Genomic DNA, 252,500 nt, shown 5'->3' with positions numbered 1-252,500 from the left:
AGACATGTTTTGTGGAAGCTTTTCAGTTTTGCACTCATCAGGACAATTTGCAAGAAAATACCAATGTCAGGGGGCAGCTACATATTTATACTGTATGAGAAGAGAGTGCTGAATGGTTGACAAGTGGACTCTGATTGGTAGAGGCGTTGCCATGGAGAGAATTGTTTCCCCTCGTGGGGAATCTAGAACTAGGGGGCACAGTTTCAGAATAAGGGGTCTCCCATTTATGACAGCGAGGAGGAATTTCTTCTCTCAGAGGGCCAGTAATCTTTAGAATTCTCTTCCCCAGAAAGCAGTGGAGGCTGAGTCATTGAATATATTCGAGGCTGAGTTAAGCAGATTCCGGATCTACAGGGGACTCCAGGGTTATGGGGGGACGGGCAGGAAAATGGAGTTGAGGCCACAATCAGATCAGCCATGATCTTATTGCAGCTGCAAGCAAACAGTTGGAAATAAATAACAAAACAATACAAACACCCTGGGGAAAAGGCCACGTTTGGCAATGCTACCTCAGCTCCCATGAAAATCATCAACTCCTCCAAGTCAATTCCCTTGAGGATATCACAAACAGAAGGGTGCTTAATAGGCAAACGAAGCTGGTTTTATTCACTAAGCTTTCTGCTTTATGCCCAATATGGTCAGACCTTCCTGAATTGTTTGACTTTCCTTACCAACTACTCCAGAGCGTATTCTGGAATTCACTACCTGTGAGGTCTGTGGTGGAAGTGGTGACGGTGATTTCAAGGGGAAATTGAATGGGCACTTTGAGGGAAATAAACTGTGGGGAATGGGACTGACTGGATTGCTCTACAGAGAGCCGGCATAGATTTGACAGGCCAAACGGCCTCCTTCTGTGCTGTAATGACTCTATTTCGCTCACCAGAAACACCACTTGGCCAAGAAATAAACTCCTTCCACGCCTAATGCCTTCACAAAATATATACGCGAAAGCGCATGTGAATTCCTCAAAATGCAATATCAAAGTACGTCATTGGCTGTAAAGGTGTTTGGTGGTCATGAAAAGGGCTTTATAAATGCAAGTCTTTCCTCTTAACACAGCCTAGATTAAGGTCAATCAATTCAGCACAGGCTGACAATGCAGTCGGGAATTGTCTGGGCCTTAGTACCATAAGGTGCAAAGCTTCAGTCAAAACCCGCTCAGGAACCGAGGCTTAAAAATGAAACGTTTTAAGAATTAAAACAGAAATAAAGAACGACAGCAGGCAGGTGCATAACACCGGTTTATGCAGAAGGGCGTGCTCATGTATGTTAACTTAAGACAAAATAATTAAGGAAGTAATAATTCCCATTTAGAGCTGCTGCCATAATCCTATATAACAGAGGAAAAATACTTTTGTTTTACAACCCGGCAACATAATGTCGGGATGCTAATTAGCTTCTCGAGGATTATATGCCAGCACCTGACTTCCTCAATTGACTTACAGACTTGTAGCACACTCCAACACAGCTGCTACTGTGCGTATGAAACATGAGAAAAATGCTTGAAAATACTTGAGTCTTTTGGTAATAACATTGAAATTACATAAATCATGGTGGCATTAAGAAATAGGCTTTTTAGCAGTGGGTAGTAGCAATCAGGAAAATAAACGTATGAAACTCTAGTTTACTTTAAGTGTTATTAGCATATTAAGTCATAGAGTGCAAATGACATACAAGTACACTCTCAGGGGATGATTGACTACAAATTCCCATGTTGTGATTCCTACTTCAAGTCCATCAATCCCAAATCCTTAATTACAATTGCATTCAATTGGCAGCGTGTGTTTTCAATGGCTATGTGGTGCATGCAGGAGACGCAAGACATCAAGAGTAGCGTCAAAAAACACAACGTCTTTAACATAATGAAAGGTCCCAAGGCACTCCATGGAAGCACCATAAAACGAAGTATGACACCGGACCACATAAGGAGATTTCAGGTGGGTTGACCAAAAGCTTGGTCAGAGAGGTAGGTTTTAAGGAGTGTCTTAAAAGGAGGAAAGTGAGGTAGGGAGGTGGAGAGGTGTAGGGAGGGAATTCCAGAGCCTGGGACCCAGGCAGCTGAAGGCACGACCGCCCAAGGTGAAGCGATGGAAATTGGGGAAAGGTGAATGAGAAAAGGGGGAATGAGCAGAAGAGAGTGAGCAACTGGGTTTTCATATAGAAGGTGGAGCAGGGTGAAAGAGAGGTAAAGAGAACAGAAAAAAGGGGGGTGAGAGGAAAAAGGTTGAAGTCTAGCACAAAGAATGAGGAAGAGTGTCAAACTGAAATCAGGATGAAAATAAAGAACGGACGAAAGATTGGCATTTATACAGTGCTGTTCCCAACCTCAGGACGTCTCAAAGTGCTTTACAGCCAATGAAGTACTTTTGAAATGTGGTCACTGCTGTAATGTAGGAAACGCAGCAGCCAAATTGTGCACAGCAAGCTCCCACACAGCAATGCCCTAATGACTAGATGATCATTTGCTGTCTGTGATGCCGATTGAGGGATAAATATTGACCAGGATACTGGGGATAGCTTGCCTGCTCTTCTTCAAAAAAGTGCCATGGAATCTTTTACGTCCATCTGAGAGAGCAGACAAGGCCTCATTTTAACGTCTCACCGAAAAGAAGCACCTCCGACAGTGCAGCACACCCTCAGTACTGCACTGGAGTGTCAGCTTTGATTTTTGTGCTCAAGTCCTGGAGTGGGACTTAAACCCACAACCCTTCTGACTCGGGGCTGAGAGAGCTACCAAAGCTGATATCTAAAGTACATCCCGAAGATAATAGTCTCGTAAAGAAGATGAGAAGTTCCTGAACCCACAAACCATCTCCGTGAAGGAGGCTCCCCACCTTCCTCACCCCAGGGGAGGTGGGGCGGGATGGAGTCATGTCACTGCTGGAGGTAGGTCCGAGGTGGCAATAGAGGAAGGCGAATGGCAAGGTCGGAAAGCTAGAAGGCCCACCTCCGTTCACTGGGACATCGGCCTAGCTGCTGGATCCCTTGATCAGGCGCTGACAGGGTTTGTTTTTCAGGCTTCCCGCATGGCAAGTCTGCCACCCGGCGCTGGTTGGATACCAGTGGTGGCTGGATGAGATCCTTAAGTGGACATTCATTGGCCGTTTAAGGCCCTCAATTGGCAATGGGGTGGGAAGGGTGTCCACATGTCTTCCTGCTCCAGGCTTAACTGAGGTAAAGGCAGAGAAGCAGCGGGGTCCCCGTCTATCACCTTCCCAAACTCGCCTTGGGGGAGGGCATTAAATTCCAGCCTGTGTCTGAGAAAGACTGCAATATGAAGAGATATCAGTCTGTTGTTAAGTTATGCAAACTTTAGCACTCCATTGATGTAAGGGACACAGGGGTTCATTCCCCGCTCCAGTGAATTGGCAATCTCCACCAAGTGATGTCAAGAAACTCTTTCATACCACTGTGGTCAACGTAGACATCCAATTAGCTGAATGCTTTGATGGGATATTTTAGGTTCCCGCAGCTGCCTAAAATAAGATGAGACAAATGGCCTTCTTCATCCATATTTATTTTATATTCTTATACCAATGAGAATCAGTAGGCCCAAGGCCCAGGCTAATGCTCCAGAGATGAGTTCAAGTCCCACCACAGTAATTGCAGGAGGTTAAATTCAATTAATCAATAAATTGAGAATAAGATGCCAATCTCATTCACAATGATCACGAAACTACCAGATTGTCATAAATCGGACATCCAAGTAGTAGAAAGTTGTGAAATGTGGTTCTGGAGCAGGATGGGGCAGGTCAGTTGGAGAGGACACAAGCAATGAAGACAGTCTCAGGATATGGTAGTGGAGGAAAGACCACTAGTGAAATATCATCAAACAGCAACAAGGTTGGATAGGCCATATTCTAAGGCACGAGAAGTTGCTGAAGGAGGAGGTTGAAGGAAGATTAAAGAGATGTAGACCGGAAATGAGAAAGGAAATGACGATGTTGGGCAACTTGAAATTTTTTTTATTCATTCACGGGATCTGGGCTTCACTGGCTGGGCCAGGATTTATTTGCCATCCCTAATTGCCCTTGAGAAGATGGTGGTGAGCTGCCTTCTTGAACCACTGCAGTCCCTGTGGTCTAGGTACACCCACAGTGCTATTACAGAGGGAGTTCCAGGACCCAACAACAATGAAGGAACGGCTGGTATATTTCCAAGTCAGGATGCTGAGTGGCTTGGAGGGGAACTTCTAGGTGGCGCTGTTCCCATCTACCTGCTACCCTTGTCTTTCTAGGTGGTAGAGATCTTGGGTTTAGAAGGTACTGTCCTAGGAGCCCTGGTAAGTTCCTGCAGTGCATCTTGCAGATGGTACACACACTGCTGCCATTGTGCGTCGGTGGTGGAGGGTGTGAATGTTTGTGGATGTGGTGCCAATCAAGTGGGCTGCTTTGTCCTGGATGGTGTCGAGCTTCTTGAGTGTTGTGGGAGCTGCACTCATCCAGGCAAGTGGAGAATATTCCATCACACTCCTGACTTATGCCTTGTAGATGGTGGACAGGCTTTGGGGGAAAAATTTGAAAATGGGAGGATCCTACGAGCAACTAAAGAGCCTGAGGAATGGAGAAATGTGCAGTAGACCTGCCTTAGGCAGATCACTACCACTACTCACTAACATCCTTTAGGGGAGGAACTTGGCAATCCTTACTTGGACCTATGCTTGTTCTATATGTGACTCCAGACCCACACCAGTGTGGTTGACTCTTAACTTCCCAATGAAATGGCCTAGCAAGCTACTCTACTCAGCTGTACAAGTCTCATCACCACTTACTCAAGGGCAATTAGCCTTTGAAAGTAAATGCTGGCCCTGCCAGTGACACTCCTATTCCAAGAATGAATTTAAAAGATGATCCACCTCCCCGCAGGGACAGAAAACTGGAGGGAGGGCCATCTGAAACCCAATCTTGCACACCACATAGCAAATAGTTTAACTGGTGAAACACTTCAGATGTTAACTGCTTATGGGTTATAATTGATGCAGGGAAACAGAGGAACATTTACACTTGTCAGGAAGATATAATAATTTGCATAATGTTATTGGAATTTATTGTAGAGTAATAGTGGGGTCTGTGTCTATGGTCTGTGTATGTGTGTGTGTGTGTGTGGAACTTAACTGAATTAAAGACAGCTAGTCTGAAGGCTTTGATGTAAGAAGAGAAGCTAGGTTTGAAATGCTAAATAGATAAAGATGGGTTAAGTTTTAGAATGTGAGGTGTAAAGGAGACATTTGTATGATTAAATAAACCAGAGTAGTTTGAATTCAAAAGAGGGGGTGAAATGTTACACGAGCCTGAAGAAGTTAAGAAACAGTGTGTTTACTTTGCCCAAAGATTACTGGTAAAATTAGTACTATGATAGATTTTTACTATTAGAGAGGTAAAGTCCAAAAACATTGTGAAACAATGGGAATTTGCATTCGAAGGGAAAAATATGAAGGAGAGAAGACTGCGCAAGAGCAGGAGCCTTAAGATCTAACACAAGTGTGAAAAGCCCCCAACACCTAAGCCTTGAGCTGCTGTCTACAAGGAACCGTAACTGAGAAAAAGTCACTTTGAATTCAACTGTCCAGGGTGTGCTTTGCTTGGGTCTGTTTAAATCTATGTGTTTTACTGTTGCCTTACAAGAGGTGTAACTGGGAGTCAGATTAAGCAAGGGATTTAGAAGTTATTATAGTAGTAATTTGTAAGCCTTTGTATGTGCTTAAAAATCATTTTTTTAAATTTAATAAAGGTTTAACTTAGTTTTGTTAGACACCTATAAGACTCGGTGGTCTTATTACTACTGAATTCAAGGCACACATCTCAAAATAAATACAAATTGTAAAACAGTTGCAGTTGTTTTAAGTTTCCTTCTGGGATTTGAACAGCTCAGCATTTACAATCCACTGTGCCACAACACTCTTTAAAGAAAGGTCAAATCTAGCTCATATTTAGATTTCATAAACCACATAATAAAAGATGAGCATGAATAGGAATTCCTTTCATTTGTAAATGACACTGACTATCAAATGTCCTGTGGTTATTTTCATGGTGAGTCAGTGGGTATGCTGTTTCACAATAGTGTGCAACAAAGGAAAGTGTGACAGGAAACGCATTCTGTAAATAAGGTGGTTAATACATTTTGAGGGAATTTCCTTCATGGTCCTTTCAATCAGCTGCTGGGAAGATCAGCAGATGCCCTATTTATGTTTAGCATCCATAGTTTCCATTGAAGTTATGATAACCGATTGGGAGAACCATAGGGGAAATTCCTAGAAATTGCATGAGAATTAAAATTTATATACAGCCTTTCATGATGGTGAGACATTCCAAAGTACTTTCTAAAGTGCAGTCACTGTTATAATGTAGGTAAACATGGTGCCCAATTGACATAAGAGCAAGATTCCACAAACAGCATTGAAATTAATGATCAGAAGAGTGTAGTGGAGCCCTGTTTAATCGAGGTATTCAAGGGACAAATGGATTATTATCTGAAAAGAAAGACTGTGCAGAATATGGGGAAGAGATGGGGGAATAGCACCTAGTGTATTGCTCATTCGCAGACACGACAGGTCAAACGGGTCTCCTTCTGTCCTGTAACATATCCGTGATTGTGTCATAATCTGTTTTAGTAATGTTGTGCTGTATTTTCTATGTAATTTGTCTGAGAGATAAAGAAAAAGATTTGCATTTATTTAGAGCCTTTCATGGCCGCATCACATCCCCAAGTGTTTTGCAGATAATGAAGTATTTTTGAAGTGTAGGCACTGCTGTAATGTAGGAAATGGGGCAGCCAATTTGCACACAGCGTGCTCCCACAAACAGCCACACGATGTTAACCAGATAACCTATTTTTGTGATGTTGACTGAGGGATAAATATTGGCCTGGGATAACTCCCTTGCTCTTCTTTGGCAAAATGCCCATCGGATCTATTGCTTCCACCTGCGAGGGCAGACGGCGTCTCGGTTTAATGTCTCATCCGTAAGTCAGCACCTCCGACAGTGTCGCACTCCCTCAGTGCTGCACCGGGAGCGTCAGCCTGGATTATGTGGTCAAGTCTGTGGAGTGGAACTTGAACCGGCAATCTTTGGACACAGAGGCCCGCGTGCTACTCCTGAATCAATGCTGACATTACAAGAAGGTACGCTTAAAGTTGACATTGTTAAAGTACTTTGGGATGTCCTGGAGTCATGAAAGGCCCTATTTAATTAATTTTTCCATACGATTGTTGGCCATATCCCCCGTGTCTCTCTCGATCGGCAAACATAGCTTTGGCAGAAGCTGTGTATTCTAATTATATTACAGATAGAAATTATGACCTTATTATTCCGCCTCTTGCGTCAATTCCCAATTTATCTGTTTAATTATCACTTTCTCGCTGGAAAATTACATTTCCACAAGCCCATAGATCCCAAACTGGTCTGGCAAATGGGTTGTTTAAATTTTAAAATTCCTGAATCTTAAAAAAAAAAAGTGGAGTGCATTCCTTTCGCCTTTGGACATTGCAAGTGCTGGAAATCACCTGAAATATATTTCAGGGGGATGAGAAATGTTCTGGAGGCTGTTATTTTCATATACTTGGGGAGGATTTGGACCAGGGGATGTTTGGGGGGGGGGGGGGGCAAACAAGCCAGAATGCAACAAAATGACACCCTAATTATAACAAGATTTTTTAAAGTCCAAAATTTTGCAGCATTTAATTTTCTCAGCCACCCAAACGCCAAAGAGAAAAAAAAAATCAAGTGGGAGAGGGGTGGGAGAAACCGAACGGGCGAATTGAAAAATAAAACAAGTGACGAGGAGAAAGCGACAGGACCCGACCTCCCCCGGCACCGCCCGGAGACGGTGTGAAGGCAGATCCTATCCCAGCCACCGCCGCAGCTCGCGCAGCCACCACCTCCGCCCCTCCCCCCCCCTCCCTCCCTCCCTCCCGGGCAGGTAGCAACAGGCCTCAATCCAATCACGGCGCCGTTCCCGTGCCAGGGTTAACCAATCAGCTTCGGGCTCTCCTTGAGGCCCGTCTCTCTCTCTCTCTCTCTCTCTCTCCATCTCCTTCGCCCCGCCCCCTCCTTGCCGCGCGAGCGCCTCCCTCTTCCCCCCCTCGAAGACGGTTCGAATCCCAACGACCGATGGTGGATACAAGGTTGCGCGGCTCGGGAGTGGGGGAGGGAGAGGGGGAGGGGGCAAGAAGGAGCAGGGACACGTGACCGGGATCAACAGGTGGGTGGGTGGGTGGGTGGGGGAGGGGTGATGGAGGAGCCGGCACACGTGACCTGCCTAAAATGGAGCATTGAGGTTGACAGGTGAGGTTGAGTAAAGAAGTGGGTGTTGGGGATAAGAACATGGGGGGGGGGGGGGTGAACAGAGAAGGTGATGGTGATGAGGCACAACTATACAAACTTAACAGCCCAAAATGGAGGCCATTTGGCCCATCATGTCTGTGCTGGCCCTTTGAGCAAGCCACGTCCTCCAGCTTTGAGATTGTGGCCGTGCATGTTTCTCATCCCCATTGTAAAATTATTCCTGGAATTAGCTTCTGCCGGGCAAGAGGGTAACGTAGCCGTGCAATTTAGTGATTTGAGCATTGCTGAGAAAAAAAGGAGGCGGGCTGTGGAAGCTTTTCGTCTTGCACTCAACTTGACACATCCGCAAGAACGCCAAATTTTTTTGGTATTCTTGTGAATCTGTCCTGACCAGCACTTGGCAAAAAGCTTCGCCGTGTGTCTCCTTTCTTCAAGTTCTGTACTACGAAGCGACAATTTAGCAATTATAAACGAAACCCATTCACTTTTCGTTGGCTAAGATAAGGTGCCAGCCGCATATCCTGGATGGTCCCTCCCTGGCATTGCTCGCAGGTGGTGCGGTCGGTTGGAGAAATGTTTCCCTGTTGTGACGGGAGCTGTGTCTACCCTGCCTTTGTCTGTTTTTAAGGCTGCCGTTCATATTCGCTGTGGGGGAAGTGGACTCTGCAAGCAGCCGAGAGGCCAATTGGAGGTTTTTTGCCGAGGGAGGTTTCCATAGGTTGGCACCTGCTGGTAAATTCCTGGCTCTGATTCTGAGGGGGACGAGAGGTCATGTAGTCAAGGTCAGAGAAACTAACGTGAGATGATTGGTCGTCTTTCTCTTTGACAGTGACGCGCATACAGATGAAATTTCACACGTCTCCAAAGAGAAGACCACTTGGTTGCAATGTATTTTTTTGTGTGGTTCATTGGCTGGAGGAATCTAGAACTTCCTGTGACAACTCTGAGGTTCTAGAATTTACAAACCGAAACAATCGATGGGGCCCGAACCAGCTGGAAAGAGGAGGGAATTACGCTGCAGTTATGCAGAGCCTTAGTTACACCCCATTTGGAGTAACTATGATCATTGTGGGCACCCCACCTCAGGGAGCATATGCTGGCCTTGGAGGAAATGTGGCCCCAGTTCACCCGAATGACACTGCGGCTGAAAGAGTTAAATTATTAGAAAAGGTTAACTGATGAAGCTTATAGACATGAAGGAACGGAAGAAGGCCATTGAACCCATCGCATCCCATGCCGGCTCTCAATCCAAGTCTGCCCCAGGTCTGGTTCCCTCGAGTGCCCATCCAGCCAGCAAGTTCCAGGTCATTCCCACTCGCTGCGTTTAAAAAAAAAGCTTTTCCTCAAACCAGACTCGCCTATATCTCTTGCCCAAAACCTTAAAGTGCAGGGTATGTAATATATCAAAATATTATTAAAATATTAAATATTAATATTAAACTCCATAGACTTGGTTTGTAATCCCTCGAGCATAGAAGATTAAGGGTGATGCCCTTGAGGTGTTTAGGATGATTAAAGGAATTGAGGGGTCGATGCGGAGAAACTATTCCCTTTGGCAAGGGGAATCCAGAATCTGGCGGGGAGGGGGGTATTTTCAAATCGGAGCTGGGCCATTTCGAGGTCAAATTGGGAAGGATTTTCTCACAGAGAGCTTGGCATAAACTTGAAATGATCTTTCCCCAAAAGACTGCAAAATGCTGAGGAAATTGGAGCTTTCAAGGCTGAGATCGATTTTCTTTTGGTACCTCGGTACCAGGGGATATGAGGCAAATGCAGGTAAATGGAGTTAAGGTACAGGTCAAATGGGCCTAATTAAATGTTGGAGTAGAAAAAGTATGCCTGTTCTGTTGAAGGGTCATGAGGACTCGAAACGTGAACTGTGCTCTCCTCCGCAGACGCTGCCGGACCCGCTGAGTTTCTCCAGGTGTTTCTGTTTCTGTTTTTGTTTTGAATGTTGGAGTAGACCTGGGAGGCAAGTGGTTCACTCCTGTTCTCACGCACCCGAAACAATTGGAGTAAACCTGTAATTCTCTTAGGGGCACCCGCTGTGTGTTCATTCTTCATTAGAAAGGAAGTATGACCAGATAATAAAAACAGAAAAATGCTGGAAAATCTCAGCAGGTCTGACAGCATCTGTGGAGAGATAAACAGAGTTAACGTTTCGAGTCCGTATGACCCATCTTCAGAGCCATGACCAGATAATCCGTTTTAGTGACGTCGATTAAAGGATAAACGTTGGTCAGGACAAAGTATATTTTTTAATGGCGTATTTTCCTTTGTGACACTTGCCTACCAATTTTCTCCTCTCCTTAAGGGGTTTGCTCCTTGCTGGGGTATGGACCCACGGATGTTGAGATACTATCTTGGTCTAAAGGCTAATCAGCCTAATCCGCATCCCACCAAGTATCATACGTAAGCACTTTTCCTCAGGGATTACTGAAAACTGATCAAGAACAGGAACCCCAGCCAATTATTCTTTTTGTTGCCCAGGAGTGCTAAAACCAGTTGGAACCAACACCCTCAGTTGAACAATGAGCCATCCAGGGGTCTTCTCTGTTTGCTATAGCTCTTTGATCTTTTTTCTCTCTTTGTCCCTGGGATGTGGGCATCGCTGGCTAGGCCAATATTTGTTGATGATCCCTAGTAGCCCTTGAGAAGGTGGTGGTGAGCTGCCTTCTTCAACGGCTGCAGTCCGTGTGGACTGTTAGGGAGTGCAGTGCTGTTAGGGAGGGAGATCCAGGATTCCAATCCAGGGATAATGAAGAAACGGTGATATATTTACAAGTCAGGATGGTGTGTGACTTGGAGGGGAACTTGCAGGCGGTGGTGTTCCCATGCACCTGCTGTCCTTGTTCTCCTAGGTGGTAGAAGTCATGGGTTTTGAAGATGCTATTGAAGGATCTCTGGTGATTTACTGCATTGCATCTTGTAGATGATACACATTGCTGGCACTGTGCATCAATGGTGGAGGGAGTGAATGTTTAAGGTGGTGCATGATGTCGAGCTTCTTGAGTGTTGTTGGAGCTGCACTCACCCAGGCAAGTGAAGAATTTGTCAGCCGAGGCCAGGGCTTGAATACAAAAATCAAGGCTGATGCTTCACAGTTCACTGAGGGAGTGCTGCACTGTTAGAGATGCCGTCTTTCAGATGAGACATTGAATGGAGGCCCCAACTCTTGCTCTGGTAGATGTAAAAGATCCCATGGCACGATTTCAAAGAGGAACAGGGGAGTTCTCCCTGGTGCCCTGACCAATATTTATCCTTCAATCAGCATCACAAAAACAGATAATCTGGTCATTATTACATTGCTGTTTGTGGGAGCTTGCAGCACGTACATTGGAAGCTGCGTTTCCTACATTACGACAGTAGCTACATTTCAAAATGTACTTTATTGGGTATAAAGAGCTTTGGGATGTCCGGTGATCTGGCAAAGTGCTATATAAATGCAAGTCTTTATGTATAGCTGTATACTTCAGAAAAGGACATTCTTCAATGGCAGTGTCATTTGTCCTTAATGGAGCCATTTTGGGGGTTAGAGACACGTTAGGTTTATTTGGCAGTTTGCCATTTGAAGAGCATTCCTAAACGTGTGCAAGTATCTATAAGGCAGGGGGACCTAGGATTGTATCAGTAATTGCAGGAGGGTCTCCCCAAGAGCGGGTCAGTAGTTGCAGGAGGGTCTCCCCGAGAATGGGTCACTAATTGCAGGACAATCTCCCCGACAGCAGGTCAGTAGCTGCAGGAGGAGCTCCCCAAGAGTGGGTCAGTAATTGCAGGAGGAGCTCCCCGAGAGTGAGTCAGTAATTGCAGGAGGGGCTCCCTGAGAGTGGGTCAGTAGTTGCACGAGAGGCTCCCCGAGAGTGGGTCAGTAGTTGCAGGAAAAACTCCCCGAGAGCAGGTCAGTAGTTGCAGGAGGGGCTCCCTGAGAATGGGTCAGTAGTTGCAGGAGGGGCTCTCAAGGAGCATTTATTAGAGGAATGGGTGCCCCCTACACAGAGAAACTTCAAAGTCCTGGTTTATGGCATAACCTGAACCTTGAGAAGATGATTACTTACTTGTGACTGACGATTGCACATTTTTCTCAGTTTCCTTTTCCTGTGTGAACACCCAGCATAGATTTAAACAAAGAAAGTCATTCATTGATGTTTGTAATGTTTTCAACATTTTTACATCTCATTTTTGCAGTCATTACTTTCAATGTGGCAAAATTATTTTGGGATGTGAAAGATTTAGATTGTTTAAAGGTGATGTAACATCTGATCACACCTTCAGAATATCCTGAAACTTTTCACATGAACTATACCTTTTTTTTTGAAACGTCGTAACTTCTTATGCAAACATAAACAGCAGCAGATATGCACACAGCAGGATCCCAGAGACAGCAAGTGGGACGAATGCAGGTAGACTGGGGAAAATCAGGTTGGTAGTGGATCCCAAGAAAAGGAATTTCTGGAATGTCTACGAGATGGATTTTTGGAGCAGCTTGTGGTGGAGCCCACAAGGGAACAGGCCATTCTAGATTTAGTGATGTGTAATGAGGCAGATTTGATAATGGAGCTTAAGGTGAAGGAACCCTTAGGAGGAAGTGACCATAATATGATAGAATTTACCCTGCAATTTGAGAGGAAAAAGCTGGAATCAGATGTAACGGTATTACAGTTGAATGAGGGAGGAGCTGGCCAGGATTGACTGGGAGATGAGCCTAGCAGGAAAGACAGTGGAACAGCAATGGCAGGAGTTTCTGGGAGTAATTTAGGAGACACAGCAAAAATTCATCCCTAGGAAGAAGAAGCATACTAAAGGGAGGACGAGGCAACCATGGCTGACAAGGGAAGTCAGGGACAGCATAAAAGCTAAAGAGAAAGCATACAATGCGGCGAAGAGCAGTGGGAAACCAGGGGATTGGGAAGCCTACAAAGACCAACAGAGGACAACTAAAAAAGAAATAAGGAGGGAGAAGATTTAATATGAGGGTAAACCAGCCAGTAATATAAAAGAAGATTGCAAGAATTTTTTTAGATATATAAAGGGTAAGAGAGAGGCAAAAGTGGACATTGGGCCGCTGGAAAATGACGCTGGAGAAGTAGTAATGGGGAACAAAGAAATGGCAGAGGAACTGAATAGGTGCTTTGCATCAGTCTTCACGGTGGAAGACATGAGTAACGTCCTCAAAGTTCAAGAGAGTCGGGGGGCAGAAGTGAGTATGGTGGCCATTACCAAGGAGAAGGTGCTAGGAAAACTGATAGGTCTGAAGGTGGATAAATAGGCCTGAAGGTGGATAAATCACCTGGACCAGATGGATTACACCCCAGAATTCTGAAGGAGATAGCTGAAGAGATAGTGGAGGCGTTAGTGGTGATCTTTCAGGAATTACTGGAGGCAGGGAGGGTCCCAGAGGACTGGAAAATCGCTAATGTAACCCCCCTGTTTAAGAAGGGAGTGAGGCAAAAGACGGGAAATTATAGGCCAATTAGCCTGACCTCAGTCATTGGTAAGATTTTAGAATCCATTATTAAGGATGAGATTTCAGAATGCTTGGAAGTACATGGTAAAATAGGGCAAAGTCAACATGGTTTCATCAAGGGGAGGTCATGCCTGACAAATCTGTTAGAATTCTTTGAGGAGGTAACGAGCAGGTTAGACAAAGGAGAGCCAATGGATGTTATCTACTTGGATTTCCAGAAGGTCTTTGACAAGGTGCCGCACAGGAGGCTGCTCAGTAAGATAAGAGCCCATGGTGTTAGAGGCAAGGCAATAGCATGGATAGAAGGTTGGCTGTCTGGCAGGAGGCAGAGAGTGGGGATAAGGGGGTCCTTCTCAGGATGGCAGCTGGTGACTAGTGGAGTTTCGCAAGGGTCAGTGTTGGGACACAACTTTTCACTTTATACATTAATGATCTAGATGAAGGGACTGAAGGCATTCTGGCTAAGTTTGCAGATGATACAAAGATAGGTGGAGGGACAGATAGTATTGAGGAGGCGGGGAGGCTGCAGAAGGATTTAGACAAGTTAGGAGAATGGGAAAAGAAGTGTCAGATGGAATACAACGTGGGGAAGTGTGAGGTCATGCACTTTGGTAGGAAGAATAGAGGCATAGACTATTTTCTAAATGGGGAGAGAATTCAGAAATCTGGAGTGCAAAGGGACTTGGGAGTCCTATTACAGGATTCTCTTAAGGTTAACTTGCAGGTTGAGTCGGTAGTTAGGAAGGCAAATGCAATGTTGGCATTTATTTCGAGAGGACTAGAATATAAAAGCAGGGACATGCTGCTGAGGCTTTATAAGGCTCTGGTCAGGCCACATTTAGAATATTGTGAGCAATTTTGGGCCCCGTATCTCAGGAAGGATGTGCTGGCCCTGGAGAGGGTCCAGAGGAGGTTCACGAGAACGATCCCAGGAATGAAAGGCTTAACATATGAGGAACATTTGAGGACTCTGGGTCTATACTCGATGGAGTTTAGAAGGATGAGGGTGGATCTGATTGAAACTTACAGAATGCTGAAAGGCCTGGATAGAGTGGACGTGGGGAAGATGTTTCCATTAGTAGGAGAGACTAGGAACCGAGGGCACAGCCTCAGAGTAAAGGGAAGACCTTTTAGAACAGAGATGAGGAGAAACTTCTTTAGCCAGAGAGTGGTGAATCTATGGAATTCATTGCCACAGAAGGCTGTGGAGGCCAGGTCATTGAGTGTATTTGAGACCGAGATAGATAGGTTCTTGATTTGTAAGGGGATCAAAGGTTATGGGGAGAAGGCGGGAGAATGGGGTTGAGAAACTTATCAGCCATGATTGAATGGCGGAGCAGACTCGATGGGCCGAATGGCCTAATTTCTGCTCCTATGGGCTTATGGTCTTATGGAATGGTCCATTATTCTGTATTTGAAAGCCGATATTGGCCAGCGCACAAGGGGTGCACCCTAATTCTGTATAGATATCGCCTGAATAGATAGACAGGTCTTTAGTGTTACGTCATGGACAAATGACGGGCTATACAAAATGCAGCACAAAACCCTAGTGCCTGTTTAGATTATGTGCTCAACGTCCGAAGTGGGGCTCGAACCCACAAACTTCTGATTTTGGGCAAGAGTTCTACCAACTAGATCCACCTGCAACTGAGAATGTAATTGCGTGGGTATGCTGCGCTGTGTGCATTTTTTCCCAGTGTCAGTTAAGCCAGCGGTGAAATCCATGCCGGAGTTGAGACACACCACCAGGAGCTGGGGGTGCAGGGGTGTGGCTCACAACTAAACCTGAGCTCTTGATGTACAAAGTGGGGGAAATAAAGCTTGTAAATGTTGGAACTCTGAAATAGAAACAAAAATCCCATAAGCAGCCCCATGACCAGCCAAAAGGGAAGTGATGGTTTAATCGTCGAATCTGCAGCCACAGAAGGAAGAGGCCCTTCAGCCTGTCACCCCTGTGCTGGCCGTATGAAAGAGCTTTCCAATTTGTTCGCCTCCCCTTGCCATTTCCCCCCATAACCGCCACCCTCATGACCCCGCAGGCTGTGAGTCGGGTGGCGAAGGGTTTCGCCTTGAGGCTATGTCTCTACTGCGGCTGCAGTGTCATTGTGAAATGGTTATTCTTTGCTGATTAACCCTGCCTTTGTAGTGTAAATCCAACTTGACTGGAGGAGACTCGCTGTAATGACAACTTTCCCAGATTGATGGAAAGCAAAATATCATAGTGTTGAACAAATGAAGCCAATGTCCTGCATCTTGGCTGCTGAAATTCTTACCTTGGTGACCATTTTGGTGGAAAGTGGCAAGAGCACAAGAAATAGGAGCTGGAGTAGGCCATTCGGCCCCTTCGAGCCTGTTCGGCCATTCAACAAGGTCAAGGCTGACCTTCTAACTCAACACCACCTTCTCGCACTATCCCCCTGAGTGTCTAAAAATCTATCGATCTCCGCCTTGAGTAATCTTGACGAGTAATCGTCCACAACTTTCTGGGGTAGAACATTCTGGATTCCTTGTCGCTAGAGAAGGTGCTGCAGGATTAAGCTCTCAGCTTGGATTAGTTGACAGCGTTCTTGTGTGATGGTCCCAGCCAAATCGTGTTGCACCAATTTTTACTCGCAGCTCTTTTCTGATGCAAAAATTTGCAAAGAGAGAAATTTCAGTAACTTCCTTTTTGAGATAAAGTTGCTTGTTGATTTCCTCCACCACCCCCCCCCCCCCACCCCCAGCCTTTCAGCATCAAATGTAGGGCACAAAACCTGATACAGGATAACGTGTCACATGAGTTCGAACAGTTCAATGTATAGAACGGTTACAACACAGGAGGAGGCCATTCGGCCTGTCAAGCCTGTGCTGGCTATCTGCGGCAGAATCTTCCTCATCCCAAGTGGGCGGGCACACAGGCGGGACTGGGAGGAAAGCGAGGTGGCTCATTACAGGCAGAGGCTACCGGCCAGCAGCGGCCGGTAGCCAATCTGCATAATTAACTGTCCATTTGTGAGCTGCTTAATTGCATCACCCCCCCCCCCCCACCCCCTACCCCCCACTCCCCCCACCCCACCCCACCCCCATCGGAGGATCTCCCAGGTGGGTGGCCCTGACAGCCAGTGCAAGGTCAGGGCCCACAGATGGTCCTGTCCCTCCACTGTTGGTGAAGGCCACAAGATTCCACGCAATTCAGCTAGTCCCACTCCCCCACGCTTCCCCCAGAACCCTGCAAATTTCTTTTAATCTTCGGGTGTTTGGCCAATTCCCCTTTGAAAGCCGCCAATTGCATCCGCCTCTGCCTCCCTCTCGAGCAGTGCATTCTGTTCTCCTAGTCACTCGCTCCGCGCTTCACAATCAGATATTATCAAATTCCTCACGTTCGTGCTACTGATTTGCGTCACCGGTAACTCTGAATTGAGAACTGCACCACGCTGGGGCTGCTTTCATGGCCGTTCTTAGTCGTACCCCAACACCATGCAGCCGGGGGGGGCGTTTTGCCCGTATTGCTAAACGCTGAGCTGTTTGTTTTTCACCAGGTCAGTTTTAACCTGGTCATTATTTCCCGAGCCATATTTTCCTCCAGCGGTTTTATTTTTCTGCGAAGCATTAATTATTGCAGTCAAATTAACAGAGAAATTCACAGTTCACACGTGGTCTCGGTAAACAAATGTCGTGATGACGAAGTGTCAACTTTTTGTCTGCTCGGCTGTTGCCTGGCCTGCTAAACCTTCCCATTCTCTGTTGAGTGAGTGCCCCCTAGAAATGAGATGCATGTAGTGCGATTTGTTTTTTTTTCCACCCTGCTGCTGCAATTCCAAGCCAGAGGCAGCGGAAATGATCGTTTCTGAAAGGACCTGAACCACAGGGACTTAATCTTACGGCAGGGTGCGGGGCCATGAAATGCAGCGAGCCGTCCAAAAGCCACGGGGGGAGAGTTTTCTCACCTTCGGGCGGGCGGGTGGGTGCAGAGCCCATTGACGCCCGCGATCAGATGTGCGCCGCCATTTTACGTGGGCGGGCCACTTAAGGCCCACCCAGGGTGACGCGCACCCGGTAGAGCTCAGCGTTCCCTGTGCGGCCGGCGGGGCGGGGGTGGGGGGGGGGGTGGGGGGGTGGTTTGGTGGCGGGAGGAGGAGGAGGGGGGAGATTCGGGGCATGTGTGCGAAACAGCCTGCCTCGGGGAGATTAATTTCACAATGGAACATTGGAAAAAAGAAAATTACTCGGACCTGTCCCCTCCCATGTGACGTTGCCACATGAGCTGGGACATGTTTATGGATTCTCATAAAACATTTTATTTAATTAATGAGCCCTTCATGAGATCACATGCTGCCCGTGGATGAGGTTTCATGAAAAGTGCGAAGGCCGCCTGGGTTCTTCGCCCGCCCCCCCCCGCCGAGCTTAAGGTTGGACGGACAGCCCAGACAAGTACTTTAATTGGTTCATTAGTGGCTTTAACAGGCCCTTGATAGTTCGGCGGGCGCGCAGCCGACTCCGGTGAGCAGCCCGCCCAACTGAAGATCGGAATGAGGCGTGGTGACATCGGGACACGCCCGACATCATCGCGCGTCGTTGTACGCGTCGGTGTGTGGGCTCCCCCCCCCCCCCACCCAACTCGCCGAACAGAAGATTCTGCCCGTTGACTTCGGCGGGACAGTAAAATCCCACCAAGGTAAAATTCCGTGTTCAAGAAAATTGCTCACCGCAAAAGAAATATTCACTTGCATCTGGTGGTGGAGCTGTCTGATTCCCAAGGTTCAGGCATAGTTCCCCTGTAACCTAGTGAAGATGGTGCAGGGAATCAGATCCAAGATGAGAGAGCTGGCCTTGTGATTTTCTCTCCTTGAGGGACTGCAGGGGGTCTCTGGCTGGTGAGGGATTTGTGCAGAATGGGGCTCAGAAAAAAACAGATGGAAAGGGTATCAATGGACATGGAACTAAGGCAAATATGTAGGGTTGAAGTATAGATCATCAAAGATCCTAACTCCAGGACTTGAGCATAAAAATCTAGGCTGACACTCCAGTGCAGTAAAGTACTGAGAGAGGGCTGCAGATGAGACACTAAATCACGGCCCCATCAGCCCCCTCATGTTTTTTTCTTATTCGTTCATGGGGTGTTCACTTCGCTGGCTGGGCCAGCATTTATTGCCCATCCCTAGTTGAGAAGGTGGTGGTGAGCTGCCTTCTTGAACCGCCGCAGTCCATGTGGTGTAGGTACACCCACAGTGCTGTTAGGGAGGGAGTTTCAGGATTTTGACCCAGCGACAGTGAAGGAACGGCCGATATATTTCCAAGTCAGGATGGTGAGTGACTTGGAGGGGAATTTCCAGTTGGTGGTGTTCCCATCTATCTGCTGTCCTTGTCCTTCTAGGTGGTAGTGGTTGTGGGTTTGGAAGGTGCTGTCAAAGAAGCCTCGGTGAATTCCTGCAGTGCATCTTGTAGATGGTACACACTGCTGCTACTGTACGTTGGTGGTGGAGGGAGTGTATGTTTGTGGATGTGGTGCCAATCAAACGGGCTGCTTTGTCCTGGACATAAACTACCTCATGACACTCTTTTGAAGAAGAGAAGGGACCTTATCCCCAGAGTTCTGGCCAGTATTGATCTTTTAGTCAACATCACAAAAACAGATTAGCTGTTCATTATCACACTGCTGTTTGTAGGAGCTTGCTGTGCGCAAATTGGTTGCCAAGTTCCGACGTTACAGCAGTGACTGCATTTCAAAATTACTTAATTGGTTGTAAAGCATCTTTGGGATATCTTGAGGTTGTGAAGGGTGCTACATAAATGCAAGTCTTTCTTTCTTTAATTGAGGGGCTGAATGTTCTACTATTTCTATTGCAAGAGAGCTGACCAAAAATGAATAAAAATAGTATATCGTGATCTAAAGTTTTAAAAAAATCTAAATGATGTATAGTAGTTTGGAAATAATCCTTCTTTTATGCTTATAGGATCTTTAATGACAGAGAGAGAAAGAATAATGACCTCCTTAATTGAAGTGAAACATGAAGCGGAGGTAAGTGTCCTCTTGCTCCTCCCTACATCCTCGCCATTTTGGAATCAAGCCTCATAGAAAAGCAAAATACTGCAGATGCTGCAAATCCGCAATAGAGACAGAAAATGCTCGAAACACTCAGCAGTCCTGTGGAGAGAGAAGCAGAGTTAACTTTTCAGGTCAATGGCCTATTGACAGAGCTGGAAAAGATTAGCTCTGGAACAGGTTTTAAGCAAGTACAGGAGTCAGAGGAAGGGGAAGAACAAAATGGAAGGTCTGTGATACAGTGGAAGGCAGAAGAGATTAAACGACAAAAGGGATGATGGTAATGGGACAAATATAGAAAGGAAAGATGAGTCTAGAAGTGGCGTAAGTGGGGGAAGAATGCAGAACCACCACCAACAGCCGTCATCCAAAAACAATAAACAGGGCAGAGGTTATGATCTGAAGTTGTTCAACTCAGTGTTGAGTCCAGGAGGCTGTAAGGTCCCGAACTGAGAGATGAGGTGCTGTTCCTCGAGCTTCTGTTGAGCTTCATTGGAACAGTGTAGCAGGCCGAGGACAGAGAGGTCAGAGTGGGAGTGGGACAGAGAATTAAAATGGCAGGTGACCGGAAACTTGGAGCTCATGCTTGCAGCCTGATCTGCGGCCACTGTAGAGGATACCACCTCGTGAGCAGCAAGCTCGGTATATTAAAATCAAAGGAGTACATGAAAATAACTGCTTCACCTGTAAGATGTGCCTCAACGACTCCTCATCTAAGGCCGCAAAGCTCGCACGTGAAATTGGTGCAAGACAGCCTCCCAGGGATGGAGGGTTAGGGTGGGATGTCAGAACTCACTGTGTCAGGTGGCCAGTTATACTGCCGCTTTTGACGTGCTGTGTACCCAAAACCACTTTGCATGGATGCGAAGATGGCAGGGACAGTGTGCATTTTCTTCCAAAGCGTTGTGAGCATGTGGAAATCCTTCCCTTCCTAACCTTCTCTTTCCACCTTCTGTCTGCGGGGTTTTTTAAAACCCGGGCCTGGTATTATTGAACCACTTGTTTCTTGGTTTTACTTCTGCTATAATGAGATTTGCTTTCCTCTGGAAACTCACTGGTCAAAGTCTGCTTATTAAAATTTCTGTGTTATTTTGATACTGTCATTAACTATATTTGTCTGTTGGGGTACCCACTGGAAATTAACCCTCATCTATCCCACTCTTCAGCCTTAGCACTTTATCCTCTCAATAAAAGCACACCAAGTAACAAAAAGAATACAAAGGACAAAATTCCTTTTGTACAATAGGCTCCTACTCTGATTTCCTGAAAAGCAATGTCTGACTTAGCGTTAAGATAAAAGCAAAATACTGCGGGTGCTGGCAATCTGAAACAAAACAGAAAATGCTGGAAAAGCTCAGCAGGTCTAACAGCGTCTGTGGAGAGAAGACTCTTATACGGACTCGAAACGTTAACTCTGTCTTTCTCTCCACAGATGCTGTTATTCCTGCTGAGATTTTCCAGCATTTTCTGTTTTTGTTTCTAGCTTATCATTCAAATCTTTGTGCAAGTTTTTATACATATTGGTATTGTACAAATTTTTATACATATTACATTTTTATACATATTGATATTGCAGAGTGTGGACAAGCCCATTTATTACAACGCTGTATCACAAATCGTGCTAATTACTACAGTTACCATGTTTCGCATGATTTGCTGACCGAATCGTAGAGTCATACAACACAGAAGGAGACCATTCGGCCCATTGTGCCTGTGCTGACTCTATGGGAGAGCTTTCCAATTAATTCACCTCCCCCATTCTTTCCCACAGCCTCACAAATATTTCCTTTTCAAACATTTATCCAATGTCCCGCTTCCACCTACCCTTTCAGGTAGTGAGTTCCTCATAAATTCTCCTCATCTTCCTTCTGGTTTGCTTGCCAAAGTAATGTAATTTTGCATCGAAAGTGGCATGAGGCAAAGACAATGAGGCAGTGGCAAATCATGGCCCGCAACTTCTGTGGCGTGGCAATCGGAGTCGGATTGCTACTTCCCTCCGACTTACTTATCGGAAACGAAGCTGCTTCTTTCTCGCACGACCTACCAATTCAGGGCGGGTGAAATAGATGCAGCGCAGCAGGTTCCCAAGGCCTTCAGTCGAGGACAGCTGAGTCGGGAGTAAGGAAGCCATGCCCCTTTGTTACTGCACTGACTGCCGTAAAGCAGATAAGATTAAAGGTCCAGCCGCTTTCATGAAGCCAGGGAGAAGTTTGGGTAGGATTGGGGACTGGGAGGCAGGATTCGAATGGTCAAGGGCTGGGGTTTAGGTAGCCAATTGTGGGGGGGGGAGGGTGCTTTCGTGGGCTCAGGTCGGGTTGTGGGGTGCGGGAGTGCGGGAGGTCAGTGAGAGGTGTATTCAGTGGTTGCGGGGGGGTCGGGTGGTCATTCGGGGTTGTCTGGTTAGTGGAAGGGAGATCAGGTGGTCAGGGGGTTGGTCAATGGGGAGGTGGTCATTCGAGTGGTGATGGGGGTGAGTGTTGAGGATCTGGTAGTCAGTGGGGGGGAGGGGGGATCAGGTGGTTAGTGGGGGAGGGGTGGTCAGTTGGGGGGGTCAGGTGGTCAGGAGTATGGTCAGTGGGGTGCATTGGTCAGTGGGTGGGGTGGGTGGTCAGGGAGTTGGTCAGTGGGGGGTGTGGGGACGGAAGTCAGTGGATCCCGTTTGGGGGGGGGTCAGTTGAGCGGGGTTGTCCCCTGTGGGAGGGGGTGTTCGGGTAATTGGGGGGCGTTCCTGGGGGGGGCACAGGCAGTTGGGGCATAAGGGAAGTGGGGGGAGGGAGTCCCTTAAGGGGTTGGGGGGATTTGAGTGGGGGTTCAGGAGAGTGGGGTGAGTCCTTTGGGGGGATTGGGGGGGTCCTGTGGGAGATCAGGGGTGAGGGGGCAGTCCCGTGGGAGTTTGGAGCAGGTGGGGGGCAGTCAGGTGGGGTCCCGCTGGGGGTCGGTGGGAGTCAGTACTATAGTTACCCAGAGATTAGAAATGGTTTTAATTCTTCTAACTTATTCTGGTAACTATTACTGTAAGACAGTCAAAACCAGCTGAAGTTTGCAATTCATATTGTACTTTCAGACGGTTCCCATTACAGTTTAAACTTCTCGGGCAATTGCCATGCAATCCTTACCTGGAATCTTCCAGGGGGGAAGTGCGGGGAGCTCCCCAGCACATCTTTGGTGTACGCCCTAGTTACGATGCCCCAGAGCTCAGCAGTTGCAGGCCCACATGTTCCTTTTAAGACTTTCTAGTGGTTATTACCAAAATGGTGCAAAATAGGGCAGTGACTCTTGTACTGGATTTAGAATAACGGGAACTAGATATTGGACAGGATTGGTAAATCATGTATTCACAATCTTTCTCGCTTTGCAATTTTCTTCCTCTTCCCCTCCTGCTCCACTGAAGGCGCTGACTATCATGGGGATACGATTCCAGCAGGTGCTTACAGCTGTCCAGATGCTTTCTCTATTGGTGGTCATATGTGGGCTTCCCAGTTTTGAAAATGGCGGTTAGGGAGGGGTGAGTGGGGCACTGGTGTGGGAGAGGGCGGGAGACATCATGGTCAAGCCCGTTCCTGCCCTTACCCAATTTCTGAACGCACTCATAGCTTCCAGAACGGGTCATATCAGGAGTGAGAGCAGTTGTGCTGAAGCCATCTTATTTACATAGAACATACAGCACAGAAACAGGCCATTCGGTCCAACCAGACTATGCTGACTCAATCCTTCTCCTTCCTCATCCAGCTGCTATCCTAATCTCCCTCATATGCTTATCTAATTTCCCCTTAAGTGCATCCATCCTATACTATTAAGCTCAGCTACTCCCTATGATAACAAGTTCCGCATTCTAACAAACTACATCCTGCACCCGGGATCTTTCTAGTCCTTGTGACTCATCGGCCATTCCAATATGTTTACTCATTAAGTCATTAGCTTTCCCTTAAAGAATTTATGCCAGGAAATTCGCTTGTTTGTGTTCCTCCCCCTTGGAGGTCTTTGTTTTTGCTACTAATTATGGTTCTCCTACACGATTACTATTTTTGTCATTGCCTCCCTCTTGAATTATTTTACATTTTAACCAACTGCAGGATTGGGACTTTGTGCAAAGCACAGAGATTCCCACAAGAAGGGACGTCCTGGCCTTGAATTACAGAGATCTGCTGACCCCAGACAGCCAGAAAATTAAACTTTTGCCTCTACAACATCGTCGAAAGCAAAGGTAAAATATTGGGGCCAGGATTTGGTGAAAGGAAAATGGTATGTGAAAGGTGGAAGCCATTACTAACATGCTGAATTGACCAGCCACGTGACGAGGAAGAGATAGCCCACTAGTTGTGAATTGCCACAGGTTGCGAGATGATAAGCGCCGCTCCACCATCCATTTCACAAAAACTGCAGCTCAAACCCTTAACCACCCCATGAGCTACGGGAAGATGTTGCATTTGCACGTTAATTGTCCATTAAGCTCGCCACAAATAATGAAGTCTAGAAATTAATAGCATAAGTATGCTGTTAACGGCATGATAATTGTTGATGATTGATTCAGCCTCTCTGGTCCAGAAAGTGAACTGTTAAAGGCATGTAGTCTCATTCCTTCAGGTCACCACTTGTTGGAGATATTAAGAATTAATTTTAATTTTTTTAAATGAATTTTAATTTTTCTTTCTGTCTCTTTTCCTCTCTCTCAATCCAGTCTTTCTTTCCCTCTCTTTATTTCGCTTTCTATGCATAAATTTGATATTGAATCCACCCACTCTAATTCATCCTCCTTCTCAGTTTGTCCTCTGCTTATTTCTCAATTCTTAACTCTCATGGTTAGGGAGATAGACCTTTGGTCACTATTGTCCCAGAGGCCCCATTGCCCTTGCCTGGCCATTTTCAGCTTGCATTTCCAGCAACTCAAAAATTTTGAGATGAAGAGGACAGGAAAATGTCTATTTTTTTTATTTGTTCATGGGATGTGGGCATCGCTGGCTAGGCCAGCATTTATTGCCCCTCCCTAATTGACCTTGTTCGGAGAGCATTTTTAAGTGTCAACCACATTACTGTGGGTCTGGAGTCACACGTAGGCAGATTTCCTTCCCTAAAGCACATTAGTGAACCATAATGGGTTTTTATGACAATCGCTTCATGGTCATATTTATTGAATTCAAATTCCACCATCTGCCCTGGTGGGATTCGAACCCGGGTCCCCAGAGCATTGCCCCGGGTCTCTGGATTACCAGCCCAGTGACAATACCTCCCCCGCTTCCTTAATGGCATTTAAGGAAATGCCATTAGATGCCCCAATCTAGCAAGTCCTTGCCCAGTGCACAAACTACAGAATGATGTGGGTTTGTTAGGGTAAGATAAACGCTTTCAAACGGCACTCCACAGACCCTAGAGATTCCGCTGTGGGACCCCCCAAGAGCAAGTTCAGTATCTCAAAACTTTTCAGTTTTGTGGCCTAGAAATGAATGCAGGTCATACTAACAGATGACCATTTATGTGATGTTACCCTGTCTGCTATTTTGGTGGTGGGATTTACTGATTTTAAAATAAGTGAGTTAAAGCTTGTGTCAAGGCAATGGGCCAAAGACAGCCTTTAAACCACATTGATCTTTCCTCGGATCATATTGACAACAGTAATTTCCAGTCTTCTTCCTTCTGCACTTGTTTTTGCGTAATGATAACCTTTCAGAAGCTGATGCAGCTTTTTATTAGGTACCAGCGTGTCAGTATTTGCAGGGGGTCCAGAGGGCATGTCACTACGTACAGAGGTCCCTGGCAATGTTCCCACTAAGCTATATGGATGTGCAGCCATGCAGTAGTCTGAAAGGTACCATGCATGCCTTGTTCTGTGAGAAAGAACAGCATGTGCCTGGCTGCACAGAAAAAATTAAAGGGACCACGTGTCGGAAAAATGGGCATGTCCAACAACTACATTTTAAAGGGAACATTGGTCAGCATCTGCAGGGATCGCCTGCGTGTGTCAGTATATATAGGAGGTTCCTGGGCGGTCCCTGAGTGTGTCAGTATTTGCAGCACGTCCCTAGGTGGAGCTCCCTGCGTGTGTCAGTATTTGTAAGGGATCACTGCGTGTGTCAGTACGTACAGGAGGCCTCTGGGTGTGTCACTAATTTCTGGGGTCAGTTTCTAATTTGGGTGTATCACTATTTTCTAGGTGTGTCAGTATCTGTAGGGGATCCCTGGGTGTGTCAATATTTGTAGGGGATCCCTGGGTGTGTCAGGATTTGTCCGGGATCCCTGAGTGTGTCAGGATTTGTCGGGGGTTCTTCATTCACTCTGGATTTATTACCTCAAATTTAAGGTGGGAGGAATGTGCCTAGTGTTCCCTTTTTGATATTACTGTCACTCCTAGTGTTGATGAATAAAACAAAATTTCCACTAGTTAAGCTACAATGCAAGTTTCAAGCAGTTTAATTGAGACAAAACAAAAACAGAATTACCTGGAAAAACTCAGCAAGTCTGGCAGCATTGGTGGAGAAGAAAAGAGTTGACGTTTCGGGTGTGGCAGGATTCGTGAGGGGTCCATGGGTGTGTCAGGATTGGTCGGGGATCCCTGGGTGTGTCAGGATTGGTCGGGGATCCCTGGGTGTGTCAGGATTTGTCGGGGATCCCTGAGTGTGTCAGGATTTGTGAGGGGTCCATGGGTGTGTCAAGATTTGTCGGTGATCCCTGGGTGTGTCAATATTTGTAGGGGATCCCTTGGTGTGTCAGGATTCGTTGGCGATCCCTGAGTGCATCAGGATTTGTCGGGGGTCCATGGGTGTGTCAATATTTGTACGGGATCCCTGGGTGTGTCAATACTTGTACGGGATCCCTGGGTGTGTCAGGATTTGTCAGGGATCCCTGAGTGCATCAGGATTTGTCGGTGATCTCTGGGTGTGTGAATATTTGTAGGGGATCCCTGGGTGTGTCAGGATTTGTGAGGGGTCCATGGGTGTGTCAGGATTGGTCAGGGATCCCTGGGTGTGTCAGGATTGGTCGGGGATCCCTGGGTGTGTCAGGATTTGTCAGGGATCCCTGAGTGTGTCAGGATTTGTCAGGGATCCCTGAGTGTGTCAGGATTTGTCGGGGATCCCTGAGTGTGTCAGGATTTGTGGGGGATCCCTGAGTATGTCAGGATTTGTGAGGGGTCCATGGGTGTGTCAAGATTTGTCGGGGATCCCTGGGTGTGTCAATATTTGTAGGGGTTCTCTTGGTGTGTCAGGATTCGTTGGCGATCCCTGAGTGCATCAGGATTTGTCAGGGGGTCCATGGGTGTGTCGATATTTGTAGGGGATCCCTGGATGTGTCAATATTTGTAGGGGATCCCTGGATGTGTCAATATTTGTAGGGGATCCCTGGGTGTATCAGGATTTGTCGGGGATCCCTGAGTGTGTCAGGATTTGTCGGGGATCCCTGAGTGCATCAGGATTTGTCGGTGATCCCTGGGTGTGTCAATATTTGTAGGGGATCCCTGGGTGTGTCAATATTTGTAGGGGATCCCTGGGTGTGTCAGGATTTGTCGGGGATCCCTGAGTGTGTCAGGATTTGTCGGGGGTTCTTCATTCACTCTGGGTTTATTACCTCAAATTTAAGGTGGGAGGAATGTGCCCAGTGTTCCCTTTTTGATATTACTGTCACTCCTAGTGTTGATGAATAAAACAAAATTTCCACTAGTTAAGCTACAATGGACAGGGACATTGCAAATTTCAAGCAGTTTAATTGAGACAAAACAAAAACAGAATTACCTGGAAAAACTCAGCAAGTCTGGCAGCATCGGCGGAGAAGAAAAGAGTTGACGTTTCGAGTCCTCATGATCCAATGGGTCATGAGGACTCGAAACGTCAACTATTTTCTTCTCCGCCGATGCTGCCAGACCTGCTGAGTTTTTCCAGGTAATTCTGTTTTTGTTTTGGATTTCCAGCATCCGCAGTTTTTTTGTTTTTATCTCTGAGTTTAATTGAGACACTTCTGCAGGAAGTGAAATTCTGCTGCTCAATGCAACCCTCTGCATTTCCTAACAGGCCAGAGGCAAGCTGGTGGTTTGAAGAATTCTTTGACCTAACCATCCAGTGGATGTTTCCACTTCTAAGGGAGTTCAAAACTAGGGGGCCATAAATGTAAGTAAGCCATGAATAAATCCAATGAAGGATTCAGTAGAAACTCCTTTTTCCCAGACAGTGGTGAGAGTGCTTCTGCATGAACTGGTTGTGGTGCAAGTTTAAGGAGAAGTGAGATAAACACGTGAGGAAGAAAGATATGCAGATAGGGGTGGAAGCAGGCTCATGTAGAGATCCTGTGCCAAAAGGCCTGTTTACATGCTGTAAATCTGTAATATTACAGTGAAGGCGCTAAGTAAATGTGAGTTGTCATATGCTTGCATTGCACTACAGTGGCCACAGTCCCCCAGTAGATGGTGCTGCAAGGTCTCAGGCACTTATGATGGGCAGCAATACACAGCCAGCAGGGTTTGGGATTGGGTCAATTCTGAGGGGCACCCAAAACTGGGGTTAGCGTTTGCCTTCCAGAATTATTCTGATCAAGTTGTAAACGTTCTTCTCAATTCCAACGGCACTTCAGGCAGGGACTAAACAGCTGCTTTTTCTGCTTGCGTGCTCCCAGCACAGAGCCATGTCCGCCATTAATGGCTGCTGGAAATGACTGGGCTTCACAACTTTGTGGTACGTGGGCTGTAATAGGCATAAAGGGGGCAGGGGCCAAGTTTGTCCACCTCCCTTATTCCCCCCTCCCATGTTTCTCCCTTCGTTTCTTTCTCCCTCTCTTCCTCCCTTCTATCACCCCCTTCACCACCCCCCCCCTCCACCCCTGCCATTCTCCTGCCTTCGCACCCCTATCCTGTTTTTTTTCCCTTTGTTGAAACGATCTCCTTGTGAAGCAGACCCCCCCTCTCAGGAACCTGCTCTGTGATCTCTTCCCAGGGAGCAGTATCGCAGCAACGTGAACTCACTGCAGGAGCTGGCTGCTATCCTGCCGGCCCCTCCACAGAGACGGGAGAAAAGGCTGACAAAGGTACGACTGAAAGAAAGCTCTCTTAGCTCAGCAAAACCAAAATTAACACCCCCCCCAACCCCCAACCACCCGCCACACCTCCCCCCACCCACCCACTGCTCCCACGGCCTCCGTACCAACCTCCACACCCTCACTGTGAGTGAGCACTCCGTGCGGTTCACTAATACTTCATAACACACACAGCCCCTCGGTTGAGCCAAGTGTGAAGTTGCCTCACCCTCTTGGTCATTAATCGTGGCAAAAGCAAAGTTCGCAGGTTACAACAAATGATATTTAAGGGCAGAATTTTACGTTTCTCCCCCCCCACCCCTCCCCGGCCAACAGGTTTACAGCGGTCGGGGGTAGTGGGGGGGGTGGGGTTGGAGTTGGGGTGGGGGAGGGGGAGGGGGAAGGGGGTGACCCGTTTAAAAAGAAAGAAACTCCTCGGATGGTCTCCCTACCTGGGGCTCCCTCCTGCCCCGATCTCTCCGCGGTTTTTACAATTGGATGGGCGGCGATTGATGACCACTTAGGGGGCTGTCTCCCACCCAGCCTCGCTTCTCAAGCTGGTGGAAGCATTCGGGGGCAGTGGAGTGGTTGTGGGGGGGGGGGGGGGGGGGGGGGGGGGAGGGGTAAAGCCTGAAAAGTGAACCTGCTCGGACAGGAAGTGGGGAGTGCCTCAACAGCCTCCTTTCAGCATTGGCGAGGGCGATCAGGGCTGGGCAATAAACGCTGGCCTAGCCAGCAATGCCCACGTCCTATGAGCGAATAAAAGCAACAGTAACACCCCCTCCACCTACCTCTGCCCAATGCACCCTGGGCCTCACCTCCATTTCCACACTTTGCTGGGTCCTGGACTCTGGGACTGAAGACTGCGGGCACTGCTTGCAGTCCCAGTCCTGTCCACTGCAGCTCCTGGCGCTGTGTTGGGACCGGAGAGCTGCCAGCCAATCTGATTGGCAAGCAGATCCCTGCAGGCAAGACGTTCACCGGAGCGAGGGGGCAGAGGTCACACCTCCAGCCAATTCATGCTCCTTGGACCATGAGATGGCTGCGGGGCGGCCAGTGTTGGCAGCGATGCGTTCGTCACTGACTCCTTGGATGGCAGGAAGGGAAACCCCGCCAGCCTAAAAATCCTGGGCTAAAAGGTGAATGGAGCACTGGCCTTTATCTTGAGGGGGCCGTAATACCAAGGGGAGGAAGTTTTGCTACTGCTGTACAAAGCTCCTGGTTGGAATGCATCTGGAGTAACTGAGTTCAGTTCTGGACACTGTATCCCTGGAAGAATATTATGGCCTTGGAGAGAACACGGCACAGATTCCAACAAAATGATACTGGGGCCAAAAGGGTTAAACTAGGAAGGCAGGTTGCATTGACTAGTTTTAGAACATTAGAACATAAGAAATAGGAACAGGACTAGACCATTCGGCCCCTCCAGCCTGCTCCGCCGTTCAATAAGATCATGGCTGATCTTCTTGTGTTTCCATTTCCACATTCCCATCTAACCCCCCGATAGCCTTTGATTCCCTCGCCTAACAAGAATCTATCTACCTCTACCTTAAAAATATTCAATGATCCCGCCTCCACCACCTTCTGAGGCAGAGAGTTCCAAAGTCACACATCCCTCTGAGAGAAAAAAATTCTCCTCATCTCTGTCCTAAAAGGGTGACCCCTAATTTTAAAACAGTGCCCCCCTAGTTCTGGACTCACCCACAAGAGGAAACATCCTTCCCTTGTCACCTTGTCGAGGCCCTTCAGGATCTTGTAAACTTCAATCAAATCACCCCTCACTCTTCTAAACTCCAGTGGAAACAAGCCCAGTTTGTACAATCCTTCCTCATAAGACAACCCACTCATTCCAGGTGTCAATCTAGTAAACCTCCTCTGAACAGCCTCCAACACATTTACATCCTTCCTTAAATAAGGGAATCAAAACTGCACACAGTATTCGAGATGTGGTCTCACCAATGCCCTGTATAACTGAAGCATAACATCCTTACTTTTATGTTCAATCCCTCTCGTAATAAAGGATAGTATTTCATTAACCTTCTTTTATATTCCTTTGAGTAGTGATGGTTAAGGGGTGATCTAATTGAGGTGTTTAAGAAAAGAATTTGGTAGTCTAGATAAAGAGAGACTATGGGCTGGATTTCTGAACCAAGCCAGGTAGCTCAAGTTTTTTTTCATTCATTAGTGGGATGTGGGCATGGTTGGCTAGGCCAACATTTGTTGCCCATCCCTAATTGCCCCTTGAGAAGGTGGTGGTGAACTGCCTTCTTGAACTGCTGCAGCCCATGTGGTGTAGGTAGGTGTTGTGACCCACCTTGGTTTAAAAGATCCTGTTAGTCCCTATTTTTGCTCTGGGAAGCCGGGAGTGGAATAGAGTGGGGTCTACTGACTCCAGAAGCAGATCATAGGAAGCCAAGGGAGCAAGCAGGTGCTGAGGCAGGTTGGTTAGAAGGCCTAATTGTTTTGCAAGCTATTAGGCTCTCTCACCCTTGCCCATCACACACTGACAACTCTGATTTAAAAAAAACGCAGGAGCCGGGGTGGAGGTTGGTGGGGGTACTGAATGGCATATTGTGTTAGAGTTTTGTCCAGTAGAAGTCACTGACTAGCCATTGGCATTGCTACGGTAACACCATTATAGCCACACCCACTAAATTTGGTAGAAAATTACATAATATGGTCACACAACACAAGTAAATGTACTTCATGGGTACTGATTTACTTAGCACACATCTACCACCATTTGATAACCAAAGAGTTAAAGCTCTCACAATGATCAAACACTCACATGCTCTATCTTTCATTATTTTATCAAGAAACGCATAAAAAAGGTTAAAGTGCGCATGCATCACACACCGTGTGAAAATGAGTGTTGAGATCACATGCCCAAAGGTGGTGTCTGTTACTCATCCTATAGTCATGAATCAGAAGTGCAACTGGCCACATCTGCATTCCCCATTATCACTTGTGGTTAGCCGACAACATACTGGGCAATATTAGGTTAGCCAGTATCTTTTCATCAATGGGACCACAATTGAAATCTAGCCTGGACTAAAGGGATAAAAGTTTCCTCTGTCTTCTGGCTTTTATAGTCCTTTTTTTTAAATGTATACTTTCACAGGGTTTGGGCGTCGCTGGCTAGGCCAGTATTTATTGCCCATCCCTAATTGCCCCTTGAGAAGGTGGTGGTGAGCCGCTGCCTTGAACCGCTGCAGTCCCTGTGGTGTAGGTACACCCACAGTGCTGTTAGGGAGGGAGTTCCAGGATTTTGACCCGGCGACAGTGAAGGAACAGCGAAATAGTTCCAAGTCAGGATTGTGTTCGGCTTGGAGGGGAACTTGCAGGTGGTGGTGTTCTTGTGCACCTGTTGCCCTTGTCCTTCTAGTTGGCAGAGGTCACAGGTTTGGAAGGTGCTGTCGAAGGAGCCTTGGCGAGTTGCTGCAGTGTAGCTTCTTTTTGCTGCACACTGCTGCTACTGTGCATCGGTGATCAAGGGAGTGAATGTTTAAGCTGTTGGATGGTGTGCCAATGAAGCAGGCTGCTTTGTCCTGGGTGATGTCAAGCTTCTTGAGTGTTGGAGCTGCACTCATCCAGGCAAGTGGAGAATATTCCATCACGCTCCTAACTTGTGCCTTGTAGATGGTGGACAGGCTTTGGCGGGGTCAGGAGGCGAGTTACTCTCTGCAGAATTCCCAGCCTTTGACCCGCTCTTGTAGCTATAGTATTTATACGTGCAACATGCAGCCTGTGTGCAATGTGTCTGGGAAATCTGGTAAGGATGGGTGTACGACAGAGAATCGGTCCCATACTTGATGCTAATTGACAAGCTCACTCGGTGAATAATACAGAAAAAATTCCCAGTGCTTCCCTGAGGCTGAGGCTGAGGCATGTTCAAAAGGCTCTGCATCTAGCTGTGCCATACTCGACATTGAGGGAAAGCAAGAAAAAAAGGACTTGAGACTTGTCAAAATTCCAGTGTGCGACAAAAAAACAACAGGGTGGAAGTGAGATAAAAATCTCACTTTCTCAGCTGATCATAGCAATACAAACAGGAACTTGGCAGTGGTGTGCCTATCTCTAGCTAAGGAACTGATAGACATCCTATTGCAAAGTTCCCATTTCTGTTTCTCAATCTCCACCCAAAACCTGCCTTTCCCCTTTTCAAGTACTGTATATATTCAGCATTTTCTGCCCTTGCTTCAGTTTTCCAGCACATTCAACATTTTGTTTTCTGCCTATTGAGACAGTTTCAAGTGTTGAGAGAACAAGTCACCACCCACACTTACTTTCAACCGTGACTCTCACCTCTGAGCCTGAGAGTCACGGTGTCAAGCCCCACTCTAGAGACTTGAGCATGTAATCTAACATGGCAGTTCTGTGGGGTACTGAGGGAGTGCTACACTATTGGAGATGCTGTCTTTCAGATCAGACTTTAAACCATTGGCCTAACTGCCCGGTCAGGTGGATGTCAAAGATCCCATGAAGAAAAACAATCGAGTTTCCCAGTACACTATCCAAACATTTAATCCCTTGACCAAACATAGTTTGTCTGGTTGTTGATCCAGTGAATGTTTGTGTGACCTTGCTGCATGCAATTTATCTGCTGTGTTTGCCTGTAGCACAACAGGGAGTGTATTTCAGAAGTATGTAATTGGCTGTGAGTCACTTTGGGAAGTCCTTATCACCAGGACAAGCACATTTTAATGCAAGTTCTATTCTCTTTTATAGAAGGAGATTCTGAACCAGGTTTTGCGATACATTGCATTTCTTAACAAGCACATCTGCAACACTAAATCCCTGTTGAAGAATCATTATGTGGCAATAGATGAAAGTGGTGAGTGTGTGACATCTTCCACTGAAGCATCGCCTTTATGTTTTATAGGTTTCCCGTGGATGGTCTGAATCACCTGTGCTGCCTTTGAGCCTTTTGGTCCTTTTCTTGTTCCAGACTTCCTCATGTTTTGGGCTAACCCCTGACTTAACTGTCACAAATGGGACAATAGTGGGAGTCCTGAGGCTTTTTTTTTTGAGTTTGAGAGCTTGCACAGCTATTAGAGATCACCTGTCTTTCATTCATTCCCAGGATACGGAGAAAGCAGGTGGTCATTGCCCATCCCTAGTTGACCTTGAGGAGGCAGCCACAGGCCTTCTTCCTGAATCGCTGCTTGAGGGAGCTGCAGAGTATATATCTTAGTCTCAATGTGAAAAGTTCTAAGTCTGGCTTCAGAGATCTGAGCTGCTGTCCCATCTGTTAAAGCAAATAATACAGTCAGCAATTGATCAAGTTGGATTGAAACCAGGTCCAAGATCAAAGGATACTGCACTGATTCCTACATCACTATTCTCTGCCTAGACTATTTTTTTTAGGGGTTGTTTAAAATTCTTTTGAATGTCATAAGGTAGAGTGAATCTGCTCGATAGGCCAGGCGACCTCTTATTCCTGAATTTTCTTAGGTGTCTAGCAATATTTGTGATAAACCCCTCCGTGGCTTTGCCCCTTTTCCCTCTCTCGTTCTCTCTCTGTCTCTCTCTCTCTGTCTCTCTCTCTAACATCCTCCAGCCATACAACCCCATGAGATCTCTTCACTCCTCCAATTCTAGCCTCTTGCTAGATCTCTATCACCCACCATTGGCTGCCGCAGTTCCAGCTGCCCATTGCCCTAACGCTGGAACTCTCTCTCTAAACCTCTTGATCCTTAAAGAATGCTCCTTAAAAACTACCACAAGACCAGGCTTTTTGGTCCTAATAGCTCCATGTGTAGCTCTGCGTCAAATTTTGTTTGATAATTTTCCTGCGAAATGCCTTGGGATGTTTTGCTATGTTAAAGGAGCTATATAAAGACAAATTGATGAATAATGTACCTTCAACCAATGAAGCAGACAGCCAACCAATTTTTCATTCCTAGAATACTACTTAAATGGAGAGGAATCTTCAAGCCCAGAAGAAGCTGCACAGAGTAACACAGAGATCAGTCCTCCCTCCACACCTCCAACCATAAAGAAAATGAGGCTGAGGAACATCTGTCCCAAACCAAGGAAAAAGAAGTGGGTGGAAAAAACAGGTACGATATTCTGGGCTAGGACTCATCAGTTTTCCTTTTGTCAACTCTGAGCTTATCAAGGTGAAGGATGTCAGCATGGTGCCATGGAGCATTTTCCAATTTAGTCACTCAGTTTCAGCATCAAGCACTCCCAGTTGTTGTAGCACAAGACGTAGAGTAACTCTCCCTGTACACTACCCCATCTGGAACACACAGATCAGGTTTAGCACAGTGAACTAGAGTAAAGCTCTCTCTACACAGTTGCATCAAACACTCCCAGGGCAGGTACAGCACAGGGTTAGATACAGAGTAAAGCTCCCTCTACACTGTCCCCATCAAACACTCCCAGCACAGGTACAGCACGGGGTTAGATACAGAGTAAAGCTCCCTGTGCACAACTCCATTTAGAAGACCCAGGTACACTACCAAGTTAGATACAAAGTAAAGAAAGCTCCCACTATACTGTTACACTAAACACTTCCAGCTCAAGTGCAGTGTAATGTTCCCTCTGCACTGCTCCAGCCTCAGTAGAGTGCTATCAATACACCAACCTCAATTTTCTTACAATGGCCATTCTGAGGTGTATCCAATGTAGTTCTGAGTTAGTTGTTTTGTAGAGCTGAGAATGCCCCAAACTTTTTCACATTGAAAGTTTGCAGCCCAGAGACAAAGGTTACTTTCATCGGAGTTCTTTGGATCAGATTTATTCCCAAAAACAAGAGCCAGGCCCGGATTTTTGCCAAGTCAGGAGGCCTTTAAAAATGGCGGACAGGACCTAATTCCGGGATTCCCGTTTCTGACAATTTTTGCAGATGCGGATAGCCATCCAGCATGCAGAACTTCTACCCTTGCTGGCTCCATTGTAGAGTTGGGCAGTTCAAATTCCCCCACAAATTAGATGGAGTTGGCCCCTTTCTGTAAGTAGACGTAGCTCAAAGGATTCGTGAACCCCAGGGTCCCCAGTCTCAAAGCATCAGTCAAAAAAAGCCATTCAACATTCCCATTGAAATATCTTTATATCAAGAAGCAGACGCCTGTTTTTCCAGGTGGCCTCATTATGAACACTTGGCTGAGCTCCAAGAGTATATAAATGTACTCAGCTAGGCAGGCAATGTTTATACAGCTTGCTGGGGTGTGACAGGTTTGTTTGATTGACATCGTTAATATCCTTTAAAAAGTTATTTTTCTTTGATGTGGTTTGTGTATTTAATTACGCAAGATTAAGAGGTGTTGTTTTTTATTCGTACAAGGAATGTGGGCGTAACTGGCTAGGCCCGCATTTATTGTTCATCCCTAATTACCCTTGTTCAGAGAGCATTTAAGAGTCAACCACGTTGCTGTGGGTCTGGAGTCACATGTAGGTCAGACCAGGTAAGCACAGCAGATTTTCTTCCCTAAAGGGCATCAGTGAACCAGATGGGTTTTTACGACAATCGACATTGGTTTCATGGTTATGGTCAGACCTTTAATTCCAGACTTTTATTGAATTCAAACTTCACCTTCTGCTGTGGTGGGATTCAAACCCTGGTCCCCAGAAAATTACCCTGGATTTCTGGAATACCAGGCAGTGACAATACCACTATGCCACCACCTCCCCACAATGAAGTAGAGATAATTTCCTGACAATGATACTAGGAATGACTGTGATTGATTGACACTTCCCCACAGGGGAGTTAGTGACATAGAGGTGTTGCTACTGGACACGTATTCCAGAGACCCAGCGTGATGCTCTGGGGACCCGGGTTCAAAATTTCAATTCAATCCAAATCTGGAATTAAAAGTCTGATGATGACCATGATTGTTGTAAAAAAAAAACCATCTGGTTCACCAATGCCTCTTAGAGAAGGAAATCTGCTGTCCTTACTTGGTCTGGCCTACATGTGACTCCGGACCCACAGCAACATGTAGTTGACTCTGAATTACCCTCTAAACGAGGGCACTTAGGGATGGGCAATAAATGCTGGCCTAGCCAGTGATGCCCACATCCCATGAATGACTGTAAGGAGAAGATGAGTAGCACTTTTTCAAAGTATCTTGTCAAAGCCTCTTTGTCAGTTTCAGGATCATTTCTAAGACTTGCCAATGGCTGATTGGTTCTGTTCATAGTGGACACTGTGAGGGTGGCTATGGGGGATACATGGGGAGTATGGAAGGGGCGTGGGAGATAAGAGGGGGAAGGGTGGGGGCATCGGAGCTAATGAGGGCATGGAGGGGGCAAGGGAGGCATGGAGGGGGGGGTATGAGGGGACATGGGGGTGGCTGGAGGGTGAGGGCTTGAGAGCCTGATAGCCATGATTACAAATGGGCCAATATCCCAGTAAATGGAGCCAGGCCGTCTAGCCTGCAGGCCTTGCTATCCGCGCTCCTCCGTTGCCACCTCGGGCCTATGTCCAGAGGCAGTGGACCCGACTCCGTCACGTCCCCGCCTGCCCGAAACAGAAGTCGCGGTGGGTTGGGGCCTCCTTAGTGGAGGTGGATTTGCCGAGTCGGGAACCTTCCTGACTCCCACTTCCTGGCTCCTGCACACAAAACCCAGCCCCTGGCGTCTAACAGTAACAAAATTTACCACAGCGTTTTGGTCACCTTGACCGGGGAAGGTGATGAGAGTTCAGGGGAATGAATCTAAAAGATATCCGACCGAGGGTTACTGTTTAAAGTGTTGCCCCAATATGTAAAGATTCTTTGTAAATTCGCAATTCAATGTTTTAAAATGATCAACCACTTCAGAATGATGTTCGCTGTGGACCTTCTGAGTTTTTAAATGATTTATATATTGAAGGCATCGAGCTTTTTGCTTCCATGATACATGCAGAAGCATAGGTTAATATATTCAACCTTTCAGCGCAGCTATCTGTATTTATGTATTGGTGCACACTTGATGATTAGGATGTTTTGTTGGGGACGGCCAAGGGGTTGGGGGTAATTTGCCAGGGCTGTTGAGAGGAGATACTTACTCTTATGCATGTAAACGCCCTTTGACTGAGCCACTGAGAGAAATGCAATGGTTTTCAATTTAATCGGTAAAGGTATAAGTTTGCTCACTTTCCCCTCTTGCTGCAGAACGGAGACAGATGCTGAAATCACACCACTGCCTCTACAGTGAGGCAGCACTTTACGATAATCACTTGGAAACAGAAGGCCAGCGGGAGGTTAAGCTGACGTGGCAAGAGCCACCCCTGGATACTTCTTCCTCCAGTTCCTGCTCACAGGACAACACTGTCAGGCCCCCGGGCCGCGCACTGTTCCTTACTTTGCTGGAGCTGGCAGAATCAGGAGGTCCCACGGGATCCGGTCTCAGAAACACAGGTAACTATTTGATGGATGTTTCAGCCTGACTGGGAGGGTTCCTGGTCAGTATGTGCAGTGACAGAGGTGGGGTGGGGGGGCCCAAAGGTTTCGTTCGAGGTCCAGGTGGGAATCGGCAGTCAGTGGGCTCACAATTTGGCGCCGCCGGCAAGCCGGTTATGTGCGAATTAATTTGATTTTCAGAGGCCTATTAAGGGCCCAGCTCCCAGGCTAACTGGGCCTTTCGGTCAGTCATGCAGGCAGCCCACATAGACCTGGGACACGTCCAGCAGGCCAATGTGGTGGGCTCAGGGCAGAATGTGGGAAGGCCAAATTGTTTTAACGAGGGGACGGTCCCCCCTCCCCTCCCCTCCCCTCCCCTCCCCTCCCCCTGCCCCACCTACACCCATTAACCGTTAGGCTGCAGCTGCCGTCGTTTTTTAAAAGAAAATATTTAAAAATTCTTACCTGGCCTTCTCTGTCTCTGTCCCCATCTTCTGATCGGCAGCCACTACCTCGGCTGGTGGGGCTGCCGATCTGAGAGCGCTGGAGGGCCTTCCTTTGGCCCACCAGCCTCTGGAGTCTGTCCGCTTTCCCTGATCGGAAGGCGAACCCTGCTTCCTGGCCTCTAACTGGCTTTCCATTTCAAGATAGTGACGGGCATGTCAGTGACAGGTCATGCGGGGTCAGGACCCAGAAAAAAGCCCCCATTTCAGGTTTCCGACCACCAAAGGAAAATTCAGTCCCTTGGCAAATGCAGCAGGTAGAATATGTTTACACAGTCACACCTCTCAACAATGCCCCAAAGTGCTGCACATTCAATAAATTCCTTTTAAGAGCAATCAATGTAGTTATACTGTTTATAGGTAAACTTGATGAAGTTTTGCATACAACAAGGATTCGCAAACTGCACTGAGATGATTAAGAGCCTAAGAAAACAAAGGACAGTAAAAGACCAGGGTGTCCATTTCATACCACTGTATCAGCCCATGAGTTGGAGTAGTGGGGGCAGGACCTTATAGCAGGATTCACAAGTCTATTTCACAGCGAACAAAGTCTATTTACAGAATCTATTTAAAAAAGAGCCTGTATGAACTACAGCAAACAAAGCTCATGGCTGAAACTGCAGCAGACTCTCTCAATGAAAGCAGAGTGATTTCTCCCGCAAAAGTCTGTGCATGCAGAATTATATAAATTTAGTGCATAAGGTAAACCCCTGTCACGTACAGCAGTGTGATCTCCATTTATGACTGATTGGGGTGGGGGGGGGTGTTGGTGGTGGGGGGCAATTACTCAATCACCAATATTCCTGCCAGGAATGTTGTCGTCACCATACGCAGCCGAGAAAGACCAACTGGCACGTCAAGCTTGTACCATACCATCACAGTGTGACATCTGCACATCAAGACTCCCATCTGCCCCTTGCCCACTCCTAACTAACTGCGCTGTATCCTAGGGGAAGAAAGAAATATGAGGAATATTCTTCAGAACATCGAGCACCACCACCTACCCCACCCCGCCCAAAAGCAATCCTGGAGTTCAGCATGACTGGGAGACATGCCCCCAGAACTTCTATGTGTTGTTGCCAGCAACACTTAGGAACCGTCCAGCTCTTTGTGTTCGCAATGAATCCACACCAATTGCATGAGCTCACAACTGGCTTCATAGATTGTCATTGAGGGTCATTCCTCAGTGGAAAGAAATCCCATCCTTGTCACTAATTTTGAAGGATTGAATAGGCTGGGGGTGGGGGGAGGATTATTTTTTCTCTAGAAAAGAAAAGGCTGGGAGGTGACCTGATAAAGATCGTTAAAATGATCAAAGGCACTTCACATAAGAATATAAGAATTAGGAGCAAGAGTAGGGCATCTGGCTCCTCAAGCCTGCTCTGCCAATCAATAAGGTCAAGGCTGATCTGATCATGGCCTCAACTCCACTTTCCCTTCAACTCCCTAACGCTCGACTCCTTTGTAAATCAAAAATCTGTCTATCTCGGCCTTGAGTATATTCAATACTGCAACTTCCACTTCTCTTGGGTAGAGAACTCCAAAGATTAACAACCCTCTTGACAGAAGAAAGTACTCCTCGCCTCCATATTAAATGGGAGATCCCTGAAACTGTGCCCCCTAGTTCTAGATTCCCCCACCAGAAGAAGCATCTTCTCAGCATCTAACCAGCCAAACCCTCTCAGGATCTTAAATCTTTCAATAAGATCACCTCTCATTGTTCTAAACTCTATTAGCGTAGACATGGAGATGTTTCCATTTGTGCAACAGTCTACAATTAGGTCCATAAATATACAATTAAAAGAGAAATTGCTGTAAAAAAAATCAGCAGCATCTGTGGAGAGGGAAACAGAGTTAACGTTTTGAATCCTTGTGACTCTTCTTCAGATTTCCAGCATCCGCAGTATTTTGCTTTCATCCCATAAATATAAGATAGCCACTAATAAATCCAACAGGGAAATTGGGAGAAGCCTTCTTACCAAGAAGGTGGTGAAAATGTGGAACATTCTACCAGAGGGAGTAGTTTTGGTGAATAGCATAGTTGTATTTAAGAGAAAGCTAGATAAGCACGTGAAGGAGAAAGGAATAGAAGGATATGTTGATAGGCTTAAAAATAAAAGAAGTCAGAGAGGGGATGTTTCTGGACTCTACATTCTATGTAATCCTATGACACCTAACCTAATTCTGTGCTTCCATAAATTATGCTTATGGTCCTTGCCCTAACCTAACTATGCAGAACAAATCTAATCCTTTACAAAAACAAAAATACCTGGAAAAACTCAGCAGGTCTGGCAACATTTGCGGAGAGGAACACTGTTAATGCTTCAAGTCCATATGACTCTTCAACAGAGCTAAGGAAAAATAGAAAAGAGGTGAAATATAAGGTGGTTAAGGAGGGGGGTGGGACAGGTAGAGCTGGATAGAGGGCCAGTGATAGGTAGAGATAACCAAAAGATGTCATAGACAAAAGGACAAAGAGGTGTTGACGGTGGTGATATTATCTGAGGAATGTGCTAATTAAGGGTAGAAAGCAGGACAAGCAAGGTACAGATACCCCTAGTAGAGGTGGGGTGGGGTGGAAGGGATCGAAATAGGCTAAAAGGTAGAGATAAAATAATAGATGGAAATACATTTAAAAATAATGGAAATAGTTGGGAAAAGAAAAATCTATTTAAATTATTGGAAAAGGGGGGATCGGAAAGGGGGTGGGGTGGGTTCATGATCTAAAGTTGTTGAACTCAATATTCAGTCCGGAAGGCTGTAAAATGCCTAGTCGGAAGATGAGGTGCTGTTCCTCCAGTTTGCGTTGAGCTTCACTGGAACAATGCAGCAGGCCAAGGACGGACATGTGGGCATGAGAGCGGGGTGGTGTGTTGAAATGGCCAGCGACAGGGAGGTCTGGATCATGCTTGCGGACAGACCGCAGGTTTTGTTTTGTTTCGGATTTCCAGCATCTGCAGTTTTTTGCTTTTAAATCTTTTGTTATTTTAAAAGACCTCAATCAAATCTCCTCGCAACCTACTTTTTTGTAGAGCATAGAGTGCCAACCAATGGCCTGAACATTGGAAGAGAGAGAAAGGGGTTGGGGCCAGAGCTGAGAGGGATTGCCTATTAGATGTAACCATCACTATAGAACACTAGTTTATGCCTGTGATTTCCCCACCCACTGAACTGTCAATCTAGCTTCTGCCTTTGGAGGAAGCAGGTTTGGGCGTTTGCCAGCTCCATTGCTGAAGGGAAAGCTGATGCCGGATCCAACTCAGGTCGGATTTGGCTCGGGTCTCAGTGTGAACAGCCACGTGAAACTAAGAGACTCTACAAAGATGTAAAAGTAATGCCATTAGATCTTTAGCATTCAATAGATAGACTGATGCCGCGGTTTAATGTCTCGTTGGAAGGGCAATGCAACTCTGCTCAGTACTCCATTAGAATTTCAGACTAGACAGTAAAACGTTTGTAAAAGCAAATTACTGAGGATACTGGAAATCTGAAAGAAAAACAGAAAACGCTGGAAAAACTCAGCAGGTCTGACAGCATCTGTGGTGGGAGAAACTGAGTTAGCGTTTCAACTCTGTATGACCCATCTTCCGAGCTACAGAGAAGTAGAATTGTGTTTAAATTTATACTGTTTAAGGTAGGTGAAGCTGGATAGAAGGCCAGCGAAAGGTGGGGGCAAAGGAGAGATAGAAAAGGTTTTGTAATTGTTTATGTGCTGGAGTTGGTGCATTGGACCACTGGCCTTGCACATGGTTAGTCTCCAATGATCTTCAACAGCTGTTATGAGGTGCTGGACAGATTCCAAGCACTCGCCCACAAAGAGGAGGAAGAGTGACCAGCACAGAGCCTTTCCAGGTTGATGTCATACACACAGCAATTGTGCCTGGAGCCTGGGAGTAAATCTCCTCACCCACTTATGTAGCAGAGTGCAGTCAACAAAGGGAGAAACTTTCAAAAGAAGAAGCATTGTTTCCAAAAGAAAAATTAAGAACACATTAAATTGATTTCAATACAGCAATGACCCTCCGGGCATCCATGCTTGTCAGTAACAAACATTTCTTGTGAACTTCCTTTCTCCATTCTTTTAATTAAGTGACAGTGACAACCAAGTGTCAGCTGGGCTCAGTCAGTAATATCCGCACCTCTGAGTCAGAAAGCTAGATTGAAGGCCTACTTCCCGAGGACTTGAGCACATAAATTAACTTGTAGTAGCGTATGTGTTGCAATGTTGCTTTGTCAGAGATGTCATGCTTTTTGGACCAGCTGTTAAACCTGGGCTTCAACCACCTGATTCATTAATTCAGGTGGACAGTAATGGCAGTGTTGAAGAGCAAGGAGTTTCCCCCAAGGTCCTGAGCAACAGCCTTCCCTAAAATCAACACCACCGAGAGCACACTAACTGATCATCCATCTCAGTGGTGCCTATGCAAAGTGTAAAGGCAGTCGCTGCAGTTCGTTGGGTGAAATCGTTGGGTATTGAAGAGTAATTTGAGTTCCTGTTACAGGGAAGTACGAGACAAACAATGACCCAAAGGGATCTCCTGAAAGCGATGAAAGAAAGATGAATTGTAGCAACGAGTCCAGCGTGTACGACCCACTGGTCAACTCTCCATATCTAAGGTAACAGATACAATCCATGAAATATGTCTTTTTGTTTTTCAATTGTCTGCTCCACTCTTGGAGGTGCTGATTCACTCGGTACATTTCAGCAGGCAACCCCTAAACCTCCTGTACCCCTAAATGGTCATCCATTGCCCCTGTGCTTGCTGACCTACATTGGTTTTCTGTTTGGCAGTTTTAAAACTTATTTTCATGGCCTCACCCCTCCCTGCTCTGTAATCTCCTGCACCCCTGAAACCCTCCAAGGTCGCTGCGCTCCTCAAATTCTGGCATCTTGCACACCCCCAATTATTACCTCTACGCCATTGGCAGCTGTTCCTTCAGTTGAGTAGGCCTTTGGATGTGGAATACCCTCACTAAACCTTACTTCCTAATCCTCCTTTAAAAGACGCCCCTTAAAATCCACCTCTTTGACCAAGCTCTTGCTCAGCGGCCCCAATAGCTCCCTATGTGGCCCCCGTGTCAAATTTTGTTTGATAACACTTCCACAAAACTCCTTGGGATGTTCTACCATATTGAAAGAGCTTTAATAAATGTGGGTGTTTGTTCTCATAATGATTGTCCACAGGCTGTTCTCCCACAGGAAGATTGGAACATTTCATCCAATTCCAATCCTGTTATCCCCCCGGCACCTGTACAAACCCAGTTGTGGAGCCCCTGATGCTGCCGCTGGTGGATTCAGCTAATTCAGCCTTGACATGGGTTTTCAGTCTGCATCTGTACTGGTCATTGCATTTACTCGCTGAACCTCCAGCGTGGTCAAAATCTGTGGCATGAGGCAGCAAGGCTTCCAGACAGAGGTGTGCGCCCTCTCCAGGGCTTTTAATAACGTAGAGACGCGTGGGTCAAGAAGGCAGATAAAACAAAGGGAAAGTTGTAAAGTCAAAAGCTGTTAGTTAGTGTGCCTTCTTGCGCATTCACAGTATGAAAGATCAGAAGCTGGTTCACTACCTCTCATCCCACGACGAGGATGATGATGTCGACCGAAGTCCCTGGCTTCCACAGGAGTCCCCTCGAGGTGTGACATTTTCTTTCTATACTGTTACTCTATCCTGTTTAAAAAAAGCAGTAGGACACCAATGATGTGAGCAGGCTAGAAAGCATTTCTGTTCTGATAAGTGAACAGGTCAGCGAACTGATCTTGTGTTAGTCTGGCTTAATGAATATTTCAAAGAATTGTTAGTTTGGATAAGTGAATAACTGGAATACCAATGGAATTTGAGTGATGGTTCTGGTGCCATGCTGTATTAATTCAGCACAGAAACTGAGCGGGGTGAAACCTCATTCCCATAATCACCTGTGCTCCCATCCTACAGCACCTACTAACATTGTGTTAGAGAGAGCAGACACCCAGGACCTGTCAAATTTTTGATTGATAAATTAGTGTAATGTGCATTTGTTTGTATATTGCCAGCCAAAGCTGCCCTGCACTCTACCTACTAAAGGTGATCATGAATATTCTGGTGTATTTACTGCTGAAGCAGGTGACATACGAAGTTTAAACCTAACGGAAGCAAAGTGTTGTGCATCGGATGAAATAATGTGTGATATTCATGCACAATGAATGGAATAGAATTAGAACAAGGTGACGCAGAAAGGGACCTGTGAGACACGATAGTGTGGCATCTGTTCCATCTTTGTGAAGCATATTGGGACATTTACCACATTAAGGAGACTCTTCTCTGGCAAATTCTGGACCATGTGGTGAAGCAATTAAAGAAGCTAGGATATAAATCCAGAATGGTGGAAAGTACATCTGATAAATTTGTACTTTTAGGGTCATCCATTGCAATCAACAGACCACACTTGGAGCACTGTGTATGTTTCTGACCATTGTATAAGAAAATGGGTGCTCCCACCTTCCAGAGGGTGCAGAGAAGGTTGATTGCAGCCTGTGTGGAAGGGTTGCAAAAACTCAATCCCTACGGCCTACAGAAAAGATGCTGAAGGGACGATGCTGTAAGCTGGTCTCAGCAGGGGCACTCGTTGGGTGTCACAACGGACCTCTGCACTTTATTGCTAATGAATTAAACAAAAATCAGGTTGCCTTGCCTGGCGGCTATCCAAAACTGGACTCAACTATGTTCCCAGCCACCATAATGGAATATCTTGCCACCACTTACTGGGCTCAGACATACATAAAGACCACTTGGCTGAGGTGTCAGAGGTGACTGCTTTTGGAGGTGTACCCCAGCAAGTGTCAGCAGCATAAGGAGAAAAAAGAAAGGCTTGCATTTATATAGTGCCTTCCACAACCTCAGGACACCTCAAAGTGGTTTACAGCCAATAAAGTACTTTTGACATGCAGTCACTGCTGTAGGAAATGCAGCAGCCAATTTGCACACAGCAAGATCTCACAAACAGCAATGGGATAATGACCAAGTAATATGTTTTTAATGCTGTTGACTAGGGGATAAATATTGACTAAGACACCAGGGACCACTCCCCTACTCTTATTCAAAATAGTGCAGTGGAATCTCTTACCTCCACTTGAGAGGGTAGAAAGGTTTAATCTCTCGCCCATAAGCTGACACACATGGCATTGAAGAACTCCCTCAGTATTGCACTGGGAGTGTCGGCCTAAAATTTGTGCTCAAGTGCCTGGAGTGGGACTTCTATCTCAGGTGCAAGAATGCTGCCCACATGAAGCTAAAGGGGCGGGGGGGGAATATTAAGACAAAAATCGGATAAATTTAATTAGCAAAGATGAATACTGCAAAAGATATATGGAGTAAAATCTTTCTTTGCAATGAAAGTGTGGATGGGTTCAGTGAGGAGGAACATGCACAGCAGGTCAGACAGCCTCTATGAGAAAAGGCAGCTCATGGTATTTCAGGTTGAACACGAAACAGAACAGTGATTTATTTTAAAAGAGTTTGCGCCACTGCTGAAATAGCATAGAAGTTTGTTGCTCATATCCTGTTGCATAATTTCACCCAAATTGGGAATTGTTCGCAGCCTCTAACCTACACAATCCTTTCCTAAGGAGGAGCAGAGATCCATTCTCCCATCAGTGACTCTCTAGCCACATCGGGGCTACAAGCAACACTGGGTTTGAGTCCTTCCCTCTTCTCATCTCCAGGGCGCCACATTCAACTTCTGCAGGACAAGAAGGAAAACCTGGCTCAAGGTAAGGGGGTTGGATTAGTACGGTTTGTCAGGCCCTTCAGAACATTGCCAATAGAGGACACTTTCCCAGTGCCAGCTAACCTCAGCTCATGCCTTGAATCTCAGCTAAAACAACACTGCCATTAAAAGTAAAAATTGGTGTATCTTTTCATTCTTTAAAAACAATTATGAATTAAATTGGCTATGATTTAGAGCAATAATTCAATGAAGTGTGGAAATCCAACTATTTTTTATTTGGTATTCTCGCAAATCTGTCCTGAGGAGTGCAAGACGAAAAGCTTCGACGTGTCTCTTTTCTCAGCAATACCCAAGTTCTGCACTACCAAGCGACTAAATCCTACTCAAAATACAGAAAATGCCGGAAGGACTCAGCAGGCCTAATGGCATCTGTGGAGAGAGAATAAAAAAGTAGAGTTAATGTTTTGAGTCTATATGACTCTTCTTCAGAGCTTTTCTTTCAGATTTCCAGCATCCGCAGTATTTTGCTTTTAACTAAATCCTACTGTCAGATCAGCTGCTCAAAGTTGAAATTTAGTTTCTCTACACCCCAGCTTTGGGCTGTCTAAGGGCGCTTTGACATTTGGTTTGGTTTGGCTGGCAGAGAGTGATGCCCACACCCTGACGTTGCTGACCCCAACTTCTTCACCCCAACGCCAAAACGTCACAACCAGCAGCTTCCATTATGTAAGTTACCAGCGAGTTCTCAGTACATTGGGGTTTTATCATTCTACTTGTTATTTTCACACCATGTAGAACTGAGACCTGAAACTAACACGCTGGTTTGGTTAAAAGCTGTGATCAGTACATGCTCTGGGGGCTGTTCCCATTACACTGTGAGTTTGTCACCATACGTATGATCACCCCAGCCGGCTTAGTTAATAAATGCACCAAGGTGATATACTAAGCCATAGAGACCGTGGAAGTCCCAGGTTCAGTCCACAATCTGTGCCAAGTTATTTGATGGGAGATGGTGGCTGGCAGTTCGGGGATTGCAACAGTTGGCCTCAGCACCTTGGCAGAGAGAGCAGGAACAAAAAAAAATAGCAACGGACCCCTCCTACAAGGTGCATACATCCAGATTTCATGTAAGGACAGGATTTGTGCCTGGCGTTGGTCATATAGCCTGCTGATCTTAGATTTCCCCCATTTTATCACCCGTTTCCAGTTGGTACTGGAGTGGGTAGGGAAAGGATATCAGCTGTGGGGTTCTTCCCCCAACTCTTCACTGGTAGAACGATAACGGATGCTCTTGACATATTATTCTTGAAATTATATTTTTCTCCCGAGAGCTGGGCATCTTCTCAGGGCAACAAGGGCTAGGCAATAAAAGTCAGCTTTGGGGTTACTAGTGTGCACAGCCTTCTAGAAGTGTTGTGCTTCTTATGGCACTGATGCTCCAACTGTGGTGTTAGCTAGGGGATTGCAGGATTTTGACCCAGCTTTGCGAAGGAAACAGAGGGCGATTTAAATTTTGAGCGCCGCCCGGCCAGCCGTACAGCTGACCTCAGCTTAGTTTTCTTTCAAATTTGGTTGAATTTTCCAGCCACGTTGGAAGCATCTGGCCATGCTGCGGGGACTTGAGGCTGATAGCCTTGATACTCCTTCCTCATTCACAGGTTGACTTCCCAGTGAGTCTCAGCTGTAGCTCAGCTGGTAGCATTCTCACCTCTGAGTCAGTAAACTGCAGCTTCAAATCCCAGAGACTCAAGCACGTAGTCCGGGCTGAGCACGTATACCGAGAGTTGTTTCGATTGGTGACGTCTTGTCTTTTTTTTGTCCACCAGTCAATGAATGACACATTTCAGACTAAAATGCAAACCTGTGATTTCCTGTCTCAACCATGTAACTCTCCTCTTTACAGCCTTGTTCGGAGCTGTGTGTCTTAGCCCAGAACTCCCAGCGACCAGACCTGGGGACTTGAAGCTGTCTAACGCAGGTCAAAACCAGCAATATCCTAACGGTTACTGGAATCTCACTTTAAAGGTACTAACTCCATGGGGCTGGCACAAAGCTGTTAGAATGTAGACATTTAAAAAAAAATATATCTCACACTGTCCCTCGCCACTCTAGCCCTTACCTCTTCTGTTCTGAAAACATTTACACCTCAGTCACATGCTCGCCACTTAGTCTGAAGGTCATGGGTTCAATTTGCCACTCCAGAGACTTGAGCACCTAATCTAGGCTGACACTCACTGTATAGAAGTGAAGAAACGCTGCACTACCTGGGGTGCCAAATTTAGGATGAGACCTTAAACGGCCCTCTCAGGTGGATGTAAAAGATCCAGTGGCACTATTTTGAAGAAGAGCAGGGGGAGTTGTACCTGGTGTCCTGGTTAATATTTATCTGTCAATCAACATCGCTAAAAACAGATTACCTAGTCATTATCTCATTGCTGGTAGGGAGATCTTGCTGTGTGCAACTTGATTGTTGTGTTTCCTGGATGGTGATTAGGGAGCAGATATCCTTGTCAGTTTGAAACCTTTGCAGTCCATTGGGACTGAGATGAATTGCATTGTCCCAATCATCACCCTGACTGAAGTCGACTCACTTCACACAGAATAGGGACCAAGCTAGCAACTATCCTTTCAGCTTTTCACTGCCTAAACTCACCAACTCATTAAGGAGCTTGAAAGTTGCAGGTTTGGGCACAAAAGGTACTGAGCCATGCAGGCCAGAAGGGATCGGAATTAACCTCTGGTATGCACAAGTCACCTGAACAGAATATCTAAAATAGTTTCTGCCTCTGGTGTAGCAGGGAAGGAAAATCAGGCAAGGTTCCCACTCCCAGTTACTCCTGCAGGAATGTGGGTACTGGGCAAAGACAAATTGGGACTTGGCTATGATGCTTGGATGACACGGGGAAAGTACACAGTCTGAGGAGTGGTTACCCAGCGAAAATCAGTCTCTCCAGGCAAACAGGGGGGAGGGAGAGACTGCAGGTTGAGTTCTACACCTGCAAGGTATGGGCTGCATTGAGGAGCTGGCGCTGTAGATGATAGATATCTCCTTGCTTTGCTTTACCCAGGACGATCCAGATCAAATTGTGCCAGCAACTCCACCGATGACCTCCGACTCGTTCCAGTCCACCTTCATTTTTGACCACTGCTACCTCCCATACAGTGAGACAAGTAGGACAGACTCCAGTCAAGCCGACAGTACATCTTCAGGGGACAATTCCTGCCAGATTTGTCCAAGCTTAGAGAAGTGGGACAGACATCTTCTGCAGGAGGTGACTTACTCCATCATAATCATCCCTCCTTCATACACACATTTTTGTGCTGTTTATTTTTATGCTCATTAAGGGAATTTAAGCTACAGTACTCACTATGTCTTCCAGGTCAGGCACATCAAGACTTAGATGGAGAGCAAAGCTTCCTCAACACGGCCTTAAGAATGTGCCTGAGCCAACCTCAGACTGTAACAGTATAATTCTCGCCTCTTGAGTCAGAAGGTTGTGGGTTCAAATGACTTGAGCACAGAATGACACCCCAGGGTGGGGTTGAACTGTTATAGGCGCTGTCTTTCAGATGAGATGTTAAACCAAAGCCACATCTGCTCTCTCTGAATCACATAAGTGAGCCTATGGCCACTGTTTCGAAGGGGAGTTCCGCAATCATTATGACTAGAACATATTTATCTGATCATTATCTCATTGCTGTTTGTGGGAGCTTGCTGTGCGTAAATTGAATGTCGTATTTCCACCATTACCACAGTGACTATGCTTCAAAATACTTCAGTATAGGGAGCTTTGGGACCTCTTGAGGTTATGAAAGGCACTTTAGAAGTACAAGTCTTCATTTTTCAATTTCTTTCACCTGTCACTCTAGACTTTTTCTGAATGAGATTATCATCTGATGCCTTTTAGAGGTATCTTTGCACTGTGTTGTAGTAACTGGATTGACACTCATCATGAGAACCTAAGATAAAAGCAAAATACTGCAGATGCTGGAAATCTGAAATAAAAACAGAAAATGCTGGAAAAACTCAGCAGGTCTGGCAGCATCTGTGGAGAGAGAAACAGAGTTAACCTTTTAGAGTCCATTCTTCAGAGAAGTAGAAATGTGATTTCTAGGATTTGAACCTGGATCCCTGAGGTGAAGGGCCAGCATCTAACCCTCCTGTGCTGCCTAATCATTCATACATTTACTCACCATGTTCTTAAGATGAGAGTCTTGCTATCACTTCACGGACCAAGGTTCTAACCCAGCCTCCGCTAATGACAGGAAAGCTTTAACTGCCTGTTGAGATTGTTACGTGATGTCAGTTTTGCACATTCTCAATCCAATCGAATTATCAACCATACACACATACAAGAAGCAGCGGGTTGGATTGTGACTCGTACAGGTTAATGCTCCTCTGAGGCACAATCCCAGTTCTGTGAACGTCCCATGCCCAGGAGAGCCATGAAACACATAGCATAGCACAATTCAAAGCAAAGTGAACCACACGTGCCTCCCTGACAAGTTAAATATTATTGAGCATCAAGGTACTCATAAAATCATTAGGACTTTCAGCAGAGAGCAAGTTCACTAAGCCGACTGTGGGTGTGCCAGTGATAGAGCTATGTCAGCGATATCTCCCTCTTTCTCTTTCTCTATCCCCTTCAATACTTCTGTCTTAAATGTCAAGATTGACTCAGCTTCAGTAGCCACATGCAGTAACGTTTTCATAGTCTAGTAGCCCTTTGCACGAAATAAAACTTCATTCTAACCCCCCTTTTTGCTTCTAGTACTAGAATTATAGAATTTTTACAGTACAGCATGGAGCCACTCAGCCCACTGCACTTAACCCATGCTCTCCGGTTACTGCTAAACCACATCTAGCATCTAGCCACTGGCAAGACTATTGCCTGGCTCTGTGACTATGCACACGCTAAATAAGAGCAAATGCTTTACCAAGTAGTGCTCTTTAGACTCTCCTCCACTGAATACAAAGGAACATAAGACTTAGGAGCAGGAGTAGGACACAGCCCCTCGAGCCTGCTCTGCCATTCAGTAAGATCATGGCTGATCTGATTGTGGCCTCAACTCCACCATGCTGTCTGTCCCCCATAACCCTTGACTCCATTGTCAATCAAAAATCTGTCTAACTCAGCCTTGAATTAATCCAATGACCCAGTCTCCACTGCTCTCTGGGAAGAGAATTCCACAGATTAATGACCCTCAGAGAGGAAAAAACTCTTCCTCATCTCCATCTTAAACAGTAGACCTCTTATTCTTAAACTGTGTCTGGTTCTAGTCTCTCCCACAGTGAAAACATCCTCCCGGTATCTACCCTAACAAATCCCCTTGAGATCTTATAAGTTTCAATACAATCACCTCTCATTCCTCCAAACTCCAATGAGTATAGGACCAACCTGTTCAACCTTTCTTCATAAGATAAGCCTCTTCGTCCCAGGGAATACAGACCTAGGTTGTTAAGTCTCTCATCAAATATTAGAAAGGTGCTCTTGATATTGAATTCGAGACAGAATGGAAAATACTGCTTGTGACAATTCTAGCTTTAGAATGGTGGAATTTTTCAGCACAGAAGGAAGTTATTGAAAGAGCTATCCACATAGTCTGTTTTCCCTACAGCCCTGATTTGTCTTTTTGAATTTTCATGTATTTTTAAGCACTTACATTTAATTTCTCCTTAATATTCTCAAAGGAGAACGATCTCAGCTTCTCTAGTCTCCCTCATAACCAAAGTCCCTTATCCCTGGTAATATTCTAGCAAAACTCCTCTCCCCAAGGCCTTCACATACTTCCTAAAGTATGGTGCTCAGAATTACACGCACTGTTACAGCTGAGGTCAAACCTGTGATTTGTAAAGGTCTGTCATTCCACCCTGTGACTATATAAAGATTTAGCATAATGTAGCATCTCACCTTTGGAAAGCAGAGTTGTGCACTGCAGTGTAGCTGGTTATCTGACTCACTGACTGTCACCTCCAGGACAGTGATGAAAGCGAACACTGGCTGTCCTCAAGCGATGACATTGAAGATAATGACATCACCTGGACTCCGTACTGCAGGGGAAAATTTTTGCAGCAAACGGCTTTGAGTAAACAGAAGCGCACCAGGATCATCAGCCAAGGCAACCACAGGAAGATACGAAGGAAGAGGTGCTGCACGCTCCAACTCAAGAAAAAATGTGTCAATGGCTTTATCATGTTCTGTCGCATTAACAGAAGGCTGTACATCAGGTATGGATTAATCCATGAGAGAGGGGAGAGTGTATGATATAGTCCATCAGAGAGGGGAGAGTGTGTGATACAGTCCATCAGAGAGAGGAGAGTGTGTGATACAGACCATCAGAGAGGAGAGAGAGTGTGTGATACAGTCCACCAGAGAGAGGAGAGAGTGTGTGATACAGTCCATCAGAGAGAGGAGAGAGTGGTAATACAGTCCACCAGAGAGAGGAGACAGTGTGTGATACAGTCCACCAGAGAGAGGAGAGAATGTGTGATACAGTCCACCAGAGAGAGGAGAGAGTGTGTGATTCAGTCCACCAGAGAGAGGAGACAGTGTGTGATACAATCCACCAGAGAGAGGAGAGAATGTGTGATACAATCCACCAGAGAGAGGAGAGAATTTGTGATACAGTCCACCAGAGAGAGGGGAGAGTGTGTGATACAGTCCGTCAGAGAGAGGAGAGAGTGTGTGATACAGTCCATCAGAGAGAGGGGAGAGTGTGTGATACAGTCCGTCAGAGAGAGGAGAGAGTGTGTGATACAGTCCGCCAGACAGAGGGGAGAGTGTGTGATACAGTCCGTCAGAGAGAGGAGAGAGTGTGTGATACAGTCCGTCAGAGAGAGGAGAGAGTGTGTGATACAGTCCGTCAGAGAGAGGAGAGAGTGTGTGATACAGTCCGTCAGAGAGAGGAGAGAGTGTGTGATACAGTCCACCAGAGAGAGGAGAGAGTGTGTGATACAGTCCACCAGAGAGAGGAGAGAGTGTGTGATACAGTCCGTCAGAGAGAGGAGAGAGTGTGTGATACAGTCCACCAGGGAGAGGAGAGAGTGTGTGATACAGTCCTTCAGAGAGAGGGGAGAGTGTGTGATACAGTCCGTCAGAGAGAGGGGAGAGTGTGTGATACAGTCCGTCAGAGAGAGGAGAGAGTGTGTGATACAGTCCATCAGAGAGAGGAGAGAGTGTGTGATACAGTCCGTCAGAGAGAGGGGAGAGTGTGTGATACAGTCCGTCAGGTGGGATGATGAAATTTCATTTCATGTTCTTTCTGCAAGTTTGCAGTACCACCGTCCTCCACTCCAGCTTCAATGTTCCCAGTCCTGCACTTTGCAAACGTATTCCATATACTCCTTTGCTTTTCTACCTCCTCATTGCCCCCCCTCCACCTCCAAATCTCAAGGTCTGTCCCTTTGACCATGCATTTGCTCACCTCCCTCAACTTCACTTCCTTCACTGTCCGGCTGTCACCTCTGTGAAATACTATGAGACATTATATTACTTTTAATGGCTCTATAAAAAAAGTTCAAGTAGTTGCAGATTTTAGAGAAAGGGGAGGTGCATGGCCCATGTTCCTGAGCCCTTGGATTTTTTTTCTTCATTCTTTCACAGGATGTGGGTGTCACTGGCAAGGCCAACATTTGTTGCCCATCCCTAATTGCCCTTGAATTGAGTGGCTTGCTAGGCCATTTCAGAGGGGCAGCTAAGAGTCGACCACATTGCTGTGGGTCTGGAGTCACATGGAGGCCAGACAGGGTAAGGACACCAGATTTCCTTCCCTAAAGGGGACATTAGTGAACCCAGATGGGTTTTTACAACAATTGATGATAGTTTCATGGTCACCATAATCCAGATTTAGTTATTGACCTTAAATTCTACCAGCTGCCGTGGTGGGATTTGAACCCATGTGTCCAGAGCTTTAGCCAGGGCCTCTGGATTACTAGTCCAGTGACATCACCGCAGTGCCACCATCTCCCTCAAGGCGGAGGGAGTTTTGAATAAAACAACATTGTGTGGGTGCTGAATGAATATGTACCGAGGTGCGAAACATTCCATCGTTCATATTTAACACAGAGCGACTGACCAAAGTCCCTCGTCTCTCCACAGTGACCATCCCGGAACTGCTTCCACAGTCGCTACCAAAGCTTTGGCTCACGTGTGGCGCAGCATGTCAAAGAATGAACGGCGGCCGTACTGGTAAGATGGTGCATTGTGATGACCCACGGTGGCAGCTATCCAGTCAGTGAGGGAAAGCACGCCACACTGTATTAACAAACCCCAGTTGTATTACTGAAAAGAGAGCCAAGTTGCTGAAGCTTTTCGTCTCGCACGCATCAGGACAAACGCGAGAATGCCAAATTTCAAGCAATCACAACAATTTATACGGCAGGAGAAAAGGGTGCTGATTGGTTGGCAAGTAAACTCTGATTGGCTGAAGCGTTGCCGTGGAGAAAGCAACGGGGGAGCTATCGGCTCCCCAAGCTCCCGGGTAATTCACATTAGACTCAAGGCTTGAACACATTTCTTGGGGACAGCCCAGGCTCAAGGATTCGAAAACCAAACAGTGGGGGAGTATTTAAATTGAAAGTACACCATCCCCCCACAACCTTACTGGGCAGAATTTTACATTACCCCAGCAGCAGGTTTGTAGGTGGGGGATTTGGGTGGGGGGGGGGGGGGGGGGGGAGGAGGGGGTTGGGGGGTTGGTGGTGTGTGGCAGTCAAACTCTGCGGATGGCCTTTCCACTGGGCTCTTGCCCACCCCGACCTCTCCTCAATGTTACGGTGAGATCAGCAAGGCATAGGACGGCACCACCCCTCCCACCACCCCCCCCTCCTCCTCCTCCTCCTCCCCCTGCCCCACCCTTTCCCCAATTGAGGCCCCTTAAGTGGCCAATTAACGACCACCGTTAAGGACCGTTTCCCGGCAATCCTCAATTTTCAGGCTGGCAGGAGAAGTTCAGGAGCAAGGGGGGATGCTCAAAAGGTGACCCTGCTCAGGTCATGGGTGGGAAGGCAAGGGGTGGGGTGAAGGGTGGTGGTGGGTGCTGATGCCTCCAGAAATAGCTTTCTTTCAACATTGGGCGACAAAAGTTCAGGCCCTCTTCCTGCCCCCCCACTCCCCCAGCCTCTCCACCAATGCCCCAACCCTCCCTGGGCCACACCTCCTCTCCCCACCCTGAGACCCCTAAAGTTTACCTGGTCCTGGACTCCCGGGACTTAGACTCTGCCCCATTGCAGCTTCTGGCGCTGCTGGCCAATCTGATTGGCTGGCAGCTCTCTGAGGTGGGACTTCCTCCCAAGTGAGGGGCAGAAGTCCCACCTCCAGCCAAATGACCCTCGATGGAGCGTTAAATGGCTGCCGGGCAGCCAGTATCAGCAGTAAAGTGTGCACCGCCGACCCTTCAAACGGCAGAAGGGGAAACCCCACCATCCTAAAACTCCTGGCCCCTTTATCTTTTAAGCTGTCATCTTTACTTGTTATACCTATAGTCTCATTTACATATGGTAACCTCACTAATCACAGAAGGTGGGCGTGAGTTGATGGTTTAATTGGGCAAAATGAAACTTTTACTTCTTCAATTTTCAGTCTTTTTTTTTTCTTGCACTTACGAACATATGAACATACAAGTTAGGAGAAGGAGTAGGTCATTCGGCCCCTCGAGCCTGCCCCGCCATTTGCTAAGATCACGGCTTATCTGACTGTGGCCTCAACTCCACTTTCCCGTCCACCCCTCTATAACCTTTGACTCCCTTGTCAACTGAAAATCTGTCGAACTCAGTCTGAAAAATATTCAACGACCCAGCCTCCACTGCCCTTTGGGGAAGAGAATTGCACAGGCCAGTGTCATCCTGAGAGAAAAAAATTCTCCTTATCTCCATCTCAAAGGGGGGACCCCTTATTTTTAAACTGTGTCACCTAGGTTTAGTGTCCCCCCATAAGGGGAACTATCTCAGCTTTGAATCTGTTAAATATTTTTCGCGGACGGTTCCATTTCCCTATCTGCACTCCGATAGCTCGCCAAAGTGGCCATTCTCTGTGTGGGTTCCCCCATGCCCCCTACCCCCCCCCACCCCCAACTCCACCGTTCCTTTCTTTCGCTCCCTTTCTCTCTCAGGTTTAGGATAGGCTAGATGTTGGGGAAAATCTCTGCTCAGTCCCGAAGAGCGAGGAGCATCCCGTAAAGCAGCAGCGTAAGTTATCCCATGTATCTCACCAGACACCTGATCCTCTGAGTAAGATGGGCAGTTCAGTGCCCAGTTGTGGGTTCTTTAGTACACAGGATTGACATTCCTGAAGTGCATGTTAAAGATCTCATGGCTCAGTATCCTGACCAACAGTCCCCCTTCAACCAATACCACCAAAAGAACCTATCACTGGCCCTCTATCCAGCTCTACCTGCCCCATCCCCCTCTACCAGCTTATATTTCACCTCATTTCTCTATTTCCTTACTTCTGATGAAGAGTCATACGGACTCGAAACGTTAACCGTGTTCCTCTCCGCAGATGCTGTCAGACCTGCTGAGTTTTTCCAGCTATCTTTGTTGCTGTTCCACCAAAAGAACAGGTCAACTGATCATTCGCCCCATTCCTGCCTGTGGGATGTTACTGGTGTAGAATGGTTGCCACCTTGTCCTGTGTGACAAGGGACATTGTTCGTCAAAGTAATTCATTGCGCGCTTTGAAATGTATCTGAGTGACGTGATAAGACAATACACAAACGTTCCCAATTCACCACCCCACCATAGCACGTTGGTTATCTGCATTACCACCTAAAAAAAAACATTTTATTACTGATCCCGACTATTGGAATTAATTTCACATCCCCTGTCTCAGTTAGGTCCTTAATTGCATAATTAACTGTTTCTTTTATAAAACAGAGAGGGTACAGAGGAGATCTACCAGGATGTTGACTGGACTGGGGTATTTTAACTATGAAGAAAGAACGGATAGGCCAGGGTTGTTTTCTTGGGAACAGAGGAGACTGCAGAGAGATTTAATTGCGATGCATAAAATTATGAGGGGCCTAGGTAGAGAGGATAGAAAGGACCTATTTCCATTAGCAGAGATATCAATAACCAGGGAACATAGAGGTGATGTTGCACCGATAATAAGGGATGGTTTCAGTACATTAGTAAGGGAGGATCCCAGATCAGAAGGACACAATGTGGAATCTGTTTGGGTGGAGCTCAGAAACAACAAGGGACAGCAAACATTGGTACAGTTGTTTATAGGCCACCAGACAGTAGTGGTAGTGTGGAGCATGGTATTAATCAGGAGATTAGAGAAGCATGTATATGGAAATCATGGGTGACTTCAATCTGCACATAGCCTGGGCACATCTAATGCTGATGAAGATGAGTTTCTGGAGTGTGTTGGGGATAGTTTTCTAGATCTGTATGTTGAGGAACTGACTAGAGAATAGGCTACTTTAGATCTAGTATTATGTAACAAGAAAAGGATAACAAATAATCTTCTTGTAAAAGAACATTTAGGGATGAGTGACTATAAAATGATAGAATTTTACATTCTGTCTGAAAGTGAGGTAGTTCAATCTGAAGCCAGGGTGTTAAATTTGAACAAAGGAAATTATGAAGGTATGAGGGGCAAATTGGTTCAGGTGGATTGGGAAAATACATCAAAAGGTCTGACGGTACATAGGCAATGGATAAAGAATTATCCATTAAAGATAATTAATGAAATAATTAATTAAAGAATTAATGGGTAGTTTACAGCAATTATACATTCCTTCAAGGCACAAAAACTCAAAAATGTCAGTCAACCATGGCTGACAAAGGAAGTTAAGGATTGTATAAGATTAAAAGATAAGGCTTATAAAGTTGCCAGTAGTAGTAGTAAACCTGAGGATTGGGGGGATTTTAGGATATAGCAAAGGAGGACCAAGAACTGATAAAAAAAAGAGAATAGTATATGAATGAAAACTAGCAATAAACATAAAATTGGACTGTAAAAACTTCAGTAGGTACATAAAAAGGAAGCTTTTGGCTAAGACAAATGTTTTTCCATTACAGACAGAGTCAGGAGAATTATACTGGGAAATACAGAAATGACAGAAAAGCTAAATGATTACTTTGTGTTTGTCTTCACTGAGGGGGATACAAGAAAGCTCCCAGAATTAGAGATCCAAGGGACCAGGGAGAATGAGGAATTGAAGGAAATTAGTATTAGTAAGAAGATTGGATTGAAGAAAATAATGGGACTGAAGGTTGATAAGTCCTCGGGACCTGATATTCTCCATCCCAGAGTGTTGAAAGAGGTAGCTACGGAGACAGTGGATGCATTGGTGATCACCTTCCAAAATTTTATACATTCTGGAATGGTTCCTGAGGATTGAAGGTAGCAAATGTCACTCCACTATCTAAGACGGGAGAGATAGCGAAAACAGGGAACTATAGACCTGTTAGCCTTACATAAGTAGTAGGGAAAATGCTAGAATCTATTATAAAGGATGCAATAAATGGAAACTTGGATAGTAATGATTTGATTGGGCATAGTCGACATGGATTTACGAATGGGAAATCATATTTGACAAACCTGTTGACATTTTTTGAGGATGTTACTAACAGAATTGATCAAGGGTAGTCAGTGGACATAGTATACTTGTATTTTCAGAAGGCTTTTGATAAAGTCCTCCACAGGAGGTTGGTTGGCAAAATTAAAGCACACGGGATAGGAGGTAATATACTGGCATGGATTAAGGAGTCACTAACAGGCAGAAAACATAGTAGGAATAAATGGGTCATTCTCACATTGGCAGACTGTGCCTAGTGGGGTACCTCAAGGTCAGCCCTTGGACCCCAGCTGTTCACAATATATATCAATGATTTGGATGTGGGGACCAAATGTAATGTAATATTTCCAAGTTCACAGTTGACACAAAGTTAGGTGGGAATGTGTGTTCTGAGGAAGATGCAAACCGGCTTCAAGAGGATTTGGACAGACTTAGTGAGCGGACAAAAACATGGCAGGTGGAGTATAATGTTGAAAAATGTGAGGTTATCCACTTTGATAAGAGGAATGGATGTGCAGAGTATTTCTTAAATGGTAAGAGATTAGAAAGTGTAGATGTACATAGGGACCTGGATGTCCTCATCAGTAAGTCACTGAACGCTAACATGCAGGTGCAACAAGCAATTTAGAAGGCTAATGGTATGTTAGCCTTTATCGCAAGAGGAGTAGTGAAGTCTTGTTTCAATTGTATAGACCACACCTGGAATACTGTGCGCAGTTTTGGTCCCCTAACCTTAGGAAGGATATTATTACAATAGAGGGAGTGCAGCGAATGTTCACCAGACCTGTTCCCGGGATGGTAGGGCTGTCATATGAAGAGAGGTTAGGGAAACTGGGCCTGTATTCTCTAGAGTTTCAAAGAATGAGAGGTGATCTCATTGAAACCTACAAAATACTTAAAGGGATAGACAGGGTAGATGCAGGTCAGATGTTTCCTCTGGCTGGGGAGTCTAGAACCAGGGAACACAATTTCAAAATAACGGGGAAGCCACTTAGGGCTGAGATGAGAAATTTTTTCGCTCAGAGGGTTGTGAATCTTTGGAATTCTCTACCTCAGAGGCTGTGGAATCTCAGTCATTGAGTGTGTTTAAAGTGGAGATTGACAAATTTCTAAGTACATTGACATAAAGGGATATGGGGTAGTGTGGGAAAAAGGCATTGAAGTGGAAGATCAGCCATGTTTGTATTGAATGGCGGAACTGGCTCGATGGGCTGAATGGCATGCTGCTGCTCCTACATTCCTTTGTTCCCATTTATCTTCCTATCCTATTCAGCTCTGAAGAAGAGTCATTCTGACTTGAAACGTTAACTCTTTTTTTTCTCCACAGATGCTGTTAGACCTCCTGAGTTTTTCCAGCATTTTCTGTTTTTGTTCCTATTTAAAGTAATTGGTAGATGGTTTAAATGGGAGTTGAGGAGCAGGCTTTTCACTGGAGGATGGTGGTGATCTGGAACTGATTGCCTGAAAGGGTGATAGAGGCAGAGACCCTAAATGCATTGAAAATACTTAGGTATGCACTTGCAGATCTGTAACCTACAGGATTATTAACTAAGTGCTAGAAGGTAAGATTAGGCTTGATAACTCTCTTTTTGAGTTCACATAGACATAAGGATCCAAATAGCTTCCTTATCTGCTGTAAATTTCTATGATTATTTTTATGATTCCAGCTCTTTAGAGGAGATGTATTAAGCAAAGATATCGGGCAGATTTGTCCGGTCTCATTGGTAAGTGTCATGCTGGGCGTGAGCGGACAAGACTGTGAGAAGGCCAGAAATCAGTTTCATACTCTCATGAAACCAGTTTGCGATCGTTTGCTCTGCAGCTCAATGGCAGGCTGTGTTGGGAACCTAATTTCAATACTTTAGCATCTCATTATAAACCCTGCTCACCGGAATCGTCCGGGCACATCGGCATGATTGCACGCTGACATGTTTCACAACTGTACATAAGCGACGTGCACCTGGCGCGCTGCACTTCGCTCGGGACTTCGAGGTTTGTTTGCCTACCTGCTTAGGCAGCGCTTACAGTCATCAACGCCAGGCTTTGCAGACAGCACCACATCGCTTTTAGGGGGGGCTCATGGGCAGGTCTCTACCTACCAGACCAGCCATAAGGCAGGGGTAGCTTTTCACCGGATGCAGGGCTAGGGTTTATAGAAACATAGAAACTAGAAGCAGGAGTAGGCCATTCGGCCCTTTGAGCCTGCTCCATCATTCATTATGATCATGTCTGATCATCCAACTCAATAGCCTGCTCCCGCTTTCTCCCCATACCCTTTGATCCCTTTCGCCCCAAGAACTATATCTAACTCCTTGAAAGCATACAACAAGTCTCAACTACTTTCTGTGGTAGCGAATTCCACAGGCTCACCACTCCCTGGGTGAAGAAATTTCTCCTCATCTCAGTCCTAAATGGTCTACTCTATATCCTCAGACTGTGACCCCTGTTTCTGGACTCCCCCACCATCGGGAACATCCTTCCTGCATCTGCCCTGCCTAGTCCTGTTAGATTTTTATAGACTTCTTTGAGATCCCCCCTCATTCTTCTGAACTCCAGCGAATATAATCCTAATCGACTCAAAATCTCCTCATATGTCAGTCCCACCATCCCAGGAATCAGTCTGGTAAACCTTCGCTGCACTCCTTCTATAGCGAGTACATCCTTCCTCAGATAAGGAGACCAAAACTGCACACAATATTCCAGGTGTGGTCTCACCAAGGCCCTGTACAATTGCAGCAAGACATCTCTGTTCCTGTACTCGAATCCTCTGGCTATGAAGGCCAACATACCATTTGCCTTCTTTACCGCCTGCTGCACCTGCATGCTTACCTTCAGCGACTGGTGTACAAGGACACCCATGTCTCATTGCATGTTCCCCTCTCTCAATTTATAGCCATTCTGATAATAGTCTGCCTTCCTGTTTTTCTACCAAAATGGATAACTTCACATTTATCCACATTATACTGCATCTGCCATGCACTTGCCCACTCACTCAGCTTGTTCAAATCACACTGAAGCATCTCTGCATCCTCCTCACAGCTCACCCTCCCACCCAGCTTTGTGTCATCTGCAAAGTTGGAGATATTACATTTAATTCCCTCATCTAAATCATTAATATATATTGTGAATAACTGGGGTCCCAGCACCGATCCCTGCGGTACCCCACTAGTCACTGCCTGCCATTCGGAAAAAGACCCGTTTATTCCTACTCTTTGTTTCCTGTCTGCCAGTCAGTTTTCTATCCATCTCAATACACTACCCCCAATCCCATGTGATTTAATTTTACACGCCAGTCTCTTATGTGGGACTTTGTCGAAAGCCTTCTGAAAGTCCAAATAAACCACATCCACTGGCTCCCCCTCATCAACTCTACTAGTTACATACTCGAAAAATTCCAGTAGATTTGTCAAGCATGACTTCCCTTTCATAAATCCATGCTGACTCTGTCCGATTCTGCCACTGTTTTCCACGTGCTCAGCTATTAAATCTTTTATAATGGACTGTAGAATTTTCTCCACTACCGACGTCAAGCTTACTGGTCTATAATTCCCTGTTTTCTCTCTGCCTCCCTTTTTAAATAGTGGGGTTACATTAGCTACCCTCCAATCTGTAGAAACTGTTCCAGAGTCTATAGAATCTCAGAAGATGACCACCAATGCATCCACTATTTCTAGGGCCACTTCCTTAAGTATTCTGGGATGTAGATTATCAGGGCCGGGGATTTATCGGCCTTCAATCCCATCAATTTCTGTAACGCCATTTCCCTACTAATACTGATTTCTTTAAGTTCCTCCCTCTCACTAAACCCTGTGTTCCTCAACATTTCTGGTATGTTATTAGTGTCCTCCTTTGTGAAGACAGAACCAAAGTATATATTTATTTGGTCAACCATTTCTTTGTTCCCCATTATAAATTCCCCTGTTTCTGACTGTAAGGGACCTACATTTGCCTTCACCAATCTTTTTTTCTTCACATACCTATAGAAACTTTTACACTCAGTTTTTATGTTCCTTGCAAGCTTGCTCTCGTACTCTATTTTCCCTTTCTTAATCAATCCCCTGGCTTGCTTGGGGAAGGGTGAGAAGTGGCCTCGGGCAATGGAAGAGGCTGAAGGGTGAGGGCTGTACTGGGGAAGGGGGGCATACCAGGATGTGTGTGGGGGGCACATGTTGATCTGTGCAAGTGGCCTCAAGATGGTGAGGGCAGAGCAGATGAGGCCAGGTGGAGATGTGAGGGTGTGTGTGTGAGAGAGTGAGTGGTGATGTCCCTTGAGCTGGCAGCTGGCAGTAAGTGAGATGCCAGTGAGTGTGTGATGGGCTTGTGAGTGTGTGAGTTTGGAGTGATGAGATGGTTGCCTTACCCTAGTGGCACAGATGAGATCGTTCATCCTCTTTCTGCACTGGATGGCCGACCTCTTGTGTGCAGCATTGGCACCGACCACCACTGCCATCGCCTCCCAAGCCGGAGTGGTGAGACTGACAAGCCTCCTGTGGCCAGAGCTTAGTGGGGGGGGGGGGGGAGGAGGTAGGGGACATCAAGGCGAACTTCCACGGCATCCAGAAGATGTCCCAGGGATCCGACACTGAATCGGGGGTTGTGGGGTTGGCGGTGGGGGGGGGGGGGGGGGGGGGCTGCACTCTTCTTGGTTTTCGGGACCATGTCTTCACCGGAGCAGTCCTGGGCTGCTGGCATTGAGAACTGGGTGCACGGCTGCAGCTTAAATATGGCACCCAGCCTGAGGAAGTGGCGAGGTAACGGCTTGGCAGGCAAACCAGAGGCCGGCCACCAGCAAGAAGGCGTGTTTCCTGTGGCTGCATAATTAATGAGGCGGGAAGGGGGCGATACAGCGTCCTTATCCCCGCCCACTACCGCACTTTGTGAAAACCTGGGATGATTCTGCCCAACATTTAAACTCTCTTGATAAGATCTGCAATTTTGAAGCGGTCCCTGAAGCAACACTTGCAGCCAGCAGAATTATGCCTGTCTGCCAACATGACTGCCAAGCTGTAGTGTGGAAAATGGGTGGAAATTGGGACTGCAAAAAAATGCAGTTTGCACTAGATTCAGTTGATCAGCTTATTGTGGTGAGCTGGGAGATGAGTGTTCTGTTAGTGCTTTTCCAGCTGCCTGCAGTCAAGGGCTGACCTGATTAAATAGGAGGGTCGAGAACGGTGATCTTTAGCAAATACTAAATGTGCCTCTCTCTTTCGTCCATAGCATCAAGGCCCGTGAGTTCAGCAAGATGAATAACCGCATTGTGAGGCTGGATAGCTCGTCGAGTGAAGAGAGAGAGGAGGTGAAGATGCCCGAACCTCTCCATCTCCTGTAAGGTGCCTTCTCATTCTGAGACACACGTGTACACACTCAGAAACGCATTCACAGTGCCACTCCGGAATGTAGAGGACTGCCTGACCTAAGTTAAGTTGCACGAGAACATCATTAATCGTAGAAGAGTCGCTTGAGGTGGACAACCCTGATGTACTCAAAATTTCAGCAAACTCAGTAATGTCTTGGATCTCCGAGGCAAGTGTAAAATCTGCAAAATCATTGTGTCTCTTTTAATATATATGGAGAATTGTGAAACAGAAATTTTCGTCTGCAGTTAATATTGAACAACGGCACTCATCTAAATATTTGAAGAAATAGAACATGTTGACAGTGGTGCTAAAGTTTAGGTGAATGGTGGTGTTCCCAATGGAGTGCGTAGCTGTAACATTGCGCAGTTTGGGTGTATTTGAATGTGATGCAGTTATCATTCATATCCAACATTTCTTTTTAAGTCTGTATGAAAGCATGGCAGCACTGTCGACCGAGCTTGGCTCGTATTTATGTTCATGCTGAGCCACTGTTGTGACCCTGGGGGTATAGTTTTTTCAAAGCTCTCACACCTTTATCGCACAGCCCTCTGTACTCTGCAGCAGCTCATCCTCCAGTTGCATGAAAAATCCAGCTGAATGGTCGCGATTCCTTATATCACAAGCAATGATGCCACCTCCTTGAAAATCCTTTCGGTCTTTCGCCCCTCGGATTTAACCCCACTCTGACGTGAGTTGTGGGCAGTCTCCCGCTCCTTCCCCACCTCCATTTCCTTGTGGGCATGAGCAACGGTACAGCCACCTCTAGTTTGGCACCCAAATTGCGACCTGACCGAGATGCCAGAGGGGGAGCTGGTGTGGGAAATGGACAGTGTCTCACTGGTGCTGTAGATGGTGCTCAACAGGGGCTGGGGCTGGGGCTGGGGTGTGTAGTTGGAGCAGAGAAGTGGCCTGCTCCTGCTCCTACTTCATATGTTTACTTGGCATCTATGTCTGATTTGATATTGTGTAATGGGACAGGGTAAGAGGAGTCTTACTCACCACCTAATCATGCTTGACTTGACTGAGAAATGTTTGATTCTGGCTCTGAGTGCCCTAAGACTGAAAAAAAAAGTGTTCCATTCACCATCCTAAACAGCACAAAATTTGCGACCAAAAAAAGTTTATTTCTACTTCAAGCCAATATCATAATTGAGAGCTAATTCTTATAGAAGGACATCACTGAAGCATTCAACAGCCAGTACAGTTTGCATTTCATATTAAAATGCAAATATAACTCATCACTTTAACTTGACCAAGAAAGAGTACACAAAGAGGATAATTTATATCTCACTCAGTGCCAACCACAACTCGAGGCACTTTCATTTTACAGAGATGCAGTTGACAGCAAGTGCATGAATCTCTTCTTGTCAGCCGCACTGCTCAATATAACATATTCCACCCAGCCTGTCCGGGCAGCGCTGCAGACTATTTTGCAGCTGCACCAATCTCGCAAAGTGACCTGGCAGCTCACTGCGCCAGCGTGCTCGCGCCATGACAGGAGCGTGCTTTTAACACTGGGCTGGCACACTGTGGCATTCCTGAGGCCGTCGTGATGTTCCTGGCTCACCCTTTGAGCCATTTTCCCGTCTCAGCCCGCTGGGAGACCAGGATGAGGGAACAGGAAGGTAGCGGGCACCCCTTCTGAAGCTGGAACACAAAGAAAATGCAATGAAACAGCTTCTCTCTTGACTCACTCACCCCTGAATTGTCAACTTAAGTCAGACAGTTTCCATTATGTACTGATTAAATTAGCATAAAATCTAATTATCTGATTGTTTCAAAGGAACACATATCAATATAATTTATAAAAGAAAGACTTGTACTTTTATATAGATTCATCACCATTGCCCTCAAGCACTATTTAATTACTTAGAAGTGCATTCTCTTGTTATGTAGGCAAACATGGAACCATTTTTTGCACACACTGTGATTCTCACGACCAATGAAATGATTGGCCAGATATTCTCTCTTATTGGCTGAGCGTAGGGAGAATCATCAGCTAGAACATACAGAACTGCCCACTCTTTTTTTTGAAATAGTGCTGTAGGACAATGTCTCCAACAATGCAGCCCCTCCCTCCCTCACTACTGCACGGGTGCGTATCCCTCGATTATGTGCGCGTGTTCTGGGGTAGGATTTCTGACCCAGAGGCACGAGTGCTAACCACTGAGCCTGGTTGTCATGGTGACTTCCAACTGTGGCAATATCCTTTTACAGATAATTATAACTGAAGTTTATGCCACATGTTTTTTGTACGGCTTTGGAAAAGCGACACCTCGAATCACTAATCCAAATCTAGCATTGGTCCTCCCTGTAGGACAATTGCAGAGTGGTGATGATAGGTGCAGTGAGGACAATCACATTGTGTATTAACCATGCCTGTTGGTTGAAGGATGGTGCATGGAGGAGAACAGTAATCATAAAGGCAGGGAGTTGGCTGCCTTAGGTGAGAGCGTGTGCTACTGGCCTGGTGTCACTGGCACCTGTTACATCTGCACTGCAGCGGGAGACCATTTCTGTTGTTCCACTGCTAACTTCCGTGTTAAGGTAACTAAAGTTTCCTAATTGATTTGCAATTTGGAGGGATGAGAAAATAAAGTCGCACATTGACATTGTTTGACAAAGCCGTTATTAATCTGTTATTATGGTTCCTATTTATTGTTGTGGCTGTTTTAAATTTCTGTATTAAATTATTGAGTCCTGCTTGAGCAGTCTGCGTTTGCATTTATCAGTTTCCTTAAGTTTGGGCCTTAGAACAGGGTTAGGGGTACTGTTGCTAGGTTAGAGAAGGTGATTCACTGGGTGCAAGAATGCAGGAGCTAGGGCAGGAGACTCCTCCATGCTCCGGGACTTTGTGCGCAAGCTCTCTGCTAGGCTGACAGGTACATTGAGCATTTCCCAGTCAATGCCCAGGAACCTTCTTTGGTAATCTAGGCCCGCAAAGTCATCACTTGAGCCCTCTGAAGCAGGACTAAGGTGTGACTGTACCTTCCCACGAGCTGGCACTGGGGCATGCCCACCAACCAACCCTTGAACCATGGACAACACAGTTTTATTTGCCCTCATATGTCTCACCCACTCTTTTGCCCTGGTGAATTTTGAGGGTCTGTAGATTTAATCCTTTAGTCCCTCATTGGATCGTAAATGAGAACACCAGGATCTGTTGGGTGTTAGCAAAGATAGAGAAACAACTTGCATTCACGTAGAGCCTTTCACATCTTCTAAGTTAAAAGCAAAGAACTGCGGATGCTGGAAATCCAAAACAAAAAAATAAAAATACCTGGAAAAACTCAGCAGGTCTGACAGCATCTGCGGAGAGGAACACAGTTAACATTTCGAGTCCGTATGACTCTTCAACAGAACTAAGGAAAAATAGAAGAGAGGTGAAATAGAAGCTAGTTTAAGGCTGGGTGGGACAAGTAGAGCTGGATAGAGGGCCAGTGATAGGTGGAGATTGCCAAAAGATGTCATAGACAAAAGGACAAAGGGGTGTTGACGGTGGTGATATTAACTAAGAAATGTACTAATGGTGACATTAAGGGTAGAAAGCAGGATGAGCAAGGTACAGATAGCCCTAGTGGGGGTGGGGTGGGATGAAGGGATCGAAATAGGCTAAAAGGTAGAGATAAAACAATGGATGGAAATACATTTAAAAATAACGGAAATAGTTGGGAAAAGAAAAATCTATATAAATTATTGGAAAAAAGGGGGATCGGAAAGGGGGTGGGGATGAAGGAGAGATTTCATGGTCTAAAATTGTTGAACTCAATATTCAGTCTGGAAGGCTGTAAAGTGCCTAGTTGGAAGATGAGGGGCTGTTCCTCCAGTTTGCCTTGAGCTTTTAAGTTGTTTTCTTTTTAAGATTAATTTATTTCCAGGAGGTAACCTTCGCTGAGAAGGACCGGCATTTATTGCTCATCCCGAGTGGTCCTTAGTTGAGTGGCTTGCTAGACCACTTCAGCAGGAAGTTAAGAGTCAACCACATTATTGTGGGACCACAGTCACGCGTAAGCCAGACCGGCTAAGAACGGCAGGTTCTCTTTGCTGAAGGACATTGGTGAACCTGTTGATTTTTACAGTCATTTTTACTGACAGCAGCTTTTTATTTTCATATTTATTGCTCTTTAAACTGAATTCAAATTCTTAAGCTGCAATAGTGGGAGTTCAGCTTATGTTGACTGGAATTTTAGTCCAAACTTCTAGATTACTAGCCCAGTAACATAACCACTGAGCAGTATAGTACCCGCATGCACTGCACTGAGGCCTAGTGCTCACTGGAACAGCACCAGGCTGTAAGATTTTGCCCTATGTGCTTGTGGGACACAGTGACCTTGTGGCACACTTACTGTGTGTTTGTGCGTGTGCGTGTCATGTGTGTGTGTGTGTGTGTGTGTGTGTGTGCAAATGATGACGTCTAGGCCTGGTCTCATACTGTCAAATGCATGTTATTGCCACAAGAGCATCTTGCTTCCAGGTCCCAAGAAGGTGGGAGGCAGTCAAGAAGACCGGGAAGAATAAAACATGCCTTTCTGGTCGCTGGTCAAAGATTAGTAGTTTTGGGGCTGGGGGTGGTGGGGGGGGGGGTGCTTAGATATGGTCATGGGTTGTGCAAAGCAATATGGGAAACAGTGCCTGAAGCAGTCCTTAGCACAAAATTCATGGAAAAATGAAGTTAAAAATAAGTGACTTGGACCTCCCCCAAAAAACCACAAACAGCAGAGGAACAAACACACTCCAGCAGATAAATTCCGTGTGGTTGGTATTTTAATCTCCAAAGTTTGAAAACGCTACCCCCAGAATGAAAAGTGTGCGGTTTCCTTGTGTGACAGGAGGAGATTATATTCAGAGGTTTTGGGTTGAGATGAGGAGAAATAACTGATGGCAGCATCTCGTCGTCGCCTGAACTGCGGAACTAGATTGCTGTCTAGAATTCAGTACCCCCCCCCCCCCCCCCCCCCCCCCCCCCCCGTTATTATTTTAATTATTTCTGCTCCAGTTTCCCGTGCTGCCTACACTTCCGGCACTCGTGCCCGCATTGTCATTCTCTGCGGAGCAGCTTTAATCGTGAGGGCTGGCAGGACGCAGCCACATCCAATTCTGTCCTCCTTCGTTTCCCTGTGGAGATCATCTGCAACAGCAACCCAGACCTGGGAACTCAGGGTCGCCAACCCTCCAGGCTTGGCCTGGAGTCTCCAGGAATTGAAGATTAAATCCTGCTGCGAGCAAAACCCCGGGAGAAGAATCACAAAGTGGGGTGGGGTGGGGTGGAGCATTAAAATTTGTGTTTTTTTTTAAAAAATATTATTTGCACACCTCTGTTTTTCAGTGATGAAAACATGGGGCGTGGGAACAAAAGGCTGTTTAGTCTGAGTTCACAATCAGCCAGCTTGCTTTACAATTGACCGTGGGAGGGTGGGGCACTGTGAGGACGGACGTGTCGGGCGGCCAATGGCAGGAGGAGGTAGCGCGGGGTTCGCAAGGCGATTGGAAGCAGGAGGTTACGTGATGAAACCTCCAGAATTTCCAATCAAAGTCGGCAACCTGACTGGGATCCCTGGCTGCTCCCCGAGACCGAGGGTATTCGAGAACTGCAACCTCTGGGATCAGATAACCCCCTCACAAACCGGGGATCCTCCTGGTTGATCCTTTTGCCTTGGTACCACATAGCACGGTGTTGCTATCAACCAGCCCGTTGAGGCAACCGACCCTTCGCTTTGAAAGCTGTCTTGAGTAGACAGAAACTCTGGAGGAGTAGCGCGGAGCTCCTGGCCTGCACTGAGTGAATGAGCAAGGGTGCCCTTTAAATATGGCGCCAGGACCTTTGACCCCCCCGACCCCCCCCCATGAGGTAACGGCAGGTCGGGCGACTTCCTGCCCGTCCCCACCACGAGATTCACTGAGCTGCATCGCAGGCGCATAATTAACGAGCTGAAAGGCGGAAGAGCGGGCGTGTTCGCCCGCCCCTCCACCCAACGGGAATCATGCCAACACTCCTACCTGCCAACGGACCTCGTCTCCAGATGGGGAAAATTCCACCCAACGGTTCAAGAGGAAGAGGAGGTGGAGGAAGAGGTGGAGAGGCAGTAGCCACTGGTGCCCATACCTCTCAGAAAGCAGCTTATCAAAGAACGCTGCACCTAAATCAACACCCACCCCCCGTTCCCCAAAAACCAAAAAACCCACCATGTACACCACTTCCCTCACCAACTTCAGTTCCATTATGGGTCTTGCCCTCGTATCACCACAAACATCAACACCAAATCCAGAACAAGATACAACTTTATAAATCAATTACATTTCTATCTAATAAATAACAGGAACAATTGAGAATCAGCTTTGTTCCATCCTACGCCCCCTGTTTCCATTCTCCGTCCTGGTGACCCTACGGTTGTTACATCCTGCGGGGTGAAAGGCTGCTGAGCTCGCGCTGAGGGCACCACACACAGCTGTGGTGGGCGCCTTTGGCCATCTCTGGATATAGCACTCCCGGCTGCAAGATTGCAGCATCCTGCTCTGGGCCTGGGCAGCCTGGACCAGCCATCGGTGTGGCACCAGTAAGGGCGCTGGCAGAGCGAGCTGCGGAGCAGCATCCGGGCGGTTGCCCTCGGAGAGCACGAACGGAGTGCAGGAACGCTGGCGCTTCCCCGGAGGACCCTGTCGACATTGGCCACTAGGCTGTAGCTACCTGAGATCGCAAGGCCACAGCCCGACCCGTCACAGAAGCTGCCAGGGTTCCCAGCGGAGGCTCCATCATGGTGGGGGTGGTGGGGGGGTGGGGTGTGGGCGATGGAGTTGAGCACTGGGTTCTTGTTGGATGGAATGGTTTTCACTCTCTGCACGAAGCCTTGACACATCTTGGAGCTGGACTTCTCCATGTTTCGCCACACTGTGCACAAGCTCTCTGGCAGCCTGCCCAGTATACCGAGCATTTTCTGCTGGATTCCATGGACCTCCTTCAGTAGTCGGCATCTGAATGCTCTGCAGCGAGGCTACTATGTGCCTTTGTCCTCTGGTGAGCTGGCACCAGTGATGTCCTATCCTCTTGCCCCAGCCCCAGATTAGAAGCACATTGCATTTGTGAAAAGTATTTGTTGAAAGCAAGTGCATTTGTTTTTATTTAATTAATTAAGTGATTAGCCCCCAACCACCCCATTCTGCCTGGAAGTCTATTCCAAATGTAATTGTATGAAGAAGGATTCATTCTTTCACTTCCCCCTAACTCTTTTAGTTGAACACCTCAAAAAAAATTTGTATTTACATAGCACCTTACACATCCTCAGGACATCTCAAATGAAGTATTTTTGAAGTGCAGTGACTGTTAGAAACTGTAAGAAACATGGCAGCCAATTTGCACACAGCAATATTCCCACAAGCAGCGACGTGATAAAGACAGCCTCTTTTTGAGGTGTTCAATTGAGGGATGAATATTGGCCAAGACACTGGCAGAACTCCCCTGCACATCTTGGAAATAGGGTCTTTTCCATCTACCTGAGAGAGCCTCAGTTTAACATTTCATTTGGAAAGGTAGCACCTCTGGCAGTGCAGCCCTCCCTCAGTCCTGCACGTGGGGTGTCAGGTTGCCAACTGTGATTAAATGTATTTCTGGAGGTTTCATCACATGACTCACCATCACCGGCCATTAGTCGGCCAACACGTCCATCCTTGGTGACGTACGGCCTTCCTACACCAATTGGAAAGCAAAAAGACCCATTACCCAATTGGATAATGCTTGACTGTCAGCCAAACAACCTTTCCCCCCTCCCCCCCCAACCCATTTTCAATATTTCTATATCTGGCAAAGAGAAATGTTCAAAGAAAATGACTAAAAAAGAAACAATCTTTTTGAACGTCCCGGTGATTTTTCTCCAGGGCTGCACACAGCTGTGTCCTGGAGATTGACCTTCAATTCCTGGTGACTCCGGGCCAATCCCGGAGGGTTGGCAACTGTATGAAACGTCGGCCTACATTTTGTTCTCGAGTCTCTGGAGTGGAACTTGAACCCACAACCTCTTAAGACTGAGACAAGGAGAATTTTTTTTTTCTCAGGAGGGCCGTTAGTCTGCAGAGCTCTTATCCCCAGAGAGCAGTGGAGTCTGGGTCATTGAATATATATATATATATATATTCAAGGCTGAATTGGGTAGATTTTTGATGGGCAAGGGAGTCAAGGGTTATGGTGAACAGGCAGGAAAGTGGAGTTGAGACCACAACCGGATCAGCCGTGATCTTATTGCATGGCGGAGCAGGCTCGAAGGGCTGAATGGCCTACTCCAGCTCCTAAGTCCCATGTTCCTTTTGACCCAGAGGCGTGAGTGCTACCCACTAAGCCACGGCTGACGCCAACCCCTGCCGTTTAAGAGTCATTCGGACCCGAAACGTTAACCGTGTTCCTCTCTGCAGATGCTGTCAGACCTGCTGGGTTTTTCCGGGTACTTTCCTTTATTGTCCTAGATTTCCAGCATCCGCAGTGTTTTGTTGCTTTTATCTACAATTTAACCCTTGGCTTCAGTTCAATTGCCCTTTTAAGGCGAAAGTTGGTTGTTGCCCTTTTAAATGGCATGGTGTTGGCGGAAGTTCTTGGCTGTGCATTGTGGGGCTAGGCGGGTGTGTGAATACTGGGATCAGGGAGTGCGATTGAATGTAATGTAACCTACAGCGGGTTACAGTGTGGCCAGGAGCAGGGAGGGAGTAACATGTTACAATAGGAATCGTGTTCATTGCTAAAAGAGGCTTATGTGCATTGCAGTGAAGGTGGAGATCCGGAGAGCAGAACAGAAATATACCCTTGGCAGGTTAATAACTCGCCTTGTACATTGAAAGAAACACAGGAAACGAGAGAGAGAGAGAGAGAGAGGGAGAGACAGACAGACAGAAAAATCAGTGTGCAACCAGATATACGCAAGACCAGGAATTGCTTTGCAGAACCTCCACTAGCTACCGAAGGAGTACCTTTTCCAAAACCAAAGATGAGGTAGGATTTCAGCTTTTGTCGATTTCTGCATGTTATGTATGTATTTCCACGAGTTAATAACACGGGGGGGGATGGAAATTTCTTTTCCGTCTCTCCCTGGGATTAATTTCCTGGGTTTGGAAAAAAAAGTGCATTTTTAACAAGGGGCACTAGCCCATTTCTGATTTCCGAGTGTCGCTTTTTAAAAAAAAATAAAGTGTGTAAACTTTCTAAATTAATTTTGGACACCAACTTCTCCCCAAAAGCAAAAATGGCCCGACTTAATTACCAAGGTATAATTTAATTAAGTTTTTTTTAACCCCCCCGGGGAAGAATTCTGACTTAAGCGTTAGAGACTGAAAGTTATATTTGATTCTGTCTCCCTGTTGAGTATGATTATTGTATTTTATGGGATAGGAAGTGTTTTTTTTTTGCTGAGATATAATTCCTCTTGTCTCCCTTTTGGGTGGGATTATTTTTTATGGAATATGAAGTGATTTTTTTTGAGCGCTATGCTGAGGTATAAATTCCTAATTCTATGATCATGCAGGTTTAGAAGTTAATTTTTTTTTGTCAGGTAAAGGAACTCTGAATTTCAAGTGCACTTTATTTTTAAAACGTTGGGGTTTACTCAATAGCAGTAAAATATTGCTATATGCTTCCTGTAACCCTGATTATTAATGTCTTTTCTTTTGCTTGCTAATCTAACAAAACAAAATGCTTTAATGGGGTCTGACCCAGAGTCTAACGGAAGATGGTTTTGAAGATCATGACTAATTATAACGGCTCCTTTTTGGTTTCTTGAGGTGCATCGCAGTAACCACAGCCAAGAATAAATTATTTAGCTGCAAACGGCCAGCCCCCAGCACCTTCTGCTTCACCCTTACTCTGAAACTAAGGTTCCATCTTACCGTGACATCCCCTCCCCTAACCCATTGCTTTCCAAGACGCCGTAGAATTAACAAACCCTTTTTCCGCATTGATTAAAAAAAAAGCATTTCATCGTGTACACAAAAAAAATATTCGCGCTCAACGAGCAAACAGAACTTTCAGAACTTGCGCTGGAGTTAAAAATTCTTCCCCAGCGACTAAAAAACTTTAATCAAATTATGTTTTGGTTATTAACTTTTGGGCAATTTTTGTTTCTGAGGGGTGGGGTGGAGGGGGGGGGGATTAAAAGGGTTTGTGTGCTCCTTGTGGTAGCGCCTTAAGCTTTTGAAACTAACTTTGTTACTGCCTGGTCATGACTTCCTGATTTAGTACCTCCGACTCTCTACAGCTTTATCGCTGCCTTGGTTTTTCGACTTGGTTTCTTGGTAACAGCAGAGATGTACACACGTACCCCTTTGTGTGTGCTTCCGCGTTTAAAAGTGGCCCTTTTTCATCTAGTCCGATTGTGCACTTCCAGTTGCTGCATAGAGAAACCTGACACATATAATAGAGGAGCAGATAGTAGGTGTGTGGTGTTTTTTTAAAAAAAAATTCGTGGATTCAACACATGCTTTTAATGTAATCAGGAACTTTTATGTAGAGTTTTTTTTTAAAAGAATCCTCTAACTTTTTGAGTGAAATTTTGCTGTTCTTGGGATGAGTTGGGCAAGGGCCAATTAGGTTCCAAGGCAAGTTAGGGACGGGACAGGACAGGACAGGACAAGCCAGAGGAAAAAGAAGTGTAAGAGTTCGCCCGAGAGGGCAGACCCACCTCCATTTAGTGTCTTAGCAGAAAGACGGCGCAGCACTCCCTCAGTGCTGCAGGGAGTGCCGACCTCAATCTGTTGTTTTTGTCCCTGGAGCGAAACTTTAATCCACGACCTTCGGAATCAGACAGGCGAGTGCCACCACTGAGTCACAGCTGTAAACCCTCTGCTGCTCCTCCAGTTCTCCATCAAGCACTCCCGATTGAATACAGAACAGTTTAGATACAAAGGAAAGCTCTGTCCGCACTGCTCCTTCATACATAGGTCAGGTCAGATGTAATACAGTTTAGATGAATAGTACTTTTTCTGCACTTTTCCTGTAACACACTCCTAGGTCAAGTACAGTATAGTTTGACATAGTTTTCTTTATTGATTTGTGGGAGTTGGCTAACCCATGACTAGGTGGGCATTAACTGCTCCTCCTTCCTTGTGTTTGGGAGCTTGAGTGATAGTCATGCGTAGGCCAGACCAGGTTAGGATGACATGTTCAAAAGCAGAAAATGCTGGAAAAACTCAAATGTCTAACAGCACCTGCGTAGAGAAAAAACAGCGTTAACGTTATGAGCCCATATGACTCTTCAGAGCCCCTTCTGAAGAAGGGCCATACGGACTCGAAATGTTGACTCTTTCTCTCTCCAGATGCTGTCAGACCTGCTGAGTTTTTCCAACATGATCTGTTTTTGCTTCAGATTTCCAGCATCCGCAGTATTTTGCTTTTATCACAGGATGGCAGGTTCCCTTCCCTGAAGGACGTTAGTGAGCCAGTTGGGTTTTTATCTTGGTGTGGCCGTTTTCGAAAGGTCATTTCGCTGATGCCAGCCACAAACTGCCAGATTTAGTGAATTCAATTTTCCAACCACTCGTGGTGTGTTTTTAACTCTCTCCCTGGGTTGCTCCAGTGCCATGAAATTAGCTCTATGTAAAGCACGACAGTGCCTTACCACCCCCAACAACAGCTTACGTCTATATAACACCTTTAAGGTGGTGAAATGTCCCATGGTGCCTCACAGGAGCGTTTTCAGACACGCGTTGTCGCTGAGGCCCGTAAGATGTTTGAACAACTTGGTCAATGGGGTAGCTTTTAGTAAGTATTTTTAAAAGAGGAGAAAGAAGTGGAGAGGCAGGGAGTTTTGTTGCACTCAGTCAAGCAAGGAGGGGTGAAGGATACAACACTGAAGCCAAGTCTTTACACGCTTACAAGCTTTTATTTACAGAGGCACATATTACAAGCGTTCGCCTCCAAACCCAACAACAGTTTGCCTCCTGAGTGAACCCTCAGTTAACCTCAACCACCTGAATGCAGCTAAACACCCAATTAACATCCAGTTAACAAGGTTTAGGAAGAAAATGCTGGAGCTTGGGGCTGAGGTAGCCAAAGGCACTGTCAGTAGTGGTTAAAAGATGAAGCGTGCTCCACTGCACCATCAAGTGGTTATGGTGCTGAAGGAGGTCAGTTAGCCTGCCCTGCTTGTGCTGGCTGTCTTAAAGCTACTCCGCTAGACCCACTTAGCTTTTCCCTGCGGCCCTGCAGGTTTGTCCTTCTCCAATAATTGTCCAATTCTCATCTGAAAGCCACATAAGGAGAGCATCCCCAACTTCTTCGCCCATCTATCCACGCAATTAATGCCTCATCCCTTGTACACCTTTTCTGCGCCCTCTGTGATGCCTTTGCATCCTTCCTAATGTGTAGGGGCCCAGACACGACACTCCAGAATGACATCTGGCGATCGGTCAGTGCCATAGCCAAATTCAGTGGCAGTTTGGCACTGTGAAGAATACCGAAGGAGGGGGAAATTCTCTTGTCTGAATTTGAATAAGCAGATACATTGCTGGAGGCAGCAACTTAACAGCTGACTTGTGCAGTGGATTGTACAAATATCAGCCAGGACTGTTTCTTATTTCCTAAGCTCTGTTATATTTATGGAGAAGTACCTCAATGTTGAAAGATATCTGCCTGAAATTTAAAGCAACTTGGGTTAATTTATTATGTTATGAAGAAAATTTATTGCGCCTTTCACAATGGCAGGACTTCCCAAGGAACTTCACAGCCAATTAAGTCCTTTTTAAAATGTAGTGGATTTTGGAATGTAAAACAGAGGTGGGGGGGTGGGGGGGGGTGGTTCTCAAACAGGGCTCCAGAGACCCTTGAGGCTCCTTAAGAACCTTTATCAGGGTGCCCCCAACATGAGGTGAAGCGAGAGGCAGGAGTAGCTACCACGTGGTGCAGTAAAGATTGGGCTGACTGTGAGCAGAACAAAAGTGAATACGTTTTTCTTAAAAGCATGAATAAAATGCTGTTTTTTTTTTTCCCCTTATTCTCTCATGGGATGTGGGTGTCGCTGGCAAGGCCAGCACTTGTTGCCCAACCCTAATTGCCCTTGAGCTGAGTGGTTTGCTAGCCCATTCCAGGGGGCAGTTCAGAGTCGACCACATTGCTGTGGGTCTGGAGTCACGTGTAGGGAGGTAAGGACGGTAGATTTCCCTCCCCAAAAGGAGCACTAGTGAACCAGACGGGTTTTTACGACAATCCTTGATAGTTTCATGGTCACCATGACTGAGACTAGCTTTCAATTCCAGGTTTTGTTAATTGAATTTAAATTCTACCAGCTGTTGTGGGATTTGAACCCCTGGCCCCAGAGCATTAGTCTGGGCCTCTGGATTCCTACTGCCCCACTGTCTCTTTCATATTACAAATATTATATAGTATTACAATTTAGGTGCGGAGAGGTGCTTCTCAGTGATTACCAAGCCATTTGAAAAGGGATCCTTCAACTAAAAACACTTGAGAACAGTAGGTGTAGGAAACCGGACAGCCACTTTGCACACTGCAAGCTCCTTCACATAGTAATGTGGTAAATGACTGGTTAATCTTTTATAGTAATGTTAGTTGAGGGTTAAATATTGGCCAGGAAGTTAGCAAAACTCCATAAATGTCCTTTGGTTAAAGAAGTTCCTCTTCTCTTTAATATTTCCCTTATGTGCCCTGAAAATGTTGACTCATGTTGGGTTTTGGCCTATTCTTTGTGTGTGAGCTTAGACAGTGTAGTGTCTGATGGCTATTCAGTCATAGAATAAGATCATAAGAAATTGGAGCAATGATAGACCATTCGACCCTGCCCCACCATTCAGTAAGGTCATGGCTGATCTGATTGTGGCTTCAACTCCATTTTTCTGTCTGTCCCCCATAATCCTCAACTCCCTGTTGATCAAAAACCTGTCTCCCTCAGCCTTGAATATACTCAGTGACCCAGCCCCCACTGCTCTCTGGGGAAGAGAATTCCAAATGCTAATGACCCTCTAAGAGAAAAAGTTTCTCCTCATCTCCGTCTTAAATGGGAGACCCCTTACTTTGAAACTGTGCCCCCTGGTTCTAGATTCCCCCACGAGGGGAAACATCCTTTCAGCATCCACCCTGTCAAGCCCTCTCAGAATCTTTTGTTTCAATAAGATCACTTTTGATTCTTAACTCCAATCAATATAGTCTCAACCTTTCCTTGTAAGACAAACCCCTTCATCCCAGGAATCAACCTAACGAACCTTCTCTAAACTGCTCCCGATGCAAGTATATCCCTCCTTACAGTAAGGAGACCAAAACTGTGCAAAGTACTCTAGGAGTGGTCTCGCCAATGCCCTGTTCAGCTGTAGCGAGACTTCCCTACTTTGATGCTCCTTCACATTTGCAATAGGCGCCAAATGCCTCGTATCTTTATCGACTCTTGGTCACACTCGGCGTTCACGAGTAGGCATCATCCAAGCAGGGCCTGTACTCGTGCGAGGGAACGCGTGCGAGATAGATAGGTTCTTGATTGGTAAGGGGATCAAAGGTTACGGGGAGAAGGCGGGAGAATGGGGTTGAGAAACTTATCAGCCATGATTGAATGGCGGAGCAGACTCGATGGGCCGATTGGCCTAATTTCTGCTCCTATGTCTTATGGTCTATTTCCCCTTTAGCACACACAAGCGCAGGAGCCTGGTTCATACCTACCCACCCCCCTCCTTGGGCTGTGGCTAGTGAAACCGGTACAGACCTGGGCTTGAACCTGGGAGGACTCGCCAGGTATCCCAAAATTAAAAAAAAAAATTAAGTAACTGATCTGCAAAGAGGTCGACAGCCTCTATTGCAACAAGTGAAGATAAAAGTGCAACATAATGACTGCGGAATGTAGCAACTTGACCAATATGTTGTTAATGTTTTGTGGTCTTTTGAGTGTAATTTAAGAAATATTATTGGCAAGGTCATTAGGCCCAAACAAGTTTCTCCCTTGCCTTCTCCCGTTCATCCAATCCCTTCTTGCTCTGGAAACTCATCTAAGTTGTTCCTTGAACCGATTAAAACATCTGTTTCAGTGTCCTCCCTGCTGCCTTGTTCATGGTTTAATTACCCTTAGGGTGGGAACGTTCCTTCTGGGTCATGGGTCATAGGAACTAGGAGCAAGATTAGGCCATTCGGCCCCTCTAGCCTGCTCTGCTATTTGACTAGATCAAAGGAAATAGGAGCAAGATCAGGCCATTCGGCCCCTCTAGCCTGCTCTGCTATTCGACTAGATCATCTACCTCAACGTCACTTCCCTCCACTATCCCCGTGTCCATTGGTGTCGTTAGTGTCTAGGAATCTGGCGATCTCTCTTTTGAACATGCTCAATGATTGAATCTCCACAGTCCTCTGGGGTAGAGAATTCCAACGACTCACCACCCTCTGAGTGAAGAAATCCCTCCTCATCTCAGCCTTAAATGGCCTACCTTTTTGGTCTGAGACTTTGTCTGCTTGTCCTAGATCACCCCCCCCAGCCAGGGGGAGCTTCCTTCCTGCATCGGCCCTGTCGAGCCCTGTAAGAATTCTGTATGTTTCCATGAGATCACCTCTCGCTCTTCTAAACTACTAAATCTTCCTGGTGTTTGAACTTGTCACTTTATCACCTTCTGGTTTGCCCTGTGTGTGTGTAAATTCTCTTTATTCTTTCATACAATGTGGGTGTCATCGGCTGGGCCAGCATTTGTTGCCCATCCCTAATTGCCCCTTGAGAAGGTGGTGGTGAGCTGCCTTCTTGAACCGCTGCAGTCCCGTATGGTGTAGGTACACCCGCAGTCCTGGGAGTTCCAGGTTTTTGACTCAGCGACAGCAAAGGAGCGGCGGTATATCTCCAGGTCAGGATGTCGCTGTGCACCCCTGTGTTTTTAAAATTGTTTATCCATTTCTTGCTCTTTGGGCCCCAGGGCAGGCACCTGACTCCACTCTTGTGCAGCGCTTGGCCACTGATGTGGGAGGAGGAGCTGGAACAGCTTCCTGTTGCCTTTGGAGGCTTTTTTTTTTAAACCTTTGAATTGTCTTCCCCGAAGGAGCCCCGGCTGCCCTTTACAATGGCTGGTTGGTGCGGGGTGTGGGCAGTGGTTGTAGAGACTGTAAGAACCCTTCTCTGGTCACTGAAGCAATATTCAGAGCTGACTCTGCCTGGGGTGTGATTTGAACCCAATCGGCAGCAGCGACTTGTTTATATAGTCCCTTTAATGTAACAAAACACCCCGTGACACTTCGCCAGAGTGCTTTACAGCAAAGGACACTGAGTCACAATAGACAAGAGCAGGGCAGTTGACCAAAAGCTGGGTCAAAGAGGCAAGTTCTAAGGAAGAGCAAGAAGCAGTGACTCAGAGTTCTCGAAGAAGAGTCATACTGGACTCGCAACGTTAACTCTCTTCCTCTCTCCAAAAGATGCTGCCCAGACCTGCTGAGTTTTCCCAGCATTTTGTTTTTCCGTTAGAGAGCTAAGGAGGTTCAGGGAGGTGATTCTACAGCTTTCGGGCCCGGGCAACTGGAAACACGCTCGACAGTGGTGGATCGGGGATGCTCCAGGGACCAGAATTGGAGGAGCGCAGAGATCTGAGGGTTGTCGGGGCTGGAGGAGGTTACAGAGATAGTTTGCGGGGGGGAGGTGTTTGAGGCCATGAGAGTTTTGAAAACAATGAGAATTTAAAAATCGCAGTGTTGCTTGACCGGGAGCCGATTATAGGTCGGCGCGTACCAGGTTGGTAGCTGAGCAGCACTTGGTGCGAATTAGGACACAGCAGAGTTTTGGCTGACCTCAAGTTTACCAAGGGTAGAATGCAGGAGGCCAGCCAAGGGTGAGTTGGTATAGTCGAGTCTGGAGGCAACAAAGGTGAGGGTTTGAGCAGCTGAATACGAATAGTGCGAATACGACCACTGAACCAGTGGTCACTATGTCCAGATGTGTGGACCCCACTGGGTGTGAAACCCAGTATTTAGAGACCGTATTCTGGGTCAGTCTGGAGTGGGGTTCGAACCCTTCACCTTCTGGCTCAGAGATGGGAATGCTACCAGTGAGCTTAAGGCTCAGTCCTGTGGTGTAGGTCGCTATTTATGTGTGTTTGGATTATTCAACAGGATGTTCCCCAGACTACTCTGTGACTTACTTGTGGCTTTCTCCCTTGAATGGGACTAGCTGGGGTTGTGGGCGTCATGTTCTTTCAGCAACACTCCCACCCACCCCTCCCCTACCCCCACCCTAGGAGTTGTATTCAGTTCGCATCAGGCCCTATTAAGTGGCCATAAAAAGCCTCCCGGTGTGTGAAAGCTGAAAGGGGCTTTGACCAAATGGGTTTGGAATGTTCTTGGTCTATGTTTACTCTACCCAGAGGGTGGTAACAATGTAGAATGCTTGGCCACAGGAAGTGGTTGCGGCAAGTAGCATAGGTGCATTGAAGGGGAGTCTAGATGGACACAGGAGGCCGAAAGGAATGGACAGTTACATTGACAAGGAGCTGGAGGAGGCTCATGTGGAACATGATCGCTAGCACAGACCAGCTGGGCTGAATGGCCTGATTCTGTGCTGTATCTTGTGGAGGAACTTGGAACTAGGGGCTGCTCATTTAAGACAGAGATGAGGAGGAAATTTTTCCCTTTGGGCCATTGGTATTCGGGACCCTTCCTCAAAAGGCGGTGGAAGCAGGGTCATTGAATATTTTTAAGGCAGAGCTAGAAAGTTTCTTGATTAACAAGGGATGAAAGGTTATCGGGGGGTGGGGTGGGGGGTAGGCGGGAGGTTACAATCAGATCAGCCACGATATTGAATGGTGGGGCAAGCTTGAAGGGCTGAATGGCCTACTCCTCCTTTCTTATTAGACTCCGGGTTTTTTTGCTCTGTGTTTTTGCTTCCTAGCTGACTGGCGGAAGTTTTCTTTTCATACGTAGACGTGGCATGCATTTACCTGCCTTGAGAGTGTGTGCAAGGCATTTTCTGCTAAAATCAGTTGCATGTGGCTGTAATGGTGTTGGCGTGGCCACATCTGTGGTCAATCAATGATTTCTGTTGGAGAACAACTGCTCCCTAACACAGTTGGAGCAGCTTTTCTCAGGTGAGGGGTTAAGCCGCATTTTGAAGCAGAGAGAGCGGGAGTTCAGGTTTATGTCGGACACAGTTATGCCTAACCTATGAGTGTCACACCCCTTCTGCCTCAAAATGCTATATAAGTTATAAAGTTTTATTTGAACCTAGCAATAACTGCTTTGGAGTAGAAAATCGCCCAGCATTGACTAAGGTTATGGGTTAGTCAGGTCTCTGCATTTGGGTAAGGCTTGATTTGGAAGGCTCTGTTTCGGATAATTGCTCTACGTTGTGTTAGAACGTGATATACAAGAAAGCCCACCAGTGCGCACGCACACTCAGGAAGTCCCCTTTCAGTCACCCTAACCCAGGAAACTATTCGGATAAAGACCTTCTGTGCACGTGATCCTTTTCAAGGGCCCCTCAGAAGCAGCCCAATGTGCGTTGCATGGAATTACTTCTGACTTTGTCACAGTTATGTAGGTGAAGGCGGTGGCCATTTGAGCACAGTAAGATCCCACAAATAGCCATGATATGAATGACTGATTGATTGGTTCTAGATTTTCACAGAATACAGAAGAGGTCCTTCGGCCCATTGAGTCTGCACCAACACGTGAGAAACACCTGATCTACCTACCTAATCCCATTTACCAGCACTTGGCCCATAGCCTTGAATGTTATGACGGTGCCAAGTGCTCAGCCAGGTACATTTTAAAGGATGTGAGGCAACCGGCCTCCACCACCCTCCCAGGCAGCGCATTCCAGACCGTTACCACCCTCTGGGCAAAAAACTTTTTCCTCACATCCCCCCTAAACCTCCTGCCCCTCACCTTGAACTTATGCCCCCTCGTGACTGACCCTTCAACTGAGGGGAACAGCTGCTCCCTATCCACCCTGTCCATGCCCCTCATAATCTTGTACACCTCAGCCTTCTCTGCTCCAGTGAAAACAACCTAAGTCTATCCAACCTCTCTTCATTTGGCTGGTGTCTGAGGGACAAATGTTGGCTATTGAGCCATGGGAGTATACCTGAACAGGCAGGCGGGAGCCTCGTGATTAGGATGCGTGTGATAAAGATTAAATGTTGTCTTTTCACAGTGGGGTGGGGGGAGGCGAGGTGGTGGTGATGCTCTTCTACTCAGGAATTCTCTGTATCAGTCATCCTTGAAGCCAAGTCAGTGAAGTTTTTTAGGCATTTCTTGAGCACAAGAAATATTGAAAGGTATGAGAGCGAGCGGAAAAGTGGGATTCAACTAGGCTCATGTGGAGCAAAACACTGGCACAGATTGGATGGACAGAATGGCTCCTTTCTACATCCTTGCAAATGGTGGCTTTATTATTGAACCATGCAATTGTTTTCTGCTTTTTTTAATGCAAACTACAGATGTGGAATCTAGGGCAGGATGCAGAACACAGATCATGATTTTTTTTTCACGTAAAGCGGTTGTATGCCTTTGGTGTTGATTGCCTGATAACTAACCTCACACCCAAGGTCATGAGCTGTGGAATCTCATTATGCTTTTATACGGGTAGGTTTTAAGGGGGGGAAAGAAATTAAAACCAACTCATGACCTAATTCAACTATCACGCGATCTAAACTCCTGCTATGTGTGGGTGCTCTTCTCTCTTTACACACATTAGAACCAAGAATGTAAGTTTTTCGCTTCCCGGGTATATTTTGTTGCCATCATTAAACTCGGCCTCTTCCCCCTTCCCCACCTCCCATCCATCCATCCATCCATCGTTGAAAGAAGAAGCTAGCTCTTAAAATGGCCAACCCAACAGATCAGATCAGGGCAGAGGGCAGAGTGGGCACGTGGATAGGAGAGGGTGAAGAGACACAATTTCCTGATACATAGAAAGACTTTCATTGACGTAGCATCTTTGGCAACCTTGGGGCGTCCCATAGCGCTTGACGGCAAATGGAGTACTTCCGAAATGTAGTCACTGTAATGTAGCAAATGAGGCAGCCTAGTTTCGCACAGCAAGCTCCCACAAACAGCTACGTAATAATGGACCTGCTGGCCTTGTTGATTGAGGGGTAAATATTGGCCAGGAGAACTCTCCTGCTCCCTCTTGAAATCGTGCCCATGGGATCTTTCCATCCACATGAGGGGGCAGACGGGGAGCTTGGTCTCATCTGAAAGGTGGCGCCCCTGACAGCGTGGCACCATACGAAAGTGTCGGCTGAGGCTTTTGAGTTGAAATCTCTGTGGAGTGGGACTTGAACCTGCAACCTTCTGACTCGGTGAGCTGCACCCGGAATCGGGACGAACAAAATAGTTGGAGCCAAATCCTGCTCGACTGCCTTGAGCATTTGGGGAGGGGTTTTCCCGGCCCCCTCACTTTCCTCTCTCTCTTTCTCTCTCTCTCTCTCTCTGCCCGTCCCTCAGGAGAAACATTGGCAGCGATCGGAGAGGATGGGGGCAAGCGCTGGATTGTCCGCAGTGTGGGATGAGCGTTGGCAAGGCCTGATCCCTCTTTGCTGGAATTTTGGACATTCCTGGGACTAAGCGCTTGAGTCTTGGTCTGGGGGAAGTTGAGGATCAATTTTAAAAGGAAGGAACCTCCAACTTTGGTAGGGGGAGGTGGTGTCTTGGAAACTGAAGCGATGTGGAGAAGGGACACTAGCCTCAAGTTAACAAGCTTGTACATGTGCGGCTGTTATTACCCAAGAGCAAGCACAAAACTGTGGAGCGTTGCTAAACTCTGAATAAGCAACCCTTTTTTTTAAAGCTCCTTTTAAGTCATGATATGTTCTTTCTTTACACTAAAGTGGCGAATTGTTGATCACTTTCAATCTCTGTCCTTATAGGAGGGGACACCAATGGCCAGAAAAGTTCCATCAATTCAAATTTTGAATGTGGCCCTTTATCCTGCTTGGGTAATGCAGGTTTGCACTGAAGAGGAACTGCATTTGTCTGAATTGCAGCACGTCCTGGGGTTTGTCAAGAGAGATCTTGTGGTTGCTTATTCTAAAAGCACGTCCCCTTTGTTAAAAAAGGAACTTGCATACATACATACAAACATACATATGACTTAGGGTCAGGAGGAGGCCACTCGGCCCATCGAGCCTGCTCCACCATTCAATAACATCATAGCTGACCTGATTGTAACCCCAACCCCACATTCCTGCCTGCCCTTGAAAACTTTTTACACCCCCCCCCCCCCCCCCCACCGTTAATCAAGAATCTATCCAACTCTACTATAAAAGTATTCAAAGACTCTGCTTCCACCACCTTTCGAGGAAGAGAGTTCCAAAGACTCACTACCGTCAAAGAAAAAATTCCTCCTCCTTCTCTGTCTTAAATGAGCGACCCCTTTATTTTTAAACAGTGACCCCTAGTTTTAGATTTTCCCACAAGAGGAAACATCCTCTTCACATCCACCATGTCAAGACCCCTCAGGATCTTAAAGGTTTTAATTAAGTTGCCTCTTCCTCTTTTTGAAATTCCAGTGAATACAAGCCTAAAGTGTCCAACCTTTCCTCATGTGACAACCCACCCATTCCTGGTATTAGTCTCATCAAACCTTCTCTGAACTGCTTCTAACGTATTTACGTTTTCCTTTAAGTAAGGAGACCACTACTGTACACAGTACTCTAGATGTGGTCTGACCAACGCCCTGTACAACTGAAGTATAATCTCCCTATTATTGTAATCGATTCCCCTCACAATAAACAACATTCCATTAGCTTTCCTCATTACCTGCTGTACCTGCAGACTAACTTGCAATTACAAAGCACCTTTCGCAACCTCAAGATAGCCAAAGCCCTTTATAGCCAATGAAGTACTTTTGAAGTATTGTCACTGTTGTAATGCAATAAGTACTGCAGCCAATTTGCACACAGCAAGTTTTTTTTTTAAATTCCTTTGCAGGATGTGGGCATCGCTGGCTGGGTCAGCATTTATTGCCCGTCCCTAATTACCCTTGAGAAGGTGGTGGTGAGCTGCCTTCTTGAACTGCTGCAGTCCATGTTGTGTTGGTATACCCATAGTGCAGTTAAGGAGGGAGTTCCAGGATTTTGACCCTGCTACAGTGAAGGAACAGTCGATATATTTCCAAGTCAGGATGGTGAGTGGCTTGGAGGGGAACTTACAGGGGGTGGTGTTCCCATGTGTCTGCTGCCCTTATCACCCCACAAACAGCAATGCAATGATGATCAGATAATGTGTCTATGTTGATTGAGGGATAACTATAAAGACCAGGACACTGGGGGTTAACTCTTCTGCTCTTCAAAATAGGATCTTTGATGTCCACCTGAGAGGGCAGTTTAATGTGTAATCTAAAAGGTGACATCCCTGGCAGTGCTGCACTCCCTCAGTACTGCACTGCAGGGGTGTCAGGCTAGATTTTGTTCCCAAGTCCCTTTTGAACCCAAAAGCTTCTGACTGGGAGGGGAGAGTGCTACCCACCGAACTACAGCTGACACCAAACGCGTGAGGGAGGAGAAACAGATTGTCATGTCTGTTGGCTGCTCTGCTGTCCCTTAGTCCCCGAGTGTCACTGGGAGCCGGTTTTGGATTGTGGAGAGACCTGCACTGGTTGCTTTTGGCAACTTAGAGCGATGTTCCTTGCTGATACTGGAGTCAGCTTATTGCATTCAAGCATGGGTTCAGCCAACCCACTGTGGTTAGGGGTGAGATGGGGGGTTGGTGATGTGTTCCTGGGCTAAGGAAGCTGGGGGTAATCAGCCAGCACCCCCCCTCCCCCATCCCTCCCCAGCCCAAATGACTGTCCTAAGACCCTCGAGTTGGAAAACCTACGTACACGCAGGCGCCAGTCATGTTTCGCTGTGCTCGACTTTCCCCATGCCTCCACCGCTCCCCAACCTCCAACGAAGGAGCGAAAGCAGGCTGAGCGGTGTCACACGGGGGAGAATGGCCACTGGGCCAAGACTTGTGGTAGATAGTACGCTGCGCACAGCAGAGGAAGGGCAATAAATGGAGCAGTAACGCCTGTTGAAAAGCCACACTTTCACAGGGTGTTGAGAGGAGTGGCAGTGACAATGCGGATTTCGGCTCCAGCCATCGTCAGTGCCGGTCGCCCAGCGAGAGTTGGCACTTTCAGGAGAGGAGGGGATAAAACTTGTCGAGACCCTTGTGCTACTGAGCACTCCTGTGAGTGAAGTGAACTTTTGGAATTGGCAGGTTGACTCTCTTCCATATCCTCGGCAGGATTCTGTAAAAACAAAAAAAATGGGCATCGGGCATTGAGGTTGCCAACCCTGATTGGATACCCCCCTGGAGGCTTCATCACTTGACCTTTCACCTCTGGCCCAAACATACATATACACACACACACACACACACACACACACACACACACACACACACACACACACACACACACACACACACACACTTCCCATCTTCAATACTTTTTTAACCAGCTACTCAAAAGGTAATTTTTAAAAAAAAAGAAAGCACACATTTCTTTGAATAACCCCTATTATTTTTTCTCCTCCTGTTTTGTTTTATGGGGTTGGTTGGGTCGGTCAGAGTTCCTCTGAAATGGAATGCTTCTTCCGCCCGACCTCCGGTGTGTAACTGGCTGGAGCAAACAGCATGTGCTGAAGGCTGTGTTGTGAGCATGATTCAGGAGCCCAAGGCCTGAATAGGCATGCTTGGGGAGGAAATTACCATATACAGTCATCTGCAGCCTAGCATTTCCAAGTGAGACGTAGCCCCGCGCGCGCACACAAATGTTAGTCATTGTGCTGAGGTTAGTCAGTTCCTCTCGATGGTGTGTAGTTGGCTTGTGAGCTGATGCTCTTATCAGATGGGCCAGCTCAGCTATCGGTCCACTGCAGAGGAGTCTGCATGCTTCGGTTATCGAATATACCCACGGAGCGACTCAGTTGCTCACTTGGGAAGCGTGTCCTCTGCCGTCATGTAGGAAAGGCGGCAGGCAGGCGTTTTGAGCACAGCAAGATCCCACATACTTGGCTGTGCTCAATGACCGGATTTCTGTTCTCATGATTTTGGTTAAGGATTATATTTTAGCTGGGGGCACTGGGGAGAGCTCCCCTGCCCTTCTACGCAGTGGTGCCACAGCATCTTTTGGGGCCCCACAATCCACACTATCACCCCCCCCCCCCTTCCACCCCAAACCACCAAAAAGAGGGCAGACAGGGGCCTCGGGGTTGAATGTCCTCTCTGAAAGATAGCACCTCCGGCAATGCTGCACTCCCTCACCCTTGCGCTGAGTGTGCCGGCCTGAATTTTGCACTCCAGCCTCCGGAGTGGGGACTCGAACGCACAGCTCTCTGACTTGGGAGGCTGGGGTGCTACCCACTGAGCCGCAGCTGAATGTGGAAGACCACCCCGTGCCCACCCTCCAAAGCGGCAGCAGCTGGCAAGGAAGACACTGCTTGGGCCTCTGGCTAACCACTGGTTTCCAGCACTCAAGATAAAAACAGCTGATGTGTCACTGCTGTTTAGTTGATGATTTGATCGGATATTGTTTATGTTCTGGGCTGCAAAGAATGTGTATGGAATGCGCCGAGCCTCATTTCTCAGCTTGATAGGAATGTTGGATTTTAATGGCCAAATATGCTCTCCCGGAATTGCAATCTGTACAACAAAAAAGGATTTACGTCACGAATGCCTCAACACCTCACCTACACATCAGTTCGCTTTTCCGGTGCAGCAAGATCCCATGGCTTCAGTGCATTTCTGTTTTAATCATTCATGGGATGTGAGTGTCCCTGCATTTGTTGGCCCTGTCCCTAATTGCCCATGAACTGAGCGGCCATTTCAGGGGGAAGTTAGGAGTAAAACCACATTGCTGTGTGGGTCTGGAGTCACATGTAGGCCAGACCGGGTAAGGGCGGCAGATTTCCCTCCCTAAAAGGGGCATTAGTGAACCAGATGATAGACTAGAAGGGCGATAGTTTTATGGTCCCCATTACTGAGATTAACCCCGGTTTATGGACCACCTGCCGTGAGTGGGATTTGAACCCATGTCCCCCAGAGCATTAGCCTGGGCCTCTGGATTGCTAATCTAGTGACATTACCACTACACCACCACCACCCGCCTCCCCCTCTAAATGTTACTGTTCTTTTGGGGGATTGATAGTTGGGAGAAGAATGCTGGCCAAGAGGGGGATGTTGATCACGTGAGAAGAAAACTTTTTCACACAGCGAGTGGTTCGAGTCTGGAATGCGCTGCCTGGAAATGTGATGGAGGCAGGCATTCAAGAGAGCAATAGATGATTTATGTGAGTAGGAACGATGTGCAGGGGTACGGGGAAAAGGCAGGGCAATGGCACTCAGCCATAATGGTCATTTGGAGAGCCAGTGCAGACACGATGGGCTGAATGGCCTCCTTCTGTGCCATTAACATTCTGTGATAATGAGCTTCATCCTGACTTCCTTTGGCTTCAATTGACCTGTTGCCCCCAGTAATTGATGGGATGGCTCCGGTTCTGTGGGTGTGCGATCGCCCTATCACGCACGTTTTGGGATATTTGAAGAAAGCAATGGACTTGGTCAGAAGGAAGGCTTGGCTGTCGTGGGGGATAGAACACCATCCCATTTCTGTCGACCGCTGTGGTCCCCGAGGTCAGACGTGGCACTGTACAATTCTTCTCGCTCCCCACGCCTAGTGACATGTGAGGCAGGCAAAGCGCGTGCTTATGTCTGTTTTCCATAGCTGTTCACTCGTGGAACGGGTCACCAACCTGTCTCCGGATGCTTGTGTTTGAGGTGCGCCACTCTGCCTCAAGCGTGGCTGACCAGGAGACTCTCCCACTCTTACCGCCCGCCTTTGGCATATTAGAAGAATTTTACAAGTTGATAATCAACCTGACCTCCGATACAGTGTAGTGAAAACTCCCTCTAGTCTGCTGCAATGATCCAATTATAATCTCAGGAAAGCACCCTCCGCCTACTGTACAATTTCACAATGTAGGTGTTCTTCAGCTTTGAGGTAGTGGTATTGTCACTGGACTAGAATTCCAGAGACCCCAGCGTAATGCTCTGGAGACCTGGGTTCAAATCCCACTATCACCACAGGAGATAGTGAAATTTGAATCAAAAAAACAAAACAAATGTGGAATTAAGAGTCTAATGGCGACCATGAAACCATGGCTGATTTGTTGTAAAAACCCATCTGGTTCACTTCCAAATACACGGCCAGAAATCTACCATCCTTACCCGGTCTGGCCTACCTGTGATTCCAGACCTACAACAATGTAGTTGACTCTTAAATGCCCCCTGAAATGGCCAAGCAAGCCACTCAGTTGTCAAGGGCAATTAGGGATGAGCAACCAATGCTGGTCTTGCCAGCAGCGCCCACATCCCATGAATGAATAATAAAAAATAATAATCACGGGCAGTTTGTAGGAGCTGGGGCTGATGCTGGCATCGAATCCTGTTTCACTTGTGACTCTCTTGCAGCTGATGGATGGGAAATTTCTGACCCTTCAGTCTAGGCTCCAACCGAAATTTGTATCCCAGCGACTTGTGTCCCACTTAGTGTCCAGCTAGCAACACTCTGCTGTCCTCCCCGAAATGTGGCTCAGCAGTAGTACGGCCAAACCTCCACCAACAACACCTTCCAAATACACGACCTCTACCACCTAAAAGACAGGGGCAGAAGGTGCATGGGAACACCACCACCTTGAAAGTTCCCCTCCAAATACACACCATCCTGACTTGAAATATATCGCTGTCGCTGGCTCAAAATCCTGGAACTTCCTCCCTAACAGCACTGTGGGTGTACCTATACCACAGGGACTGCAGCGGTTCAAAAAGGTGGTTCACCACCACCTTCTTGAGGGTAGTTAGGTTTGGGCAATAAATGCTGGCCTAGCCAGCAACTCATATATCCAAAGACCAGGTCAAATATTTAAAAAAAAAGTTCCTGCCTCAGAAAAATGGATACGGATTCAAGCCCTCAACACTTAAGCACGTAATCCAGGCTGACACTACAGTAGAGAACTGAGGGAGTGCAGCTCAGTCAGATGTGACATCTTTCAGGTGAGGCGCTAAACCTGTCTGTCACTTCGAGTGGACATCAAGATCTCATAGTCAAGATTCAAAGAAGAGCAGGGGAAGTTATCCCCTGTATCCTGGATAATGTTTATCCCTCAACCATGTTCAGTAGAAACTGTTCAAAAACGACTACACTTCAAAGTACTTCTTAGACTTAGAAGGGTTCCTGCGTCTAGAGACACATGAGGCAGTTGATTTTTTTTTTCTGTAGCTTGTTTGTCCAAGCAGTGGCCTGAAGCCAGAGACTATATCTCGAGGGCTATCCCTGTGCATCAGGCTTGGCTGGCCAGAAGTCTCTCCCGCTCTTACCGCCTGCCCTTGGTGAGCTTTGGAAGGATTTGCAGGTTGATACTCAACCTGTTTGGCCGTGTTATGAATGCACCTTCCTTGGCCATCCAGTCCTGGAGTGGGACTTGAACCTGGATCTTCTGGCTCGGAAGCAGGGACACTAACCCACTGCGCCACTAGACCTTCCTCAGATGTACTTCACTTTCTGTAAAGTGTTTTCAGGTGCCCTTGAGATTGAGAAATGCACTTTTTTGGTTTGGTTTGGTTTTAATATTGGCATTTAGTTAATCATTGAGTTTTTGAACGTTCTCCCAAAAACTGCCAGAATGTTAACCGTAGAGATTCTTTCTTTCATTCCGCCCCCTCTGTGTGGCATTCCGTTTCAATTCTGTTTATTTGGTTGGACTTTGACTCCGTACTTGCCCCACCATGGGTTTTTACAGGCGGGTGGGTTCCTGAGGTGTGCTGACCCAGCAAGGGCGGGATGCACTTTTTAAAATTTTGAGTGGGATCTGGAAAGAATTACGAAGATGTATTTTGGATGCTGGCTCATCTTGTGGTGGTTCCTTTCGTTCAGCCTGCATCCAATTTGTGCAGCCAAGGCTCCCTTAACTAGGGCAGTGTGGCAGGCAACAACCATAATAGACAGTCGTTTTTTTTTTGAAAAGTTAAAGACTTGTTGGGGTTTTGTGGATTCAGCAACAGTTTGCATTCATTTTGTACTTTGTTGACATAACAAAAACAAACTAAGGTCGTGACTTTGCAAAGCCAAAGAGAGATTGGAAAGAGCCACCAAACACATTGGCTCTAAGGTGATCCATGGGGGCAGTATTTTTGGTTTTATTCTTTCATGGGATGTGGGTGTCACTGGCAAGGCCAGCATTTGTTGCCCATCCCTAATTGCCCTTGAACTGAGTGTCTTGCTCGGCCATTTCAGAGGGCAGTTAAGAGTCAACTGCATAGCTGTGGGTCTGGAGTCACATGTCAGCCAGACTGGATAAGGATGGCAAATTTGCTTCCCTAAAGGGTATTAGTGAACCAGATGAGTTTTTACAACAACCAACAATAGAATGATTGTCACCATTACTGAGACTTGCTTTCAATTCAACAGGTTAAGCCTTTATTCATTGGAGTTTAGAAGAATGAGGGATGATCTTATTGAAATGTACAAGATTCTGAGGGGGTTTGACAAGGTGGACGTTAAGAAGATGTTTCCACTAGTGGGGGAATCTCGAACTTGGGGACATAGTCACAGAATAAGGGGACGCTCATTTAAAACTGAGATGTGAAGGAACTTCTCTCAGAGGGTAGTGAATGTCTGGACTTCTCTACCCCAGAGAGTTGTGGAGGCTAGATCACTGGAAGCATTTAAAGAGGAGGTAGATAGATTTTTGAAATCTCAGGGAAGTGAAGGCCATGAGGAGCTGGCACGAAAGAGGAGTTGAGGCCTGGGGCAGATCAGCCATGATCTTATTGAATGGCGGAGCAGGCTTGAGGGGGCCGAATGGCCTACTCCTGCTCCTATTTGTTATGCCGCTGTTATAATTCCAGATTTTTCATTGAATTTAAATTCCAGCAGCTGCTGTGGTGGGATTTGAACCCACCATTAATCTGGAGCTCTGGCTACCAGTCCAGAGATGTTACCACTATGCCACCATGGTGCACTGCCCCAGTTGACAGTACTGGAGCAGTTTGCAGAAATTGGGAGGAGTGTGGCGTTAAGAGTAACCAGGACTCACCTAGGTTAGCAAGGCTTTGGAGATGAGGGTAAGTGGGCCTTTAGAGGATAGGGCACATTGGTTGAAGGTTTTGGATGAGCTGAACTGACTAGAGGACGGGATGTTGGCCTGGAGGATGTTAGGGTAATGATGGCCACCAAGGACTATTAGAAAGACTCGCATTTATAGAGCACCTTTTACAACCTCAGGATGCCCCAAAGCAAATCACAGTGAAGTAATTTTTGAAATGTGATGGAGAATGTCAGTTTGTACACAGCAAGATCATATCTGTTTCATTGGAAGGACAAGGGCAGCATGCACATAGGAACACCAGCTGCAAGTTCCCCTCCAAGCCCATTCACCATCCTGACTTGGAAATATATCGGCTGTTCCTTCACTGTCGCTAGGTCAAATCCTGGAACACCCTCCCTAACAGCACAGTGGGTGTACCTACACCACATGGACTGCAGCGGCAGCTCACTGCTATCTTCTCGAGGGCAATTTGGGATGGGTACCAAAAGCTGGCCTAGCCAGTGACACAGTCATCCCATTGGAAAGAATTTTTTTAAAAAGTAGCCTTTAGATCTTTTTTATATTGGCTATTTCATCAAGTTGGATGGATGTGCTGCAACAGCCAGTAGGTGGTTAACTGCGCACTTTGTGCTTCATCTATGGTGTGAATGATATTGTCACTTATTGAGATTGGTTCCTTATTCTTGACCACTACCTGCTTCTAATCCTTTGTGAGATCTACAATTATAAGGCAGTAATGTATCTTGTTCAGCAACAGCTAGGAACCATATTTTGCAGGGTTCTGGGAACTGTTTCTGACTGTCCTCCAATGCAGTGTGATTAGGGCGCAAGGGTTTGATTTGAGAGGAAAAGACGCTGGATGTGGCTGACTAGAAATTGGCTCAGCGATAGCATCTATCAGCGCAACAGTGTCTAACATGGTCTGTATTTGGAGAAACTCCGGGTTCAGTACTGGTGAGGACAAGTCTGTCACTGTATAACACTGGGGTACAGTACTGGTGAGGACAAGTCTGTCACTGTACAACACTGGGGTTCAGTGCTGGTGGGGACAGGTCTGTCACTGTATAACACTGGGGTTCAGTACTGGTGGGGGCAGGTCTGTCACTGTACAACACTGGGGTTCAGTACTGGTGGGGGCAGGTCTGTCACTGTATAACACTGGGGTACAGTACTGGTGGGTGCAGGTCTGTCACTGTATAACACTGGGGTACAGTACTGGTGGGGACAGGTCTGACACTGTATAACACTGGGGTACAGTACTGGTGGCGACAGGTCTGTCACTGTATAACACGGGTACAGTACTGGTGGGGACAGGTCTGACACTGTATAACACTGGGGTACAGTACTGGTGGGGACAGGTCTGTCACTGTATAACACTGGGGTACAGTACTGGTGGGGACAGGTCTGTCACTGTATAACACTGGGGTACAGTACTGGTGGGGACGGGTCTGTCACTGTATAACACGGGTACAGTACTGGTGGGGATGGGTCTGTCACTGTATAACACTGGGGTACAGTACTGGTGGGGACAGGTCTGTCACTGTATAACACTGGGGTACAGTACTGGTGGGGACAGGTTTGTCACTGTATAACACTGGGGTACAGTACTGGTGGGGACAGGTCTGTCACTAATGCTTGGGCACCTTGCGATACTCGGGCATCTGATATGCAGGTTAGCTGGAAGATAAGTGAATCGGTGAGTGTTGAGGCCTCCGGAGTCAATGCATTAATGGACAGCTTGGTGAACAGCCGGTTAGTTACAAGGAGGGATGTTTTTCACTGTCTAATAATGCGTGACAGTGATGTATTTTAATTGCTTGACCAATCAATACATCATCCAATCTAAGTCCGTTATCTGCCTGACCAGGGCTGACATTGTTCCAACTCCACCTTACTGGGGCTTGGTGGGCGTTGTCAAAATCTTTACAGCTTGAAGGGGGCATAAAGAAAGACTTGCATTTATATAGCACCTTTCACGGCCACTGGCCATTTCAGAGCGCTTTACGGGCAATTAAGTACTTTTGGAACAGAAACAAAAAAATGCTGGGAATGCTCGGGTTGAGTCGGCGCCTGTGGAGAGAGAAACAGTGACTGTTTTCGGGCCGAGATGACCTTTCATCTGAACTTGGTGTTTTTGTAACGTACTCACTACTGTAATGCAGGAAAACCAGCAGCAAATTTGCACAGCAAGCTCCCACAGCAGAACATGACGATGAAGTAGATAGCCTGTTACAAGCGAAGTCAATGGAGCAGTAACTTTCAACAGGCGAGCCGAGCAATCTCCCCAAGTGTGAAACTTAAGAGTTTTCTTGTAAAAAGTAACTCTGCCCAAGTTTGAAACTTTGAGTTTTTTTATCTATAAAAAGTAACTGGAGAAAGTTCAATTTTTTTTTTCCGGTGGAAGCCAGTATTTAACTGGAATGCCTGCACTTACAGATCAACATCTAAAGAGGGGTTGGGAGTGTTTTTTTTTTGGTTTTTAAGATGATTGTTCGCACATGGAATATAGAATCAGAAACTGATGACAGCAGAATCCGTAATAGCTTTTAAAAAGGGTGGGTTTGAGTATTTGAATAAGAAGAGTTTCAAAGTTTGTGGAGGTGACTGGGGGTGGTGTTGCTGGGAATAGGAGGAACTGGGTCAGTCAGACTTGCCTCTACGTTCAGCAGTCGGATAATCTGTTCCGGTGATGGTGGTTGCGGGGGCTGTGGGGTCAATGTTGGTCAGTGCACTGAGGAGACCTCCTTTGTTCCTCGAACAGTGGCTGTGGAAAATGTCAGGCCCCTCCCGAGAGAGCGGGTAGGGCCTCGGAATAACTCCTCGCCCCAAAAGACGGCGCCTCCGGCAATGCAGCATTCCTTCAGTGCTGCACCGGAGAGCCGGCCTAAACTGTGGGCTGAAGTCTCCGGTGTGGGTTGTGAGCCCACGATGTTTCTGACTCTGTTCAGCGAGCCAGCACAGAGCGGGGAGGCCGAATGGCCTCATTCCCCGGCTGTCGAATTGGGCAGTTCCGTACCGCAGGCTGAATGCCGCCCTGCCTCCCCTGGTATCTGCCCACTTCCACCTCAGGCAAGGGTTGATGGAGAGCGATTGTAAGGGGTGTGTGAGTTGGTGGGGGGGGTGGAGGGGGGGAGAATACCTGCTCAGGCTATAGCATGGTTACAGCGCAGAAGGAAGGAGGCCATTCGGCCTGTCGTGTCCACACTGGCCCTCTGCAAGAGCAACTCCGCTCGTTCCCCTCCCCCTGCCCTTTCCTTGTAGCCCAGCAAGTCTTTTCCCCACAGACAATGATCCAATTTCCTTTTGAAAGCCATGGTTGAATCTGCCTCCTCCACACCCTCAGCCAGGACATTCTCGATCCCAACCGCTGGCTGGGTAAAAATGTTTATTTTTCCTATGTCTCTGTTGCTTTTGCCAATCGCCTTAAACTGGTGCCCTCTGCTTCCCGACCCTGACACCAATGGGAACAATTTCTTCCTATCTGCTCTGTCCAGACCCCTCATGACTTTGAACACGCAGCCAGCCAGACATACGCAGCCAGCCAGACATGCGCAGCCAGCCAGACATGCGCAGCCAGCCAGACATGCGCAGCCAGCCAGACATGCGCAGCCAGCCAGACATGCGCAGCCAGCCAGACATGCGCAGCCAGCCAGACATGCGCAGCCAGCCAGACATGCGCAGCCAGCCAGACATGCGCAGCCAGCCAGACATGCGCAGCCAGCCAGACATGCGCAGCCAGCCAGACATGCGCAGCCAGCCAGACATGCGCAGCCAGCCAGACATGCGCAGCCAGCCAGACATGCGCAGCCAGCCAGACATGCGCAGCCAGCCAGACATGCGCAGCCAGCCAGACATGCGCAGCCAGCCAGACATGCGCAGCCAGCCAGACATGCGCAGCCAGCCAGACATGCGCAGCCAGCCAGACATGCGCAGCCAGCCAGACATGCGCAGCCAGCCAGACATGCGCAGCCAGCCAGACATGCGCAGCCAGCCAGACATGCGCAGCCAGCCAGACATGCGCAGCCAGCCAGACATGCGCAGCCAGCCAGACATGCGCAGCCAGCCAGACATGCGCAGCCAGCCAGACATGCGCAGCCAGCCAGACATGCGCAGCCAGCCAGACATGCGCAGCCAGCCAGACATGCGCAGCCAGCCAGACATGCGCAGCCAGCCAGACATGCGCAGCCAGCCAGACATGCGCAGCCAGCCAGACATGCGCAGCCAGCCAGACATGCGCAGCCAGCCAGACATGCGCAGCCAGCCAGACATGCGCAGCCAGCCAGACATGCGCAGCCAGCCAGACATGCGCAGCCAGCCAGACATGCGCAGCCAGCCAGACATGCGCAGCCAGCCAGACATGCGCAGCCAGCCAGACATGCGCAGCCAGCCAGACATGCGCAGCCAGCCAGACATGCGCAGCCAGCCAGACATGCGCAGCCAGCCAGACATGCGCAGCCAGCCAGACATGCGCAGCCAGCCAGACATGCGCAGCCAGCCAGACATGCGCAGCCAGCCAGACATGCGCAGCCAGCCAGACATGCGCAGCCAGCCAGACATGCGCAGCCAGCCAGACATGCGCAGCCAGCCAGACATGCGCAGCCAGCCAGACATGCGCAGCCAGCCAGACATGCGCAGCCAGCCAGACATGCGCAGCCAGCCAGACATGCGCAGCCAGCCAGACATGCGCAGCCAGCCAGACATGCGCAGCCAGCCAGACATGCGCAGCCAGCCAGACATGCGCAGCCAGCCAGACATGCGCAGCCAGCCAGACATGCGCAGCCAGCCAGACATGCGCAGCCAGCCAGACATGCGCAGCCAGCCAGACATGCGCAGCCAGCCAGACATGCGCAGCCAGCCAGACATGCGCAGCCAGCCAGACATGCGCAGCCAGCCAGACATGCGCAGCCAGCCAGACATGCGCAGCCAGCCAGACATGCGCAGCCAGCCAGACATGCGCAGCCAGCCAGACATGCGCAGCCAGCCAGACATGCGCAGCCAGCCAGACATGCGCAGCCAGCCAGACATGCGCAGCCAGCCAGACATGCGCAGCCAGCCAGACATGCGCAGCCAGCCAGACATGCGCAGCCAGCCAGACATGCGCAGCCAGCCAGACATGCGCAGCCAGCCAGACATGCGCAGCCAGCCAGACATGCGCAGCCAGCCAGACATGCGCAGCCAGCCAGACATGCGCAGCCAGCCAGACATGCGCAGCCAGCCAGACATGCGCAGCCAGCCAGACATGCGCAGCCAGCCAGACATGCGCAGCCAGCCAGACATGCGCAGCCAGCCAGACATGCGCAGCCAGCCAGACATGCGCAGCCAGCCAGACATGCGCAGCCAGCCAGACATGCGCAGCCAGCCAGACATGCGCAGCCAGCCAGACATGCGCAGCCAGCCAGACATGCGCAGCCAGCCAGACATGCGCAGCCAGCCAGACATGCGCAGCCAGCCAGACATGCGCAGCCAGCCAGACATGCGCAGCCAGCCAGACATGCGCAGCCAGCCAGACATGCGCAGCCAGCCAGACATGCGCAGCCAGCCAGACATGCGCAGCCAGCCAGACATGCGCAGCCAGCCAGACATGCGCAGCCAGCCAGACATGCGCAGCCAGCCAGACATGCGCAGCCAGCCAGACATGCGCAGCCAGCCAGACATGCGCAGCCAGCCAGACATGCGCAGCCAGCCAGACATGCGCAGCCAGCCAGACATGCGCAGCCAGCCAGACATGCGCAGCCAGCCAGACATGCGCAGCCAGCCAGACATGCGCAGCCAGCCAGACATGCGCAGCCAGCCAGACATGCGCAGCCAGCCAGACATGCGCAGCCAGCCAGACATGCGCAGCCAGCCAGACATGCGCAGCCAGCCAGACATGCGCAGCCAGCCAGACATGCGCAGCCAGCCAGACATGCGCAGCCAGCCAGACATGCGCAGCCAGCCAGACATGCGCAGCCAGCCAGACATGCGCAGCCAGCCAGACATGCGCAGCCAGCCAGACATGCGCAGCCAGCCAGACATGCGCAGCCAGCCAGACATGCGCAGCCAGCCAGACATGCGCAGCCAGCCAGACATGCGCAGCCAGCCAGACATGCGCAGCCAGCCAGACATGCGCAGCCAGCCAGACATGCGCAGCCAGCCAGACATGCGCAGCCAGCCAGACATGCGCAGCCAGCCAGACATGCGCAGCCAGCCAGACATGCGCAGCCAGCCAGACATGCGCAGCCAGCCAGACATGCGCAGCCAGCCAGACATGCGCAGCCAGCCAGACATGCGCAGCCAGCCAGACATGCGCAGCCAGCCAGACATGCGCAGCCAGCCAGACATGCGCAGCCAGCCAGACATGCGCAGCCAGCCAGACATGCGCAGCCAGCCAGACATGCGCAGCCAGCCAGACATGCGCAGCCAGCCAGACATGCGCAGCCAGCCAGACATGCGCAGCCAGCCAGACATGCGCAGCCAGCCAGACATGCGCAGCCAGCCAGACATGCGCAGCCAGCCAGACATGCGCAGCCAGCCAGACATGCGCAGCCAGCCAGACATGCGCAGCCAGCCAGACATGCGCAGCCAGCCAGACATGCGCAGCCAGCCAGACATGCGCAGCCAGCCAGACATGCGCAGCCAGCCAGACATGCGCAGCCAGCCAGACATGCGCAGCCAGCCAGACATGCGCAGCCAGCCAGACATGCGCAGCCAGCCAGACATGCGCAGCCAGCCAGACATGCGCAGCCAGCCAGACATGCGCAGCCAGCCAGACATGCGCAGCCAGCCAGACATGCGCAGCCAGCCAGACATGCGCAGCCAGCCAGACATGCGCAGCCAGCCAGACATGCGCAGCCAGCCAGACATGCGCAGCCAGCCAGACATGCGCAGCCAGCCAGACATGCGCAGCCAGCCAGACATGCGCAGCCAGCCAGACATGCGCAGCCAGCCAGACATGCGCAGCCAGCCAGACATGCGCAGCCAGCCAGACATGCGCAGCCAGCCAGACATGCGCAGCCAGCCAGACATGCGCAGCCAGCCAGACATGCGCAGCCAGCCAGACATGCGCAGCCAGCCAGACACGCGCAGCCAGCCAGACACGCGCAGCCAGCCAGACACGCGCAGCCAGCCAGACACGCGCAGCCAGCCAGACACGCGCAGCCAGCCAGACACGCGCAGCCAGCCAGACACGCGCACACGACCCCCAATCACTAGTTATCATCCCCTGTTTTGCAGGCCCAGCACAAGGCCAGGTAAGGGCAAAGTTGAGGCTGGATATGAAATGAGCCCAGGCCTGTAGATTTGACTTTCAAATCCCCTCTGCTACCTGCATTATTCAAATTGCCCACACATTTCCTCTTTGTACCCACCTAACTTCCTCTTTAGGTGGGTGCTCGGGGGTGGGGTGGTGAGGGAGGGCATACTGTGGGCCTACTGACTGATACTGAACAATCCAGTCAGTCCCATCCCCCACCTCCCCTCCCTCCGGCTCCCTCCCCATAGCCCCTGCGAGTTTATTTCCCTCATATGTCCGTCCAATTTCCTTTTCAAATCATTCATCGTCTCCGCTTTCACTGCCCTCGTGGGCGGTGAGTTCCAGCTCCAGCTCGTTACTGCTTGCTGGGTCTAAAAGCTCTTCCTTGCAATTCTCTCTGTCTCTTGCCCAAAACTTTAAATCTGTGCCCCCCCCCCCCACCCCAAAGTCCTGCCCGTCAGCGAAAGGGAACAGCTTCACTTTCTCTAAGGGTTGTGAACTCTCTCCCTTAAAAGGCGGTGAAAGCAGACTCTGAATATCTCTAAGGCAGGACCAGATAGATTCTTGATTAACAAGGGGTGAAAGGTTATTGGGAGGGGTGGATGGGGGAATGTGGCATTGAGGGCACAATGGGGGGATGAGCCATGATCTTACTGAATGGTGGAGCAGGCTCGATGGGCCTACTCCTCCTCATTTGTATGTCCACCTTGACTGAACCTGTCATCATCTTGTACACCTCTGTCAATCTTCCCTCAACTTCCTTTGCTCTGAGGAGAAATTGTAGCTAAGTTCCAAAATCCCGGATCCATTTTGGAAAATTTCCTCTCAAGGAGCCCCTCGTCCTTCCTAAAGTGTGACGACCAGAACTGGATGCGATCATCTATAACTGCGGCCTAACCGGAGTTTCACGAAGGTTTCGGCCTAGCTCCTCTACTTTTGTACTCCATACCTGTATTTGTGAAACCCAGGATCCCATGTGCTTTGCTAACTGTGTACTCTCAATGTACACGGCCACCCTCAAAGATCCGTACGCGTGAACCCCCAGACCCTTCTGTCCCTACGCACTCGTGAGAATCGTGCTGTTGAAGTTTTATTGCTTCTGCTGATCTCGCTCAAAAACGCACCACCTGACACCGCTCTCTTAGATTCCACCCGCCGCTCAAGCACAAAATCTAGGTTGACGCTCCCAGTGCAGTACCGAGGGAGCCTTTCAGATGAGTTGTTCAACAGGGGCCCCTCTTGAGTTGGGGTCAAAGATCCCAGGGCAGCATTTTGAAGAAAAGCGGGCGAGCTCTTCCCCGGTAAAAGCTAAACACCTGCGGGCGCTGGATGTCAGAAATAAAAACCCAACGGGCCTGGCAGCATGTGCGGCGAGAGAAGCAGAGTCGACGTTTCGGATCTGTATGACTCCCCCCTCAGAGCACCGACTCGACACGTTAGCTCTGTTTCTCTCGCCGCACATGCTACCAGACCCGCTGAGTTTTTCCAGCACTTTCTGTTGTTATCCATGCTCTCCCCGCTGCCCTGCTCAGTGTTTATCCCTCGGATCAGCCTCACAACAGCAGGTTATCTGCCCATGATCACTTTGCTATTATTGGAGCAGCCTGTCAGCAAATTGGCAGCGCAGCCATGTTTACCTCCTTGCAACAGTGACTACACTTCAAAAAGTACATTATTGGCTGTAAAGGGCTTTGAGACATCCTGTAGTTGTGAAAGGCTCTATATAAATTTTATATACATTTCCCTGTTAATATGGTTACCTCCCTTTTCAACCCCACCCCTGCAACTCTTACTAAGGAAGGAGCACTTTTTATATTACACCCACCAACCCCAGGCCGCCCTAAGGCAGCAGCCGGATTTGAGTGAGTGGTTGCCGAGTATCAGCGACCTATTTAACCAAGGGGGCCATCACAGTCATACCAAACGGGTCACACGGGGACTTTTCAGCAGGGCTTCACTGATGCCATTATCTCCTCCCTGCTCGTCCAAGCCTTGGGGACACGGTGAGAATTGAGGGCTGTGATGCCCCATTAATCCTGGATCACGATGTGGGATGGAAGCCTGTGTCTGTGTATGACAGGACTGAATGTCCCAGTACTGACTGTGTGCGCGCGTGCGTGTCTGTGTGTGCCCTTCCGTCCCTTGAGTTTGGGATTGGGTGGTGCTGCAGAAGTACACCTAAGTGTGTGAAGGGTGAATCTTGATTCTGGGTTTAAAAAGTAGGAAAACATTTTGTCCCATGCTGATGTCCCTCACTCTGGAGAGCACAGACTTCATGTCACCTCTCTGTCACCATGGAGCTTTTGCTGCCAAGGAACACTTGCCTTTTAAAGCACCTGTGTGTAACCCACACAATAACAGCGAATCTGGAACGCGCTGCCCGAAAGGGCAGTGGAAGTAGATTCAGTAGCAACTTTCAAAAGGGGTGTGGATTGCTCTTTTGCGAAGAACCAGCACCGGCTCGATGGGCCGAATGGCGGGCTGCCTCCTCCTCCTCCTGTTGTCTCGGCCAGTGATTGGGCAGCCCCGTGCAGCTGATTTGTGTTTTCAGCAAAATAGGACGGGCTTGCCTGAAATCTTTAGGTGTTCCTTTCCTGTGAGGTTAACAACTGCAAACAGTTTAATAAAGACTCTGCCCTTTCCAGCTTGGAATGGCTCCAAAGGGAATGAAGTGCTGGTGACATCGGCTAGGTTGCAGAAGGTGAGGGTGATTTCAGGAAATGACTTAACCCCACACATGCCTTGATACAGTCAATTGAAAATAGACCCCACATCTCCTCCACGCCCACCCGAAATAGCGTTTTGGTCCTGAGAGGCTAAATAGATACAGTGGAAAGGCATCCAAACCCTCCCAGTGGACCACATAGTTTATGGATGAGTCATATACAGATGCAACAACTTGTATTTACAGAGCACCCTTGACGAAATACATGACACCGCACATAAGTGTAAGTTTTAAGAACACAAGAAATAGGAGCAGGAGCTGACCATATCCCCACCGAGCCTGCTTGACCACTCAATACCATCATGGCTGACCTTGAGCTTCAACTCCATTTTCCTGCCCGTTCCCCATACCCCTTAACTACCCCAGACACCAAAAACCTGTGTCCCAACCTTAAACGTATTCAACGATGGAGCATCCACCACCCCCTGGGGCAGGCAGAGAATTCCAAAGGTTCGCAGCCCTTTGAGTGAAGTAATTTCTCCCCACGCCTAAACGATCGGCCCCTTATCCTGAGACTGTGCCCCCACGTTTTTAAGATTGCCCCGACCAGCGGAAACAGCCCCTGTGTCCACCCTGTCGAGCCCCTTCAGAATTGTGTCCATTTCAATGAGATCGCCTCTTCGTTTTCCTAAACTCCAGAGAATATAGGCCCAGTTCACTCAGCCTCTCATCGTAGGGAAACCCCCTCATCCCAGGAACCAACCTCGTGAGCTTTCACTGTACGGCCCCCAGTGCAAGTACATCCTGTCTGAAATTTGGAGACCAAAGCTGCACACACTACTCCAGGTCTGACCTCACCAACGCCCCCATTCAATTGTAGCAAGGCTTCTTTATTCTTGTACTCCAACCCCCTTGCCATAAAGGCCAGCGTGCAATTTGCTTTTCTAATTGCTTGTTGTACCTGCATGCTAACTTTGTGTTCTTTGTAGGAGTGCACCCGACTCTCTCTGAAGATCAATATTTACAAGTTCCGCGCCTCTGTTTTTTTAAAATAAAATGGCTCTGCTTTTCTATTCTCACAACCAAAATGAATAACCTCACACTTCCTCTATCTGCCAGCTTGATGTCCACTCACTCAACCTGTTGACATCTGTTTGCAGTCTCTGTATCCTCCTCCCCGCTTCCTCCTCCCCACCTTCCTTTGCATCGTTTAAAAAGAAAAGTGGGCCCCAAACTAAAAGAAATATTAGAGGGAGCCAAAAGCTTGGTCAGAAAGGTGGGTTTTGAGGGGCATCTCAAAAGACTGAGGCAGCTTGGAGAGATTTTGAAGGGTATTTTCTACGATTTAGGTTCCTGAAAACGCGATGGCTAGAGGAAAGGAGGGTCAAGACCCCTCCGAATCTAAAGGGTCACCTCTCATTCTTCTAAACTCCAATATTAGAGGATAGGCTCAACCTCTCCTCATAAGACAAACCCCTTCAACCCAGGAATCGGCTTTCTCCGAACGGCTTCAGAGCGATCGTGACTGATCTGTATCTCAACTACTACTCCTTCTCCATGTGGCTGAGATACTGGCGGCAACCCCTGGTGGAATTTGGTGGGCTTCCCGGCTGGGCCTCCCAATCTCCCGCGATGGGGCCGGAAAATCCAGGCCTACGGACGGCCACGGCTCGGAAGGAGGCCTTTCAGCCCGGCTAGCCCGTTCTGGCCGCCCCCCACCACCCCCCCCCCCCCCCCCCCCCCCCCCCCCCCAACCCCGTCCTGCGAGAGCAGCTCTGGCTTGTCCCGCTTCCCCGTCTTTCCTCGTAGCCCTGCAGTGTTTTTTTTTTAAAAAATAAAATAAATAATAATTACCCTGTTCCCTTTTGGGGAAAGCCATGATTGAATCTGCCTCCACCACATTCTCAGGCAGCACATTCCAGATCCTAACCACTCTGCTATGTTTATATAAAAAAAATATAATAATTTCCTCATGTCATCTTTGTTGCTTTTGGCAATCACTTCGAATCTGTGCCCTCAGTCTCCAGGCCCTCGCACCAATAGGATCAGTTTCTCTCTCTCTGTCCAGACCCCTCGTGGTTTTCAACGTTTTTATCCAAAATTCCTCCTTGACCTGCTCTCAGGGGAACGATCCCAATTTATTGACGTCACTGAAAGTCCCTCACTCCCAGGGCCTTTTGCCTAAATCTTCTTTTGTAAAAAAAAAAAATGCTTTCGTGGATCGTGGGCCTTGCTGGCGAGGTCAGCAGTGTGTTGCCCCCACCCCTAATTGCCCTCGTGTCTTGCCGGGGCCATGTCACGGGGGGCAGTGAAGAGTCGACCACGTTGCTGTGGGGATCTGGAGTTACGTGTCGGCCAGGCCGGGTAAGCACGCCAGATTTCCTCCCCTAAAGGGGCAACAGTGAACCAGATGGGGTTTTTAACGGCAGTCGCCGGTGGTTGTCCTGGTCGCCGTTACTGAGTCTAGCTTTTCAATTCCAGATTTATCAATTGGATTGAATTTTAAATTCCACCAGCTGCCAGGGTGGGATTTGAACCCGTGACCTAGGGCGTTAGCCTGGGGGTGGGCCTCTGGATTACTAGTCCAGCGACATTACCGCTATAAAAACCCTCCCACCTTCCTGAGAAGCAGTGCCTGGAATTTGACACAGTACTCTAGTTGAGGCTGAACTAAAGGTTCGTAAAGGTTCGCCGTGGCTTCCTTTGGTATGAATGCCTCTGTTTACACTGCCCACGACCCCGACTGCTTTATTAACCACTCCATTAACCTGCCCTGCCACCTTCAATGATTTGTGCCCCTGTACCCGCAAGTCTCCATCCCCACAACCGCTTTAGAATGACACCAGCTGGTTCATATAAAGTTGGAGGATTAGGGAAGGTGTGTGTTTGTAATGCTGGAGGAGGGTGGAGTTGGAAAGGGGAAGAGGGTAGGGCAAGACCAGAGATGGATTTCAGCCAGAAGATGAGAATTTTGAGTAGGTGAGCGCAAATGTGATGAGAAATGGGGGTTATTGCAAAGCGGAGCATGAGGGGTGGGGGGGGGTGGGGTTTAAAGTTAGTCCAGCTTTACATTCGGACAGTGTGTGTGTGCAGCTCTTCCCCAGTCACTGTGCTGCTGCTCAAACCATTTCCCAGCTTTCCGTTTTTGGCTCGGAAGTCGATTCCCCATGTTGCTTATGCTTACCCTGTGTGAAGAACAACTTCCTGAATTTGCCTATTGCTGGTTTGCCTTAGATCTTTCCAGTCAGCCATGGTGCAGCACTGTGTGTGCCCCTCCTTTTCTGGGAAGTGATCACCTTAGGGGAGTAAAACCAGGGGTTGGGGGGGGTGGTGCGATGTTGGGGGAGGTTCCTGCGGTTACAGGACCATCACCTGAGAGCGAGTGCTGCCTTTTTTTTTTTTACTGAGGCCAAGCAGGAGAACTGACCGCTCTGCTTGGTATATGTTCCAAGTCTTCTGTCCCGCAGACCCGGGCTTTTACCTGGGGGCACGGTTTCACAGTCAGACGCAACCCTTCACCTCCTCGGCCGTGCTTTGCTCGTGAGCTTCAACGCGCGAGTGCCAGCAGGCTGTTTGACCATGTCGGCCGTTGCAACCAACCCGATCTCCTCCGTTTCCACATCCAGGGGGGACGACACTCAGAAACGTTGTGCCTGGTGTCGCTGTTAAGCTTGTGCTGACCGAGCTATAGCGGTGTTGGGGGGGATGGGGGGTGCAGGGAGTGGCCAAAGCCGCAGCTTTGCTTCAAACCCAAAGGTCCTTGTGAAATGCCATTAATCTTTCCGCTGGATTAAATGTTGCTTGTACTGAAAAGGGAACTTAATTCACCATATCCTTATTTTGATGAAATATGGGCGATGTGCTTACAGCCAGTCTGTGGCCCTTCTACCCGCGCCCCCCCCCTCCAACCAACTCCCCCCCACCCCAACCTCAGCTGCCCATTGGAGTTCACTTTTACATTTTCAAACCTTCCCTCATTGGCTGGGCTCAACTTAAAACTATTTGATGCTCAGGTTGGTACAGGAAGCTTTAGCAGAGCAGGAAATGTTTTCTCGCTCTCGCGCTCTCTCTCTTTCCCTTGCTCTTTTTCTCTCGTTTCCTCCCTTTCCCTCCCCCTCCCTCTCCCCCCACTCCCTCTCTCTCCCCCTCTCCCCCCCCACAACGTGTCACCCCCCTCCCCCCCCTCCCTCTCTCCCCCCCCTCTCCCTCTCTCCCCTCCTCTCCCCCCTCACTCCTCTCTCCCCCCACCACTCCCTCTCTCTCCCCCTCTCCCCCCACTCCCTCTCTCCCCCCCATTCCCTCTCTCTCCCCCTCTCTCCCCCCACTCCCTCTCTCCCCCCATTCCCTCTCTCTCCCCCTCTCTCCCCCCACTCTCTCTCTCCCCCCACTCTCTCTCTCCCCCCACTCTCTCTCTCCCCCCACTCTCTCTCTCCCCCCACTCTCTCTCTCCCCCCACTCTCTCTCTCCCCCCACTCTCTCTCTCCCCCCACTCTCTCTCTCCCCCCACTCTCTCTCTCCCCCCACTCTCTCTCTCCCCCCACTCTCTCTCTCCCCCCACTCTCTCTCTCCCCCCACTCTCTCTCTCCCCCCACTCTCTCTCTCCCCCCACTCTCTCTCTCCCCCCACTCTCTCTCTCCCCCCACTCTCTCTCTCCCCCCACTCTCTCTCTCCCCCCACTCTCTCTCTCCCCCCACTCTCTCTCTCCCCCCACTCTCTCTCTCCCCCCACTCTCTCTCTCCCCCCACTCTCTCTCTCCCCCCACTCTCTCTCTCCCCCCACTCTCTCTCTCCCCCCACTCTCTCTCTCCCCCCACTCTCTCTCTCCCCCCACTCTCTCTCTCCCCCCACTCTCTCTCTCCCCCCACTCTCTCTCTCCCCCCACTCTCTCTCTCCCCCCACTCTCTCTCTCCCCCCACTCTCTCTCTCCCCCCACTCTCTCTCTCCCCCCACTCTCTCTCTCCCCCCACTCTCTCTCTCCCCCCACTCTCTCTCTCCCCCCACTCTCTCTCTCCCCCCACTCTCTCTCTCCCCCCACTCTCTCTCTCCCCCCACTCTCTCTCTCCCCCCACTCTCTCTCTCCCCCCACTCTCTCTCTCCCCCCACTCTCTCTCTCCCCCCACTCTCTCTCTCCCCCCACTCTCTCTCTCCCCCCACTCTCTCTCTCCCCCCACTCTCTCTCTCCCCCCACTCTCTCTCTCCCCCCACTCTCTCTCTCCCCCCACTCTCTCTCTCCCCCCACTCTCTCTCTCCCCCCACTCTCTCTCTCCCCCCACTCTCTCTCTCCTCTCCCCCCACTCTCTCTCTCCCCCCACTCTCTCTCTCCCCCCACTCTCTCTCTCCCCCCACTCTCTCTCTCCCCCCACTCTCTCTCTCCCCCCACTCTCTCTCTCCCCCCACTCTCTCTCTCCCCCCACTCTCTCTCTCCCCCCACTCTCTCTCTCCCCCCACTCTCTCTCTCCCCCCACTCTCTCTCTCCCCCCACTCTCTCTCTCCCCCCACTCTCTCTCTCCCCCCACTCTCTCTCTCCCCCCACTCTCTCTCTCCCCCCACTCTCTCTCTCCCCCCACTCTCTCTCTCCCCCCACTCTCTCTCTCCCCCCACTCTCTCTCTCCCCCCACTCTCTCTCTCCCCCCACTCTCTCTCTCCCCCCACTCTCTCTCTCCCCCCACTCTCTCTCTCCCCCCACTCTCTCTCTCCCCCCACTCTCTCTCTCCCCCCACTCTCTCTCTCCCCCCACTCTCTCTCTCCCCCCACTCTCTCTCTCCCCCCACTCTCTCTCTCCCCCCACTCTCTCTCTCCCCCCACTCTCTCTCTCCCCCCACTCTCTCTCTCCCCCCACTCTCTCTCTCCCCCCACTCTCTCTCTCCCCCCACTCTCTCTCTCCCCCCACTCTCTCTCTCCCCCCACTCTCTCTCTCCCCCCACTCTCTCTCTCCCCCCACTCTCTCTCTCCCCCCACTCTCTCTCTCCCCCCACTCTCTCTCTCCCCCCACTCTCTCTCTCCCCCCACTCTCTCTCTCCCCCCACTCTCTCTCTCCCCCCACTCTCTCTCTCCCCCCACTCTCTCTCTCCCCCACTCTCTCTCTCCCCCCACTCTCTCTCTCCCCCCACTCTCTCTCTCCCCCCACTCTCTCTCTCCCCCCACTCTCTCTCTCCCCCCACTCTCTCTCTCCCCCCACTCTCTCTCATCCCCCACTCTCTCTCATCCCCCACTCTCTCTCTCCCCCCACTCTCTCTCTCCCCCCACTCTCTCTCTCCCCCCACTCTCTCTCTCCCCCCACTCTCTCTCTCCCCCCACTCTCTCTCTCCCCCCACTCTCTCTCTCCCCCCACTCTCTCTCTCCCCCCACTCTCTCTCCCCCCACTCTCTCTCTCCCCCCACTCTCTCTCTCCCCCCACTCTCTCTCTCCCCCCACTCTCTCTCTCCCCCCACTCTCTCTCTCCCCCACTCTCTCTCTCCCCCACTCTCTCTCTCCCCCACTCTCTCTCTCCCCCCACTCTCTCTCTCCCCCCACTCTCTCTCTCCCCCCACTCTCTCTCTCCCCCCACTCTCTCTCTCCCCCCACTCTCTCTCTCCCCCCACTCTCTCTCTCCCCCCACTCTCTCTCTCCCCCCACTCTCTCTCTCCCCCCACTCTCTCTCTCCCCCCACTCTCTCTCTCCCCCCACTCTCTCTCTCCCCCCACTCTCTCTCTCCCCCCACTCTCTCTCTCCCCCCACTCTCTCTCTCCCCCCACTCTCTCTCTCCCCCCACTCTCTCTCTCCCCCCACTCTCTCTCTCCCCCCACTCTCTCTCTCCCCCCACTCTCTCTCTCCCCCCACTCTCTCTCTCCCCCCACTCTCTCTCTCCCCCCACTCTCTCTCTCCCCCCACTCTCTCTCTCCCCCCACTCTCTCTCTCCCCCCACTCTCTCTCTCCCCCCACTCTCTCTCTCCCCCCACTCTCTCTCTCCCCCCACTCTCTCTCTCCCCCCACTCTCTCTCTCCCCCCACTCTCTCTCTCCCCCCACTCTCTCTCTCCCCCCACTCTCTCTCTCCCCCCACTCTCTCTCTCCCCCCACTCTCTCTCTCCCCCCACTCTCTCTCTCCCCCCACTCTCTCTCTCCCCCCACTCTCTCTCTCCCCCCACTCTCTCTCTCCCCCCACTCTCTCTCTCCCCCCACTCTCTCTCTCCCCCCACTCTCTCTCTCCCCCCACTCTCTCTCTCCCCCCACTCTCTCTCTCCCCCCACTCTCTCTCTCCCCCCACTCTCTCTCTCCCCCCACTCTCTCTCTCCCCCCACTCTCTCTCTCCCCCCACTCTCTCTCTCCCCCCACTCTCTCTCTCCCCCCACTCTCTCTCTCCCCCCACTCTCTCTCTCCCCCCACTCTCTCTCTCCCCCCACTCTCTCTCTCCCCCCACTCTCTCTCTCCCCCCACTCTCTCTCTCCCCCCACTCTCTCTCTCCCCCCACTCTCTCTCTCCCCCCACTCTCTCTCTCCCCCCACTCTCTCTCTCCCCCCACTCTCTCTCTCCCCCCACTCTCTCTCTCCCCCCACTCTCTCTCTCCCCCCACTCTCTCTCTCCCCCCACTCTCTCTCTCCCCCCACTCTCTCTCTCCCCCCACTCTCTCTCTCCCCCCACTCTCTCTCTCTCCCCCCACTCTCTCTCTCCCCCCACTCTCTCTCTCCCCCCACTCTCTCTCTCCCCCCACTCTCTCTCTCCCCCCACTCTCTCTCTCCCCCCACTCTCTCTCTCCCCCCACTCTCTCTCTCCCCCCACTCTCTCTCTCCCCCACTCTCTCTCTCCCCCCACTCTCTCTCTCCCCCCACTCTCTCTCTCCCCCCACTCTCTCTCTCCCCCCACTCTCTCTCTCCCCCCACTCTCTCTCTCCCCCCACTCTCTCTCTCCCCCCACTCTCTCTCTCCCCCCACTCTCTCTCTCCCCCCACTCTCTCTCTCCCCCCACTCTCTCTCTCCCCCCACTCTCTCTCTCCCCCCACTCTCTCTCTCCCCCCACTCTCTCTCTCCCCCCACTCTCTCTCTCCCCCCACTCTCTCTCTCCCCCCACTCTCTCTCTCCCCCCACTCTCTCTCTCCCCCCACTCTCTCTCTCCCCCCACTCTCTCTCTCCCCCCACTCTCTCTCTCCCCCCACTCTCTCTCTCCCCCCACTCTCTCTCTCCCCCCACTCTCTCTCTCCCCCCACTCTCTCTCTCCCCCCACTCTCTCTCTCCCCCCACTCTCTCTCTCCCCCCACTCTCTCTCTCCCCCCACTCTCTCTCTCCCCCCACTCTCTCTCTCCCCCCACTCTCTCTCTCCCCCCACTCTCTCTCTCCCCCCACTCTCTCTCTCCCCCCACTCTCTCTCTCCCCCCACTCTCTCTCTCCCCCCACTCTCTCTCTCCCCCCACTCTCTCTCTCCCCCCACTCTCTCTCTCCCCCCACTCTCTCTCTCCCCCCACTCTCTCTCTCCCCCCACTCTCTCTCTCCCCCCACTCTCTCTCTCCCCCCCACTCTCTCTCTCCCCCCACTCTCTCTCTCCCCCCACTCTCTCTCTCCCCCCACTCTCTCTCTCCCCCCACTCTCTCTCTCCCCCCACTCTCTCTCTCCCCCCACTCTCTCTCTCCCCCCACTCTCTCTCTCCCCCCACTCTCTCTCTCCCCCCACTCTCTCTCTCCCCCCACTCTCTCTCTCCCCCCACTCTCTCTCTCCCCCCACTCTCTCTCTCCCCCCACTCTCTCTCTCCCCCCACTCTCTCTCTCCCCCCACTCTCTCTCTCCCCCCACTCTCTCTCTCCCCCCACTCTCTCTCTCCCCCCACTCTCTCTCTCCCCCCACTCTCTCTCTCCCCCCACTCTCTCTCTCCCCCCACTCTCTCTCTCCCCCCACTCTCTCTCTCTCCCCCCACTCTCTCTCTCCCCCCACTTCTCTCGCTCCCCACACTCTCTCTCTCCCCACTCTCTCTCTCTCCCCACTCTCTCTCTCTCTCCCTACTCACTCTCTCTCTCCCCCCACTCACTCTCTCCCCCCACTCACTCTCTCTCCCCCACTCTCTCTCTCTCTCTCTCCCCACTCTCTCTCTCCCCCCACTCTCTCTCTCCCCCCACTCTCTCTCTCCCCCCACTCTCTCTCTCCCCCCACTCTCTCTCTCCCCCCACTCTCTCTCTCCCCCCACTCTCTCTCTCCCCCCACTCTCTCCCCCCACTCTCTCTCTCCCCCACTCTCTCTCTCCCCCCACTCTCTCTCTCCCCCCACTCTCTCTCTCCCCCCACTCTCTCTCTCCCCCCACTCTCTCTCTCTCTCTCTCCCCCACTCTCTCTCTCTCCCCCCACTCTCTCTCTCCCCCCACTCTCTCTCTCCCCCACTCTCTCTCTCTCCCCCCACTCTCTCTCTCCCCCCACTCTCTCTCTCTCCCCCCCACTCTCTCTCCCCCCACACTCTCTCTCCCCCCACTCTCTCTCTCCCCCCACTCTCTCTCTCCCCCCACTCTCTCTCTCCCCCCACTCTCTCTCTCCCCCCACTCTCTCTCTCCCCCCACTCTCTCTCTCCCCCCACTCTCTCTCTCCCCCCACTCTCTCTCTCCCCCCACTCTCTCTCTCCCCCCACTCTCTCTCTCCCCCCACTCTCTCTCTCCCCCCACTCTCTCTCTCCCCCCACTCTCTCTCTCCCCCCACTCTCTCTCTCCCCCCACTCTCTCTCTCCCCCCACTCTCTCTCTCCCCCCACTCTCTCTCTCCCCCCACTCTCTCTCTCCCCCCACTCTCTCTCTCCCCCCACTCTCTCTCTCCCCCCACTCTCTCTCTCCCCCCACTCTCTCTCTCCCCCCACTCTCTCTCTCCCCCCACTCTCTCTCTCCCCCCCACTCTCTCTCTCCCCCCACTCTCTCTCTCCCCCCACTCTCTCTCTCCCCCCACTCTCTCTCTCCCCCCACTCTCTCTCTCCCCCCACTCTCTCTCTCCCCCCACTCTCTCTCTCCCCCCACTCTCTCTCTCCCCCCACTCTCTCTCTCCCCCCACTCTCTCTCTCCCCCCACTCTCTCTCTCCCCCCACTCTCTCTCTCCCCCCACTCTCTCTCTCCCCCCACTCTCTCTCTCCCCCCACTCTCTCTCTCCCCCCACTCTCTCTCTCCCCCCACTCTCTCTCTCCCCCCACTCTCTCTCTCCCCCCACTCTCTCTCTCCCCCCACTCTCTCTCTCCCCCCACTCTCTCTCTCCCCCCACTCTCTCTCTCCCCCCACTCTCTCTCTCCCCCCACTCTCTCTCTCCCCCCACTCTCTCTCTCCCCCCACTCTCTCTCTCCCCCCACTCTCTCTCTCCCCCCACTCTCTCTCTCCCCCCACTCTCTCTCTCCCCCCACTCTCTCTCTCCCCCCACTCTCTCTCTCCCCCCACTCTCTCTCTCCCCCCACTCTCTCTCTCCCCCCACTCTCTCTCTCCCCCCACTCTCTCTCTCCCCCCACTCTCTCTCTCCCCCCACTCTCTCTCTCCCCCCACTCTCTCTCTCCCCCCACTCTCTCTCTCCCCCCACTCTCTCTCTCCCCCCACTCTCTCTCTCCCCCCACTCTCTCTCTCCCCCCACTCTCTCTCTCCCCCCACTCTCTCTCTCCCCCCACTCTCTCTCTCCCCCCACTCTCTCTCTCCCCCCACTCTCTCTCTCCCCCCACTCTCTCTCTCCCCCCACTCTCTCTCTCCCCCCACTCTCTCTCTCCCCCCACTCTCTCTCTCCCCCCACTCTCTCTCTCCCCCCACTCTCTCTCTCCCCCCACTCTCTCTCTCCCCCACTCTCTCTCTCCCCCCACTCTCTCTCTCCCCCCACTCTCTCTCTCTCCCCCCACTCTCTCTCTCCCCCCACTCTCTCTCTCCCCCCACTCTCTCTCTCCCCCCACTCTCTCTCTCCCCCCACTCTCTCTCTCCCCCCACTCTCTCTCTCCCCCCACTCTCTCTCCCTCCACACTCTCTCTCTCTCTCCCCCCACTCTCTCTCTCCCTCCACACTCTCTCTCCCCCCACATTCTCTCTCCCCCCACTCTCTCTCTCCCCCCACTCTCTCTCTCCCCCCACTCTCTCTCTCCCCCCACTCTCTCTCTCCCCCCACTCTCTCTCTCCCCCCACTCTCTCTCTCCCCCCACTCTCTCTCTCCCCCCACTCTCTCTCTCCCCCCACTCTCTCTCTCCCCCCACTCTCTCTCTCCCCCCCACTCTCTCTCTCCCCCCACTCTCTCTCTCCCCCCACTCTCTCTCTCCCCCCACTCTCTCTCTCCCCCCACTCTCTCTCTCCCCCCACTCTCTCTCTCCCCCCACTCTCTCTCTCCCCCCACTCTCTCTCTCCCCCCACTCTCTCTCTCCCCCCACTCTCTCTCTCCCCCCACTCTCTCTCTCCCCCCACTCTCTCTCTCCCCCCACTCTCTCTCTCCCCCCACTCTCTCTCTCCCCCCACTCTCTCTCTCCCCCCACTCTCTCTCTCCCCCCACTCTCTCTCTCCCCCCACTCTCTCTCTCCCCCCACTCTCTCTCTCCCCCCACTCTCTCTCTCCCCCCACTCTCTCTCTCCCCCCACTCTCTCTCTCCCCCCACTCTCTCTCTCCCCCCACTCTCTCTCTCCCCCCACTCTCTCTCTCCCCCCACTCTCTCTCTCCCCCCACTCTCTCTCTCCCCCCACTCTCTCTCTCCCCCCACTCTCTCTCTCCCCCCACTCTCTCTCTCCCCCCACTCTCTCTCTCCCCCCACTCTCTCTCTCCCCCCCACTCTCTCTCTCCCCCCACTCTCTCTCTCCCCCCACTCTCTCTCTCCCCCCACTCTCTCTCTCCCCCCACTCTCTCTCTCCCCCCACTCTCTCTCTCCCCCCACTCTCTCTCTCCCCCCACTCTCTCTCTCCCCCCACTCTCTCTCTCCCCCCACTCTCTCTCTCCCCCCACTCTCTCTCTCCCCCCACTCTCTCTCTCCCCCCACTCTCTCTCTCCCCCCACTCTCTCTCTCCCCCCACTCTCTCTCTCCCCCCACTCTCTCTCTCCCCCCACTCTCTCTCTCCCCCCACTCTCTCTCTCCCCCCACTCTCTCTCTCCCCCCACACTCTCTCTCCCCCCCACTCTCTCTCTCCCCCCCACACTCTCTCTCCCCCCACTCTCTCTCTCCCCCCCACTCTCTCTCTCCCCCCCACTCTCTCTCTCCCCCCCCCCTCTCTCTCTCCCCCCCCTCTCTCTCTCCCCCCCCCTCTCTCTCTCCCCCCCCTCTCTCTCTCTCCCCCCACTCTCTCTCTCCCCCCACTCTCTCTCTCCCCCCCACTCTCTCTCTCCCTCCCACTCTCTCTCTCCCCCCACTCTCTCTCTCCCCCCACTCTCTCTCTCCCCCCACTCTCTCTCTCCCCCCACTCTCTCTCTCCCCCCACTCTCTCTCTCCCCCCACTCTCTCTCTCCCCCCACTCTCTCTCTCCCCCCACTCTCTCTCTCCCCCCACTCTCTCTCTCCCCCCACTCTCTCTCTCCCCCCACTCTCTCTCTCCCCCCACTCTCTCTCTCCCCCCACTCTCTCTCTCCCCCCACTCTCTCTCTCCCCCCACTCTCTCTCTCCCCCCACTCTCTCTCTCCCCCCACTCTCTCTCTCCCCCCACTCTCTCTCTCCCCCCACTCTCTCTCTCCCCCCACTCTCTCTCTCCCCCCACTCTCTCTCTCCCCCCACTCTCTCTCTCCCCCCACTCTCTCTCTCCCCCCACTCTCTCTCTCCCCCCACTCTCTCTCTCCCCCCACTCTCTCTCTCCCCCCACTCTCTCTCTCCCCCCACTCTCTCTCTCCCCCCACTCTCTCTCTCCCCCCACTCTCTCTCTCCCCCCACTCTCTCTCTCCCCCCACTCTCTCTCTCCCCCCACTCTCTCTCTCCCCCCACTCTCTCTCTCCCCCCACTCTCTCTCTCCCCCCACTCTCTCTCTCCCCCCACTCTCTCTCTCCCCCCACTCTCTCTCTCCCCCCACTCTCTCTCTCCCCCCACTCTCTCTCTCCCCCCACTCTCTCTCTCCCCCCACTCTCTCTCTCCCCCCACTCTCTCTCTCCCCCCACTCTCTCTCTCCCCCCACTCTCTCTCTCCCCCCACTCTCTCTCTCCCCCCACTCTCTCTCTCCCCCCACTCTCTCTCTCCCCCCACTCTCTCTCTCCCCCCACTCTCTCTCTCCCCCCACTCTCTCTCTCCCCCCACTCTCTCTCTCCCCCCACTCTCTCTCTCCCCCCACTCTCTCTCTCCCCCCACTCTCTCTCTCCCCCCACTCTCTCTCTCCCCCCACTCTCTCTCTCCCCCCACTCTCTCTCTCCCCCCACTCTCTCTCTCCCCCCACTCTCTCTCTCCCCCCACTCTCTCTCTCCCCCCACTCTCTCTCTCCCCCCACTCTCTCTCTCCCCCCACTCTCTCTCTCCCCCCACTCTCTCTCTCCCCCCCACTCTCTCTCTCCCCCCACTCTCTCTCTCCCCCCACTCTCTCTCTCCCCCCACTCTCTCTCTCCCCCCACTCTCTCTCTCCCCCCACTCTCTCTCTCCCCCCACTCTCTCTCTCCCCCCACTCTCTCTCTCCCCCCACTCTCTCTCTCCCCCCACTCTCTCTCTCCCCCCACTCTCTCTCTCCCCCCACTCTCTCTCTCCCCCCACTCTCTCTCTCCCCCCACTCTCTCTCTCCCCCCACTCTCTCTCTCCCCCCACTCTCTCTCTCCCCCCACTCTCTCTCTCCCCCCACTCTCTCTCTCCCCCCACTCTCTCTCTCCCCCCACTCTCTCTCTCCCCCCACTCTCTCTCTCCCCCCACACTCTCTCTCCCCCCACTCTCTCTCTCCCCCCACTCTCTCTCTCCCCCACACTCTCTCTCTCCCCCCCACTCTCTCTCTCCCCCCCACTCTCTCTCTCCCCCCCACTCTCTCTCTCCCCCCCCACTCTCTCTCTCCCCCCCCCCACTCTCTCTCTCCCCCCCCCCCTCTCTCTCTCCCCCCCCCCCCTCTCTCTCTCCCCCCCCCCCTCTCTCTCCCCCCCCCCTCTCTCTCTCCCCCCCCCCTCTCTCTCTCCCCCCCCCCCCTCTCTCTCTCCCCCCGCCCTCTCTCTCTCCCCCCCTCTTCCTTCTTCCCCCACTCCCTCTCTCTCCCCCTCTTCCTCCTTCCCCCACTCCCTCTCTCTCCCCCTCTTCCTCCTCCCCCCACTCCCTCTCTCTCCCCCACCCACAATATAACAATTCAGCAAGTATAAATTACACCGCAGCACTCTATTTATTCGGGGAATGTGTACATTACTGCATCAGGATTTATTTCCTGTTCCTGACTGTCCCTGAGAAAGTGGTGGTGAACTGGCGTCTTACATTTGTAGTGCAGGATAGTGGCCCTGATACAGCCGAGTGGCTTGCTAGGACATCTCGGAGGGCAGTTAAGAGTCTATCATAGAGCTTTGGGTCTGGAGCCACATGTAAGCCAGACCGAGTAAGGACAGCAGATTTCCTTCCCTACAGGACATAAGTGGACCAGATGGGTTTTTGCCTTTCATAGTCCCTTGTTACTGATACTAGTTTTTTTTTCTCTTCCAGATTTGCTTAATAGCTAAATTTAAATCCCCAAAGGCTGTGGTTGGGATTTGAACTTGTGTCTTGAGGGACAGGAAGGTGCAGTGCTTGTGAGGCAGCCCAGCTCGTCCTGAGGGAGAGCTGCTGTGTTTAAAATCAGTTGTAAGCTTTGACATGGCAATGTGACACCATGTCCAGGGGTCAGAATCCACGGAGGTTTTGCCTTTTAGCCGATGCAATGCATTTGTGGCGTCTAAGTGATGCCGGAATGGAAGCTGCCAGAAAAACTCCCCCCTCGCCTCTTTAAGAAACCTCAAGTTCTCCGATTGGTTTCCAGAGGAACCTGTCCCTTCCTGATGTGTAATTCCAAGGGCTCACCCTGAGTCAATAGCACTCTTGCGCTGCGAAGCTTGTCTTCCCCCTGCCAATGCCAGCAACGCTCTATCGTCTGCACGGCATTGTAGCAATCTCCAGGGCTGCTTTGGGAGCACCCTCCAAACCTGTTAACTGGCATCATCATTCTGATGAGTCTGTGCTTTTTTTTTATTATTATTCATTCATGGGATGTATAAAAAAAAAAATTAAAGATATAGAGAGTATTTAGCACAGACTCATCAGTTAACAAGTTTGGAGGGTGCTGCCGAAGAAGCCATGGAGATTTGCTACAGTGCCTTGTAGATGGTAGAGCGCCGCTGGCATTGGGAAGAAGACAAGCTTTGCGATTGACCGTTTACCTCATTTTCAGAATAAGGGGCCCTAAACCATACTCCTGCAGCCTAACCAAAGACTTGTACAACTTTACCATTATCCTTCCACCCTTGTAGAACCTGAGATGTTGTTGCTGGTTTATTTTCTCCTGAATTTCACCTCCTGTTTAAGGAACACCTCAATCCCAACAGCTAATTCCTAAATTCAGTTTTGTAAAAAGCCTTGCATTTATATAGCACCTTCTTCAACCTCCCAAGGATATCCCAAAGCGCTTTACAGCCAATGAAGCACTTTGTGAAGTGCCGTCACTGTTGTAATGGCGGGAACGCGACAGCGATTTTGTGCACAGCAAGCTCCCACAAAAAAGGATGTGATTAGACCAGGTAATCTCTCTCTATGAAGTTGACTGAGGGAAAAATATTAGAGCAGAGCTCCCCTGCTGTCCCAGTACTGGCTGTGGGATATTTTACATCCAGCAGGGAAGGTAGGCGGCAACTCGGTTTAATGTCTCACCGGAACGATGGCATCGCCGGCAGGGCAGCACTCCCTTAGCACCGCACGGGGAGTATCAGCCTGGGTTATGCGCTTAAATCTCTGCGGTGGGATTTGAACCCACAGCCTCATGACGTGCTGACTGCCACCCATGTTCTAGTATGCTTTTAGGCTCTCCTGTCAGCATGCCTTGCTGGTACACATGCCCTTCCTTCAGTTTTTATTATCGAGAAAAGAAAAGTGTAAAATCCGTTTTGGGTTTGCGAGCGAGGCTGGTGCCTTCATCACCCAACCACAAACATCCTTTCGATGAGGCACAGGACAGGGGCTCAGCACACACCACGGTGTCACTTCAACCTGGGGTCTGATCTTGCAGCCCTGCGCACAGGTACAATTTGATCGGGACTGAATCTCGTTGGGTAACGAGCTGAATCCGCCTCTGTAAATGTATAGAGGGGTGAGGTGGAGGGGGGGGGAGGGGGGGTGGTGAGGGGAGGCCAAGTGCAAAAACAAGAGAGCGTTTATGTAAAGGCAGTGGTGAGAGAGCGTCAGCATCCGTGAATGTTCTGAACACAGACACCGTCAGTCTCTAGACTGTGTTTGTTCCCATCCAGATCTGCTCTCACTCTCACCTCAGCCCCAATTAATGAAGAGCTTTTTGGTGTTCCTACCCAAAGCACTATCTAATCACCGCCCACAACCTCCCACCACCAAAATTTATATTTAAATAAACGCTCCCATTAATGCCAGGTGCATCTTACAAACCCATGGCCTCCATCATAGAAGGACAAGGGCGGCAGACGCATGGGAACATCACCACCTGCAAGTTCCCCTCCCAATCAATCACCATCCTGACTTGGAAACATATCGCCGTTCCTTCACTGTCGCTGGGTCAAAATGCTGGAACCCCCTCCTCCCTGCCCCTTATGCCACAGGGGCTGCAGCGGTTCAAGAAGGCTGCTCACCACCGCCTTCACAAGGGCAACTAGGGATGGGCAGCAAGTGCTGGTCCAGCCAGCGACATCTACAACACAAGTGATTCTTTTTTTTCTCTTCTGAAAAATTGAGCACTATTGGTTGGTGCCACGTGGCTGAATATTGCAGACGCAACGAAACTTATCGGTAGGGCTCCCATAAACTCCAGGGCCCCATAGTTCTACCTTCAGTGTGGGAGCTGCAGCGTGGGAGATTAATATGGTCCTGCTGTACCGCAGACAGTGTCACAGGAGACCTGTAAGTCTGTGGTTAGAGTTTCCCTCCATACTAGGTCACACGCCAAGCTCGACCATCTATCCAGACTGTAATTGAAGATAACAAATACAGCACCTCCTGATCAGACACCACCTCTACACTGCTGATGCTGTGCCAGTCGCTCACATGGAAACCCAGCTGCAAAGACCTGTGGATTGTCTCTCCCATGTCTGTAATTTATTTCCCCTGACCATATGATGTTGTGTGTGCCTACATGCCATTGTAATGTAAAGGTGCTCAGCATGACCAAGGGTTAATGTGGGACTGGAGAATAGCAGTGCCCATGGTATGATGTATAGAGTCACATGGTAATAGACTGAGAACACACTCTGGAAGCAGGCTACCTGCATGGCAACAGCACCATGAATGACTGTAACCTGGGATCTGTACATGGTTAAAGACTACCAATAAAGGGTTCTTGTTTAAAAATATAAGCCTCAAGACATCCAAAGAACCCATATTACAACAATAAGCATCAAGAAAGCTATGGTTATGGGACAGGGTGTTGTATCTCTGCCCCTAAATAACACACTAAATAACTGCCTGCTGGAAGTGGTTAGCAAGTTCTGCTACTTGGGTCTACGGTGACAGATGAACTGTCTCTTGATCCAGAGCTCGATTCACAGGGAAAGCAGCTACCATCATTGCCCAACTTGTAAAACAAGCACGGAAGAACATCTCGGGCCTCATAAACCCGCATCTTGGTCCTGCGTTCTCAGCACCTTGTTGTGCGACCATGAAACATGGATGTCTTACAGCTATCGCGAAAGGAAGCTCAACAACTTGCGCCTTCGCTGTTTGCAGCACACCCTGGGCATCTCGTGGAAGGAGTGCGGCAGTCCTCTCGAAGCTAAAACTCCTGCGTTTGTTGGCACTCATCAAACAGAGGCAGTTGGCTCGGGCAAGTTCGCAGGATGGAAAATGGTCACACACCCAAGGATTTTCTCTGTGGTGGGGCATCCAGAGCCAGTGAAACAATAGGATGTTTAACCTCCACTTCAAGCATGACACAAAGGCCCTAAGTATTTTTTTTTTTGTGTGTTTTCTATCTTAATGTCCTCCCACCCACCCTCCCTCCTCCCCAATGAACCTGGGAGACATCAACTGATGACAGAGAAAATTGGTGACCTCACCTGTGGGCGCCACCATGACGATCAATGGTTTGGCAACAGGCAACAACCCACAACGGCACCGATATAACCACACCGTATGTGGCACTTGTAGCAGAACTCAGACTGGTCCCTTCAGGAATCAGCAGAAGTGGCTGAAGATGTCACATGCTAGGCTTGACTTGCTGCCAATCCACCATCTTGCACAGGTGGAATGATGCCAATGATTTTATTTGTTCATGGGATGTGGGTTTATTGCCCTAGTCACCCTTGTTTAAGAGGACACTTAAGAGTCAACCACATTGCTGGAGTCACGCGTAGGCCAGCCAGGTAAGGACAGCAGATTTCCTTCCCTAAAGGGCATCAGTGAGCCAAATGGGGTTTTTTCCTGACAATTGGCAATGGTCATTAATTCCAGATTTTTATTGAATTCAAATTTCACCATCTGCTGTGGTGGGATTTGAACCTGAGATTAATACACAAGATAAGATCACACAGAGTTAGGGGTAATATATTAGCTTGGATAGAGGATTGGCTAACCAACAGGAAGCAGAGAGTCAGGATAAAGGGGTCTTTTTCTGGATGGCAGGCTGTAACTAGTGGGGTGCCACAGGGTTCAGTCCTTGGGCCCCAACTATTTACAATCCATGTTAATGACATGGATTCAGGGATAGAAGGTACTATAGCTAAATTTGCAGATGACACCATCTGCAATGAAGAAATAAGAAATTTACAAATGGATATGGACAAGTTAGGTGAATGGGCCAAAATTTGGCAGATGGAGTTTAACATGGATAAGTGTGAGGTTATCCATTTTGCTTGGAAGAATAAAAAAGCGAATTATTATTTAAATGGTGAGAAACTTCAGAATGCTTCAGTGCAGAGGGATCTGGGTGTCCTTGTGCATGAATCGCTGAAAGCTAGTATACAGGTACAGCAGGTAATAAGGAAGGCAAATGGAATTTTGGCATTTATTGCTAAAGGAACAGAGTATAAAAATAGGGAAGTGTTGTTGCAACTGTACAAGGCATTGGAGAGACCGCACCTGGAGTACTGTGGACAGTTTTGGTTCCCTTACTTGAGGAAGGATGTAGTTGCATTGGAGGCGGTTCGGAGGAGGTTCACTAGATTGATTCCAGAGATGCGGGGCTTGTCTTATGAGGAGAGATTGAGCAGTTCAGGCCTATACTCGCTAGAGTTTAGAAGGATGAGAGGAGATCTAATTGAGGTATATAAGATGCTAAAGGGGAGAGACAAAGTAGACGTGGAGCAGATGTTTCCCCTTGTGGGGCATTCTAGAACGAGAGGCCATCGTTTTAGGCTAAGGGTTGGTAGATTTAAATCAGAGATGAGGAGGAATTACTTTTCTCAAAGGGTGGTGAATCTGTGGAATTCACTACCTCAGAGTGCAGTGGATGCCGGAACGCTGAATAAATTTAAGGAGGAGATAGACAGGTTTTTAATTAGTAACGGGTTGAAATGTTATGGGGAAAGGGCAGGAAATTGGAGTTGAGGCCGAAATGAGATCAGCCATGATTGTATTGAATGGCGGGGCAGGCTTGAGGAGCTGAATTGCCTACTCCTGCTCCTAGTTCTTATGTTCTTATCATCCTGGGTCTCTGAAATACTAGCCCACTATGCCACCGTCTCCCCACATAATAACCCATGATCTTCCCCTTCTTTTGTTTTGGTAAAAAAAATAATTTGCATTTATCATAGTGCCTTTCTCAACCTCAGGAAGGCCCAAAGCCAGTGAAAGCACTGTTAAAGTATAGTCGCTATTGTAACTTAGAAAACATGGCAGCCAATTTGTGCACTGTAAGATCCCACAAACAATGTAATAACGACCAGATAATCTCTCTCTATCTCTCTCTGACATTGATTGAGGGATAAATATTGGCCAGGACACCGGGGAGAACTCCCCTGCTCCCCTTCCCCAATCTTTTTGTAATTTAAGAAAAAAAAGCACCAAATATTCATGCACACACCTTGAAACTTGAACTGTCCCATTTTGTTTTCACTGCTTAACCAGGGTGGGTTTGTTTTTGCATCAAAATGTTGGCATGGCAACAGGATTTGTTCACCCCCCCCCTCCCCCAGCTCCATTCCCTTAATTGCAGCTCGAGTGTTTTTACTTTGCCAGTGCTGGTCATATTGCCCTCAGTAGGCAATTACCCTCGTGAACGGGCAGTCGTGGCTCAGTGGTTTGCACTCTCTCACCTTTGACTCGAGATTTTGGGCTCAAGACCCACTCCAGTGACCAGTGACTTGAATGAAGGCTGACGCTTCATGCTGAGGGAGTGCTGCACTGCCGCAGGTGCCAGCTTTCGGATGAGGCGTTGAACTGAGGTTCCGTCTTCCCGTCGGGTGTGTGTAAAAGACTTCTCGGCGCTTTCTGCAGGGATGTTCTCCCTGGTGTCCTGGCTAATACTGATACCTCAGCCATCATCTCAAAGACCAAATTATAGGTTGATTTTATCCCGGAGCCATTTGTTAAGAGCTTACTGTGCGCAAACTGGCTGCAATGAGGTCCTGGAAGGCGCTATATAAATTCGAGATTTGTTTAACTTGAAATAGTGCCCTGATCCTATAACGCTCCTGTGAGATCACCCCTCATTTGCCTCCCCTGTACCCAGAAGCAGTGAGCTTCTCCCTCGCATTCCCTTTTTATAACTCAATTCTCTGACTCCAGGGAGCGTATCGTAGATCAGAAGAGCCTTATTCTCCTCGGTCGGGGAGCCCATGGTCCAGGTGGTATTAGTTTAGGGTTAGAGGTGGGAGGGCAGAGGGGATTTGAGGGGGAAAGTGTTTCACTGAGGGTGGTGGGGTTCTGGAAGTCCCTGCTTGAAAGGGTGCGTGAGGCAGTGAAACCCTCGCCATTGCACCCCCCTCCCCCACCCCGGAAGCTTGACCGCTGGTCTCTGCTGTGTTTGCGAGGGTGGAAGCAAAGGGCGATCCAGCTGGCCTCGGTGCCATTTTGATTCTGTGAGATTAAGGTAAGCGAAATTTGGTTCCAAGTTGACAGTCAGCGCCGCCCCTCCTGCCCTGGGTTGCTGCCTGGGTGTCAGGCAAGGCAGCACTGCCCTTGGCTCTGATGGCTCCTGTGGTCAAATAGCTCAGCTGCCCTCACAGAGTGGGTGAGATACCAGAGGGACAGCCAAGCACTGTACCCCAGCAAGCGGCAGGGTTGTGGAGGAGGACGGGGATGAGTGAGAATAAAAACATAAGTGCACATTCTGACGGAAAGTGTGTGTGTGTGTGTGTGCGCCTGTGAAAATGCTTTTAGTTCTATCTGCACTTTCGGTCAAAGTGCGAGACAAGGCCTTTTCTCTTGACAACAATATGGTAAATGTTGTCTTCCTGTCTCGATCGTGTGTGTCTAAATTACCTTAGCCTGTTAGCTTGCAATCGCCAGATGTGCGTGAGCTCTTGCGGACTGCCAGTTCAGATCTTAACTAGGTGGAACTTTACACTTGAATTTATTTTCTCTCTCTGGTTCCAGCATGCGGCTCAGAGACTTCACCCTGTGCTTCAGGGACAGTTTTAACAATCATTATTTAAACATTCAGATTGGATGAATGCCGCTTACTCTTGCCCCACGGGTGTCATGTTATTCCCCGCGTTATAGTTTTGGAGCAGTAATTTTAATTAAGTACAGTCGCGAAACTCTGAATCTGCAGGCGAGGCCGGGACAAACTGGATGTATTGTGACTGGTTTAGGGACGTGTCAGTGCTGTATAAAGGGCGTGTATGTGTGTGTGTGTGTGTGTGTGTGTGTCTAAAGCATTTACCTTGTCCATGACTTGAGCTGTGAAACTCCATCCAGCAGCATAAACACCAACACAGATTGGATTGAGTTTGAGTCCCCCCTCTATACTCAGGTGCCCATGCGTTTCCTCCTCTCTCCCACGTCCCCCCACTCTCCTCGCCACTGCCTGTGCTCGCTCTCACTCTCTCTCTCTCTCTCTCCCCCTTCCTCTGCCCCTCGCTCTCCCCCTCCCCTTGCCCCTCACCCTCCCCCTTTCTCTGCCCCCTCTTCCCCCATGCCTCTGCGTCTCCCCCTTCTCTCTCCCTCTCTCCCTCACCCGTATCTCCGCGCATCCCCTCTTCCCATCCCCACCCCCATTGTGTCTCTAAAGTGGAGCACTCAGTACTGTAAGGAGATGAGTTTTACACACAGATTGAAGATGATGGACAAAAGCACCAGAGTGGGGAATGAAATCTGTCTATACGCAGGCCGCGGTGAAAGAGCTGGGGCAAATGGGGCTCATGAGATATCTCTTTCCAAGAACCAGACCAGCAAGATGGGCTGAATGGCCACCTTTGCCGCCTGGTTCCCTAAGTCAGGTTGCGTTTCTACTATCTATATTCTATCAAATGTACTTTTCCTCTAACCAGCTGGTGTCTGTCGTTCCCTGTTACTCATTAACCAGCTTTGTGGTATGTTGGCAGCTTTTGAGGTGATTGAGCAAGAAAAACCTAAGAGGTGTTCCACCTATTTCCTCAAGCGCCTGTGGCCATTTACCTGCTTTTGGCCCATGTTCCATGATGCCCTTGCTGAACAAAAACCTATCGATCTCGGTGTTGAAAACTCCAAATGATCCCTGGTCTGTTGCCAGGGGGATTCCAGATTTCCGCTACCCGATGTGTGAAATAGGTCCTTCCAGATTAGGTTCCTGAATGGTCTACCTCTTATTCTATATTTATGTCCCCCCTCTTCTGCAGCCCCTCACCAGAGGAGATAGATTCCCTATACCCGGCCTTTCGAGTCATTACAGCAGAGAGGAGGCCGTTCAGCCCATCGAGTCCATGCCGGCTCTCCTTAGAGCAACCCAGTTAGTCCCATTCCCCCGGTCTAACCCCCGCAAGTTTGTTTCGCTCCAGCGCCCGTCCGATTTTCTATTGAAATTCTTAATTGTCGCTACTTCCACCAGCCTCGTAGGCAGCGAGTTCCAAGTCCTTACCACTCGCTGCGTTTTCCAAAAGAAAATCTTCCTAACCCTCTTTCTCCCCGCCGCCCCCGATCTGTGTTCCCCAAAATATTAATTCTGTTTAACCACCCCCTCCCCCACCCCAGTCCTTGTAGCATCAGCCAATGGGAACAGCTTTTCTTTGCCTTCCTTATCCAAACCTCTCATCACCTTGTTCACCTCTATCGAATCGCCCCGCAGTCTCCTTTGCCCCAAGGAGAGCAATCCCCAGCTTCTCCAACCTAACCTTGCTAAAATACTTCAAACACCTCGATCAAATCCCCCCCCACCCCCTCTTAACCTTCCAAAGTCTAAGGATGGCAAACCAAGTTTATGCAACTTGTCTTCATACTTGAGCTGTCTAAACGCGGGTATCATCCTGGTGAATCCTCGGGTGTAGCGGACAGAACTGAACATTCAGGGGCCTCGACAGGGTGGATGTGGAGAGGAAGTCTCCTCTTGTGGGGGAGCCTAGTACTAGGGGTCACTGTTTAAAAATAAGGGGTCACCCATTTGAGACAGGAGGAGGAGAAATCTTTTCTGAGGGTCCTTGGGTCTTAGGAACACTCTTCCTCCAAAAGGCGGTGGAAGCAGAGTCTGACTAATTTTTAAGGCAGAGCTGGATAGATTCTTGATGAGCAAGGTGGGGTGGGGTGAAAGGTTATCGGGGGTGAAAGGTTATCGGGGTAGGGGGGTGAAAGGGGGTGGGGGGGTGAAAGTTTATCGGGGGTGGTGGGGGGGTGAAAGGTTATCGGGGACGGTGGGGGTGAAAGGTTATTGGGTGGGGGCGGGTGATTGGGGGTGGGCGGGAATGTGGGGTTGAGGTTACAATCAGATCAGCCATGATCTTATTGAATGGCGGAGCAGGCTCGAGGGGCCGAGTGGCCTCCTCCTCCTGACTCGTATGTTTGTATGTGGCTCCAGATGTGGTCTGCCTGAGGCTCTCCGAGAGCTCAGTGCGCGTCGCTCCCAGAAGTGAGAGGGCTGCACGCTTGAGGCCGCGAGAGTGTGTGTGTGTGTGTGTGTGTGTGTGTGTGTGTGTGTGTGTGTGTGTGTGTGTGTGTGTGTGTGTGTGTGTGTGTGTGTGTGTGTGTGTGTGTGTGTGTGTGTGTGTGTGTGTGTGTGTGTGTGTGTGTGTGTGTGTGTGTGTGGTGCCCGCTGTGTAACTACTCTGCGAGGGGCCCTGGTCGCTCTCTTCCCCCTGCTCTCGTCTCCCCAACTCTCTGTCCTGCCGAGTTACTCCTCTACTGGACGGCAGGCAGAGCGAGCCTGTGCAGCTCTGATCCTGGCTCCTTTTAAACTCACGTTAGACGACTGCCTGGCTGAGGAAGCTGCATACCAAACCAATTCTGTGCGTCATTGTTATCAGGTGATTGTTGACAATGTCAAGTGTTCTCTGGTGGGAACAGGAGGCCCTTTCCTAGCGTTAGGATTGTCCGAGTCCACCCCTGGCAAAACCACGGAGATATTTTCCACTCGTGATCCCGAGCTGACGTTGCTTCATGGCAGCGGCTTGCGTTGTCGGTTCTGCTCGATTTTCCCCCCTCACCCCCTCCCCACCTTGTACAGATGCTGCAGGTCAGCGCTCGCACTTCCATAAGGGAAAACAGAAAATGCAGGGTGGGTGAGGGGGAGAACGCAGCAGCACCTGTGGAGAGGGAAACCGAGTTAACGGCCCCAGCCGTTACCTGGCCCCAGATTTACCTGGCCCCAGCTCTGGCAGGCATTGTCACTGGCAGGGCACGGAACTTTGGAGAGCTGTTAAAAGTCGACAACTTTCCAAATTTCCCCGGTCCCCCCCACCCCCTCCCAAACCAGTGTCGGAGCCGGGAAAATCCTGCCCAGTTTTTTTTTTGTTAGTAAGGCATTTGACAAGGTTCCACATGGCAGACTGGTCAAAAAAAGTGAGATCCCACGGGATACAGGGGAAGGTGGCTGGTTTGATCCAAAATTGGCTCAGCGACAGGAAACAAAGGGTAATGGCCGATGGATGTTTTTACGAGTGGAAAACGGTTTCCAGTGGTGTTCCACAGGGCTCAGTGTTGGACCCCTTGCTGTTCCTTTGTATATATTAATGATTTGGGCTTAAATGTGGGAGGCATGATTGGGAAATTTGCAGATGACACAAAAATTGGCCGTGTAGTTGACAGTGGAGGGAATAGCTGTCGTCCCCAGAATGATATCAATAGCTTGGTTGAGTGGGCAGATGGAATCCAATCTGGAGAGGTGTGAGGTAATGCATTTGGGGAGGGCAAACAAAGCAAGAGAATACTCAATAAACGGGAGGATATTGAGGGGTTGAGGAAGTGAGAGACCTTGGAGTGCATGCCCACAGGTCCCTGAAGGTGGCAGGACAGGTGGATACCGGTGGTAAAGAAAGCATGTAGAACACTTTCCTTCATTGGGCGAGGTATTGAATACAAAAGCAGGGATGTAATGATGGAACTGTATAAAACGCTGGTTAGGCCACAGCTGGAATTTTGTGTACAGTTCTGGGTCACCACATTACAGGAAGGACATAATTGCTCTGGAGAGAGTGCAGAGGAGATTTACAAGAATGTTGCCAGGGCTGGAAAATTGCAGCTATGAGGAAAGATCGGATAGGCTGGGGTTGTTTTCCTTCGAGCAGAGGAGGCTGAGGGGTGACCTAATTGAGGTGCACAAAATTATAAGGGGCCTAGATATGATAGACAGGAAATACCTGTTTCCTTTAGCTGAGGGGTCAGTTACCAGGGGGCACAGATTTAAGGCGATTGGTAGAAGGATTAGAGGGGACATGAGGAAAAGCTTTTCCACCCAGAGGGTGGTGGGTGTCTGGAATTCACTGCCTAAATTGGTTGTTGAGGCTGAAACACTCAACTCATTTAAAAGGCACTTGGATCTGGACCTGACGCTCTGTAACCTGTGAGGCTACAGAGCAGGTGCTGGAAAGTGGGATTAAAATGAACGCTGGTTTCTTTGTGTTCTGCTTTTTCGGCTGGCACCGACGCGATGGGCTGAATGGCCTCTTTCAGTGCTGTAACTTTTCCATGGTTCTATGATTTTATGTTTCGAGTCCAATATGACTTGACGTTAGCACTCTCTCCCCTCAGATGCTGCCAGACCTGCTGAGATTTCCCAGCACTTTCTGTTTATATTTCAGATCTCCAGCATCTGCAGTATTTTGCTTTTACTTTAGCATTTCTGTTCTGCGGGCAGAATCCTTCAGGCTTTTGAGCCTCCTGCTCCTCCATTTATTTCTCCTTCTTTCTTTCACATAATGCGGGTGTCACTGGCAAAGCCAGCATCTCTAACTGCCCTTAAACTGGCTTGTTAGGCCATTTCAGAGGGGAAGTTAAGAGTCAACCACATTACTGTGGGTCTGGGGTCATGTGTAGGCCAGACCGGGTAAGGATGGCAGATTTCCTTCCCTAAAGGGCATTAGTGAGCCAGATGGGTTTTTACAACAATCTTTTTTTAATTCATTTACGGGATGTGGGGTGTCGCTGGCTGGGCCCAGCATTTATTGCCCGTCCCTAATTGCCCTTGAGAAGGTGGTGGTGAGCTGCCTTCTTGAACCGCTGCAGTCCATGTGGTGTAGGTACACCCACAGTGCTGTTAGGGAGGGAGTTCCAGGATTTTGACCCAGCGACAGTGAAGGAACGGCCGATATATTTCCTAATCAGGATGGTGTGTGACGTGGAGGGGAACTTGCAGGCGCTGGTGTTCCCATGTGTCTGCTGCCCTTGTCCTTCTAGATGGTAGTGGTTGTGGGTTTGGAAGGTGGCGTGGAAAGAACCTTGGTGAATTGCTGCAGTGTATCTTGTAGATGGTACACACACTGCTGCTACTGTGCGTCGGTGGCAGAGGGAGTATATGTTTGTTATGGTCACCATTTTAAAGACTAGCTTCATATTAATACTAATTGAATTTTAACTTCCATCAGCTGCCATGTTGGGATTTGAACCCGTATCTGCAGAACATTAGCCTGGATCTCCAGATTACTAGTCCAGTGACATTACCACTACACCACCATCTCCCCCTAAATTCAATACAATCATGGCTGATCTTCCACCCCAACTCCACTTTCTGCCCTATCTCCATATCTCTTGGTTCTCTTAATGCCCAAATATCTAGGCACCTCAAGCTTCGAATATACTCAACGACTCAGCATCCACAGCTCTCTGGGGTAGAGAATTCCAAAGCTTCACAACCCCTTGAGTGAAAAAATTTCTCCTCATCTCAGACCTAAATGGCCGACCTCTTATCCTGAGGCTCTGACCCCTTGTTTTGGACTCTCCAGCCAGGGGAAACAGCCTCTCGCCATCGAGCCTGTCAAGCCTCTTATGAATTTTCTTTGAGATTTCTCCTAAAGTCCAGAGAATCCAGGTCTCACGCATTCCCAATTATAGTTGCTCCATCACTGGCAGCCATGCCTTCAGCTGCCTGGGCCCCAAGCTCCGGAACTCCCTCCCTAAACCTCTCCGCATTTCTCTTGGGTCTGAAGATGCTCCTTAAAGCCCAACTCTGACCAAGCTTTTGCCTGACCTAATATCACCTTGCGTTGCTCAAGGTCACCTTGTCTTTCTGATAATGAGCCTTGAGCAATTTTTTTACGTCAAAGGTGCTCTATAGATGTCAGCAATTGGTACGGCTGCTGTCTCTCTGCACCATCTGCCAACCCACAAAATCTGCACCCCTGCCAATGCTGCACCGTAGTGGTAACATCACCAGACTAGTAAACCAGAGACCCAGGCTAATGCTCTGGGGACATGCGTTGAAATCCCACCACAGCAAATAGTGGACTTGGAATTCGGTTAATAAGTCTGGAATTGAAAGCTAACCTCTGCAATGGTGACCATGAAACTATCATCCATTGTTGTAAAAACCCATCTGGTTCCCTAATGTCCTTTAGGGAAGTAAATCTGCCATCCTTACCCGGTCTGGCTTATGTGTGACTCCAGACCCACAGCAATGTGGTTGACTCTTAACTGCCCTCTGAAATGGCCAAGCAGGCCAGTCAGTTCAAGGGTTATTGGCTTGGGTAACAAATGCTGGCCTTGCCAGCGATGCCCACATCCTATGAAAGAATTTTTTTATTAAAAGTTGGCAACACACAGTTTCTCCCTGTAACACTCTTTCCCCGAATTAGGTGGCTATCTGGAGATGACCCCTCCAAAAGAGACAAATTGCATTTATATAGTGCCTTTCACAACCTGTACAACCCAAAATGCTTTGCAGCCCATTTGAACTCCCACAAACAGCAATGGGATAAGTGACCAGACCATCTGCTTTTCTGACGCTGATTGAGGGACGAATAGTGACCAGGACACCGGGGGGTGCGGGGGACTCTTCGTCAAAATAGTGCCACGGGATCTTTCACCCGAGCAGGTTGGTTTAATGTCTCATCTGAAAAGCAGCACCTCTGGCAGTAAAGCACTCCCTCAGTACTGCACTGAAGCTACCAGCATCCTATGCAAAGTTTAAAAGGAGGGTTAATAATTGTTTGCTGAGTGATGGGGAAAGGTGGGTGGGGTGGGGGTGGGATGTTGGGAGGCAGATTAAGCTATGTCAGGAGTAGGGGACGAGGACAGGGGTGGGTATGCGACCTGCCCTTTGGCACCTTGTGCTCTCTAACCAGCTCAGTCGATAACCTTTTTGCACTGCTTGCTAACGCTGGACTAGACCTCCCCATATATTGAAACATATAAAGATCCTGAAGGGACTTGACAGGGTAGCTACTGAGAGGATGCTAATATACATAATAAACATAGAGATTAGGAGCAGGAATAGGTCACTCAGCCCCTCGAGTCTTCTCCGCCATTCAATAACATCATGGCTGATCTGATTTTAACCTCCTATTCGCACCCCCCCCCCCCCCCCCCCCCCCCCCCGAGCAGAGGGACCTGGGCCATCGAATATACTCACGGCCGAGTTAGACAGATTTTTGATCGATAAGGGAGCCGACGATTACGAGCAGCAGGCAAGAAAGTGGAGCGGAGGCCACAATCGGTTCGGCCGTGACCTTATCAAATGGCGGAGCAGGCTCGAGGGGCCAAGTGGCCTCCTCCTCCTAACCTTTGTGCTTTCCACTGAGCAACTGGCCTCAGATCCGCAGGGTCTCTGTTGCCATTGGTTCAAACTCAGCTGGGTAATTTCTGCTGAGAGAGTCTGGGTGGTTGGCTGGCTGCCTTTCCGTGATTTAAAAAAAAAACCACGTCCGCTCTGTCACCAGCAGCCTCGAGTTTGCAAGAGGCTGCTCTCTGATCCTGCCTGCGATTGCCAGGCTCAATGCAGAATGCGGCAGGAGTGTGGTGGTTGAATGGGGGAAGTACCCTTTGTGGCTGTGGGAGTATCCTGGATGTTGTTTCATCATTGATTTAGCAGGTGTAAGCTGCCTGCTATTGCAGGAAAAGGACCATAAAACTGAATTACCAGAGAAGTTCAGTGAGTTTGAATGCCGGTTCCCTTTATGCCCCCTGGCTCCTTTTGACTCTCCTTTCCCCTCATTCATTTCACCCCTTTTCCCCTGTGACCTCAAAGGAGTGGGCTGTGGCTCAGTTACTCTTGCCTCTTGAACCAGAAAGTTGTGGGTTCAGGCCCCAACTTTAGACACTCGAACAGCAGCAGCAGTCTAGGCTGGCACGCTTAGTGCAGTGCTGAGGGAGTGCGGCACTGTCTGAGGTGTTGCCTTTCATGTGAGATGTTGTTAATTTATTAATTTTGTTTCCAATTTCCATCCCTCCATCATTTTCACATGGTCCATCACTGACACTTCCCTTCCCTTCCTTGACCTCTCTCTCAATTTCTGGTGATAGACTATCCACGATTATTCATTACAAGCCTACCGACTCCCACAGCTACCTCGACTACAGCTTCTCACACCCCGCTTCCTGTAAGGACTGTATCCCATTCTCTCTTTCCTTCGCCTCCGTCGCATCTGTTCTGATGATGCCACTTTCAAAAACGGTTCCTCTGACATGTCTTCCTTCTTAACCGAGGTTTTCCACCCACGCTAGTTGACAGGGCCCTTAACCGTGTCTGGCCCATCTCCCGCGCATTCGCCCTCACACCTTCCTCTCCCTCCCAGAACCATGAAAGGGTCCCCCTTGTCCTCACTTATCACCCCACCAGCCTCTGCATTCAAAGGATCATCCTCTGCCATTTCCACCAACTCCAGCATGATGCCACCACTCAATACATCTTCCCTTCACCACCCCTGGTGGCATTTCGCAGGGATCTTTCCCTCCAGGACACCCTGGTCCATTCCTCCATCCCCCCTACACCTCAACCCCCTCCCACGGCACCTTCCCATGCAACCGCAGAAGGTGCAACACCTGCCCCTTTACTTCCCCTCTCCTCACCGTCCAAGGGCCCAAACACTCCTTTCAAGTGAAGCAGCATTTCACTTGCACTTCCCTCAACTTAGTCTACTGCATTCATTGCTCCCAATGTGGTTTCCTCTACATTGGAGAGACCAAACGCAGACTGGGTGACCGCTTTGCAGAACACCTTCGGTCTGTCCGCAAGCATGACCCAGACCTCCCTGTCGCTTGCCATTTCAACACTCCACCCTGCTCTCATACCCACATGTCTGTCCTTGGCTTGCTGCATTGTTCCAGTGAAGCTTAACGCAAACTGGAGGAACAGCACCTCATCTTCCGACTAGGCACTTTACAGCCTTCCGGACTGAATATTGAGTTCAACAATTTTAGATCATGAACTCTTTCCTCCATCCCCAACCCCACTCCGATTCCCCCCGCTCTTTTTTTCCAATAATTTATATAGATTTTTCTTTTCCCACCTACTTCCATTATTTTAAAATGTATTTTCATCCATTGTTTTATCTCTACCTTTTAGCCTTCTTCGATTCCTTCACCCCACCCCACCCCCAATAGGGCTATCTGTACCTTGCTTGTCCTGCTTTCTACCCTTAATTAGCACATTCCTTAGATAATATCACCACCTTCAACACCTCTTTGTACTTTTGTCTATGACATCTTTTGGCAATCTCCACCTATCACTGGCCCTCTATCCAGCTCCACCTGTCCCATCCCCCCTTAAACCAGCTTCTATTTCATCTCTTTTCTATTTCTCCTTAGTTCTGATGAAGAGTCATTCGGACTCGAAACGTTAATTGTGTCCCTCTCCGCAGATGCTGCCAGACCCGCTGAGTTTTTCCAGGTATTTTTGTTTCTGCTTCAGATTTCCAGCATCTGCAGTATTTTGCTTTTTTCTCTTTTAGTGATGTTGATCATGGGATAAATATTGGGCAGGACACCAGGGATAACTCCCCAGATCTTCGCCAACACAGCGTCATGTGATCTTTAACATTCACCTGAGGGGACCAACTCGGGGGCTTCGGTTTAACAAGTCACATGAAAGGCAACACCTCAGACAGTGCCGCACTCCCTCAGTACTGCACTAAGAGTGCCAGCCTAGACTGCTGCTGCTACTGCTAGAGTGTCTAAAGTTGGGGCCTGAACCCACAACTTTCTGATTCAAGAGATGAGAGTAACTGAGCCACAGCTGACTCCCTTGAGGACACAGGGGAAAAGGGGTGAAATGAATGAGGTATTTTTGTTCTAGTTTTCCACCACCCACAGTATTTTGCTTTTATCTTAGAGCTGGAATGGGGGCCAGTGATAGGTGGAGGCAAAGAAGAGATTACCAAAGATGTCATACACAAAAGGACAAAGAGGTGTTGAAGGTGGTGATATTAGCGAAAGGATGTGCTAATGGTGACATTAAGGGTAGAAAGCAGGATGAGCGAGTGACAGATAGCCCTAGTGGGGCTGGGGTGGGGGGAACGGATCGAAATAGGCTAAAATGTGGAGATAAAACGATAGATCGAAATAAATTTAAAAATAAGTGGGAAAAGAAAAATATTTTTAAAAATTATAGATCATTGGAAAAAAAAGGGGATCGGAAAGGGGGTGGGGATGGAGGAGAGAGTTCATGATCTAAAGTTGTTGAACTCAGTGTTGGAATCCATGTGGTGTACTTACACAGCAGGGAATGCAGCGGTTCAAGAAGGCAGCTCACCACCACCTAGTCAAGGAGCAATTTAGGCTGGGCAATAAATGCTGGCCCAGCCAGTGATGCCCGCATTCCACGAAGTAATAAAAAAATATATACCCAGACCATTACGGATTCGTGTTGCTGATCTTCTCGGTCAAATCCAGAGATCGGAAAGTAGTGGGAGACGCAGAAGGAGCTCGGCAATATGCAACTACAACCTGACCATAGGTACACCCACAGTGCTGTTAGGGAGGGAGTTCCAGGATTCTGACCCAGTGACAGTGAAGGAGCAGCCGATATATTTCCAAGTCAGGATGGTGAGTGGCTTGGAGGGGAACTTGCAGGTGGTGGTGTTCCCCGTGTGTCTGCTGCCCTTGTCCTTCTAGATGGTAGAAGTCATGGGTTTGGAAGGTGCTGTCTAAGGAGCCTTGGTGAGTTGCTTCAGTGCATCTTGTAGATGGTACAGACACTGCTGCTACTGTGTGTCAATGGTGGAGGGGAGGTGAATGTTTGTGGATGTGGTGCCAATCCAGCGGGGCTGCTTTGTCCTGGATGGTGTCAAGTTTCTTGTGTTGTGGGAGCTGCACTCATCCAGGCAAGTGGAGAGTATTCCATCGCACTCCTGATGTGTGCCTTGTAGATGTCAGGAATGTGCTGTGTACAAATTGGCTGCTGCGATTCCCTGCCTTTTAAACAGTAAGTAATTAGCTGTAAAGAGCCTTAGGATGTCACCAGGCTGTGAAAGGTGCTGTACAAATGTAACGCTTCTGAAACAAGGGTGTCTGCAATAGAACATTATGCAAGAGGAGGCCACTCTGCCCATGGTGCCTGCACCGGCTCTTTTGAAGGAGCTATCCAATTCACCCCCACTCCCTCTGTTCTTTCCCCCATCACCCCCGCAAAATTTATCCTTTTCAATATCCACTTCTAAAGTGGGAGCCATGAGCTCAGTGGCTGTCAACAACCTGAGGCAGCTGGGACTTCATGGGAACATAAAGGGCGTCAGCTTTAGGTGTGTCCCACCCAGGTCCTGCTTGAGTGCAACAGCGACTTGCATTTGTATGGCACCTTTAACATCAGCTGCCCGCGAGGTGCTTCGCAGGTGCGTAATTGGGTGAAAATTTGACTCGTCTTTGGATGGGTAACCAAATCTTTGATCAACGAGGTCACCTTTTAAGGAAGGAGGAGAGCTGGAGGGGTTTTTATTTGGGGGGGGGGGGTGGGGAGAGAATTCCAGAGCTCGGGTTCTAGACAGTTGAAGGCATGAGTGGGGGGGGCAAAGGAAGTGGGAGACGGACAACACCAGAGTTTGGATGGGTGTAGAGTTCTCGGGACATCGGACCAGTGAAGGGGGCAGAGAGACCCCAAGTGACTTGAAGATAAGTGGCCATCACTTGTTTGAGCCCAGGTCCAGGGCTGGAGGGGATTAGAGAGATAGGAAGGTGGGAGAAGCGGGGGGGGGGGATGGTGCTGGTGAGGCCATGGAGTGATTTGAAAACAAGGGTGAGTATTTTAAAATCAAGATGTTGGTTCCTGGCCAATGAGTGTTATTTAGCGAGCACAGGGGTGAAAGGGGAATGGGACTTGGTGCTAGTTAGTACAGAGGCAACTGATTTTTGGATGACTTCGAATTTATAGAGAGAGGATAGAATGTGGAAAACTGACTTGAAGCATTGGACTCGATGAATCTAGAGGCCCCCAAGGCGTGGTTAGCAGAGGAGCTGAGTCAGGAGTGGAGACAGACAGTGTCACTGAGGCGAATGTGGACAGCCTTAGCGCTGGTGCAGATAAATGGTCAGAAGCTCATCTCGGAGTGAAATGTGATTCTAACTGTGATGACTGAGGCTTAAAACTATCATGACTAGTTGGGTCAGGAACCTAAATGCTTAGTCACTAAAGCTTACAATTATTAAACATCAATTTCTTTGGGGAAAAAAAGCTTCATTTACAGTCATGTCTTTATCTTTTGCGATGTTCTTTCAATGCAGCCCAGACTGAAATAAAAGTCTGCATTGGTTCTAAGTGCATTGTTTTTGGCAGTCTCCGGAGCATTGTCACTGCAAGTGACCCGGAAATGAAGAACAAAGCTCTGAAAATAAGAACGGAGGAATTAGGAGCAGGAGGAGGCCACTCAGCCCCTCGAGCCTCCTCCGCCATTCAGTAAGATCATGGCTGATCTGAATGTAACCCCCAACCCCACATTCCCAACTACCCCACCCCCGCCTCCCTCCGATAACCTTTCACCCCCTTGCTTATCAAGATACTATCTAGCTGTTCCTTAAAAATATTCCAAGACCCTGTTTCCATTGCCTTTTGAGGAAGAGAGTCCCAAAGACTCAAGACCCCTCTGAGAGAAGTAAATTTCTCCTCACCTCTTAAGTGAGCGACTCCTTAGCTCTCAATTCTCCCACAGGAGGAAACATCCTCTCCACATCCACCCTGTCAAGACCCCGCAGCATCTAGCAGGTTTCAATCAAGTTGCCTTTTACTCTTCTAAGCTCCAGCAGATACAAGCCTAATCTGTCCAGCCTTTCCTCATAAGACAACCCACCCATTCCTGGTATTAGTCTAGTACACCTTCTGTGAACTGCTAACATATTTACATCTTTCCTTAAATAAAGAGACCAGCATTGTACACAAAACTCTAGGTGTGGCTTCACCATTGCCCTGTACAACTGAAGTATAACCTCCCTACTTTTGTATTCAATTCCCCTCACAATAAATGATAACATTCTATTAGCTTTCCACGTTACTTGCTGTACCTGCATATCAACCTTTTGTGATTCATGCACTAGGACACCCAGATCCCTCTGAATCTCGGAGCTCTGCATTCATTTAGCATTTAGACAATAAGCTTTTTTATTCTTCCTGCCAAAATGGGCAATTTCACATTTATCCACATTATACTCCATTTACCAGATCTTTGCCCACTCACTTAACCTATCTATGTCCCTTTGTAGCCTCCTTATATCCTCTTTGCAATTTCTTTTTTTTTTACCTACCTTTGTGTCATCAGCAAATTTAGAAACCATTCCTTCAGTCCCTTCATCCAAGTCATTTATAAATCCGAATAAGTCGAAGAGTGTGGGTGGGAGAAAATGCCACACTGAGGGGGTGCTCTTCAGGGGCTGGGACGCATTAATGGGACAGTGTAGAGGGAGCTTTACTCTGTATCTAACCCCGTGTTGTTCCTGTCCTGGGAGTGTTTGATGGGGACAGTGTAGAGGGAGCTTTACTCTGTATCTAACCCCGTGTTGTTCCTGTCCTGGGAGTGTTTGATGGGGACAGTGTAGAGTGAGCTTTACTCTGTATCTAACCCCTTGCTGTACTTGTCCTGGGAGTGTTTGATGGGGACAGTGTAGAGGGAGCTTTACTCTGTATCTAACCCCGTGCTGTACCTGTCCTGGGAGTGTTTGATGGGGACAGTGTAGAGGGAGCTTTACTCTGTATCTAACCCCGTGCTGTACCTGTCCTGGGAGTGTTTGATGGGGACAGTGTAGAGGGAACTTTACTCTGTATCTAACCCCGTGCTGTACCTGTCCTGGGAGTGTTTGATGGGGATAGTGTAGAGGGAGCTTTACTCTGTATCTAACCCCGTGCTGTACCTGTCCTGGGAGTGTTTGATGGGGACAGTGTAGAGGGAGCTTTACTCTGTATCTAACCCCATGCTGTACCTGTCCTGGGAGTGTTTGATGGGGACAGTGTAGAGGGAGCTTTACTCTGTATCTAACCCCGTGCTGTACCTGTCCTGGGAGTGCTTGATGGGGACAGTGTAGAGTGAGCTTTACTCTGTATCTAACCCCGTGCTGTACCTGTCCTGGGAGTGTTTGATGGGGACAGTGTAGAGGGAGATTTATTCTGTATCTAACCCCGTGCTGTACCTGTCCTGGGAGTGTTTGATGGGGACAGTGTAGAGGGAGCTTTACTCGGTATCTAACCCCGTGCTGTACCTGTCCTGGGAGTGTTTGATGGGGACAGTGTAGAGGGAGCTTTACTCTGTATCTAACCCCGTGCTGTACCTGCCCTGGGAGTGTTTGATGGGGACAGTGTAGAGGGAGCTTTACTCTGTATCTAACCCCGTGCTGAACCTGTCCTGGGAGTGTTTGATGGGGACAGTGTAGAGGGAGCTTTACTCTGTATCTAACCCCGTGCTGTAACCTTTTTTTTATTTATTCTTTGGTACATCATGAGTGGTGCTGGCAAGGTCAGCATTTATTTCCCATCCCTAATTGCCCTTGAATTGAGGCCGTTGTAGAGGACAGTTAAGTCTCAACCACATTGCTGTGGGCCTGGAGTCACATGTAGGCCAGACCGGGTACGGACGGCTGATTTCCTTCCCTCGAGGGGATTAGTGAACCAGATGGTTTTTTGCAACAAGATGACCTTTCAATTTATTAACCAAATTTCAATCCCCCCATGAGCTGCTGTGGGGAGGGGTTTGTCTCTAGAGCATTAACCTGGGCCTCTGTATTACTCATCCAGTGACGACAACACTACAGCATCATCTCCTGTCCTGGCAGTGTTTGAAGGAGATTTGCTGTGTCCGAACCAGGAGTGTTTACTGATGTCACTGGGCTCTACAATTATAAAGTGCTCCAGCTATCGGTGTACATGTGTCATGTGCCCTACAGTGAGCACTTGTTAATGTTCCAGAGAAACTCTGCTAAGCCTGGGACCCTGCCTGCGTGGCCTGGTCTGGTGCTGAAAATCTATCTGTTATTTCCCCCTTTACCAGTTTTCTCCCTGCCCCTGAAGGAGATCTTGGATCTCACTCAGCGAGGGGCCATTTTCAGTCATCACCCTGAATGGTGATTGCTCCCAGGCTGTCAACAGCCAGTTCAGACCCATTCCCTTCCTCGTCCGGCATTTATTTTTCAGCAGAGATTCCTGGATCGCGATCAGGAGTAGGGGACCCTGTCCCATGGGGACTGAGGCCAAATACCGTGCCCCCCCCCCCCCCCCCTTGCTGTGAAACCCAGAGAGCTAACTCAGCTTAGACTTGCTAGTCAAGGTCCTGTGCAGCTCAATCAATGCTGGGGTGTGTGCGAGAGAGAACACGCATTGTGAGTGAACACTTTGGAGCCCTGCCTGCTTGTCTCGTCAAGAAACGAGACCTGAGTGCCAGGCGTGCATGGGCATGTCACGTGTTCGAGGAGTGCCAAGTGTTTCAGGGCAGGAGGCTGGCCAGCCACTCGAAACTTGACCGGGTGACGAGGAGCTGCCCGAACGCCGCCTGGAAGACCCTTGCTAACTCCGAGGGAAAATTGTCGGCAGGCCTGCGAGTGAAGGCAGTGCTGCAGCCAAACCTGTGTGACACTGACTGACGTTCGTGTGCTCACACGCATCATGTGGGGGCGGGCGCAGAATCGAAGAGAGCAGTGCAGCACTCAGTCAGCACTTTGAACATGAGTCATCGCAATCTGGAACATGCTGCCTGAAAGGGTGGTGGGAGTGGACTCATTAGAAACTTTCGAAAGGGAGTTGGCCAAATGCTTAAAAAGGAGCAATTTGCAGGGCCACAGGAACTAATCGGATAGCTTTTTCAAAGAGCCAGCACAGGGGTGATGGAATGAATGGCCACCTCCTGTCCTATATCAGTGCGTGGGCTTTTGTACTTCAAAGGTGCGCTTTTTGTTGTTAAAATCTCCATCTTACAGCAGAGCGCTGATTGGATTAGTCAAGTGAAAAATATACCTGAAGACTAAAACCTCTTCAAGCTGCAAGTTTGGGATCTTTGTGTCTGATGAGAGCAGACGGGGCCTCGGTTTGACATCTCGCCCAGAGGACACTACGTCTGACAGTACAGCTCTCCCTCAGTACTGCACTGGGAGTGTCAGCCTTGATTATGTGCTCAAGTCCTGGAGTGGGACTGGAACCCACAACCTTGTGACTTGGAGATGTGAGTGCTAAAGCCTGAGTTTGAAAGCTGACTTTGCCCCCCCCCCCCCCCCCCCCCCCCCCCCCCCCCCCCCCCCCCCCCCCCCGCCCCGGCAAAGTTGGGGGTAAATCAGGAAAGGGCTCGCGCTCCTAATTTTAATCCAGTGCCTCACTTTGGGTGGGGGAGGGATGAGACACAGCTGCAATGGCACCCAAAGTCAAATAGCTTCCTTAAAGTTGCACACAAACGAAGGGGAGTCTTGAGGTTAATTGAACCCTTTTTGTTAGTTTATTAAAGGTTGCTGAATGAACCCTGGGTCTCACTTGTTTCACTATGTCTACTAAAAATGTAATTTGCTGGCTTATTGCTGACCAGCTTCCTTTCCCTGGTAACTGTTGGTTGCTGAGATGAGAAGCGATCCTGTGGTTGAGATGGAAGTTCCTCATTATTCCAGTTTATTCAACAAACATTCTTCCCATTCCAGGACCACTGACCCATCACTTGCTGGGATCAGACTCTACTGCCCGTGTACATCGTTTCCTCTTCCCCTCTTGCCCCTCCCTGCTGACTGACTGCCTCCTTTAACCCTGCACTCCCCCCCCCACACCAACCGAAAACACAAGATATGTGTAACCTGTTGAACTGAAAAGTAAAATAAAAAAAAGTGTTTATATCTTAATATCTGTTCCCCCTGCCCTCCCAGGGCAGGTACAGTACAGCACGGGGTTAGATACAGAGTAAAGCTCCCTCTACACTGTCCCCATCAAACACTCCCAGGACAGGTACAGCACGGGGTTAGATACAGAGTAAAACTCCCTCTACACTGTCCCCATCAAACACTCCCAGGATAGGTACAGCACGGGGTTAGATACAGAGTAAAGCTCCCTCTACACTGTCCCCATCAAACACTCCCAGGACAGGTACAGCACGGGGTTAGATACAGAGTAAAGCTCCCTCTACACTGTCCCAATCAAACACTCCCAGGGCAGGTACAGCACGAGGTTAGATCCAGAGTAAAGCTCCCCCTACACTGTCCCCATCAAACACTCCCAGGATAGGTACAGCACGGGGTTAGATACAGAGTAAAGCTCCCTCTACACTGTCCCCATCAAACACTCCCAGGGCAGGTACAGCACGGGGTTAGATACAAGGTTAATAAAGCTCCCTCTCCAGTGCATCTTCTGTGCCAGCCTCCTAAATACCTCCCACGGGTGCAGTGCTCTCTCAGTTCCTCCATTTCCCTCAGTAGCTGCTCTGTGACCCTTTCTTGCTGAATTAGGAACAACTTGTGCCCAGGCCTAGTAGGAACGGATTGAGTCTCATTTCACAGGATCCTTACGGGCAGGAGGCAGAGCTGGACCTGAACCAGGTCCCAAAGAGTGAACAATGTTGCGGACTCAGTGTGCCATTGGGTCTGTGAAGTGTATCTCTCTAGGCCCTGTTATTTCTGTCCCTTCCCCTTTTGCAACCCACACCGAAGACTAGAGACAGATTCTAATTTGGACTGACTCAGTCTCAAACCAGGTAATGGAGGTGGCCTTTGGGAAGTTGAGGCTGTTCCACATCCAACTATCTTGCATTTCTTGATAGAGTCATTCGTGGGTCATATCTCTTGCACAATTCCAACCCAGCCCTGGCCGGCCTCTCACTTTCTACCCTCTGTAAACATGAGGTCACCCAAAACTGCCTGTGTCCTAACTCGCACCAAGTTCTGTTCACCCGTCACCTCTATGCTTTGCTGACCGACATTGACTCCTGGGTCAGGGAATTTTAAAACACTCAACCTTGTATTCAAATCCCCCCATGGCCTCATCACCAACCCCCACAGCCCCGTGATCTCCTCCAGCCCTTTGAGATATCCCCTCTCCTCTAATTTTGGCCACTTGCGCATCCCCGATTTCCATCGCTCCACCACTGGCGGCCAAGCCTCCAGCTGCCTGGGCCCCAAGCCTCCGGAATTCCCTCCCTAACCCTAACCACCTCTACCTCTTCCTTTTAAGGAAGTTCCTTAAAATCTGCCCTAATGCTGCCTTTCTCTTTCTAAGGGGAATAGGATAGTTACCTGGAAAAGTGTTTGCAGGGCTGTGGGGGGGGGTGGGGTAGGGGGCTGTGGGGGGGGGGTGGGGTAGGGGGCTGTGGGGGGGGGTGGGGTAGGGGGCTGTGGGGGGGTGGGGTAGGGGGCTGTTGGGGGGGTGGGGTGGGGGGGGGTGGGGTAGGGGGCTGTCGGTGGGGGGGGGTGGGGTAGGGGGCTGTCGGCGGGGGTGGGGTGGGGTAGGGGGCTGTCGGGGGGGGTGGGGGATGGGGGTCTGTCGGGGGGGTGGGGTGGGGGGGGGGTGGGGTAGGGGGCTGTCGGCGGGGTGGGGTAGGGGGCTGTCGGGGGGGGTGGGGGATGGGGGTCTGTCGGGGGGGGTGGGGTGGGGGGGGGTGGGTAGGATGGGGTTGAGCTGTGTCTCTCCCACAGAGAGCTGGCACAGACATGTTGGGCCACATAGCCTCCTGCTTCGTTGTAACCATTGGGGTTTTATACAGCGTTTTAACGTATTATGAGTTATCGTTGACCTGTGCAAGGCTGCCTCCTTGTCCTGCAGTGACAGCTCCTACTACTTCAGAGATAATATTAGCGGGTGGGAGGAGCTACCAGGCTCTGCAATACGATTTCCAAAAATGGAAGTAATTGACCCCTCTGCTCTTTTTCTGGTGATGAGGTTTCTTAACTAATTGCCTCTAATTAAAGCCATGTTACCCAGTGATGATATGCTGGCCTCTGAGTCACTGAGAAGTCATCTCTCTTCCGGTTTGGAGCATCAGCCTGTGAAGCCACAGCCATCTGCAAGGCGATAGCGCTCCCAACATCCCAAATAGTGATAAAAGCAGAATGCTGCGGATGCTGGGAATCTAAAACAAAAACAAAGAAATTGCTGGACAAACTCAGCAGGTCTGAATTTTCAGACCTTCGGTCTGTCCGCAAGCATGACCCAGACCTCCCTGTCGCTCCATTTCAACACCCCACCCTGCTCTCATGCCCACATGTCCGTCCTTGACCTGCTGCATTGTTGCAGTGAAGCTCAACGTAAACTGGAGGAACAGCACCTCATCTTCCGACTAGGCACTTTACAGCCTTCCGGACTGAATATTGAGTTCAACAACTTCAGACCATGAACTCTCTCCTCCACACTCACCCCCCTTTATGTCCCCTTTTGCTAATAATTATTGCATTTTTTATATATATATATATATATATATATATATATTCTTTTCCCACCTATTTCTATTAGTATTTTTAAAATTTATTTCCATCCGTTGTTTTATCTCCACCTTTTAGCCTATTTCAATCCCCACCCCCACTAGGGCTATCTGTCACTTGCTTGTCCTGCTTTCTACCCTTAATGTCACCATTAGCACATCCTTTAGCTAATAGCACCACCGTCAACACCCCTTTGTCCTTTTGTCTATGACACCTTTGGCAATCTCTTCTTTGCCTCCACCTATCACTGGCCTCCTATCCAGCTCCACTGTCCCACCTCCCTCAACCAGCTTATATTTCACCTCGTTTCTATTCCTCTTTAGTTCTGATGAAGAGTCATACGGACTCGAAACTCTGTCTTCTTCTTCCACAGAAGCTATCAGACCCTCTGAGTTTCTCCAGCTGTTTTTGTTTTTACCCCAAATAGTGAGTTACTTACCAAAATAAGGCCGCAGGGTCAAACCAGGGAGCGTTTCTCAATGGAGCCTCCCCTTGGAGGCACTGCTCACTGTCGCCACACTGTGGATGGGCTGAGCGCTCGACTGACCGGTGCAGAGACCGGTAGCTGCAACATCACTGCCCAGCTTGCCTCCCGCTCCCGCCCTTCCAACTTCCTCTCCCATGTCGCCCACCCTCCCCCTCAGACTAACCCCCCCCCCCCCCCCCACCAACGCCCAGATGCCAGGAGAACTCCCAGCGCTCTTCTTTCTAGACATTACAACCTGTGGAGCTGTTAATCCCTTGCTGTGGCTTGTGCTGTGGAATTTAAATCCCGCGATTATAACTGAGGGGGGTGAGATTGTACACTAAGCCAGGGCTGCAGTGTATTACAGGATACTGAAATTCCTGTCATCCTGGAGCAGCCATGGTGGAGTCTTGACAGGGCGAGAGGGTTGGGGGATCTCTCACTGGGGCTCCTGAGCTCTTAACAACGTTTACCCCCTTCAACCAGGCTCACTAATTTCAATCCAATAACCTGGTGATCAGCTGGTTGCTGTTTGTGGGAGCTTGCTGTGCATACCTGGCTGCTGCCTTTCCTGCATTGTAGCAATGTCCGCACTTCAAAAGGTATTTCGTTGGCTTTGGGATGTCCTATGTTATGACCAGAAAGCCGGCGTTAATCACTAGGCAGACCAAATCCCAGAGGGAAACTTGGCTTACGGGCCACACCTTATTTTTTTGTGTTTTGAGACCGAGAAGATGATATACCGATCTCAGCAGTAAAAGGCCCAGTAACACTTGGGGGATTTTAAAAAATTAAAAGTCAGTTTTTTTTTTATTAACGTGAATAAGCAAAAACTTAAGCACACCAAGATTACAGTTACACAATTAAGGTGAGCCTTACAAAACATTCCCCCAAGAAGCTCTCTACCTCACCAAAACCCACAATTAAACATCTCCAGGCAACACTCCCTTATAGAGGTTAACTATAAAAAAAATTCAGTAATATCACAAAAAGCAAGCCGCTGTGGCTTCATTACAGGCTTTCCACCTGACCATGACCTCTACCTTCATACACTGTGGTGAAATCCACTTCAGAATGAAACTGCTTGTTGCAGCCCAAGGCATTTCTGGCTTGACTGGATGGTTGAATCAAAAGGCATCCTCTTCCAGCCTGGAGCTGCCGCTATATCTTAACAGCGAACCACAGTAACTCTTATATACGTTTTTGCCCCCTTCATCTCAGGTTATGTTGTTCTCACACCTCTTTGAAACCCAAATCCTTCCAAATATAAAATCTTTCGTGTTTCTATCTTGCCTTTGCTTTCGGGTCAATAGAGTAATGTCCTTCAAGATGCAAACATGTTTCCCTCTGACTTCCCTTTGATATTCAAACAAACTCTCCACTTAACTAAAATTACAAATGTTAGATCGAACATATTTACTAGTACCTCAAACTTAACACCTATCCTTTTCATGTTTTCAAGCCCTCCCAGACAATCTGACTCCTATCAATCTGTTGCCCAGCTTAATTAAATCTCTCTCACACTCACACACCACCCCCCTCACCTTCTTTATAGAATGACACAATATTCCCCAATAATAATAAAAAGTAACATCCATTCTCGCATCTAAGCTGAAGGGTCTCAGACTCACAATTGCTCATGAGCTCCCCTTTGTTTCCTCTACCTTCTCTCTCCCCTTCACTCCCTCACTCTTTCCCCCCCCCCCCACCCCACCCCCTTTTGGCTATTGTGCTCTCCACCTCCCCTCTTTTTGATTCCTTCACTCATTCCCCCTTCTTTCCCTTTCTTCCTACCTTCTAAGACCACCTTGGCCCCCCTCTCCTCTCCTCTCCCCCTTTCTTCCCTCCCCCTCTGCACTCGCCTCTCCCATCTCTCCTCCCACACCCTCACACCCACTGTCTTGACCCCCGCACCCTCTTACGCCCCCTTGCCTTCTCCTTCCCCCTCCCCTCCCACGACTTGGACAGGAGATCAAGTGATGTCCCCATGGTGATGATGATGATGATGTTGTTGCCAGGCGCCAGCACATTCACTATCTTGCATATGGGCGGCAACGAATGGGTGAAGAGCCTCTCATGCATCCAGCCTGTCTCAGTGGGTTCACACCCACCCCATTTGAAACCCCGAGCTAGACGAGAAAGTAGATTTTTAAAAGCGTTTGTCACGGGCATCATCGAGGGTGATGGTTTCATTGAGAATCTTTATTGGGAATGTAAAGCGGTTTTACTCTCCGAGCTGTCCTGATAACCACTGCTTCCCGTTTCAGCGAGACGAGTATCTGCCAAGCTCGGGCCACGGTGATGCTCTACGACGACGCCAACAAGAAATGGGTTCCGGCAGGTACCGGGCCGCCAGTCTTCAGCCGGGTCCACATCTACCACAACTCCAGCAACAACGCCTTTCGTGTCGTGGGTCGCAAAATACAGCAAGACCAGCAGGTAAGGTGCCAAACGGTCGGCCGCTTTGGGCCCAGTTATCAGAGAGTCTTTTTAAACCGTTCAGAGATGGTGAAAGAAGCATCGCTGAGCCCTGTAACCATTGGGGTTAAGCGAGGAAATGCCTCCGTTCACGCCTTTCTGCTTCGGCGAGATTCCTTTTCTTTGCTTATGTGTTATTTGGTTTACTTAACGCTCGTTAGAAGCTGCATGTATTCATACGCAGGGACCGGTCCTCTACCGGGGCTGCTTTTTTTAATCATTCATTCACGGGATGTGGGGGTGTTGCTGGTTGGGCCAGGATTTATTGCCCATTCCTAATTGCCCCTTGAGAAGGTGGTGGTGAGCCGCCTTCTTGAGCCGCTGCAGTCCATGTGGTGCAGGTACACCCACAGTGCTGTTAGGGAGGGAGTTCCAGGATGTTGACCCAGCGACAGTGAAGGAACGGCCGATATATTTCCAAGTCAGGATGGTGAGTGACTTGGAGGGGAACTTCCAGGTGGTGGTGTTCCCATGTATCTGCTGCCTTTGTCCTTCTAGATGGTAGAGGTTGTGGGTTTGGAAGGTACTGCCTAAGGAGCCTTGGTGAGTTGCTGTAGTGCATCTTGTAGATGGTACACACACTGCTGCTACTGTGCGTCGGTGGTGGAGGGAGTGAATGTTTGTGGATGTGGTGCCAATCAAGCGGCTGCTTTGTCCTGGATGGTGTTGAACTTCTTGAGTGTTGTGGGAGCTGCACTCATCCAGACAAGTGGGGAGTATTCCATCACACTCCTGACTTGTGCCTTGTAGATGGCGGACAGGCTTTGGAGAGTCAGGAAGTGTGTTACTCGCTGCAGAATCCCTATCCGCTGACCTTCTCTTGTAGTCACAGTATTTATATGGCTAGCCCAGTTCAGTTTCTGATTAATGGTAATGCCCAGGATGTTGATAGTGGGGGATTCAGTGATGGTAATGCTATTGGACGTCAAGGCACATGTTCCTTTTACCTGCATTGTGCCTTTTTTTGAGTAAAACAAAAGCGTGCAGGGCAGTAGTTCCGTGGTGCCTTCTCCATGGCAACACCTAGACCGATCCGAGTCAACTTGTCAACCAATCAGCATCCCCTTTGCTCATTCAGTGTGTACAATTGTTGCCTTTGAAATTTGGTATTCTTGAGCCTGTCCTGATGAGTGCAAGATGAAAAACTTTGACAGCATGTCTCTTCTATATGGATTCCAGCAAAGCCTTTGACAAGTTCTCACATGGGAGACTTATAAAGGAGGCAAATGCACATGGGATACAGGGTAATTTGATAAGGTGGATTCAAAATTGGCTTAGTTGTAGGAGGTAGAGAGTGATGACAGAAGGATGCTTTAGTGACTGGAAGCCAGTGTCCAGTGGCGTACCACAGGGATCTGTGCTCGGTCCCCTATTATTTGTCATTTATATAAATGACATAGATGACTATGGGGGGTAGGATTAGTAAGTTTGCGGATGACACAAAGATTGGCCGGGTGGTTAACAGTGAGGTTGAGTCTCTTGGGCTGCAGGAAGATATAGACGGGATGGTCAAATGGGCAGATAAGTGGCAGATGGAATTTAACCCTGAAAAGTGTGAGGTGATACACTTTGGAAGGAGTAATTTGACAAGGAAATATTCAATGAACGGCATGACACTAGGAAGTTCTGAGGAACAAAGGGACCATGGTGTGTGTGTTCATAGATCTCTGAAGGCAGAGGGGCATGTTAGTGGGGTAGTGAAAAAGGCACATGGGACACTTGCCTTTATCAATCGAGGCATAGATTAAAAAGTAGGGAGGACATGTTGGAGTTGTATAGAACCATAGTGAGGCCACAGCTGGAGTACTGTGTGCAGCTCTGGTCGCCACATTATAGGAAGGATGTGATTGCACTGGAGGGAGTGCAGAGGAGATTCACCAGGATGCTGCCTGGGATGAAACATTTAAGTTATGAAGAGAGGTTGGATAGACTTGAGTTGTTTTCGTTGGAGCAGAGAAGACTGAGGGGCGACCTGATCGAGGTGTACAAGATTATGAGGGGGGCATGGACAGGGTGGATAGGGAGCAGCTGTTCCCCTTAGTTAAAGGGTCAGTCACCAGGGGGCATAAGTTCAAGTTGAGGGACAGGAGGTTTAGGGGGGGGATGTAAGGAAAAACTTTTTTACCCAGAAGGTGGTGACAGTCTGGAATGCACTGCCTGGGAGGGTGTTGGAGGTGGGTTGCCTCACATCCTTTAAAAAGTACCTGGCACCGTCATAACATTCAAGGCTATGGGCAAGTGCTGGTAAATGGGATTAGGTAGATAGGTCAGGTGTTTCTCATGTGTCGGTGCAGACTCGATGGGCCAAAGGGCCTCTTCTGCACTGAGATTCCTGTCAGCAATATTCATTCGTTCTTGAGATGTGGGAAAGGCTGGCAATTGTTGTCCATCCCCAGTTGTCCCTTAGGAGGCGATGTTGTGCTGCTTTCTTGAATCACTGAAGCCTGTGCGGCGAAGCTACTTGCACATTGTTGGACAGGCCACTGAAGCCTAACGGTCACCTCATTGCACTGGTCATCCCGAGGCCCGGCCTAACCTGAGGACATGGGTTTGAATCCCACCACGGCTTTTAAATTGAAATGAATAAATCTGGAGTGAAATGCTAGTCTCATTAATAAGCGTAAAAGGCCATCTGGTTTAATAATGTCCATGGGGAGAGGAAATCGGCCAGCCTTACCCAGACTGGCCTGGATGTAACTGCAGAGCCACAGGAATGTGGTTTGGCTGCGAAATGGGCAGGCAGGCTGCACAGTTGCATCAATAAAAGCGGCTCAGCACCCCCTTCACACGTTTCCCCTCTCCCTCGGTGATGCTCTGACCCAGATCTGACAGCCTGACCTGGAGTAACTAACATGAGGAGTTAAAACCGGGTGCAGGGCACCCAACCTCTGCTTCCATTAAAGGGTTGGGAAAAACCGATTCGACTGTGACTTTCCAAGAGGATTGAACAAACGCTTGTAAAGGGGAAACGCTTCAGGGCTGCCGGCCAAGAGCAGGGGCAAATGATGGGCAGAGCGGCCTCTGCCCTGGAGCGGCCTGTGATTCGATGAAATGGCAGTGTTTGCCGTTCTTAAAGCGGGTCATGACTCTGAGCCACCCGGCGTTTGTGCGGAGATCCGTTCGTGGTGCTCACCCCTTTTTAATTAGCCGCGGCTGGTGGGGCCCAGCGGGTCATAACCCTGGCCTCCCTTTCTCGTTTCTAGGTTGTGATAAACTGCCCCATCGTCAAGGGCCTCAAGTATAACCAGGCCACGCCGAGTTTCCACCAGTGGCGTGACATGCGTCAGGTCTGGGGGCTGAACTTTGGGAGCAAGGAGGATGCCACGCTCTTTGCCAACGGGATGCACCACGCCCTGGAGGTGCTCGAGGGCACGGCAAGTGTGGGTAAGTGCGACTTTGCCACGCTGGTGAGGTGGAGAGGTATTTTTTTGAGGGGGGAGGGGGGGCCCATTCCCAGGTCAAGGTCAGCCAAGGGTGTCGGTTGCGGGGGGGAGGGGAGCGGAGGGAGTTGGGGGGGTGGGTGGGTGTGGGGGTGGGGCGGGCGGTGGGTGGCAGAGTGTCAAGGGCACGTTCCCCTGGTGAAGTTGGCCACCAGTGATTGGGAAGACGGTACGAGAATTGTACCACGCGATGAAGGGTAGAGAGGTGGGGGCAAACCCACCGCTGGAACTTGGAGGGACATCCCGGGAATACTTTTCAGCATTTAACACCCAAGGATTTGATTTTCGTGCGGCAGCTGTTTTAGGCACAGCGCGATCCCACAAACGGGGATTGCCGTTTTTTAAAAAAAAAACAACCCAAACTGCTTCGCGAACCTTACAAGGCTGACAGAGAGGAACTGTGGGGTGGGGGTGGTGGGTGGTCCAGAAGAAGGAGATAGAAACCTTAAAATTTAAATTCAGCATTTAATTAGGAGACTGGCATCCTCCTGGATGGGGCAATCCTGGAGTTTTCATTCCTCTCGTACCAGCCCGCACTTTCCAAACCTTCAGCTCAAACTCTCTGCGCTGGTTTAAGGTTCAGAATTTGCATTCCTGTAGCGTCTTTCACGACTCCCAGATGCCCCAAAGGTTGACAGCACTCTTGCAGCGTGATATCTACTTAGCGTTTTGTTTTGAGTTTTTAATGTTGGGGCTTCCTCCCTGTGTGTCGGTTTTAACTTTGTAATGTCTTAATATTCTCAATTGGAATTTTTACTGCAGTGAGGGTCTTGCAAGAGGGTTGGTGGCCCTTTAGTTACAAGCGAGGCACCTTTTAACCTTTGAGAGTGAATCACCTTTCACGATGAAAGGGTAACACTTTTATATATAAAAAAATTCCAACGGGACACAGGTTTTGGGAAAGTTCGTGAAAGTTTGGGGACTCATTGGAAAAGTTCAAACCTTTGAGTGCACTGCCGCGAGTGTACGTGTGTGTGTGTACCTGTCTTTCTTTCTCTCTTTGTGTGTGCCTGTCCCCCTATCCGTGTGTGTGTCTGTGTGTGCCTGTCCCCCTCTCCGTGTGTGTGCTTGTGTGTGTGTGCCTGTCCCCCTCTCCGTGTGTGTGTGTGTGCCTGTCCCCCTCTCCGTGTGTGTGTGTGTGCCTGTCCCCCTCTCCGTGTGTGTGTGTGTGCCTGTCCCCCTCTCCGTGTGTGTGTGTGTGCCTGTCCCCCTCTCCGTGTGTGTGTGTGTGCCTGTCCCCCTCTCCGTGTGTGTGTGTGTGCCTGTCCCCCTCTCCGTGTGTGTGTGTGTGCCTGTCCCCCTCTCCGTGTGTGTGTGTGTGCCTGTCCCCCTCTCCGTGTGTGTGTGCCTGTCCCCCTCTCCGTGTGTGTGTGTGTCTGTCCCCTTCTCCGTGTGTGTGTGTGTGTGTGTGCCTGTCCCCTTCTCCGTGTGTGTGTGTGTGTGTGCCTGTCCCCTTCTCCGTGTGTGTGTGTGTGTGTGCCTGTCCCCTTCTCCGTGTGTGTGTGTGTGTGTGCCTGTCCCCTTCTCCGTGTGTGTGTGTGTGTGTGTGCCTGTCCCCTTCTCCGTGTGTGTGTGTGTGTGTGTGCCTGTCCCCTTCTCCGTGTGTGTGTGTGTGTGCCTGTCCCCTTCTCCGTGTGTGTGTGTGTGTGTGTGTGCCTGTCCCCTTCTCCGTGTGTGTGTGTGTGTGTGCCTGTCCCCTTCTCCGTGTGTGTGTGTGTGTGTGTGTGCCTGTCCCCTTCTCCGTGTGTGTGTGCCTGTCCCCTTCTCCGTGTGTGTGTGTGTGTGTGCCTGTCCCCTTCTCCGTGTGTGTGTGTGTGTGTGTGTGCCTGTCCCCTTCTCCGTGTGTGTGTGCCTGTCCCCTTCTCCGTGTGTGTGTGTGTGTGTGTGTGCCTGTCCCCTTCTCCGTGTGTGTGTGTGTGTGTGCCTGTCCCCTTCTCCGTGTGTGTGTGTGTGTGCCTGTCCCCTTCTCCGTCTGTGTGTGTGTGTGTGCTTGTCCCCTTCTCCGCGTGTGTGTGTGTGTGTGTGTGTGTGTGTGCCTGTCCCCTTCTCCGTGTGTGTGTGTGTGTGCCTGTCCCCTTCTCCGTGTGTGTGTGTGTGTGTGCCTGTTCCCTTCTCTGTGTGTGTGTGTGTGTGTGTGTGCCTGTCCCCTTCTCCGTGTGTGTGTGTGTGCCTGTCCCCTTCTCCGTGTGTGTGTGTGTGTGTGTGTGTGCCTGTCCCCTTCTCCGTGTGTGTGTGCCTGTCCCCTTCTCCGTGTGTGTGTGTGTGTGCTTGTCCCCTTCTCCGCGTGTGTGTGTGTGTGTGTGCCTGTCCCCTTCTCCGTGTGTGTGTGTGTGTGCCTGTCCCCTTCTCCGTGTGTGTGTGTGTGCCTGTCCCCTTCTCCGTGTGTGTGTGTGTGCCTGTCCCCTTCTCCGTGTGTGTGTGTGCCTGTCCCCTTCTCCGTGTGTGTGTGTGTGTGCCTGTCCCCTTCTCCGTGTGTGTGTGTGTGTGCCTGTCCCCTTCTCCGTGTGTGTGTGTGTGTGCCTGTCCCCTTCTCGGTGTGTGTGTGTGTGCCTGTCCCCTTCTCGGTGTGTGTGTGTGTGCCTGTCCCCTTCTCGGTGTGTGTGTGTGTGCCTGTCCCCTTCTCCGTGTATGTGTGTGCCTGTCCCCTTCTCCGTGTATGTGTGTGCCTGTCCCCTTCTCCGTGTGTGTGTGTGCCTGTCCCCTTCTCCGTGTGTGTGTGTGCCTGTCCCCTTCTCCGTGTGTGTGTGCCTGTCCCCTTCTCCGTGTGTGTGTGCCTGTCCCCTTCTCCGTGTGTGTGTGCCTGTCCCCTTCTCCGTGTGTGTGTGTGTGTGTGTGCCTGTCCCCTTCTCCGTGTGTGTGTGTGTGTGTGTGTGTGCCTGTCCCCTTCTCCGTGTGTGTGTGTGTGTGTGCCTGTCCCCTTCTCCGTGTGTGTGTGTGCCTGTCCCCTTCTCCGTGTGTGTGTGTGTGTGTGCCTGTCCCCTTCTCCGTGTGTGTGTGTGTGTGCCTGTCCCCTTCTCCGTGTGTGTGTGTGTGTGCCTGTCCCCTTCTCCGTGTGTGTGTGTGTGTGCCTGTCCCCTTCTCCGTGTGTGTGTGTGTGTGTGCCTGTCCCCTTCTCCGTGTGTGTGTGTGTGTGTGCCTGTCCCCTTCTCCGTGTGTGTGTGTGTGTGTGCCTGTCCCCTTCTCCGTGTGTGTGTGTGTGCCTGTCCCCTTCTCCGTGGTGTGTGTGTGTGCCTGTCCCCTTCTCCGTGTGTGTGTGTGTGTGTGTGTGCCTGTCCCCTTCTCCGTGTGTGTGTGTGTGTGTGTGTGTGCCTGTCCCCCTTGTCCGTGTGTGTGTGTGTGTGGTGTGTGTGTGCCTGTCCCCTCTCGTCCGTGTGGTGTGGGCCTGTCCCTTCTCGTGTGTGGTGTGTGTCGTGCCTGTCCCCTTCCTCCGTGTGTGTGGTGTGTGCCTGTCCACCTTCTCCGCTGTGTGTCGTGGTGTGTGCCTGTCCCCTTCTCCGGGTGTGTGTGTGTGTGTGCCTGTCCCTTCTCCGCCGTGTGGTGTGTGTGTGAGCCTGTCCCCTTCTCCGTGTGTGTGGTGTGTGTGTGTGTGTGCCTGTCCCCTTCTCCGTGTGTGTGTAGTGTGCCTGTCCCCTTCTCCGTGTCGTGTGGTGTGCCTGTCCCCTTCTCCGTGTGATGTGTGTGTGTGTGCCTGTCCCCTTCTCCGTGTGTGTGGTGTGTGTGGTGTGCCTGTCCCCTTCTCCGTGTGTGTGTGTGTGTGTGTGTGGTGCCAGTCCCTTCTCAGTGTGTGTGTGTGTGCCTGTCCCTCTCGTGTGTGTGTGTGTGTGTGGCCTGTCCCTTCTCCGTGTGTGGTGGTGTGTGCCTGTCCCCCTTCTCCGCTGTGTGTGTGTTGTGCCTGTCCCCTTCTCCGTGTGTGTGTGTGTGTGTGCCTGTCCCCTTCTCCGTGTGTGTGTGTGTGTGCCTGTCCCCTTCTCCGTGTGTGTGTGTGTGTGTGTGTGTGTGTGCCTGTCCCCTTCTCCGTGTGTGTGTGCCTGTCCCATTCTCCGTGTGTGTGTGTGTGTGTGTGTGTGTGTGTGTGTGTGTGCCTGTCCCCTTCTCCATGTGTGTGTGTGTGTGCCTGTCCCCTTCTCCGTGTGTGTGTGTGTGTGCCTGTCCCCTTCTCCGTGTGTGTGTGTGTGTGCCTGTCCCCTTCTCCGTGTGTGTGTGTGTGTGTGTGTGCCTGTCCCCTTCTCCGTGTGTGTGTGTGTGTGTGTGTGTGTGTGCCTGTCCCCTTCTCCGTGTGTGTGTGTGTGCCTGTCCCCTTCTCCGTGTGTGTGTGTGTGTGCCTGTCCCCTTCTCCGTGTGTGTGTGTGTGTGTGCCTGTCCCCTTCTCCGTGTGTGTGTGTGTGTGTGCCTGTCCCCTTCTCCGTGTGTGTGTGTGTGTGTGCCTGTCCCCTTCTCCGTGTGTGTGTGTGTGCCTGTCCCCTTCTCCGTGTGTGTGTGTGTGCCTGTCCCCTTCTCCGTGTGTGTGTGTGTGTGTGTGCCTGTCCCCTTCTCCGTGTGTGTGTGTGTGTGTGTGTGCCTGTCCCCTTCTCCGTGTGTGTGTGTGTGTGTGTGTGTGCCTGTCCCCTTCTCCGTGTGTGTGTGTGTGCCTGTCCCCTTCTCCGTGTGTGTGTGTGTGTGTGCCTGTCCCCTTCTCCGTGTGTGTGTGTGTGCCTGTCCCCTTCTCCGCGTGTGTGTGTGTGCCTGTCCCCTTCTCCGCGTGTGTGTGTGTGCCTGTCCCCTTCTCCGCGTGTGTGTGTGTGCCTGTCCCCTTCTCCGTGTGTGTGTGTGTGTGTGTGTGTGCCTGTCCCCTTCTCCGTGTGTGTGTGTGCCTGTCCCCTTCTCCGTGTGTGTGTGTGCCTGTCCCCTTCTCCGTGTGTGTGTGTGTGTGTGTGCCTGTCCCCTTCTCCGTGTGTGTGTGTGTGTGCCTGTCCCCTTCTCCGTGTGTGTGTGTGTGTGTGTGTGTGTGTGTGTGTGTGTGCCTGTCCCCTTCTCCGTGTGTGTGTGCCTGTCCCATTCTCCGTGTGTGTGTGTGTGTGTGTGTGTGTGTGTGTGTGTGTGCCTGTCCCCTTCTCCGTGTGTGTGTGTGTGTGCCTGTCCCCTTCTCCGTGTGTGTGTGTGTGTGCCTGTCCCCTTCTCCGTGTGTGTGTGTGTGTGTGCCTGTCCCCTTCTCCGTGTGTGTGTGTGTGTGTGTGTGTGTGTGTGCCTGTCCCCTTCTCCGTGTGTGTGTGTGTGTGTGTGTGTGTGCCTGTCCCCTTCTCCGTGTGTGTGTGTGTGCCTGTCCCCTTCTCCGTGTGTGTGTGTGTGTGCCTGTCCCCTTCTCCGTGTGTGTGTGTGTGTGTGTGCCTGTCCCCTTCTCCGTGTGTGTGTGTGTGTGTGTGCCTGTCCCCTTCTCCGTGTGTGTGTGTGTGTGTGCCTGTCCCCTTCTCCGTGTGTGGTGTGTGTGCCTGTCCCTTCTCCGTGTGTGTGTGTGTGCCTGTCCCCTTCTCCGTTGTGTGTGTGTGTGTGTGCCTGTCCCCTTCTCCGTGTGTGTGTGTGTGTGTGTGTGCCTGTCCCCTTCTCCGTGGTGTGTGTGTGTGGTGTGGGTGTGCCTGTCCCCTTCTCCGGGTGTTGTGTGTGCCTGTCCCCTTCTCCGTGGTGTGTGTGGTGTGTGCCTGTCCCCTTCTCCGTGTGTGTGTGTGTGCCTGTCCCCTTCTCCGCTGTGTGTGTGTGTGCCTGTCCCCTTCTCCGCGTGTGTGTGTGGTGCCTGTCCCCTTCTCCGCGTGTGTGTGTGTGCCTGTCCCCTTCTCCGTGTGTGTGTGTGTGTGTGTGTGCCTGTCCCCTTCTCCGTGTGTGTGTGTGCCTGTCCCCTTCTCCGTGTGTGTGTGTGCCTGTCCCCTTCTCCGTGTGTGTGTGTGTGCCTGTCCCCTTCTCCGTGTGTGTGTGTGTGTGTGCCTGTCCCCTTCTCCGTGTGTGTGTGTGTGCCTGTCCCCTTCTCCGTGTGTGTGTGTGTGCCTGTCCCCTTCTCCGTGTGTGTGTGTGTGCCTGTCCCCTTCTCCGTGTGTGTGTGTGTGTGTGTGCCTGTCCCCTTCTCCGTGTGTGTGTGTGTGCCTGTCCCCTTCTCCGTGTGTGTGTGTTTGCCTGTCCCCTTCTCCGTGTGTGTGTGTGTGCCTGTCCCCTTCTCCGTGTGTGTGTGTGTGCCTGTCCCCTTCTCCGTGTGTGTGTGTGTGCCTGTCCCCTTCGTGTGTGTGTGTGTGCCTGTCCCCTTCTCCGTGTGTGTGTGTGTGTGCCTGTCCCCTTCTCCGTGTGTGTGTGTGTGTGTGTGTGTGTGTGTGTGTGTGTGTGCCTGTCCCCTTCTCCGTGTGTGTGTGTGTGTGCCTGTCCCCTTCTCCGTGTGTGTGTGTGTGTGTGCCTGTCCCCCTCTCCGTGTGTGTGTGTGTGCCTGTCCCCTTCTCCGTGTGTGTGTGTGTGTGTGTGTGTGTGTGCGCCTGTCGCCTTCTCCGTGTGTGTGCGCCTGTCGCCTTCTCCGTGTGTGTGTGCCTGTCGCCTCTCCGTGTGTGTGTGCCTGTCGCCTTCTCCGTGTGTGTGTGCCTGTCCCCCTCTCCGTGTGTGTGTGTGTGTGTGTGTGTGTGTGTGTGTGTGTGTGTGTGTGTGTGTGTGTGTGTGCCTGTCCCCTTTTCCGTGTGTGTGTGTGTGTGTGCCTGTCCCCTTTTCCGTGTGTGTGTGTGTGCCTGTCCCCCTCTCCGTGTGTGTGTGTGTGTGTGTGTGTGTGTGTGTGTGCCTGTCCCCTTCTCCGTGTGTGTGTGTGTGTGTGTGCCTGTCCCCCTCTCCGTGTGTGTGTGTGTGTGTGTGCCTGTCCCCTTCTCCGTGTGTGTGTGTGCCTGTCCCCTTTTCCGTGTGTGTGTGTGTGTGCCTGTCCCCTTCTCCGTGTGTGTGTGTGTGTGCCTGTCCCCTTCTCGGTGTGTGTGTGTGTGCCTGTCCCCTTCTCGGTGTGTGTGTGTGTGCCTGTCCCCTTCTCGGTGTGTGTGTGTGTGCCTGTCCCCTTCTCCGTGTATGTGTGTGCCTGTCCCCTTCTCCGTGTGTGTGTGTGCCTGTCCCCTTCTCCGTGTGTGTGTGTGCCTGTCCCCTTCTCCGTGTGTGTGTGCCTGTCCCCTTCTCCGTGTGTGTGTGCCTGTCCCCTTCTCCGTGTGTGTGTGCCTGTCCCCTTCTCCGTGTGTGTGTGCCTGTCCCCTTCTCCGTGTGTGTGTGTGTGTGTGTGCCTGTCCCCTTCTCCGTGTGTGTGTGTGTGTGTGTGCCAGTCCCCTTCTCCGTGTGTGTGTGTGTGTGTGCCTGTCCCCTTCTCCGTGTGTGTGTGTGCCTGTCCCCTTCTCCGTGTGTGTGTGTGCCTGTCCCCCTCTCCGTGTGTGTGTGTGTGCCTGTCCCCTTCTCCGTGTGTGTGTGTGTGTGTGTGTGTGTGTGCGCCTGTCGCCTTCTCCGTGTGTGTGCGCCTGTCGCCTTCTCCGTGTGTGTGTGCCTGTCGCCTCTCCGTGTGTGTGTGCCTGTCGCCTTCTCCGTGTGTGTGTGCCTGTCCCCCTCTCCGTGTGTGTGTGTGTGTGTGTGTGTGTGTGTGTGTGTGTGTGTGTGTGTGTGTGTGTGTGCCTGTCCCCTTTTCCGTGTGTGTGTGTGTGTGTGCCTGTCCCCTTTTCCGTGTGTGTGTGTGTGCCTGTCCCCCTCTCCGTGTGTGTGTGTGTGTGTGTGTGTGTGTGTGTGTGTGCCTGTCCCCTTCTCCGTGTGTGTGTGTGTGTGTGTGCCTGTCCCCCTCTCCGTGTGTGTGTGTGTGTGTGTGCCTGTCCCCTTCTCCGTGTGTGTGTGTGCCTGTCCCCTTTTCCGTGTGTGTGTGTGTGTGTGCCTGTCCCCTTCTCCGTGTGTGTGTGTGTGTGCCTGTCCCCTTCTCGGTGTGTGTGTGTGTGCCTGTCCCCTTCTCGGTGTGTGTGTGTGTGCCTGTCCCCTTCTCGGTGTGTGTGTGTGTGCCTGTCCCCTTCTCCGTGTATGTGTGTGCCTGTCCCCTTCTCCGTGTGTGTGTGTGCCTGTCCCCTTCTCCGTGTGTGTGTGTGCCTGTCCCCTTCTCCGTGTGTGTGTGCCTGTCCCCTTCTCCGTGTGTGTGTGCCTGTCCCCTTCTCCGTGTGTGTGTGCCTGTCCCCTTCTCCGTGTGTGTGTGCCTGTCCCCTTCTCCGTGTGTGTGTGTGTGTGTGTGCCTGTCCCCTTCTCCGTGTGTGTGTGTGTGTGTGTGCCAGTCCCCTTCTCCGTGTGTGTGTGTGTGTGTGCCTGTCCCCTTCTCCGTGTGTGTGTGTGCCTGTCCCCTTCTCCGTGTGTGTGTGTGTGTGTGCCTGTCCCCTTCTCCGTGTGTGTGTGTGTGTGCCTGTCCCCTTCTCCGTGTGTGTGTGTGTGTGCCTGTCCCCTTCTCCGTGTGTGTGTGTGTGTGCCTGTCCCCTTCTCCGTGTGTGTGTGTGTGTGTGACTGTCCCCTTCTCCGTGTGTGTGTGTGTGTGTGCCTGTCCCCTTCTCCGTGTGTGTGTGTGTGTGTGCCTGTCCCCTTCTCCGTGTGTGTGTGTGTGCCTGTCCCCTTCTCCGTGTGTGTGTGTGTGCCTGTCCCCTTCTCCGTGTGTGTGTGTGTGCCTGTCCCCTTCTCCGTGTGTGTGTGTGTGTGTGTGTGTGTGTGTGTGTGTGTGTGTGTGTGTGCCTGTCCCCTTCTCCGTGTGTGTGTGTGTGTGTGTGTGTGTGTGTGTGCCCGTCCCCTTCTCAGTGTGTGTGTGTGTGTGTGCCTGTCCCCTTCTCCGTGTGTGTGTGTGTGTGTGTGTGTGTGTGTGTGTGCCTGTCCCCTTCTCTGCGTGTGTGTGTGTGTGTGCCTGTCCCCTTCTCTGCGTGTGTGTGTGTGTGTGTGCCTGTCCCCTTCTCTGCGTGTGTGTGTGTGTGTGCCTGTCCTCTTCTCCGTGTGTGTGTGTGTGTGTGTGTGTGTGCCTGTCCCCTTCTCCGTGTGTGTGTGTGTGTGCCTGTCCCCTTCTCCGTGTGTGTGTGTGTGTGTGTGCCTGTCCCCTTCTCCGTGTGTGTGTGTGCCTGTCCCCTTCTCCGTGTGTGTGTGTGTGTGTGCCTGTCCCCTTCTCCGTGTGTGTGTGTGTGTGCCTGTCCCCTTCTCCGTGTGTGTGTGTGTGTGTGTGTGTGTGTGTGCCTGTCCCCTTCTCCGTGTGTGTGTGCCTGTCCCATTCTCCGTGTGTGTGTGTGTGTGTGTGTGTGTGCCTGTCCCCTTCTCCGTGTGTGTGTGTGTGTGCCTGTCCCCTTCTCCGTGTGTGTGTGTGTGTGCCTGTCCCCTTCTCCGTGTGTGTGTGTGTGTGCCTGTCCCCTTCTCCGTGTGTGTGTGTGTGTGTGTGTGTGTGCCTGTCCCCTTCTCCGTGTGTGTGTGTGTGTGTGTGTGTGTGCCTGTCCCCTTCTCCGTGTGTGTGTGTGTGCCTGTCCCCTTCTCCGTGTGTGTGTGTGTGTGCCTGTCCCCTTCTCCGTGTGTGTGTGTGTGTGTGCCTGTCCCCTTCTCCGTGTGTGTGTGTGTGTGTGCCTGTCCCCTTCTCCGTGTGTGTGTGTGTGTGTGCCTGTCCCCTTCTCCGTGTGTGTGTGTGTGCCTGTCCCCTTCTCCGTGTGTGTGTGTGTGCCTGTCCCCTTCTCCGTGTGTGTGTGTGTGTGTGTGCCTGTCCCCTTCTCCGTGTGTGTGTGTGTGTGTGTGTGCCTGTCCCCTTCTCCGTGTGTGTGTGTGTGTGTGTGTGTGCCTGTCCCCTTCTCCGTGTGTGTGTGTGTGCCTGTCCCCTTCTCCGTGTGTGTGTGTGTGTGTGCCTGTCCCCTTCACCGTGTGTGTGTGTGTGCCTGTCCCCTTCTCCGCGTGTGTGTGTGTGCCTGTCCCCTTCTCCGCGTGTGTGTGTGTGCCTGTCCCCTTCTCCGCGTGTGTGTGTGTGCCTGTCCCCTTCTCCGTGTGTGTGTGTGTGTGTGTGTGTGCCTGTCCCCTTCTCCGTGTGTGTGTGTGCCTGTCCCCTTCTCCGTGTGTGTGTGTGCCTGTCCCCTTCTCCGTGTGTGTGTGTGTGTGTGTGCCTGTCCCCTTCTCCGTGTGTGTGTGTGTGTGCCTGTCCCCTTCTCCGTGTGTGTGTGTGTGTGTGTGTGTGTGTGTGTGTGTGTGCCTGTCCCCTTCTCCGTGTGTGTGTGCCTGTCCCATTCTCCGTGTGTGTGTGTGTGTGTGTGTGTGTGTGTGTGTGCCTGTCCCCTTCTCCGTGTGTGTGTGTGTGTGCCTGTCCCCTTCTCCGTGTGTGTGTGTGTGTGCCTGTCCCCTTCTCCGTGTGTGTGTGTGTGTGCCTGTCCCCTTCTCCGTATGTGTGTGTGTGTGTGTGTGTGTGTGTGCCTGTCCCCTTCTCCGTGTGTGTGTGTGTGTGTGTGTGTGTGCCTGTCCCCTTCTCCGTGTGTGTGTGTGTGCCTGTCCCCTTCTCCGTGTGTGTGTGTGTGTGCCTGTCCCCTTCTCCGTGTGTGTGTGTGTGTGTGCCTGTCCCCTTCTCCGTGTGTGTGTGTGTGTGTGCCTGTCCCCTTCTCCGTGTGTGTGTGTGTGTGTGCCTGTCCCCTTCTCCGTGTGTGTGTGTGTGCCTGTCCCCTTCTCCGTGTGTGTGTGTGTGCCTGTCCCCTTCTCCGTGTGTGTGTGTGTGTGTGTGCCTGTCCCCTTCTCCGTGTGTGTGTGTGTGTGTGTGTGCCTGTCCCCTTCTCCGTGTGTGTGTGTGTGTGTGTGCCTGTCCCCTTCTCCGTGTGTGTGTGTGTGCCTGTCCCCTTCTCCGTGTGTGTGTGTGTGTGTGCCTGTCCCCTTCTCCGTGTGTGTGTGTGTGCCTGTCCCCTTCTCCGCGTGTGTGTGTGTGCCTGTCCCCTTCTCCGCGTGTGTGTGTGTGCCTGTCCCCTTCTCCGCGTGTGTGTGTGTGCCTGTCCCCTTCTCCGTGTGTGTGTGTGTGTGTGTGTGCCTGTCCCCTTCTCCGTGTGTGTGTGTGCCTGTCCCCTTCTCCGTGTGTGTGTGTGCCTGTCCCCTTCTCCGTGTGTGTGTGTGTGCCTGTCCCCTTCTCCGTGTGTGTGTGTGTGTGCCTGTCCCCTTCTCCGTGTGTGTGTGTGTGCCTGTCCCCTTCTCCGTGTGTGTGTGTGTGCCTGTCCCCTTCTCCGTGTGTGTGTGTGTGCCTGTCCCCTTCTCCGTGTGTGTGTGTGTGTGTGTGCGTGTCCCCTTCTCCGTGTGTGTGTGTGTGCCTGTCCCCTTCTCCGTGTGTGTGTGTGTTTGCCTGTCCCCTTCTCCGTGTGTGTGTGTGTGCCTGTCCCCTTCTCCGTGTGTGTGTGTGTGCCTGTCCCCTTCTCCGTGTGTGTGTGTGCCTGTCCCCTTCGTGTGTGTGTGTGTGCCTGTCCCCTTCTCCGTGTGTGTGTGTGTGTGTGTGTGTGTGTGTGTGTGTGTGCCTGTCCCCTTCTCCGTGTGTGTGTGCCTGTCCCATTCTCCGTGTGTGTGTGTGTGTGTGCCTGTCCCCTTCTCCGTGTGTGTGTGTGTGTGCCTGTCCCCTTCTCCGTGTGTGTGTGTGTGTGTGTGTGTGTGTGTGTGTGTGCCTGTCCCCTTCTCCGTGTGTGTGTGTGTGTGCCTGTCCCCTTCTCCGTGTGTGTGTGTGTGTGTGCCTGTCCCCCTCTCCGTGTGTGTGTGTGTGCCTGTCCCCTTCTCCGTGTGTGTGTGTGTGTGTGTGTGTGTGCGCCTGTCGCCTTCTCCGTGTGTGTGCGCCTGTCGCCTTCTCCGTGTGTGTGTGCCTGTCGCCTCTCCGTGTGTGTGTGCCTGTCGCCTTCTCCGTGTGTGTGTGCCTGTCCCCCTCTCCGTGTGTGTGTGTGTGTGTGTGTGTGTGTGTGTGTGTGTGTGTGTGTGTGTGTGTGTGTGTGCCTGTCCCCTTTTCCGTGTGTGTGTGTGTGTGTGCCTGTCCCCTTTTCCGTGTGTGTGTGTGTGCCTGTCCCCCTCTCCGTGTGTGTGTGTGTGTGTGTGTGTGTGTGTGTGCCTGTCCCCTTCTCCGTGTGTGTGTGTGTGTGTGTGCCTGTCCCCCTCTCCGTGTGTGTGTGTGTGTGTGTGTGTGCCTGTCCCCTTCTCCGTGTGTGTGTGTGCCTGTCCCCTTCTCCGTGTGTGTGTGTGTGTGCCTGTCCCCTTCTCCGTGTGTGTGTGTGTGTGCCTGTCCCCTTCTCGGTGTGTGTGTGTGTGCCTGTCCCCTTCTCGGTGTGTGTGTGTGTGCCTGTCCCCTTCTCGGTGTGTGTGTGTGTGCCTGTCCCCTTCTCCGTGTATGTGTGTGCCTGTCCCCTTCTCCGTGTGTGTGTGTGCCTGTCCCCTTCTCCGTGTGTGTGTGCCTGTCCCCTTCTCCGTGTGTGTGTGCCTGTCCCCTTCTCCGTGTGTGTGTGCCTGTCCCCTTCTCCGTGTGTGTGTGCCTGTCCCCTTCTCCGTGTGTGTGTGTGTGTGTGTGCCTGTCCCCTTCTCCGTGTGTGTGTGTGTGTGTGTGCCAGTCCCCTTCTCCGTGTGTGTGTGTGTGTGTGCCTGTCCCCTTCTCCGTGTGTGTGTGTGCCTGTCCCCTTCTCCGTGTGTGTGTGTGTGTGTGTGCCTGTCCCCTTCTCCGTGTGTGTGTGTGTGTGCCTGTCCCCTTCTCCGTGTGTGTGTGTGTGTGCCTGTCCCCTTCTCCGTGTGTGTGTGTGTGTGCCTGTCCCCTTCTCCGTGTGTGTGTGTGTGTGTGCCTGTCCCCTTCTCCGTGTGTGTGTGTGTGTGTGCCTGTCCCCTTCTCCGTGTGTGTGTGTGTGTGTGCCTGTCCCCTTCTCCGTGTGTGTGTGTGTGCCTGTCCCCTTCTCCGTGTGTGTGTGTGTGCCTGTCCCCTTCTCCGTGTGTGTGTGTGTGCCTGTCCCCTTCTCCGTGTGTGTGTGTGTGTGTGTGTGTGTGTGTGTGTGTGTGTGTGTGTGTGTGTGTGTGTGTGCCTGTCCCCTTCTCCGTGTGTGTGTGTGTGTGTGTGTGTGTGTGTGCCCGTCCCCTTCTCAGTGTGTGTGTGTGTGTGTGCCTGTCCCCTTCTCCGTGTGTGTGTGTGTGTGTGTGCCTGTCCCCTTCTCTGCGTGTGTGTGTGTGTGTGCCTGTCCCCTTCTCTGCGTGTGTGTGTGTGTGTGTGCCTGTCCCCTTCTCTGCGTGTGTGTGTGTGTGTGTGTGTGCCTGTCCTCTTCTCCGTGTGTGTGTGTGTGTGTGTGTGTGCCTGTCCCCTTCTCCGTGTGTGTGTGTGTGTGCCTGTCCCCTTCTCCGTGTGTGTGTGTGTGTGTGTGCCTGTCCCCTTCTCCGTGTGTGTGTGTGCCTGTCCCCTTCTCCGTGTGTGTGTGTGTGTGTGCCTGTCCCCTTCTCCGTGTGTGTGTGTGTGTGCCTGTCCCCTTCTCCGTGTGTGTGTGTGTGTGTGTGTGTGTGTGTGCCTGTCCCCTTCTCCGTGTGTGTGTGCCTGTCCCATTCTCCGTGTGTGTGTGTGTGTGTGTGTGTGTGTGTGTGCCTGTCCCCTTCTCCGTGTGTGTGTGTGTGTGCCTGTCCCCTTCTCCGTGTGTGTGTGTGTGTGCCTGTCCCCTTCTCCGTGTGTGTGTGTGTGTGCCTGTCCCCTTCTCCGTGTGTGTGTGTGTGTGTGTGTGTGTGTGCCTGTCCCCTTCTCCGTGTGTGTGTGTGTGCCTGTCCCCTTCTCCGTGTGTGTGTGTGTGCCTGTCCCCTTCTCCGTGTGTGTGTGTGTGTGTGTGCCTGTCCCCTTCTCCGTGTGTGTGTGTGTGTGTGTGTGTGCCTGTCCCCTTCTCCGTGTGTGTGTGTGTGTGTGTGTGTGCCTGTCCCCTTCTCCGTGTGTGTGTGTGTGCCTGTCCCCTTCTCCGTGTGTGTGTGTGTGTGTGCCTGTCCCCTTCTCCGTGTGTGTGTGTGTGCCTGTCCCCTTCTCCGCGTGTGTGTGTGTGCCTGTCCCCTTCTCCGCGTGTGTGTGTGTGCCTGTCCCCTTCTCCGCGTGTGTGTGTGTGCCTGTCCCCTTCTCCGTGTGTGTGTGTGTGTGTGTGTGTGCCTGTCCCCTTCTCCGTGTGTGTGTGTGCCTGTCCCCTTCTCCGTGTGTGTGTGTGCCTGTCCCCTTCTCCGTGTGTGTGTGTGTGTGTGTGTGCCTGTCCCCTTCTCCGTGTGTGTGTGTGTGTGCCTGTCCCCTTCTCCGTGTGTGTGTGTGTGTGTGTGTGTGTGTGTGTGTGTGTGCCTGTCCCCTTCTCCGTGTGTGTGTGCCTGTCCCATTCTCCGTGTGTGTGTGTGTGTGTGTGTGTGTGTGTGTGTGCCTGTCCCCTTCTCCGTGTGTGTGTGTGTGTGCCTGTCCCCTTCTCCGTGTGTGTGTGTGTGTGCCTGTCCCCTTCTCCGTGTGTGTGTGTGTGTGTGCCTGTCCCCTTCTCCGTGTGTGTGTGTGTGTGTGTGTGTGTGTGTGTGCCTGTCCCCTTCTCCGTGTGTGTGTGTGTGTGTGTGTGTGTGCCTGTCCCCTTCTCCGTGTGTGTGTGTGTGCCTGTCCCCTTCTCCGTGTGTGTGTGTGTGTGCCTGTCCCCTTCTCCGTGTGTGTGTGTGTGTGTGCCTGTCCCCTTCTCCGTGTGTGTGTGTGTGTGTGCCTGTCCCCTTCTCCGTGTGTGTGTGTGTGTGTGCCTGTCCCCTTCTCCGTGTGTGTGTGTGTGCCTGTCCCCTTCTCCGTGTGTGTGTGTGTGCCTGTCCCCTTCTCCGTGTGTGTGTGTGTGTGTGTGCCTGTCCCCTTCTCCGTGTGTGTGTGTGTGTGTGTGTGCCTGTCCCCTTCTCCGTGTGTGTGTGTGTGTGTGTGTGTGCCTGTCCCCTTCTCCGTGTGTGTGTGTGTGCCTGTCCCCTTCTCCGTGTGTGTGTGTGTGTGTGCCTGTCCCCTTCTCCGTGTGTGTGTGTGTGCCTGTCCCCTTCTCCGCGTGTGTGTGTGTGCCTGTCCCCTTCTCCGCGTGTGTGTGTGTGCCTGTCCCCTTCTCCGCGTGTGTGTGTGTGCCTGTCCCCTTCTCCGTGTGTGTGTGTGTGTGTGTGTGTGCCTGTCCCCTTCTCCGTGTGTGTGTGTGCCTGTCCCCTTCTCCGTGTGTGTGTGTGCCTGTCCCCTTCTCCGTGTGTGTGTGTGTGCCTGTCCCCTTCTCCGTGTGTGTGTGTGTGTGCCTGTCCCCTTCTCCGTGTGTGTGTGTGTGTGCCTGTCCCCTTCTCCGTGTGTGTGTGTGTGCCTGTCCCCTTCTCCGTGTGTGTGTGTGTGCCTGTCCCCTTCTCCGTGTGTGTGTGTGTGCCTGTCCCCTTCTCCGTGTGTGTGTGTGTGTGTGTGCCTGTCCCCTTCTCCGTGTGTGTGTGTGTGCCTGTCCCCTTCTCCGTGTGTGTGTGTTTGCCTGTCCCCTTCTCCGTGTGTGTGTGTGTGCCTGTCCCCTTCTCCGTGTGTGTGTGTGTGCCTGTCCCCTTCTCCGTGTGTGTGTGTGTGCCTGTCCCCTTCGTGTGTGTGTGTGTGCCTGTCCCCTTCTCCGTGTGTGTGTGTGTGTGTGTGTGTGTGTGTGTGTGTGTGTGCCTGTCCCCTTCTCCGTGTGTGTGTGCCTGTCCCATTCTCCGTGTGTGTGTGTGTGTGTGTGTGTGTGTGTGTGTGTGTGTGTGTGTGCCTGTCCCCTTCTCCGTGTGTGTGTGTGTGTGCCTGTCCCCTTCTCCGTGTGTGTGTGTGTGTGTGTGTGTGTGTGTGTGTGTGTGTGTGTGTGTGTGTGTGTGTGCCTGTCCCCTTCTCCGTGTGTGTGTGTGTGTGTGTGTGCCTGTCCCCTTCTCCGTGTGTGTGTGTGTGTGTGCCTGTCCCCCTCTCCGTGTGTGTGTGTGTGCCTGTCCCCTTCTCCGTGTGTGTGTGTGTGTGTGTGTGTGTGCGCCTGTCGCCTTCTCCGTGTGTGTGCGCCTGTCGCCTTCTCCGTGTGTGTGTGCCTGTCGCCTCTCCGTGTGTGTGTGCCTGTCGCCTTCTCCGTGTGTGTGTGCCTGTCCCCCTCTCCGTGTGTGTGTGTGTGTGTGTGTGTGTGTGTGTGTGTGTGTGTGTGTGTGTGTGTGTGTGTGTGTGTGTGTGTGTGTGTGTGTGTGCCTGTCCCCTTCTCCGTGTGTGTGTGTGTGCCTGTCCCCTTCTCCGTGTGTGTGTGTGTGTGTGCCTGTCCCCTTTTCCGTGTGTGTGTGTGTGCCTGTCCCCCTCTCCGTGTGTGTGTGTGTGTGTGTGTGTGTGTGTGTGTGCCTGTCCCCTTCTCCGTGTGTGTGTGTGTGTGTGTGCCTGTCCCCCTCTCCGTGTGTGTGTGTGTGTGTGTGTGTGCCTGTCCCCTTCTCCATGTGTGTGTGCCTGTCCCCTTCTCCGTGTGTGTGTGTGTGTGTGTGTGTGTGTGCCTGTCCCCTTCTCCGTGTGTGTGTGCCTGTCCCCTTCTCCGTGTGTGTGTGTGTGTGTGTGTGTGTGTGTGTGTGTGCCTGTCCCCTTCTCCGTGTGTGTGTGTGTGTGTGTGTTTGTGCCTGTCCCCTTCTCCGTGTGTGTGTGTGTGTGTGTGTGTGCCTGTCCCCTTCTCCGTGTGTGTGTGTGTGCCTGTCCCCTTCTCCGTGTGTGTGTGCCTGTCCCCTTCTCCGTGTGTGTGTGCCTGTCCCCTTCTCCGTGTGTGTGTGTGTGTGTGCCTGTCCCCTTCTCCGTGTGTGTGCCTGTCCCCTTCTCCGTGTTTGTGTGTGTGTGTGTGCCTGTCCCCTTCTCCGTGTGTGTGTGTGTGTGTGTGTGCCTGTCCCCTTCTCCGTGTGTGTGTGTGCCTGTCCCCTTCTCCGTGTGTGTGTGTGTGTGTGTGTGTGTGCCTGTCCCCTTCTCCGTGTATGTGTGTGTGTGTGTGTGTGTGCCTGTCCCCTTCTCCGTGTGTGTGTGCCTGTCCCCTTCTCCGTGTGTGTGTGTGTGTGTGCCTGTCCCCTTCTCCGTGTGTGTGTGTGCCTGTCCCCTTCTCCGTGTGTGTGTGTGTGTGTGCCTGTCCCCTTCTCCGTGTGTGTGTGTGTGCCTGTCCCCTTCGTGTGTGTGTGTGTGTGTGCCTGTCCCCTTCGTGTGTGTGTGTGTGTGTGTGTGTGTGTGCCTGTCCCCTTCTCTGTGTGTGTGTGTGTGCCTGTCCCCTTCTCCGTGTGTGTGTGTGTGCCTGTCCCCTTCTCCGTGTGTGTGTGTGCCTGTCCCCTTCTCCGTGTGTGTGTGTGTGTGCCTGTCCCCTTCTCCGTGTGTGTGTGTGTGTGTGTGTGTGTGCCTGTCCCCTTCTCCGTGTGTGTGTGTGTGTGTGTGTGTGTGTGTGTGTGTGTGCCTGTCCCCTTCTCCGTGTGTGTGTGTGTGCCTGTCCCCTTCTCCGTGTGTGTGTGTGTGTGTGCCTGTCCCCTTCTCCGTGTGTGTGTGTGTGTGTGTGTATGCCTGTCCCCTTCTCCGTGTGTGTGTGTGTGTGTGTGTGTGTGCCCGTCCCCTTCTCCGTGTGTGTGTGTGTGTGTGTGCCTGTCCCCTTCTCCGTGTGTGTGTGTGTGTGTGTGTGTGCCTGTCCCCTTCTCCGTGTGTGTGTGTGTGTGTGTGTGTGCCTGTCCCCTTCTCCGTGTGTGTGTGTGTGTGTGTGTGTGTGTGTGCCTGTCCCCTTCTCCGTGTGTGTGTGTGTGTGTGTGTGTGCCTGTCCCCTTCTCCGTGTGTGTGTGTGTGTGTGTGCCTGTCCCCTTCTCCGTGTGTGTGTGTGTGTGTGCCTGTCCCCTTCTCCGTGTGTGTGTGTGTGTGTGCCTGTCCCCTTCTCCGTGTGTGTGTGTGTGTGCCTGTCCCCTTCTCCGTGTGTGTGTGTGTGCCTGTCCCCTTCTCCGTGTGTGTGTGTGTGCCTGTCCCCTTCTCCGTGTGTGTGTGTGTGTGTGTGTGCCTGTCCCCTTCTCCGTGTGTGTGTGTGTGTGTGCCTGTCCCCTTCACCGTGTGTGTGTGTGTGTGTGCCTGTCCCCTTCTCCGTGTGTGTGTGTGTGTGTGCCTGTCCCCTTCTCCGTGTGTGTGTGTGTGTGCCTGTCCCCTTCTCCGTGTGTGTGTGCCTGTCCCCTTCTCCGTGTGTGTGTGCCTGTCCCCTTCTCCGTGTGTGTGTGTGTGTGTGCCTGTCCCCTTCTCCGTGTGTGTGTGTGTGTGCCTGTCCCCTTCTCCGTGTGTGTGTGTGTGTGTGTGTGTGCCTGTCCCCTTCTCCGTGTGTGTGTGTGCCTGTCCCCTTCTCCGTGTGTGTGTGTGCCTGTCCCCTTCTCCGTGTGTGTGTGTGCCTGTCCCCTTCTCCGTGTGTGTGTGTGTGTGTGTGCCTGTCCCCTTTTCCGTGTGTGTGTGCCTGTCCCCTTCTCCGTGTGTGTGTGTGTGTGCCTGTCCCCTTCTCCGTGTGTGTGTGTGTGTGCCTGTCCCCTTCTCCGTGTGTGTGTGTGTGTGTGCCTGTCCCCTTCTCCGTGTGTGTGTGTGTGTGCCTGTCCCCTTCTCCGTGTGTGTGTGTGTGTGTGTGCCTGTCCCCTTCTCCGTGTGTGTGTGTGTGCCTGTCCCCTTCTCCGTGTGTGTGTGTGTGTGCCTGTCCCCTTCTCCGTGTGTGTGTGTGCCTGTCCCCTTCTCCGTGTGTGTGTGTGTGCCTGTCCCCTTCTCCGTGTGTGTGTGTGTGTGTGTGTGTGTGTGTGTGTGTGTGTGTGCCTGTCCCCTTCTCCGTGTGTGTGTGTGTGTGCCTGTCCCCTTCTCCGTGTGTGTGTGTGTGTGTGTGTGCCTGTCCCCTTCTCCGTGTTTGTGTGTGTGTGTGTGTGCCTGTCCCCTTCTCTGTGTGTGTGTGCCTGTCCCCTTCTCCGTGTGTGTGTGTGTGCCTGTCCCCTTCTCCGTGTGTGTGTGTGTGTGTGTGTGTGTGTGTGTGCCTGTCCCCTTCCCCGTGTGTGTGTGTGTGTGTGCCTGTCCCCTTCTCCGTGTGTATGTGCCTGTCCCCTTCTCCGTGTGTATGTGCCTGTCCCCTTCTCCGTGTGTGTGTGTGTGCCTGTCCCCTTCTCCGTGTGTGTGTGCCTGTCCCCTTCTCCGTGTGTGTGTGTGTGTGTGCCTGTCCCCTTCTCCGTGTGTGTGTGTGTGCCTGTCCCCTTCTCCGTGTGTGTGTGTGTGTGTGCCTGTCCCCTTCTCCGTGTGTGTGTGTGTGTGTGTGTGTGTGCCTGTCCCCTTCTCCGTGTGTGTGTGTGCCTGTCCCCTTCTCCGTGTGTGTGTGTGTGTGTGTGTGTGTGCCTGTCCCCTTCTCCGTGTATGTGTGTGTGTGTGTGTGTGCCTGTCCCCTTCTCCGTGTGTGTGTGCCTGTCCCCTTCTCCGTGTGTGTGTGCCTGTCCCCTTCTCCGTGTGTGTGTGTGTGTGCCTGTCCCCTTCTCCGTGTGTGTGTGTGTGTGTGTGCCTGTCCCCTTCTCCGTGTGTGTGTGTGTGCCTGTCCCCTTCGTGTGTGTGTGTGTGTGTGTGCCTGTCCCCTTCGTGTGTGTGTGTGTGTGTGTGTGTGCCTGTCCCCTTCTCTGTGTGTGTGTGTGCCTGTCCCCTTCTCTGTGTGTGTGTGTGTGCCTGTCCCCTTCTCCGTGTGTGTGTGTGTGCCTGTCCCCTTCTCCGTGTGTGTGTGTGCCTGTCCCCTTCTCCGTGTGTGTGTGTGTGTGCCTGTCCCCTTCTCCGTGTGTGTGTGTGTGTGTGTGTGTGTGTGTGTGCCTGTCCCCTTCTCCGTGTGTGTGTGTGTGTGTGCCTGTCCCCTTCTCCGTGTGTGTGTGTGTGTGCCTGTCCCCTTCTCCGTGTGTGTGTGTGTGTGTGCCTGTCCCCTTCTCCGTGTGTGTGTGTGTGTGTATGCCTGTCCCCTTCTCCGTGTGTGTGTGTGTGTGCCCGTCCCCTTCTCCGTGTGTGTGTGTGTGTGTGTGCCTGTCCCCTTTTCCGTGTGTACGTGTGTGTGTGCCTGTCCCCTTCTCCGTGTGTGTGTGTGTGTGTGTGTGTGCCTGTCCCCTTCTCCGTGTGTGTGTGTGTGTGTGTGTGTGTGCCTGTCCCCTTCTCCGTGTGTGTGTGTGTGTGTGTGTGTGTGTGCCTGTCCCCTTCTCCGTGTGTGTGTGTGTGTGTGTGTGTGTGCCTGTCCCCTTCTCCGTGTGTGTGTGTGTGTGTGCCTGTCCCCTTCTCCGTGTGTGTGTGTGTGTGTGCCTGTCCCCTTCTCCGTGTGTGTGTGTGTGTGTGCCTGTCCCCTTCTCCGTGTGTGTGTGTGTGTGTGTGCCTGTCCCCTTCTCCGTGTGTGTGTGTGTGCCTGTCCCCTTCTCCGTGTGTGTGTGTGTGCCTGTCCCCTTCTCCGTGTGTGTGTGTGTGTGTGTGTGTGCCTGTCCCCTTCTCCGTGTGTGTGTGTGTGTGTGTGCCTGTCCCCTTCTCCGTGTGTGGGTGTGTGTGCCTGTCCCCTTCTCCGTGTGTGTGTGTGTGTGTGCCTGTCCCCTTCTCCGTGTGTGTGTGTGTGTGCCTGTCCCCTTCTCCGTGTGTGTGTGCCTGTCCCCTTCTCCGTGTGTGTGTGCCTGTCCCCTTCTCCGTGTGTGTGTGCCTGTCCCCTTCTCCGTGTGTGTGTGTGTGTGTGCCTGTCCCCTTCTCCGTGTGTGTGTGTGTGTGCCTGTCCCCTTCTCCGTGTGTGTGTGTGCCTGTCCCCTTCTCCGTGTGTGTGTGTGCCTGTCCCCTTCTCCGTGTGTGTGTGTGCCTGTCCCCTTCTCCGTGTGTGTGTGTGCCTGTCCCCTTCTCCGTGTGTGTGTGTGTGTGTGTGCCTGTCCCCTTTTCCGTGTGTGTGTGCCTGTCCCCTTCTCCGTGTGTGTGTGTGTGTGCCTGTCCCCTTCTCCGTGTGTGTGTGTGTGTGCCTGTCCCCTTCTCCGTGTGTGTGTGTGTGTGTGTGCCTGTCCCCTTCTCCGTGTGTGTGTGTGTGTGCCTGTCCCCTTCTCCGTGTGTGTGTGTGTGCCTGTCCCCTTCTCCGTGTGTGTGTGTGTGCCTGTCCCCTTCTCCGTGTGTGTGTGTGTGCCTGTCCCCTTCTCCGTGTGTGTGTGTGTGCCTGTCCCCTTCTCCGTGTGTGTGTGTGTGCCTGTCCCCTTCTCCGTGTGTGTGTGTGTGTGTGTGTGTGTGTGTGTGTGTGCCTGTCCCCTTCTCCGTGTGTGTGTGTGTGTGCCTGTCCCCTTCTCCGTGTGTGTGTGTGTGTGTGTGTGTGTGCCTGTCCCCTTCTCCGTGTTTGTGTGTGTGTGTGTGTGCCTGTCCCCTTCTCTGTGTGTGTGTGCCTGTCCCCTTCTCCGTGTGTGTGTGTGTGTGTGCCTGTCCCCTTCTCCGTGTGTGTGTGTGTGTGTGTGTGTGTGTGCCTGTCCCCTTCCCCGTGTGTGTGTGTGTGTGTGTGTGTGTGCCTGTCCCCTTCTCCGTGTGTATGTGCCTGTCCCCTTCTCCGTGTGTGTGTGTGTGTGTGTGTGTGTGTGTGTGTGTGTGTGTGTGTGTGCCTGTCCCCTTCTCCGTGTGTGTGTGTGTGTGCCTGTCCCCTTCTCCGTGTGTGTGTGTGTGTGTGTGTGTGTGTGTGCCTGTCCCCTTCTCCGTGTGTGTGTGTGCCTGTCCCCTTCTCCGTGTGTGTGTGTGCCTGTCCCCTTCTCCGTGTGTGTGTGTGTGTGCCTGTCCCCTTCTCCGTGTGTGTGTGTGTGTGCCTGTCCCCTTCTCCGTGTGTGTGTGTGTGTGCCTGTCCCCTTCTCCGTGTGTGTGTGTGTGTGTGTGTGTGTGTGTGTGCCTGTCCCCTTCTCCGTGTGTGTGTGTGTGTGCCTGTCCCCTTCTCCGTGTGTTTGTGTGTGCCTGTCCCCTTCTCCGTGTGTGTGTGTGTGCCTGTCCCCTTCTCCGTGTGTGTGTGTGTGTGTGTGTGTGTGTGTGTGTGTGTGCCTGTCCCCTTCTCCGTGTGTGTGTGTGCCTGTCCCCTTCTCCGTGTGTGTGTGTGCCTGTCCCCTTCTCCGTGTGTGTGTGTGTGTGCCTGTCCCCTTCTCCGTGTGTGTGTGTGTGTGCCTGTCCCCTTCTCCGTGTGTGTGTGTGTGTGCCTGTCCCCTTCTCGGTGTGTGTGTGTGTGTGTGTGTGTGTGCCTGTCCCCTTCTCCGTGTGTGTGTGTGTGCCTGTCCCCTTCTCCGTGTGTTTGTGTGTGCCTGTCCCCTTCTCCGTGTGTGTGTGTGTGCCTGTCCCCTTCTCCGTGTGTGTGTGTGTGTGTGTGTGTGTGTGCCTGTCCCCTTCTCCGTGTGTGTGTGTGTGTGTGTGTGTGTGCCTGTCCCCTTCTCCGTGTGTGTGTGTGTGTGCCTGTCCCCTTCTCCGTGTGTGTGTGTGTGTGTGCCTGTCCCCTTCTCCGTGTGTGTGTGTGTGTGTGTGTGTGTGTGTGTGTGTGTGTGTGCCTGTCCCCTTCTCCGTGTGTGTGTGTGTGCCTGTCCCCTTCTCCGTGTGTGTGTGTGTGCCTGTCCCCTTCTCCGTGTGTGTGTGTGTGCCTGTCCCCTTCTCCGTGTGTGTGTGTGTGTGTGTGCCTGTCCCCTTCTCCGTGTGTGTGTGTGTGCCTGTCCCCTTCTCCGTGTGTGTGTGTGTGTGCCTGTCCCCTTCTCCGTGTGTGTGTGTGTGCCTGTCCCCTTCTCCGTGTGTGTGTGTGTGTGTGTGTGCCTGTCCCCTTCTCCGTGTGTGTGTGTGTGTGCCTGTCCCCTTCTCCGTGTGTGTGTGTGTGCCTGTCCCCTTCTCCGTGTGTGTGTGCCTGTCCCCTTCTCCGTGTGTGTGTGTGTGCCTGTCCCCTTCTCCGTGTGTGTGTGTGCCTGTCCCCTTCTCCGTGTGTGTGTGTGTGTGCCTGTCCCCTTCTCCGTGTGTGTGTGTGTGTGTGTATGCCTGTCCCCTTCTCCGTGTGTGTGTGTGTGTGTGTGTGTGTGTGTGTGCCCGTCCCCTTCTCCGTGTGTGTGTGTGTGTGTGTGCCTGTCCCCTTCTCCGTGTGTGTGTGTGTGTGTGTGTGTGTGTGTGTGTGTGTGTGCGCCTGTCCCCTTCTCCGTGTGTGTGTGTGTGTGTGCCTGTCCCCTTCTCCGTGTGTGTGTGTGTGTGTGCCTGTCCCCTTCTCCGTGTGTGTGTGTGTGTGTGTGTGTGTGTGTGTGCCTGTCCCCTTCTCCGTGTGTGTGTGTGTGTGTGTGTGTGTGCCTGTCCCCTTCTCCGTGTGTGTGTGTGTGTGTGCCTGTCCCCTTCTCCGTGTGTGTGTGTGTGTGTGTGCCTGTCCCCTTCTCCGTGTGTGTGTGTGTGTGTGTGTGTGTGTGTGTGTGTGTGTGCCTGTCCCCTTCTCCGTGTGTGTGTGTGTGTGCCTGTCCCCTTCTCCGTGTGTGTGTGTGTGTGCCTGTCCCCTTCTCCGTGTGTGTGTGTGTGTGTGTGTGTGTGTGTGTGTGTGTGTGTGTGTGCCTGTCCCCTTCTCCGTGTGTGTGTGTGTGCCTGTCCCCTTCTCCGTGTGTGTGTGTGTGCCTGTCCCCTTCTCCGTGTGTGTGTGTGTGTGTGTGTGTGTGCCTGTCCCCTTCTCCGTGTGTGTGTGTGCCTGTCCCCTTCTCCGTGTGTGTGTGTGTGCCTGTCCCCTTCTCCGTGTGTTTGTGTGTGCCTGTCCCCTTCTCCGTGTGTGTGTGTGTGCCTGTCCCCTTCTCCGTGTGTGTGTGTGTGTGTGTGTGTGTGTGTGTGTGTGTGTGTGTGTGCCTGTCCCCTTCTCCGTGTGTGTGTGTGTGTGTGTGTGTGTGTGTGTGTGTGTGCCTGTCCCCTTCTCCGTGTGTGTGTGTGTGCCTGTCCCCTTCTCCGTGTGTGTGTGTGCCTGTCCCCTTCTCCGTGTGTGTGTGTGTGTGTGTGCCTGTCCCCTTCTCCGTGTGTGTGTGTGTGTGTGCCTGTCCCCTTCTCCGTGTGTGTGTGTGTGTGTGCCTGTCCCCTTCTCCGTGTGTGTGTGTGTGTGTGCCTGTCCCCTTCTCCGTGTGTGTGTGTGTGTGTGCCTGTCCCCTTCTCCGTGTGTGTGTGTGTGTGTGCCTGTCCCCTTCTCCGTGTGTGTGTGCCTGTCCCCTTCTCCGTGTGTGTGTGCCTGTCCCCTTCTCCGTGTGTGTGTGCCTGTCCCCTTCTCCGTGTGTGTGTGCCTGTCCCCTTTTCCGTGTGTGTGTGCCTGTCCCCTTCTCCGTGTGTGTGTGTGTGTGTGTGCCTGTCCCCTTCTCCGTGTGTGTGTGTGTGCCTGTCCCCTTCTCCGTGTGTGTGTGTGCCTGTCCCCTTCTCCGTGTGTGTGTGTGTGTGTGTGTGTGTGTGTGCGCCTGTCCCCTTCTCCGTGTGTGTGTGTGTGTGTGTGCCTGTCCCCTTCTCCGTGTGTGTGTGCCTGTCCCCTTCTCCGTGTGTGTGTGTGTGTGTGTGCCTGTCCCCTTCTCCGTGTGTGTGTGTGTGTGTGTGCCTGTCCCCTTCTCCGTGTGTGTGTGTGTGTGTGCCTGTCCCCTTCTCCGTGTGTGTGTGTGTGTGTGCCTGTCCCCTTCTCCGTGTGTGTGTGTGTGTGTGTGTGCCTGTCCCCTTCTCCGTGTGTGTGTGTGTGCCTGTCCCCTTCTCCGTGTGTGTGTGTGTGCCTGTCCCCTTCTCCGTGTGTGTGTGTGTGCCTGTCCCCTTCTCCGTGTGTGTGTGTGTGCCTGTCCCCTTCTCCGTGTGTGTGTGTGTGTGTGTGTGCCTGTCCCCTTCTCCGTGTGTGTGTGTGTGTGCCTGTCCCCTTCTCCGTGTGTGTGTGTGTGTGTGTGCCTGTCCCCTTCTCCGTGTTTGTGTGTGTGTGTGTGCCTGTCCCCTTCTGTGTGTGTGTGCCTGTCCCCTTCTCCGTGTGTGTGTGTGTGTGTGTGCCTGTCCCCTTCTCCGTGTGTGTGTGTGTGTGTGTGTGCCTGTCCCCTTCCCCGTGTGTGTGTGTGTGTGTGTGTGCCTGTCCCCTTCTCCGTGTGTATGTGCCTGTCCCCTTCTCCGTGTGTGTGTGTGTGTGTGTGTGTGTGCCTGTCCCCTTCTCCGTGTGTGTGTGTGTGTGTGTGTGTGTGCCTGTCCCCTTCTCCGTGTGTGTGTGTGTGTGTGTGTGTGTGTGTGTGTGTGTGTGTGCCTGTCCCCTTCTCCGTGTGTGTGTGTGTGTGTGTGTGTGTGTGCCTGTCCCCTTCTCCGTGTGTGTGTGTGTGTGTGTGTGCCTGTCCCCTTCTCCGTGTGTGTGTGTGTGTGTGTGTGCCTGTCCCCTTCTCCGTGTGTGTGTGTGTGTGTGTGTGTGCCTGTCCCCTTCTCCGTGTGTGTGTGTGTGTGTGCCTGTCCCCTTCTCCGTGTGTGTGTGTGCCTGTCCCCTTCTCCGTGTGTATGTGTGTGTGCCTGTCCCCTTCTCCGTGTGTGTGTGTGTGTGCCTGTCCCCTTCTCCGTGTGTGTGTGTGTGGGTGTGTGCCTGTCCCCTTCTCCGTGTGTGTGTGTGTGTGTGTGTGTGACTGTCCCCTTCTCCGTGTGTGTGTGTGTGCCTGTCCCCTTCTCCGTGTGTTTGTGTGTGCCTGTCCCCTTCTCCGTGTGTGTGTGTGTGCCTGTCCCCTTCTCCGTGTGTGTGTGTGTGTGTGTGTGTGTGTGTGTGTGTGTGTGCCTGTCCCCTTCTCCGTGTGTGTGTGTGTGTGTGTGTGTGTGTGTGTGTGTGCCTGTCCCCTTCTCCGTGTGTGTGTGTGTGTGTGCCTGTCCCCCTTCTCCGTGTGTGTGTGTGTGTGCCTGTCCCCTTCTCCGTGTGTGTGTGTGTGTGTGTGTGTGTGTGTGTGTGTGTGTGCCTGTCCCCTTCTCCGTGTGTGTGTGTGTGCCTGTCCCCTTCTCCGTGTGTGTGTGTGTGCCTGTCCCCTTCTCCGTGTGTGTGTGTGTGTGTGCCTGTCCCCTTCTCCGTGTGTGTGTGTGTGCCTGTCCCCTTCTCCGTGTGTGTGTGTGTGTGCCTGTCCCCTTCTCCGTGTGTGTGTGTGTGCCTGTCCCCTTCTCCGTGTGTGTGTGTGTGTGTGTGCCTGTCCCCTTCTCCGTGTGTGTGTGTGTGTGCCTGTCCCCTTCTCCGTGTGTGTGTGTGTGTGTGCCTGTCCCCTTCTCCGTGTGTGTGTGTGTGCCTGTCCCCTTCTCCGTGTATGTGTGTGTGTGCCTGTCCCCTTCTCCGTGTGTGTGTGTGTGTGCCTGTCCCCTTCTCCGTGTGTGTGTGTGTGTGCCTGTCCCCTTCTCCGTGTGTGTGTGTGCCTGTCCCCTTCTCCGTGTATGTGTGTGTGTGCCTGTCCCCTTCTCCGTGTGTGTGTGTGTGTGTGTGTGTGTGTGTGCCTGTCCCCTTCTCCGTGTGTGTGTGTGTGTATGCCTGTCCCCTTCTCCGTGTGTGTGTGTGCCTGTCCCCTTCTCCGTGTGTGTGTGTGTGTGTGTGTGCCTGTCCCCTTCTCCGTGTGTGTGTGTGTGCCTGTCCCCTTCTCCGTGTGTGTGTGTGCCTGTCCCCTTCTCCGTGTGTGTGTGTGTATGTGTGTGCCTGTCCCCTTCTCCGTGTGTGTGTGTGTGTGTGCCTGTCCCCTTCTCCGTGTGTGTGTGTGTGTGCCTGTCCCCTTCTCCGTGTGTGTGTGTGTGTGTGTGTGTGTGTGTGTGCCTGTCCCCTTCTCCGTGTGTGTGTGTGTGTGTGTGTGTGTGCCTGTCCCCTTCTCCGTGTGTGTGTGTGTGTGCCTGTCCCCTTCTCCGTGTGTGTGTGTATGTGTGTGTGTGTGTGTGTGCCTGTCCCCTTCTCCGTGTGTGTGTGTGTGCCTGTCCCCTTCTCCGTGTGTGTGTGTGTGCCTGTCCCCTTCTCCGTGTGTGTGTGTGTGTGTGTGTGCCTGTCCCCTTCTCCGTGTGTGTGTGTGTGTGCCTGTCCCCTTCTCCGTGTGTGTGTGTGTGTGTGTGCCTGTCCCCTTCTCCGTGTGTGTGTGTGCCTGTCCCCCTTTCCGCATGCCTGCCCCCCTCTCCGCGTGCACGTGTGCCTGCCCCCCTCTCCGCGTGCGCGTGTGCCTGCCCCCCTCTCCGCGTGCGCGTGTGCCTGTCCTCCTCTCCGCGTGTGTGCCCACCCTTGCCTCCCTCCACCCTCGTGCCTGTGTCTTGTTCCATTCTGTCCCCGCACCCAGAGCAGAGTTGGAGTTTTACCGGGAGCTGAATCGCTTGCTATGGGGGGAATGTTCCCCTCCGTGTGGTAAATGCTGGCCACTAGAGAGAGCCGGAGAATTCTGCATTTCAGGAACCCACACTTAGGACAAAGAGGAAGACTTGCTCTCTCTTGGAATTTTAAATTAAGTTTGAAGTGTAGCCAGGGTTACATGGGGCATTTAAAATTCTCATCCTTGTTTTCAACCACCCCGCCTTGAGCTTACCCCTCCCTATTCCTGTAATCTCCTCCAGCCCCTCCGCGATATCCATGTTCTTCCAATTCCGGCCTCATGAGCATCCCCTGATTTTAATCGCTCCACTATTGGCCGCCGCCCCTTCAGCTTGCCTGGGCCCCAAGCTCCAGAATTCCCTTCCTAAGCCCCTCTACCTTGCTCTCCTTTTAAGACCCTCCTTAAAACCGACCTCTTTGACCAAGCTTTTTGTTCACCTGTCCCAACATCTCCCAATGTGGCTCGGGGTCAAACGTCTGCCTGATAACACTCCCATAAAGCGCCTCAGGACGGTTTGCCGCGTTGATGGCGCTACATAAATGCAAGTTGATGGATCTCCGAGGTGAACGCAAAATGCTGGAAAAGCTCAGCAGGTCTGACAGCCTCTGCGGAGAGGAACACAGTTAACGCTTCGAATCCGTATGACCCTTCAACAGAACTAAAGAGAAACAGAAGAGAGGTGAAATAGAAGCTGGTTTAAGGGGGGGTGGGACAAGTAGAGCTGGATAGCGGCCAGTGATAGGTGGAGATCACCAAAAGATGTCACAGACATAAGGACAAAGAGGTGTTGACAGTGATATTCGCTAAAGGAGGTGCTAATGGCGACATTAAGAGTAGAAAGCAGGACGAGCAAGGTACAGATAGACCTAGTGGGGGTGGGGTGGGAGGAAGGGATCGAAATGGGCTAAAAGGTGGAGATAAAACAATAGATGGAAATACATTTTAAAAATAATAATAGAAATAGGTGGGAAAAGAAAAATAGACATGTAAAAAAAACATTTTTAAGAAAAAGGGGGGTGAGGATGGAGGAGAGAGTTCATGATCTGAAGGTGAGCCTGGGAAGTGAAACCATTAACCCTTCAGCTTCTTCCCCCCTCCTCCCTGTACAGGACCTGGTGCCCCACGAGTGGTGAATAATGGACCAACCGCTGAAGAGCTGGAGCAGCAAAGGAGGTGAGTCGTCTCTCCCCCCCCCCCCCCCCCCCCCCCCCCCCCCCCACCGTGGGGAATGAGCCTGGAGCACGCCAGCCTCATTTAACACCGACTTCTAACAAACCCCAAGTTCGGAGCTCAAGGTGGCCTCTCCCACAGCCTGCAGCTACTGTGTGGGGCCTTACACATGGGACTCAGTTCCCTCCCCCCAACTTTCAACTCTATCCAAAGACACAGTCCACTGCCTCTACCCTGAGGGTGAATCCTTCTACTGAGGTTCACCTGACTCATTCCTGGGATCAAGGGGCTTATGAGGAAAGGTTGAGCAGGTTGGGCCTGTGCCCACTGGAGTTTGGAAGAATGAGAAGTGACCTTATTGAAACGTGTAAGATGCTGAGGGGCCTTGATCGGCTGGATACCGGGAGGACGTTTCCACTGTGGGAGAGACGAGAACCAGGGAGCGCAGTTTAAGAATAAGGGGTCTGCCACTTAAGGCCATAATGAGGTGATGTCCCTCCTCTCAAAGGGTTATTAGTCTGTGGAATTCTCTTCCCCACAGAGCTAATGGAGGCTGGGTCGTTGAATTTATTCAAGGCTGACTTAGACAGATTTTTGCGAGACAACATGAGTCGAGAGTTATGGGGGACAGGCGGCAAAGTGGGGCTGAGACCACAACCAGGTCAGCCGCGATTTTATAGAATGGCAGAGCAGGCTCGAAGGGCCGAATGGCCTACTTCTAAGCCCCTTGTTCCTGTGTTAACTTTTCTCCTGCCCTGCACGTTGACTATTGCAAGGTCTCCGCGTGGGACCAGAGCAGCCCAATTGGATCATGTCCCATTGCCTCGAAATCTGTGCACGCTACCTCACCATGCACCAACCCTTCGGCTCAAACTCAAGAGGATTAGAGAAAGGAGAAAGCCCATGTGGCTTCAACTTCCTGACTTGCTAACGTCCAATCCGCCCGTCCTGAAAAATCAAAGCTTGTATAATTCTTCATCGCCGAGTGGACGAATCACCTCTGTCTAAGAGATTGAAGCCCAAGAGAATGTGTGGTTTTGTGACTAATGCCCTGGAAGTGAAGGGGAGTTCATGGAATTAGCCGTGAGTATTGGCTCATGTTGCTGTGTCTCACACACACACGCACAGTCTCGCACGCGCACGCGCGCACAGTCTCGCACGCGCGCACAGTCTCGCACGCGCGCACAGTCTCGCACGCGCGCACAGTCTCGCACGCGCGCACAGTCTCGCACGCGCGCACAGTCTCGCACGCGCGCACAGTCTCGCACACGCGCACAGTCTCGCACACGCGCACAGTCTCGCACACGCGCACAGTCTCGCACACGCGCACAGTCACCACCTTTACCACACGAGACACCTGTCAGGCAACACAGGCTGACAAAAAGTCTGCTCGTCAGTTTTCCAATTTGCCCCAGTTTTGCCAACTTTACTGGGAGTTTCGATGGGAGTGATAACCCGGGGGCTGTTACTGGGGTTGAGGTAGGCAGAGAGAGAGAGAGAGAGAGAGAGATGTCCCATTCCTGCCTCCTTAGTGGAGCCAAGTTCATTTCCTGTTTCAGATAAGCTTTATAACTGGGGATTTATGTCTTGCTGCTCCAGAGGCCCTGGGGTGAAAGGGGGTGTCTGTGCTCATTCTGCCTTTTTAAGACGGGGGCCTGAGACCCCGGGAAGCCAGCACTTGCCTCTCACAGGCTTTCCGTTCTGCCGATCTCCCAGACCCAGGGGTTGTGGTCAAATGCTGGACTTGAGGTTGGGAGGGCAGAGGTCACCATCGGGGGATGCAAGGTCAAAGAGTGAGTTGCCTTGGGGTGGGGAGGGTGGGGTGTGTCTATGCTCATGACCCAGTGGCTGGTAGCTCGGGATCAGATATCCTACTCGCTGCCTTTCCGAGCGGCGCTGTGCGCCGTGGGGTTGAGGACTGTACAGGAAGGAGACAGGCTTAACTGTTGGGTCGTCCAGCCTCACTCCTGGAGGCCGGGGGTTTGGTAGGGGGGGGGGGGGGGGGGGGGGGGGGGGGGGGGGGGAGGGGGGGGGTAAGAAAAACCGGCCTTTCGTGCCCTTCACATCCCCGTGTGTGTGTCTCTCTGACCAACAGGCAGCAACTGGAGCAGCAGCAAAAACTGGAGCAGCAGAAACTGGAGCAGGAACGTGAACAGCAGGAGCGACGCAGTGCAGGTGAGGGGTGGGGGGGATGAGGGGTGGGGGCATTGAGGGGTGGGGGAAGCGGAGTGTTGAGGGGTGGAGGGGTGCGGGTGTTGAGGGGTGGGGGGTGCGGGGGAGTTGAGGGGTGTGGGGGGTGGGTGTGGGTGTTGGGGGGGTGTGGGTGTTGAGGGGTGCGGGTGTTGAGGGGTGGGGGGTGCGGGGGAGTTGAGGGGTGTGGGGGGGGTGGTGTGGGTGTTGAGGGGTGAGGCGGGGGTGGGGGGGGGGGTGTGGGTGCGGGGGTTGGGGGGGGTGTGGGTGCGGGTGAAGCAGTGCTGCCTCCCCTGGCAGCTTCAATCCACTGCGGTGAAACCGGGGGTTGAACCTTCCCTTTGCGATTCCTGTTGTGCTCGTGCCTTTCCCTGGTCCACAGGCCGGTGGGACCTCAATGGAAGCCGTGCAGGGGTACGGGCAAAGTGAGGGCGGGGGGAGCGGATAGATTGCCCTATGGCTTGGTGGGGGCTGGTGGCAGGCATGGAGAATACTGATTTGAACGTGACGGCCATTGGGTAGGTAAGTGCACTCTTAAGCTGGGATTGTATAAGGCACCGCGTACAATGTGAGGTTTAAAATGGGATCTAAACCCTGGGCCGCCCGATTTGAGCCAAGTCGGTACTTTGGTTATGTTGATAAGTTGCTCATCTCCCGGCATCTGTGATAATTGAGAGTTTATGTAACTCATATGGCAGTGAAAGTGGATTTAATTCCCTGATTTTTGCGAGCTGCTGGACATCTGACTGACTGACCAAGCCCCAAGCAACAACTTGCATTTATATAGCACCTTTAACATAATAAACACCCCCCCCCCCCCCCCCCCCCCCCCTGCCCTGCCCAGTGCGCTGCACAGGAACGTTATAACACAAAGCACGACCCCGCGTCACATGAGACATTGGGCCAGATGACCCAATGCTTGGTCAAGGAGGTAAGTTTTGAGAAACGGAAGAAAGCGAGGTTCAGGGAGGGAACTCCAGAGCTTGGGGCCCAGGCAGCTGAAGGCCCGGCCGCCAATGGTTGGAGGGATTATTACTGAGAATGCATGAGCAGCCGAAATTGGAGGAACACAGAGATCTTGGAGGGTTTGGGGCTGGAGGAGATTGGAGATTACCAACCTCATCAACTCCTCCTGTCTCCTTTAAAACTCTTTCTGTGTGAACCCCTCTATCTCTTCCCTTCTCTGAACGTAAAACCAAGCCCTCCCGACCAAGTTTTCAGTCATCTCGCTGTACCTCAGTGCCGACTGTCAAAAGGAATTTGGGACTGTGTCTTTGTGATGTTAGGTGCATCATGCAGAAGTTGTCTTGTGTTCATACATTGTGCTTTCAAAGAGAATCGCTTTAAAAGGAAACATCTGTAAGGCTATGGCGAACACTTTGGGGAAGGAGGACTGATTGATGTATGTCTTGCCCACAAGATGCACTGCAGGAACTCACCAAGGCTCCTTGGACAGCACCTTCCAAACCCACGACCTCTACCACCTAGAAGGACAAGGGCAGCAGATAGATGGGAACACCACCACCTGGAAGTTCCCCTACAAGCCACTCACCATCCTGACTTGGAAATATATCGGCCGTTCCTTCACTGTCGCTGGGTCAAGATCCTGGAACTCCCTCCCTAACAGCACTGTGGGTGTACCTACACCACATGGACTGCAGCGGCTCAAGAAGGCAGCTCACCACCACCTTCTCAAGGGGCAATTAGGGACGGGCAATAAATACTGGCCCAGCCAGCGACACCCACATCCCGTGAAAGGAACAATCTTTTAATAACTTCACCCAGAGAGCGGTGAGAATGTGAAACTTGCTCCCGCAGGCAGGTGAACATCGTTGATGCATTTAAAGGGAAGCTGGATAAGGACATAAGGGGCCAGTGGTTTTGAAAGAAGGATAGCCAGCCAAGGCTGGTTAAGGTGTTAGCGGATTGTAAACCGATTCCCGTTATTAACCCCTTCTTTTCTTTCCTCAGCGGCTGCCCCTCCTGCTCCTGCAGGCGGTGCCCCTGGACCGCCACCCCCTCCGGGACCCCCGCCTCCCCCCGGCCCACCCCCGCCTCCCGGACCCCCGCCTCCCCCTTCAGGGGGTGGGCCGCCCCCTCCCCCGCCCCTCCCGCCCTCCAGCGGTCTGTCGGGCGGCAGTTCTGGGGGGGGCCTCGCGGAGGCGCTACAGGCTGCCAAGCTGAAGAAGACGGCACGGGTGAGTGACCTCGGCTCTGGCGCGGGAGTGGGGGTGGGGGGGTTCAGCGGATTTGGCCGCGGCGGGCGGAGGGGCGGCCGGCCGGCTGGCTGGCTGGACGTGACCCTGGACAGATCTGGTCTGGCCAAAATTAAACAAAATTTGCTATCGTCCTGGCAACATCCCAAAGCGCTCCACAGCTTTTTTTTTGTAAGAAGAAAACTACTGTCACTGTTAAAATGCAGGAGACGGGCGCACAGCAAGCTCCCACAACAGCCGTGAAATTAAATGCCCGGGTAAAAACCCCCCCTCCCCGGGCGCTGGTCAAGGGTGCGAGGGGCCGGGGAGTTCTCCCTGGTGACCTGGCCAACGCGCGCGCCCTCCTGCCAACATCGGCCGAGCAGATTAGCGGCCCGCGGGATCTTGCTGTGCGCAGGCGGGCCGCCCGTGCGCTTTGGCCCCTGTTGCGTGCGTGCAGCAGCGCTCCCTGGGCGTTGAATTCGGCCGGGGAGAGCTTTGCGGCATCCTGGGTTCGGGAAAGGCACGGTCGAAAACTCGAGTCTTTGTCTTTTTTTTTTCTGGATCCGCTTCTCCGGTTTGCCCGATTTTAAACTCTTTTTAACCTCTGGACTGTCTCTCTCTCTCTCTCTCCCCCACCACCAGGCTGAGGAGAATGCTCGCTCGAGTGGAAGCTCCAGCCCCAGGAGTGACAGCAACAGAAGTGGGGGCGGAGGGGGCAGTGGTGGTGGTGGTGGTGGTGGTCTGATGGAGGAGATGAGCGCCATGTTGGCAAGAAGGTGAAGTTTTGGGGGGCTGATCGGTAGGGGAGGGGCTGCGCGTTCCTGTCAGTAATTTACCGCTTGCCACCCCAGTTTCTGTCCCTTGTCAGATGCCAGTGGCTGCTTTGTCAAGCGGCTGTGTTTTTTTTGCTCCTGTGCAGCCGCTCCTGGTTTAAAGGATGGTCACCTTACTGGGCTGGCTATCCAGAGACCCTCCGGAGACATGAGCTGAAACCCCACCCACGGCAGCCGGTGGGGACACGAGCAAGGAGCAGGAGTAGGGCCACTCAGCCCCTCGAGCCTGCTCCGCTGTTTAATAAGATCATGGCTGATCCGATAGTAACCCGAAACCTGCATCCCCCCGCAACCCCCCGATAGCCTATCACCCCCCCCCCCCCCCACCCTTGCTTACCAAATATCTACTCACCTCGACCTTAAAAAATATCCAAAGACTCTCCTTCCACCACCTTTTCAGGAAGAGAGTTCCAAAGATTCACAACCCTTGGAGCGAAAAAATTTCACCTCATCTCCGTTTTAAATGGGCGACCCCTTATTTTTAACCAGTGACCACACCACCCCCACCTCGTTCTAGCTCCTCCCGCAAGAGGAAACATCTTCTCCACATCCACCCTGTCAAGACCCCTCAGGATCTTATATGTTTAAATTCAATTAATAAATAAAACCTGGAATTGAAAGTTGGTTTCAGTCATGGTGACTGTGAAAACAAATTGTTGTTAAAAACCCCATCTGGTTCACTAATGTCCTTTAGGGGAAGGAAATCTGCCACCCTAACCCGGTCGGGCCTACATGTGACTCCAGGCCCACATCAATGTGGTTGACTCTTAACTGCCCCTCTGAGATGGCCCAGCAAGACACTCAGGTGTATTCAAGGTAGCTGCTCAACCCCACCTTCTTGAAGTCGCTTGGGGGTGGTCACCAAACGCTGGCCCAGCCAGATCACCCACATCCCACGAGCACAGTAAAAGATAAAGAGCCCGCCTCACCTCTTCTCACAGCATCGTACAATCAACGCAGGAGGAGGCCATTCTGCCCTTTGTGCCTACACTCTCTGTCCTAGACAGGATATGGAGAAACTGTTTCCAGTAGCAGGTGCATCAAAAGCCAGAGGACAGATAATTCATGGAAGCGGCAGAGAGATGACCACCAGATTTTTATTTTTTCCTTGCACAGAGAGTCTGGAATGACCTAGAATGTGCTTATCTGTGAGTCTGGTAGAAGCGGATCCAATAAGTTTGAAAAAGGAATTGGATATTTGGGTTAGAATTCAGAGCATTTGCAAGAAATGGACCTAATTAGGGTAGCCAGTCCAGGCACAATGGGCCGAATGGCCTCCTGTTGTGATGGCTGTGAGAAGATGCGAGGAATATTCTTTCTCCGAGATGTTCCGCTCTCAGGGGTGTTTCCTGGCAACAGTTCTCCACCTCTTCGTCTGTAACCAATCACGTGGCAGCCAATTTACGCACAGCAAGAGCCCACAATGCGATGATGACCAAGTAATCGGTTCCTGGTGGGATAATTATTAGCCAGGGCATTAGAGAGAACTCCCCTGCTCTGCGAAATAGTGGTCGTGGGGTCTTTGATGTTTACCTGAGAGGGCATATGGGGCCTCAGTGTAACAGAGGGTTGCCAACTGTGCTTAAATGTGTTCCTGGAGGTTCCATCACATGACTCGCCCCCACACTCCAGCCATTAGTCGGCCAACAGGTCCATCCTTGTGACATACGGCCTTCCTACGCCAATCGGAAAGCAAAACGACTCATTACCCAATTGGATGATGCTTGACTGTCAGCCAAACAGACTTTTTTCCCCCCATTTTCAATATTTTTATACCTGGTAAAGAGAAACGTTCAGACAAAATGATCAAAAAAATATACATTTTTTGAATGTCCCGTTGGATTTTTCTCCAGGATTGCACCCAGCAGTGTCCTGGAGATTGACCTTCAATTCCTGGAGCCTCCAGACCAATCCTGGAGGGTTTGCAGCTGTAATTTAACTTCACGTCCACCAAGACGATGCTCCCGGTAGTGCTGCACTCTCTCAGTACCGCACGGGGGGTGGGGGAGGAGCGTCACCTTTGGCTCTCGCTGGGTGCGACGTGACGCTGCAAACCCTCGGACGCTCCGGCCAAATTAGAGAACCCGTGTGCCCACTGCCCACCTCGGCTTGGCCTCTGCGGTGCGGACCTTGCCCCAGTGCGTTGGTAGCCCCGAGGGCCTGGTGACCGTGTGGCATCGCGACGGTACAGGAGGTGCCGAGATCAGCTCGTCCAGCGCTGCGATTGAATCTGTGACCCTCTAGCCTGAGAGTCAGACACCTGCTGACTAAACTTGGCCGCTGGGTGGGGGGGTGGTGGGATGGGGGGAGAAACTCGGCTATCATGATGAACCGGGGGGTGGGGGGGCAACGCTTCCGTAATCTTGTCTTCGCTGAACTCTTGTTTCCTTTTTCTTTCTCACTCCAGACGGAAAGTGACAGACAAGCCTCCCCCGAAGAAGGAGGAAGAACCAAACGTAAGTCACGCGGGGTTGTGTCCAGCCAATAGCGGCTCTGCCCTGATCGCCGCACCCGAACAAACCCCTCTCCCCTCCCGGCAGCGCGTGCCCAAACTGGTTTTGCCTCGCACGGGTGATTTTTGGCCTGGCGTAGAAGGATCTGTCTGACGCGATGAGGCTGGCTGGGCCTGTGATTCACTCTCTGTGGCCTTCGAACGCTGGGATGTTTTGTTATATTCCTGATAGCCAGTTGAACGTAGAAACCTTTGCGTGGGATAGATTTATTCACAGAGTGAAACATTACAGGTATATATCTCCTGACTCCACTCTGCTTCTGTGTCAGTATAAGTGCCTCTTTACATGTGCTCAAGCAACCATCCCAATCAATGCACCTCCACCTACATGTATTTGCCCTCGGGCGATGCAATTAACATGTGTCGTTCCTCAGGGTGGCACCTCTGGAATATCTAGTCCACAGGAGGGGACGTGTTGCCCTTGTGCCACTCGCACATGCCACCTGGTGGTTGCATTAAGTATGCCCATCATGATGCCTCTGGGGTGCCCACTGGAGAGGTGCAGGGAGACTCGATCACTGAGTGAGCAATCAACAACTGCTTATATTTATATAGCGCCCTTTACGTAATGAAACGGCCCAAGGTGCTCCACAAGAGCGTTATAAAACAAAGCACGACACCAAGCCACTTAAGGAGGTATTAGGTCAGATGACCAAAAGCTTGGTTGATTTTAAGGTAGGCTTTGAGGAGCATCTTAAAGGACAGAAATGAGGTGGAGAGGTTTAGGGAGAGAATTCTAGAGCTTAGGGCCCAGGCCGCTGAAGGCATCATTGGTGGTGTGATTAAAATCGGGGGGTGCTTAAGAGACCAGAATTAGAGCAGTGAAGATATCTCAACGTGGTGGGGGCTGGAGGAGATCACAGAGATAGGGAGGGGGCGAGGGTATGTAGGGATTTGAAAACCGGGCCGAGAGTTTTAAAATCAAGATGTTGCTTAACCAGAAGCCGGTGTAGGTCAACGAGCACTGCGGGTGATGTGGTGGGGGGGGGGGTGCGTAATGCACCTTGCTTTGAGTTAAGACATTGGCGGCAGAGTTTTGGATGACCTCAGGTTTACAGGGAGCAGGAGGCCAATCCGGAGTGCATTGGAATTGTCAAATGCAGAGGTGGGGAAGGCTGGAATGAGGGTTTTTAGCAATGGGGGAGCAGACTAGTGAGAACAATCGTGTTTTGAGAAGCGTTTGATAACTTGCGGCCTTGTGGGTGTCCAGCACTGTAAGGGGCTTTGCGGTGAATGCCTCCGGTGCTTAACCCAGTTGTCTTATTCTCTTTATTTTTCCAGGAAGATGTCACCACGGCGCCGAAAGTGCCAAGTGTTCACAGCAGCGGTACGGCTTAAATCCATGCCTGGCGAACAAGGCGACTCGGTCGTCCCCTTTAAACTCCCCTTTCAATTCCTGGCTCAGTTGACCAACACCGCCGGGTCAGAATGATAGCAGAGCTGAAAGGGTTCTTTTTTTTTTCTCTCTACGCCTTCAAGGCAGTTTAGCAGAGGTTGACTTGATTGGCCCCCTGGGATCAGAGGGATCGACCTGTAATGAGAGGCCTGAGTACATTGGGTCTATTTCCTCTGGAGCTTAGAAAGAATGAGGGGTGATGTCGGTGGAACATACAAGATGTGAGCAGTTTTGGGCCCCAGTATCTCGGGAAGGATGTGCTGGCCCTGGAGAGGGTCCTGAGGAGGTTCACGAGAACGATCCCAGGAATGAAAGGCTTAACATATGAGGAACGTTTGAGGACTCTGGGTCTATACTTGATGGAGTTTAGAAGGATGAGGGTGGATCTGATTGAAACTTACAGAATACTGAAAGGCCTGGATAGAGTGGACGTGGGGAAGATGTTTCCATTAGTAGGAGAGACTAGGACCCGAGGACACAGCCTCAGAGTAAAGAGAAGACCTTTTAGAACAGAGATGAGGAGAAACTTCTTTAGCCAGAGAGTGGTGAATCTATGGAATTCATTGCCACAGAAGGCTGTGGAGGCCAGGTCATTGAGTGTATTTGAGATGGAGATAGATAGGTTCTTGATTGGTAAGGGGATCAAAGGTTACGGGGAGAAGGCGGGAGAATGGGGTTGAGAAACTTATCAGCTATGATTGAATGGCGGAGCAGACTCGATGGGCCGATTGGCCTAATTTCTGCTCCTATGTCTTATGTTCTGAGGGATTGTTTCTGCTGATCGAAGAATCTAAAACACAAGGGGAGCAGCCTTGGGATGAGGGAGGGGCCGATCGCTTGGGACTGAGATGAGGAGAAATTTCTTTACTGGGAGGGTTGTGAATCTTTGGAATTCTCTGCAACCCCCCCCCCCCCCACCCCCCAAACCCCGAGGATTGTGGATGCTCCGTCGTTGAGCACTTCCATGTCTGGGGTAGGCAGATTTTTGGTGTCTGAGGGAATTAAGGGGTACGGGGAGTAGGCAGGAAAAGTGAAGTTGAAGCTCAAGGTCAGCCATGATCGCATTGAATGGCGGAGCAGGCTCGATGGGCCGAATGGCCTACTCATCCTATTTCTTGTGGGATGTGTGTGTCGCCGGCAAGGCCAGCATTTGTTGCCCATCCCTAACTGCCCTTGAACTGAGTGTCTTGCTATTTCAGAGGGGCAGTTAAGAGTCAACCCCGTGGCATTGGGTCTGGAGTCACGTGTAGGCCAGACCAGGTAAGGACGGCAGATTTCCCCCCCTAAAGGGGCATCAGTGAGCCAGTTTGGTTTTTCTGCAGCTAGGTTACATGGAGGTGAATAGCATAGATGTATTTAAAGGAAAGCTAGGTATAAGTACATGATGGAGAAGGGAATAGAAGGGTGTGGTGATAGGGTTGTTAATGAGGGTTGGGAAGAGCCGAATGTGGAGCCAATAATAACCTGTTCGCCAAAATGGCATATTATTGTGCCCATAAATTGTGTTTCCCCTTGAGTGGTGAAGACCAAGAGATGATCTAATTGAGGTGTTTAAGATAATTTAGGTGTCTGGGAGGGCTTGACAGGTAATTCCCCACCCCAACCCCCCCAACACTGCCTCGAGAGTCTAGAACTAGGGATCACAGTCTCAGCGTAAGGGCCAGACCAATTTCAGGCTGAGATGGGGAGAACTTCATCCCCTCCGAGGGTTGTGTATCTTTGGAATCCTGTGCCCCAGAGGGCAGTGGATGCTCAGTCATTGAGTCTATTCAAGACTTGAGATTGATAGACTTTTGGATACTAAGGAATAAGGGACTGGTGCAGGAAGGTGGAGTTGAGGTAGCAGACCAGCCATGATTGCACTGAATGACAGAGCAGGCGCAAGGGGCCGAATGGTCTCCTCCTGCCCCTAGTTCTCGTGATTAAAGGATCCGATGGAGCAGTTATGGAGGAACGAGCTTATCACCTCTTACCTGCCCTCAGGTGCCACCAAGTTATGGTTTGGGGAATGGCAGAAACCTAGATTCGTTGACTAGGCTCTCTTACCACGGAGCTTGGAGAACCCTACACCGAGGTTGCCAACTCTTGGAGACCCCCACCCTCTGCTTCTAGCTGTCCCACCTGGTCGAAGAGCCCCTCTTTCTCCCATCCCTGTTACTTTTCTAAATAAAATAAACTAAGATTAAAAAGCACTTTTTTATAACGCCCCTGACAATTATTCTCCCTGATGTTGTTCGCAATGTTGTTCAGGAGATTAATGGTCAAATCTGATGGGCAGAGTGACCTCCGCCTGTGCCGTAAATGACACTGTGACTCCTGGGCAAATCCTGGAGGGTTGGCAACCTTATTCACAAGGGGCAAGTGTAAGTTGAAGCTGAGAAACCCATAAGACAATTCAGATCAAAGCTATTTGGGTCGTTGTACACTTAAGCTCTGTGGGGCCTGACTCCTGAGCTGAATCCACAGAGAAATGCTGTCACCGCTCTTGAGTTCGGCTTTACCTCGTCCTCGCCTCGCTGGCGGACTGACGTGAATTGGCGCCTCGTCCAATCAGAGTTGGCTCGCCAACCAATCAGCACCCTCTTCTCCTGTAAGTGTAAATTGTTGTGACACTTTGAAATTTGGCATTCTTGCATTTGTCCTGATGAGTGCAAGACGAAAAGTTTCGACAACATGTCCCCCCTCCCACTCTCTTCTCCTGTAGTGTAAATTGTTGTGATGGTTTGAAATTTGGCATTCGTGCATTTGTCCTGATGAGTGCAAGACGAAAAGCTTCGACAACATGACCCCCTCCCCTTTCCCCCCGCTTAGTGAAAACTGCATGCTGGCTTTAGCCTCGCCAGATAAAGCAACTTTAAGTGAAAATTGTCTTTTCTTTCTTGTTGCCCATTTTTAGATTCTGTTAAGAGACCATGGGAAAAACCCAGCTCGGCAGTCTCCAGGTGAGTGCTACGCTTGCTCGTCGAAGTTCTGAGGTGAAAGGTCGCTTCAGGTGATTGTGAGGTGACTTCCTCCCCCCCCTCTCTCCTCAGCTGGGAAAAGCTGCTTCAGGTGGCGAGTTTGTGAAACCCTTGCGTGTTAAGGGTCACCGTCGCGTACAAGGGCTGTTGCCGTCTCCTGTTAGCCCGGTTGCTAAGTGGGTCTCTGTGTCGCACTGAAGGCCGGAGTAGGGCCGAGGCTTTGGGAGCTGCCCTGTGCTGAGCGTCACAAAGTGAAGATCCATGGTGGAACTGGAGAACTGGAGACTCGAGAGCCGACGAGGGGCTTTGACTGTACCGGAAAAGCAGGCGCTGATTCTCCACTAAATTAGTTACTGGCGTTCGGAGTTAAAGTCGCTGATGTGTGACGGGAGGGGGCTGGTATTTTGAGGAGTGGGGGAGGGGGATGCCCTGTGGAGATCTGCTTGTGAGAGAGAGCTGGTTGTGTAGGGGGAGAGAGAGAGAGAGCAGGGCGGGGTGTTGGTGGCGAGTGTTTCAATCCACCCCCCAGCCTGTGCTGAAATATGCACTTGAGCATCCAGGTTTGCTGTTTAGAACAGATTAGGAGAACTGTGATGAACCAGAGAGATTGAGTCCCGCTGCTGAGGCTGGGTGGTCAATTAAACATTTTGAAACTGCGGTGGATTTTGTTGGGTTGAGGGTATTCAGGGGAGCCAAGGCAGGGAGACAGTGTTTGAGATAAAGATCAGCCTGGATCCGACTGAATGGACGAAATGGGTTTGAGGAGCTGTTCAATGACCACTTCCCGACGTGGAACCTGTTAGGCCGGGTCTCATTAGCTCAACTTGCTGGGCAACAATTCGCTCAGTTACATCACCGGTCATTTTATCAAACGCTGTGGTGGGAGCCCTGTTCTGTCACTTTTGCTAACCCTGGTAGCGCTCAGTTTTTGAAATCTCCCATCTCTTGCCCTCCAGCCCGATTCAAAATCTTATTTCACAATGAATTGCCTCTCTTTAAAAGCCTCAACGTGTCTGTGTCATCCTGCGGAGGTACATTCCAGCCTCTCACAGAAGCACGTTTCTCTGACTTCACCTCCTTGACTGGTTTGGAAGCGCTTATCTCCGTCCTTTCCTGAAGCTAACAGGATACCTGGTTAGGAAGTGGACTGAGGCTTTGTTTTATAATTTGTTCTCAGGGTCTGGGTGTCACTGACAGGGTTCCCAATCCAGATACAGCCTCCGCGCATGCCCCCTTCAGTGGATAGCTGCCAACCACTTTGAAATGTTAGAATATACAGCAATGAAATGGGCCATTCTTTTATTATTGGGATGTGAGCATCACTGGTAAGGCCAATATTTATTGCCCCATCCCTAATTGCCCTTCACAAGGTGGTGGGTGAGCTGCTTCCTTGAACCACGGCAGTCCATGTGGTGTAGGTACACCCACAGTGCTGTTAGGGAGGCTTTTGACCCAGCGACAGTGAAGGAACGGCCAATATATTTCCAATTCAGGGTGGTGAGTGGCTTGGGAGGGGAACTTCCATGTAGTGGTGTTCCCCATGTGTCTGCTGCCCTTGTCCTTCTAGAAGGTAGAGGTTGTGAGCTTGGAAGGTGCTGTCGAAGGAGCCTTGGCGAGTTGCTGCAGTGCATCTTGTCGATGGTACACACACTGCTGCTATTGTGTGTCGATGGTGGAGGGAGTGAATGTTGAAGGTGGTGGATGGGGTGTCAATCAAGTGGGGCTGCTTTACCCTGGAATATGTTGAGTGTTGTCGGAGCTGCACTCATCCAGGCATCCAACTGAAGTGTGGATGCTGCACGTGAACTTCCTCCCACCCTTCTCCATCTCACCCTATCATACCCTTCTACTCCTTTCTCCCTCGTGTTTATCCAGCTCCCCCTTCAATAAATCTACGCTATTCACCTCAACCACTCTTTCTAGTAGCGAGTTCCACATCCTCACCATTCTCTGGGTGAAGACGTTTCTCCTGAATTCCCTGTGAGATTTATTAGTGACTCTCTTGTATTTATGCCCTCTAGTTTTAGATTCCCCCCACAATTAATACTTGCATGTAGCACCTATAGCAGTGTAAAATATCCCAAGATGTTATCGAACACAATATGATTATTGCCTGATATTTTTTAAGCTGAGTTAATATTCTCAAAACTGCCTTGGCCTGGAATATGCTGTCGGTTCAATGACGTAACTATTACCACGCGATGGTTTCCTAGTTGGTAAGGATGGGTTGAGAGAGTGCGAGAGATCACGAGGCAACATACGGATCAGGGGCTCATCAAGGCGCAACATGTCGTAGAATTTACAGACCTGCACAGCCGAGGCCAGGCCTGTCTCAAGCAATCCCCATCACAGTTCCCCCACTAGGTCCTTACCCAAAAAAAAACCCCAATCCCAGTTGGCTAGTCAGCTGTATGAAGTACAGGCTTAGAGAAGGTTGACCAACAAAAGTAGTTCCCATTCGCTGATGGTTCAAGGACTGGAGGACACAGATTTAAGGTTTTGGGCGAGAGATTATGAGGGGAAAGGGGAATGTGAGGAAGAATTTTCTTTTTTGTACACAGCGAATTGTAAATACCTGGAGCTCGCTACCCACCGGAGTGGTGGAAGCGGAGGCGATGAATGATTTCAAAAGGAAATTGGATGGGCATTTGAGGGGAATAAACTCGCAGGGCTACAGAGAGAGTGGGTGACCGGGGGTGGGGGGGGGTGGGGGCTGCAGAATGGGACTGAGTGGATTACTCGACAGAGAGCTGGCATGGATTCGATGGGCCGAATGGCCTCCCATGCTGTAATGCGTTTAACCTTCTTCAGTTTGAACCAGCGATTATTTGTGACTTGCTCCCTTACAGCCCTATCTTTAACCCCCCTCGGTACAGTTTCTGATGGAATTCAGTGCGCAAGATAATGCGACCTCTGGTCAGGAATGAGGAGCGTTGGGTATGAGGTTGAGTAGATATTCTGTAGACTTGTTTTTTACATTTGAAGAATGCGAAATATGTTGGAGAACCTTCAGTTGGGAAGTCGACCAGGTCGGGTAGAGGTTGTGACCGGTGGATTGTCAATAACCTGAGGAAGGGCCGAGTTTGATGAAGAATTGACCTTTGGTGCCTCGCTAACTGGTCATTCTTCGAACAGATGTTTACCTCATCTTCCAGCTGGTTTAGCCAGTGAGAGGTTCAACATTGGAGCCCCACTCCATCCAAAGTGACGTCTCTTTGTTTCTTCATGTGTTTTTTTTTTTGCTCTCTTGTTTGACCTCTCTCTCGCTCTGCAGAGGCAACTCCATACTGAAGACGGCCGATTCCTCAAGCAGCACACCCGGCGGGGTTCATCCTAGGTATTCAACGTTAAAATCGCTGGGTCATGGCACACGAATGGGGTGTGACAACCAAGGGTTAAAGAATTGGGGAAGGGGATAAGCATTTTGGCCATCCATTTCGTTTTAAATTGTCCATTCGGTCATCCGTTTCGTTTTAAGTTGCCCACTCGGTCATCCGTTTCGTTTTAAGTTGCCCACTCGGTCATCCGTTTCGTTTTAAGTTGCCCACTCAGTCATCCGTTTCGTTTTAAGTTGCCCACTCGGTCATCCGTTTCGTTTTAAGTCGCCCACTCGGTCATCCGTTTCGTTTTAAGTCGCCCACTCGGTCATCCGTTTCGTTTTAAGTTGCCCACTCATTTTAAGTTGTCCACTCGTTCATCCATTTTTGTTTTAAACCGTCCACTTGGCTCGCAGTCATTTGCTCATGTTCCTTTTGATGAAGGAGGCCTCGAGGTTTTATTTTTAAACCTTTCCAAGGCCTTTTATCAAGTCCTTCAGTGGTCACTTGCTCCCTCGCTTGGCGCGGTGTCTGGTCACGGGGAATCAGCTGCTCCTGTGCCTCCCAATAAATCCTAAGGTGGAGCATAACCGCAGAGACGGAAGCTGCAGTTCGCCACCTGGTGCTGATGCTGTTGACGGTGGGGGGTGGGGGGGTGGCGGTGGAGGGGGGAGGCTAGATACCCCTGAGCCAGGAAGAGGTGAAAAATATCCATAGTTTGTTTTTTGGTAGAATTCATTCTTGGGACAGAGGAGTCACTGGCAAGGCCAGCATTTAGGGTCCCTCCCTAGCTGATATAACTGCTTGGATTACTCAGCCATATAGGAGTTATGCACAGGCCCCCAGACCTGGGTAAGGACGGCAGATTGTTTACCCTAAAGGACATTTGAGAACACATTGGGTTTTCTTTTTTAATATGACAGCTGCACAGTTGCTGCTATTAAGACCAGATTTTTCCTTCCCAGGTTTATTATTTTGTAATCGCTAATTCTTGCCCAAGTGGGGCTTGACCCTCCCGTTCTCTGGATTGTTAGGGGAGGCCCTTGGATTAGCGACCCAGTAACGTGACCACCATGCTACCTGACCCGAGGCCCCCTGATTGTGTGGGAGCCGTGAGGGGATTGGATGAGACGACGCCCAAGCATGCAGACCAGAGTAAGGGGCGAGTGGGTCTGTACCCCCAGCGGGACTGGGGAGACAAGTTGGGGCAGTTCTATTACTTTTTTTGTTTGGTCTGTGTGTCTCCGTACTCCCCTCTACTGCGTAAACGGGGACGTCGCACTGGAGTTGGAAGAGCAGAATCCAGGGCCCGGATTCTCCCGGTAACGAGGGAGCCTGGATGTGTGCGGGTTCCATAAATGTATCCATCAGCAATTCCTTCGTGTCCCTCACTCGTGGTCACCCAACACCCTTGGTACGGTTAGGTCCTTCCCTTGTCTGATCCAGGTCGGCCAGAATAAGTTGTTTAAACATTAATTCAGGCCCACGTGTGTTGGCCTTTTTGATTTCAATACAATCCAATCTTTTTTTGCAAACTGCAGATTACTGTGATTGGATATTGGGCAAATTTGAAATCAGTTCCCCCTTCTCCCCCCCACCCACCCCCTCCCTCCCGGGGCTCTCTCATACCTCCCCCCTAAACTTTAACCCCGGTTGTGCACTATTTTGCTACTATGAAGGCTTCTGCGCAAACAGCTATCAGCTTTGGGGCACTGGGCAGTGGCTTCAACAGCGCTGAGGCTATTTAAATTCAGGATGTCTTCGTTTAGGTGACAGTCGAAGCGAAGCAGGTAACACTCTGGCCTCCGAGTCAGACGGTTGTGGGTTCAAGCCCCACTCCAGTACTGAGGGAGTGCAGCACTGTCAGAGGTGCCATCTTTCAGATGAGATGTTAAGTTGAGGCACAGCCAGCCTGCCTCACGATGGGATCCATCGGCCACTTGTTTAAAACAAGAGTAGGGGAGTTTTCCCTGGTCAATATTCATTTCTCATATCAATGTCACAAAAACAGATTATCTAGACATATACCACATTGCTGTTTGTGGGAGCTTGCTGTGTGCAAATTGGCTGCTGTGTTTCCTACATTGCAACAGTGACTACATTTCCAAAAAAAAAGTACTTAATTGACTGCAAAATGCTTTGGGATGTCTTGAGCTTGTGAAAGGTGCGATAGAAATGCAAGTTTTTTTAACCTCTTTCTTTCTCTCTCTCTCTCTCTCCCCCCCTCCCTGCCCCCCTTTCTCTCTCTCTTTCTCCCACTCTCTCTCTCTCTCTCCCACTCCCTGCCCCCCTTCTCTCTCTCTCTCTCCCTACCCCCCTTTCTCTCTCTCTCCCTACCCCTTTTCTCTCTCTCTCTCTCCCTACCCCTTTTCTCTCTCTCTCTCTCCCTACCCCTTTTCTCTCTCTCTCTCTCTCTCCTTACCCCTTTTCTCTCTCTCTCTCCTTACCCCTTTTCTCTCTCTCTCTCCCTACCCCTTTTCTCTCTCTCTCTCCCTACACCTTTTCTCTCTCTCTCCCTACCCCTTTTCTCTCTCTCTCTCCCTACACCTTTTCTCTCTCTCTCCCTACCCCTTTTCTCTCTCTCCCTACCCCTTTTCTCTCTCTCCCTATACCTTTTCTCTCTCTCTCTCTCTCCCTACCCCTTTTCTCTCTCTCTCTCCCTACCCCTTTTCTCTCTCCCTACCCCTTTTCTCTCTCTCTCCCTACCCCTTTTCTCTCTCTCTCCCTACCCCTTTTCTCTCTCTCTCCCTACCCCTTTTCTCTCTCTCTCCCTACCCCTTTTCTCTCTCTCTCCCTACCCCTTTTCTCTCTCTCTCTCTCCCTACCCCTTTTCTCTCTCTCTCTCTCCCTACCCCTTTTCTCTCTCTCTCTCTCCCTACCCCTTTTCTCTCTCTCTCTCTCCCTACCCCTTTTCTCTCTCTCTCTCTCTCTCTCCCTACCCCTTTTCTCTCTCTCTCTCTCCCTACCCCTTTTCTCTCTCTCTCTCCCTACCCCTTTTCTCTCTCTCTCTCCCTACCCCTTTCTCTCTCTCTCCCTGCCCCTTTTCTCTCTCTCTCTCTCTCTTTACCCCTTTTCTCTCTCTCTCTCCCTACCCCTTTTCTCTCTCTCTCTCCCTACCCCTTTTCTCTCTCTCTCTCCCTACCCCTTTTCTCTCTCTCTCTCCCTACCCCTTTTCTCTCTCTCTCTCCCTACCCCTTTTCTCTCTCTCTCTCCCTACCCCTTTTCTCTCTCTCTCTCCCTACCCCTTTTCTCTCTCTCTCTCCCTACCCCTTTTCTCTCTCTCTCTCCCTACCCCTTTTCTCTCTCTCTCTCTCCCTACCCCTTTTCTCTCTCTCTCTCTCCCTACCCCTTTTCTCTCTCTCTCTCCCTACCCCTTTACTCTCTCTCTCTCTCCCTGCCCCTTTTCTCTCTCTCTCTCTCTCCTTACCCCTTTTCTCGCTCTCTCCTTACCCCTTTTCTCTCTCTCTCCCTACCCCTTTTCTCTCTCTCCCTAACCCTTTTCTCGCTCTCTCTCCCTAACCCTTTTCTCTCTCTCCCTACCCCTTTGCTCTCTCTCTCTCTCCCTGCCCCTTTTCTCTCTCTCTCTCTCTCCTTACCCCTTTTCTCGCTCTCTCCTTACCCCTTTTCTCTCTCTCTCTCCCTACCCCTTTTCTCGCTCTCTCTCCCTACCCCTTTTCTCGCTCTCTCTCCCTACCCCTTTTCTCGCTCTCTCTCCCTACCCCTTTTCTCGCTCTCTCTCCCTACCCCTTTTCTCGCTCTCTCTCCCTACCCCTTTTCTCGCTCTCTCTCCCTACCCCTTTTCTCGCTCTCTCTCCCTACCCCTTTTCTCGCTCTCTCTCCCTACCCCTTTTCTCGCTCTCTCTCCCTACCCCTTTTCTCGCTCTCTCTCCCTACCCCTTTTCTCGCTCTCTCTCCCTACCCCTTTTCTCGCTCTCTCTCCCTACCCCTTTTCTCGCTCTCTCTCCCTACCCCTTTTCTCGCTCTCTCTCCCTACCCCTTTTCTCGCTCTCTCTCCCTACCCCTTTTCTCGCTCTCTCTCCCTACCCCTTTTCTCGCTCTCTCTCCCTACCCCTTTTCTCGCTCTCTCTCCCTACCCCTTTTCTCGCTCTCTCTCCCTACCCCTTTTCTCGCTCTCTCTCCCTACCCCTTTTCTCGCTCTCTCTCCCTACCCCTTTTCTCGCTCTCTCTCCCTACCCCTTTTCTCGCTCTCTCTCCCTACCCCTTTTCTCGCTCTCTCTCCCTACCCCTTTTCTCGCTCTCTCTCCCTACCCCTTTTCTCGCTCTCTCTCCCTACCCCTTTTCTCGCTCTCTCTCCCTACCCCTTTTCTCGCTCTCTCTCCCTACCCCTTTTCTCGCTCTCTCTCCCTACCCCTTTTCTCGCTCTCTCTCCCTACCCCTTTTCTCGCTCTCTCTCCCTACCCCTTTTCTCGCTCTCTCTCCCTACCCCTTTTCTCGCTCTCTCTCCCTACCCCTTTTCTCGCTCTCTCTCCCTACCCCTTTTCTCGCTCTCTCTCCCTACCCCTTTTCTCGCTCTCTCTCCCTACCCCTTTTCTCGCTCTCTCTCCCTACCCCTTTTCTCGCTCTCTCTCCCCTACCCCTTTTCTCGCTCTCTCTCCCTACCCCTTTTCTCGCTCTCTCTCCCTACCCCTTTTCTCGCTCTCTCTCCCTACCCCTTTTCTCGCTCTCTCTCCCTACCCCTTTTCTCGCTCTCTCTCCCTACCCCTTTTCTCGCTCTCTCTCCCTACCCCTTTTCTCGCTCTCTCTCCCTACCCCTTTTCTCGCTCTCTCTCCCTACCCCTTTTCTCGCTCTCTCTCCCTACCCCTTTTCTCGCTCTCTCTCCCTACCCCTTTTCTCGCTCTCTCTCCCTACCCCTTTTCTCGCTCTCTCTCCCTACCCCTTTTCTCGCTCTCTCTCCCTACCCCTTTTCTCGCTCTCTCTCCCTACCCTTTTCTCGCTCTCTCTCCCTACCCTTTTCTCGCTCTCTCTCCCTACCCCTTTTCTCGCTCTCTCTCTCCCTACCCCTTTTCTCGCTCTCTCTCTCCTTACCCCTTTTCTCGCTCTCTCCCTACCCCTTTTCTCTCTCTCTCTCCCTACCCCTTTTCTCTCTCTCTCTCCCTACCCCTTTTCTCGCTCTCTCCCTACCCCTTTTCTCGCTCTCTCCCTACCCCTTTTCTCGCTCTCTCTCCCTACCCCTTTTCTCGCTCTCTCTCCCTACCCCTTTTCTCGCTCTCTCTCCCTACCCCTTTTCTCGCTCTCTCTCCCTACCCCTTTTCTCGCTCTCTCTCCCTACCCCTTTTCTCGCTCTCTCTCCCTACCCCTTTTCTCGCTCTCTCTCTCCCTACCCCTTTTCTCGCTCTCTCTCCCTACCCCTTTTCTCGCTCTCTCTCTCCCTACCCCTTTTCTCGCTCTCTCTCTCCCTACCCCTTTTCTCGCTCTCTCTCTCCCTACCCCTTTTCTCGCTCTCTCTCTCCCTACCCCTTTTCTCGCTCTCTCTCCCTACCCCTTTTCTCGCTCTCTCTCCCTACCCCTTTTCTCGCTCTCTCTCCCTACCCCTTTTCTCGCTCTCTCTCTCCCTACCCCTTTTCTCGCTCTCTCTCTCCCTACCCCTTTTCTCGCTCTCTCTGTCCCTACCCCTTTTCTCGCTCTCTCTCTCCCTACCCCTTTTCTCGCTCTCTCTCTCCCTACCCCTTTTCTCGCTCTCTCTCTCCCTACCCCTTTTCTCGCTCTCTCTCTCCCTACCCCTTTTCTCGCTCTCTCTCTCCCTACCCCTTTTCTCGCTCTCTCTCTCCCTACCCCTTTTCTCGCTCTCTCTGTCCCTACCCCTTTTCTCGCTCTCTCTCTCCCTACCCCTTTTCTCGCTCTCTCTCTCCCTACCCCTTTTCTCGCTCTCTCTCTCCCTACCCCTTTTCTCGCTCTCTCTGCCCACCCCTTTTCTCTCTCTTTCTCTCTCTCTCTATCTCTCTTTGGATTTAACCTTGTTGACTCTTCCCTTTCCAGGCAATTGGATTACCTTCTCAAAGCCTTTACTAAGTAGGGATAGAACGAGACTGGCATAGTTTCCTGTTTTACATTGATTATCCCTACAACCCCCACCCCAAAACAGGCACATTACATGGACTGGGACATCAGTCCAGTTCCTAAGGGACGGTTGACCAGTTCAGCCATGTTTGTTTCAGGATGTTACATACGAATGTATGAATTAGAAGCAGGAGTCTGCTCCGCTATACACTAAGATCATGGCTGATCTGAATGTGGCCTCAATGCCCCTATCCCACCTACTTCCCATAGCCTTTGTCTCCCTTGTCTACCCCGGCCTTAAAAATATTCAATGGCCCTGTCTCTACTGCTCTCTGGGGAAGAGAGTTCCAAAGATCCACGACCCTCAGAGAGAAAATTTCTCCTCATCTCCATCTTAAATGGGAGACCCCTTACTTATAAACTGTTTGAGGGAAGGAATGCATCTTGCTGCGTTTGCTCTGGTTAACGGGGGCAATTATTGGATTAACCTTCCCGGAGTGAGACCGTGCTTTGTGGTTTATTCCCCAGTCTATCCGAGCACACAAACACCTTCCTAGGTCAGGTGCAGATTGGGTTAGGTGTAGAATAGAGGTCTCCCTTCCCCAGGCAGCCTGGGTTTGGAATTGGGATGTTTAAGCACTGGTCCAAAGCCTCATCATCTCTACCCTACCGGTTGTGATGCTTCTCCATGTCCCCACATCCTGACTGCAACGGTCAATTTGCTGATGACTTAGGCATTGCACAGAGGTGACCACAGGCCAAAAAGCCAACTGGTCAAGCTCACTTCAGATTTGTGTGCGGAAGCCCGGTGTTTTTCCCCTGTCCTCTTATCCCCCTCCTTCCAAGAACACGTAAGAGCCAGGAGCAGGCCATTCGGCCCCTCGAGCCTGCTCCACCGTTCGATTAAGATCGCGGTCGATCTGATTGTGGCCTCAACTCCACTTTCCTGCCTGTCTCTTTCCCCCCCCCCCCAACTCCCATAACCCTCGACTCCCTTGTCGATCAAAAACCTGCCTAACTCAGCCTTGGCGCAGCCTCTGCTGCCCCCCTCCACCCTCAATCCCCTCTCACACCCATTCTCCACGCTTCTGTCGGCAAAGTGAAGGTTGGAGCCTGAACCCCAGCTGGGTGAGGGCCGGGACCGCTTGAGTGGGTTAGCTGGTCTCCATGGTAGCCTTCTGTTCTTGTCTCGTTGTTGCGGAGCTCGCCGCCGCCGCTGCTGCTGCTGCTGCTCCTCCCCTCGTGTGCCCTTCTACACAGGCCGCCGCTGCCCTGCTCACATCTCTTGTGCCGTAGCCGAACTCATCTTGTCTTATCCCGTTTCCTGTTTTCCAGGGTGAAGCTGGCTCCCAGCAGCAACGAAGTGACCTCGGACGACAGCGACGTAGATCGGATGAAGCAGGTACCCAATAGGCCAGCCATGCCTTGAGTATCCCGGGGGACTCGGCTCCCAGTTCACGCGCTTTGCTCACCTTTCACGCTCCTGGCCTGTCCGTCTCGCGCCCCATCTCTGGCGCTGGGTTTCCACAGGCCCTCCCCGGAGCTTGCTCCCTCCCGTTCTCCCTTTCCTGCTCTCGACCTCCTCGGTTCCCAAGTGTGCTCTCGCTCTACTCACAACGGCCAGCAATTGCCCCCTCCCTCCCCCACCTTCCCCCCACCAGCCCCATCATCATCTTCCATCCCAGTGGTCACCAGATTCACCTTCAGTGTGGTCCCCACTTGCGCCCCCCCCCCCCCCCCCCCAGTTTCCCCAGGAGCCTTTGCTCTTCCACCTCCCATCGACCAGCTGCCATTTGTGTTCCTTGGCAACCATAGCGGCCAAGTGTGCCGCACCCCCACCAATGCCAGCGTTCCCGTTGAGTTGGGAGCTGCTGACTGCCCAGGGGAGCTCAATGGCAGGAAGATGTCGACTGACTTGTGCCTGTGTCCCGTTCTCCCCCCACCCCCCCCCTTGGAAGGTTGTGGATTCAAGCCCCACTCCAGAGACTTGAGCACAAAACTCTAGGCTGACCCCCACCACCAGCCCCCCACCCCGTGCGGTACTGAAAGGTGCTGCAGCTTTTGGCTGTCTTTAAGCTGAGGCCCTGTCTGATTCCTCAGGTAGATGTCAAAGTACCTGTGGGCACTGTTTTAATTCAAAAAGGAGCAGCAGTGTCTTCCCCAGGGTCCTCGCCACTATCGATCCCTCAATCAGTATATCGTAAATAGATTATCTAGTCTTTATTAAATTGCTGTTTGTGGGAGCTTGCTGTGCATAAATTGGCTGCCACGTTTCCTACATTACAATAGTGACAGGGCTTCAAAAATACCTCATTGGCTGTAAAGTGCTTTAGTGCTTTGGGGACATCCGGAAGTCATGAAAAGCACCATATAAATGCAACTCCTTCCTATTCTGCCTTAAGCAGCCCGTGTGTGTCTATCTGACTTACCCAACCTTTCCTTTTTCTCTCACTCCCTCCCCCCCTCTTTCTTTTTCTGACTTGCACTGTCTGTCTGTCTGTCTGCCTCTCTCTCTCTGCCTCTCCGCCTCTCTCTCTCTCTCCGCCTCTCTCTCTCTCTCTCTCTCCGCCTCTCTCTCTCTCTGCCTCTCTCTCTCTCTCTCTCTCCGCCTCTCTCTCTCTCCGCCTCTCCCTCTCTCTCTCCGCCTCCCTCTCTCTCTCCGCCTCCCTCTCTCTCTCCGCCTCCCTCTCTCTCTCCGCCTCCCTCTCTCTCTCCGCCTCCCTCTCTCTCTCCGCCTCCCTCTCTCTCTCCGCCTCCCTCTCTCTCTCCGCCTCCCTCTCTCTCTCCGCCTCCCTCTCTCTCTCCGCCTCCCTCTCTCTCTCCGCCTCCCTCTCTCTCTCCTCCCCCTCCCCTCTCTTTCCGCAAACCCCCCCCACCCCCCCCTCACTAACTTGCCGGACCACATTTTCCCCCTCTTTCTTGCATGTTGTCTCTTTCTCTCGCCCACAAGTCACGCCACTCACTCTCTCTCTCTCTCTCTCTCTCCTGCAGGAGCTGCTAGAGGAAGTAAAGAAAGAATTGCAGAAGGTCAAGGATGAGATCATTGCAGGTAAGAGCTCACAACACACGAATGACAGAATTTGAAAGCAGGATGTGATTTCTGTTTCAGGATGGAGTCAGTGAAGGATGGGATGGGGTTGGGGAAGGGGGCCAATTCAATGACATCCCCCGCTTTAAGCAACTGGACAGCCCTTTGGTGAAAACATCAGTTGAGGGAGATAAGCAGTGAAATTTCTCTGAACTCTGGTGCAGGACAGATGGACCAAGGAAGACCCCTCTGGTCTTCTACCTACTCTTGTGACGTAGACCATGGGGACCAGCTGACTCTCAAAACTCATGGGTTTTACAAAAATGAAAGGCTGCTCGAGGTGGAGATTTTCTTCTAAACTCTCATTTCCCCCCACAACCCCCGGCATTGCTTGTGGTTTTAAAGGTGCTTTCTAATGAAATTTTAATTTGTGTGTGAGACTTTTTGACCTGAGTTTTACCAAAGCAATTGTGGCCCGTTTTGAGATCATTGGCAGAAGGCAGTAACTATTCTTTTTAGCGCAGTGAGTCGCTCTGCTGGTGAAAGGGCCACGGAAGCAGATTCAATGATAACTTTCCAAAGGGGATTGGGTCAATACTTCAAGGACAAAATTGCAGGGCTGCTGGGAAAGAGTAGGAAAGTGGGCCAGCACACAGGCATGATGGAAAGAATGGCCTCCTGTGATGTCACCCCAGTGCCTTGCCACTCCCCTGGATTGGTGCAGCTGAGGTATCCTCACTCTTTTCCCCCACCCCCTGAAGGCATTGATGTTCACTGGTATCGGCCTGCAAACAGCCAAAATTTCACCCAAGTTTAATGGGTTAATCCAGAGGTGGAAGTTCACCTACCTATTTAATCATTGTGGGGTGAGGGGTGGTGGGGGGGGGTGCATCACCACTGGTCCAGATCTTCACCAGCCTAATGTTGTGCAGCTCCCCAGTGGGGCTACTCAGTAATAATCCAAACTGGGGGACACCGGTAGTAGATCTTGGCAACAGATAACCAACTCTGGTGCATTCTGGCTAACGTAGACCAGGGATCAAGCCTGTTGCTCCTTGTTTGCAAGAGCCTGTAGCTCACCAGCTGATCCACTTAGCACAGAGCGAAAGTGCAAAAGCTCACAATCAAACGTATGAAGAGTTGCGAGGATACAGAATACTGAAAGGCCTGGATAGTGTGGACGTGGGGAAGATGTTTCCATTAGTCGGAGAGATTAGGCACAGCCTCAGTAAAGGGAAGACCTTTTAGAATAGAGATGAGGAGAAACTTCTTTAGCCAGAGAGTGGTGAATCTATGGAACTCATTGCCACAGAAGGCTGTGGAGGTCAGGTCATTGAGTGTATTTAAGACCGAGATAGATAGGTTCTTGATTGGTAAGGGGATCAAAGGTTTCGGGGAGAAGGCGGGAGAATGGGGTTGAGAAGCTTATCAGCCATGATTGAATGGCGGAGCAGACTCGATGGGCCGAATGGCCTAATTTCTGCTCCTATGTCTTATGGATTTGTCAATTTAGTCAGCTTTGGCTCAATGGGGATGGCACTCTTGAGTCAGAAGTTTGTGGGTTCCAGGCCCGTTCCAGGTTCCAGAGCAGAGAATCCAGGCTGACACTCCCAGCGCCAGTACTGAGGGAGTGCTGTATTAACGGAAGTGACACCTTTTCAGGTGAGATGTTAAACCGAGGCCCCATCGGACCCCATCTCCGGTGGACATAAAAGAGCCCCGTGGCCACCATTTCAAAAGAAGGGCGGCGTCCGGTGTCCAGGCCGACATCTTTATCCCTCACCCAACGTTGCTAGAACCAAATTATCTGGTCGCTACCGCGTCGCTGCTTGCGGGAGCTCGCTGTGCGCAAATTGGGTACCGCTTTTCCTCCAAGGACAACAGCGATGGCGCTTCTGTTGGCCATAAAGCGTTTTTTTTTGTCGAGACGTCCTGTGGCAGCGAAAGGCGCTATATAAACGCACGTTCTTTCTTTTCCAGCCATCCGACAGGAGATTCAGCAGCTGAGTTCGACATAGTTTTCACGCCGCAGATCCTCTTGCAAGTCACAAGTGGGCGTGGGAGCACATCTGAAGTCGGGACAGTACTGCCAAAAAAACCTGATTTAAATCAAAGACACCACTCCCCCCTCGCGGTGTTTAGTGGAGATGGATGCGGGGGGAGTGGGTGACATGGGTGGGGAACACAAAGACCTTTTTTTTTAATCAATTTAAAAAGCAAAAAAATAAATAAATAAATTGGGAGGGTGGGGTGAGATAAGCACTCTTTAATCGGCTTCACAAATGAATTTAAACTTGTTTCGATCCTTGCCCTTTCAGTTCTGGCTAATTTCTTTTTTGAGTTCTTGATCGTTGAGAGGGGGAATTTCTTGATTTTATTTTGTTTCCTTTATTTTTTTTTCCTTAAATTTACTAAAACAGTGGTGGAGGATTCTATCATTTAGTCTTTCAGGTAACTCACTTTCCTTAGAAACTTCCTGATTTGCTTTTTGCAGTTTTTTTTTTGTTTGTTTTTTTTATTATTATTCCTGTCTGTGACTGGGGAGATAAATGTCAGGGTCAGAGAAGAAAAATCGACGCGGAGATTTTGGCTCCTCTCGGACGCTTAGCGCGTCCCTGGGGGATGGGTCGGCTTTTAAAGCGGCAGTATTCAGGACCTTGGAGTCCGAGATGTTTGGATATTAAGAATTGTTTGACTTAAAGCTGCGTGATTGTCTGACTTATGGGATTGGGGGTTTGGGGTGGGGGGGGTGGGGTTAATCTTTGTGATTCTGTGCCAACCAACTTAAAATGGTGGTCTACCCACCGTATTGTAACACACAAGTCATCCATATTGTTCATCGTGTAGTCCCTCAAGGAAATCAGCCCCTGTGACACCTCCCACTCCCCCCCCGTCCCCCCCAACCTAGGGTGACCTGTCCGGGGAAGGGGGGCCGGTTGGGGGGGTGGGGTGAGGCGGGTAAAATGACTCAGCGTGTGGCCTCCGGTCTCTTCACCCTCCCGCCACCCATGACCTTGGCATTCCACAGGCGCGCGGGGACTTCATTAAAGGTCAGGGAGGGTACAGGCCAAGCTGAGATTCCCGGCCACTGCCGGTCCCCGTCCCCCATTCCCCCCCCCCCCCTCACCGTGTTTTCTAGCCAATGGGGGGCTGGAGGGACTTGCGGGTGGGAATGTTCCAGCTGCCCCCACAGCAAAGCCTCTGTTGACCAGGGGTGGGTGGCTGGGTGGGTGGGTGAGGGAGAAATCGCAGGCGCAAGACCCTCTGCCCGATGTTCCCAAGCTTCCTCCTCAAGCAACCTGTCACCTGGGAGCATGGATGCGGGAGGGGGGAGAAACTGCAGGTGACGATGGCTTAACCGGACCATTCACAAGCTGGACATACGGTGGGGAATCACAGGAGTGGGCATATCGGCTGGCTTAACAATTCAAAGGGGGATTTGTCTGGGGTTGCATGGGGGAACCTTCCAATTTAGTGTTGGGGGGTGGGGGTGGGTGGGTTGGCGTGGGGTGGGGAAGAGGGAAGGAGTCCCCGTTTGGGACCACTTGCCTTTCACATTTCTTCCAAGGGAACCATTGTCAAGAGAAAAATAAACCTCCCAACACTTGGCCCAATTGGACGAAATCAGAGTACGGAGAGGTTGGGGGGGGCGGGGGGGGGGGGGGGGGGCGCGGAATTTCGATTGTAAAAGATGGAGGCCCGCACCCCGAATGTTGTGCATCTTTTCTGCGGGCTCTGTTTGTGTGGCCTCTTCTGTGCCAATTTTGCAACCTAGCCTGAAGGGGCGTAGGAACACGGCTAACTTTGTGGGGGCTTTGGGTGTGGTTGGGGGGGTGGGGGGGAACATTCACCAAGGACTGAGTTTATCCAGACTGAATGTCGGGGAGGGTCCGGGTGGGAGGGGAGTGCGCGGGGATAGGAAAGTTGCTTTTTCCTGTGTTTATACAAAAACTGGCACTGGGATGCTCTGTGTCTGTAGGATGTCCATTTTATTGGCTTGTGTTTTTTTTTACCTTATTTTATATATAAAGTGTAAACACTGGATGCCTTTATACTAAATATAATAGCTTTTGGTTTGATTCTGAGGTGGTCTGTTTTTTTTTTCCCCCTCAATTTTTGTTTCCTTTATATCACTCCCAAGGGAGCCAAACACTGGGTGGGTGGCAGCAAGGAAGGGGGGTGGTATTGTTCCACTCACCCAGCAGTCACTGGGAGGAGCGTTCCACGGCCCAGTTACTGACTCTCACTCAGCGGGCCTCTGGTCCTTTAGTCTCACCAGGGCCAAAACGGTAATGGGTTTTCTTGAGAATCAGACACCTCACTTTAACCAAACTGAGGTATTAAATCTTCACAGCCTCTTTTTTTTTAAAAAACACCCATTTTACAGGATGTGGGCTTCACTGGCTGGGCCCAGCATTTATTGCCCATCCGTAGTTGCCCCTTGACAAGGTGGTGGTGAGCTGACTGGGAGCTAAGAAGTGCAGCCCAATTTCCAGCAAGTGACTAATCCTTCTGAACCTTTTTGGTGTTGCTCCCGACTTGTTTGCACTCACGATTGTAGTATCAAATCGGAAAACAATAGCGGACCAGCAGAAAGGATCACCACAGGTTCACGTGACTGATTCCCGGGGTGAAGGGATCATCGCATGAGGAAAGACTGGTCAGGCTGGGCCTGTACCCATTGGAGTTTAGAAAAACAAGAGACACTCTTTTATTTAAACATATAAGATTGAGGGGGCTTGACAGGGCCAATGCAAAGAGGATGCTTCCCCCTCGTGGGGGAGTCAAGAACATGTAAGACCAATGAGATTTTTTTTTTGTCCCCCTCCTCCCCTGGAGGCTGGGTCATTAAATATATTCAAGACTGAGTTAGATTTTTGATTAACCAGCCAATCAAGGGTTATGGGGGTGGGGGGGGCAAGAAAGTGGAGTTGAGGCCACAATCAGATTAGCCATGATCTTATTGAATGGCAGAACAGGCTCGAGGGGCCGAATGGCCTACTCCTCCTCTTGTGTACAGAGATAGTGTGTCAACTTGCTGGTTGTCACCTAGTTTTTGGTAGCTCATACCCCCCCCCACAAGGAGTTACAAGTATAAAAACAGCTGCTCTTGTTGCATGACCAACAATTGCCAAACATCAGGGGGGGGAGGCACCACCACTGGATTTGTAGGGAAGACGTCACACATTTCCATCTGGTCTTTAACATTGCGAAAGGGCTTAGGACAAGGTGACCAAAAGCTTGGTCACAAAGGTCAGGTTTAAGGAGCATCTTAAGATTAAAGAAAGGCGGAGGGATTTAGGGAGGATATTCTGGAGCTTGGGGCCCCCAAGGTAGCTGAAGGCACCATCACCAGTGGTGGGGCAATTGCAATGACTATGCACACGACACAGAGATGAAGGTCTCGGCTGAAGTTCACTCGCACCAACATTGAGTCCATTAATTCACTCCGGCAGTTATTTAGGATTCATTTTAATTTTAGATACAGATGTTAAGACAGAATAGAGTTGTGAAATTACTCACAGCAGCAGTGCTCTCTCCCCAAAAATTTCTCTCTCCCCCTTCGGATTGATTGGTCCCAAATAGTCCCACATCAAGTTCAAAACTTGCACGGTGAGGCATCAGGTGGATATTCATCTGTGAATTCATCCTTACCCCGGCATCCACTCACTCGTTGGTGCTAACAGGGTAATTGGGCTGGGAAGCAGGTGCAGGCTGCCCACTCAGTTCTCTCAGGGCCCAGCCAGCATACCAATATCTGGGAGAGGGGGAAAAGTGACCATTGTGACCCATTTCCCCCTGCCCTTCCCCCCCTCCAAACACTAAGCGAAACCCAGTTCTTCTGAGGTTGGGCTTTTCCTCTTCTGTCTTGAAGGGGGCACTTTGGATTCTGCATGTGCAACAGGTGAAAAAAAAACATTGTAAAAATGGGAAGATTTTTCCTAATTGACGGATATTTCAGTCTTCCGCCAGTTGGGTACCCATTGCACATCAAGTCACTCACTTCCTGCTCAAGTCTCACTGGAGGGTAACTCCCATTTCCCACAGTTGAAGAGATCCAGTCACTGGGGCCACTGTCAACACCAGGATTTACACATTTCATTAACTCAATGTGTGTTGTCCCTTAAGTATTCTGGACTGGGCTTGTAATTTTCTCACTGCTAAGGTGTGTCTATCCCTCTAAGGTCACTGCTGTGATATTCCCTGCAGAGTCCTGATTAAGATAAGCAAATCCCAAGAGACTCCTCTCAAACACCTGAGCTTCTGTCCAAGGTGAGGAACTAGGGTCCAGAAAACCGGCACTAAATTGCACTGGACACAAGTCTATGCAAGATTGAGGTACATTGTATGTACGTTGTGACCCTCAATCAATCCTATCCGGTTACTCCCAGCAGCAACACCTGTCCCCACCAGTACAATACTCCAGTGTTACACAGTGACAGGCACATCCCCTCCAGCATTGCACACCTCAAAATACTTTCTCCAAACTCCAATTTGGAATTAGAGTCTAGATTTATTGTTGGGTGTTTATGTGGATAAAGTATAATCATTTTTCACACCCACCCACAATTACATTTTACTAAAATGCTGGTGTTGACAGCTGGAACAGAACTGAAATACAAAAGCATCCTCTTGTGAAGAAAACCAACCAATGGCGACAGAGCTTGGTTTCGGGTGTCAGTCCATGGAAAATAATTATAAATAACAATTTATTGTTTTACTAAAGTGGGGGAAGGAGTGTGGGAATTGACCAGCGATTTGGCTGGAACTTGCGTTCACTGCTCCTTCACCAGTTTACATATTCGTTTGACCCGAGCAAATGGCCCAATGGAGTCACAGAATACAAAATCCCAGAGGACTCGAACCCAGGAGCTGTGCTGAGGCAAATTGTCGTAAAACTCAGGTGCCATCTTCTTTACCTAAAGCGTGAAGAGAGAGAGTGCGAGTTACAAATGGGAATTCTCAATTATTTCACTTGTTAGACATGGGAACATTGTCCCAGCTAAACCCCTCAACGTCGGATTCCTGGCTGGTACAATCTATCCACCCCAGCCCTCAGGCATCTGGTTCCATCCACACACAATTCCCAGTAGGACTTCAACTCCACCCTGTCCAAGGCTGCCCTTTCTGCAGGGTGATTCTAGTTGGCAAGTGTTGGCATCGCAGGCAAGCCTGATCACTTTCCTCACCCAAAAAATGCCAAAACGGGCATCAATGGATTGCCAAACTTAAACCCAACCCTCCCACCAGCTGGCTTAAGGGTGCCAAGGTCTGTTGGAGCACCCCCCTCAAGTGTCACGCTGTCCAGGATCTGACAATTCAGCACAAACCAAAATTTCAAGTCAGGTCTGTCCGGCTCCAACGGGCCCCATATTGAATCATCGAACGATTTCCTATCAGCTTCAGACCCAAGACCTGAGATTCTTAACCTGAGCTTATTGTTTTGAAATGATAAAGCTAACCGTATCGGCAGCGAAACAACTGATGAAAGTGGTTTGGTAATATGCTCTGTATTGCTGAAAAAAGATGTCGAAGCTTTTCATCTTGCACTCACCAGGACACGTCACAAGAATACCAATAAGGGGAAAACAACAATTTATACTATATGAGAAGAGAGTGCTGATTAATTGGTAGAGGCCACTTGCCGATCAATCAGCACTCTCTTCACACAGTATAAATTGTTTTCCTCCCCTTATTGGTATTCTTGTGAAGTGTCCTGATGAGTGCAAGATGAAAAGCTTCGACGTGTCTCTTTTTTTTCAGCAAAACTAACAAAAGCCCGAGAAGGGAGGACACGCTTTGAGAAGTTGCCGTTACCAGGGGTAGCTTGCTGCCAGGGATACTCGGGAAGTCGTGATGCTCCATGTGATAGCCCACATTGAAGGTCAACCAGTTGAGGGGTCCATAATAGGAGTAGGTTTCGTATCCCTTCAGGAACATGTAGTGTTCAGCGATGAAGTGTCCAGAGAACGGGTGCAGGCCCATACCCAGCATGGAGCTGGCCAACATGTAGAACATGGGTTTCAGGCCCCACGCGTAGTAAATGAAGAGGTCATAAGCCAACTGGACCACGGCGTTGACCAATTCCATTTGCGTGATAGGCTTAGGGTTGACATACAATGGCCGCAGGACGTAAAAGAGCGGCTGCAGGAAGAGCCAGACGATTTTGCGGGCAGGCGTGCAGAAGAAGCGGCCCTCGAACTCAGTGGGCACGTCGACATCCAGGCCTTCACCCCCTAGGTACCGGTGGTGGTCTATGTGGTACTTCTTGAAAGAGGCGGAGTAAGGCATCCCGATGGGCAGGTTGGCAAACACGGCAAACCAGCGGTTCCACTTGGCGTCCTTGTTCCCGAACGCCACGTTGTGGGAGATGTCATGGATGGCGAGAGTCAGGGAGTGGTTGACACAGCCGCCCAGGACATAGGCCCAGAACACCAGCCACTTCCAGGATAAGTCCTTCACCAAGTAACACGACACGAACTGAAAGAGAACCATCAAGCTTACGATCCATTTTAAATGAGGATCTGGGGTCATGAGGGATTTAATCTCCGGGTATTTAGCTGTGAAAAGGAGAAAAGGACCAATTATTATCAAATATAGAAGCAAAATACTGCGAATGCTGAAAAATTATAATGTTTCGAGTCCGTTCTTCTCTGAAGAAGTCATACGGACTCGAAACGTTAACTCTGGTTTTTGCTCCACAGATGCTGTTAGACCTGCTGAGTTTTTTCCAATTATTGTCAGTTTTATTTCTCTTTATTCATCTTTGATGGGGTGTGGCTGGCACTGGCATTTGTTGCCCATCCCTAATTCCCTTGAACTGAGGGACTTGCTAGACCGTTTCAGAAGACTGTTAAGATGCTGTGGATCTGGAGTCACATGTAGGCCGGACCGGGTAAGGATGGCAGATTTCCCTCCCTAAAAGGGCATTAGTGAACCAGATGGATTTTTAAAAAAAAACAATCAACAAGCATTTCATGGTCGCTATTACTGAGACTAGCTTTCAAACCCAGATTTTATTAATTGAATTTAAGTTCCACCAACTGCCATGGTGGGATTTGAACCTGTGTCTGCACAGCATTGGCCTGGGCCTCTGAATTACTAGTCCAGCAACATTACCACTACGCCACCATCTCCCCCAATATCTCCATTTCCATATATTCCAGTGGAATTGCAGATCTAGATGAGGGAAGATGGGAGGACACTCGAGGGGAGCATAAACAGCATAGACTGGTTGGGCCGAATGGCCTGTTTCTCTGCTGTAGCTCCTACGTAATCTTCTGTACTGCTGGGGACACAAATCACTATTACATAAACTATGAAATGCCCGAGGCACTTCACAGGTGCCTTGTCAGACAAGCTTTTGATGCCAAGCCACAAGCAGCTATCAGCACAGGTTTTAAAGGAGCCTCTTTAAGAGAGAGAGAGAGAGAGGGGGGGGGGCGCAGAGATTTAGGGAGTAGGAATTCCAGAGCTTGGGGCCCAGGCAGCCGAAGCCACGGCCGCCCATGGTGGGACAATGGGAATCGGGGATGTGAGAGGGGGGCAGAATGGGAGGAACTCCAGTTGGAGGGGCAGGAAGCGGTTACACATGGGGACAGCACAAGGCCACGGAGGGATCTGAAAACTGGGGGTGAGGATTTCATGTCAACCATCAGGTGATCAGAAGGGAGGGTTAATAAGTTAACAACATGACGCCATTTCAGCCATCTTGTTACAATGCTAACACATCAAGAGCCATGACAAACTGCATTCCTGGTTAATGTAAGTGTGACTTGCCCTCAGTTCAAACAAACTTGCAGGGCAGGTTTGACAACTGGATTGCAGAGAGCCAACAAAAGTCCTTTACACTAAAATGCGGCATGAGTCATGACTAGCTTTCAACCACACAAAAGAAAAAGGTGCAGTTTAAGCCTTTCAGTACCAGTTACATGAACATCTGTTCCTCCAGAGGAGTGAGAAATAGTCACCTTGGTTTTCTGACACATTTCACCCACCAATTTTCTTCAATCCTATCTTCAGGACTTGTAGGGGCAGTAAACACACTGTGCAGTGCTGAGGGAGTGCTGCGTTGTCAGAGGATCTTTCCCATGAGGACGTTAAACCAAGGCCTCATCTGCATACTCTCTTAGTTGGCATAAAAGATCCCAGGGGACTAGAGCAGGAGAGGTTCCCCTGACATCCTGGCCAATATTTATCCCTTAGCTAATGCCACTCAGATGACCTGGTCAGTTATTTCATTGTAGTTTGTGGGAGCTTGCTGTTCATAAATTAACTGCTGGGTTTCCTATGCTACAACACTGACTTGAATAGGTTCTCCATTGGCTGGTGCCTTCTGACATACTGAAGGACACGGGCAGCAGAGGCATGGGTACACCCCCACCTGCAAGTTCCCCTCCAAGTCACTCACCATCCTGACTTGGAAATATATCGGCCGTTCCTTCACTGTCGCTGGGTCAAAATCCTGGAACTCCCTCCCTAACAGCGCTGTGGGTGTACCTACACCACACGGACTGCAGCGGTTCAAGAAGGCAGTTCACCACCACCTTCTCAAGGGGCAACTAGGGATGGGCAATAAATGCTGGCCTAGCCAATGACATCCACATCTCATGAAAAGGTGCTATAGTAATGTTATGACTCGTAATCCAGAGGCCCAGGCTAATGCTCTGGGGACACGGGTTCAAATCCCACCACGGTGTCTGGTGGAATTTAAATTCAATTAATAAAATCTGGAATTGAAAGCTAGTCTCAATAATGGTGACCATGAAACTATCAATCATCATGAAAACCCATCTGGTTCACTGACATCCCTTTAGGGAAGGAAATCTGCCGTCCTTACCTGGTCTGGCCTACATGTGACTCCAGACCCACAGCAACATGGTTTTACTCTTAACTGCCCCTCTGAAATGGTCTAGCAAGACACTCAGTTCAAGGGCAATTAGGGATGGGCAACAAATGCTGGTCTTGCCAGTGACGCCCACATCCCATGAAAGAAAAATATATAAATGCAAGTTCTTTCTACCTCTGGACAATTTAGCCCCTTGAGCCTCTGCACCATTCAACCTCAATTATATTTCACTTGCACCAGCTCCATTTACCCATCTTTGCTCCCTTAGTCCCACTGAACAAGAACGTATCTTTCAGACTCAGTCTTAAACTCCAACTGTCACAAACCTTGGAGATGCCAGGAGATCAGTCAACCTAGTAACACTGAGGTTATGTATGTAACAGAGCACCGAGCTATCCTGCAGCTATATCTGTACCTGGAACAGCACATACTTTAGGTTGGATTTAGATAGGATAAACCTTTTTGGATGGCTGCCAGAGCATTTCTAAGCAGCAATGAGGATTCCACTAGTGGAACGCTGCTGGTTTTGCAGTCATGACAAAAACGAACTGGTGTTGTCTAGCACCTTTCACATCTATGACTAGATGGGCCCGATGGCCTAATTCTGTTCCTAACGGGTTTTTTTTTAAGTTCCGGGCTCAGATAGCACAATGACAACAGCAAATTTGCTTACAGCGTGAAATAAAATCAGAAAGTGCTGGAAATACTCAGCAGGTCTGGCAGCGTCTGTAGAGAGAGAGAGAAAAACAGAGTTAACATTGAGTCCGTATGACTCTTCTGTTATGACGTGGTGATGATCTGTGCCAGGTGGACCAAATCCACAAGGGAAACTTGGTCGCGCCATCACAACAGTTTTGCAATTTGTATTTATTACCAGATGTGTGCACTGAACTCAGAAGTAACAAGTCCACCAAGACCTTTAGAGATTTTAAAAATTAAATTAAAATACTTATTAACAAACTGTAAAAGATGTCAAGCACATACATAACACTACAATTACTTACTTCTGTAATAACTCAAATTCCTAACCAACCCGGCCCCCCAATTACACTCCCTTTAAGACAACGGTCCAAAATAAATTTTAGATTTAAAACAAACTCAGCAACTTAACACAATACCCTGGACAGTGGAATTCCAAATAGCTTTTCCCCAACTCCAGTTTCGTTAAATAGCCAAGTTATGCACAAATGCTGGAAGCTTCATTAAGACTATTTCACACACGCCTGTTAGATCTTACATGGCCTTCTGACATTGCATTTCATGCTCTTTTATATATGTTTTTTTTAAATATGTAAATTCTATTGTTCCATATGTCTTTGAAACTGTACCTTCCTCATAATATAAAACTTTCATGTTGCCAATATCGTCAATAAGCTTTGGGAAAAAATAAACACATTCCTTAGCCTTGCTTATCTGACTACTTGTCAGATACTACTTGACTAAGATTCCTTTGAAATCCAAATATCCCTTCATTTATCTAAAAATGCATGCTAAGCCAGCATCCATGTTTACTCATTAGCTTGTCAAGCACCTAGCTTCTTTTGATGATTTCAAACTTGACTCCAAATGTAATTATGTCACACCAAGACCCAACTATACTTACCCCCATAAACCTACTTTACAATAAACCACAATAAGATATTGAAAAAAATGCTAGTTTCATGACACTGCGTCAGAGCTAAACAGAAGTAGAAATGTGATGGATTTTGTGCTGTTTATGAGGAGGTGGAACAAAATAGAAGATCGGGGCTAGGAGAAATTTGACAAAGCTGTCATGGACACAAGGCAAAGGGAGTGTTAAAGACTAAAGAAGGTACTGATAGTGGCATAAAAGTGAGGTAGCAGAATGTGTCAATAGCAGAACAAGGGTCATCACTCTGTGAAAGCACCACATCGAAACAAGTTTCAAAAGGCCCTGTGCGGGGTTTGGGGGGGTGGGGGCGGTGGTGGAAAGAATAAAAAGATATAAAAGTAAATAATAATTTGTAAAAAAAAAGTTTTAAAAATAAATACAAATAAAAAAATAAGATTTTTAAAAAGGGTAAAGATGGAGCAGAGAGTTCATGATCTGACATTATTAAAATGTTTAACGTTTAATCGGATAGGACTCTTCTGTTCTGAAGAGTCATCGATTCGATTTGAAACGTTACCTCTGTTTCTCTCTCCACAGATGCTGCCAAACCCGCTGAGTATTTCCAGCATTTTTTTGTTATTTCAGATTTCCGCATCCGCAGTACTTTACATTTATAAGCAAGTGCATGTTGTAAGTAAATAAACTATTAAGTCTGTAACGTCTTGACGAAAGTCAATGACCTGATACCAGAGAGCACAGATTTAAACTCTTTTACAAATGAACCTGGAGCTAACATGAGGGAAAGTTCTCTTACACAAAGAGAGGTTAGGATTTGGAATGCATAGCTTGATAAAAGTGGTGGAAACAGATTTAATGTTAGCCTTCCAAAGGGAATTGGATAAGTACTCGAAGGAGAAAAAAAAACAGGGATATGGAGAAAGAATGGGTGGGGAGCGAGGGGAACTGGATTGCTCTTTGGGAGAGCCAGTTTGGACTCGATGGGTGGAATGGCCACCTCCTACGAACTCTTCTATGGCTCTGCCCTGAAATGTTAACTCGTTCGCTCTCCACAGATGCTGCCTGACCCACTGAGCATTTCCAACGTTTTATTTTATTTAACGAAAGAAGGTGTAAACCTGCATAAGACAGGAAACAGGAGGGGTAGGCCGCTCGGCCCCTCAAGCCTGCTCCGCCGTTCAATAAGGTCGTGGCTGATCTGATCTCGACTTCAGCTCGACTTTCCTGCCTGTTCCAAGATAACCCAAGAACCTGGTCTGGCTCCGTCTCGGTCATACTTAAAAACTCAGCCTTCCCTGTTCTCTGGGCTACAGAATTCCAACAATCCCTCTGTACCCCAGCATTCTGCATTCACTCTCCAGTTTAAATACTATTTCGTTCTCCTAGTCTTCCGACCAAAATGGATAACCTTGCATTATACCCCACCTTCCAGATTTTTGCCCACTCACATCATGTAATTATATCCCTTTGCACACTCTGTATCCTCCTCACCATTTGCTTTCCTACCCATCAGCAAAAAACCTGAAAGTGACCCATTTATCCCAACTCTGTCTCCTGTTCCAATAACGTGAAAGAAAGACTTGCATTTATATAGCGCCTTTCACAATTGCAGATGCGCCAAAGCCCTTTCTTGCCCATGATGTATTTTTAAGCTACAGTCACTGTATAAGAAACATGGCAGCAAATGTACACACAAAAAACAATCATCTTATTATCTGGTCATCGTTTAGGCCTTGGTTGAGGGATAAATATTAGCCAGGGTAGTATTGTTCTCCCTTGACGTAATGCCGTGGAATCTTCAACATCACCCAAGGGGGCAGACGGGTCCTCAGTTTGACTTCTCATCCAAAAGATGGTACCTCCAACAGTACTGCACTCCCTCAGTACTGCACTTGGGAGTGCTGAAGCCTCTAGAGGAGGGATTCAAACCCACAACCTTCTGACTCAGAGACAGGAGTACTACCCACTGAGCCACACTAACAGAGAAGAATGAGTCAGTCCAATGGGTGTAGGAGTCACAGGGTTGCCAACTCCTCCAGGATTGCCAGGAAGTCTCTTATCAGTTAATCTCCTAGACACTGTTCTGAGCAGAACCCAGGAAAGGGGCAAGAAAGTCAAAGGAGCATTTAAATTATGTTTTAACACTTTCTCTTTATTTGTTTTTTTTTAAATGGCGGTTAGAATAAAGGCTGTTAGATCGATAACCAAGAACTCAATCATCCAAAACAAAAACAGAATTACCTGGAAAAACTCAGCAGGTCTGGCAGCATCGGCGGAGAAGAAAAGAGTTGACGTTTCGAGTCCTCATGACCCTTCGACAGAACTTGAGTTCGAGTCCGAGAAAGAGTTGAAATATAAGCTGGTTTAAGGTGTGTGTGGGGGTGGGGGGAAGAGAGAGAGAGAGAAATGGAGGAGGTTGGTGTGGTTGTAGGGACAAACAAGCAGTGATAGAAGCAGATCATCAAAAGATGTCACCAACAACATTTTTAAATATTTTTAAATCTTTCTGTTTCCCCCTTCCTTTTTTTTTCCAATAAATTATATAGATTTTTCTTTTCCCACCTATTTCCATTATTTTTAAATCTTTGTACCTCTCTTTTTAACTGAATCATCCAACTGGGTTTGGGAGGTGGGGTCTACAAGGATAGACATGTCAGGTGAGCAATGGCAGGCGTCTGGGGGAAGGGCAGTGGGCAGGAGGTCATGTGACAAAACCTCATGTCCAACCCAAGTGCAGAAGGTGTGAATTTAGCGTGGGTTTTGATGGGGCTGTTATTGAGAGCGCTATTTTCTGGCCCCAAATTGAAATTCTCTGGTTCACCTTTAGATGCCTTATTCACTACTGCAAGGAACAGGTTACCTGTTCTGTGTCATTTCAGGTGAGACGACACCTGGGAGATCAAATCAGCCCATTCACTGCGTCCACACCCCTCAGTGAGAGATAATTCTTTCATAAGTTAATCACCAAATTTACTTTCCTTCCAGGTTAATGCCCCCCACCACCCTCACCCCTGCCGGCAGTCTCAATATCCCCTCTTATCATCAGTGGAGGTCTTTCATCGTCTAATTATTTGGTGGTGGGATATGAGCAGATCTGCCCGAGTCACAATGACTGCTCATCCCCCATTGTAAAAGAATAAAAACACTGGAGATTCATGCCACAAATGTCAAGAAAACGCAAGTTCGTTGACATTACAGACAAACTTGAGCTAACAAGGGACACTGCTGACTCTGACCTACTTCTGCTCTCTAGTAACCAATACCTCAACTGTAAATTCCTCTGTAGCCTCACCCTCTTCCTCATTTCTGGAAACTCAAACTCTGATCTATAATTCATTGTCCCACTTCCTTCTCTTCACCATTGACAGCTGTGCCTTCAGTCATCTAGGCCCCAAGCCCTTAAGCCTCTCCCTCCTTTAAAGACCCTCCTTAAAACCAATCAGCTCGGCATTTGGTCATTCGTCCTTAACATCTCCACTTTTGGCTGGTTGGTGGGTTTTGGGGGGTGGGGGGAGTACGGAAACACTCCTGTGAAGCACAGAGTCCACGTGCCAACCAATCAGCACTCTCTTCTCATGAAGTATAAATTGTTGTTCTCTTTACATTTGGTATTATTGCAAAGTGTCCTGATGAGTGCAAGACGATTAGTAGAAGGGTCAATAACCGGGGGCATAGATTTAAGGTAAGAGGTAGAAGGCTAAGAGGGGAGTTGAGGACAATTTTTTTCACCCAGAGGGCGGTGGGAGTCTGGAACTCACTGCCTGAAAGGGAGGTTGAGTCAGAAACTCTCATAACATTTAAGAAGTATTTAGATATTCACTTGCACTGCCATAGTCTCCAGGGATATGGGCCAAGTGCTGGAAAATGGGATTAGTGCAGTCAGATCTTTGTTGACCGGCGCGGACACGATGGGCTGAGTGGAAGGAGTGGGGGGGGGGTGGGGGGGGGGGGGGGTGGCGGTGGAAGGAAAACAAAAATGTCAGTCAGACATGGAGCGGAAGCTCTAAGGGATCAAGAAATGGTTCATGGACAAGGCTGGCACAGCCACGAGGTGAATTAGGTGGTCACCTAAGACGGCAAGATTTTGGCGTGATGGGGCAGCCTTGGCAAAAAAAGGCTGAAGTCTGAAACTTTAAAATGATATCAATACCACTTTCTCATGAGCAACGTAACCAGGTTCCATGGGGTGGGGAGCTACACAGTTTTAGTTCAGCCCCTCCTCCCACCCTGACCCTGTGGAATTTTCTAGAAGGCAACAGCAGCGAGTAGCTCTTTCCGGCTCACCCCCCCACCCCCTGCGTGCTCGCTGACCATCCAATCACTTCCCACACCCCCCCCCCACCCCCGCACCGTCAGGTGTCGATACCGTGACATGGGCTGAGGTCTCGCACGAGGTGCCCGGAGCTGAGGGAACACGGCCGCTAGCAGAGCGTGAGGGCTGGAGGGCAGGGCACAGATGACCACTGCCCACGAGTTTCACAACGTGTAGCTGTTGAGTGAAAGTGGGACCATTTTGTGGGGGGTTCGTTTTGTGGGGGTGGGGGTTAGGGGCGGGGAAAGGAAAGGGAGAGAGAGAGAGAGAAGCGCAAGGCTTGAACGCCCGCCCCGAGGTGGCAAGGACCCACGCTCCGGCCCTGTTCATGAGCAGAACCGGTGGGCACAAGGGATAAGAGAAATGAAACAAGACACAGAGCGGGAGAAGAGCCAAGGAAGAGATCCACCTGGAAAGCAGGAAAACTGGTCAAGCGAAGATGACTCTGACCGTTCAGGAATCTGGAGGAAGACGATCTGTAACACCCAGAGGTCTTCGGTCCTCGCCCCCTTCACCGACTCACTCACCCCCCATCCCGGCACAAGCCAACATCGATGTTAAAAAGGACTCGCATTTATGTAGCGCCTTTCGCAATCTCAGGACATTCCAAAGCACTTCGCAGCCAACCAAGTGCATTTAAGTGTCGTAACTTAGGAAATGTGGCAGCCTATTTGTGCACAGCAGGATCCCACAAACAGCACCGTGATAATGGCCAGCTAATCTGCTTTTTTTTTTGAGGGGGGGGGCGGGTGGTGATGTTGATTGAGGGATGGATATTGGCCAGGACACAGGGATAAATTCCTGCTCTTCTTCAAAATAGCATCATGGGACCTTTCACCTCCGCCCAAAGCAGGCAGGTCTGTAAGGACAGCGCCTCCAAGCAGTGCAACTGCTTAATGCGCTGGGAGTGTCACAGCCTGGTTTCTATGCTCAAGCCCTGGAGTGGGACTTGAACCCAAAACCCTTGTGATTCAGAAGCGAGAGTGCTACCAGTTGAGCCCCAGCAGACCCTGGTGAAGGGAGGCTCCTCTGCTGTGCAAAAAGCTGGTCATTTTGGAAGCTCGAGTGTGGAGGGTAACCCCAGTGGGACAGACACAACAGAGAGAGAGAGAGAGAGAGAGAGAGAGAAACGGAATATTCCTTAAAGGAAACCATCGAGTTTGAAAGACTCGCGAGGTCACTTCACAAACCGTGTTGGGGGTCACAACTGAAGCCGAATAGGTAGAGGTGGCAGTTTCCCTTCCTTGGGAACAGGAGGAGGCCATTCAGCCCCTCGGACCTGTACCACCAGTTCACTGGATCACAGCTGATCTGGATCGTGACTCCATCTGCCCATCTCCATGGAGCCACAAACCCTTAAGTACCCAGCAAAAATCCATCAGTTTGGACATTTTCAATTACCCCTGTCCCCTGCAACCACCCTCAAAAGCTTTTTGAGGCGTGGGTTCTGCATTCGACTACCCCACTGAGTGAAGAAGTTGCTACCTGATATCACCCCCGAATGGCCTGACTTTTAATTTCAAGCCTTCCTTGGCTCGCTCTGGACAACCCCCCCCCCCCTACCACCCCCCCCCACCCACCACCACACACACAACCAGAAAATATAGTTTCTCTCTATCAAATCCTTTCACTTCCCCTCCCCCAGTGGTGGGCAATGGGAGGGGGGGTCACACAAGAGGCTGGAATTGGGGAGAATCACAGAAACCTTGGGAGTTTGTAGGGCTGGAGGAGTTTGCAGAGATATTGAGGTGGGGGTGGGGAGGTCATGGAGGGATTTATCAGTGACAACAGTCAGGCATTGGCGAGGTCATAACTGGGCCGACTTCAGAAGCCTGCTTTGATTCTGCACCGTGACCAGAGCACATAGAGCTAGGCAACGATATAACAATCTGGAGCAGGAACCCTGGCGATCTGTATCCTTCCCTACCTCAATAATACAGACCAGTTGTCAAGTCATTTGGCACAGTTCAGGGACCAAACCTGACATCAGTGCCAGCCAGAGGAACAACCAAGCCTCCTTCACATTCAGTTTTAACTTCTTAGATTCAAAAAATAAAACAGGAGGAAACATTTTTGCACCTATTCCGAATCCTCTTAACAACAGGGGTTCCCCCTCCCCCCGCCTCTCTGGGAAGCGTGCACAGGTCTGGCCACTGGAACGAATCACATTCTGGCTGCTCCCAGCTAAGCGTGGCAGCAAAAAGAGACACGGCCTTACAGGGTGCAGTCATTTACTGAAACTGTCTCAATCTTTACGCGTGACCCCAGATAATGGGCACCAGCAATCACGGGGAAACCAGAGCCACAGACTCTCCCAGTTCCTCTGTGTCACTCACGGCCTCACCTCCCTCCCTGTCTTTATAACCGACTCCACCCCCTTCAACCCCACTGAAATCTCCGTACTCCCGTGATCCCCGATCTTCATCGCCCCACGATTGATGGCCATGCCCCAACCAATGAAATCCCCTCCCTTCCTCTCCCCTGCTTTAAGATGTCCCTTTCTCTGACAATCCTTTTGGACACCTGCCCTAATACCTTGAGTCTCGATATCGAATTTTGTTTGATTATTGTTCATGTGAGTCACACTATGCAAGTTATTCTTCTTGCTCAACAGCTCTCTAGAGCAGGAACTTTGGTCAACTTTTCCCCTCCTAAATACCCAATTGTTAGCTTCACACCCATCCCCATTTAATCAGCACAGATACAAAAACCATACCAGGCAACTCCCTCTACAGACATCAGCTGGTTTTCCATTGTGTTATCCAGAGCTTTGTACAGACATCCTGCTGTAATGCTGATTAGGTTGACTGTTGACTAGGTTACAACAAGAATGTATTTACAAATGTGCTGACTAACTAGCTAAAATATAAACCACAAAAATAAAACAAAATCTCTGGCATGAAGGAGTTTCAGTCCCACTCCAGAGACTAGGAGCTCAAAATCTGCCAGTGCAGCACCGAGAACGGAGGGGGTGCCCTACCGGTTGGAAGGAGTGCCGCTGCCAGTGCGGCACCAAGGGAGCGCCGCACCAGTCGGAGGAGCCACTGCCAGCGCCGCCTTGGGTTGCAGGGGTCGCTTTTCAGGTGTTAGACAGAGATGGACATTAAAGATCCCATGGTACTATCAAAAGAGCAGGGAAGTTCTCCTGTGTCTAAGGCCCATATTTAACCCTTAACCAACATCACTAGAAACAGATTATAAAATCATACAGCGCAGGAGGAGGCCATTCAGCCCCCCCCCAATCGAGTCCATGCCAGTTCTTTGAGAGCTATTCATTAATCCCACTGCCCCGCCCTTTCCTGATAATCCTGCAAATTCTTCCTTTTCAGGAATTTATTAAATTCCCTTTTAAAAAATGTAATTTGAATCAGATTCCACCGCCCTTTCAGGCAGCACCTTCCAGATTCGGTCATTATCGCCTTGGCGTGTGTGTGTGTGTGGGAGCTTGCTGTGCGCAAACTGGCTGCTGCGTTTCTGACCTTACAACAGCGACTACACTTCAAAAGTACTTCATTGTTTGTCCTGAGGCTGTGACAAGCGCTATGTAAATGCAAGTCTCTTTTTCTGGTGGGGGCGCTGTTAAAGTGCCAGCAATTGACATCTTAGCCAACTTTTGGTCAAGTAGACAGGAATGATGGGGGTTTTGTGGGGGGGGGGGGGGGAGGTGGGGAAGGAGGGTGACAATGGTGGCAGACATTTTGCCCGTTGCTTTACCAATGGTGGAAATTCACTGAACCCCTTAAGAATCATTTGTACCCATAGCAAACTGCAAACATGATCCACACACGCTCGTTCAGCTGCCTGCGCTCCCAAGCTCTGGAATACCCTCTCTCTGCCTCCCTTTCCTCCTTTTTTTTTAAAAAAAAAGGCTCTCCTCAAAATCTACCTCTCTGATCAAGCGCACACGTCTCTTTATATTGGCAAGTCAGGAAGGGGGATAATTCCATCCGAAAACTCTTGGCAAATATCAAGGAAAGAGCAACGGAGGGGCAGCACCTTCAACAAGTTAACTTGCACTTATGTAGGGACTTTTAATGTTTCCAAGAAAAAAAAAAAATCGCAAGATGCTTTACAAGTTTTTAAATTTCACGCCGACACAAGGAAATATTCAGTCGGATGATCGAAAGCTTGACCAAAGAGGTAGATTTTAAGGAGAGTCTTAAAAAAAAAAATAAAGGAGAGGGAGGGTATTCCAGAGCTTGGGGCCTAGGCCACCGACAGTGAACTAATTTTTTTTTTAAATCAAGAATGCTCAAGAAGCCAGAATTGGAGGTACACAGAGATCTCAGAGGCTGGAGGAAGTTACGGAGATAGGAACAAGGCGAGGCCAAGGAGAGATTCGAGAACAAGGATTTGAAAATCAAGGCAAAAACAAAAATTACCTGGACAAAACCCAGCAGGTCTGGCAGCATCGGCGGAGAGGAACACAGTTAACAGTCCGCGTGCGGACTCGAAACGTTAACTGTGTTCATCTCTGCCGAAGCTGCCAGACCTGCTGAGTTTTTCCCAGGTATTTTTGTTTCGGATTTCCAGCAGCCGCAGTTTTTTTTTGCTTTTATCTTAGTTGAAAATCAAGGCAAAATTTAATCAGGAGCCAGTGTGGGTCAGTGGGCACAGGGGAGTCGGGCGAGTGGGATTTGGTAGAGAGCGAGAGAGAGAGACAGACAGTTAGGACACTGGCAGCAATGTCCAAGTTTGAGGAGAGCAGTACAGGTGGACAATAAAGATCCCACAGCACTTTTTTTTGGGGAAGAGGGCTGTTCTACTAGTGAACCAATCACACACACACACACACAAAATCAGAGAAACTGATCTTCCTCATTACTGTTTGTAATCTACATTTGCAGGGAAATTCCAAAAGACACCAAATCCTGAAAAGTCTCTCAACGTCTTCCACACGGAAATGAGTGAAACAAGCTGATTTGCCTTTTCCTTTCAAATTAAAAAAAAAGGAAACTTTTTATACCCAGCATCTATTTAATCACTTTCTTAACACTCGTACCGTATCCCATCTGGTCCCAATAGTCCAATAAGAGAAACTGCCCCCCCCCCCCCCCCAACTTAAACACTCGAGGTCACCTGGCAAGTTCTTCCATTCATCAGGTAGTTAGTTCAATGGCCAAACACTCAAACCCATTTAAAAGTTGCTGGAGCATTTTGTCCCGTACACTTCGAGGGCGGGGTTCATTTTTAAGACAAAAAAACCCCCCAGAAATACCTGTAAAAACTCAGCAGCAGGTCTGACAGCATCGGGGGAGAGGAACACAGTTGACGAGTCCTCAAAAGTCTTCTCCCCCGATGCTGCCAGACCTGCTGCTGAGTTTTTCCAGGTATTTCTGGATTTTGTTTTGGATTTCCAGCATCCGCAGTTTTTTCTTTTGCTTTTATCTTCATTTTTAAGACTTGCAGCGCCAGCATTTTCAATTCCACACCCTGGTGAGCGACTTCAGTGAATTTGACTTTCTAATTTTGCAGCCCCACCTCCCCCCCCCCCAAAAAAAGTTTCCATAATCCCTGCAAACTCTAAAATAGGCCAAATGACAGTGGAATTACTCACAAAATTCAGGTATCGCGGAAGGAAAAGGTAAAAACATTTTTTTTTGGGGGGGGGGAGAAAAGATGAACTATTGCAATAAACAATTGCAATAAACATTTAGTCTGATTCTCGCAGCTAACATTTAGTTTGGGACTTTAACAAAATGCAGCAAGAGGAGTTGACAATTTATACGAAACTTTTAAGGAAGAAAAGCATTAAAGTTTGGAGAAAGTTTTGCTGTCACTTTATTTACCTAAGATTTGCTTCCTCCTGTCGGTGTGGGGCTGTTCTGTGTAAACCCACTCAAAATCAGCACTTGAAGCCTTGTTACCCATCTTCTACGTCCCCTGCAGTTCTGAATGACTTAAAACCTGTGGCATTGCAGGTTTCCTTCACCTGAGAGAGAGAGAGACGCCCTGAACGTCTGACCTTCCGATTATTTAAGAGTTATTGCTGAGCTCCTCCCCCCCACCCCGGTCTGTGCAGGTTTGCAAACTAGCAGTGCAGCAGTTGCTAAAGCGTCTTGGAGTCCCCAGGAACTGATAACTCATCTCCAGTGGAAAAGTCATGGGGAACATTGTTCTTTTCATGTCTCTCCTCCTCCTTCCAACACCTATTTCTTCGCTATACTGGTGACGGGGGAAGGGCGCTTGGAGGGAGGAACATGAAGTGATCGTATAAATTGTCAACTCCTCTTGCTGCATTTTGTTAGAGTCCCAAACCAAATGTTAGCTGCGAGAATGAGACTAAATGTTTATTGCAATAGTGGTATTGCAAAATAGTTTATTGCAATACTTTGTTTTTGAAAAATATACTTTATTCATAAAATATCTGGCAGAACATTCCAAACCATTTCAAAATCACCCTCACAAAAGTACAATCAGATTCAACTTTTACACATGGATCTCGAGGCGCTTCAATACAACCAATGAATATTGCAATCATTTCAATTTGGTCATTACAGACAATCAGACAATGGGATTGGAGTTATCATGTTGCAGTCTGAGGTGCCTCAATACAATTATAATATAAAAGTATTCAATGCAGACATTCATTGTGAGCTGTACAGTCTGAGGGGCTCTCAACAGTTCCCAGCCCCTCGGTGCACCGTATCAGAAAGGTCTTAGTGACCTTTCCCCATTGCACCTTTGTGGCGGCTGCCCCAAGCTTTAGTGCGTCCCTCAGCGCGTAGTCCTGGACTTTGGAATGTACCAGTCTGCAACTCTCGTTTATTGCAATACATCCAACCAGAGTTGGCAATCCCCATTGTTATTGGGAGCTAGAGGGGTGAGGCACCAGTTTTAATTGGTGTTTGTTTGCGAAGGGACTTAGTGACCCGGGCAAGAGATTAACATTCGAGTTGAGCAAGGATGGGGTTTATAGGGAAAGAGGCACTTTCACATCAAAGAGACAACAACAAGTTATATTTATGTAGCATTTAACATCATAACATTTAACATAATGAAACGTCCCAAAGGTGCTTCGCAGGAACATTATAAATTAAAGTGTGACACCAAGGCCGCATAAGGAGATATCAGGTCAGATGACTCACTAGAGTTTAGAAGAATGAGGGGTGATCCTTATGTACAGGACTCTGAGGGGAAGGCAAAATAGTGCGGAGGCTGGCAATCTGAAATAAGAACAGAAATTGCTGGAAAAACTCAGCAGGTCTGACAGCATCGGTAGAGAGAGAAACACAGCTGACATTTCGAGTCCGTATGATTCTTCTTCAGAGCTAAAGGGCTCAGCTAAAGTGCTTAGCTCTGTAGAAGAGTCATACGGACTCGAAACGTTAACTCTTGTCTTTCTCTCCGCAGAGGCTGTCAGACCTGCTGAGTTTTTCCAGCAATTTTTTGCTTTCGTTTCAGGTTTCTGAGGGGACCTCAACAGGGTCGACGTTGAGAAGATGTTTCCCCTAGTGGGGGAATCTCGAACTTGGGGACATAGTCACAGAATAAGGGGGCACTTATTTAAAACTGAGGCGTGAAGGAACTTCTTCTCTCAGAGGGTAGTGAATGTCTGGAATCGTCTACCCCCGAGAGTTGTGGAGCTAGATCACTGAAAGTATTTCAAGAGGAGGTAGGCAGATTTTTTGAAATATCGGGGAGTTGAGGGCAATGAGGAGCTGGCACGAAAGAGGAGTTGAGGCCAGGGGCAGGTCAGCCATGATCTTATTGAAAGGGGTCGAATGGCCTACTCCTGCTTCTATTCCTTATGTTCCTATGTTGTTATAAAGCTTGGTCAAAGAGGTAGGTTTTAAAGAGTGTCTTAAAGGAGGAAAGCGAGAGGTATAGGGAGGGAATCCCAGAGATTAGGGGCCCAGGCAGCTGAAGACACAGCCGCTGATGGTGGAGCGATTAAAATTGAGAAAATAATCCACAGAGGGCGAGTTCAACCATTATGGCGGGTTGAGAAAAATTCACCCTGAAGAATCTGGAATTAATAAGTTGGCCTCAGTAAACCTTGACGCTGGAGTCCTGTCACCTGAAACCCAGCCAAATCATTAATGTCCCTTTAGGGAAGGAAAGCTACTGACCTTTCCCGATCAGGCCTACACGTGACTCCAGTCCCACACCAGCGTGTTTGAAATGCTTATAGCGAGTCACTCCGCTGGTGAAGCTGACTCAAAGGGCCCAGTGGCATACTCCTGCTCCTCAGTCCCACGTATCAACCCATGCAAAGAATAATACTGCCACTGGGTCAAAATCCTGGAACTGCCCGCCTAACAGAGAGAGCACCTTTACCCAGGCGGACTGCAATGGTTCAGGAATAAGCCCCACCATTGTCTTCTCAGGTGAAAATAAAGGATGGGTAATAAATGTTAGCTTGCCAGAGACACCCACAACTTAGATAGTGCCTTTAACACAGGGAGACATTCCAAAGTGCTTCACATGTGCTATTGTCAAAGAATGTTTGACAGGGAGCCAAAGGAGATGTTGGGACAGACTGGACAATATTTGTCCAAAAGTGTTTGGAGAAAGAGGTAGGTTTTGTGGGCATCTTTAAAGAGGAGAGGTTTAGGGGAGAAATTCCAGTACTTAGGGCTTTGTAGCTGAACGGGTGACGATTAAAATTGAGGCTGCTTAAGAGGCCAGAATCGGAGGGATGTGCTCATTCTGAGAATTGCTTTTTGAAATGTCCCTGGGAGGGATCTCAGTAGCACAGGAGGAGGTGGACATATGAACATGTGAAATAGGAGCAGGGATAGGGCCCCTCAAGCCAGCCGTGTCATTCAATAAGATTGTGGCTGATCTGTTCGTGTTTCGAATTCCGCATACCCCCCACCCCAGTAACCTTTGATTCCCGGAAGGCGTTGGAACACTGTTGCTGGTCAGGAGGAATAGTTAGGCCAAGAATGTCGACCAATGAGGAAGCACTAAGGAGGGGCCATTGAACGTCAGAGGTTGCAGCAGAATCATGCTGTCCAAGAAATGGGAGTGGTGGTTACGATCTAAGTTTATGACCTAAGTTTACGGTCTAAGTGGCAGTTATAATCTAAGATGGTCACACTCGATGTTGAGGCCTCATCGATAGATGAGATGTTGTCCCTGCAGCTTGGCGCCAGGGACATAGTCGAAACATTAGAGCCAGGGGCTGAAAGCAGGAATGAAGTTAAGCAAAAAGGGTGGGGTAGACATTTGGAAGTCTCTTGCACCACAGCAATTACTGCCCGATTAATTGTTAACTGAGATGGATAGATTTTTGTCAGCTGGAGATATTAAGGGATATGGGACAGATTATGGGTTAGCTTGCAAATTGCCCAGAGGGAGATGGTGATGCAGTGGTAACGTCACTGGACTAGTAACCCAGAGGCCCAGGCTAATACCCTGGGGACATGGGTTCAAATCCCACCAGGGCAGCTGGTGGAATTTATATTCAATGGATAAATCTGGAACCTGCTGGTCTCAGTGATGGTGACCATGAAAAATATCATCGATCGCTGTAAAAACCCACCTGGTTCACTAATGCCCCTTTAGGGAGGGAAATCTGCCGTCCTTACCCGGTCTGGCCTACATGTGACTCCAGACCCACAGCAACGTGGTTGACTCTTAAATGCCCTCTGAAATGGCCTTAGCAAGACGCTCAGTTCACGGGAAATAAATGCTGGCTTCGCAGTGTCCACATACCATGAAAAAAAGACTCATTGATTGGTAAAACAGACTGGGGGAGCTAAGTGGCCACTTCCTGTTCCCTTTCACGCATGGATACAGTATACTTTGTTGGAAGTGATACAAGAAAAATGTTGATTGGTTGCACAAACAAACGCAGTATTGCCTAATAAATGAACATTTCCTTGTGCGCAGCTCGCATTCCTGGCTGATTATTCTTGCTAATGTCAACTTGTACCAGGCCAACATTTTCCTCCTAATTGCACTAGTAGTTTCCCATTGTTAAGGGAGGGGACGTACAGGAAAGGATTGAAAGGTGCCATGGTTGTACTTAGTCACCTCTCGGCCAGAAGCAGGTGACACACACTGGAGTGTGGTTTCGCTGGGCGGCAATCGAGTTGCCCACTCTGACCTGACGTACCCCCTGAGGTCGCACATTGCCTGAGCTTCCCTGCCCCGCCCCACTTGGGCAGGACTTGGAGTATGATAAAACTAAGTTTGACATCGTGCCACTTAAGGAGATATTAGGTCAGGTGACCAAAAGCTTGGGCAAAGGGGTGGGGTTTAAGGAGCGTCTTAAAGGAGGAAAGTGAGATAGATAGGCCGAGAAGTCTAAGGAGGGAATTCCAGAGCTTGGGGCCCAGGCAGCTGAAGGCCCGGCCGTCAATGTTACATGGACTACAAGTCAAGCAAGAAACAAGACACTAATCTTTCCATTGCTAGCAGCTTTATTCACAGGAAGCAGCATTACAGATCTCTAATGACCAAAACAAAAACAGAATTACTTGGAAAAACTCAGCAGGTCTGGCAGCATCGGCGGAGAAGAAAAGAATTGACGTCTCGAGTCCTCGATGAGAACTCGAAACGTCAACTCTTTTCTTCTCCGCCAATGCTGCCAGACCTGCTGAGTTTTTCCAGGTAATTCTGTTTTTGTTTTGGATTTCCAGCATCCGCAGTTTTTTTGTTTTTATCTCTAATGACCAACTCAGTGTCCCACTCTTTGGAATGCACCAGTAAAATAAACAAATGAACCAATGATCAAATGAACCAATTAACACCTCCTTAAAGGGGGCACTGTAACAAAAAAAATCAACATTTTTAAAACAAACTTGTCAAATTAAATTAGCATAATGTCCCCGGGGCTGATGGTGCACTAGGCCCCACGGCACTCACCAGCCACAGAGAGCGTCAGGCCTTCCAGTGGATACTGTGTGCTCCCTCTCCAGGGAAACCAGGGCACAAACATAACCACGGAAAAGGGACGAACGACTCCCTCGACCCCTGACTCTCTTTATTTTCTCTTTTGTTAACGGTAAACCAACAAAATAAACGAATCAGCAAATAAACGAATCAACTGATTGAAGGCCCCTTAAAGGGGCGCTGTACCAAAAGATAAAAACTTTAATGGACACTTAACTAAACAAATTAAAATCTCATTTTGGGGCGTGGGGGGTGTGGTGGGGGGCAATGATGCACTCCAGCCCTCAGGGTGCCCACCATAATACCATAAGACATAGCAGCAGAAATTAGGCCATTCTGCCCATCAAATCTGCTCTGCCATTCAATCATGGCTGATAAGTTCCCAACCCCATTCTCCCACCTTCTCCCACACAGTAGATCCCAAACACAGCAATGAGACAACATGATTTGTATTGAGGGAGTTATTTCGAGGAACACACCTCATTCAAACACTCTGATATACCCCACATACCTCAATGTAACACTCTGATATACCCCACACCCCTCACTGTAACACTTTCATATACCCCACATACCTCACTATAACACTCTGATATACCCCATACACCTCACTGTAACACTCTGATATACCCCACACCCCTCACTGTAACACCCTGATATACCCCACACCCCTCACTGTAACACTCTGATATACCCCACGCCCCTCACTGTAACACTCCGATATACCCACACCTCTCACTGTAACACACTGATATACCCCACACCCCTCACAGTAACACTCCTATATACCAAACACCCCTCACTGTAACACTCTGATATACCCCACACCCCTCACTGTAACACTCCAATATACCCCACACCCCTCACTGTAACACTCTGATATACCCCTACCCCTCACTGTAATAGTCTGATATACCCCATACCCCTCACTCTAACACTCTGATATACCCCAAACCCCTCACTATAAAACTTTGATATACCCCACATCCATCAGTGTAACACTCTGATATACCCCACACACCTCACTGTATCACTCTGATATACCCCAGATCCCTCACTGTAACATTCTGATATACCCCACACACCTCACTGTAACATTCTGATATACTCCACACCCTTCACTGTAAGACTCCAGTAAACCCCACACCCATCACTGTAACACCCTGATATACCCCACACCCGTCACTGTAACAATCTGACATACCCTGCACCCCTCACTGTAACACTCTGACATACCCCACACCCCTCACTATAACGATCTGATATACCCCACACCCCTCTCTGTAACATTCTGATATACACCACACCGCTCACTGTAACACTCTGATATACCCCATACCCGTCACTGTAACACTGATATACACCACACCCCTCACTGTAACACTCTGATATACCCCACACACCTCACTGTAACACTCTGATATACCCAAAACCCCTCACTGTAACATTCTGATATACCCCACACACCTCACTGTAACACACTGATATATCCCTACTCATATATATCAGAGTGTTACAGTGAGGGGTGTGGTGTATATAAGAGAGTGTTACAGTGAGGTGTATGGGATATATCAGAGTGCTACAATGATGGGTGTGGGATATATCACAGTGTTACAGTGAGGGTTTTGGGGTCTATCAGTATGTTACAGTGAGGGATGTGGGTTATATCAGTGTTACAATGAGGGGTGTGGGTTATATCGAAGTGTTACAGTGAGGGGTGTGGAGTATATAAGAGAGTGTTACAGTGAGGTGTATGGGATATATCAGAGTGCTACAATGATGGGTGTGGGATATATCACAGTGTTACAGTGAGGGTTTTGGGGTCTATCAGTATGTTACAGTGAGGGATGTGGGTTATATCAGTGTTACAATGAGGGGTGTGGGTTATATCGGAGTGTTACAGTGAAGGGTGTGGGGTATATTGGAGTGTTACAGTGAGGGGTGTGGGGTATATAAGACAGTGTTACGTTGAGGTGTATGGGATATATCAGAGTGCTACAATGAGGGGTGTGGGGTATATCGGAGTGTTACAGTGAGGGGTGTGCGGTATATCAGGGTGTTACAGTGATGGGTGTGGGGTTTACTGGGCTCTTACAGTGAAGGGTGTGGAGTATATCAGAGTGTTACAGTGAGGGGTGTGGGGTATATCAGAGTGTTACAGTGAGGGGTGTGTGGTATATCAGAGTGTTATAGTGAGAGGTGTGGGGTATATCAGGGTGTTACAGTGATGGGTGTGGAGTATATCAGAGTGTTACAGTGAGGGGTGTGGGGTATATCAGAGTCTTACAGTGAGGGATGTGGGGTATATCAGAGTGTTACAGTGAGGGGTGTGGGGTATATAAGACAGTGTTACGTTGAGGGGTATGGAATATATCAGAGTGTTACAATGAGGGGTGTGGGGTATATCGGAGTGTTACAGTGAGGGGTGTGGGGTATATCAGAGTGTCACAGTGAGGGGTGTGGTGTATATCAGAGTCTTAGAGTGAGGGATGTGGGGTATATCAGAGTGTTACAGTGAGGGTTGTGGGGTATATAAGACAGTGTTACGTTGAGGTGTATGGGATATATCAGAGTGCTACAATGAGGAGTGTGGGATATATCAGAGTGTTACAATGAGGAGTGTGGGATATATCAGAGTGTTACACTGAGGGTTGTGGGGTATATCAATATGTTACAGTAAGGGATGTGGGTTATATCAGTGTTACAATGAGGGGTGTGGGGTTTATCAGAGTGGTACAGCGAGGGGTGTGGGCTATATAAGACAGGTGTTACGTTGAGGTGTATGGGATATATCAGAGTGTTACAATGAGGGGTGTGGGGTATATCGGAGTGTTACAGTGAGGGGTGTGGGGTATATCAGAGTGTCACAGTGAGGGGTGTAGTGTATATCAGAGTCTTAGAGTGAGGGATGTGGGGTATATCAGAGTGTTACAGTGAGGGGTGTGGGGTATATAAGACAGTGTTACGTTGAGGTGTATGGGATATATCAGAGTGCTACAATGAGGAGTGTGGGATATATCAGAGTGTTACACTGAGAGTTGTGGGGTATATCAATATGTTACAGTAAGGGATGTGGGTTATATCAGTGTTACAATGAGGGGTGTGGGGTTTATCAGAGTGTTACAGCGAGGGGTGTGGGATATATCAGAGTGTTACAGTGAGAGGTGTGGGGTATATCAGAGTGTTACAGTGAGGGGTGTGGGGTATATCAGAGTGTTACAGCGAGGGGTGTGGGGTATATCAGTGTGTTACACAGAGGGGTGTTGGCTATATCAGAGTGTTACTGTGAGGGTTGTGGGGGTATATCAGGGTGTTACAGTGTGGGGTGTGGGGTATATCAGAGTGTTATAGTGAGAGGTGTGGAGTATATCAGGGTGTTACAGTGAGGTGTGTTGGGTATATCAAAGTGTTACAGTGAGGGGTATGGGTTTATCAGTGTGTTACAGTGAGGGGTGTTCAGTATATCAGAGTGTTACAGTGAGGGGTGTGGTGTATATCAGTGTATTATCGTGAGAGGTGTGGGGTATATCAGGGTGTTACAGTGATGGGTGTGGGGTTTACTGGAGTCTTACAGTGAAGGGTGTGGAGTATATCAGAGTGTTACAGTGAGGGGTATAGGGTATATCAGAGTGTTACAGTCATTTGTGTGGGATATAGAAGGGAGTTACGGTGAGCACTGTGGGATATAGCAGGGTGTTACAGTGAGGTGTGTGGGGTATATCAGAATGCTACAGTGAGGTGGTGTGGGGTACATCAGAGCGTTACAATGAGGGGTGTAGGGTATATCAGAGTGTTACAGTGAGGGGTGTTGGGTATATCAGAGTGTTAAAATGAGGGGCGTGGGGTATAACTGAGTGTTACAGTGAGGGGTGTGGGATATATCAGAGTGTTACAGTGGGGGATCTGGGGTATATCACAGTGATACAGTGAGGTGTGTGGGGTATATCAGAGTGTTGCAGTGAGGGTGTGGTGTATAGATCGGAGTGTTACGATGAGGGGTGTGCGGTATATCAGAGTGTTACAGTGAGGGGTGTGATGATATCAGAGTGTTTACAGTGAGGGATGTGGGGTTTATAAGAGAGTGTTACGTTGAGGTGTATGGGATATATTAGAGTGCTACAATGAGGGGTGTGGGGTATATCAGAGTGTTACAGTGAGGGATCTGGGGTATTTCACAGTGATACAGTGAGGTGTGTGGGGTATATCAGACTGTTACAGTGCGGGGTTGGGGTATATCAGAGTGTTGCAGTGAGGGGTGTGGGGTATATCGGAGTATTACAGTGAGGGGTGTGGGGTATATCGGAGTGTTACAGTGAGGGGTGTGGGGTATATTGGAGTGTTACAATGAGGGGTGTGGGGTATATCAGAGTGTTACACTGAGGGGTGTGGAGTATATAAGAGAGTGTTACAGTGAGGTGTATGGGATATATCAGAGTGCTACAATGAGGGGTGTGGGATATATCAGAGTGTTACAGTGAGAGTTGTGGGGACTATCAGTATGTTACAGTGAGGGATGTGGGTTATATCAGTGTTACAATGAGGGGTGTGGGGTATATCAGAGTGTTACAGTGAGGGGTTGTGGGGTATATTGGAGTGTTACCGTGAGGGGTGTGGGGTATATCAGGACAGTGTTACAATGAGGGGTAGTGGGGATATATCGGAGTGCTACAAGTGAGGGGGGTGGGGTATATCAGAGTGTTACATTGAGGGTTGTCCGGTATATCAGTGTGTAGCAGTGAGGGGTTGTGGGATATATCTGTCCGTTACAGTGAGAGGTTGGGAGTATATCAGAGTGTTACAGTGAGGGTGTGGGGTATATCAGAGTGTTAACAGTGAGGGGTGTGGGGTATATCAGAGTGTTATAGTGAGAGGTGTGGGGTATATCAGAGTGTTACAGTGATGGGTGTGGAGTATATCAGAGTGTTACAGTGAGGGGTGTGGGGTATATCAGAGTGTTACAGTGAGGGATGTGGGGTATATCAGAGTGTTACAGTGAGGGGTGTGGGGTATATAAGACAGTGTTACGTTGAGGTGTATGGGATATATCAGAGTGTTACAATGAGGGGTGTGGGGTATATCGGAGTGTTACAGTGAGGGGTGTAGGGTATATCAGAGTGTTACAGTGAGGGGTGTGGTGTATATCAGAGTCTTAGAGTGAGGGATGTGGGGTATATCAGAGTGTTACAGTGAGGGTTGTGGGGTATATAAGACAGTGTTACGTTGAGGTGTATGGGATATATCAGAGTGCTACAATGAGGAGTGTGGGATATATCAGAGTGTTACAATGAGGAGTGTGGGATATATCAGAGTGTTACACTGAGGGTTGTGGGGTATATCAATATGTTACAGTAAGGGATGTGGGTTATATCAGTGTTACAATGAGGGGTGTGGGGTTTATCAGAGTGGTACAGCGAGGGGTGTGGGCTATATAAGACAGTGTTACGTTGAGGTGTATGGGATATATCAGAGTGTTACAATGAGGGGTGTGGGGTATATCGGAGTGTTACAGTGAGGGGTGTGGGGTATATCAGAGTGTCACAGTGAGGGGTGTAGTGTATATCAGAGTCTTAGAGTGAGGGATGTGGGGTATATCAGAGTGTTACAGTGAGGGGTGTGGGGTATATAAGACAGTGTTACGTTGAGGTGTATGGGATATATCAGAGTGCTACAATGAGGAGTGTGGGATATATCAGAGTGTTACACTGAGAGTTGTGGGGTATATCAATATGTTACAGTAAGGGATGTGGGTTATATCAGTGTTACAATGAGGGGTGTGGGGTTTATCAGAGTGTTACAGCGAGGGGTGTGGGATATATCAGAGTGTTACAGTGAGAGGTGTGGGGTATATCAGAGTGTTACAGTGAGGGGTGTGGGGTATATCAGAGTGTTACAGCGAGGGGTGTGGGGTATATCAGTGTGTTACACAGAGGGGTGTTGGCTATATCAGAGTGTTACTGTGAGGGTTGTGGGGGTATATCAGGGTGTTACAGTGTGGGGTGTGGGGTATATCAGAGTGTTATAGTGAGAGGTGTGGAGTATATCAGGGTGTTACAGTGAGGTGTGTTGGGTATATCAAAGTGTTACAGTGAGGGGTATGGGTTTATCAGTGTGTTACAGTGAGGGGTGTTCAGTATATCAGAGTGTTACAGTGAGGGGTGTGGTGTATATCAGTGTATTATCATGAGAGGTGTGGGGTATATCAGGGTGTTACAGTGATGGGTGTGGGGTTTACTGGAGTCTTACAGTGAAGGGTGTGGAGTATATCAGAGTGTTACAGTGAGGGGTATAGGGTATATCAGAGTGTTACAGTCATTTGTGTGGGATATAGAAGGGAGTTACGGTGAGCACTGTGGGATATAGCAGGGTGTTACAGTGAGGTGTGTGGGGTATATCAGAATGCTACAGTGAGGTGGTGTGGGGTACATCAGAGCGTTACAATGAGGGGTGTAGGGTATATCAGAGTGTTACAGTGAGGGGTGTTGGGTATATCAGAGTGTTACAATGAGGGGCGTGGGGTATAACTGAGTGTTACAGTGAGGGGTGTGGGATATATCAGAGTGTTACAGTGAGGGGTCTGGGGTATATCACAGTGATACAGTGAGGTGTGTGGGGTATATCAGAGTGTTGCAGTGAGGGGTGTGGGGTATATCGGAGTGTTACGATGAGGGGTGTGCGGTATATCAGAGTGTTACAGTGAGGGGTGTGATGTATATCAGAGTGTTACAGTGAGGGATGTGGGGTTTATAAGAGAGTGTTACGTTGAGGTGTATAGGATATATTAGAGTGCTACAATGAGGGGTGTGGGGTATATCAGAGTGTTACAGTGAGGGATCTGGGGTATATCACAGTGATACAGTGAGGTGTGTGGGGTATATCGGACTGTTACAGTGCGGGGTTGGGGTATATCAGAGTGTTGCAGTGAGGGGTGTGGGGTATATCGGAGTGTTACAGTGAGGGGTGTGGGGTATATCGGAGTGTTACAGTGAGGGGTGTGGGGTATATTGGAGTGTTACAATGAGGGGTGTGGGGTATATCAGAGTGTTACAGTGAGGGGTGTGGGGTATATCAGTGTGTTACACAGAGGGGTGTTGGGTATATCAGAGTGTTACAGTGATGTTGTGGGGTATATCAGGGTGTTACAGTGTGGGGTGTGGGGTATATCAGAGTGTTATAGTGAGAGGTGTGGGATATGCCAGGGTGTTACAGTGAGGGGTGTGGGGTATATCAGAGTGTTACAGTGAGGTGTGTTGGGTATATGAAAGTGTTACAGTGAGGGGTGTGGGGTTTATCAGTGTGTTACAGTGAGGGTTGTTGAGTATATCAGAGTGTCACAGTGAGGGGTGTGGGGTATATCAGTGTATTATCGTGAGAGGTGTGGGGTATATCAGGGTGTTACAGTGATGGGTGTGGGGTTTACTGGAGTCTTACAGTGAAGGGTGTGGAGTATATCAGAGTGTTACAGTGAGGGGTATAGGGTATGTCAGTGTGTTACGGTGAGGGGTGTGGTGTATATCAGAGTGTTACAGTGAGGGCGTGTGGGATATAGCAGGGTGTTACATTGAGGGGTGTGGGATATATCAGAGTGTTACAGTGAGGGCGTGTGGGGTACATCAGAGTGTTACAATGAGGGGTGTAGCTATATCATAGTGTTAAAGTGAGGGGTGTTGGGTATATCAGAGTGTTACAATGAGGGGCGTGGGGTATAACTGAGTGTTACAGTGAAGGGTGCGGGATATATCAGAGTGTTACAGTGAGGGGTGTGAGGTATATTGGAGTGTTACAGTGAGGGGTGTCCGGTCGATCAGTGTGTTGCAGTGAGGGGTGTGGGATATATCAGAGTGTTACAGTGAGGGATCTAGGGTATATCACAGTGATACAGTGAGGTGTGTGGGGTATATCAGAGTGTTATAGTGAGGGGTGTCGGGTATATCAGAGTGTTAGAGTGAGGGGTATGGGGTATATCAGACTGTTACAGTGAGGGGTTGGGGTATATCAGAGTGTTGCAGTGAGGGGTGTGGGGTATATCAGAGTGTTACAGTGAGGGGTGTTGGGTATATCAGAGTGTTACAGTGAGGGGTGTGGGGTATATCAGAGTGTTACAGTGACGGGAGTGGGGTACATCAGCGTGTTACAGTGAGGGTTGTGGGGTATATCAGGGTGTTACAGTGAGAGGTGTGGGGTATATCAGGGTGTTACAGTGAGGGGTGTGGGGTATATTGGATTGTTACAGTGCGGTGTGTTGGGTATATCAAAGTCTTACAGTGAGGGGTGTGGGGTTTATCAGTGTGTTACAGTGAGGGGTGTTGAGTATATCAGAGTGTTACAGTGAGGGTTGTGGGGTATATCAGAGTGTTACAGTGAGGGGTGTGTGGTATATCAGAGTGTTATAGTGAGAGGTGTGGGGTATATCAGGGTGTTACAGTGATGGGTGTGGGGTTTACTGGAGTCTTACAGTGAAGGGTGTGGAGTATATCAGAGTGTTACAGTGAGGGGTGTGGGGTATATCAGAGTGTTAGAGTGAGGGGTGTGGTGTATATCAGAGTGTTACAGTGAGGGATGTGGGGTATATAAGAAAGTGTTACAGTGAGGTGTATGGGATATATTAGAGTGCTACAGTGAGGGGTGTGGGGTATATCAGAGTGTTACAGTGAGGGGTGTGGGGTATATTGGAGTGTTACAGTGAGGGGTGTGGGGTATATCGAAGTGTTACAATGAGGGGTGTGGGGTATATCAGAGTGTTACAGTGAGGGGTGTGGGTATATCGGAGTGTTACAGTGAGGGGTGTAGGGTATATCAGAGTGTACAGTGAGGGTGTGGAGTATATCAGAGTCTTACAGTGAGGGATGTGGGGTATATCAGAGTGTTACAGTGAGGGGTGTGGGGTATATAAGAGAGTGTTACGCTGAGGTGTATGGGATATATCAGAGTGCTACAATGAGGAGTGTGGGATATATCAGAGTGTTACACTGAGGGTTGTGGGGTATATCAATATGTTACAGTAAGGGATGTGGGGTATATCAGAGTGTTACAGTGAGGGGTGTGGGGTATATCAGAGTGTTACAGTGAGGGGTGTGGGGTATATCAGTGTGTTACACAGAGGGGTGTTGGGTATATCAGAGTGTTACAGTGAGGGTTGTGGGGTATATCAGTGTGTTACACAGAGGGGTGTGGGGTATATCAGTGTGTTACACAGAGGGGTGTGGGGTATATCAGAGTGTTATAGTGAGAGGTGTGGGGTATATCAGGGTGTTACAGTGAGGTGTGTTGGGTATATCAAAGTGTTACAGTGAGGGGAGTGGGGTTTATCAGTATGTTACAGTGAGGGGTGTTCAATATATCAGAGTGTTACAGTGAGGGGTGTGGTGTATATCAGTGTATTATCGTGAGAGGTGTGGGGTATATCAGGGTGTTACAGTGATGGGTGTGGGGTTTACTGGAGTCTTACAGTGAAGGGTGTGGAGTATATCAGAGTGTTACAGTGAGGGGTATGGGGTATGTCAGAGTGTTACGGTGAGGGGTGTGGTGTATATCAGAGTGTTACAGTGAGGTGTGTGGGGTATATCAGAGTGTTACAGTGAGGGGTGTGGGGTATATCAGAGTGTTACAGTGAGGGGTGTGGGGTATATCAGTGTGTTACACAGAGGGGTGTTGGGTATATCAGAGTGTTACAGTGAGGGTTGTGGGGTATATCAGTGTGTTACACAGAGGGGTGTGGGGTATATCAGTGTGTTACACAGAGGGGTGTGGGGTATATCAGAGTGTTATAGTGAGAGGTGTGGGGTATATCAGGGTGTTACAGTGAGGTGTGTTGGGTATATCAAAGTGTTACAGTGAGGGGTGTGGGGTTTATCAGTGTGGTACAGTGAGGGATGTTCAATATATCAGAGTGTTACAGTGAGGGGTGTGGTGTATATCAATGTATTATCGTGAGAGGTGTGGGGTATATCAGGGTGTTACAGTGATGGGTGAGGGGTTTACTGGAGTCTTACAGTGAAGGGTGTGGAGTATATCAGAGTGTTACAGTGAGGGGTATGGGGTATGTCAGAGTGTTACGGTGAGGGGTGTGGTGTATATCAGAGTGTTACAGTGAGGTGTGTGGGGTATATCAGAGTGTTACAGTCATTTGTGTGGGATATAGAAGGGAGTTACGGTGAGCACTGTGGGATATAGCAGGGTGTTACAGTGAGGAGTGTGGGGTATATCAGAGTGCTACAGTGAGGTGGTGTGGGGTACATCAGAGCGTTACAATGAGGGGTGTAGGGTATATCAGAGTGTTAAAGTGAGGGGTGTTGGGTATATCAGAGTGTTACAATGAGGGGCGTGGGGTATAACTGAGTGTTACAGTGAGGGGTGTGGGATATATCAGAGTGTTATAGTGAGAGGTGTGGGGTACATCAGGGTGTTACAGTGATGGGTGTGGGGTTTACTGGGGTCTTACAGTGAGGGGTGTGGCGTATATCAGAGTGTTACAGTGAGGGGTGTGGTGTATATCAGAGTCTTACAGTGAGGTGTGTGGGATATATCAGAGTGTTACAGTGAGGGATCTGGGTTATATCACAGTGATACAGTGAGGGGTGTGGGGTATATCAGAGTGTTGCAGTGAGGGGTGTGGGGTATATCAGAGTGTTACAGTGAGGGGTATGATGTATATCAGAGTGTTACCGTGAGGAATGTGCGGTTTATAAGAGAGTGTTACGTTGAGGTGTATAGGATATATTAGAGTGCTACAATGAGGGATGTGGGGTATATCAGAGTGTTACAGTGAGGGATCTGGGGTATATCACATTGATACAGTGAGGTGTGTGGGGTATATCGGACTGTTACAGTGAGGGGTTGGGGTATATCAGAGTGTTGCAGTGAGGGGTGTGGGGTATATCGGAGTGATACAGTGAGGGGTGTGGGGTATATCGGAGTGTTACAGTGAGGGTTGTGGGTATATCGAGAGGTTACAGTGAGGGGTGTGGGGTATATCGGAGTGTTACAGTGAGGGTGTGGGGTATATCGAGTGTTACAATGAGGGGTGTGGGGTATATCAGAGTGTTACAGTGAGGGAATGTCGGTTATAAGAGAGTGTTACAGTTGAGGGTGTAGGGATATATCAGAGTGCTTACAATGAGGGATGTGGGTATATCAGAGTGTTACAGGTGAGGGTGTGGGGTATATCGAGAGTTCAAGTGAGGGGGTGTGGGGTATATTGGAGTGTTACAGTGAGGGGTGTGGGGTATATCAGAGTGTTACAGTGAGGGGTGTGGTGTATATCAGAGTCTTACAGTGAGGGATGTGGGGTATATCAGAGTGTTACAGTGAGAGGTGTGGGGTATATAAGACAGTGTTACGCTGAGGGGTAGTGGGGATATATCAGAGTTGCTACAAGTGAGGGTGTGGGAGTATATCAGAGTGTTACACGTGAGGGTTGTGGGGTATATCAATATATTACAGTAAGGGCCTGTGGGGTATATCAGAGAGTTACAGTGAGGGGTGTTGGTTATATCAGAGTGTTACAGTGAGGGGTGTGGGTATATCAGTGTGTTACACAGAGGGGTGTTGGGTATATCAGAGTGTTACAGTGAGGGTTGTGGGGTATATCAGTGTGTTACACAGAGGGGTGTGGGGTATATCAGTGTGTTACACAGAGGGGTGTGGGATATATCAGAGTGTTATAGTGAGAGGTGTGGGGTACATCAGGGTGTTACAGTGAGGTGTGTTGGGTATATCAAAGTGTTACAGTGAGGGGAGTGGGGTTTATCAGTATGTTACAGTGAGGGGTGTTCAATATATCAGAGTGTTACAGTGAGGGGTGTGGTGTATATCGGTGTATTATCGTGAGAGGTGTGGGGTATATCAGGGTGTTACAGTGATGGGTGTGGGGTTTACTGGAGTCTTACAGTGAAGGGTGTGGAGTATATCAGAGTGTTACAGTGAGGGTTGTGGGGTATATCAGGGTGCTACTGTGAGGGGTGTGTGGTATATCAGAGTGTTACAGTGAGGTGTGTGGGGTATATCAGAGTGTTACAGTGAGGGGTGTGGGGTATATCAGAGTGTTACAGTGAGGGGTGTGGGGTATATCAGAGTGTTACAGTGAGGGGTGTGGGGTATATCAGAGTGTTACAGTGAGAGGTGTGGGATATATCAGAGTGTTACAGTGAGGGGTGTGGGGTATATCAGGGTGTTACAGTGAGGGGTGTGGGGTATATCAGAGTGTTATTGTGAGAGGTGTGGGGTATATCAGGGTGTTACAGTGAGGTGTGTTGGGTATATCAAAGTGTTACAGTGAGGGGTGTGGGGTTTATCAGTGTGTTACAGTGAGGGGTGTTCAGTATATCAGAGTGTTACAGTGAGGGGTGTGGTGTATATCAGTGTATTATCGTGAGAGGTGTGGGGTATATCAGGGTGTTACAGTGATGGGTGTGGGGTTTACTGGAGTCTTACAGTGAAGGGTGTGGAGTATATCAGAGTGTTACAGTGAGGGGTATGGGGTATGTCAGAGTGTTACGGTGAGGGGTGTGGTGTATATCAGAGTGTTACAGTGAGGTGTGTGGGGTATATCAGAGTGTTACAGTCATTTGTGTGGGATATAGAAGGGAGTTACGGTGAGCACTGTGGGATATAGCAGGGTGTTACAGTGAGGAGTGTGGGGTATATCAGAGTGCTACAGTGAGGTGGTGTGGGGTACATCAGAGCGTTACAATGAGTGGTGTAGGGTATATCAGAGTGTTAAAGTGAGGGGTGTTGGGTATATCAGAGTGTTACAATGAGGGGCGTGGGGTATAACTGAGTGTTACAGTGAGGGGTGTGGGATATATCAGAGTGTTATAGTGAGAGGTGTGGGGTATATCAGAGTGTTACAGTGAGGGGTGTGGTGTATATCAGAGTCTTACAGTGAGGTGTGTGGGATATATCAGAGTGTTACAGTGAGGGATCTGGGGTATATCACAGTGATACAGTGAGGGGTGTGGGGTATATCAGAGTGTTGCAGTGAGGGGTGTGGGGTATATCAGAGTGTTACAGTGAGGGGTATGATGTATATCAGTGTGTTACCGTGAGGAATGTGCGGTTTATAAGAGAGTGTTACGTTGAGGTGTATAGGATATATTAGAGTGCTACAATGAGGGATGTGGGGTATATCAGAGTGTATGGTGAGGGATCTGGGGTATATCACATTGATACAGTGAGGTGTGTGGGGTATATCGGACTGTTACAGTGAGGGGTTGGGGTATATCAGAGTGTTGCAGTGAGTGGTGTGGGGTATATCGGAGTGTTACAGTGAGGGGTGTGGGGTATATCGGAGTGTTACAGCGAGGGTTGTGGGGTATATCGGAGTGTTACAGTGAGGGGTGTGGGGTATATCGGAGTGTTACAGTGAGGGTTGTGGGGTATATCGGAGTGTTACAATGAGGGGTGTGGGGTATATCAGAGTGTTACAGTGAGGAATGTGCGGTTTATAAGAGAGTGTTACGATGAGGTGTATAGGATATATTAGAGTGCTACAATGAGGGATGTGGGGTATATCAGAGTGTTACAGTGAGGGATCTGGGGTATATCACAGTGATACAGTGAGGTGTGTGGGGTATATCGGACTGTTACAGTGAGGGGTTGGGGTATATCAGAGTGTTGCAGTGAGGGGTGTGGGGTATATCGGAGTGTTACAGTGAGGGGTGTGGGGTATATCGGAGTGTTACAGTGAGGGGTGTGGGGTATATTGGAGTGTTACAGTGAGGGTTGTGGGGTATATCGGAGTGTTACAATGAGGGGTGTGGGGTATATCAGAGTGTTACAGTGAGGAATGTGCGGTTTATAAGAGAGTGTTACGTTGAGGTGTATAGGATATATTAGAGTGCTACAATGAGGGATGTGGGGTATATCAGAGTGTACAGTGAGGGATCTGGGGTATATCACAGTGATACAGTGAGGGGTGTGGGGTATATCGGACTGTTACAGTGAGGGTTGGGGTATATCAGAGTGTTGCAGTGAGGGGTGTGGGGTATATCGGAGTGTTACAGTGAGGGGTGTGGGGTATATCGGAGTGTTACAGTGAGGGTTGTGGGGTATATCGGAGTGTTACAATGAGGGGTGTGGGGTATATCAGAGTGTTACAGTGAGGGGTGTGGGGTATAGCGGAGTGTTACAGTGAGGGGCCTGTGGTATATCGGAGTGTTACAGTGAGGGTTGTGGGGTATATCGGAGTGTTACAATGAGGGGTGTGGGGTATATCAGAGTGTTACAGTGAGGAATGTGCGGTTTATAAGAGAGTGTTACGTTGAGGTGTATAGGATATATTAGAGTGCTACAATGAGGGATGTGGGGTATATCAGAGTGTTACAGTGAGGGATCTGGGGTATATCACAGTGATACAGTGAGGTGTGTGGGGTATATCGGACTGTTACAGTGAGGGTTTGGGGTATATCAGAGTGTTGCAGTGAGGGGTGTGGGGTATATCGGAGTGTTACAGTGAGGGGTGTGGGGTATATCGGAGTGTTACAGTGAGGGTTGTGGGGTATATCGGAGTGTTACAATGAGGGGTGTGGGGTATATCAGAGTGTTACAGTGAGGGGTGTGGGGTATATCGGAGTGTTACAGTGAGGGGTGTGGGGTATATCGGAGTGTTACAGTGAGGGTTGTGGGGTATATCGGAGTGTTACAATGAGGGGTGTGGGGTATATCAGAGTGTTACAGTGAGGAATGTGCGGTTTATAAGAGAGTGTTACGTTGAGGTGTATAGGATATATTAGAGTGCTACAATGAGGGATGTGGGGTATATCAGAGTGTTACAGTGAGGGATCTGGGGTATGTCACAGTGATACAGTGAGGTGTGTGGGGTATATCGGACTGTTACAGTGAGGGGTTGGGGTATATCAGAGTGTTGCAGTGAGGGGTGTGGGGTATATCAGAGTGTTACAGTGAGGAATGTGCGGTTTATAAGAGAGTGTTACGTTGAGGTGTATAGGATATATTAGAGTGCTACAATGAGGGATGTGGGGTATATCAGAGTGTTACAGTGAGGGATCTGGGGTATATCACAGTGATACAGTGAGGTGTGTGGGGTATATCGGACTGTTACAGTGAGGGGTTGGGGTATATCAGAGTGTTGCAGTGAGGGGTGTGGGGTATATCGGAGTGTTACAGTGAGGGGTGTGGGGTATATCGGCGTGTTACAGTGAGGGTTGTGGGGTATATCGGCGTGTTACAATGAGGGGTGTGGGGTATATCGGTGTGTTACAGTGAGGGGTGTGGGGTATATCAGTGTGTTACACAGAGGGGTGTTGGGTATATCAGAGTGTTACAGTGATGTTGTGGGGTATATCAGGGTGTTACAGTGTGTGGTGTGGGGTATATCAGAGTGTTATAGTGAGAGGTGTGGGATATGCCAGGGTGTTACAGTGAGGTGTGTGGGGTATATCAGAGTGTTACAGTGAGGTGTGTTGGGTATATGAAAGTGTTACAGTGAGGGGTGTGGGGTTTATCAGTGTGTTACAGTGAGGGGTGTTGAGTATATCAGAGTGTCACACTGAGGGGTGTGGGGTATATCAGAGTGTTATAGTGAGAGGTGTGGGGTATATCAGGGTGTTACAGTGATGGGTGTGGGGTTTACTGGAGTCTTACAGTGAAGGGTGTGGAGTATATCAGGTGTTACAGTGAGGGGTATAGGGTATGTCAGTGTGTTACGGTGAGGGGTGTGGTGTATATCAGAGTGTTACAGTGAGGGGTGTGGGATATAGCAGGGTGTTACATTGAGGGGTGTGGGATATATCAGAGTGTTACAGTGAGGGCGTGTGGGGTACATCAGAGTGTTACAGTGAGGGGTGTGAGGTATATTGGAGTGTTACAGTGAGGGGTGTCCGGTCGATCAGTGTGTTGCAGTGAGGGGTGTGGGATATATCAGAGTGTTACAGTGAGGGATCTAGGCTATATCACAGTGATACAGTGAGGTGTGTGGGGTATATCAGACTGTTACAGTGAGGTGTGTGGGGTAAATCAGAGTGTTATAGTGAGGGGTGTCGGGTATATCAGAGTGTTAGAGTGAGGGGTATGGGGTATATCAGACTGTTACAGTGAGGGGTTGGGGTATATCAGAGTGTTGCAGTGAGGGTGTGGGGTATATCGGAGTGTTTACAGTGAGGGGTATGGGTATATCGGAGTGTTACAATGAGGGGTGTGGGGTATATCAGAGTGTTTAAGTGAGGGGTGTGGGGTATATCAGAGTGTTACAGTGAGGGATGTGGGGTATATAAGAGAGTGTTATGTTGAGGTGTATGGGATATATTAGAGTGCTACAATGAGGGGTGTGAGGTATATCAGAATGTTACAATGAGGGGTGTGGGGTATATTGGAGTGTTACGGTGAGGGGTGTGGGTCATATCGGAGTGTTACAATGAGGGGTGTGGGCTATATCAGAGTGTTACAGTGACGGGTATAGGGTATATTGGAGTGTTACAGTGAGGGGTGTGGGGTATGTGAGAGTGTTACAGTGAGGGGTGTTGGGTATATCAGAGTGTTACAGTGAGGGTTGTGGGGTATATCAGGGTGTTACAGTGAGAGGTGTGGGGTATATCAGGGTGTTACAGTTAGGGGTGTGGGGTATATTGGATTGTTACAGTGCGGTGTGTTGGGTATATCAAAGTCTTACAGTGAGGGGTGTGGGGTTTATCAGTGTGTTACAGTGAGGGGTGTTGAGTATATCAGAGTGTTACAGTGAGGGTTGTGGGGTATATCAGAGTGTTACAGTGAGGGGTGTGTGGTATATCAGAGTGTTATAGTGAGAGGTGTGGGGTATATCAGGGTGTTACAGTGATGGGTGTGGGGTTTACTGGGGTCTTACAGTGAAGGGTGTGGTGTATATCAGAGTGTTACAGTGAGGGGTGTGGGGTATATCAGAGTGTTACAGTGAGGGGTGTGGTGTATATCAGAATGTTACAGTGAGGGATGTGGGGTATATAAGAGAGTGTTACGTTGAGGTGTATGGGATATATTAGAGTGCTACAATGTGGGGTGTGGGGTATATCAGAGTGTTACAGTGAGGGGTGTGGCATATATTGGAGCGTTACGGTGAGGGGTGTGGGGTATATTGGGGTGTTACGGTGAGGGGTGTGGGGTATATCGGAGTGTTACAATGAGGGGTGTGGCGTATATCAGAGTGTTACAGTGAGGGGTGTGGGGTATATTGGAGTGTTACGGTGAGGGGTGTGGGGTATATCGGAGTGTTACAATGAGGGGTGTGGGGTATATCGTAGTGTTACAGTGAGGGGTGTGGGGTATATCAGAGTGTCACAGTGAGGGGTGTGGGGTATATCGGAGTGTTACAGTGAGGGGTGTGGGGTATATCGGAGTGTTACAGTGAGGGTTGTGGGGTATATCGGAGTGTTACAATGAGGGGTGTGGGGTATATCAGAGTGTTACAGTGAGGAATGTGCGGTTTATAAGAGAGTGTTACGTTGAGGTGTATAGGATATATTAGAGTGCTACAATGAGGGATGTGGGGTATATCAGAGTGTTACAGTGAGGGATCTGGGGTATATCACAGTGATACAGTGAGGTGTGTGGGGTATATCGGACTGTTACAGTGAGGGGTTGGGGTATATCAGAGTGTTGCAGTGAGGGGTGTGGGGTATATCGGAGTGTTACAGTGAGGGGTGTGGGGTATATCGGAGTGTTACAGTGAGGGGTGTGGGGTATATCGGAGTGTTACAGTGAGGGTTGTGGGGTATATCGGAGTGTTACAATGAGGGGTGTGGGGTATATCAGAGTGTTACAGTGAGGAATGTGCGGTTTATAAGAGAGTGTTACGTTGAGGTGTATAGGATATATTAGAGTGCTACAATGAGGGATGTGGGGTATATCAGAGTGTTACAGTGAGGGATCTGGGGTATATCACAGTGATACAGTGAGGTGTGTGGGGTATATCGGACTGTTACAGTGAGGGGTTGGGGTATATCAGAGTGTTGCAGTGAGGGGTGTGTGGTATATTGGAGTGTTACAGTGAGGGGTGTGGGGTTTATCAGTGTGTTACAGTGAGGGGTGTTGAGTATATCAGAGTGTCACAGTGAGGGGTGTGGGGTATATCAGTGTATTATCGTGAGAGGTGTGGGGTATATCAGGATGTTACAGTGATGGGTGTGGGGTTTACTGGAGTCTTACAGTGAAGGGTATGGAGTATATCAGATTGTTACAGTGAGGGGTATAGGGTATGTCAGTGTGTTACGGTGAGGGGTGTGGTGTATATCAGAGTGTTACAGTGCGGGGCGTGGGATATAGCAGGGTGTTACATTGAGGGGTGTGGGATATATCAGAGTGTTACAGTGAGGGCGTGTGGGGTACATCAGAGTGTTACAATGAGGGGCGTGGGGTATAACTGAGTGTTACAGTGAAGGGTGCGGGATATATCAGAGTGTTACAGTGAGGGGTGTGAGGTATATTGGAGTGTTACAGTGAGGGGTGTCCGGTCGATCAGTGTGTTGCAGTGAGGGGTGTGGGATATATCAGAGTGTTACAGTGAGGGATCTATGCTATATCACAGTGATACAGTGAGGTGTGTGGGGTATATCGGACTGTTACAGTGAGGTGTGTGGGGTAAATCAGAGTGTTATCGTGAGGGGTGTCGGGTATATCAGAGTGTTAGAGTGAGGGGTATGGGGTATATCAGACTGTTACAGTGAGGGGTTGGGGTATATCAGAGTGTTGCAGTGAGGGGTGTGGGGTATATCAGAGTGTTACAGTGAGGGGTATGGGGTATATCGGAGTGTTACAATGAGGGGTGTGGGGTATATCAGAGTGTTTAAGTGAGGGGTGTGGGGTATATCAGAGTGTTACAGTGAGGGATGTGGGGTATATAAGAGAGTGTTATGTTGAGGTGTATGGGATATATTAGAGTGCTACAATGAGGGGTGTGAGGTATATCAGAATGTTACAATGAGGGGTGTGGGGTATATTGGAGTGTTACGGTGAGGGGTGTGGGTCATATCGGAGTGTTACAATGAGGGGTGTGGGCTATATCAGAGTGTTACAGTGACGGGTATAGGGTATATTGGAGTGTTACAGTGAGGGGTGTGGGGTATGTGAGAGTGTTACAGTGAGGGGTGTTGGGTATATGACAGTGTTACAGTGAGGGGTGTTGGGTATATGAGAGTGTTACAGTGAGGGGTGTGGGGTATATCAGAGTGTTACAGTGAGGGGTGTTGGGTATATCAGAGTGTTACAGTGAGGGTTGTGGGGTATATCAGGGTGTTACAGTGAGAGGTGTGGGGTATATCAGGGTGTTACAGTTAGGGGTGTGGGGTATATTGGATTGTTACAGTGCGGTGTGTTGGGTATATCAAAGTCTTACAGTGAGGGGTGTGGGGTTTATCAGTGTGTTACAGTGAGGGGTGTTGGGTATATCAGAGTGTTACAGTGAGGGTTGTGGGGTATATCAGGGTGTTAAAGTGAGGGGTGTGTGGTATATCAGAATGTTGTAGTGAGAGGTGTGGGGTATATCAGGGTGTTACAGTGCTGGGTGTGGTGTTTACTGGAGTCATACAGTGAAGGGAGTGCTGTATATCAGAGTGTTACAGTGAGGGTTGTGGGGTATATCAGAGTGTTACAGTGAGGGGTGTGGTGTATATCAGAATGTTACAGTGAGGGATGTGGGGTATATAAGAGAGTGTTACGTTGAGGTGTATGGGATATATTAGAGTGCTACAATGTGGGGTGTGGGGTATATCAGAGTGTTACAGTGAGGGGTGTGGCGTATATTGGAGCGTTACGGTGAGGGGTGTGGGGTATATTGGAGTGTTACGGTGAGGGGTGTGGGGTATATCGGAGTGTTACAATGAGGGGTGTGGCGTATATCAGAGTGTTACAGTGAGGGGTGTGGGGTATATTGGAGTGTTACGGTGAGGGGTGTGGGGTATATCGGAGTGTTACAATGAGGGCTGTGGGGTATATCGGAGTGTTACAGTGAGGGGTGTGGTGTATATCAGAGTGTTACAGTGAGGGATGTGGGTTATATCACAGTTTTACAGTGTGCGGTGTGGGGTATATAAGAGTGTCACAGTGAGGGGGTGGGGTATATCATGAGTGTTACAGTGAGGGTGTGGGTATATCAGAGTGTTACAGTGAGGGGTGTGGGTACTATAGAAGTGTTACAGTGGGAGGTTGGGATATATCAGAGTGTTACAGTGAGGGGTGTGGGTATATCCAGAGTGTTACAGTGAGGGATGTGGGTATATCAGAGTGTTACAGTGAGATGTGTGGGGTTTCTCAGAGTGTTACAGTGAGGGGTGTGGGGTATAATCAGAGTGTTACAGTGAGGGGTGTGGGATATATCAGAGTGTTACAGTGAGGGGTGTGGGGTATATCAGAGTGTTACAGTGAGGGGTGTGGGGTATATCAGAGTGTTACAGTGAGTGTTGGGGTATATCAGAGTGTTACAGTGAGGGTTGTGGGGTATATCGGAGTGTTACAATGAGGGGTGTGGGGTATATCAGAGTGTTACAGTGAGGAATGTGCGGTTTATAAGAGAGTGTTACGTTGAGGTGTATAGGATATATTAGAGTGCTACAATGAGGGATGTGGGGTATATCAGAGTGTTACGGTGAGGGGTGTGGGGTATATCGGAGAGTTCCAATGTGGGGTGTGGGGTATATCGGAGTGTTACAGTGAGGGGTGTGGGGTATATCAGAGTGTCACAGTGAGGGGTGTGGTGTATATCAGAGTCTTACAGTGAGGGATGTGGGGTATATCAGAGTGTTACAGTGAGGGGTGTGGGGTATATAAGACAGTGTTACGCTGAGGTGTATGGGATATATCAGAGTGCTACAATGAGGAGTGTGGGATATATCAGAGTGTTACACTGAGGGTTGTGGGGTATATCAATATATTACAGTAAGGGATGTGGGGTATATCAGAGTGTTACAGTGAGGGGTGTGGGGTATATCAGAGTGTTACAGTGAGGGGTGTGGGGTATATCAGTGTGTTACACACACGGGTGTTGGGTATATCAGAGTGTTACAGTGAGGGTTGTGGGGTATATCAGGGTGTTACAGTGTGGGGTGTGGGGTATATCAGAGTGTTACAGTGAGGGGTGTGGTGTATATCAGGGTGTTACAGTGAGTGGTGTGGGGTATATCAGAGTGTTACAGTGAGGTGTGTTGGGTATATCAAAGTGTTACAGTGAGGGGTGTGGGGTTTATCAGTGTCTTACAGTGAGGGGTGTTGAGTATATCAGAGTGTCACAGTGAGGGTTTTGGGGTATATCAGTGTATTATCGTGAGAGGTGTGGGGTATATCAGGGTGTTACAGTGATGGGTGTGGGGTTTACTGGAGTCTTACAGTGAAGGGTGTGGAGTATATCAGATTGTTACAATGAGGGGTATAGGGTATGTCAGTGTGTTACGGTGAGGGGTGTGGTGTATATCAGAGTGTTACAGTGAGGGGTGTGGGATATATCAGAGTGTTACAGTGAGGGGTGTGGGGTATATCAGAGTGTTACAG

General features: G+C 50.0%; 3 protein-coding genes across 6 annotated transcripts; 2 read left to right on the top strand and 1 right to left on the bottom strand.

Annotated features, from left to right (window-relative positions):
- The first annotated feature begins 8,239 nt into the window (after positions 1–8,239).
- On the top strand, positions 8,240–66,838 carry LOC121272498 (meiosis initiator protein-like). 4 transcript variants are annotated; one of them, XM_041179107.1, is made up of 16 exons: positions 8,241–8,282; positions 8,911–9,064; positions 19,680–19,744; positions 23,842–23,972; positions 28,681–28,771; positions 33,488–33,593; positions 34,666–34,821; positions 37,861–38,106; positions 43,094–43,208; positions 44,132–44,226; positions 46,195–46,338; positions 48,199–48,320; positions 49,364–49,567; positions 52,274–52,524; positions 54,395–54,484; positions 64,038–66,838. In XM_041179107.1, exons 3-16 carry the CDS (start codon positions 19,688–19,690, stop codon positions 64,147–64,149), a joined length of 1,920 nt encoding a protein of 639 aa, XP_041035041.1. In that variant the 5' UTR covers positions 8,241–8,282; positions 8,911–9,064; positions 19,680–19,687; the 3' UTR covers positions 64,150–66,838. The 4 variants fall into 4 exon arrangements, with proteins under 4 accessions (XP_041035042.1, XP_041035041.1, XP_041035044.1 ...); XM_041179108.1 differs by lacking the exon at positions 8,911–9,064 and having other exon boundaries at positions 8,240–8,282; XM_041179110.1 differs by lacking the exon at positions 49,364–49,567.
- Positions 66,839–72,780: 5,942 nt separating this feature from the next.
- On the top strand, positions 72,781–206,900 carry vaspb (vasodilator stimulated phosphoprotein b). The gene is made up of 14 exons (XM_041179217.1): positions 72,781–73,148; positions 146,964–147,135; positions 150,378–150,558; positions 178,925–178,988; positions 181,081–181,160; positions 183,147–183,373; positions 184,016–184,149; positions 186,614–186,662; positions 188,000–188,045; positions 191,011–191,056; positions 194,349–194,411; positions 201,746–201,812; positions 203,402–203,459; positions 205,419–206,900. Exons 1-14 carry the CDS (start codon positions 73,144–73,146, stop codon positions 205,454–205,456), a joined length of 1,230 nt encoding a protein of 409 aa, XP_041035151.1. The 5' UTR covers positions 72,781–73,143; the 3' UTR covers positions 205,457–206,900.
- Positions 206,901–208,894: 1,994 nt separating this feature from the next.
- On the bottom strand, positions 208,895–226,149 carry LOC121272591 (sphingolipid delta(4)-desaturase/C4-monooxygenase DES2-like). Its single transcript, XM_041179245.1, has 3 exons — positions 225,980–226,149; positions 211,257–211,999; positions 208,895–210,358 (listed from the first exon to the last, which is right to left on the bottom strand). Exons 1-3 carry the CDS (start codon positions 226,059–226,061, stop codon positions 210,215–210,217), a joined length of 969 nt encoding a protein of 322 aa, XP_041035179.1. The 5' UTR covers positions 226,062–226,149; the 3' UTR covers positions 208,895–210,214.
- Between the last annotated feature and the right edge of the window lie 26,351 nt (positions 226,150–252,500).

The sequence above is a fragment of the Carcharodon carcharias genome, chromosome 34, assembly GCF_017639515.1.
Source record: "Carcharodon carcharias isolate sCarCar2 chromosome 34, sCarCar2.pri, whole genome shotgun sequence".
Lineage (NCBI taxonomy): Eukaryota > Metazoa > Chordata > Chondrichthyes > Lamniformes > Lamnidae > Carcharodon > Carcharodon carcharias.
This window is presented reverse-complemented; position numbering and strand designations above follow the sequence as displayed.

Excerpts from the sequence above, each read along its gene's own strand:
- LOC121272498 (XM_041179108.1), top strand. The coding sequence starts at position 19,688 with ATGACAGAGAGAGAAAGAATAATGACCTCCTTAATTGAAGTGAAACAT. Across the intron at positions 49,568-52,273 it reads ACAGACATCTTCTGCAGGAG|GACAGTGATGAAAGCGAACA; the intron begins GTGACTTACTCC and ends TGTCACCTCCAG. Across the intron at positions 54,485-64,037 it reads AATGAACGGCGGCCGTACTG|CATCAAGGCCCGTGAGTTCA; the intron begins GTAAGATGGTGC and ends TTTCGTCCATAG.
- vaspb (XM_041179217.1), top strand. Across the intron at positions 178,989-181,080 it reads GAGCTGGAGCAGCAAAGGAG|GCAGCAACTGGAGCAGCAGC; the intron begins GTGAGTCGTCTC and ends TCTGACCAACAG. Across the intron at positions 184,150-186,613 it reads AGCGCCATGTTGGCAAGAAG|ACGGAAAGTGACAGACAAGC; the intron begins GTGAAGTTTTGG and ends TTCTCACTCCAG.
- LOC121272591 (XM_041179245.1), bottom strand. The coding sequence starts at position 226,061 with ATGGGTAACAAGGCTTCAAGTGCTGATTTTGAGTGGGTTTACACAGAA. Across the intron at positions 212,000-225,979 it reads CAGGAGGAAGCAAATCTTAG|CTAAATACCCGGAGATTAAA; the intron begins GTAAATAAAGTG and ends TCCTTTTCACAG. Across the intron at positions 210,359-211,256 it reads CTGGCAGCAAGCTACCCCTG|GTAAAGAAGATGGCACCTGA; the intron begins GTAACGGCAACT and ends TTCACGCTTTAG.